This window comes from Pelophylax lessonae, assembly GCF_965119305.1.
Source record: "Pelophylax lessonae genome assembly, chromosome: 13".
NCBI lineage: Eukaryota > Metazoa > Chordata > Amphibia > Anura > Ranidae > Pelophylax > Pelophylax lessonae.
In genome coordinates, this window is record NC_138780.1 from 54,215,621 (window position 1) to 54,503,978 (window position 288,358).

General features: G+C 45.1%; 2 protein-coding genes across 4 annotated transcripts in view; one reads left to right on the forward strand and one right to left on the reverse strand.

Annotated features, from left to right (window-relative positions):
* Nucleotides 1-23,053: 23,053 nt before the first annotated feature.
* On the reverse strand, nucleotides 23,054-224,428 carry TEDC1 (tubulin epsilon and delta complex 1). Its single transcript, XM_082242892.1, has 8 exons — nucleotides 224,273-224,428; nucleotides 214,721-214,817; nucleotides 209,300-209,502; nucleotides 145,800-145,958; nucleotides 117,959-118,057; nucleotides 91,323-91,409; nucleotides 64,085-64,285; nucleotides 23,054-23,588 (listed from the first exon to the last, which is right to left on the reverse strand). Exons 1-8 carry the CDS (start codon nucleotides 224,390-224,392, stop codon nucleotides 23,241-23,243), a joined length of 1,314 nt encoding a protein of 437 aa, XP_082099018.1. The 5' UTR covers nucleotides 224,393-224,428; the 3' UTR covers nucleotides 23,054-23,240.
* Nucleotides 224,429-265,908: 41,480 nt separating this feature from the next.
* ARG2 (arginase 2) overlaps nucleotides 265,909-288,358 on the forward strand; it is a 300,598-nt gene continuing 278,148 nt past the window's right edge. For all 3 annotated transcript variants that reach the window (XM_082275611.1, XM_082275610.1, XM_082275612.1), the window contains exon 1: nucleotides 265,909-266,143. In XM_082275611.1, coding sequence (XP_082131737.1) covers nucleotides 266,024-266,143 — 120 coding nt within the window. In that variant the 5' untranslated portion in view covers nucleotides 265,909-266,023. The remainder of the gene's footprint in view (nucleotides 266,144-288,358) is intronic.

Consider the following 288,358-nt stretch of genomic DNA (forward strand, 5'->3'; position numbering starts at 1 on the left):
GGGCGTGCGCCCGCCGCGGCTCGTTCACAGACAAGTCAGTGCGTGTGACCGGCGGACTCGATGTCCGCCGGTCACACTACGATCGCTCCGGTGAAGGGAGAAAGGCGGAGCGGCTTATGTAAACAAGCCGCCCGTCATTCTCCCTGGTGTAAAAATGAAGATCAGACGGTTCTACTATGTAGGACCATTGATCTTTGTTTTTACACCAATAGCAATGTCCCTGCACAGTTAAGCCCCGTACACACACGCAGATCGTCGTCATACAAATGTTCGTCTTTTCTCCCCGGGATGTCGGTGTCTGTTGAAAAGTGCAAAGACAGCACAAGGACAGCACAAGAATTTTGTCCGCAGACTTCAGCTGACTGCAGAAGTGATGTCATGTGATGGTTAACTTTCCCTGTGTTTTTTATTTTCTGAGCATGCCCAGTCTTGCAAATCTGCGGTCTGTCGGCTGATTTTTGTACTGACAGGCGAACAATCGTCCGTTCTGGTGTCTGCAGACAAAAATTTTCATGTTTGCAAGAAAGACTCTTGTCCGTAGATTGTGTGCAGACATCTGTCGGAGGCACCATACTAACACGCATACAATCGGCAGATCTTTCGTCCGCCGACGTTTGTATGACGACGATCTGCGTGTGTGTACGGGCCTTTAGAATCACGCCCCTAGGACACACTTAACCCCTCCCTGCCAGTGTCATTTTTGCAGTAACAGTGCATATACTGTATATAGCACTGATTACTGTAGAAATTTCACTGGTACCCCCAAAAGTGTCAAAAATGTCAGTCAAGGGTCCGATCTGTCCGCCGCAATGTCGCAGTACCGAAAAAAAAATCGCAGATCGGCCCCATTACGCGTTAAAAAAAAAGCACCAAAAATGACAAAAATCGTTCCCTTTGTTAATAAACGCGATAACTTTTGCGCAAACCAATCAAAATACGCTTTTTGCGATTTTTTTTTACCAAACATATGTAGCATAAAACAAATTGGCCGAAAATGTTAAAAAATTTAGATTTTTACATTAATTTTTTGGGGAATTCCATATAAAAAAATGTGAAAAATATTGTTATTTTTGCAAAATTGACGCTCTTTTTTTGTTTATAGCGCATGATCAAAAAATCGCACAGGTGATCAAATACCACCAAAAGAAAGCTTTGTTTGTAGGAAAAAAAGGACGTCAAATTCGTTTATGTACAGCTTCGCACGACCGCGCAATTGTCCGTTAAAGTCACGCAGTAAAAAAAATCGCAAAAAAACCCCTGGTCTTTTAGCAGCCAAATCCTCCGGGGCTTAAGTGGTTAAAGCGGAGTTCCACCCTAAAAATGAACTTTGCACCTTCCTTTACATTAAAAAAACATGAAAAAGCATTGGATAATTACATTTTTTTTTGTTTCACTTACCTTGTTTTTAATGAAAATAAACTTACCTGCCTTCCTCTGCAGCCACGGCCCCCGACGTCACTTCCTCCTTTGCATTGACTCCTGGGAGATGAGCGTCATCAATCCCAGGAGTCAATGCACCTGCACTGGTGTCACTCGTCACTGCCGCTCTGTAGCCGACACGGAAATGTGTGAACCGGCTCCATTGATACCTGGGCAGAATCTCCTGCCATGCGAATTGGATGTGTGGAAACCCGCATCCGATTCACAATACTGTTGCATAGTTACATAGTAGTTGAGGTTGAATAAAGACAATAGTCCATCCAGTTCAACCTGTGTAGGTGTGTGCGACCCTAATCATCTCTCATACCCCTTAATGTTCTGATCCTTGAGATGTATGTCCAAGAGTCTTTTGAAAGTAGCCATACTTCCTGCAGAAACTTCCTCTTGTGGTAGAGAATTCCACAATCTTGTAGCCCTAACAGTAAAGAACCCCCCACGTTGCCTGAGGTTAAAACGCTTCTCCTCTAATCGCATTGTATGTCCTCGCGGCCTCATGCAATCCTTGCGACTGAATAGCTTTTTTTCTATGCTGAGATCACCATTGAGGTAGAGCTGCACGATTCTGGCCAAAATGAGAATCAGGATTTTTTTGCTTGGAATAAAGATCACGATTCTCTCATGATTCTCTGTGTAACATCTTTTACATTATAAAAAAAATTGGGATAACTTTACGGTATCCTGTATTACAATACAGACCTGCTCACGGATATAGAAATACGGGAAAACTTAGGGAACAGTGACCATAGGTCAATTGGTTTCAGTATTAATTACAGTAATAGGAAACACAAGGGTAATATAAGGACACTGAATTTCAAAAGAGCCAATTTCCCTAAACTGCGCTCGCTGCTAGAAAATATCAAATGGGATAGAACCCTGGGAACAAAGAACACGGAGGAAAAATGGGAGTGCTTCAAGAGCATACTTAACAAGGGGGTGGGCCAGTGCATTCCACAGGGAAATAAATTTAAAAGAGCAAAACTAAACCCTGGGTGGCTAAACTCCAACATAAAAATGTATATTAGAGCTAAAGAAAAGGCCTTCAAAAAATACAAGACTGAGGGGTCATTGGCAGCATTTAAGCACTACAAAGAGTGTAATAAGAAATGTGAAGACGAAATCAGGGCGGCTAAAATAGAACACGAGAGACATATAGCGGAGGAGAGTAAAAAGAACCCCAAGAAGTTCTTTAAGTATATAAACAGTAGGAAAGCGAGGCCAGAGCACATTGGCCCCATAAAAGATGATAAAGGAAAAATGGCCACTGAGGACAGAGAAAAGGCGGAAGTGTTAAATAATTTCTTCTCTTCAGTCTTCACAAAGGAATCGGGGGGCTACACGAACCCAGCTTGTAAGGCCGAACTAAATAATACACCCCAGGAAGTGCCGCCATGGCTAACAGAGGATAGACTTAGAGCTAAACTAGAGAAACTTAACATAAATAAATCCCCGGGACCGGATGGCTTGCACCCGAGGGTTCTTAATGAGCTCAGCCAGGTGATTGCCAGACCATTATTCTTGATCTTTAAGGATAGTTTACAGACGGGTATGGTGCCAGCTGATTGGAAAAAAGCCAACGTGGTACCAATATTTAAAAAGGGGCCGAGATATATCCTGGGTAACTATAGGTCGGTCAGCCTAACATCAGTAGTCTGCAAAATTTTGGAGGGGATGTTAAGGGACCACATACAAGACTTTAGTAATGAAAACGGTATTATAAGTAGTAATCAGCATGGATTCATGAAAAATCGTTCGTGCCAAACCAATCTATTAACCTTCTACGATGAAGTGAGCTGCCACCTAGATAAAGGTAAGCCTGTGGATGTGGTGTATCTGGACTTTGCAAAGGCCTTTGACACCGTTCCCCACAAACGCTTACTGTACAAACTAAGTAAGGTAGGTATGGACCATAAGGCGAGTACCTGGATAGAGAACTGGCTCCAGGGGAGAGTACAGAGGGTGGTGATTAATGGGGAGTACTTGGATTGGGCGGGTGAGGAAAGTGGGGTCCCCCAGGGTTCTGTCCTGGGACCAATCCTGTTTAATTTATTCATAAATGATCTGGAGGAGGGGATATCTAGTACAATCTCAGTATTTGCGGATGATACTAAACTAAGCATGCCAATATCTTCTATGCAGGATGTGGAAACCTTGCAAGCAGACCTGAACAAAATAACGGGGTGGGCAACTACATGGCAGATGAGATTTAATGTTGAAAAATGTAAAGTAATGCACTTGGGGGCCAGAAACCAGAAAGCAAGCTACTCACTAGGGGGGGAACCTCTGGGTGAGTCTAGGATGGAAAAGGACTTGGGGGTACTGGTAGACAACAGGCTTGGCAGTGGCATGCAATGCCAAGCCGCCGCAAGCAAAGCCAACAGAATACTGGGATGTATAAAAAAGGGGATTCACTCCAGAAATAAAGAGATTATTCTCCCGCTCTACAAGACTCTGGTCCGGCCACATCTGGAGTATGCTGTCCAGTTCTGGGCACCGGTCCTCAGGAAGGATGTGCTGGAACTGGAGAAAGTGCAGAGAAGGGCAACAAAAATAATTAGGGGAATGGAGGACATCAGCTATGAGGAAAGACTACAAGCACTGAACCTATTCTCTCTGGAGAAGAGACGATTGAGGGGGGATAGGATATCAATGTACAAATACTGTACTGGCGACCCGAGCATAAGGAACAAACTATTCAGAGAAAGGAGATACAATAAGACACATGGCCACTCACTAAAACTTGAGGAAAGGCGATTTAACCTTAAAGTGCGTAAGGGGTTCTTCACTGTAAGAGCGGTAAGGATGTGGAATTCTCTTCCACAAGCAGTCGTATCAGCAGGGAGCATTGATAGTTTCAAAAAACGATTAGATGGACACCTTAAAGACCACAACATACAGGGGTATACAATGTACGGTTAAAAGCAAACACACACACACACATCATAGGTTGAACTGGATGGACTGATGTCTTTTTTCAACCTCACTAACTATGTAACGGTTTTGTTTTATTTTATTTTTTTTATTCATTAAAGTGTATTAATTGCGTTTGAAAGACTGCAGTGCAAATACAGTGTGACATAAAAATTTACAACAATCACCATTTTATTCTGCAGGGTCTCTGCTAAAAAAAAAATATATATAAATGTTTGGGGGTTCTAACTACTTTTCTAGGAAAAATAAACTGATTTAACTTGCAAGCAACAAGTGTAGGAAAAAGGTTTAGTCTTTAACTACCTCCCACCCGGGCCATTGTAGATATACGGCCGGGCGGGAGTCTCGTCCTTCTGAATGGACGTTCCGGAACGTCCTTCAGAAGGAGAGAGATCGCGCCGCCGTGGGCACGCGCAGCGGCGCGATCTCGATGTGCCTGTGTCCCTCGGACACAGAGCAACATCATTCGGCAGGAGGGCCCTGTGATTGGCCCTCCTGATCACATGACGGCTGTGTCCAATCACAGCCGTCATGTAATGTAAATAGAGCCGTTGTAACGGCTTCGATCTCTTCTCCTCCTGACAGATCCTGTCAGTGAGGAGAAGAGGGATGATCGGTGCAGCAGCTGGGGTGATCAGTGAGTATTTCTGATTACTCACTGATCACAGGGGGGGTCTGTGCTGGTAATCAGAACATTGATTACCAGTGCAGCCCTGGGGGGGAGGGGTGCCACTAAGCCACCAGGGATGCCCACCCATGACCACCAGGGATGCCCACTATGGCCACCAGGGATGGCAAGCAGGGCTCAGAGAGCCCCCCAGTGCCCTCCCTATCAGTGTTGCCCACCAATGCCATCTATCAGTGCTGCCCACCAGTGCCGTTATTGCCATCTATCAGTGCCGCCCACCAGTGCCCATTATTGCCCACCAGTGCTGCCTATCAGTGCCCATCAGCGCCCCCCATCAGTGCCGATCAGTGCCACCCATCAGTGCCGATCATTGCCGCCCAACAGTGCCACCTATCAGTGCCCATCAGTGCCGCCAATCAGTGCCCATCAGTGCTGCCTATCAGTGCCCATCAGCGCTGCCTATCAGTGCCCACCAATGCTGCATATCAGTGCTATCTATCAGTGCCACATATCAGTGCTGCATATCAGTGCTACCTATCAGTGCCCATCAGTGCTGCATATCAGTGCCACCCCATCAGTGCCACCCCATCAGTGTCTCCTCATCAGTGCCTGTCAGTGCGGCATCATCAGTGCTCATCGGTGCAGGAAAAAACATATCTATTTACAAAATTTTATAACCTAAACAAAAAAACTTTTTTTTTTTTTTCAAACTTTTCAGTCTTTTTTTATTTGTGCACCAAAAAAGAAAAAACCTGACGGTGATCAAATACCACCAAAAGAAAGCTCTATTTGTGGGGAAAAAATGACACAAATTTGGTTTAGGTACAGTGTTGCATGACCGCGCAATTGTCATTCAAATTGCAACAGCGCTAAAAGCTGAAAATTGGTCTGGGAAGGAAGGGGGTTTAAGTGCCCAGTATTGAGGTGGTTAAAGAGGTTGTAAACTCGTTTGAAAGTTTTTTTTTTTTTTTTTACAACCTGCAAGAGAAACGCATAATGAGCTAGTATGCATAGCATACTAGCTCATTATGAAATACTTACCTTACAACGAGCCCCCGCCGTGCCGCTCACTCACCTGTATGACGGGCGACATGTTCAGTCGCCCGTCTTCCGGGATCGCGGCATCCGGCCATCTGATTGGCCGGAGCCGCGGTGACGTCACTCCCGGCCGGTCCTTCAGAGCGCATGCGCCAGTGACGTCCCTGGCTGCATGAAAGGTAAATATCTCCTAAACGGTGCATGTTTAGGAGATATTTACTGTACCTATAGGTAAGCCTTAATATAGGCTTACCTATAGGTACAACTTGCCGAGGAGGGTTTACTTCCTCTTTAAGAGGTTAAACTTCCTTCCTCCGGCAGAGGGAAAGAAAAGATACAATGTAATCATTTGTGTTTACAGTTCAGTGGGAGACTAATGCTGATAGGCTTTTGCGGGAGGCTCTTTTTTTTTTTTTTTTTTTGACAGCTGCTCCCTCATAGCTATGTAAAGAATCAAGCAAGTGTCATGTTAAGATCGTCAGGGGGAGTGAATCGCGATCTCGATTCTGTTACGATTAATCGTGCAGCTCTACATTGAGGTATTTGTAAATTGCTATCATGTCCCCTCTCAGGCATCTCTTCTCCAGGGAGAATAAATTAAGCGATTGTAGACGCTCTTCATAATTACAGGGTTCATACACATTTTTACCAATAAAATTCCATGACTTTTCCATGACTTCACGTAAATATTCATGACATAATGTTTCATGAAATGTCTATGTATACATGTTAACCGCTTCCATACAGAGCAGTTAGACCCCCTTCCTGCCCAGACCAATTTTCAGCTTTCAGCACTCTCACACTTTGAATGACAATTGCTCAGTCATGCTACACTGTAACCAAACAAAATTTTTATCATTTTTTTCACACAAATAGAGCTTTCTTTTGGTGGTATTTGATCACAACTGGGGTTTTTTTTTTTTCGTGATATAAGCAAAAAAAGAGCAAAAATTTTGCAAAAAAAACACTTTTTTTTAGTTTCTATTATAAAATTTTGCAAAAAATTAATTTTTCTTCATACATTTGGGCCAAAATTTATACTGCTACATATCTCTGGTAAAATTAACCCAAATTAGTGTATATTATTTAGTCTGTGTGAAAGTTATTGAGTCTAGAAGCTATGGTACCAATTACTGAAAATTGATCACACCAGATGTACTGATGGCCTATCTCCTTTCTTGAGGCCCTGAAATGTCAGGACAGTACAAATACCCCCCAAATGACCCCTTTTTGTAAAGTAGACAGTCCAAGGTATTTAGTAAGAGGCATGGTGAGTTTTTTGAAGTTATAATTTTTTCCCACAATTCTTGGGAAAATGAAGAAAACATTTTTTTTCTTTTTTTTTCCCAAAACGTTGTCAATTTATAAGCTATTTCTAACACATAGCATGTACACAGCAAAAATGACACCCCAAAATTCATTCTGCTACTCCTTCTGAGTATGGTGATACCACATGTGTGAGACTTTTACACAGCCTGGCCACAAAAAGAGACTCCACGTCCAAGTAGCACCATAAGGCGTTTTAGGAGCATAAATACACATAAAACTTTCTTACTACCTATCACACTTTTCAAGGCCCTAGAGCACCAATACAATGGAAAAGTCCACAAAATGACCCCATTTTGGAAAGCAAACACTCCAACGTATATTCTATGAGGCATTATGGGTCCTTTGAACATGTCATTTTTTTCCACAAGTTTTTGGAAAATGTGGGGAAAAAATAAAAACTTTTTTTTTTTACACAAAGTTGTCAATTTATAGGATATTCCTAACACATAGCATGTACATCGCAAAAATGACACCCCAAAATACATTCTGCCACTCCTCCTGAGTATGGCAATACCACATGTGTGAGACTTTTTCACAGCCTAGCCATATAGAGGGGCCTAAACATCCAAGGAGCATCATCATGCATCCTAGCCACTTGCCTAGGCCTATTTTTGACATTTGGTGTTTACAAGCTAAAATCAGTTGTTTTTGCTAGAAAACTACTTAGAACCCCAAAACATTATATATTTTTTTTTAGCAGAGACCCTAGAGAATAAAATGGAGATTATTGCAATATTTTTTATCACACCGTATTTGCGCAGCGGTCTTCCAAACGCAATTTTTTGGGAAAAAAATCACTTTTTTTAATTAAAAAATAAGAAACCAGTAAAGTTAGCCCAATTGTTTTCCATAATGTGAAAGATAATGTTACGCCGAGTAAATAGATACCCAACATGTCATGCTTCAAAATTGCGCACGCTCACAGAATGGTGACAAATTTTGGTACTTAAAAATCCCCATAGGCGACATTTAAAAAATTTCTACAGGTTGCTATCTTAGAGTTACAGAGGAGGTCTATGGCTCAAATTATTGCTCTTGCTCTAACGATCGCGACGATACCTCACATGTGTAGTTTGAACACTGTTTACATATGTGGGCGGGGTTTCCGTATGCGTTCGCTTCTGCGCGCGAGCTCGCGGGGACACGGCGCTTTAATTTTTTTTTTTTTTTACTATTTATTTTATTTATTATTTTTTATTTTTACACTGTTTTTTTTAAAAAAAAAAAATTGATCATTTTTATTTCTATTGCAAGAAATGTAAACATTACTTGTAATAGAAAAAGGCACGACAGGACCTCTTTTTTGTGAGATCTGGGGTCAAAAAGTCCTCAGATCTCACAAGTACACTAAAAGATAGAAAAAAAAAAAAAAAAAAATTAAAAAAAAATTAAATAAAATGAAAAAAAAAAAAGGGACCTTTAAACTGGTTGCTAGGCAACGACGTTTGCCGTAGCTCCGGTCCTCCAAGACCATAGAGTCGAGTGAGGGCAAGCTTGCCCTCACTCGACATCCTGTCTGTGAGGATCTGGGACCGGATCGTTTTCCCCGCTGCCGGCGGGTCCGGTAAGCGGGGAAAAGGACCAGAATGCAGCGGGAGGGGGGGGGGCACCTCTTCCGCCACCCCGGAAGGGTGATCCCGCGGCGAATCTGCCGCTGGGACCACCCTTATCGGAAAGCCAACCGTCCACCGTTTAAAAAAATACCAGGGTTATGGCAGCTATCTGCTGCCATAACACCGGTATTTAGGTTTAAACGGACGACGTATGTTAACCTTTTTGGACTTAGACATGGTGGCTGTATGAAGGGTGACAGGTACTCGGGTACTTTGCTGGGCAGGTGACAGGTACTCTGGTACTGATGAGCAAGTGGCAGGTACTCGAGTACTCCGATAGGCAGGTGACAGGTACTCGGGTACTCTTATGGGCAGGTGACAGGCAGGTGATAGGTACTGATGAGTAGTACTGATACTGATAGGTGATACTGATACTGTACTGATGGGTACGGATGATCAGTACTGATACTAATAGGTGATAGGTACTGATGAGTACTGATGAGTAGTGATGGGTAATGATGAGCAGGTGGCAAGTACTCGGGTACTTCAGGTGTCAGGTACTCTGATGAGCAGGTGGAAGGTACTCGGGTACTCTGTTGGGTAGGTGACAGGTACTCGGGTACTCCGATGACGGGTACTCAAAGTACCAGAGTACCTGTCATCAGAGTACCCGAGTACCTGTCATCAGAGTACCCGAGTACCTGTCATCAGAGTACCCGAGTACCCGTCATCAGAGTACCCGAGTACCCGTCAACAGAGTACCCGAGTACTTGTCATCAGAGTACCCGAGTACCTGTCATCAGAGTACCCGAGTACCTGTCATCAGAGTACCCGAGTACCTGTCATCAGAGTACCCGAGTACCCATCATCAGAGTACCCGAGTACCTGTCATCAGAGTACCCGAGTACCTGTCACCAGCCCATCAGAGTACCTGTCATCAGAGTACCCGAGTACCTGTCATCAGAGTACCCGAGTACCCATCATCAGAGTACCCGAGTACCTGTCACCAGCCCATCAGAGTACCTGTCATCAGCCCATCAGAGTACCCGAGTACCTGTCATCTGAGTACCTGATGGGCTGGTGACAGGTACTCGGGTACTTTGATGGGCTAGTGACAGGTGCTTTTTATTGGGGGGGGGGGGCAATCAGTGTGGTTGGGGTGCACTATGATTGGTAACTAGCTGTTACCACAATCTCCTCCTCACACAGGATCAGTGTGTGAGGAGAACACGGTGACAGCTAGTTACCGTGTTCTCTGATGACATTTGTGGCCGGCTGTGATTGGACACAGCCGGTCACGTGGTAAAGAGCCAATTTCATTGGCTCTTTACCTAGATCGGGGATGGGCTCTGTCCGAGGGACGAGCCTCGTTCCAGATCGCCGCGCTGCGCGCCCCCGGGGGCGCGCATTAAGGAAGGAACGAGCGGCTCGCGCTGGAGCCGCTCATGTGATCGGCTGTGATTGACACAGCCGATCACGTGGTAAACAGCCAATTTCATTGGCTGTTTACCTTGATCGGGGTTGGGCTCAGTCCGAGGGACGAGCCTCACCCCCGATCGCCGCGCTGCCGCCCCCGGGGGCGCGCAGTAGCGGGGAGATCCGGGCGCCGTCATATGACGTCGGCCCGGATCGAGAAAGGATTTGTGCCGACGTCATTTTACATGACGCGGTACGGAAGGGGTTAAATAAGAAGAAAATCCATGTCACACCCAGCTTATTTTTACCAAAATAAATGACAAGCTTTGTAGAGTACAGTACCTCTGCAGTTAGGGTTTCATTTCTGGATACAGCGTGACTTAAAAATGGTCCCTTGTTTTACAGTGGATGAGATGGAAGCACCGTTGCCGCAGCTGGGAGCCGGTGTCACTTCAGGCGCACGGGTGAAAAATCCAGCGATCAGATTGGAAGCTGTCAAGCCTACAGCAGCAGACTGGTGCGTTGCACCTTTAGCATGGCTAGACAGCGCTGCCTCTCCCATGTTCGCAATGTCAAACGTTTTACGACACAGTATACATTTAGCACGTCCCGGGTCCTGATCTTTCTCCAGCCACCTCTCATACTTTTCATCATGAAGCCATACATTTTTAAATCTGCATTTCCCTGGCATTGCTACACACTAACTTTAGCTGAAACTGCCTTACCCCCATTAAAGTGGAGTTCCACCCATTTTTGGAACTTTAGATCTATGTAATCCCCTTTAAAATGGCTTTTACCAATGGAAACTTTTTTTTTTTTTTTTTGCTAGTAAATACCTTAATTTCGGCATTATTGCTCCTCTCCTCACTTCCTGGTCCGATCGGCGATGACGTCATTCGGCGATCCGCAGTGTCTGCTGGGATGTATTCTATTCCAGAAATCTTGCAGTAGCTGTATCTGTACTGAGCCGTGCCTGCCCCGCCTCCGCCCCGCCTCCGCCTCGCCTCCTCTAATTGAGTTGCATTGTATGAATGTATTAAGGCTGTTCTCTGCCCCGCCTCCGCCCCGCCTCCTCTCATTGAGTTGCATTGTATGAATGTATTAAGGCTGTTCTCTGCCCCGCCTCCTCTCATTGATTTGTAAGAGGAGGCGGGGCGGAGGCGGGGCAGAGAACGGCCTTAATACATTCATACAATGCAACTCAATGAGAGGAGGCGGGGCAGAGGCGGGGCAGGCACGGCTCAGTACAGATACAGCTACTCCGAGATTTCTGGAATTGAATACATCCCAGCAGACACTGCGGATCGCCGAATGACGTCATCGCCGATCGGACCAGGAAGTGAGGAGAGGAGCAATAATGCCGAAATTAAGGTACTTACTAGCAAAAAAAAAAAAAAAAAAGTTTCCATTGGTAAAAGCCGTTTTAAAGGGGATTACATACAGCTATGTATTCCAACCTATTAAAAATGGGTGGAACTCCGCTTTAAGTTAACTATTGTAATTTGACCAATATACTGGAGAAAGAAGATTAATGGGCGCTCCTTCTTGGGGATAAAGCTTCAGTTCAGGCAGTCATGAAGGTACAGCCAGACTGGTATGGATGGCACAAATGTGGCGCTTACTCTTTATATTGGTCTATATACTGGAGAAAGAAGATTAATGGGTGCTCCTGCTTTGGGATAAAGCTTCAGTTCAGGCAGTCATGAAGGTGCAGCTGGACTGGTATGGATGGCTCAGATGCACAAATGCGGCACTTACTCTTTGTTAGGCCAAAGCCACAGTTCCAAGAACAGGCAGAAAAGACAGAAAAGGCACCACTCAGTGGAGCAGATGCTTAATAATTTTATTGACACGTTACATGGTGTAAGCGTCTATCTGCATAGGAGGTAGGCGTCCTTCCGGGTCCGCGGTTTTTCCCTGAGTCTGGCCAGCAGCAGCCAAGAGATGACACTAGAGAACCAATCAGGGCACTCACTTCTGATCGAGGCAGCGGTGAAGCGCATAGTCACTGGAGGGCCGCATGAATGGGATGACACGGGGGGGTGGTAACCGGTTTCGGAGCATGCGTGAACCGCTCCTTGAAGGAAACCGGTTATCGCCCCCCTGCGTCATCACGTTCCTGCGGCCCTCCAGTGACTATGCGCTTCACCGCTGCCTCGATCAGAAGTGAGTCCCCTGATTGGTTCTCTAGTGTCATCTCTCGGCTGCTGCTGGACGGTCTCAGGAAAAAAACGCGGACCCGGAAGGAAGCCTACCTCCTATGCAGATAGACGCTTAGCCTGGGTTCACACTAGTGATGGGAAGTTCGATTCTTTTAAAACAGTCGGTTCATTTCGAACTACTCACTGAAATGAACCGATTCATGAATCGAAACTTCAGTTCACTTGCTGAGTCTACTGACAAGCAAGTGAACCAAAGCTCCAACTCAACCCGAAGTAAGGGTGAGTGCCGGTTCACACTATTACGATGGCAGACATCACATGTGATTCGGAGCGCACTGCTCCTAAAATCACATGCGATGTCTGTGCGGTGCAAATTCAGCCATACAGTTTGTATGGCTGAATTCGCACCACAATCGCAGTGAACTCGCACAGGAACCTTCTTTTGGTCCGCAGCAGAATCAGCATGTATTCAGTTACAGCAGGAGTCGGGCCAGGGGAGGAGTGGCGTGATCACCGCCGCTCTTCCCCGATCGTCGGGGAATCGAGTGTGGAGATCCCCCCACTTGTGTAAACAAAGCGGGCGGATCTCCTAAGTGACAGACAGGGTCAGATTGCAAGGTTCAGCATAGCTGTGTCACTCAGTCACCTCCCCCCACACACGTTAGTAAGCACCAGGCATACTTTAACCCCCTCCCTCTCCAATAAAAATTTACCCCTTCCCTGCCAGTGTCATTTTTACAGTAACAGTGCATATGTATAGCACTGATTACTGTAGTAATGTCATTGGTACCCCCAAAAGTGTCAAAAATGTCAGTCAAGGGTCCGATCTGTCCGCCGCAATGTCACAGTCCTGCAAAAAAAAATCACAGATCGCCGCCATTACTCGTTAAAAAAAAAACACCAAAAATGACATAAATCTTTCCCTTAGTTAGTAAACGCATTAACTTTTGCACAAACCAATCAAAATACGCTTATTGCGATTTTTTTTTACCAAAAATATGTAGCAGAAAACAAATTGGCCTAAAATGATAAAAAATTTTGATTTTTACATTTTTTTGGGGGGGAATTTCATATAAAAAAATGTGAAAAATATTGTTATTTTTTCAAAATTGTCGCTCTTTTTTTGTTTATAGCGCAAAAAGTAAAAATCGCAAATACCACCAAAAGAAAGCTCTGTTTGTGGGGAAAAAAAGGACGTATATTTCGTTTGGGTACGGCGTTGCATGACCACGCAATTGTCAGTTAAAGTCGCACAGTGCCGAATCGCAAAAAGTGGCCTGGACATTAGACAGCAAAATCCTTCGGTGGTAAAGTGGTTAAACCTCATTTGCCATGTCATTGCCCACTCTGTTATTTTGTTCAGGTCATTCTGTAAGATATCTGCCTCATGCTGTGTAGTTATTGCCCTGCCCAATTTTGTGTCATCTGCAAAAACTGATATAGAACTAAGGATCCCGTCCTCAATGCTGTTTATGAATAAATTGAACAAGGTTGGTCCCAGGACTGAGCCTTGGGGGACCCCACTTACCACCCCAGATCAGTCTGAGTATGCGCTATTTATTACCATCCTTGGGACTTGCCCTTTTAGCCAGTTCCTTGTGGTCGATGCCTGCAGACCTTATTTTATAAATTAAGCGCTTGTGGGGAACTGTATCAAATGCCTTAGTGAAATCCAGGTACAACACATCCACTGGTCTCCCCCTATCTAGCTCACAGCTCACCTCCTCATAGAATGTTAACAGATTGGTTTGACAAGAGCACTCATTCGTAAACCCGTGCTGATTACTGCTGATGATGTTGTTGTCTTTAGCAAACTCTACGATATAGTCCCTTATCATCCCCTCCAGAAGTTTACATACGTTTGATGTCAGGCTGACCGACCTATAATTTCCCGGGACATGCCTCTGGCCTTTTTTTAATTACGGGACATCGTTAGCTTTCGTGCAATCATCCGGTACATTTCCTGTCAGCAAAGATCAGGAACAGTGGTCTAGATATAGTTTTACTAAGTTCTTTGAGTACTCTCGGATGTACGCCATCCGGGCCTGGTGATTTATTTGTGTTCATTTTATCCAGCCTTTCCCTGATTTCACCCTCTGTTAGCCATAGCGGCAAGTCCTGTGACTTACTGCTAACCATACAGTCATGGTCAGTGTACCCCTCCTTTTCCTGTGTAAAGACTGAGGAAAAGAAAGCATTAAGCACGCTTGCCTTCTCAATGTCCTCTGTAACCATCCTCCCCTCTTCGTTAATTATGTGTGCAACATGCTCTGTCATAGTTTTTTTTTGCTGTTGATATATTTAAACAATTTCTTTGGGTTCTTTTTACTATCCTCCGCTATTTGTCTCTCAAAGTTGATTTTAGCCATTTTGATTTCGTATTTACTTTTCTTATTTGCCTCCTTGTACTGCTGGAAAGCCGATACTGTGCCCTCTGATTTATATTTCTTGAAGGCCATTTTTTTCCCCTAATACGTTTTTTAACATTACAGTTTAGCCAGCCAGCTTTGTCTCTTCTAAATTTATTTCCCATCGGAATGCACTGCGAGATGCATTTGTTTTATATGTTCCTAAAGCATTCCCATTTTTCCTCCATGGTCAGTGTTCCTAGGGTTTGGTCCCAGTTTACCCTTTCCATCATTGAGCACAATTAGGGAAAGTTTGCCCTCCTGAAGTTGAGGGTTCTTATGTTCCCCTCTTGCCTTGCTATTTATGCTAAATGCGATCATCCTGTGATCGCTAGAGCCCAGGTTGTCCTGGACTCCTACCTCCGAGATTAGGTCTGGGTCATTAATTAATAGATCCAGCACTGCATTTTCTCAAGTCGGACAATCCACCAACTGCGACATGTAGTTGTCCTGTAAGGTTTCCATGAAGAGACGGGCCTTCTGTGAGTGTGTAGTCCCCTCTTCCCAGTCAATGTCGGGATAATTGAAGTCCCCCAATATGATGACTGATCCCAGTTTTGCCACTCTACCCAACAGTGATATAAATTCCAGCTCTACCTCCTTCCTTTGGTTGGGTGGCCTATAACAAACCCCCACAATTACTTTTCCCTTTACTTCTTCCCTATGGAGTTCTACCCACACGGATTCTAACTCCGTACTCATCCCTTCCATAATATCACTCCTCTCTATCACCCTTACATTATTCTTGACATAGAGACATACCCCTCTCCCCTTTTTCCTACCCTGTCCTTCTGGTACACAGAATACCCTTGGATATTGGCCAGCCAGTCATGTGAGGGGTCAAACCAAGTTTCTGTTATTCCCACAAGGTCTATGTCCTCCTCATGTACTAACATTTCCAACTCATCCATTTTATTAGCTAGGCTCCTGGCATTCGCACATACCCCTCTTAGTTTTGTGGAATGGTGCTTATTTTTATTCCCGTTTGGTCTGAGGTGTGCCTGCACAGACCCCCTAATTGACGTTATGGATCTACTGTCGCTGCTGACCCTAATACTGCCTTCTGTACTTTGCTCCCTCCTGACTGACTCTACTTCTGAGCCCTCCCCCCCGTCTCCTAGTTTAAAAGCCCCTCCCACTTAGTGGCAATCTTTCTCCCCAAAAGATCTGTATCATCCCCATTAAGGTGCAGCCCATCCTTACTAAAGAGCTGGTAGCCGACTGAGAAAGCAGTTCAGTTCTCCAGGAACCCAAACCCCTCCTTCCTACACCAGTTCCTCAGCCATTTGTTAAGTTCCCTAATCTCCTTCTGCCTCTCTCGTCTTAATAAATTTTGACCAAAATGTGTTCTGCATGTCTTTAATAAAGGGAAAGTAACATTGTCTCCTGAAGAAATACATCAGGGGCAGAGCCACATGACGTCATCACTCCTGGAAGCTGTGGAGCGGCCATTTTGACATATCTTCTCCAGATGTCCATGCGGAAGGGGTCAACGTCCATAAAGTAATTCTTGGCTTTTAACCTTGTGCCCCTGGATTTGCAGTGCACTTTTGGAATATGGGCCCCTTTTCTTTGTTTTGAAAATGGGGTACCACAGGGGTCAGCAGGGCACAGGCGGGACCGACCACCAGAGAATGAGTCTCCTTCCACCCAACATTTCCCAGAGGAGAAAAAAAAGGGGGAACTAGTTACTCACCATAGTTTTGGAGACCGTGCGGACACCACTCCAGGCAGAAAACCTCCCCCATCTTGGTATGGGGGAGCTGTGGGCCAGGGGTAGGCTGTGACTCAGGCCGCAACCCAGTCATGTGCGTCCTTGTGAGGTGTTCCACTCACCGCCCAGCCCCCATCCAGGTGGGCTATGTCGCAGCCAACTGAGTGGAGCTACAGTCTGCACCCACTCGCTGGCCAGAGTGAGAGGACCTTAAGGATCTAGAATATCCAGTGCGTCACCCAGTCCGGCAGTTGATTGCAGTTCTCACAGGAACAGCTTGTTTGTAGAATGAAAAAATTTTGTAAGAACTTACCGTAACATTATTTTCTCTGAGTCCTCTGACATTAGCTGCCCACTCATACAGTCTGCACTTCTGGGTATTGGTCTTATCCACAGCAGTAAGCTAGGCAGAAGATTTTGTTAGAAAACATTCACAAAACCTTTGTATAGACACACCTACAGGGGGCTGTCCCTCTGGTCCAATACCCCCAGCTAGCAGCATTCCCAAATCAGTTTGGTAGCAAGCAGTATAGAGATCCATGAACCCCAAAAGAGGGGTGGGGGGCGGCGACTGGCAGAGGACTCAGAGAAAATAATTTTATGGGAAGTTATTACAAACATTCTATTTTCTCTTACGTCCTCTGACAGTCGCCACCCCCTCATACAGTCTGCACTTCTGGGACGTCCCAAAGCAGTGTAGATGTAAGGGGTGGGAAACTTAACCGTCAAAAAGGCAACGCAGCACCCAGGTCAGAGAAAAGAACCTTATCTGAACCAGATAGGGGAAAAACTGGGTAACTGGAAAGCTCAACAGGAGCGAACAAACCCAGGAAAGCAAAATAACCAAGGGGGAAAAAAACCCAACAGGAGGAGACAGGCTAAAAACTGCCATGTCTCCCCTAAGGCACTGCCGCACTCAGAACTTTGCGGCCAAAAGAGGCATCTGCCGATGCCAGAACATCAATTTTGTAAAGGTATGCACGGATGACCAGGTCGCCGCTTTGCACACCTGGGACACCGACGCCTGAGGGCGGAAGGCCCACGACGCAGTAACCGCTCTGGTAGAGTGCGCCGTGACAGGGAAAGGTGGAACCTGATTCCTAATTGAATAGGCCTGTACAATCGTCTGTCTGATCCATTTGGAAATGGTTGCCACAGACGCAGCCGTACCCTTCCAAAGTCCCTCAGGAAGGACAAAAAGAATCAGACATTCTCAAGGATTCAGTAGACGACAGGTAAACCCTGATCGCCCTCACCACATCCAAGGAATGCAAGGCAAACTCCTTAGGATGCTTAGGCTTCGCACACAGCGAAGGCAAGACAATGTCCTGGCTGAAATGGAAATCCGAAACCACTTTCGGATGAAAGGACTAATGAGGTTGCAAGACCACTTTATCCTTATGAACAACCAGATAGGGAGAGCTGCACGACAGAGCCACCAACTCCGACACTCTGCGAGCAGATGTGATCGCCACCAGAAAGGCAACTTTCCACGACAGTGGCGGCAGAGGAATCTCGCAGATGTTCTCAAAGGGAGGACATTGCAAAACGGACAAAACCAAATTCAGGTCCCAAGAAGGCAAGGGTGCCCTCCTAGGGGGAGCCAGATGACGCACCCCTTGAATGAAAGTGCGGATCAAGGAATTCGATGCCAGAGGGCGTTGAAAAAGAATGGCCAGCGCAGATAACTGGCCCTTAATAGTGGTCAGCACCAGACGCTGCTCCACACCAGTTTGAAAGAAGGCTAACACCCTTGCCACCAAAAAAGGAGCAGGAACCCCTGGGATTCACACCAGGCGAAATAAGCCTTCCAGGTACGATAATAAATCTTACCAGACGAGGCCTTCCTAGCCCTGAGTAAGGTAGGAATGACCACCGACGTGAGACCCCTGTCTCTCAAGACCTGGCTTTCAACAGCCACGCCGTCAAAGCCAGCGACGGTAAAGCAGGATGGAAGATTGGCCCCTGAGACAGAAGATCGTCTCATAGTGGGAGCCGCCAGGGAGGCTCGACGACCAGTTGCATGATGTCCGCGTACCAAGACCAGCGCGGCCAGTCTGGGGCCACTAGATTCACCAACCTCGGTTCCGAGACCAACCTGCGAAGGAACCTGGACAACAACTGGATCGGGGGAAAGGCATAAATCAGGCGATACCGATTCCAAGGCACTACCAACGCGTCCAACAGAAGGTCGCGTGTTCTTGCCACGAACCTTCCCACCTAGTTGTTTAGCCGAGACGCGAACAGATCCACATCTGGGGATCCCCACTGCGCACACAGCATCTGAAACACCTCCGGGTGTAGGGACCATTCCCCCTGGTCCAGGGTCTGGCGACTCAGTCCGCCTGCCAGTTCTCCACACCTGGAATGTGAACTGCTGAAATCGCCGGGACATGAGTCTCGGCCCAAGACAGAATCCCGGCCACTTCCTTGGCCGCCCGGGCACTCCTGGTGCCCCCTTGGTGATTGATGTAAGCCACCTCAGTGGCATTGTCCATCTGCATCCGCACCGGGCAGCCCCGCAGACGATCAGACCAACGGAGCAAACAGAGCCTGATCGCTCGCAGTTCCAAGACATTTATCGGAAGGGAGGACTCCCCCCTCCGACCAAGTGCCCTGGGCAGACAGATTGCCCAGAACACCACCCCAGCCCAACAAGCTGGCGTCCGTGGTTACCACAGTCCATAGCAACGGTCAAAAGGCCTTTCCTTCCCGCAGAGCCGGAGACTGAAGCCACCACAGAAGATCCGATTTGACTTGAGGGCTCAAAGAGATTCTCGTTTCCAAGAAGTGAGGATGCCTGTCCCACCTGGTCAGGATCTCGGCTTGCAGAGATCGTGTGTGAAACTGTGCAAATGGTACCGCCTCGAAAGCCGACACCATCAAGCCCAGGGACCGCATGCAGGTCTGGAGCGAGGAGAACTTGTTGTCCCTAAGGGACATGACCTCGTCCTGCAGAGTCCGGAGTTTGTCCTCTGGAAGAAAGACCTTTGCCTGGGCAGAGTCCAGAATCATCCCCAGGTAAGGGAGATGAACAGAAGGGGACAATGTCGACTTCTGAAAATTGATGGTCCACCCGAACTCCTGGAGCGTCTGAACCGTGGTTGACAGGTCGCGCAATAGAGTGGCACTGGAACTCGACCTTAAAAAAGGAGATCGTCCAGGTACCCCAGGATGGCAATCCCCTGTACCCGCAACAAGGCTAGAACAGGAGCCAACACTTTGGTAAAAACCTTTGGAGCCACAAACTGATAATGCTCCTCCGCAATTGCGAATCGGAGGTACCTCTGATGACTCTCGTATATAGGGATGTGTAGATAATCATCCTTGAGGTCGATGGAAGCCAGGAAATCCCCTGGACTCAGGGATGCCACCACCGACCGGAGGGACTCCATCCGGAATTTATGGAACCGCACAAAGTGATTCAGAAACTTAAGTCTAGAATCGGATGCACCTTGCCCTCTTTTCTGTGCACTGTGAACAGATTTGAGTAAAAACCCCAAACCTATCCCGATGTGGCACCAGGACAACCACCCCCTGGGTGAGGAGATCCTGAACCGCCCGATAGAGATCTCGGAAACGATCTGGGGTCAAATGAAGATTTGAGGGAAAAAATCTGTCTGCTGGGCGTGATCGAAACTCGATCTTGTACCCTGACCGAATGAGTTCTTGAACCCACCTGTCCTGAATCTTGGCCAGCCAAGGTTCGGGAAAACAGCGCAGACGTCCCCCCACCCCTGAAAAGGGTAAGGGCGCTCCTTCAGGTCGAGGCGGACTGGGCCGCCATGCCCATGTGGGCGGCTTTAGGCTTGCCCTCCCAAGGCTTCTTCTGGCCACCAGAGACCTTGAAGGACTTACCCTTGTCTTGTGCCTTGAAGGCACGAAAGGACCCCTGGTTAGGTTTAAATGAAGGGCCCCGCTTACCGCTGAAGGATCTTCCCCTGGACACCTGGGGCAGCAGAGTGCTCTTACCCCCAGTAACCCCCTTCACCAGTTCATCCAGAGAGTCCCCAAAAAGACGACTCCCTGCATAAGGGATGTCAGACACCGTCTTCTTGGAAGACTGGTCGGCCGACCAGCTTTTCAACCAAACAATGCGACGAATCGTCACAGCAACTGCAGACAGGCGTGAGACTAAAGGGGCTTCATACAGGGCCGCGTCACATACGTAGAAAACCGCCTGAATAATTTGATCCACCATCTCCAGAGTAGCAGGAGGGGCGGAGTCAGTAATAAGTGTGCGTTGAAGCACTGTGGCCCACTCCACAACAGCCTGAGAGACCATTACGGAAGCGATCACGGGTTTCATTAAGGAACCCACAACCATGTAGATGTGACAGGTAAGATTTTCCACCCGCCTAGTCTTTAAACACCGGAGAATCCTCCGCGGGCATTAAAGTGGCTTTATTTAACCTGGACACAGTGTGGTCCACCTTAGGAGCTTAAAGGCCCGTACACACGTACCGATCGTCGGCCGACAACCGATCTGCCGATTGTAGGCTTGTTAGTATGATGCTTCCGACAGCCGACAGCGCACTTTCGGCCAAAAAGAATCTGTCTTGCAAGCATGAAAATTTTTGTATGCCGACACCAGAGCGGCCGATTGTTCGCCAATCAGTAAAGAATTCGGCCGACAGACAGCAGATTTGCAAGACTGGGCATGCTCAGAAAAGAAAAAACACACGGAAAGTTAACCATTACATGACATCACTTCTGCAGTCGGCTGTAGTTGGCCGACAAAATTCTTGTGCAGTCTTTTGCACTTTTCAACAGACACCGACAGCCCTGGACAAAAGACGGCCGATCGTTCGGCCGACGATCGGTACGTGTGTACGGGGCATTAGTCCAGCTCAAATGCACCGGAACCGCAAAGGGATAACGGTACTGAAAACACTTGAGCACCACAAAATTGCGCTTTAAATTGCGCCATTGTTCATTCACGGTCTCGTGAAACTCAGCGGAGCAGAGAAAACCCTGACCCGACTTCTGGGCTTTGCAGGTCCCAAAGGAAGACCACTTATCCGACAGGTGGGGTTCATCATATAAATTTAGCGTGTCTTTCACAGCGCTAATAAGCGCAGACATTGCAGCGCGTTCTCTTGCTGAACCGGAGGTGGAATCCCCATCCTCCTCCTCCTCCACATCTGACCGAGAGGACTGAGACCCCTCAGGGGGTACAATGTCTGTGGCAACCATATCTGGCTCTCAATCAGAAAACCTGGGCCTTTTCCTAGAAGCCAGGTCAGACATTAACAAATCCACTTTTGACGCTAAAGTCGCAAGTGCAGCAGTAAGTGAGACTATAGCAGAGGATTCAGGAGTACCTGAACTCTCCACCAGAGCAGGGGGGAATTTGCTATCCTGGGACTCCATCATAGCACTTCAGAATTTAAAAGGCAATGGCCCTTTAAATTGGCGATTACCGCGGTTCCCACCGCAAATGCACCACAATGAGGAACTATGCCTGTGCTACTAAAAACTGCAAAATAATGAAAGCCAGCAGGAATGCAGCCCAGGAAACACCATAAAATCCCCTAAAGTGTGCCTATACCTTGTCACACGCTGTCAGCTCGATCTGCCTGTGAGAAGAAAGGAAGTGACCTCACGCCACTAGAGGCAGAACACAGCTCTGAGCCACAAGAAAATGGTTGCTAATACAAGTCTATGGAGAAGGCTCCAGGAAAATGGCTGCTGTTCACATAAAGAAACATAGCACCCACAGTAAAGATGGCGCCCGAAGGGCACCAAAAGAATGGCAGAAAATGGCTGCTGCCCTCACAATGAGGCCAAACAGCCTACCCACACCTAAAATGGCGGCCCCGCGGTTTTACCCCAATCGCGGCCCCCACACACCATGTCTGTACCCCCAAAACGTTGCCGAAGCACCTCAGGGACCCCTGCAACCCCCCCACACAGTGGTAGAACCACCATAGCACCCCCACAGGGATCGGGAAGGGACACACAGGGACCGCACTGACAGACATGAGGGGGATATCACAGATCCATGTGCACTGCCATCCCCATAAACAGAGGGCCCAGATACACACCCCGACAGACAATTGCCATAGACAGAGGGGTAGCATGGTACTCACCGGTTCAGCGAAACGTGGGTACCACTCTGTAACAGGAAGCCTCCCACTCTGGGTGGTGGTGCCGTCAGCCGATGCAGGGAGCATCCGATCAGGTCCGCCTAAAAAACTGACAGGCGGACCTGATCGGAAAGCCCATGTAAAAAGGACCCTAACAGGGACACAGAAAGCAATAAAAACTGAAAGGTGGTTCTAATCCCTCTTTGCTCTATCCAAAACTAAACAAAACATTTTGGCTTTAGTTAAAAATTTAACTGGTTGCATTTAGGAGTTTGCAGATGAACCCAATGTTTATGGTATTTGCACTTCTAGCAGTGATTGACTATCTCTTAAAAGTGACCCGAAGCAAACCCAATCGAAACACAAAACATTACATTTGCCATATCTGAAGGTGCTAAAAACAGAAATATAATTTACATTTAAAAAAACTAGTTTAAATACCAAGCAAAATATATTGGTGAATAAAAAAACAGAATCTTGAATTGCCGTTATAAATTCATCTGGAGCTTTTTCTACAGTAGTTTGTCAATTGAAATTAGCACTTTGCAGAAGGGATGCAAACAATCCCTTCAAGTTTTTCAGTCATTATATCCAACTTTTTTCTGTTTTTATCCTGTAGATTTTGAAATTCGGTCTCTAATTTAGTAGCAGCTGCTTGGAGAATTGTAGTCAAGTCAGTGGCATGAATGGTGTTCATATTAAAGTCTTTATTTATTGCCTCTTTAAACTTGCTTTCTTTAAAGACAACTCTTAATAAGCCATGTGCATTGCTGACATGTTCATGCTGTTGAAGGTGTTCTGTTTTCTTTCTTACTTCCATTTTTATTTGCTTGATTGATAAATAAATCTCTTTTTCCTTGACATATCTTTTCAGTTCTTTTATCTGTAAATAACAGTTTGAAAAGAAAATACGGTTTGAAATTGTGACAACCAGTGTACCCAAAAAACTGTTACCTTTATAAATTTAAGGGATACAGGTAGCATTACATATTTAAGAAAAGTCCCTATACTGTACTGGATATAAACATTTCACATATAGTAATCACTTTAAAATCTTGGGTTTACAAGGTATGTGTTAAAGAAAAAAAAAAAAAAAGGAAAAAATTGTATCACATATTGTAATTTTCCTTTCCTGATGCCAACCCATGGCAGCATACATGTGATATAGTTCTGCCCCTATATCCACCCACAGGACCTGTTTAAATCTATAAAATTCTGACAGAGCCATCTTCACCATCCTCCGTAAAAATAACAAAGATCAAAAAAGGGAGGGTTTGTATGGATTGGCAAATTACAGTATTTTGATACAATTTTCCGTTTTCTCTACGCCAACATGGCACCATACATGTGATAAATAACTAGGTAAACATGGCAGGTTAAATGTACATTCAATCTTTATTACAATGGACATGGAAGACTGGACCCTCATTTTGTTGAAGTCCATTGATGTACGAGCCCCTGGATCTTCCCTATAACGCCTGAGGCAGGTACACTGCACCAACCAGCCGGCTGCTTTGCAGATGTCTTCATAGGCAAATGCCCAAATTTGAAGACCTAAAGATAGATCTAGCTGAATGAGCCTCTAACACTTCTGGAGGCTCTTACCTGGCCGCACTGTATGTTTGCTGGACGATTTGACTCTGCAAGATGACAAGGCTTTGCTGTAGCTTCCTCCTCCGAATTTGGCTGTTGGAAACACAGTTTCCTGGAGGATAAAATGTATTGGTAATCCCGTGAGCTACTATGGTTTGGGGATTATTGAGTACTGTAGCTTGCACTAATCACTCCCCAATCAGTCAGTGTAGATGGCTAAAAACATTCATTTAAAGTGCTGCGCAGAAAATAGTGCATCTGATTTGAGACAAATATAACTTGATATATACTTAAAAATAACGAATTGAAATATTAAAAAACGTGGATGATCTGTCATAATGGAATTACCGTCTATACTCGAGTATAAGCCGAGGCCCCTAATTTTACCACAAAAAAAAATGGGAAAAATGATTGATTCCAGTATAAGCCTAGGGTGGGAAATGCAGCAGCTAGTGGACCACCACAAGACCCAAAACGGGCTGCTGGCATGGTACAGGAGAAGGCAGGGCTGCGGGCATAGTCCTTGCGACTGGTGAGTGTCCTTGCGACTGTTGAGTATCCTTGCGACTGGTGAGTGTCCTTGCGACTGGTGAGTGTCCTTGCGACTGGTGAGTGTCCTTGCGACTGGCGAGTGTCCTTGTGACTGGTAAGGGTCCTTGCGACGGGTAAGTGTGGTGCGACTGACTGGACTGTGCAACTGAGTGTTGGGCAACAGAGTGTTGTGTGACTGACCGGCTGTGCGATTGTGAGTGTGGTGCAACTGAACCGGGCTGTGAGACTGAGTGTGTGCGAAAGGAGTGTTGTGCGACTGACCGGGTGGTGCGACTGGGAGTGTCGTGAGACTGACCGGGCTGTGAGATTGTGAGTGTTGTTCAACTGAGTGTTAAGCGAGTGTAGCGGAGTACCAGAGGGTGAGAAGGTAGCGTTAGGAAGCCAGGAAATAGCCACATAGGATAGACTTAAATTACTGAATCCCCATTAGATTAGATTAGTAGGTACAATGCCCGGCGGGTGTGGAGATGCGACTCGGTGTACATCTTGTGATATGTATGCGTTCCTCAGACATGTGATCGAGGGCGAATACAAATGCGCAAAATGTAAGCACGTTGCTTCCCTGGAAGCTCAGGTCCTGAATCTAGGGAAGCAGCTGGCAACACTGAGACGAATGTCCATACTGGAGGAGAGCCAGGATCGTACCAGTCAGGTGCAGACAGGGGTCTGCACAGAGGTGGGCGGAGTATTGGAGGTGCAGGCATCAGAGCAGAGTAGAGGGGTGACAGTTAGGAGGGGTAGAAGGGGACAAGGCAAGGAGGCTGAGCCTGGGCTGGAGCACCCCAATAGATACGCCCCGTTGTGTGATGTTGGGGAAACCAGCCAGGGACCAGCATTGCTGGAGCAGAGCGACGCCCCTAGCTGCCAGGGGAAGAACTTCTCCAGTGAGGCTGGGAGAAAGGGAAAGGAAAGACAGGTGCTGGTGGTAGGGGACTCAATTATTAGAAGGACAGACAGTGTAATCTGTGACAAAGACCGTGTGCGCCGAACAGTCTGTTTGCCGGGCGCTCGGGTTCGGCACATCGCGGATCGGGTGAACAGATTATTGGGTGGGGCTGGGGAAGACCCAGCTGTCATGGTACACGTGGGTACCAATGACATAGGCAGAGGAAGATGGAGAGTCCTAAACGATTTCAGGGACTTAGGCGCTAAGTTGAGGAGTAGGACATCCAAGGTAGTATTTTCCGAAATGCTACCTGTACCTCGAGCCACACCAGAGAGGCAGCGGGAGATTAGGGAAGTTAACGAGTGGCTGAGGAGCTGGTGTAGTAAGGAGGGTTTCGGGTTCCTGGAGAACTGGGCCGACTTCTCAGTCAGCCACCGGCTCTTTGGTAGGGACGGATTGCACCTAAATGGGGAGGGTGCAGCCGTACTGGGTCAGAGGATGGCCACAAAGTTAGAGGGGCTTTTAAACTAGGCGATGGGGGGAAGGTACAGATGTAGAATTAGCCAGTGGAAAGCAAGATTCAGAGGGCAGAAATGGGGGCATTAGCGGTAGGGTGTTCGGAGCTCCTAAACCCAGGGTGGGTATGGGGAAAAATCAAGAGAGCAGCCTAATAACAACAAATGAGGATATATGTAACTGATCAAAATTAAGAGGTTTGTATACCAATGCCAGAAGCTTAGCCAACAAGATGGGAGAGCTGGAGCTGCTGATGTTTGAGGAGGACTTAGATTTTGTGGGGATAACTGAGACTTGGTTTGACAGCTCTCATGACTGGATGGCGCCCATTCAGGGGTATTCCCTTTATCGCAGGGATAGAGGAGGTAAAAAAGGGGGAGGGGTATGTCTGTATATTAAGAACAGTATACAGGTAAATATGAGGGATGATATTAATAATGGAGCTATGGATGAGGCAGAATCCCTATGGGTAGAGCTTCAAAGGGAAGGCACGTGGGGAAGGTAATATTGGGCGTATGCTATAGGCTCCCCAACCAGAGGGAGGAGGGTGAGGCGGACCTCATGTTACAGATAGGATTGGCAGCAAGGATGGGAAATGTCATTATAATGGGGGACTTTAATTATCCAGATATAGACTGGGCAGAAGGAACCGCGCACTCAGCCAAGGCTAGGCAGTTCCTAAATGTTTTGCAGGACAATTTCATGGGTCAGATGGTGAATGCACCGACAAGAAACAATGCGGTACTTGACCTACTGATTACCAACGATACAGACCTGCTCACGGATATAGAGATATGGGACAACTTAGGGAACAGTGACCATAGGTCAATTGGTTTCAGGATTAATTACAGTAATAGGAAACACAAGGGTAATATAAGGACACTGAATTTCAAAAGAGCCAATTTCCCTAAACTGCGCTCGCTGCTAGAAAATATCAAATGGGATACAACCCTGGGAACAAAGAACACGGAGGAAAAATGGGAGTGCTTCAAGAGCATACTTAACAAGGGGATTGGCCAGTGCATTCCAAAGGGAAATACATTTAAAAGAGCAAAACTAAACCCTGGGTGGCTAAACTCCAACATAAAAATGTATATTAGTGCTAAAGAAAAGGCCTTCAAAAAATACAAGACTGAGGGGTCATTGGCAGCATTTAAGCATTACAAAGAGTGTAATAAGAAATGTAAAGATGAAATCAGGGCGGCTAAAATAGAACACGAGAGACATATAGCGGAGGAGAGTAAAAAGAACCCCAAGAAGTTCTTTAAGTATATAAATAGTAGGAAAGCGAGGCCAGAACACATTGGCCCCATAAAAGATGATAAAGGAAATATGGCCACTGAGGACAGAGAAAAGGCGGAAGTGTTAAATCATTTCTTCTCTTCAGTCTTCACAAAGGAATCGGGGGGCTACACGAACCCAGCTTGTAAGGCCAAACTAAATAATACACCTCAGGAAGTGCCGCCATGGCTAACAGAAGATAGACTTAGAGCTAAACTAGTGAAACTTAACATAAATAAATCCCGGGACCGGATGGCTTGCACCCGAGGGTTCTTAATGAGCTCAGCCAGGTTTTTGCCAGACCATTATTCTTGATCTTTAAGGATAGTTACAGACGGGTATGGTGCCAGCTGATTGGAAAAAAGCCAGCGTGGTACCAATATTTAAAAAGGGGGCGAGATCTATCCCAGGTAACTATAGGCCGGTCAGCCTAACATCAGTAGTCTGCAAAATTTTGGAGGGGATGTTAAGGGACCACATACAAGACTTTAGTAATGAAAACGGTATTATAAGTAGTAATCAGCATGGATTCATGAAAAATCGTTCGTGCCAAACCAATCTATTAACCTTCTACGATGAAGTGAGCTGCCACCTAGATAAAGGTAAGCCTGTGGATGTGGTGTATCTGGACTTTGCAAAGGCCTTTGACACCGTTCCCCATAAACGATTACTGTTCAAACTAGGTAGGTATGGACCATAAGGTGAGTACCTGGATAGAGAACTGGCTCCAGGGGAGAGTACAGAGGGTGGTGATTAATGGGGAGTACTCAGATTGGGCGGGTGTGGAAAGTGGGGTCCCCCAGGGTTCCTTTTTCTTGGGACCAATCCTGTTTAATTTATTCATAAATGATCTAGAGGAGGGGATATCTAGTACAATCTCAGTATTTGCAGATGATACTAAACTAGGCATGCCAATATCTTCTATGCAGGATGTGGAAACCTTGCAAGCAGACCTGAACAAAATAACGGGGTGGGCAACTACATGGCAGATGAGGTTTAATGTTGAAAAATGTAAAGTAATGCACTTGGGGGCCAGAAACCAGAAAGCAAGCTACTCACTAGGGGGGGAACCTCTGGGTGAGTCTAGGATGGAAAAGGACTTGGGGGTACTGGTAGACAACAAGCTTGGCAGTGGCATGCAATGCCAAGCCGCCGCAAGCAAAGCCAACAGAATACTGGGATGTATAAAAAAGGGGATTCACTCCAGAAATAAATGGATTTTTGTAAAATCTTACCGTAAAATCCTTTTCTCTTAGCTCATTGACAGACGTAGTCCTCGGTGATTCAACACCCTCGGGTTATGCTGCCCTCTACAGGAGTAGGACTAGACAGGAAAGAAAACGTTCTGGCCACACCCTAGGGGCAGTCCCAGAGGGTATATCACTTCCTGCTCTAGCAAATCAGTTATGTCACAAAGCAGTGTTTAGAGAATTTAACCCAACCCAACTCAAAAACAGAGGGGCGGGTACTACGTCTGCTAATGAGCTAAGAGAAAAGGATTTTACGGTAAGATTTTACAAGAATCCATTTTTCTCTATCGCTCATTGACAGACGTAGTCCTCGGTGATTCAACACCCTCGATACGTCCCAAAGCAGTACCACAAATGAGGGGTGGGAAAATGGAAATCAAATCCAATCTAGAAGGCCCAACCGGTGCCAACTAGAAGTTTACAATGCTCATCCTCAATGATGAGACTCAACAGAAATTTTTCAACAGAAAAAAACCCCCGAGGTAGACCACCGGTCTCCTCAAATTGCGGCCTGCAAAACCTTGCGGCCAAATGAGGCATCCGCCGATGCCATCACATCAATCTTATAAAATTTTGTAAAGGTATGTACCGACGACCAGGTGGCCGCCTTACATACCTGGACCACTGACGCCTGATGGCGATAGGCCCAGGAAGTACTGAGCGCTCGAGTGAAGTGCGCCCTAACAGGGAACGGGGGGTTCCGACGCTTAATAGAATAAGCCTGTACCACCGTCTGACTGATCCATGTAGATATGGTCGCGGCAGACACAGGCAACCCCCTTCAAGGGCTATCCGTGATCACAAAAAGTGAGTCCGTCTTACGAAAACAAGTTCGTAGTAGTCAAGTGTATCCTTCTGAACCCCATCCAAGGAGTGTAATGCAAACTCCCAAGGATGGCTAGTCTTAGGACACGGGGAAGGTAACACAATACTTTTATTCAGATGAAAAACTCTGAAAACCACTTTAGGAAGGAAGGATGGATTCGGAAGAAGAACCACCTTATCCCTATGAACCACCAGATATGGGGAACGACAAGATAATGCGGCCAGTTCTGACACCCTGCGTGCAGAAGTAATGGCCACCAAGAAGGCCACCTTCTGGGATAATGTAAGCAAGGGAATCTCCCTAATATCTTCAAAGAGAAGTTTCTGAAGAACCGACCACACTAAATTAAGATCCCAGGCGGTAAGGGTGCGCGCACTGGCGGAGCCAGATGTCGCACCCCCTGGATGAAATTCCGCACCAAGGAATGATTAGCCAAAGGTTTCTTGAAAGAAGATTGCTAACGCCGAAAACCTGACCCTTGATCGTGCTCAAGGATAGTTTCTGCTCAACCCCTTGTTGCAGACAGACCAAAATTCGGGTCACCGAATAGGTATGTGGGGGAAATCCAATAGATTCACACCTTGCAATATAAGACTTCCATGTGCTGGAAGTCGCTTTCCTTGCTTTAACTGGAGGTAGGAATAACTGAAGCTGACACTCCCTTGTCCTTCAGTACCTGGGTCTCAATGGCCAGGCCATTAAGCCAGCGACTGTAAAGCAAGATGGAAGATCGGTCCCTGAGACCGCAAATCCTCCCTGAGAGGAAGTCTCCAAGGAGCGACCGCGACTAGCCTCACCAAGTCGGCGTACCAGGCTCGACGAGGTCAGTCCGGAATTTCCAGAATAACTGGAATTCCCTCCACCTCTATCCTGCGAAGAAGTTCCCGCAGCAACTTGAGAGGATGGAAGGCATGCCGTAGCTGATACTGCCCCCACGGGGCGATCAGCGTTTCTGCTGCGTCCGCTAGAGGATCGCGGCGCGAGCTACAAACCTCCGCACCTTCCTGTTAAGCCAAGGTGCCAACAGATCCATATCCGGGATGTCCCAATGAAGGGACAGCTAGTGAAAAACCTCTGGATGAAGAGGCTATATGCGATTGGATCCGAATCGGGCTGCTCTAGAGCTGCTCGATCCAGTAAATCAGACAAAATCTAATCGCTCTCAGTTCCGATACCCTTATTGGTAATCTGGATACTATCGGAAGAAATGACTTCCCCTGGTTGAGCATCGGAGACTTCCTGGTCCGCTCGCTCAACCGTATCCGATTGTCCAGGGAATCGGAATTCTGATTCCATTAAAAAAGAATCTCCTTCAGGAGAATTCGGGTATGAGACTGGGTATACGGTACTGCCTCTAAGAAGGCCACCATCAGTCCCAGCCAATTGACGGACAGCAACATCCGAATCGTTGACTGAACCTTCTGGAGTTTCTCCGCAAGGAGAAACTCTCTTGCCCAGGATGTATCCAACCTTAGGCCCAGATAGTTCAGTCTCCTGGTGGGAACCAGGGATGATCTTTGGGAAAGCGAAAAAACGCTGATGTCCTGCGATGATGGGGATATAAAGATAGGCCTCCTAAATGTCTATGGACGCCAGGAAATCCCCCTGATGCAGGGAGGCCACCACTGTACGGATGGACTCTATTTCTTCCCAAGTCCAGATTTGGACGCACCTTGCCCTCTTTCCTGGGCATTGTGAATAGGTTCGAATAGAACCCCTGAAACCGTTCAATGTTAGAAGGGAAGAATCGCACCGGTGGAAGTGATCGAAACTCGATCCTGTGTCCTCCAGAAACCGGTGAAGACATCCCCCCCACCCCAGAGATGGGTAGGGGCGCATCAGGCTGTATCTTCAGGCTTGGCTGAGCCGGACTTTTTGTTTAGCCGACCAGCGCCCTTTGAAACCCCTCTAAAGGGGCTTTGGAGGGTTTCGCCTTATTGCCCGCCCTCGCGGAACGAACAACTCTTTATGAGCAGAAAAGGAAGGTCCTCGTTAGTTACGAGGTCCTTTTATCCTAACAGTCTGTGGCAAGACAGTAGGTGGTACCGTCTATCCTATAAAGAGGAAATCCTCAAACGGATAGCACCTAGCCATGCGTTTGGAAATAACAGGGGTTCGTTTCAAAACGACCCCATTTGGGTAAAGGAAAATCCTTCGCCCTTTTGGTAGGCTAACAAGTACCAAAAAGGAATCTCAGTCTCAGCTACCTCTGCCGGTGTAACCTCAAGACTAAAGGTTTCCCGGACGGACACAACTAGTGCATCCACCACTCTTGTGCTATGGCGGAGGCAGAAACGTGCTCCTCACTGCTGAGGAGATATTACCTGAGACAACAGCCCCTGAAGTATCTGATAAACAATAGGGGTAGGCGGGAGTCGCTTCTTGACCCCCGTCCCTGACAGGCCACCTCCACCCGGGATACCAAAGACTCCAAAACTGCCGATAATGCGTTAAAAACAAGTAGGGTACTGGAGGGTCCTGCGGCCACTTTGAGGGGATCAGGTGGGGATACCTATGCGGCAGGGTCAATGATTATACAAGACACTTGCCAGCGACAAAAAATTACAAAGTAAAAAACTTTTTTTTTTTTTTTTTTGTGTCCCCCAGTCGCAACAGCGCCCCTCAGTGTTACCTGCCTTTTTGGACCCGAGAGGGAGAGAGAGACCCCAAGGCTCATCCCTGATGCACAGAAGTTTTCATCAGCTTGCTCAGTGCTTGTCTTGTTACAGACAGGAAGTCTTTGGCCCTATTTCTTGGGTAAAGGAGGCGGCTCCGCCCCTTAACACGGCTGCCGGCGCCTCCCCCTGGCTCCATGAGGTGTTTGAGTCACCTCAAACATGGCCGCCCCCATGCTGGAGACACGAGGCTACACCAAAATGGCAGCCTCGTGCGATCTACCAGACAATGGCGGCGGCCTGCACAGAATAGCGGCATGTCTGCAGAAGGATCTCGGCCTCACAACCCTTCACCCTCATGGTGGTCAGCGGTACCGGACCCTGGCGGGCCGTATGCGGTCCGTGGCCGTCGGGAGGCATCTGCTTAGCTGGAGGAATGATCTGGAATGCAGTATACATGTATAGACATCGCCCTGTGGCTTCTGACAGGTAGGATACCTTATACTATCACAGTAAAGTTCTAGTACTGCCACTGACTACAATCATTTTCACATTTTTACAATTAGATTGTCAGCTCCCAAACCAAGCCTCCTGGCTTCTTGTACACAAAAATCACACTCAATTAGGGGGATCTGTGACATGTTATAGGATAGAGGGGAACCCATCCTTACCATTACAGAGAGGGGCCCGCGTTCACCACAAGACCCGTCAGGGGGAAAGGGGGAACATACTACTCACCATACCGGAACCAGGCGGGCGCCAACTCCTGACAGTACCCCTCTCCACCGAGGTAGGAGGGCTGTCGACCAATACGGACGCCGTGACTCATGGTCTTTGGCGTTTCAGCGAGACGTTTAACTCGCAGGGTCAGTCCCCGTCCAGTTGGACTATGTCGCGGCCGACCCAGCGCGGAGCTATGGCCTGCACGCGCTCGTAGGCTGAACTGGGGTGACCACTGGATCTCAACATCCAGCCCGTCGCCCAGTTCAGCTTTCTTGCTTGAAGATCTCACAGGAACACTGGAGAAAAAAAATCTGTCTAAAAAATCTTTTCTAAGAAAAAAATCCTGCCAGGACCGAAGATCCCAGCAAGGTATCTAGGTCCTTACTCCTAACTAGACAGAAAAAAAACTGATTTGCTAGAGCGGGAAGTGAGAGGATATACCCTCTGGGACTGCCCCTAGGGTGTGGCCAGAACGTTTTCTTTCCTGTCTAGTCCTACTCCTGTAGAGGGCATCATAACCCGAGGGTGTTGAATCACCGAGGACTACGTCTGTCAATGAGCGATAGAGAAAAAGAGATTATTCTCCCACTCTACAAGACTCTGGTCCGGCCACATCTGGAGTATGCTGTCCAGTTCTGGGCACCGGTCCTCAGGAAGGAAGTGCTGGAACTGGAGAAAGTCCAGAGAAGGGCAACAAAAATAATTAGGGGAATGGAGGACATCAGCTATGAGGAAAGACTACAAGCACTGAACCTTTTCTCTCTGGAGAAAAGACGATTGAGTGGGGATATGATATCAATGTACAAATACTGTACTGGTGACCCGAGCATAAGGAACAAACTATTCAGAGAAAGGAGATACAATAAGACACGTGGCCACTCACTAAAACTAGAGGAAAGGCGGTTTAACCTTAAAGTGCGTAAGGGGTTCTTCACTGTAAGAGCGGTAAGGATGTGGAATTCTCTTCCACAAGCAGTAGTATCAACAGGGAGCATTGATAGTTTCAAAAAACTATTAGATGGACACCTTAGAGACCACAACATACAGGGGTATTCATTGTACGGTTAAAAGCAAACACACACACGCATCATGGGTTGAACTGGATGGACTGATGTCTTTTTTCAACCTCACTAACTATGTAACTATATGTAACTATGTAGGAGAAGGCAGGGCTATGGGCATACTACAGGAGATGCAGTGGTGTACCATGCCCGCAGCACTGCATCTTCTTGTAGTATGCCCATAATAGCAGGTAGTGTGGCTGTGGAGGAGTCTCACTTACCTGTTCCTGAGGCGCGTTAGGTTTAAAAATGGCGCCGCCCGGCGCCAACACGTCACAGCGCATGCGCTGCCGCTTGGGAAAGCACGTATATGTTCGGCTATTCCCGGGGCGGCGCATGTACGGTGACATGTTGGCGCTGGGCGGCGCCATTTTTAGATCTAAGGCACCTCAGTAGCACGTCGGGCCGGCCGGGGACATTTTTTTTTATGACTCGAGTATAAGTCGAGGGGGACGTTTTCAGCACAAAAAAATGTGCTGAAAAACTCAGCTTATACTTGAGCATTTACGGTAAGTAATAAACTAATAAAAGTGACAAACAATAAAAAAAAAACAATCTATTTTTTTAGAAAATGATGAAAGCTGATAAGAGATCCCAATCACCAGTGCTATTAAAACAATCCATTTGAGAAAGTGTAATGGCTTGTCAGACGTGTCACCTCCACTCTTGTAACCCCCTTAATGGGTGGGTTCTTACCTCACTAAGTGTGACCTCACAATTAAGCTTGGTCTAAAACAGCGTGTTAACCCCCACAGGTTAATGGTAGATGATCTTCGCTTTCCACAATTCAGGCTCCCAATCTAAGATCTGCAGCACCAGCAGCTCTCTCACTTAAGGAGAAAACACAAATCCATAGTGCGGGTAACGTTGATAAAAATGAACTTTATTAAATAAATGTGGCACTCACATATGACTGGTGCTAGAGTGCCCTACTGCAGAGTTGGTTGGAGTCAGCGTTCCACACGCTGTGAGATATTGCGATCACCGACACTAGCCTGGCCCCTCCTCCTGTGATGACACAGAGTCTCAGGTCTTCCTCAGGGGGATCTGATTGGTCTGTGAATCGGCTGTGGTTTATATAAGGGGTTAACTTATATAATATACACACTCAGGGGAATTATATTCCTCTTAACATAGCCTCCATTTGATCAGTATTGTATTATGAATTGGGTAACATGCCAATGATATATTGAATATTTTTTGGCATGTTGCTATATCAACCATAAACCATAATTTAATTTGTAGGGCTATGGTGTTTTTAGCAAATTAGGAGGGGTTTATGTATTTTAATATTTCAATATTGATGCAGACATTGGACAACCATAGTAATATAATTGGTTATGTATATAAAATATCTTTCAGATATCTCTTTTATATATAAAAATACTTTTTTATGTATGGTTCTATTGTAGAACAGGCTTTTATGTGAGATGCCAGACTGTAAGGAAGAGAGCGCACGCAGACCTTGGATGATAACGCTTCTAGCCCCCGTTCACACTGGGGCGACCTGTCAGGCGACCTGGTAGCCTGACAGGTCGCCTTGCATTGAGAAGCTATGGACCCGTTACAATAGGAGCGACACAAGTCTTAGAAAAAGGGTCCAGGGCTTCTTTGGGGCGACCCGGAGCGACCTGCATAGACTTCAATGAAATGAAGTCCGAGCCGGCCGCTCCGAGGTCGCGGTGCGAGCAGCGCGCCGCAACCTCGGAGGTCGCCCCGGGAAGGAGCATCGCCCCAGTGTGAACGGGGCCTAATAGTGGACAAAACAATACAATAATAGGTTGCACTCACATTTGTGTCCTAACAGGACAGACACTTTGGTGGTAGCCTCCTGCTCCTCCTGTCCCTACAGGGTTACCTCCGATCTCGCCTCTCGCGGCTCATGCTGCTCCAGCCCGCTCACAGACGCTTCCTGCTCCTGCCCCCCGCCAGATCCATCCGAGCTGATGACAGTGCGTCTGCGCACCCGCCCACCGTCAATCACCGCCGGATGGGCTGGCCTGAGCCTCGGCCGAGGCTATGTGCGGTATGGGGCTGATGGATGGAGAGATCCAAGGGGATGCGACTCCACGTGTAGGTTGCTATGGACAACGTGTTTCGGAGGCGGATCCTCCTTCTTCAGGTCCCACCCTGCTTCCTGTACTACCTCCCCATTATATACCCATATCCTATGGCCCTAATTGTAGACATTAACATTTAAAGGGCCAGACCAGGGATAATTTCACCCATAGTGTGGGGGGAGGGGAGGGGAGGGAGAGGAGCAAGGGGCTATCAGGCTGCTATACAGCCTAATTAGTACAATATAATAAAATAAAATTTTGGAAATCAACATTGACATCAAAAAATAAATACAAAGACTATAAATATGAATACAAAATTTTCAGACATTATAAAACCAAAACATGTAAAAAATTTAAAAAGATACTATGCACCTATCCTCATATGCCGATACTACAAAAAGAAAAAAAAAAAAAAGGAAAGCAAACCCCCCCCCGAACTCCCCTTTTTTATATAAAAATTTCTTGACTACACATATTATTATATGTATAGAAAAAGTATCCATGATAATACCATAGATATGCGGTAAACTTTAAAATAGCTAAAATATATATATACATAAATATATATATATATCAGGGCTTGACAAATTTGCCTGAAATCTAGGAGCCAGCTAAAAAAGTTAGGAGCCAGTTTTTTTTTTTTAAACTAAGTGCCGGTTCACACTGATGCGGCTGCGGCGATCGCATGTAATATCGGAGCGCACTGCTCCTTCATTACATGCGATCGGCTGTGCGGTGCGAGTTTAGCCATACACTTTGTATGGCTAAATTCGCACCGCACCACAGGACCCTTTTTTGCAGCCGCATCAGGATCGGATCGCACAGCGGTTCACACTTGTGCGATCCGATCCTGTGCAAACTGCAAGATCGCACTGCGATATGCGATCAAACTGGGGGTGTCGTTAAGATTACATTGACACCCCCAGCGTATCGCATATGGCAGTGTGAACTGCCAGGGGCGCGCTTGCGATGCGGGAACACGCTGCGAATTCGCAGCCTTCCCGCATCGCATAAGTGTGAACCGGGGCTTACAACCAAGCTTTATTTAATAAAACGTATACTAAATTTACAAATACATACGACTAGAACTCCACTCTCTTCTATAGCGCAATTGGATGGAAACAGACTGTCTGTCTCTTTCCATCCGATGCCATCTGATCCGATCCACGGGATGGATAGAAAATAGAACCACCATCCGTCTGTTTTTGGCGGACAGGATCAGATGGCGGCAGATTACTGCTCCATAGAGGAGACTGAAGGGTCCGATCAGGTCTGCCTGAAAAACTGACAGGCGGACCTGATCAGACAGCCCGTGTGAAAGGGGCCTTCGACTGTGGCATGGGGATGAGGAAAAAAAAAAAGTATATATATATATATAATTTTTTTTAATAGTAAGAATTTTTTTATTATTTTTAATAATTAAAAAAAAAAAAAAGAAAAAATTATTTATTTTTTTTACATTTAAAAAATAAAATAATAATAACCACACTCCCTGTCCACTTACCTTTAAGCAAAGGTAACTGGACAGAGAGATGAAGCCTTAAAAAACTTCCCTCTCATTTCCTCTTTGGAAGGAGATGGAAAGGCATTAAGAACATGCATTACTCCCGGCCACCACAAGAGGGCGCCAGTTCCCCTAGCCTTTCTCGTCTCACAGAAGAAGGCCGAAAAGCAGGGACCTCAATTTTTGGACGGCGCGGAAGTCCGTGCACTCGAGGAGAAGGTGGGGGGCTCAAAAGGGACAGGACACCTCCTGCAGGGCACCCCAGGCGCCAGGTCGCTAATTCTAGTCGCAAATGCGACCTGGCGCCCGGGTTTGTCGAGCCCTGTATATATATATAAAAAAAATGTTATCATATATTAAATGATTATCACTTAAAAAAATTATTTAAAAGATATATAAAATATACAATATACATATATAAAACACACCAATGTATTAAAACCCACTCAACCAGTATACGGTCAGATAATGGTGTTCACCTCTAGTTCCTCGTTAAGTCCCCCTGGCGACATGGAAAAAGCAAGAATATCCGGAAGGTTTCTTGTCTGGGGAGGTAGTACAGGAAGCAGGGTGGGACCTGAAGAAGGATCTGCCTCCGAAACGCGTTGTCCATAGTAACCTACACATGGAGTCGCATCCCCTTGGGTCTCTCCATCCATCAGCCCCATACTGCACATAGCCTCGGCCGAGGCCAGCCCATCCGGTGGTGATTGACGGCGTGCATGAGCGGCGAGAGGTGAGATCAGAGGTAGCCCTGGAGGGACAGGAGGAGCAGGAGGCTACTAAAGCGTTATCATCCGAGGTCTGCGTGTGCTCTCTTCCTTACAGTCTGGTATCTGCATCGTATCCGCCACCCAGTGGAGTACAAGAGGAGCTGCAGCGACCTGGATGGACTTCATACAAACATACTGTAACAAGTAGGGATTGCACCCAGGATCAGTGCCTAAGGCTGGTGATATGCTCCCATATGTATATTCAATTGTTTGATATGTGTATGGGTTGCTGTTTGTGGTTAATTTTATGTAAGATGAATGGCCAGCGTTCTCCAATGTTTTGCAGTGGGGATACTCTCGGCCATCCGTCAACCTATTACTTTTTTCACCTGGATAGACTGATACGCTCTAGCACCATTCACTGAACAAAATTATAAAAACGCAACACTTTTGTTTTTGCCCCCATTTTTTATGAGCTGAACTCAAAGTTCTAAGACTTTTTCTATGTACACAAAAGGCCTATGTCTCTCAAATATTGTTCACAAATCTGTCTAAATCTGTGTTAGTGAGCACTTCTACTTTGCCGAGATAATCCATCCACCTCACAGTTGTGGCATATCAAGATGATGATTAGACAGCATGATTATTGCACAGGTGTGCCTTAGGCTGGCCACAATAAAAGGCCACTCTAAAATGTGCAGTTTTATCATACAGCACAATGTCACAGATGTTGCAGGTTTTGAGGGAGCATGCAATTGGCATGCTGACTGCAGGAATGTCCACCAGAGCTGTTGCCCGTGAATTTAATGTTCATTTCTCTACCATAAGCAGTCTCCAAAGGCATCTCAGAGAACTTGGCAGTACATCCAACAGGCCTCACAACCGCAGACCACATGTAGCCACACCAGCCCAGGACCTTTACATCCAGCATCTTCCCCTCCAAGATGGTCTAAGATCAGTCACCCGGACAGCTGCTGCAACAATCGGTTTGCATAAACAAAGAATTTCGGCACAAACTGTCAGAAACCGTCTCAGGGAAGCGCATCTGCATGCTGGTCGTCCTCATCTGGGTCTTGACCTAAATGCAGTTCGTCATCGCAACTGACTTGTGTGGGCAAATACTCACACTTAATTCATTACAATTGGGATGTCCCAAAGCAGTACCAAGGTGTGAGGGGTTGGGAAAAAAACGCAACCATCAAGAGGTAACGAAGGCCACCCCAGGCAAAAAAACAGAACCACAAAAAAACCAAAGAAGAGACAAAAACTCTTCAAACAACTGCCGCACTTAAAACCTTTGCGGCCAAAAGGAGCATCCGAGGATGCCAAAACATCAAGTTTGTAAAACTTTGCAAAGGTGTGCACAGACGACCAAGTCGACGCCTTACACACCTGAGCCACAGAAGCCTGACGGCGAAAAGCCCAAGAGGCACCGATGGCTCGAGTGGAATGAGCCTTTACAGGGAAAGGAGGAACCTGACCCATAATGGAATAGGCCACAATCTGTCCATTTTGAAATGGTCGCTGCAGAGGCAGCCAAGCCCTTCCGCGGTCCCTCAGAAAGAACAAGCAAGGAATCAGATTTTCTGATAGACTCCGTACCACATCTAAAGAATGCAAGGCCACTTCTTTAGGATGCTCAGGCTTGGCACAGAGCGAAGGCAGAACAATAACTGCATTAAGGTGGAAGGAAGAGACCACCTTGGGCAAAAAACTACTAGTTTAGTCGCAAGACTACCCTGACCCTATGTAGCACCAGGTAAAGTGAACGGCAAGACAAGGCTGCCATCTCGGACACTCTGCAAGCAGATGGGATAGCGATCAAGAAGGCAACCTTCTGGGATAAAACGGGCAGAGGAATATCGCCGACGTCCTCAAAAGGAGGTCGTTGCAAAACTGACAACACCAAATGCAAGACCCAAGAAGGCACCGGAGCCTTCCTTGCGGGAGCCAAATGACGCACCCCCTGAATGAAAGCGTTTGGTCACCAGGGGGCGCTGGAAAAGGACGGCAAAAGCCGACAACTGGCCCACAATCTTGGCCAGCGTAAACTCTGATCTACCCCTTCCCGCAGGAAGGCCAAGACCTTGGCTACTGAGAGGGCACGTGGGTGAAAACCCTGCAAATCACACCAAGCAAAATAGGCTTTCCAGGTGCAATGATAAATCTTCCCGGAAACCGCTTTCCGAGCCTTCAGCAATGCAGGGATGACCGCAGTCGGAAAAGCCCTATCCCTCAGGACACAGCTTTCAAACAGCCACGCCGGTAAAGCCAGTGACCGTAAAGCAGGATGGAAGATCCGCCCTTAAGATAGAAGAACCTCTCGCATTGGTGGATGCGATTGATGGAAGCCACCGCCGTGGCGTTATCCTTCTGTACTCGGACCAGACAGCCCTGAAGTCGGGAAGTCCACCGGAACAAGCAAAGCTTTGTCGCTTGAAGTTCCAACACGGTCAGTGGGAGTGAGGCCTCCCCATGAACCACGAACCTTGGGCAGACAACCTGCCCAGTACTCCATCCTAGCCCAAAAAACCTGGCATCCGTGGCTAAGACTGTCCATAAGAGGCCGGAATGACCGGCCCTGAGTCAAGGCTGGCGATTGGAGGTCTAGTCTCACTTGATGACAGAGAAAAAAAATTCTCACGTCCAAGGACTGAGGAGTCCTGTCCCATCTGGCCAAGATCCCTGCTTGTAGAGATCTGGTGTGAAATTGAGCAAACGGAACAGCTTCGAAGGCCGACACCATCAGACCCAGCGACCGCATACAGGTCCGCAGGGAGGAGAGATCCCTGTCTCTGAGGGACTTGACAGATCCTGCGACAGGGTCGCAACTGAGCAGGACCCTAACCGGAGGTCGTCCAGATAACCAAGGACGGCAATCCCCTTTAAACGCATTAAAGATAATACAGGGGGCCAAAACTTTGGTGAAGAATCTGGGAGCCGAAGCGTGGCCGAAGGGCAACGCCACAAACTGAAAATGCTCCTCCGCTACTATGAAGCCGAGATATCCCTGGTGACCCTTGAAAATAGGGATGTGGAGATATGCATCCTTCCTGAGCTAGGCAGCAGAAAACTGATTAGATACAGGAAGTAGCTGAGGGATAATGTCTGTGGGACAGCACCCTAGAGGTGCGTCTGGTTAAAAAACCTGTTGTTAATAACTGTTTTATAACTGCCTAGCTTACTCCTAGAGTGCACAGCCATTACCCAATCCTAATGAATTAAGAGCGGCGACGACTGTCAGAGGACATAAGAGAAATATAGATTATCGCTTTTTTATTGTTTGTCACTTTTATTAGTTTATTACTTAATTCTATTATGACAGATCATGCACATTTAACATTTCAATGAATGATATAGCATACGAGTAGCTGTATCTAACATGTATTAAAGAAAACAATCAGGTACCTACATCCCGGTTCAAACATGAAAGAGTATTGAGGTGTGGTTCACAAATTGCCACCACTCCTACTCAACCCTGACAACAGGAGTGTAGGGTGAAGCAGGCAGTAAGGAAGAACCACACAAAAAGGGACAAATTGGGATTTTTAATGGTACCATATCAAATCTTCACCAAACACCATAAATCTAAGAATATGTTATCTAAAAAAGTTTATTAATTTTTACAAAGAATGTATTAAAATGTATTGATTGAACAACTCAATGCAACACAAATTACAAAAAGAGATTGACGATACATCATATTTTTTTTAAAGGGCTAGTTGGGCAGTGTACCCATACTTTCAAACCACAGTAGATATAACTGTATCTGCCGAACATAAGCCCATCCATGCTTTACATGTTTTGCGGCAATATGCCGCTTCTTCAGAAGCTTTAGCAATTCAACTAAAGTAAACAGACAGTTGTTATAATAATGCATTAATAACAAACATGAGGTACATCAATAGGTAAACTATAAATAAAAAACAGTCTGGTGTCAATATTACCAACCGCACAGTGCCATCACCACCAAGATGAAAAAGTGGGGGAAAGATCATGAATGCCCGGTGTAACGTTAAAAAACCATACCCCGTGAAGAAACCATACCCCTCGTCACTTCTGGTCTGAAACAGCAGAGCAGCGCAGCAGAGCAGCGCAGCAGAGCGCATGCTCAGAGCCCCGGAGACGTAATTGAAGAAGAAAGAAGTTCACAAGTGCGCATGCTCGGAGGGTATGATATGTTAACGGCACTAATACTTGCGGCGGTAAAATTAAAACAGTTCTGCTGCAACATCAATCATCTCCTCTCCTCTCCTCTCCCTGTCACTTCCCTGATCTCCCCTAATAAATATAAAAGCGGCGGCGGGTGTATAAACTGTAAGTGACGGCGATCTGTGCTCCGTGATCCGCTTTTATATTTATTAACCGAGATCAGGGAAGTGACAGGGGAAGGAGCGGACATGAGGCATGATGCAGAGGAGCTGTTATAATGTAACCACCGCAAGTTAAACTACCGTGAGAAATCCATACCCTCCGGAAGTGACGAGGGTATGGTTTTCTCACGGGTATGGTTTTTTCACGGAACACCGGAACCAAAGTTTGTCCCTCCGGGCAGGTGTGGAGTTTGCACTCAAGGCATGCAAAGTAAGTAGGAAAGGTAAGAAGAAATTCCTGTATTATAATAAACATACCCTATCCACTGGTAATATGTAATCATCAAGGTCTTCCCGGTAGGAAATAAAATCCCATAGGAAAATTTCAATGCTATTCTTATCCTGTGTTTGTTTGAGGCTGAAGCCAAAGTTTTACTAAAGGACATATACCCTAAAGGGGGGACACAATTCTATGGCACTTTGATGTATTTATTATTTGAGGAGGAAGAAGAAAAAAAAAAAAAGGGTTAGAAAGATTGGTAAGTGCATACCCTATAATAATTTGGTGGACAGTGACACAGGAAAGGCAGGAAACAGCAGGCAAGCTATGAACCATACCAGATGCTTAGTAAGTGGTACAAGCAGCACAACAGCACACCCATAAAATGAATGCCTGTATTATAACGGAACACCAATAGCCGATAAAGAGAGAGAGAAGTATCTGCACGACTCCCTAATAATAAACAGATAATAATAGCATCAGCACTGAATTCAGGCTTCTTTCTCCCATAGTAATACTAGCAATGGAGACCAAATAGAGCCAGTCCTTACCCCAGTATGGAAGTCTGTTCAATCATGCCTGCTGTGACCCAGCAATGAGGCCGGCTGCAACTGTAAGGCACTGTCTGCGGGCGCATGCGCAGTAGTATTCTATTGAGCTGCCGAGAAGTCCAACTCATGCACGGAGTTGGAGTCCTCTGTGAACGTGCTTTCAAGGCGGCGCAAGCGCGGTAGCGGTAACATGCCGAGATTTCCGACCGGAAGTGACGCAGGTTGGAAATTTCGGCAGTACACCGGTGTTCCGTGAAAAAAACCTACCCGTGAAAATTTCATACCCTCGTCACTTCCGGTGCACATATACATATATATATATATATATATATAAAAATATATGTGTGTGTATATACACACACACACACACACAGTGGGTACGGAAAGTATTCAGACCCCCTTAAATTTTTCACTCTTTGTTATATTGCAGCCATTTGCTAAAATCATTTAAGTTCATTCTTCTTCCTCATGAATGTACACATAGCACCCCATACTGACAGAAAAACACAGAATTGTTGACATTGTTGCAGATTTATTAAAAAAGAAAAACTGAAATATCACATGGTCCTAAGTATTCAGACCCTTTGCTCAGTATTTAGTAGAAGCCCCCTTTTGATCTAATACAGCCAGGAGTCTTTTTGGGAAAGATGCAACAAGTCTTTCACACCTGGATTTGGGGATCCTCTGCCATTCCTCCTTGCAGATCCTCTCCAGTTCTGTCAGGTTGGATGGTAAACGTTGGTGGACAGCCATTTTTAGGTCTCTCCAGAGATGCTCGCTCAATTGGGTTTAAGTCAGGGCTCTGGCTGGGCCATTCAAGAACAGTCACGGAGTTGTTGTGAAGCCACTCCTTCGTTATTTTAGCTGTGTGCTTAGGGTCATTGTCTTGTTGGAAGGTAAACCTTCGGCCCAGTCTGAGGTTCAGAGCACTCTGGAGAAGGTTTTTGTCCAGGATATCCCTGTACTTGGCCGCATTCATCTTTCCCTCGATTGCAACCAGTCGTCCTGTCCCTGCAGCTGAAAAACACCCCCACAGCATGATGCTGCCACCACCATGCTTCACTGTTGGGACTGTATTGGACAGGTGATGAGCAGTGCCTGGTTTTCTCCACACATACCGCTTAGAATTAAGGCCAAAAAGTTCTATTTTGGTCTCATCAGACCAGAGAATCTTATTTCTCACCAACTTGGAGTCCTTCAGGTGTTTTTTAGCAAACTCCATGCGGGCTTTCATGTGTCTTACACTGAGGAGAGGCTTCCGTCGGGCCACTCTGCCATAAAGCCCCGACTGGTGGAGGGCTGCAGTGATGGTTGACTTTCTACAACTTTCTCCCATCTCCTGACTGCATCTCTGGAGCTCAGCCACAGTGATCTTTGGGTTCTTCTTTACCTCTCTCACCAAGGCTCTTCTCCCCCGATAGCTCAGTTTGGCCGGACGGCCAGCTCTAGGAAGGGTTCTGGTCGTCCCAAACGTCTTCCATTTGAGGATTATGGAGGCCACTGTGCTCTTAGGAACCTTAAGTGCAGCAGAAATCTTTTTGTAACCTTGGCCAGATCTGTGCCTTGCCACAATTCTGTCTCTGAGCTCTTCAGGCAGTTCCTTTGACCTCATGATTCTCATTTGCTCTGACATGCATTGTGATCTGGAAGGTCTTATATAGACAGGTGTGTGGCTTTCCTAATCAAGTCCAATCAGTATAATCAAACACAGCTGGACTCAAATGAAGGTGTAGAACCATCTCAAGGATGATCAGAAGAAATGGAAAGCACCTGAGTTAAATATACGAGTGTCACAGCAAAGGGTCTGAATACTTAGGACCATGTGATATTTCAGTTTTTCTTTTTTAATAAATCTGCAACAATGTCAACAATTCTGTGTTTTTCTGTCAGTATGGGGTGCTATGTGTACATTCATGAGGAAGAAGAATGAACTTAAATGATTTTAGCAAATGGCTACAATATAACAAAGAGTGAAAAATTTAAGGGGGTCTGAATACTTTCCGTACCCACTGTATATGTGTGTGTGTGTGTGTGTGACATGGCAGAGTCAGTTCACCCTAAACTACACCATGGTCACCCTGACATGGCAGAGTCAGTTCACCCTAAACTACACTACGGTCACCCTGACATGGCAGAGTCAAGTCACCATAAAATACACTACGGTCACCCTGACACTTAAAGCTATCCCTACAAAAACTAGATTTTTGAATCTAACTACAGTGGTATATAGTACCCTAACTACACTGCATATCCCTTTCCTCACTAATAATTGCAAAATGACACTGGAGCTTTACAAGCAGCAGGAGAAACAAATGCTTCCACTCTTTTCCACAGCCTCTGTATTACAGTGCTAGAGGTTTGGCGGGGCTATGTTATATACTGGGGGGCGTATTCACTCCTGATTGGCCTCTGGACCCCGTAGTCACTCCAATCACATTCCTAGCAGACTCCTGCCCCCTCAATTCAATTGGCTTTTACTGATGTTTCTGGGCCAATCACGGGCTTTTAAAGCCCAGTTCCTGTCCAATTGCATTTTGGGCGGTTCTGGTGGCCGAATTCCGAACTTTTGTCGCAAAAAGTTCGGAATTCAGCCGAATTTCGAATACACAATGTTCGAGTTGAACCGCTGGTCGACCCGAACCGGTCGATCATCCCTAATTACCAGTGGATAGGGTAGATTTATTATAATACAGGAATTTCTTCTTACCTTCCCTACTCACTTTGCACCCCTTGGGTGCTGGCGTGCAGGATGTGGGCAACTCCACACCTGCCCGGAGGGACAAACTTTGGTTCCGGGCATTCATGATCTTTCCCCCACTTTTTCATCTTGGTGGTGGTGGCACTGTGCGGTGGGTAATATGGACTGTTTTTTATTTATAGTTTACCTATTGATGTACTGCATGTTTGTTATAAATGCATTATTATAACAACTGTCTGTTTACTTTAGTTGAATTGTTAATGCTTCTGAAGAAGCGGCATATTGCCACGAAACATGTGAAGTGTGTATGGGCTTACGTTCGGCAGATACAGTTATATCTACTGTGGTTTAAAAGTATGGTTACACTGCCCCACTAGCCATTTAATCCATATGCATGTATCAACCACCACATGGTGAACAGAAAAAATATGATGTATCCTCAATCTCTTTGTAATTTGTGTTGCATTGAGTTGTTCAATCAATACATTAATTGTTTTTGTTAAAATAATTAGTAAACTTTTTTATATAAAATATTCTTATATTTATGCTTTGGTGAAGATTATTTGATATAGTACGATTAAAATTTCCAATTTGTCACTTGTGTGGTTCTTCCTTGCTGCCTGCTTCACCCTACACCCCTGTTGTCAGGGTTGAGTAGGGGTGGTGGCAATTTGTGAACCACACCTCAATACTCTTTTCACATTTCAATGAATGAGTTATTTTTAACCAGTTCTGGACCAGAAGGATTTGCCCAGGCCATTTTTTGCGATTTGGCACTGCGTTACTTTAACGGAAAATTGTACAGCTTTTTGACACTGTACCGAAATAAAATTGATGTCCTTTTTCCCCCAAAAATAGAGCTTTCTTTTGGTGGTATTTGATCACCTGTGCGATTTTTATTTTTTGCACTATAAACAAAAATAAAAAAAAAGAGTGGCAATTCTGAAAAAAATAAAAAATACATTTTTCGCATTGTTTACCCAAAATATGAAAAAAAATAGAATTTTTTCTCTGAGTCCTCTGACAGTCGCCGCCCACACATACAATCTGCACGTCTGGGTATTGGCCTTCTCCACAGGAGTAAGCTAGGCAGAAGATTTTGTTAGAATATTCACAAAAACTTTGTATAGACACACTTACAAGGGGCTGTCCCTCTGGTCAATACCCCCAGCTAGCCTCATTCCCAATTCAGTTTGGTAGCAAACAGTATAGAGATCCATGAACCCCAGAAGAGGGGTGGGGGGCGGCGACTGTCAGAGGACTCAGAAAATAATTTTACGGTAAGTTCTTACAAAAATTCTATTTTCTCTTACGTCCTCTTACAGTCGTCGCCCACTCATACAATCTGCACGTCTGGGACGTCCCAAAGCAGTTTAGATGTGAGGGGTGGGAAAACATAACCGTCAAGAAAGGCAACGCAGCACCCAGGTCAGAGAAAAGAACCTTTTCTGAACCAGAAAGGTAAACACTGGGTAACAAGAAAGCTCAACAGGAGCGAAAAACCCAGGAAAACAAAATAAAAAGGGAAAACCCCAACAGGAGGAGACAGGCCAAAACTACCCTGTCTCCCCTAAGGCACTGCCGCATTCAAAACTTTGCGGCCAAAAGAGGCATCCGCTGATGCCAAGACATAAAGTTTGTAAAATCTTGTAAAAAGGTATGCACGGACGACCAGGTCGCCGCTTTGCACACCTGGGTCACCGACGCCTGATGGCGGAAGGCCCAAGACGCACTAATCGTTCTGGTAGAGTGCGCTGTGACAGGGAAAGGTGGAACCTGATCCCTAATTGAATAGGCCTTCACAATCATCTGCCTGATCCATTTTGAAATGGTTGCCGCAGACGCAGCCGTACCCTTCCGAGGTCCCTCAGGAAGGACAAAAAGACAATCCAACTTTCTTAAAGATTCAGTAGAAAACTGCTAAACCCTGATCGCCCTTACCACATCCAAGGAATGCAAGGCAAACTCCTTAGGATGCTTAGGCTTCGCACACAGCGAAGGTAAGACAATGATCTCGTTGAGATGGAAATCCGAAACCACTTTCAGAAGAAAGGACTGATGAGGTTGCAAGATCACTTTATCCCTATGAACAACCAGATAGGGGGAGCGGCAAGACAGGGCCGCCAACTCCGACACTCTGAGAGCAGATGTGACCGCCACCAGAAAGGCAACTTTCCATGACAGCACCGGCAGAGGAATCTCCCGGATGTTCTCAAAGTTGCAAAACGGACAAAACCAAATTCAGGTCCCAAGGAGGCAAGGGTGCCCTCCTAGGGGGAGCCAGATGAAGCACCCCTTGAATGAAAGTGCGGATCAAGGAATTTGACGCCAGAGGGTGCAGAAAAAGAATGGCCAAGGCAGATAACTGGCCCTTAATAGTGGTCAGCACCAGACGCTGCTCCACACCAGTTTGCAGGAAAGCTAACACCAGGCAAAATAAGCCTTCCAGGTACGATAATAAATCGAACCAGACGAGGCCTTCTTGGCCTTGAGCAAGGTAGGAATGACCGCTGACGAGTGACCTGTCTCTCAAGACCTGGCTTTCAACAGCCATGCCGTCAAAGCCAGCGACTGTAAAGCAGGATGGAAAATCGGCCCTTGAAACAGAAGATCGTCTCGTAGTGGGAGTCACCAAGGAGGCTCGACGACCAGTTGCATGATGTCCGCGTACCAAGACCGGCGCGGCCAGTCTGGTTCCACTAGAATCACCAACCTCGGTTCCGAGACCAATCTGCGAAGGAATCTGGATAACAACTGAATCGGTGGAAATGCGTAAAACAGGGGATACCGGTGCCAGGGCACCACCAACGCGTCTGCCAGAGGGTCGCGCGTGCGAGCCACGAATCTTTCCACCTTGTTGAGCCGAGATGCAAACCAATCCACATCTGGGGATCCCCACCACGCATACAGCATCTGAAACACCTCCGGGTGTAGGGACCATTCCTCCTGGTCCAGGGTCTGGCGACTCAGATAGTCTGCCTGCCAGTTCTCCACACCTGGAATGTGAACTGCCGAAATCACTGGGACCTGCGTCTCGGCCCAGGACAGAATCGCAGCCACTGCTTTGGCCGCCCGGGCACTCCTGGTGCCCCCTTGGTGATTGATGTAAGCCACCGCAGTGGCGTTGTCCGTCTGCACCCACACTGGGCAGCCCCGCAGAAGATCCGACCAATGGAGCAAACAGAGCCTGATTGCTCGCAGTTCCAAGACATTTATCGGCAGGGAGGATTCTCCCTCCAACCAGGTGCCCTGGGCAGACAAATTGCCCAGAACCCCTCCCCAGCCCGACAGGCTGGCGTCCGTGGTGACCCCAGTCCATAGCAACGGTCGAAAGGACTTGCCTACCGTCAGAGCCGGAGACTGGAGCCACCACAGGAGATCCGATCTCACGTGGGGGCTCAAAGAAATCCTTCTTTCCAAAGAGTGAGGACGTCTGTCCCACCTGGCGAGAATCTCTGCTTGAAGAGATCTCGTGTGAAACTGTGCAAATGGGATCGCCTCGAAAGCCGACACCATTAAGCCCAGAGACCGCATGCAGATCCGAAGCGAGGAGGACTCGTTGTCCCTGAGGGACCTGACCTTGTCCTGCAGGATCCGGAGTTTGTCCTCTGGAAGAAAGACCTTCGCCTGCGCGGAGTCTAGAATCATCCTCAGGTAAGGGAGACGAACAGAAGGGGACAAGGTCGACTTCTGAAAATTAATGGTCCACCCGAACTCCTGGAGCGTCTGAACCGTGATCGACAGATCGTGCAACAGAGTGGCACTGGAGCTCGACCTTAATAGGAGATCATCCAGGTACTGAGGATGGCAATCCCCTGTACCCGCAACAAGGCTAGAACAGGAGCCAAGACTTTGGTAAACACCCTTGGAGCCGAAGCGAGGCCGAAATGCAACGCCACGAACTGATAGTGCTCCTCCGCTATTGGGAATCGGAGGTACCTCTGATGACCCTCGTAAATATAGGGATGTGTAGATACACATCCTTGAGGTCGATGGAAGCCAGGAAATCTCCTGGACTCAGTGATGCCACCACCGACCGGAGGGACTCCATTCGGAACTTCTGGACCTGCACAAAGTGGTTTAGAGTCCAGAATCGGACGCACCTTGCCCTCTTTTCTGGGCACTGTGAACAGATTTGAGTAAAAACCCAGAAACCTGTCCCAGTGTGGAACCGGGACAACCACCCCTTGGGCGAGGAGATCCTGAACCGCCCGATGGAGATCTCGGAAACGATCTGGGGTCAACTGAAGATTTGAGGGAAAGAATCTGTCTGCTGGGTGTGATCTAAACTCGACCTTGTACCCTGACCGAATGAGTTCTTGAACCCACCTGTCCTGAATCTTGGCCAGCCAAGGTTCGGGAAAACAGCTCAGACGTCCCCCCACCGCTGAAACGGGTGAGGGCGCCCCTTTAGGTCGAGGCGGACTGAGCCGCCATGCCAGTGTGGGCGGTTTTTTTACTTGCCCGCCCAAGGCTTCTTCTGGCCACCAGAGGCCTTGAAGGACTTACCTTTGTCTTGTGCCTTGAAGGCACGAAAAGACCCCTGGTTAGGTTTAAAGGAAGGACACCACTTACCGCAGAAGGACTTGCCCCGGGACACCTGAGGCAGCAGGGTGCTCTTGCCCCCTGTGATCCCCTTCACCAGTTCATCCAGAGAGTCCCCAAAAAGACGATTTCCTGCATAAGGGATGTCAGACAGTCTTCTTCATCTTTTTAACCAAAGATCCGACGAATCGTAACTGCGACTGCAGACAGTCGTGCGACTAAAGGGGCCTAATCCAAGGCCACGTCATACCATCCACAGAGTAGCAGGAGGGGCGGAGTTAGCAATTAGAGTGCGCTTAAGCGCCTTGGCCCACTCCACAACACTCCACAACAGCCTGAGAGACCATTACCGAAGCGAATACGGGTTTCAGTAAGGAACCCACTACCAGGTAGATGTGGCGGGTAAGAGTTTCCACCCACCTATCCGCCGGTTCTTTAAACACCGGAGAATCCTCCGGCATTAAAGTGGCTTTATTCAACCTGGACACAGTGTGGTCCACCTTAGGAGCCGCAGTCCAGCGAGAATCCACCGGATCCGCAAAGGGATAACGATACAGAAATCTCTTGGGCACCACAAAATTACGTTTTAAATTGCGCCATTGGTCATTCACGGTATCGTGAAACTCCGCGGGGCAGGGAAAAACCTGACCGGACTTCTGGGCTTTGCGGGTCCCAAAGGAAGACCGCTTACCAGACAGGTGGGGCTCCTCATCCAAATTTAAAGTGTCTTTCACAGAGCTAATAAGCGCAGACATTGCAGCGCGTTCTCTTACTGATCCGGAGGGGGAATCCTCCTCCTCCTCCACATCCGACTGAGAGGACTCAGGGGGTACGCTGTCTGTGGCAACCATATCTTGCTCTGAATCATAAGACTGAGAGGGCATAGGCCTTTTCTTAGAAGCCTGGTCAGACATCAACAAATCCACTTTAGACGCTAAAGTCGCAAGTGCAGCAGTAAGTGAGACTATAGCAGAGGCTTCGGGAGTACCTGAACCCTCCACCAGATCTGGGGGGAATTTGCTCTCCTGGGACTCCATAAAAGCAATCTCAGATTTAAATAACACTGGCTCTTTAAAATCGGCGATTTCCACGGTTCCCACCGCAATGAGGAACAAGTCCTGTGCTACAGGAAACTGCAGGGAAATGAATTATAGCAGGAATTCAGGCCAGGAAACACCATAAAATCCCCCCAAAAAGTGTGCTATACTTGCCACATGCTGCCAGCTCAATCTGCATGTGAGAAGAAAGGAAGTGACCTCACACCTCTAAAGGCAGAACACAGCCCTGAGCCACAAAAAAATGGTTGTCAACACAAGTCTATGGAGAAAGCTCTGGGAAAATGGCTGCTGACCACATAAAGACATAGTACCCACAACAAAGATGGCGCCAACAGTATTGCAGAAAATGGCTGCTGCCCTTACAATGAGGCCAAACAGCCTGCCCACACCTAAAATGGCGGTCGCGCATTTTTTCGCCGATTGCAGCCCCCACACACCATGTCTGTACACCCAAATAGTTGCCCAAGCACCCCAGGGACATCAGGGACCCCCACAACCCCACATACAGCGGTAGAACCGCCACAGCACCCCCCGCAGGGACCGGGAAGGGACACACAGGGACCGCCCTGACAGACATGAGGGGGACATTACAGATCCATACCGAACTGCCATCCTCAAACAGAGGGCCCACATACACACCCCGACAGACAATGCCATAGACAGAGGGGTAGCATGGTACTCACCGGTCCAGCGAAGACTTGGGTACCGCTCTGTGACAGGAAGCCTCCCACTCTGGGTGGTGGTGCCGTCAGCTGAAAGGGACACTAGCAACACGCGGCGTACCGCAGTTGAGACATCCCGGCGAAGTAGCCACTTCGCAGGCTCGTCCCTGAGGACAGGGACATGGTCGTTTGCGAGGCCTGGGCGTACACATAGCCTGCTAACGCTCAATGGCAGACTGGGATTCCATAAGGCTCTAGGACAACCAGTGCGAATCCCAGCTCCGCAAACGCTGTAGTCTTCTGAAGTCCGACTAACTAAGCGCAGGAACAAATAAAAATCTATCATTGTAAAGAAAAAACACTTTCTTAGAGAAAAAAAATAAGAAAAAAGGCTGAGACTCTGCAGCCCCAGTCAGGGAAAAGCCAGCCTACTTCTATGCTAGGCAGAGACAAACTGAATTGGGAATGCAGCTAGATGGGGGTATTGGACCAGAGGGACAGCCCCCTGTAGGGGTGTCTATACAAAGGTTTTGTGAATGTTTTCTAACAAAATCTTCTGCCTAGCTTACTCATGTGGATAAGACCAATACCCAGACGTGCAGAGGACGCAAGAGAAAATTGGAGTTTTTTCTTACCGTAAAATCCTTTTCTCTGATGTTCATTGACGGAAAAAGCTTTACCATGCCTATGGGGCAGTCCCACTCCCACTTCCTGCTATAGGCACTCAGTTTTGTTGCAAGCAGTGTCAGAATTAATATAACCCAGCTCAATAGAGGGGTGGGTGCTGTGTCCGTCAATGAACACCAGAGAAAAAGATTTTACGGTCAGACAAAAATCCAATTTTCTCTTTCGTTCATTGAGCGACAGCTCCAGAATCTTCTTGATCATTGGCCTGGATTATTTCCTGGGTGTACAGAATATAAATGGGTACTAATATATATAGGTAAAGTTGATCCAGTTAATACTCGATTGCCTCTCGGGGGATCAGGAAGGAATTTTTTTCCCCTGCTGTAGCAAATTGGATCATGTTTTGCTGGGCTTCTTTTTGCCATCCTCCGGATAAACTGCGGATATAGGATTGTGTATATGGGATTGTAAATTTGGGTTTTGACTGTTATTTTATTGGTTGAGCCAGATGGATTGTGTCTTTTTTCAGCCTAACTATATAATTTCATGCAGTCTTTAAATATTGGGATGTCCGAAAGCAGTGTCAAACATGAGGGGGTGGGAAAAAACACAGCAGAGAAGAAATTCCCAAAGGCTAAACCTAGCCAACCAGGTAACATGGAGCTCAACCAGTTACTACTGGAGCTCACCTGAAACATACACCCCCAAAGAGGACTAGGCCTCTCAAAATAGCAGCTAGCAAAACCATGCAGCCAAATCAGCATCCGCAGATGGCAGCACATCCACTTTGTAAAAATTTTGTTTAAGTTTGCTCAGGACCAGTGGCCGCCTTGCAAACTTGCATCACTGATGCCTCAAGGCCCAGGAGGCACTAAGCTCCTGCGTAGAATGTGCCTTAACAGGGAAAGGAGACCCTGATCCTTCATTGAATAGGCCTGCGCCACCGTCTGTCTGATCCATCTTGAAATGGTCACGGCAGACGCAGCCAAACCCTTGCGAGGTCCATCCAAGGACAAATGGAGAGTCTGATTTCCGAAATGACTCGGTTGCCACCAGGTACACCCTGAACGCTCGAACAACATCCGGAGAATGCAAGGCAATCTCCTTAGGATGCCTAGGCTTAGGACACAGGGAAGGCAACACCATGTCTTCATTCAGATGGAAACCAGAAACAACCTTAGGAAGGAACGGCTGACAAGGACAAAGCAAAGCACCACTTTATCTCTGTGAACCACCAAGTAAGGTGAACGACAAGACAAAGCTGCCAGCTCCGACACCCTACGTGCAGAAAAAATAGCCCCCCGAGAAGGCTAGCTTCTGGGACAATGTAAGCAGAGGAATCTCACAAATATTTTCGAATGGCGGTCCTTAAGAACCGACAGCACCAAGTTGAGATCCTACGAGGTCAACGGAGACCGCACTGGGAAAGCCAAATGGCAAGCCCCCTGAACAAAAAAGTGTGAACCAAAGAATGCATAGCCAAAGGACATTGAAATAAAAACTGCCAAGGCCGAACCAGGCCCTTGATGGTACCCAAGGCCAAGCGCTGCTCAACACCTCGTTTGAGCAAAGCCAAACTCAGAGTCACCGAAAAGGAGCAGGGGGTGAACCCTAAGAGATTCACACCTGCAAAGTACGCTCTTCAAACGCAATAGTAAATCTTCCTAGAAGTAGATTTACTAGCTTGCAGTAGTGTGGAAATCACAGATTGAGACAACCCTCTATCCTTTAGCACCTGACTTCTGACAGCCAAGCCGTTAAAGCCATCGACTGTAAAGCAAGATAGAAGATTGGCCCTAAAGCCAACAGATCTCCGCTAAGAGGAGGACTCCAAGAAGCATCAATGACCAACCGTATCAGATCTGTGTACCAAGACCGGCGAGGCCAATCTCGAGCCACTAGGATGGCTGTAATCCCTTCTGCCTCGAACCTCCGCAGGAGTCATGGCAGGAGTTCTAGAAGAGGAAAGATGTACAGTATCTCACAAAAGTGAGTACACCCTCACATTTTTGTAAATATTTTATTATATCTTTTTAATGTGGCAACACTGAAGAAATTTCACTTTTCTACAATGTAAAAGTAGTAAGTGTACAGCTTGTATACCAGTGTAAATTTACTGTTCCCTCAAAATAACCCAACACACAGCCATTAATGTCTAAACCACTGGCAACAAAAGTGAGTGCACCCCTAAGTGAACATGTCCAAATTGGGCCTAATTAGCCATTTTCCGCCCAGGTGTCACGTGACACGTAGTGTTACAAAGTCTTAGGTGTGAATGGGGAGCAAGTGTGTTAAATCTGGTGTTAACGTTCTCACTCTCTTATACTGGTCACTGGAAGATCAACATGGCACCTCATGGCAAAGAACTCTGAGGATCTGAAAAAAAAGAATTGTTGCTCTACATAAAGATGGCTAGACTATAAGATTAATAAGACCTTAAAACTGAGCTGCAGCATGGTGGCCAAGACCATACAATGGTTTAACAGGACAGGTGTAAACTCAGAACAGGCCTCGCCATGGTCGACCAAAGAAGTTGAGTGCACATGCTCAGCGTCATATCCAGAGGTTGTCTTCGGGAAATAGAAGTCTAAGAGCTGCCAGCATTGCTGCAGAGGTTAAAAGGGGGCGGGGGGGGTCAGGCTGTCGGTGCTCAGACCATATGCCGCACACCGCATAAAATTGGTCTGCATGGCTGTCGTCCCAAAAGGAAGCCTCTTCTAAAGATGATGCACAAGAAAGCCTGCAGTTTGCTGAAGACAAGCAGACTAAGGACATGGATTACTGGGACCATGTCCTGTGGTCTGAGGAGACCAAGATAAACGTATTTGGTTCAGATGGTTTCAAGCATGTATGGCGGCAACCAGGTGAGGAGTACAAAGACAAGTGCGTCTTGCCTACAGTCAAGCATGGTGGTAGGAGTGTCATGGTCTGGGGCTGCATGAGTGCTGCCAGCACTGGGGGGCTACAATACATTCAGGGAACAATGAATGCCAACATGTACTGTGACATACTGAAGCAAAGCATGATCCCGCCTTTTGGAGACTGGGCCACAGGGCAGTAATCCAACATGATAAGGACCCCAAACACACCTCCAAGACCACCAATGCCTTGCTAAAGAAGCTGAGGGCAAAGGTGATGGACTGACCAAGCATGTCTCCAGAACTAAACCCTATTGAGCATCTGTGGGGCATCCTCAAACGGAAGGTGGAGGAGCGCAATTTCTCTAACATCCACCAGCTCCATGATGTCGTCATGGAGGAGTGGAAGAGGACTCCAGTGGCAACCTGTGAAGATTTGGTTAACTCCCTGCCCAAGAAAATTAAGGCAGTGCTGGAAAATAATGGTTGCCGCACAAAATATTGACACTTTGGGCCCAATTTGGACATGTTCACTTAGGGTTGTACTCACTTTTGTTGCCAGCAGTTTAGACATTAACCACTTAAGCCCCGGAGGATTTGGCTGCTAAAGGACCAGGGGTTTTTTTGCGATTTTTTACTGCGTGACTTTAACGGACAATTGCGCGGTCGTGCGACGCTGTACCTAAACGAATTTGACGTCCTTTTTTTCCCACAAACAGAGCTTTCTTTTGGTGGTATTTGATCACCTGTGCGATTTTTTGATCACGCGCTATAAACAAAAAAAGAGCGTAAATTTTGCAAAAATAACAATATTTTTCAAATTTTTTTATATGAAATTCCCCAAAAAAAAAAGTAAAAATCAAAATTTTTTAACATTTTTCGGCCAATTTGTTTTATGCTACCTATGTTTGGTAAAAAAAATCGCAAAAAGCGTATTTTGATTGGTTTGCGCAAAAGTTATCGCGTTTACTAACAAAGAGAAAGATTTTTGTCATTTTTGGTGTTTTTTTTTTTAACGCGTAATGGCGGCGATCTGCGATTTTTTTTTCGGTACTGCGACATTGCGGCGGACAGATCGGACCCTTGACTGACATTTTTGACACTTTTGGGGTTACCAGTGACATTACTGCAGTAATCAGTGCTATACATATGCACTGTTACTGCAAAAATGACACTGGCAGGGAAGGGGTTAACTTTATTGGGAAGGGAGGGGTTAAGTGTGTCCTAGGGGCGTGCTTTCTACTGTGTAGGGACATTCCTATTGGTGTAAAAGCAAAGATCAACCGTTCTACATAGTAGAACGGTCAGATCTTTACTTTTACACAGGGAGAACTGACAGGCAGCTTGTTTACACAAGCTGCTCTGTCTTTCTCCCTTCACAGGAGCGATCGCAGTGTGACTGGCGGACATCGAGTCCGCCGGTCACACGCACTGACTTGCCTGTGAACGAGCCTCGGCGGGCGCGCGCCCGCCCGCGATAGGCTCGCAAGTCAGTGACAGGCGAGTGACGTACCGATACGTCACTCTGCCTGGCCGGGGCTGACCGCCGCAGTATATAGTCGTGCGGCGGTCGGCAACCGGTTAATGGCTGTGTGTTGAGTTATTTTGAGGGGACAGTAAATTTACACTGTTATACAAGCTGTACACTCACTACTTTACATTGTAGCAAAATGTAATTTCTTCAGAGTTGTCACATGAAAAGAAAAAAATTTAAATATTTACAAAAATGTGAGGGGTGTACTCACTTTTGTGAGATACTGTTTATCAGACGTAACTGGCCCCAAAAGGAGCCACCAGTGCATCTGTGGCATCGGCCAGATGATCCCGAGACAGTGCCACAAACCTGAGCACCTTCCTGTGGAGACCAGAGGCCAACAGGACCACCTCGGGAGTTCCCCACCAGAGGCACAACTGATGAAACACCCCTAGAGGAAATGTCCAGTATATCGATCGATAGTCTGTATTCTTCCAGAGTTCAGACCCTCTGAGCACAATCCGTGCCAAAATCGCCACCCCACTCGGACAGGCTGGCATCCGTGGTGACCATAGTCCAGTATAGGGGAAGTTCGATTTACCCTGTTGAATCACCAGAGAGCGAAGCCACCAAATCAGGGACCCTCTCGTACGCGGGCTCAACAGGATCAGATTGTCTAGAGACTGTGGATTCTTGTCCCACACGGAAAGAATCTCTCTTTGCAGAGGTCTCGTGTGGAACTGTGCAAGTGAAACCGCCTCGAAGGTAGACACCATCAAACCACCCCCATGCAAGCCCTGAAAGATGACCGGCTGCTGGACAACAGGAGCCAAATTGCATCCTGCAGATTTTGGAACTTGTCCCAAGGGAGGAACACCCTGGTTGATGCAGAGTCCACAGCAAACCCAGATAGTCCATCTAGGGTGGACGGAACCAGAGCTAATACCTGAAAATGTAATTTCCAACCGAACTCCTGCAGAGTCCGCACAGTAATCTCCCGGTTGTCCGTAAGAGCAGTCAGAGACTTACGCAAGAAGATCATCCAGGTACTCCAGTACCACAATCCCCCGCTGGGGCAACAAAGCCAACACTAGGGCCAACACTTTGTGAAAACCCAAAGAGCTGAGGCAAGACCTCTTGATAATGCTCCTCGCCCATGGCAAGCGGAGGAAACGTGGATGACCGACATATCGGAATATGAGGGTAAGTGCCCTTGGTAGCGATAGAGGCCAGAAGATCCCCCTGATCTCATACGAATGGATTCGGAACATCTTTACCCGCACAAAATGGTTCACAGCTTGAGGTCCAAGATTGGACACGCCTAGCTTTCCTTCCTGGGACCTGCAAACATCTTTGACTAAAACCCATGAAAAAAAACGTTCCGAGTCGGAGATCGGTACAGTCACCCCTTGTGGTAGCAAGTCTTGCACCGCCCCAAAGAGACCTGGCAGGCGATCTGGGGATAAACGCAGTTTGGAAGGAAAGAACCTCTCTGGAATATAAGACAGAAAACTCGATCTTGTACCGGGACCGAATCAGCTAGTGGACTCACTTGTCTTGAATCAGGGAGGTCCACAGGTCTGGAAACAAGCGAAGATGTCCCCCCACCCCAAATACGCCCGAGGGTGCCCCTTCAGGCAGAAAAGGGCTTGTCTGCAGGTCTGAAAGGACCTGCTCTCAGCATACCAAACCAGGTCCTCATGGAACCGCCGGGGGATGTCCTGACAGACTTAGATCCCTTGACTTCAGATCCTGAGGAAGGAAAAGGCTGCTTATGAGCCCAGAGAAAAAAAAGGCCCAGGACTGCGACGAGACTCTTTGCCCCTGGCAGCCTGTGGAAGAAGAGTACTTTTCCCTATTAAAGACCCTTAATAATATCATCCAGGGAGGCTCCAAACAGGTGATCCCCCCCCCCACAAAGGGAAGATCACAGAAGGCCTTCTGGAAAGTCTGGTCCGCAAACCAGCATTTTAGCCATATCATGTGCCGAAGGATCACTGCTGTCATGGACAGTCCAGAGACTAAGGGAGTCTTATCCAGAGAGGCATCACAGATGAACTGCAACCCTTGGACCAACTAGTCCGCCAGCCCCGCAAGGGGAGGGGAAAGCGGTTCCCCATTCAGATCCTGGAGCAAAAGCTTTGCCCACTCGTGAAAGTCAGGGACACCAATGCTATGGTGAACACCGGCCTAAGGACCAAACCGGCCACAGCAAACATGTGGCGGACAAAAGTCACGGCACTCCTGTCAAAAGGATCTTTTAAAACCAGAGACACCTCCACCGGAATTAAGGTGGATTTATTCAGCCTGGAGACCTGAGAGTCCACCACATGTTCAACAGAGACTCCTCTATCTCTGACCCGCAACAATTTTGTCACAGTAGGCATGAAAAGAAAATACCTTTGCAGCTTTAGAGGATCTGCGGGCACCAAAGGGGACTGGCAACTCTGATGCAGCAGCAGCTGAATCCTACATGTTTAAAGTTTCATGCGCAGCTGCAGTAGAAGAGGATCATCCTCACTATCAGAGCACTCGAACTATACACTAAGCTCACCCTGAAAACATAAGCAGGGCAGGCTGCTGACCACAATCCCGCAAGGAGACGTTGGCCAAAGGTCCACAAAAGGACCACCTAATAAACCCTGCAAAAAAGCAAGGGGGTCGCCCTCCATAGAGAACATAATAGGACATAGACCCCTTGAGGGGGGGGGGGCGCTCGCGGTGACGTGGGCAGAGTATCCTGGCCCACACAATAGTGGCTGCTACCACCCACTTCAAGGGAGGCGCCCGGCTGACCATATGGCCCAGCAGGTCGCGGCCCAGCCACAATTGCAGAGATCCAAAGTTCGGCAGGTGCCCAGGGGGAGAGTTAGGGGCTTAAGATAAACTCACTTAGGCCGCCCCCCCAATGGTGGCCGCACGACCATCCCAGGGAGGGGCCCACATCCGCCCCAAAAGGTCACCGGGGGGAAGGAGGGACACTGCTTACCACACAGACAGACCACTGCACCATCTGAATAGGGGTGTTGCAGGCCAGAGGTACGCTGCGACTCACGTCCTGACCAGGTCTATGCGTCCTCACGAGATGTTTAACTCGCCAGCCAGCCCCCGTCCAGTGGGGCTAGGTCACGGCCGACCTAGCACGAAGCTGAGGTTGGGTCATGCTCGCAGGCCGGACTGGGATGACCATAAGGATCTAGAATATCCAGTCCATCGCCCAGTCCAGTAGTTGATTGTAGTTCTCACAGGAAGAGAAAATAATAATAAAAATAAATAAAAATTTAATTTTAAAAAAGGAAAAAAAATGCTAGGACCAGGGATCACAGCAAGGAACTATGTCCTTACTCCTGACTAGGCAGACAAAAAAAAAACTGAGTGCCTATAGCAGGAAGTGGGAGTATATCCCCTGTGACTGCCGCATAGGCGTGGTAAAGCTTTTTCCTGGCTAGTGTCCTACTCCTGTAGGGGGCAGCATAACCCAATGGTCAAGAAGATTCCGGAGCTGTGTCAGTCAATGAACGAAGAGAAATACCGTACCTTTAGGTTTTTGGTTTTAACATGACAAAATGTGGAACATTTTAAAGGGGTCTAAATATTTTTTTAAGGCACTGTAAAATTTTTTATTTTTTTTTCACACAAATAGAGCTTGCTCTTGGTGGTATTTAATCGCCACTGGGTTTTTTTACTTTTTGCTAAACAAATCGAACAATTTGAAAAAAACAAAAAAAAAAAACTTTTTTTTTTTAGTTTCTGGTATAAAATTTTGCAAACAAGTAATTTTTCTCCTTCACTGATGTTCCCTGATGAGGCTGCACTGATGGGTACCAATAGGCAGCACTGATGGGAGACACTAATAAGGCTGCGATGATATAGGCAGCACTGATGGGCACTAATAGGCAGCACTGATAATCAGTGTCCATGTCCCCTTTCACACTAGCTGTTACTGGCTCTCTCCTCACACTGACAATGGGAGGAAAGGAATGCCGATAACCGACAAGTGTGTTTACATTGTGAGCAGCTGTAATTAGACACAGCTGATCATGTGGTAACTGTGGTAGGCTCTTTACCCTAATCTGTGATCAGCGGTTTCTGGAGGACATAGCGATTGCAATGTGCGCCCTCCCAGAACTGGCCGACAGCATTGTTGCTGTCATTTTGCTCTAGCGCGGTCAGCAAGTGGTTAAAAGGTGAACTTATCCTTTAGTCTCAACTTGAGCAGAGGTTATTGTGACATTAGGGCCAATGCTAGGGTCTCTGGATTCCCACGGCTATTGGGCACCATACAGAAGCAGAGTGGCAGCAGGCAGTCTGGCACTGAAATGCTCTCTGTGTTCCAGCACCTGACACTGAAACACTTTCATGGGGACAGAGTTATTTCCACCCATAGCACAAGAAAAGACCCAGACTGGGATAGAGAGAGGCGTGGGCGAGTGTGATGAAAATTTCTCTGCCAGTAATCACCAATCCAATGCAGTGGGAGGATGGGTGTTAACTTTCACTACCACTGTCCAACAATTAAAGGAATGGGGCTTAAAATTCACTACTCATTACAACCAATCGAGAGGAGGATGGGGGTTAAATTTCAATGCTGGTGACCCCCAATGTAGAAGAAAGGGGGGGGGGGTGGCAGGGTTACCCTTCACTGCAAGTGACCACCAGTGTAAGAGGGGGTACGATATTTCAAAATTTCCCGCCATGACCACTAATGTGGGGGAAAGGGGTAGTGTTAACTTTCACAGCCACTGACTACCAATGTCGGAGGGGGGTTAATAGCACTGACAACAGCACGAGGAGTCATTGCCCCCACTGACACCAGTGTTGAAGGTTGTTATTGAGTCCACTGACAACAATGCTGGGGGTTATTGTACTCAACTTCTTCATTGTCCACTGCGATATGCTTAACCACTTGTCAACCGCCCCACGTTTATATACACTGCATGGCCGTGGCTCTCCTGTGCGAAATCACGTCCAGGTACGTAGTTTTGCTCTTCCAGGTCTGGGGCATGCATGCACGCCACTGGCGACCAGCTCCCGCTGCGATTGTACACAATTTGAGCCAATCAGACCCGATGTCCTCCAGGACCCGCCGATTGTTCACGAGAGAGGCCGAACGGTGATCTGCCTTTGTAAACAAGGCAGATCGCCATTCTGCTAGTAGGGAATACAGAGATCTTGTGTTTCTGCTAAGCAGGAACATGGATCTCTTTTTTTACAGCCAAAGCACCCCCCACACAGTTAGAAAGCACTCCCAAGGAGCACATTTAACCCTTTGATCGCCCCTAATGTTAACCCCATCTCTGCCAGTGACATTAGTACAGTGACCGTGCATTGTTTTTTTTTAGCACTGATCACTGTAGCTATCTGTACCACTGTATCACTGGTCGTAGTCCCGCCAAAAAAAATCGCTAATTGTCGCCATTACTAGTAAATAAAATAAAAAAAGTATATATATATATTTATATATATAAAAAGCTTTTCCATAGTGTGTTGATGCAATAACATCTGCGCAAACCAATCAATACACGCTTATAAAAACAGGTAGCAGAATACATATTGGCCTAAACTGATAAAGAAATTCGATTTTTTTTTTTTTTTTTTATTGGGTGTGTTTTATAGAAAGTAAAACATTTTTTTTTATAGGTCTTTTTTGTTTATAGCGCAAAAAATAAACACCGCAGAGGGGATTAAATACCACCAAAAGAAAGCTCTATTTGGGGAATAAAGAACATTTTATTCAGGTACAGTGTCGCACAACAGCGCAATTGTCAGTTAAAGTAATGCAGTGTCCTATCGCAAAAATGGCCTTGTCATGAAGGGGGGTAAACCTTCCAGGTCTGAAGTGGTTAAAAAAATGCAGCAAGACGGTCGTGTACCTGACTGTGGAGCCCGAGATGATGAGGGAGGCTTCTTGAGCAATTTCAGTCCAAGCACCCCTAGTAGTGGAGACAGGGACTGCTAGGGCAGTGGAAGGGCGCAGGTGCCAGGAAGCTGGTGTAATGAGTTGAGTCCTTTCAGTGGTAATATGGAGTCTGGTCACAAGCTATGTTCAGCAGCAGCTAGGGAGACAGGTGCAGGGTCAGGATAAAGTATCCTATTCAGTATCAGAAACAGGCAAAAGTCCGTAACATGCTGGCAGCAAAGTACCAGGTCAGGAGGCAGAGACGTGGTCAGAGATCCAAGCCGAGGTCAGTAACACAAGTTAGCAGCAGACAAAACAGGCAGGGGTGATCCAAGAGAGGTTGTCAGGCATAACCAGGTGAGGAACAAGGTAAGCAGACTTTCAAGAACCAGGAACACAGCAACCAGAGCTGAAGTCAATTCAGCACTGAGGCCAGGCAGACTCTTGGTTTAAATAGGCCGCTGGGCGCCATGATCTGTGGATGTGTGCGCACACATACTTTTAGGCTTCTATGCTCATGATCCTGCATATGCGCATAAGAATGAGTACCTGCTACACGGAAATTAGCATTTGCTGTACAAGATCCCTGACAGACAAATTTTTGGATTTTGAAGAAAATGTGCTATTGTGTGGCACACATTTGATGCCCTCTATAATTTCCAAGTTGACCACCACTGTTCTAGAAGGTCAGTATACCAACACACATGTCCTTCTGGGCACCACACAAGCTGATCGCACGATTGTTACATTAGAAACATTTTATAGCCAGATCAGGTTCACTTGAAATGTTTGTATTATTAAAAACTTCCACTGCATCAGCCATCAAAGACATACCTGTTCATGCCATGTAAGCTTCTGGTGTTTAACTAGTTGATGGAACTGATTATGCACATCAGAGAACGATTTATGCAACGTCTTTATATTAATAACATTGCTCCGAGGCTTAAATTCGCTTTGAAAAGATGTGTATAAGCTGATCTCATTTTGAGCCGAGGTAATGCATTCATCTTCCGAAGCAGACTGAAAGACTGTTTCCTGTTAGGGATGTATAAAAAAAAAAACAAACTGCCTGTTACAGCATTTACAAACATACAACCTACTTTGAATTATGCTAAATACTAATGTCCATATTTATGTAGCTACTAATAAACAATATGTGGTTCTTTATTTGTGTACGGTATACAATCCCTTTTTTTTTGTACACTTTTTTAAAGTATACAGTGAAACTGTTGTAAGCTTCAAGAAGCACCTGATCCAGTTTATAACACGTTGATTACTTGTTTTTGTGTTACAGGAGACCGGCAGTGGTTGAGCTCCTCTAAGGCAGGATTATTATAGCATTAGACCTACCCCCTGCAGTTTAGATTTACTAAAATAATTGCCTTTCCATGTTCTGTGTACTGTAGGAGAACAGATATAGTGAATGCAGGCTCTTAGGTTTAGTAAATTGCTATGAGGAAGGCGTAAAGCCGAAACGCGTCAGCATCTGTCATGTTGTCACCGCTATCCATGTTGGAATAAAGCTTTTTACTTGGAAGAAGACTTTTCGTGTGCCGGCTTTATTCATATAACATTTGGTTTGGACGTTCAGCCTGAGCACAGACACTTAGCTCTTTATTTTCCCAGTGTGGTGGAGCTAGGGTGAGTTACTTCTTAGGTTTAGTAACACTTTAATTATCTAATGTATTAAAAACATACATTTCTGCGCTATGTGTATCCCAAATTTCTGCAGCTGCTGTCCACCCAGTGCTAAATCCCCTCAAAAAATGCAATTAAACTAATACAGTGCTTGCAGATCAAAACATGTACTGATAGAACATAATGTGATAAAAAAACAAAAAAAAACAAAAAAAAAACATGAAAAACAAAATCAAAGTCTTTCCAAAGATTTCATATAAAGTGCTTGGTGCTCCAAATTCCATATAAAAGGTGCTAAAGTGCTTCATATAAACTGTGAAGTGTGCCACACTCCTCTCTCGTATCCCCACTCACCAGAGAAAATGGATACTCAACTTTTCAGTTTGGGGGTCAAACATGCTTGTATCTGGTGTTGTGAATTGGAATTTGAAAATCCGAGCACTTTATACGAGATCTTTGGAAAGACTTTGTTTTTGCTCTTCCTGTTTTTTTTTTTTTTTTTATCACATTATGTTATACAAGCACCTGTTTTGATCTGCAAGCGCTGGATTATTCGAATTTAATTATCTAAGATAAGTGCTGCCCCTCTGTGACTTACTAACCTTCTCTAGACCCCAGAATTGCATGCCACTAGGTTTCTTTTTTACCATGGTGCTCGTTAACCACTTTACCACCGGAGGATTTTCCTGCTGTACGTCCAGGCCACTTTTTGCGATTCGGCACTGTGCGACTTTAACTGACAATTGCACTGTCATGCAACGCCGTACCCAAACAAAATTTACGTCCTTTTTTTTCCCACAAACAGAGCTTTCTTTTGGTGGTATTTGATCACCTCTGCGCTTTTCATTTTTGGCAATATTAATAAAAAAAATGCGACAATTTTGAAAAAATAACAATATTTTTCTACTTTGACAGTTAAAAAATATCCAATATATTCAATTTTTGTCATATATTTAGGCCAAAATGTATTTAGCTACATGTCTTTGACAAAAAAATTCTCAATGAGCGTATTTTTAACCGCTTTAAGACCGGAAGTTTTGACCCCATTCCTGACCAGGGCATATTTTGAGATTCGGCACTGCGCTACTTTAACGGACAATTGCGCGGTCGTGCAATGTTATACCCAAATCAAATGTATGTCCTTTTTGTTTCCCCACAAATAGAGCTTTCTTTTGGTGGTATTTGATCACCTGTGCGATTTTTACTTTTTGCGCTATATACAAAAAAAAAAAGCGTCAATTTTGAAAAAATAACAATATTTTTCACATTTTTTTTATATGAAATTCTCCCCCAAAAAATGTAAAAATCAAAATTTTTTAACATTTTAGGCCAATTTGTTTTCTGCTACATATTTTTGGTAAAAAAAATAGCAATAAGCGTATTTTGATTGGTTTGCGCAAAAATTATCGCAGCTACTAACTACGGGAAATTTATGTCATTTTTAATGTTTTTTTTATTAACTAGTAATGGCGGCGATCTGCGATTTTTTTTGCGGGACTGCGACATTGTGGCGGACAGATCGGACCCTTGACTGACATTTTTGGGGGTACCAGTGACATTACTATAGTAATTAGTGCTATATATATGCACTGTTACTGTAAAAATGACACTGGCAGGGAAGGGGTTAACTTTTATTGGTGATCAAGGGGTTAATGTATGCCTGGTGCTTACTAACGTGTGTGGGGGGAGGGGACCGAGTGACACAGGCACAGATCGCAGGTTCAGCTATGCTGAATCCTGCAATCTGTCACTGTTTGTCACTTAGGAGATCCGCCCGCTTTGTTTACACAAGCGGGCGGATCTCCACACTCGATCCCCGACGATCGGGGAAGAGCGGCGGTGATCACCCCTGCTCCTACTCTGGCCCGACTCCCGCTGTGACTGAATACAGTGAGAGCGAGCCTTCGGAGGCGCGCGTGCGCAGCCCACAAGAAGAGGAGTCCAGCGACGTAGGTCTACGTCGCTGGACAATATCGAGTCACTTTGCCGCAGTACCAGCTCAGTGAGCGGTCGGCAAGTGGTTAACCAGTAGCTGACCCGCTCACAGTAATTGTAGAGCGATCCCATAACTGCTGTTTCTGATAGACACAGCGGATCACGGCGTGCGATACCTGGCTGCTGTGAGTGCCTGGGGTACTATTGGATCAATGTAATCGGTCAAAGCAATCACATGATTACAATGCAAACAAAATAGCTATGAATGGCTACCATTCATGACTATTTTGGATGCTATTGTGATGCGGTGATTGGCCCACAGCTATTACATGGTACCTGGGCCAATCACAGCACCCTGTGCTATGTGATTAGCTGTAGCCAATAACAGCATGTCAACAGTAAGCAAGCGGTCATGAATGGAAAGCCATTCATGACAGTTAACTATTGCATATAACAGTTATCATCATGGTTATAAGCAATCCATGGTTATAAGTAAAAAAAAATCCCTGATCACCCCCAGAGTAGTACAGTGTCATTTCGGCAACACTGAATTACTCGGATGATAGAATGTAAAAAAAATGTGTAAAAAAAAAGAAGAAAATGGTTTTAAAAATTGAAATTTTATTTTATTTTTTTAAAACATACTGTCATCAGTATCAGTCACTTGGTGATGCTGTACTGCACAAGTGAAAGCAAGTTAAAAAACAAAAAATTGTGATAAAACCTAAAAAATAATTAATTCATTTTACAAAAAAATGTGAGGAAAAAAAAGTACACCTTCAAAAAAAACTTGCCATACCTCTTAAATACTTCAGTCTGTCTAATTCGCAAAAAGGGGTCATTTGACAGTATTTGTACTGTCCTGCCATTTTAAGGCCTCAAAGAAATAAAATAGGCCATCAGTTCATCAGGACTGACCAATTTCCAAATATATGGAGTATACACCATAGTTTGTGACTAAAACCTTCACACAGACAAAATATACACTATTTGGGTTAGGTTTACCAAAAAAAATGTAGCAGAATACATTTTGGCCTAAGACCCCATTCACAATGCCGCGACCAGAAAGTCACCTCATAAGGGGCGACTTGTATGATAGATGACTTTGTATTTGGCCAATCAGAATATGATGGTTCTGGGTCATGCTCAATCACACAAAAAAAAGTTCTTAAAAATTGTCGTTTTTGATAGAGAGCCAATTATTGAAAAAAATTATTGAAAAAAAAAAAGTGAGATTTCTCAGCTCTGTAGCATGTCCAGAACCAGAAAAAAATATTCTTTTTATTAGAATTTTTAGTAGCACAGGGATGAGGCTCCGCTCCACCTGGGCGTTTTTGTTGCAGGCGTTTTATCTGGCATTTTTTGCGCGTCTTTGGAGGCAGGCATGACTTTTTTTGGATTTAGTGTAAGGGGGGTCTAAAAAGTGTACCTGTTAAGTTTCAGCTCTGTAGCATGTCCAGAACCAGAAAAAAAGATTATTGTTCTTAGAATTTTTAGTAGCACAGGGATGGGGCTCCGCGCCACCTGGGCGTTTTTTGCAGGCGTTTATTGGGCATTTTTTGGGCGTCTTTGGAAGCAGGCATGACATTTGAACTTCTGTATAGGGGTATCTATACACACACACATACATACATACATACACACACACACACATACAGGTGTGATAGGAGCGGAACCCTATCCCTGCAAATAATTTCATTAGCGCAGGGATGGGGTTCCGCTCCTTTCACACCAATATGTGTGTATGTGTATATATACCCCTACACAGTTCAGATGTCATGCCTGCCTCAAAAGACACCCAAAAATGCCCGATAAACGCCTGCAACAAAAACTCCCAGGTGGAGCAGAGCCCCATCCCTGTGCTACTAAAAATTCTAAGAAAAATTATATTTTTTTCTGGTTCTGGACATGCTACAGAGCTGAAACTTCATAGGTACACTTTGTAGACCCCCCAGACACTAAATCCCAAAAAAGTCATGCATGCCTCCAAAGACGCCCACAAAAAGCCCGATAAACGCCTGTAACAAAAACGCCCAGGTGGAACGGAGCCCCATCCCGGCGCTATTAAAAATTCTAAGAAAAATTATCTTTTTTTCTGGTTCAGGACCATTTTAATGGAAAGTCGGATCACAAGTCGCTTCAAATAAGATAAGGAGGCGACTCCTATTGAAGTCTATGGGACATGTCGGATACAAGTCGCCTCAAAGTATTACAGGACCCTTTTCTGAAGTTGGAGCGACTTCAGTAGTGCCAATTAAGACGGCACTTATTGATTAACATTGCTTTTGTTATGTCAAGCGACTTGGGGCGACTTGAGGGCAAACTAGTCACCTCACAAGTCGCGGCAGTGTGAATGGACTCTTAATGTATGAAGAAAGATTATTTGTTTGCAAAATTTTATAACAGAAACTATGAAAAGCATGTGTTTTTTTTTTTTTTTCAAAATGTACTGTATTCTATAGGGAAAAAAAACGACGGTGCTCCTTGCATGTTGGGCCTCTGTATGTGGCTATGCTGTGACAAAGTCTCACATATGTGGTATCGCTATACTCAGCAAAAATAACACCACAAAATACATTCTGCTACTCTTCCTATGTACATGCTATGTGTTAGAAATATCTTCTAAATTGACAACTTTGTAAAAAAAAAAAAAAAAAAAAAAAAAAAAAAAAAAAAAAGAAGAAGAAAATGCGTTTTTATTTTCTTTCCACATTTTACAAAAACTTGTGGAAAAAAATGACATGTTCAAAAGGCTCATTATGCCTCATAGGATTACGTTGAGGTGTCCGCTTTCTAAAATGGGGTTATTTTGTGGGTAATTCCCTTGTCCCGGTGTTCCAGGGCCTTCAAAAGTGTGATTGGTTGTAATGAAATTATATGTGTAATTTATGCTGCTAGAACACCAGACGGTGCTCCTTGCATGTTGTGCCTCTGTATGTGGCCAGGCTGTGTAAAAGTCTCACACATGTGGTATCGCCATACTCAGGAGTAGCAGGATGTATTTTGGGGTGTAATTGCAAGTATGCAAATACTGTGTGTGAGAAATAACTTGTTATTATGACAATTTTGTGTAACAAAAAAAAAAAAAAAAAAAAAAGAAGGATTTCTTCTTTTTCCCCAAGAACAAGAATTGTGGGAAAAAATTACAACTTCAAAAAACTCACCATGCCTCTTACTAAATACCCTGGAATGTCTACTTTCCAAAAAGGGGTAATTTGGGGGGTATTTGTACTGTCCTGACATTTCAGGGCCTCAAGAAATGATATAGGCCATCGGTACATCAGGTGTGATTAGGTGTGATCAATTTGCAATGATTGGCACTATAGACTCTAACTTTCACACAGACTAATGACCACTAATTTGGGTCATTTTTACCAAAGATATGTAGTAGCATACATTTTGGACCACGTTTATGAAAAAAAAATTACTTATTTGCAAAATTTTATAATATAAACTAAAACAAAATGTGTTTTTTTTCCCCAAATTTTCGCTCTTTTTTCACTTATATCACAAAAAAATAAAAAACCCAGTGGTGATTAAACACTACCAAAAGAAAGCTCTATTTGTGTGAAAATAATGATAAAAAATTTGATTGGGTACAGCGTTGCATGAGTAATTATCATCCAAAGTGTGAGCGCTGAAAGCTGAAAATTGGTTTGGGCAGCAAGGGGGTGTAATTGCTCTGTATGGAAGAGCTTAAGCACGTAGTGAAAGGCTGTGGAGTAGACACTAGGATGAGTTGACAATTGGTTATTGGAGGAATAATTTAGTTTCACTTGGTGGATGTTAAAGCGACTTGGGGAAATCTTGTTTGCGCACAGGAATTTATCACTTTTCTATCATCATGATCACATTTTTTTTCTTTTTGCATTGATTGAATACATTACATATCAATAAGTGATTTCAAATTTACTATGCTTATGGATAAGTTTACTGATGGAAGTTGTTTATATATAATATATAAATAAAACCAACAACCCCCATTGATAAACGGGACTTTGAAGGCAACAAAACATCAATCTCTGGAAAAACATATTTATTCATTCACATTAAATTCAGTAAATTGTTTTGTACCAAAATGAAAACTTAAAAAGCATATACAAGCAAGTAAGACTAAAAAGTTCACAGCTCTGAGTAATCATGTGGATGATTTCAGTATCTTTACATCTCAGTATCTCCAATCTACCCGACGCGTTTCAGGTTAAACCTTTCTTCAGGGGTATTACTGATTGAGATACAAATGTTTAAACATTCATCAAAGATGATCAAGGTAGTGAAAGACCGTGCCAGTCATAAAAATAGAAAGGGAAGGAGGTTATTGTTTCTGTCGAGCTGGGAGCGCCATGTAAAAGCACCAACACCACAGGGCCCCAATCAAACTCCCACAAAAGAGGTCCTCACAAAAGAGGGCTTACAGTGTCCGGACATCCAGAAGATAAATCTCTCTGTATCGTCTAAGCTTATAATCCGCAGTAAATTGTTGCTTGGGATGTGTGGCGCAATTATCAGCTTCCAATGAGCCCCCCACGGTAGCGTTGCATCGATTATCTCGGCAGAGACAATAACATCCTTCCCTTTCTCTTTTTATGACCAGCACGGCCTTTCACTACCTCGATCATCTTTGATGAATGTTTGAACATTTGTATCTCCATCTGTAATACCCCTGAAGAAAGCTTTAACATGAAACCCGTCAGGTAGATTGAAGACACCGAGACACTTAATTCATCCAGATGATTACTCAGATTGAGACGTGAACTTTTTACTCATTTGTATATGCTTATGTTTTTTTCATTTTGCTACAAAACAATTTACTGAATTTTAATGTGAATGAATAAATATATGTTTTTTTACTGAGATTGATGTTTGGTTGCCTTCAAAGTCTCGTTTACCAATGGGGGGGGGTTGTTTTTTATGTGAATTAACACTGTAGATCTGAACACGTCAGATCTGAATGGGGAAAAATCTCATGCTGGATATTTATACTGATATGGACTGAGTAGTGTGTTTGGAATGAAAGGATGCCACATTGTTTGATGGAAATGAAAATGATCAGCCTACAGAGGGTTGAATTCAAAGACACCCCCAAAAATCAAAGGCTAGTCCATTTTGCTGAAATTTTATTGCAGAAACTCAAAATAGTACTCAGTAGTTTGTATGGCCCCCAAGTGCTTGTATTCATGGACCAAAACATAATGTCCCAGAGGTGTTCTATCGGATTTAGGTCAGGAGAGCGTGGGGGCCATTTATTGGTATCAGTTCCTTTATCCTGCAGGAACTGGCTGCATACTCTCGGCCACATGAGACCGAGCACTGTCCTGCACCAGGAGAAACCCACGACCCAGTGCACCAACATAGGGTCTGACAATGGGTCCAAGGATTTCATCCCGATACCTAATGGCAGTCAGGGTGCCATTGTGTAGCCTGTAGAGGTCTGTGCGTCCCTCCATGGATATGCTTCCCCAGACCATAACTGACCCATCACCAAACAGGTCATAATGAATGATGTCAAAGGCAGCATAACTTTCTCCACGGCTTCTCCAGACCCTTTCACACAGGCTTAGGGTGAACCTGCTCTCACCTGTGAAAAGCACAGGGCGCCAGTGGAGGACCTGCCAATTCTGGTGTTCAATGGCAAATACCAATCAAGCTCCACGGTGCCAGGCAGTGAGCACAGGGCACAGTAGAGGATGTCGGGCCCTCAGGCCACCCTCATTAAGTCTGTTTCTGATTTGTTTAGAGACATTTACACCAGTGGCCTGCTGGAGGTCATTTTGTAGGGCTCTGGCAGTGCTCACCCTGTTCCTCCTTGCACAAAGGAGCAGAAACCGGTCCTGCTAATGGATTAAGGACCTTCTACGACCCCATCTAGCTCTCTAAGAGCAGGGGTCTTCCAACTATGGCCCTCCAGTTGTTTAGGAACTACAATTCCCATGATGCCTGGTCAGGTGTATGAATGTCAGAGTTTTACAATGCCTCATGGGATGTGTAGTTCTGCAACAGCTGGAGGGCCATAGTTTGAGAATCCCTGTCCTAGAGTTACTGCCTGTCTCCTGGAATCTCCTCTATGCTCTTGAGACTGTGCTGGGAGACACAGCAAACCTAGCAATGGCACGTATTGATGTGCCATCCTGGAGGAGTTGGACTGCCTGTGCAGGCTCTATAGCATCAAGGTATCGCATCATGCTACCAGTAGTGACACTGACTCTAGTGAAAAAAAAAAGTAAAAAAAGGAGTAGGGAAAAAAAATGTCAGTGGCCTCCACCTGTAAAACCATTCCTGTTTTGGGGGTGGTCTCATCATTGCCTATCTAGTGAACCTATTAGCTTCATTAACACCAAAGCAGTTAAAACTGATTAACAACCCCCTCTGCTACCTTAACTTACCAGATCAATATCCTAGGAGTTTAATTGACCTGATGCTATACTCTGATTAAAAAAAGTGTTCCTTTAATTTTTTTGAGCAGTGTAGATGTGTTCTACACAGAGTGATAATATTTTAAGCATTTCTTTCTTTTCATTTTGATGAATATGGCTTACACAGTCCACTGTGTTTTATCAGTCCAAAGTCAGCACAGCCCTCTACTAAGAAATTCTAGAGCACTTCATGTTTCCCCTCTGCTGACCAGCTTTATGGAGATGTGAATTTAATTTTCCAGCAGGACTTGCCACCTGCCCACACTGCCAAAAGTACCAATACCCGGTTCAATGATTATGGTATCACTGTGCTTGATTGGTCAGCAAACTCGCCTGACCTAAACCCCGAGAATCTGTGGGGTATTGTGAAGAGGAAGATGAGAAAAACCAAACCCAACAATGCATATGAGCTGAAGGCCGCTGGGCTTCCATAACACCTCAACAGTGCCACAGGCTGATCATCTCCATCCAACGCCACACCAGTGGCGGATCCAGGGGGGGGGGCATCGAGTCAATTGCCCCCCCCCCCCCCCGAGAAAAATAGTACCAGGTTTAAGTTTACAGAGGCATTATCTAAATGCATCTGCAGGTACTTTATTTCTGCTTCCCTGGCTCCCAGGAGACCTAAAATATAATCCCTAAGCCCCATCAGTTCAGAGGGGCCCAGGATGCTGTTTCATAGAGAGAGTTTTTTTTTTTTTTTCCCCCTGCTCAGGTGGATTAATACCACCAGGAGCCGCATTTTGCGACAATAAAATGAAAGTTCCGGCCAGGCGGAGTGATATCAGTCAGCAGCCTCATCACTGCCTGACTCCTGCAGCCAATGGGTGCACAAAAGAAAGGGCGGGCTCAGGCTGAGGGGGAAGCCTGAGACACAGCAGCGTGCATCTGTGTGTGTGAACACACTGAGAGGGACAGATCTTCACAGCAGACAGGGGCAGTAAGGAAAACGTCTAGACTGCAATTAATTCATTTGTCTCCAAAAAGGTACAGTAACACACCCATCCCCCTTCACCTATGCCATGTCCTTGCTGCTGGCCAGCCACCATGAGGAATTATACAGCAGCTAAATGCTATCATCATCATGATAATCACACAGTACAGATGCATTGAGACACAGCACCTGTATTGTGTGATTGTCATGATGATAATGATGATATAGACTGACAGTGAAAACAATCTTCCTGCCTCCTATACACAGTGTGTGCTGCAGACATGAGTCTAACATGCAGGGCTGTCATTTAATGGCTTTAGGATGCATAAAGTGTTGCATTTATCCCAGTGCTGGCATCCCATTTTATTTCCACTGAGACACACAGCCACTGTGTCCCAATATGTCATGCTTCCAGGTGTGCATGCAGGGTGCTTTCATGGACCTGCACCAGCATGTCATATCAGGACACTGCAGCCATGTGTCAGAATACAAATAAATGGCATGCGGGCATGGGGATGCATGGAACACTTTAAAACAATGTCACTGTTTTAACCACCTGCCGACCAGCCGCCACAGTTATATGGCGGCAGGTTCTCGCAAATCGTCGTACCTGTATGGTGGTGTGCGGGAGTGATCCTGGGGGCGTGCGCCCACTTGCCAGCGGGGAAGCTGAGGCACAGGGCCAGCAGCCGCGATTGGCGCCGGGCACCTGCAATCGCTTCCTGTGAAGAGAGAACGACGGTCTGCAGTTGGAAACGCAGCAGACCGTTGTTGTCTCAGGAATCACTGCAGAGCTCCTGTGTTCCTCCTATTTAGGAACACAGGTCTCTGTGTTGGTATTACAAGCCCCCCCCCCACAGTTAGAAAGCACCCCCCAGGCTCACACTTAACCCTTTGATCGCCCCTGGGTTAACGCCTTCCCTGCCAGTGTCATTATTACAGTGACAGTGCATATTTTTAGCACTGATTACTGTTGTAATGTCACTGGTCCCCCCAAAAATGTCAGGGGTCCGATCTGTCTGCTGCAATGTCGCAGTCCCGCTAAAAATCGCTGATCGCCGCCATTACTAGTAAAAAAAATAAAAATGACAGTGCCCCTCCCGAGATTAGACTCTGGATCCGCCCCTGCGCCACACTGATGCAGTAATTTATACAAAAGGAGCCCCGATCAAGTATTGAGTGCAAACTATACTGTACATACTTTTCAGTAAGCCAAAATTTCTGTATTGAAAATCCGTTTTTTATTGGTCTTATGGAATATTTAAATCTTCTGAGATAATGAATTTTGGGTTTTCACTAGCTGTAAGTCAATCATCAAAAATAAAACAAAATAAATGCTTGCAATATATCACTCCTTGTGTAACGCATCTATTAAAAATGTATGAGTTTTACTTTTTGAATTTAATTACTGAAATAAAGAGCACTCACTACGCTTTTAGACTGCAGATTATTCTTTTTGAGTTGGTGATAAAACAAGGGTGAGAGCAGCTTTTTTTTAAGTTGGGTTAAGGGGGAAGGTTTGATCAGTGAAGCTGTTGGTTTTGAAAGAACAGAGCTCAATTCTTTCAAGGACAAATAGGTACAAGTACATTATTCTGAATCATTTTTGAGCCATTGGAATTATTTTGGGGCCATATTAATACTATCCCCATAATGGACAGGAGCTAGCCTGCTCTCTTTTGCAACCTGTTGTTCCTTTAGAAAATGTGCAGCCTTGATTTTCTTTTTACATAATCCGTTGTATTTTTTGTAACTTTTAAAAAATAGCATTTCTTCATTTTTTTTTTATATGTGGCTTTCTTATTCTTTATAGCGTTTTTAACTTTGGATGTGAGACACATAGGTTTTATCTTTAGCCATTTAAAACATATTGCTTATGGGAATACTGTATATTTTGCAGTGTGTTTGCATGCAGTCAGTTTGAAACATTCCCATTTCTGTTCAGTGTTCTTTTATGACATACCTCCCGGTATTGTAGAGTAGCTTTCAGCCTTGGAAAATTAGCTCCTAAAATTATGTTTTTATCTTTCCAACAAGTGCTTGTTGTTTTCAGCTTACATTAAATTAAAACAGGTTATAGTCACTGCTAACCAGATGTTACATAGTTACATAGTTAGTGAGGTTGAAAAAAGACATTAGTCCATCCAGCTCAACCTATGATGTGTGTGTGTGTGTCTACTGTTAACCACACATTGTATACCCCTGTATGTTGTGGTCTTTAAGGTGCCCATCTAATAGTTTTTTGAAACTCTCAATGCTCCCTGCTGATACGACTGTTTGCGGAAGAGAATTCCACATCCTTACTGCTCTTACAGTGAAGAACCCCCTGCGTATTTTAAGGTTAAACTGCCTTTCCTCTAGTTTTAGTGAGTGGCCACGCGTCTTATTGTATTTCCTTTCTCTGAATAGGTTTTTCCATATGCTAGGGTTTCCAGTACAATATTTGTACATTGATATCATATCCCCCCTCAATCGTCTCTTCTCCAGAGAGAATAAGTTCAGTGCTTGTAGTCTTTCCTCATAGCTAATGTCCTCCATTCCCCTAATTATTTTTGTTGCCCTTCTCTGGACGTTCTCCAGTTCCAGCACGTCCTTCCTGAGGACCGGTGCCCAGAACTGGACAGCATACTCCAGATGTGGCCGGACCAGAGTCTTGTAGAGTGGAAGAATAATCTCTTTATTTCTGGAGTGAATCCCCTTTTTTATACATCCCAGTATTCTGTTGGCTTTGCTTGCAGCGGCTTGGCATTGCATGCCACTGCCAAGCCTGTTATCTACCAGTACCCCCAGGCCCTTTTCCATCCTAGACTCACCCAGAGGTTCCCCCCTCAGTGAGTAGCTTGCTTTCTGGTTTCTGGCACCCAGGTGCATTACTTTACATTTATCAACATTGAACCTCATCTGCCATGTAGTTGCCCACCCCATAATTTTGTTCAGGTCCGCTTGTAAGGTTTCCACATCCGGCACAGAAGATATTGGCATGCTTAGTTTAGTATCATCCGCAAATACTGAGATTTTACTCGATATCCCCTCCTCTAGATCATTTATGAATAAATTAAACAGGATTGGCCCCAGGACAGAACCCTGGGGGACCCCGCTTTCCACACCCGCCCAATCTGAGTACTCCCCATTAATAACCACCCTTTGCAACCTCCCCTGGAGCCAGTTCTCTATCCAGGTACTCACCTTATGGTCCATACCTACCTTCCTTAGTTTGAACAGTAAGCGTTTGTAGGGAACGGTGTCAAAGGCCTTTGCGAAGTCCAGGTTCACCACATCCACAGGCTTACCTTTATCTAGGTGGCAGCTCACTTCATCATATAAGGTTAATAGATTGGTTTGGCAAGAATGATTTTTCATGAATCCATGCTGATTACTACTAATGAACATTAAAAAAGCTCTGCAAGGTTTGAAATAACCATGTCCAGCAGAGCATAGTTTCTAGTTGGGGCTTCTATAAATTGCACAATAATATTGACTTATAATATACTGTATATTGTTTATAAATTTCTGCCCTTTATGGTTCCAGCTGTGTCATTACTGCTGTCAATTTCACAATTTCAGGGCAGTTAAAATCTCCATTACCATTGTCCCAGCCTTGCTGCGATTTTTATCTGTGCAAGGAGCTGAGTCTCCATACACTTATTAATACTGGAGGGAGGCACAAACTTCAATAACAAATTTTGCAGCTCCACCCAATGCCTCAGAGCACCATCAAATTCTCCATCGACAAGGACCTCTGTCACACGCACTTTTAGATCATTTCTGATATGGAGACAGATGTTGACACCTTTTTAATTTTACATCGTCTCTCGGAAACAGCAGAGCCAAATATATTAAAAGCCCAATCATTTGAAGAATAAAGTCAAGATTTAGCAATACCGATTAAATCATATGCACCAAAGCTTCCAACTCTCCTATTTTGCTTGGCAGATTTCTAGCATTGGAGAACAAACACTATAATCTTTTGTTGTGCCAATGATTTGTGTATCTTTTTTTGCAGTACAAATGGTACTGCAATTGCTGATGGTTTTTTGCAACATGGAAAACTCCTTATAACTTGCCATAGAGCTCCCTCTATAAGTGTCTGACTTGTCTGTCCTGTTATATTTCTTTACCCCCCACCGATCCTGGTTTACATATTCCCCAAATATTCCCACAAACCTCTCCCCCAGCATAGTAGACCATTCCACTCAGAAGCAAACCATCGTTAGCATATATGTTGTGTCCCATAAAAAAAGTCAGCCGAGTGTTCTAGAAACCCAATTCCTTCTCTCTTACACCAGGTCTTTTGCCACGCATTCAGGTCTCAAAGTTCCTAATGCCTTTCCTGTGTAGCGCATGGCATAGGCAATATTCCAAAGAAAACAACCTTGGAGATCCCCCTCAACTTGTAGCCTAGTTCATTAAATAGATTCTTAGGGATCCTCAATCTTTAAAGTATTCTGTTACTTTGTAGGTATACTTTGGATTGCTGAATTATGTACAATGTACTTTTCTTTGCATATGCCAGACAGCCACACTTTATACACTATTCTATGGAGAGCACTACATGTTGTAGGCTGCTTTCTATGCTACATACAGTAAGCCATGGTGCCCAGTACTTTTGCCACTGTACAATAATGAAAGCGTCTGGGGGCAGGGCAATACAAGTTAGCGGGTGTTGGGAAATTCTGAATGAGGCTTCAGTCAGACTTCAGGCCTGGTGGCTATGGCCTTGTTCCTTTCAACCTTGCAGTTGATTAATAGCCAAGAATATGTGGATGTGTTAAAGGTATAATCTGTTATGTGGAAAGAAGTATGAGAAATGAGGTTATCTTGCAAAAAAAAATCGATTTTTGTAAAATCTTACCGTAAAATCCTTTTCTCTTAGCTCATTGACAGACGTAGTCCTCGGTGATACAGCACCTTCGGGTTATGTTGCCTCCACAGGAGCAGGACTAGACAGGAAATTAAAAATGCTCTGGCCACACCCTAGGGGCAGTCCCAGAGGGTATATCCTCTCTCTCTCTGCCTCAGCAAATCAGTTATGTCAAAAAGCAGTCTTTAGAGATTTTAACCCAACCCAACTCCAAAACAGAGGGGCTGGGACTACGTCTGTCAATGAGCTAAGAGAAAAGGATTTTACGGTAAGATTTTACAAAAATCCATTTTTCTCTATCGCTCATTGACAGACGTAGTCCTCGGTGATACAGCACCTTCGGGACGTCCCAGAGCAGTATCACAAATGAGGGGTGGGAAAATGGAAATCAAATCCCAATCTAGAAGGCCCAACCGGTGCCAACTAGAAGTTTACAATGCTCATCCTTAATGATGAGACTCAACAAAAAAGAAATTTTTCAAACAGAAAAAAACTCTCGAGGTAGACCACCGGTCTCCTCAAATTGCGGCCTGCAAAACCTTGCGGCCAAATGAGGCATCCGCCGATGCCGTCACATCAATTTTATAGAATTTTGTAAAGGTATGTACCGACGACCAGGTGGCCGCCTTACATACCTGGACCACTGACGCCTGATGGCGAAAGGCCCAGGAAGTACTGAGCGCTCGAGTGGAGTGCGCCCTAACAGGGAACGGAGGACTCTGACCCTTGATAGAATAAGCCTGTACCACCGTCTGTCTAATCCATTTGGCAATGGTCGCGGCAGATGCAGGCAAACCCTTTCTGGGGCCATCCGTGATCACAAAAAGTGAATCCGTCTTACGGAATGATTCCGTAGCTTTCAGGTATACTCTGATTGCCCGAACCACATCCAAGGAATGCAACGCATGTTCCCGATGATGCTTGGGCTGAGGACACAAGGAAGGTAGTACAATATCTTCATTCAGATGAAAATCTGAAACCACCTTAGGAAGAAAGGATGGCTTAGGATGAAGTACTACCTTATCCCTATGAATCACTAGGTATGGGGACTGGCATGATAATGCAGCCAGTTCTGACACCCTGCGAGCAGAAGTGATAGCCACCAAGAAGGCCACCTTCTGGGATAAAGTAAACAAGGGAATCTCCCTGATGTTTTCAAAGGGAGGTTTCTGTAGAACCGACAAAACTAAATTAAGATCCCAGGGCGGTAAGGGCGCGCGGACTGGTGGAGCCAGGTGCCGCACCCCCTGGATGAAATTCCGCACCAAGGACTTGGTAGCTAAAGGTTTCTGAAAGAAGATTGCTAATGCTGAAACTTGACCCTTGATGGTGCTCAAGGCTAGCTTCTGCTCAACCCCTTGTTGCAAAAAAGCCAATATTCGAGTCACCGAATAGGTACGTGGAGGAAATCCTAAAGATTCGCACCATGCAATATAAGTCTTCCATGTGTGATAATAGACCTTGCTGGAAGTCGCTTTCCTTGCTTTAATAAGGGTAGGAATGACTGAAGCTGACAAACCTCTGTCCTTCAGTACTTGGGTCTCAATGGCCAGGCCATTAAAACCAGCGACTGTAAAGCACGATGGTAAATTGGTCCTTGAGACCACAGACACTCCCTGAGACGAAGTTCCCACGGAACGTCTGCGACTAGCCTGTCCAAGTCGGCCAGGCCGGCTTGACGAGGCCAGCCTAGAATTTCTAGGACCACTGGTGCTGACTGGATCTGAACCAGGCGTCCCTAGAGCTATCTGGCCCCGACCATCCGAGAAAGTCTGGTCGTTTTCTGTTCCCACACATTTATCAGATACCTGATTGCTATCAGGAAGGGTGATCTTTTCTGGTTGAACCTCAGGGACCGAAGTCACCCGACTAGAGGCTACTTGGCCTATCTGGTCAACCAGATCCGATTCCTGTGAGGTATCGGGACTAATCTTAGGAAAAGGTAAAGGAAAAGATCTATTCAGGGAACGGTGACTACCGCTCCCTGTAGTACTTAAATGTTGGAAGGGAAGAATCGCACCGGTAGTAGTAGTTGATGCTCGATCTAATGTCCTGAATACCGGTGAAAACGTCCCCCCACCCTCAAACCGGGTGGGGGCGCACCTTCAGGCTGTGTACTCCTTTGCTTCGGGTTTGGCTGAGTTGGTCCTCTGTTTGTCCGACCAGCCTTTCTTGAACCCTCCTGGAGGAGTCTTGCCTTTCCCGCTTGTTCCAGCCGGGCGTGCGAACCCTTTATGGGCGGTAAAGAAAGGTCCTCGCTTGTTGCGAGGTCCCTTAGCTTTAGCAGCCTGTGGCAAAAAAGTGCTCTTGCCCCCAGTGGCATCCTTAATGATTTCATCTAGGGTGGCCCCAAATAGACGATTCCCCTGAAAGGGGAGATTCGTCAAGGTCTTTTTGGAACCTAGGTCAGCTGACCAGCATTCTAACCACAGCACACGTCTGAGGATTACCGCTGACATAGATGCATGCCCTAATAGGGGAGTAGTGTCCAAGGCTGCGTCACAGATAAACTGTAGCCCTTGTATAATCTGTTCCATCAAATCAGATGTTTCCTGGGGAATATCTTTTCCCCTAAGGTCTTGGCGTACCAATCTCGCCCATTCCGTAAGTGTCTGGGAAACTAGACCAATAACAATTACTGGTCTAAATGCTGACCCTATCAGAGAGAAGATGGTGCGGGACTCTGCTTCCATCTTTCGATCCACCGGATCCTTAAAGGACGAAGTGTCCTCCACTGGGATAACCGTGGCTTTATTCAGCCTGGAAATAGGTGGATCCACCACTGGTGGTACCGTCCATTTCTTAATGATGGATTCCTCAAACGGATAGCGTCTAGCAATACGCTTGGAAATAGTAAAGGTACGTTTAGAATGCTCCCATTCTCCTTTAATCTTGTTACCAACACACTTGGGTACAGGAAAAACCTTCACCGTTTTGATGGGCTTGTTAGTACCAAAAGGAATCTCTGTATCAGTTGCTTCTGCCGGTAAAACCTCAAGTTTTAAGGTTTCCTGCACTGCCACAACTAGTGCGTCCACCAATGCTTCTTCCTGAATTATAGCGGGAGAAGAAACGTCCTCCTCACTGTCTGAGGGAGCTTTACCTGAGGTAACAGCCCTTGCAGAGGGACCTGCAACTGCAGTGACCATCTCTGAATCTGAGTCAGAGGTGTCAGATAATATAGGGGTAGGCGGGGGTCGCTTCCTTGACCCTCATCCCTGACAGGCCGCCTCCACCCGAGCAACCATAGACTCCAAAATTGCTGTAAATGCCTCTACACTCTGTGCACCGGCGGGTCCCGTGGCCCCCTCGAGGGAAACAGGTGGGGGAATTTGTGTGGCAGGGTCCATGATTATTCCAGTAACTTCCCGGATAATATAATTCAAAAATAAAAAAACTTTTTTTTTTTTTTTCCACAGACCCCCAGCGCCACAAAAGCCCCTTAGTGTTACCTGCTAGGGATCCCTATCGATCGAGAGAGAGAGAGAGAGAGACCCCCAGGCTCACCACTTGATGCTCAGAGTTTAACTGCAACAGGTTACAGCGCTGTCTTGACAAACAGGAAGTCTTTTGGCTGGCTGCCCAGGAAGAAAGGAGGCGGCTCCGCCCCTCTGCACGCCTTCCGGCGCCTCCCCTAGCTCCACGAGGTGTTTGGATCACCTCAAACATGGCCGCCCCCATGCTGGAGACACGAGGCTACGCCAAAATGGCGGCTCGTGCAATCCAGCAAAAAAAATGGCGGCGGCCTGTACCGAATAGCGGTGTGCTGCAGGGCACACAACACTATCTCTGCATGGGGATTTTTGGCGTGGTTGGCGGTACCGGCCCTGGCAGACCTCATGGCCGTTCGGAAGGCCTGCTATAGCTGGAGATTTGACTAGGAAGGCAGTCTACATGTCCGTGGCTTCTGACTGGTAGGTACCTTATTCTTATCACAGTAAGATTCCCAGACTGCCACTGATTACAATCTTTTAAACATGTATACAATTAGATTGTTAGCTCCCAAACCAAGCCTCCTGGCTTTTTGCACATAAAATCACACTCAAAGTAGGGGGATCTGTGCCATGTTATAGGATAGAGGGGGACTCTATCTTACCATACAGAGAGGGGCCCGCGTTCACCACAAGACCCGTCAGGGGGAAAAGGGGGAACATACTACTCACCATACCGGAACCAGGCGGGCACCAACTCCTGACAGTACCCCTCTCCACCGGGGCGGGAGGGCTGTCGACCAATACGGACGCCGTGACTCATGGTCTTTGGCGTTTCAGCGAGACGTTTAACTCGCGGGGTCAGTCCCTTAATGGGACTTTGTCGCGGCCGACCCAGCGCGGAGCTATGGCCTGCACGCACTCGTAGGCTGAACTGGGGTGACCAACGGATCTCAACATCCAGCCCGTCGCCCAGTTCAGCTTTCTTGCTTGAAGATCTCACAGGAACACTGGAGAAAAAAGCTGTCTAAAAAATCTTTTTAAGAAAAAAATCTTGCCAGGACGAAGATCCCAGCAAGGTATCTAGGTCCTTACTCCTAACTAGACAGAAAATAACTGATTTGCTGAGGCAGAGAGAGAGAGGATATACCCTCTGGGACTGCCCCTAGGGTGTGGCCAGAGCATTTTTAATTTCCTGTCTAGTCCTGCTCCTGTGGAGGCAACATAACCCGAAGGTGCTGTATCACCGAGGACTACGTCTGTCAATGAGCGATAGAGAAATTCTGTTTGGGAGCAGCAACATTAATAATGCTTTAATTGGAACACTAAAAATGACAAATTCCTTAAAAAAACATGTTTGGCAATGCCTGGAACCTGCCTGTGAAGGGACACATGTACGCTGTATTAAACCTTTTTACAGCAACACTGACATTACAGTTCTAACTGCCAGCAAATGACAGAGTTTAGTAGGGCAAGCAAAAATGTACACACAAGTGAATGGATCATAGCATTGACTTCACCCCATCCCTGCTTCAGCATCTGTTTGAAATTCAATCAGAGACATACAGCCTGAAAGAGGCAGCTTCTGCTTACTACTTAAAAAAAAACACTTAGGGGTTGCATTAATAAAGAATCTGCAACACTTTTCTGGCGTGATGGACATATTAGAATGTACTGAACCAAATTCATAAAAAGCCATGCCCTTTCCAACATCTGAAAAATTCAGGAAACTCTTAGGGGCAACACTTTTACATTCTGGCACTATAGCTGTGATAAATTCATCAAGCAATAACAAAAATTAAATATTTTTGGAGTAAATTGTGACAAAATTCAGTCTGAGGCATTTCTGCAACAGATTTATATATAAAGTATGGTACCAATAGCTGCATGAATGTGCTGCAAGTTGTGCTATGCATTGAAAGGATGGGGGACAAATTTCTACTTTTTATGACACTCCTTAGGAATTTCAGGGATAGTGCTCTGAGAGTCCTGTACTACGGGCAAAAAATATACACACAGCTTTGTACAGAGGGAGCAGTATGTCAGTTTGAGATCTATAAGTAATAGCAGCACACTTTACACACATCACATACAGTTGTGCTCATAAGTTTACATACCCTGGCAGCATTTTTGATTTCTTGGCCATTTTTTCAGAGCATATGAATGATAACACAAAAACTTATTTTTCACTCTTGGTTAGTGTTTGGCTGAAGCCATTTATTATCAAATCAACTGTGTTTACTCTTTTTAAATCATAATGACAACAGAAACGACCCAAAATGACCCTGATCAAAAGTTTACATACCCCAGTTCTTAATACCGTGTATTGCCCCCTTTACATCAATGACAGCTTGAAGTCTTTTGTGGTATTTGTGGATGAGGCTCTATCTTCTAAGATGGTAAAGCTGCCCATTCTTCCTGGCAAAAAGCCTCCAGTTCCTGTAAATTCTTGGGCTGTCTTGCATGAACTGCACGTTTGAGAGTGGCTCAATGATATTGAGGTCAGGAAACTGGGAGCCACTCCAGAACCGTCACTTTATTCTGCTGTAACCAATGACAGGTCGACTTGGCCTTGTGTTTAGGATCATTGTCATGTTGGAATGTCCAAGTACGCCTCATGTGCAGCTTCCAGGCTGACAAATGCAAATTTTCCTCCAGTATTTTTTGCTAACATACTGCATTCATCTTGCCATCAATTCTGACCAAATTCCCTGTGCCTTTGTAGCTCACACATCCCCAAACCATCAGTCATCCACCTCCGTGTTTCACAGTAGGAATGGTGTACCTTTCATCATAGGCCTTGTTGACTCTTCTCCAAATGTAGCGTTTATGCCTATGGCCAAAAAGCTCAATTTTGGTCTCATCACTACAAATGATTTTGTGCCAGAAGGTTTGAGGCTCGTCTCTGTGCTGTTTGGCATATTGTAAGCAGGATACTTTGTGACATTTGCATAGTAGTGGCTTTCTTCTGGCGACTCGACCAAGCAGCCCATCTTTCTTTAAGTGCCTCCTTATTGTGCATCTTGAAACAGCCACACCACATGTTTTTCGATGGTCCTGTATTTGACCTGAAGTTATTTGTGGGTTTTTCTTTGCATCCCAACCAATTTTCCTGGCAGTAGTGGCTGAAATTTTAGTTGGTCTACCTGACCGTGGTTTGGTTTCAACAGAACCCCTCATTTTCCACTTCTTGATTAGAGTTACAACACTGCTGACTGTCATTCTCAATTCCTTGGATATCTTTTTATATTCCTCTCCGGTTTTATACAGTTCAACTACTTTTCCCGCAGATCCTTTGAGAATTCTTTTTTCCCCATGACTTAGAATCCACAAACGTCAGTGCAGCACTGGATGAAAGATGCAAGGGTCTTTCAGGAGTCCAGAAACTCATTGACCTTTTATATACACACACTAATTACAAGCAAACATATTACAGGTGATGATGGTTACCTTTAATAGCCATTCAAACTTCCTTGTGTCAACTTGTGTGCATGTTATGAAGCCAAAATCACAAGGGTATGTAAACTTTTGATCAGGGTCATTTGGGTCGTTTCTGTTGTCTTTAAAAAGAGTAAATAGAGTTGATATATAATAAATGGCTTCAGCCAAACACTAACCATGAGTGAAAGAAAAGATTTTGTGCTATCATTCATATTCTCAGAAAAATGGTCAAGAAATCATAAATTCTGTCAGGGTATGTAAACTTCTAAGCACAACTGTATATAGTTAGGCAGACATTTAACCTCTAAATCACCCTAGATGTTAACCCCTTCCCAACCAGTGTCATTAGTACAGTGACAGTGTATTAGGGATAGACCGATATGGTTTTTTCAGGGCGGATACCGATATTTTGGCCACAACGTATCGGTATCGGCCTATAAGGGCCGATATTTTGTACATTTAAAGTTTTGAAAAATAAAGACAATTTTTGACACAAATCTGGTACTGAACATGTTAATTTTTGTTCAATGTTTAATGGCTGGCTTGCTGGCACCCTGTGGTGGATGGATGGCTGGTACCCTGTGGTGGGTGGGTGGCTGGCACCCTGTGGTGGGTGCCTGGCTGGCACCTTGTGGTGGGTGGCTGGCACAGGGCCGGTGGGTGGCTGGTACAGGTCCTGTGAGTGGCTGGCACAGGGCCTGTGGGTGGCTGGCTCGCTGGTACAGGGCCTGTGGGTGGTTGGCTCACTGGTACAGGGCCTGTGGGTGGTTGATCGCTGTTAAGGGGCCTGTGGGTGGTTGGCTCGCTGGTACAGTGCCTGTGGGTGTGGGTGGCTGGCTGGCACTGGGCTATTGTGGGTGGGTGTATGGCTGTGATACACTCTCGCGAGACTAGTCCCGACTCCAGACGAGGCTGTCCAAGGCGAGGGAGGCGGCCAAAGAAGGCAGAATGACATAACGAAAATATCTGTAATATCGGCCAGTCCCGGGGCGGATAGCGATATTTCGGGAAAAGTTGATATCGGCCCTCCGATAATCAGTTGATCCCTACAGTGTATAGTATTATCACTGATCACTGTATTAATGTCACTAATGAGGTCAGTGGCAGTCAGTTTCCCCCAGCGTCAATTAGTGTAAGCATGCCCGACGCACTGACCCCAGTCCCATTATAAGTTGCTGATCACCATCATTATTAGTATAAAAAATTCCAGTATATATGCACCATAGTTTGTAGAAGCTATAACTTTCATGCAAACCAATCAATTTACTACTTTATCAAATCATGTAGCAGAATACACTTTGGCAAAAAAGTATGAAAAAATTTGATTTTTCTATAGGATATGTTTTATAGCAAAGTTTTTAATTTTCAAAATTTTCGGTCTTTTTTCGTTTATAAATCACAAAAAGTAAAAAACCTAGGGGTGATCGAAAACCACCAAAAGAAAGCTATTTGTTTGAACAAAATGTACATAGTTCGGTTGAAAAAACCCCAGTCCATCTAGTTCAACCAATAAAGGGAAAAAAAATGATTTACATTTTTTGTTTGGGTACAGTGTTGCATGACCACGCAATTGCAAATTAAAGTAGGAATTTCAGGGATAGTGCTCTAGGAGTCTTGTACTAAGGGCAAAAAATGTACACACACAAGTGAATGAGTCAGGGTAGGTACTCCTCCTTTTCCCTGATTTAAATTTATTCAGTGACCGAGTGTTTGAAAGCTTTTGCTAATACTCTGTATTGAAACACAAGTAATGGTACAGAAATAGATATGCAGACAGTCACAAGTTAACGATCACTGATATAGATAATGTACATATCTGACTAAGAAAACTTTTTTTTTTTTTGTATTTTTTATTATAAAAGTAAAAGAGGGCACTAAAAAACTAGTGCGAGGTTTGACAAGGTTTTTGATAAATGAACGCATCAATATCTGATTTGATGGATGCAGAAGCAATTCTCAACGTGCTCAGATATTTTTGGTTCTAATTTTGCCCTTCGTGTTCTTCACCTATAGCTTGAATTTCAGCCAAATCAGCAGGAATCAGCTGAAATTTATTCTGTATATGAATAGCTGTATGATGCCACCAGGTGGGATAAAGTCGAATCATCAGAGAAAGTTAGCATTTTGAGAAAAGAAGAAACAAATATAACAGTAAAGCCCAGATGGTAGAGATACAGAAGACTAGCTGGAGATCTAAACTAGGCTAGACACACCTGGGTAGGAGTTAGCCAGAATAAAAAGGGGATTTAAACCCCCTTTTTTAAAAATAAAAATAAAACATGCATATACTTACCTGCTCTGTGCAATCATTTGGCACAGACCATCCTTTAACCCTCTTCTTCTGGGGTGCCCCGTTGGTGCACCAGGCCCCTCCTCTTCGAGTGCCTGCAACGAAAACCACTTTCCCTGTCCATTGACACAGACAGCGGGACTCGGCCCTGGATAACTGGATTTAATTGACAGCAAAGGAGAGCCAATGGCTCTTGCTGTGATCAATCTATACAATAAGGAGAGAGACAGTGGCTGAGCTCGTACACATCGCTGGATCGGACTAGGCCAAGTAAGAAAAAGTGGACGGTCTGGGGAGAGCTGCAGCACAGAAGGTTTTTCACCTTAATTCATAGAATGTATTAACCACTTAAGCCCCGGAAGCTTTTACCCCCTTCCTGACAGGCCCTATTTTGCAATTCGGCACTGCGTGAATTTAACGGACAATTGCGCGGTTGTGCGATGCTGTACCTAAACGAAATTGACGTCCTTTTTTTCCCCACAAACAGAGCTTTCTTTTGGTGGTATTTGATCACCTGTGGGATTTTTACTTTTTGTGCTATAAACAAAAAAAAGAGCGTAAATTTTGCAAAAATAACAATATTTTTCAAATTTTTTTATATGAAATTCGCCCCAAAAAATGTAAAAATCTAAATTTTTTAACATTTTAGGCCAATTTGTTTTCTGCTACATATGTTTGGTAAAAAAAAAAAAAAAAAAAAAATCGCAATAAGCGATTGATTGGTTTGCGCAAAAGTTATATGGGGGTTTTTGGGAGGTGTTGGTATGGGGCGCTACCACCTTGCACAGCGAATTACTTCGTTGTATGTGATCCAAAAATGAAAGTGCACAGTGCTTGTTGGTGAACAGGTGTTGTGCAAATATTAAATGTGCAATACAGTGCAGATATAAAATTAAAATTATAAAAACGGTAGTAATCGTGTATCAATTTGATTGTACCGTGTATGTATCACTCATCGGATGTAGACAATCATATAGTGACCAGTGCAAAAAAGTGCTAAGTGCAATTTAGGTGATTTGAACAATAAATACTTTATTGTGGCCTCCTTTGAAAGAGGAAACTGACATCCGTGGTGAATATTACAAAACACTATGCAGTGTAAAGTGAGAGAGTAAAAACGCCTGTTGCGCGTGTTAGGAGTGAGAAGTGCTAATACCGTGGGTAAAGCACTTACCAAAAAGTCCTCTCCCTTCGCACTCTAATATACTGTGTCTCCCTTCTCCTGATGCCTGTGAGAGCTGGTTGTTCCGTACATACAGTTGCGCTTGCATCTAGGGAGTCAAAGTTATAGCGTTTACTAACTAAGGGAAAGATTTTTGTTGTTTTTTTTTTTAACGAGTAATGGCAGCGATCTGCGATTTTTTTTGCGGGATTGCGACATTGCGGTGGACAGATCGGACCCTTGACTGACATTTTTTACACTTTTGGGGGTAACAGTGACATTACTACAGTAATCAGTGCTATACATATGCACTGTTACTGTAAAAATGACACTGGCAGGGAAGGGGTTAACTTTATTGGTGATGCTGGGGTTAAGTGTGTCCCTAGGGGCGTGCTTCTAACTGTAAAGGGGCATGGCTAGTGGTGTAACAGAGACATATGATCCTACATAGCAGGACCGTATGATCTCTGTTCTTACACAGGGGAGAATGACAAGCGGCTTTGTTTACATTAGCCGCCTGCCTTTCTCCCTCTGCACTGGACGATCCCGAGTGACCGGCGGACATCGGGTCGGCCAGTCCCATGCGTGGGGATGTGCAGGAGCGAGCAGGGGGCGGCAGCGCACCTCCGGCGGCGCGCTCGCCCCCTAGAGCCTCACAGGCTAGCGACGTAGTCCTACGTCACTTTGCCTGTGAGGGGCTGACCGCCGCAGTAAATAGTCGTGCGGCGGTTGGCAAGTGGTTAAGGAGGAAACCCTGAGGCTTTACATCCACTTTAAATAAGGAAACATATAAGAAAAAGGTAAGCAGCAGAAAGTATTGTAAAAGCCCACTATCTAATACAACTTCGATATAGAACAATTGGTTGAATACCAGAAATGGATCAGTGTGGATTCGAAAACACTTCTTCACTCCTCATTAATTAGGTCACACACTCTATAGGCGCTTTTCCACTGCATGGAACCGAACGGTTCGGCTCGCTTTTGTGCTTTTCCACTGCATGGTACCGCATGGTACGGTGTTGGAACTGTTCGGTACGGTACGGCGGCGCTTTTCCACTACATGGAACCGAACGGTACGGCTCGCTTAAACAGTACCACCTCGGTTGTGGTTCCAAGAGGGCCGTACCGGTACCATATCCCACAATCCTTTGCATGCAGCCTTGACTGTTTGTCACTACTAGCCACTGATTGGTCAGAGAATGGTTGTTATCCCACCCACTTACTATTAGTGGAAAAGCAAACCGTACCAAACCGTACCGAACCGTTCCAACACTGTACCATGAGGTACCATGCAGTGGAAAACCAAACCGAGCCAAGCAGGGCTGAGTGGAGCCGAGTCGGTACTTGCAGTGGAAAAGTGCCATATGTCAAGTTAGAACAGGGTGATAATGTAATGTGAAAATACTACTTCAGCCATGATCTTAGTAGAGGTACAGTCATACTGAAAGCAACAACTTTCAACTCACATGGTTGTAGGAGGGGAGACTCTGCCAAATCCAGAAAACTACACGGGGAACAAACAGAACTGAGGAAAGAGAAGCATGCAGGTGGCATTTGAACTCTTTAGGTCTTGGGTGTCCTGCAGGTCGAGAGGGCAATCTCTCACATGAACTATCCAAGAGAATGGCACTTATACCGGGTAGCAAAAATCACTGCCCGATCTCTGGCATAAACTGATATGTTAGTCCACATCATGGTCTGCATTTTGTAGTCAATTCATGGAACGCATCTTGCAGTGTGGAGCCTGCAGGATGTCATGGAGTTCTCCCTGTTTAACACAGCATAGAAAATGTTATTATTGAAGGAGGGGGTAGGTCGTGTCCCTGGACTGTCGCCTCACCTTTATTTTTTACACACCCCCCATTTGTTTTTATAGCAATCTGTTAGCTTCTGTATGTTGAAGACAGCATGAAGCACATTGATAAAGCACATTTTAAATTAGTCCAAATAATAAGAAAACTCATTACCATCCATTGCCAGTACACTGTTTCTAGCTGTCGCCATTCCATGTAAGCTTCTAGGTAAGAGTCTTCAGATTCCAAACACTTCAATAACTACAGATAAAAAAATGTATTATTATGGTTATAATTGAATAGGGGCACCATTCACAGCGACCATATTCTTATTGTCTTTTCTCATTAAGAATTAAATAAAAGATATTGGGTGCAGCGGTATTTAAAAGTAAGTTTGAAGAGTGGCAATTTAAAAAAAAATGGTTATGAACTTAGCTCTGGTAGGAGGAGAAATGGGTGAAACTAGTAGCTTCAACCTGGAGTTCAGCTTCAGAATAAACATTACTAGCTTAGGTGTGTTATGCACAGATCCTAATTTTGTGATACTACTTTAAAGGTAAAATGCAGCTTTTGACAAACTACATTACCAAACGTATTGGGACGCCTGCCTTTACATGCACATGAACTTAGTCCATAGGGTTCAATATTGCGCTGGCCCACCCTTTGCAGCTATAACAGCTTTATCTCTTCTGGAAAGGCTGTCCACAAGGTTTAGGAGTGCGTCTATGGGATCGTTTGATCATTCTTCTAGAAGCACATTTGTGAGGTCAGGCATTAATATTGGAGAGAAGGCCTGGCTCGCAGTCTCCGCTCTAATTCATCCCAGAGGGTCTCTATTTGGTTTAGGTCAGGACTCTGTGCAGGCCAGTCAAGTTCCTCCACCCCAAACTCGCTCATCCATGTCTTTATGGACATGAAAGGAGCTGAAACTTCGAGTTGCCAAGCGACAGCCAAGAAATATTAAGGATTTTAAAAAGATATGCAAAAAAAGTGGACAAAAATCCCTCCTGAGATGTTCCCTCAAGTTCCTCTATCCCAAACTCGCTCACACATGTCTTTTTGGACCTTGCTTTGTGCACTGGTCCAAGTCATTTAGTGGAGGGGGGATTATGGAGTGGGGTTGTTTTTCAGGGGTTTGCTTGGCCCCTTTGTTCCAGTGAAGGGAATTCTTAAGGGGTCATCATACCAAGACATTTTGGACAACTTCTTGCTCCCAACTTTGCGGGAACAGTTTGGGGATGGCCACTTCCTATTCCAACATGACTGCGCACTAGTGCACAGAGCAAGGTCCATAAACATAGAAAAGTGACTGCAGAAAAAGAAAAAAGTTAATGGAGTCTGCCCAGTTTTTTTTTTGTTAACTTTATTGCCTGAGGATAGATCAACGTTTGTCCTTCGCATGTTTGAAGCCATTTACGGTTGACTGTCTCACTACCTACTGCTGGTAGTTTATTCCAAGAATCAAGAACTCTTTCATTAAAAAAGAATACTTTCTAAGATTAGTTTTAAACGTTCCTCCAGTTAGTTTGAGGTCATGATCTTGATTTCATATTGAAAAAACTGCCCTACTGAACCTTTTTCCAACACCTTGAGATGCACTGTATTTAAAGGTTTCAAGGAGAATACCAGATAAAAAAACTACAGGGGATGACTGTTGTCTGAACTGCATTCTCCTAAAGGTGTGTGTTGATTGCAATCAGCCATGTGTCTCACTGGGAGGAAAATTATTTTTTTTTTAAAAAGAACACATTGTGAATAAATGGTCATGCCCAAAAAAACAACAATGGCATATACAAGAAAAAATTTGGACATAGCCCAAAGCGGCTAAGGGAGTCTGGGGGAAATTGTACCCTTCAAAAAAAAAAAATAAAAAAAAATGAATGAGTGGGAAGTAAGAAAAATAAAAATAAAATTAGTGTAGAGTACATAATAGGGAATAAAAACAGTCCTCTGCAACTGAACACTGGGAGTGCTGCTGCTGAAAGATTGCAGCGCTCCCCCATGCAACCTACGTGGAATAAGACAAAATGCGGGGGGGGGGGGGGGGAGCACGCACATCTCATAGTGCAGTACCATGAGAAAGATTTAATAATAAAAAACAATAAAATATTACACTCCCAAACAATGAGATATGGGGTGCAGTGGAGAGCAAAACGCTGGAGCTGATGTGAAGTCTTTGCAAGGGACGTCTGACTCCCGCCTTGGTTACAAGCTGGGGAGAAGTGATTGCTACTGCTGGAAATACAGACGTTGCAGAAAAAGATGACAGGAGCCACAAAGGTCCAGGAACAGTCCAGAAAACCACCTGAAGTACATCGTAATGCTTCTCTGGTAACAGGAATGCATTTCAAAGCAATACAGCTTCTTTATCAACTTGTCAAAACTGTCTAACTACCCACTATAAAACACGACTGACCCAGGGAGGGGGGAGGGCAGGCCTAACCTCACACCTGCAATGAGAACAGGTGAAAATGTTTTTGCAAGGCTGGCAAGTGCCATTAATCCTAGGAGGAGCAGAAAAAAGTCTGTATATATGAGCAAACAAGATATAATGCAACAAAAACAGTAAAATTACTATAAAAGCAGACTGCAACCAACATTCGAGTGTTTGAAATACATAAAACTATTTGATGACAGATGATCACTGGCAATTACATTTTACACCTCTCCATGAATATTGAGCATTAACGTTTCTTCCTAGGGGGGAGAAAACCCTAACCTGATGGCAGATGTTTGAGTAAATACATGTAAAATAGGTATAAAATTATATATAATAAAGACTTTATATAATGATTTTAGAGACCTTATTAATGACCAATTTGATCAACATGCGTTTATGAAAATTAATACATATAAAATAAATGAATGAACGATATAAAATAATGATAATAGATTTTGGAAATGCATCTCTCCATATGCAGAGTCAAAATGAGAAAATAGGCGTCAGCATTAATTGTTGAAATGCATAAAATGAAAATAAATAAATTATATATATATATAAAAAAAAAAAAAGGGACCCTCCATTGTGTATGAGGTGATGACAGGTGTGGCAGTGGAGTGGCAATGAGATACATGACTGGCACTCAATGACAGATAATGGATCGCATGACCACGCAGAACAGGAGAGATGATGATGGCCAGTATGTGCTGTGTCAGCCACAGATTCCTAGAGTGATGGGACCTATGCTGATTGGGGATGGGGTGGAGGGAGAGGGGTGTAGGACCTGTGTGCAGATGTCTTACTAGAGGAGGCTGGAACAGGGAATGGAGCTGCAAGCAATAGACAACTCTAAGGATGGAATGTTTGACAAACTACAGGTCACATCTAAAAAGAATTAAAGACTGGTACTGATGCCCAAATCCTCATTGAGGCCATCAGAAGACATAGTGTGTAATTTGAAGATCCAGTAGGTCTTACGAGCACAAAGACTTAAACCTTTCGCCTTCGAGCAAAGAGGCAGGAATTGACTCAATGACAAAGACACTCAAACAGTCTGGATTTTTGTTGTGATGTAGCAGGCAGTGATGTTCACCGAAGCGTGCCATGAGAGCTTGAATTGTCCTTCCAACATATTTCATATGACAAGAATAGTTGATGCAATATACTACAAAACTGGTGGAGCACATGTAGAAGCAATCAATGGGGTAGCTTCAGCTCTTATGGTCCACAAAGGACTGTTGCCCATGGCTCCTGAATCTGCAGGTGAGACATCTGTGTTTTTTGCATTTGTACATGCCCTTGAGGGCTAGAAAGGTGGGAATGGTTGGAGCAGGAGAGGTTTTTGGTAGAGAGATCTTGCTCAGAGCTATCAAATTCTTAACACTTTTGGATTTTCTGAAGATCACCCTAGGGCGAAGAGATAACTTGGGACCCAATTTGGGATCACATTTAAAGTATACCCCAATGTTTGTTGAGAGTGTGTTGGATGGAGCAAAAATGGGTATTGAACTGAGTGCTGAAAATTGGGCCCAGGGGGCTGGTGTCTCTCAAAGGCTTGTTTGACTCACGATAGTGGGTATCTGAGGAGGCTTCATCATACAAAGTTAAGTATCTGTTGAGTGCTGCATTGATGGAGTAGTGACTGTAACCTTTCTGTAGGTATCTCTGTACCAGGGTGGTACTTTGGGACAGATAGTCCTTTCTGGTGAAGTTGCGGAACAGCCTGCAAAACTGGCTATAGAAACAGAAAATTAATGCTGCGCTATGGTAAATAAATAGTGACTCAAAAGTGCTGCTGTGCATAAAAATCAAAAGGATTTTAAACGCGATAGTACAAGAAAACAGCGCAAAATTGCCAATCACAAAGTGCCTTGTGAATAAATAAATAAATGAATGGATCCTTAATTATGAAAGACAAATATCATACAAAACCACTGTCAATAAAACATGAAATTGCACCCCGTGCGGTGAATATGCAAAAGTTCATAAAAAATGTATAATAAAAGTCCATAAAAGTAAAATCAATCAAATCAGTTTCAAAAGTGCTTCAGCAGGTAGCCAGTGAAAGGTATTCCACCAAAAGAAAAGGTGCTCAAGTGCTGGAAATTGTGTGCAAAATCATGCTGCCATGGTGCAGTGACAAAGGTGACTTTTCCTCTCCCCCAGGATGTTGAACTTACCGGTCGGAATAGACCCCTAGACAGTATTGTGTAAGGGTCACACAGGCTAAGTCCGGCAGAAACTCCGGGCAATAATCCTTAAGGCTCGGGACCACTTTGGGACCTCCTAAGGGCTCAGCAGGATAGGGCCATATGCGGAAGGAGAAGCTCACAATAGTGTGATATTGCTAACAATCCACGTTTATTAAAAAATAAATCACTCAAATTTTCTTGATTAAAAGCAGGCAGTGTACAGTCATAGAACGGTATAGCTGATCAATATGATTGCGGTGTGCTGCGGGCTCTCCTGGCTCCGGCGTGCGTTCCACCGCTACCGGAAATGACGTCACAGCAAGTGTGGGACCGGAAATTGCGTTGACGCGTTTCGCCCTCCTCCTAGGCGTTATCACAGCCAAAACTGGCTTACTGGAATTTTCTTCTTCCAAGCTGGATGATGACAACTGCAGTTGCGCAAGTAGGAGTTTAATGCTGTGGGATGGAAAATAATCTTGGAACTGATGTGGCCAGTGGTGTCGTAGAAAAGATCCCCCCATCGAGGAATGTGAACATTACTTTGTGTACTACGGATGTGAAATGGATGCAAAATGGGGTTGATGTTACAATAGTGGATAAACTGATATAGAGTCTCAGCCTGCCTAATCAGGATGATATCATCATCATCATCACATTATGATGTGCTCTGCTCTGGGATTGTTGGACTAGAGGTAAAGGGCCTCCCAATAGTACTTATGTTCCCCTCTTGCCTTGCTATCTTGCGATTTACACTAAATGTGATCATCCTGTGATCGCTAGAACCTGAGTTGTCCCGGACTCCTACATCTGTGATTAGATCTGAGTTATTCGTAATTAACAGATCTTGCAATGCATTCTTTCTAGTAGAAGAATCCACCAACTGAGACATGTACAGCTGCAAGAAAAAGTTTGTGAACCCTTTGGAATGATATGGATTTCTGCACAAATTGGTTATAAAATGTGATCTGATCATCATCATCTAAGTCACAACAATAGACAATCACAGTCTGCTTAAACTAATAAACACAGAATGAAATGTTGCCATGTTTTTATTGAACACACCATGTAAACATTCACAGTAGAGGTGGGAAAAGTGTATGAACCCTGTAGTTGCAGATCAGACTTGCACAACGGTCAGGAATAATTCTTGACCATTCCTCTTTACAGAACTGTTTCAGTTCAGCAATATTCTTGGGATGTCTAGTGTGAATTGCTTTCTTGAGGTCATGCCATGCATCTCAATCCGGTTGAGGTCAGGACTCTGACTGGGCCACTTCAGAAGCGTATTTTCTTCAGTTTAAGCCATTCTGTTGATTTACTTCTATGCTTTGGGTCATTGTCCTGTTGCAACACCCATCTTCTGTTGAGCTTCAGCTGGTAGACAGATGGTCTTAAGTTCTCCTGCAAAATGTCTTGATAAACTTGGGAATTCATTTTTCCTTTGATGATAGCAATCCGTCCAGGCCCTGATGCAGCAAAGCAGCTCCAAACTATGATGCCCCCACCACCATACTTCACAGTTGGGATAAGCCAAGGATAGGAAAAAAGTGGGGTTTTTTTTGTAAAATGTTTTTATTAAAGTTTTTAAACAAGCAAGACAAAATACAGTAGAAAAAACAGTGGACTAGCTCACCCCAACATGGGGGAGCCACAGACAAGCAGTAAACCCCCCCCCCCCCCCCCACCCAGGCAACCCAACCTCCAAATACAACCGGACTTTGTCTGGAGAAGTCAGAATATTAGGCCCCGTAACGACTGAACCCAGGCGCACCAAGCGTCCAGTCATCCCGGCTCCCAGCTCACACTAAAAAGGAAACATCACTCAATTAGGTGGACAGTATCAAGGCAGATTACAGACGTTATCTACCGCACAGTATCAGAAGACTCTACCCATGCCCTCCACACTTTTTCAAACTTCTTGGGGCACCCGCTGGACAAATATGTCGCTTTATATAGGGGTAGGACAGCATTCACCATTCCCTTCCAGTACAATAAGGAAGGCAGGGCTACCTTCTTCCAGTGTAACAATATGGCCTTCTTGGTATAAAATAATAAGATAGTCAGAAGGGTTCTATGTGCCACCGAGGGAACCACCTCCTCCACCAAACCCAAAAGGCAAACGCTTGGGGTAGCGGGACCGCAGTCATCAGCACCCCCCCTAAATAGGCGGTAACTTCCGACCAGTAGCGCTGAATCAGCGTGCAATCCCAGAAAATGTGCGTTGCATCTGCCGGAGAGGCAGAGCATCGCCAGCATTCAGCGGAGGAGGTGGGATAAATTTTAGCTAGGCGAGCAGGAGTATAATATTATCTATGAAGAAATTTAAATTGGATAAGTTTGTCCCTGGCAGCAATTAAATGTTTGAAGGGTTCAACCCACATATCATCCCAGTCCTCTCCCTGGAGCCCAGGAATTTCAGTAGTCCAGCGTTCCCTACACTTCACAATACTCGGTGGAGTCAGTTTAAATAAATCTTTGTAAACAGAAGATAAGGTTTTGGTAAGGTCAGGATTAGTCAGCATTAATTCTAGGTCAGATGGTGATATCGAAATGCAGGATGTAGCTGTAGATACCTGAAAAAATGGGTAGAGGGCAAGTCATGTCTAGTGCGTAGGTTGTCAAACGACAGCAAATCCCCCTCCGTTGTTATGTCCCCTAACGTCTTCACCCCCCACAGTAGCCCATACCATAGGGTCAGGCAAGCGGTAAAAATGAGGGAGTTTTGGATTCATCCAAAGGGGAGTAGATGGGGAAAGTCCAACGTAGCTGGGGCAGGCCAGCCGTACAGTCTGGCCCCACGCCCTAATGGTAGCCCTCATGGATGCTGTCAGCGGGAGGTCCGAGCCCACCCCTCGGTACAGAGCCAGACGGAGACTTTCATATGATCCCAGATGTGCTGCCTCCAAGACCGTAGCCGAGTCAGCCCTCAGCCAGCGCCGCGCAAACACCATTTGCCCAGCCAGGTAATATTTACGCCAATCCGGGAGAGCCAGACCCCCGTTGCCCCACGGCTCCTGGAGGGCCCGTAGGCCAATCCTTGGAATCCCGGGGGACCAGAGGAAGGAGCCAATAATACCATCCAGTTTGCTAAAAAACGTTTTCGGAACCCACAGTGGGGAGTGGCGCAAAAAATATAAAACCACAGGGAGAAATTTCATTTTGAGGAGGGCTATTCTACCCAGTAGGGAAAGCGGAATCCTCTTCCACACCTGCACCAGGCGCTGGAGCCTAGGAAGGAGTGGGAGGAGATTCAGGTCATAATAATCCTTCGGGTGTCTAGTTACCCGGACCCCCAGGTATGTAAGGGTGTCAACCCAACCAGGGAAAGGGCCATCTCCGATCAGTGGACCAGACACACCAGTCACAGATAGCATTGATGACTTCCCCCAATTCACCCGGAGTCCCGAATACTTGCCAAATTCATCCAGGATCTGCAAGACAGCTTGCAAGGAGGGACCAGGATCATTAAGGAAAAGGAGCATGTCATCAGCGTATAACGCCACACTCTCTTTTATGGAGCCTACTCTAACCGCCTCGAAGCCCTGTGAGGAGCGCAATGCAATGGCAACAGGTTCAATGGTAAGTGCAAAAAGGAAGGTTGACAGGGGGCAACCCTAACAGGTCCCCCTACCCACCCTAAAATACACCGAGGTCAACAGACCCAAGCGAATGGCCGTACGGCGGGAGGAATATAACAGTTTCACCCAAGTCCGGAAATTGGGGCCAAAACCCATTGGCGACAGGACAGTATGCATGTAAGCCCAGTCGACAGAGTCGAAGGCCTTTTCTATATCAATAGAGACGACGCATTGCGAAGAAGCAGCATTCGAGAGTTGGAGATGCGTGAACAGACGCCGGATGTTAGTATCCACCGATTTCCCTGGCATAAATCCCGTCTGGTCAGGGTCAACCAGAGTGTGTATGACCCCCGCCAGACGATTCGCAAGGACCTTGGTCAGAACCTTCAGGTCAGCATTCAGGAGGGCTATGGGCCTGTAGGAGGAGCAGTCCTCAGGGTCTTTACCCGGTTTCGCCAACAATACCATATAGGCATCCATCATGGACGGCGGGAGAGCCCCCCCCCCATCCAGGCAGTGCTGAAACAGGGCACTAAGGCGCGGGGCCAACTGCTCCGAGAACTCCTTATAAAAGTCCGCAGGAAACCCATCAGGGGCTGGAGCCTTCTGCGGTGGGAAGGAGGCAATGACTCCCTCCACTTCCAGGGGAGTGATCGGGGCGTCCAGCTTGGCCCTGTCGTCGTCAGTCAGGGTAGGAAGGTCAAGGTCTCGGAGAGTACTCTCCATAGCAGCACTGTCGTAGGCAGTAACAGGGGCATACAAGGACTCAAAGTAATTCCTGAACTCCTCCAAAATATCCCTCGGATCAGTGAGCACATCCCCCCTAGCACTCTTAATAAGTGGGATGTTGATAGGGGCCCTCTGATCCTCCACCAACATAGCCAAGAATTTGCCATTCTTATCCCCTTGTGCAAATGCAGAAGCCCTGTAATGGGAAGCCTCAGTATGAGCAAGGTCAGAAAGGTGAAATGAGAGGAGACGTCTCGCCTCCAGCAAGGAAGTGTAATTGGAGTCGGATGGCAAAGCAGCATGTTCCTGCGCCTTCTCCCTCTCCACCTCCTGTAAGGACCGAAGCTCCCCATTGTGATCCCCTCTGGCAGATTTAATACCCGAGATGCACTCCCCCCCTGGCCACCACCTTAAAGGGCTCCCAAACCACCACAGGCTCAGCAGAGTCTACATTGCTTGCCCAGTACGTCTGGATCGCCTGTACAAGGTGTGAGGCAACCTGCTCATGCTGAAGCCAGCCCGGAGACAGCCTCCAGCCCCGCTCTCCAGCCCCCAAACGGAGGTGCACTGTCAAGAGAAGCGGGTTGTGATCAGACACCCCTCCGGCCAAGAGGGACTGAAAGCGAGCACTACCGAAGGCCAGGTCTATCCTGGCCGCTGAACGGTGCGTAGTGGACAGGTGGGAGTACTCCTTTCTATCAGGATGCTTCCAACGCCATAGCTCAACAAGGCCCAGAGCAGCCGCCCAGGCAACAAGATCCACCGAGGCCTGTCGGGTGGGGTTGGAAGTATCCAACGCACCATCCAAAATTGCATTAAAATCACCCATTAATAACATAGGCAGGGAAGCATATGCAGAGAGCTTATCAGGCAGGTCATACAACATTTGAACATTAAAAGGAGGATGCACATAAATAGCAACCAAAATAAATTTGAAGGAATACAGATCCAACATCACAGCCACATATCGTCCCCCCGGGTCCGAGATCACCTGGTGGATGGAACATGGTATGGACTTACTGATAAGTACTGACACACCCCGAGCATAAGTGAAGTATGTGGCATGAAACGCCTTTTGAAGCCACGTTTCTTTTTAGGGCGAGCACTAGTTTACCATCCAGGTGAGTCTCTTGCAGGAGGAGGACATGTGGCTACACCTGTTTTAAACATTGGAAGACACTGGCCCGTTTATATTTATTGTTCAGACCCCTCACATTCCATGAGAGGAAACGTACGGTATCAGCCATGGGAGTCTATAAAAAATGACAGGAGGGATCCAGAAAAATAAAGGTTCCACCAGAAACAATAATTGAGATGTGAACTGAGAGTGAATAGCAGCAAAAGGATCCAATATGACCGAGTCTGAAGTAGTAGAGGGTTGAGTTGCCAACAAACCATCCCCAATGCCCTTATACCAGCAACCAAAAAACAAAAAAAACTAGCAACAGTCCAGCCGGTATGAGGCTTAAGCCCATAACTCCCCAACATCTGGAACTGTGGACGAGTGTCAAATGCAATCAAAGTTCAGCAGTCTCTTAGTTTGCGATGAAAGAAAAGACTCCAAAGGAGCCCCCGGAACCAACAGGGCAGCCAAGAGGCATAACAGGAAGCAAATGGGGTGTGTTACCTCATCAGGGAAAAAGGCACAGGCCCACCGTGCAGCAAACAGGGAACCACAAGCACGATCCAGTGAAGGAGACTCAGAGCGGCACCTCAGCGCAGACCTCCTGCGGCAATTCGTAGAATTTAACTGCGCCATTGTACTGGATCCAGGGCCGACTTGGGTACAGCATACTGTATTTAATCTCTTTATCCCTGAGTCGTTTGCGTACCTCGGTGAACGATCAACGCTTCCTCTGGGTTTCAGCGGAGAAGTCAGGAAAGAGCATAATCCGGGTATTCTCAAAGTGCAGATCCTGGTGTTTCCTGGCCTCCGATAACAGCATGTCCCGGTCCCTATAATTCAGGAACTTAACCAGGAAAGGCCGCGGTGGGGTACCAGGCGGCCGAGCTCCCATTGGGACACGGTGGGCCGCTCCACGACATATGTAGGAGGGAGATCAGTAAGTGACAGGAGTTGTTTGAAAAACTGTTCAGCAAAGATGGCCGGTTTGGTCCCCTCCGCACCCGCAGGGAGTCCCACCACCCGTACATTATTACGGCGTTGGCGGTCTTCCGCATCGTCAGCTCTGTGTTGCAGGGATTTGACCAGGTGCTGTAGGTCCGCCAGCTGCGAGGCATGAGCGTGGGTACTATCCTCAACCTCAGAGATACGTTCCTCCGCAGTAGTTATGCGGCCCCGCATTTTGTCCAGGTCATGCCTGATCAGCGTGCACTCTGAGGCAAGGTGATCGATCTTGACCATGAGCGCCGCCTTGCTACTATCAATGGCTGCCAGGATGGGAGCCGTGATGGCGCGCTGGTCCTGCTCCTGCAGCGGTGGAGGAGGAAAGGAGACGGGTATCTGTATGGCCGGAGGAGAAACAGCTCCCTGCTGCGCCGCATCCATTTTCACGCCCGCTCCTGAAGCACGCCGAGGGACGGATGACGAGTCCAAGATGGCGGAGGCGGAGCCTTGTCCTAGGCCGCGAGCGGAGCGGGTTTGTCTCTGGCCCGATTGCTTTCCGCGCTGCGGTTTAGAGGCCGAAGTGGGCATCCCCGAGGTGCACAAGGACTCCCCCACTGTAGGTGACCCTCAGATAGGCAGGAGAATAGCCCCAAACAGGGAAAGTGTCAGGATACTGCGGGAGCTCCTCTGAAGCACGACCTGCCTCGATCCCATCCGGCCACGCCCCCTAAAAAGTGGGATTTTTAAGGCTCAAATGAGGTGGTCAAATCATCCAACGCCACACAATAATATGGTTAAAAAACATTTTTATTAACTAAGTTAAATATAAAAAGGCATAAAGACAATATGCCTAAAAGACACACATACATATAACAATTAGATTATATAAAAATTTGAAGAACACAAGGGAGGTAACCAGATGGTGGAGTCTCAGTCAAAAAGGATGGATATGGTCCCTGTACAGCCAACGCGTTTCGCTTGACTTCGCTTCTTCAGGGCTTAAGAGACCAGAGAACCAGCTAGTGTTCTATAGGTTATAAAAGAAGGTTTCAATGAGTATTTACATGTATATATATAATGCACATCATATAACATAATATATTTAAACATGTGGCGCATATATCACAGAAAGCCAGTTTAGTCACTATGATAGTAGATGATGTGTTGCATACTGACCCCAAATGGTGCGGACCCATAGTCCAGCCAAAGCTCACGGATAATAGTTGTCTAGTAGACGTAGACCATATATCCAGATTGAAGTATGTAGGACATATTCGTGCATATACTGCAACTACACGCTTATTATATAATATAAATATTTGCTTTATTATATCGTGTACGTCCAAATGCACTAGTATGTGGCTATTCAGACACCACCATAGGGAGAGAACATGTGGCTTCCTGGTGGAAAAACACAGATGAAAACACAGATGAAAAATCCGTAAGAAAAAGATCTTCAAAAATGAGTATATGCATCTATACAGTATGGTAATGGAGCCTAATTTACCTTTATATTGGTGCATAATAGGTTAGGCAGGTGATCCTATATATGGTATTCCCAGTCATCCAGGTTATGTAGTTATATGGACTGAAAATATTATATTCAGTGATCCTGAGTGTCCTTATTTATAAGGGGGAAGCATGACCTTAGGGCATAAAGAGAGTGCCTAGTTCTATTCCTAAATGATTTAGAAGATCTCTCGTGGAAACAGAATATTGAAAAAATGGCTTACCCCTTTGTGTCTCTCTGGTAGCGTGACCTGCGTGTGTGTAAATCGCTGTATTGTCCCTCTTATATGAGCGGTAATTCCCGCCAAACGTCTGGGCGTCCGTGACCCGGAAGTGTCATAATCGTGGCGTCATATCCGCCGGATGTTGACTCATTTCCTTCCGCCACCGGAAATAACGTCAATGTTTTTTAACCATATTGTGTGGCGTTGGGATGATTTGACCACCTCATTTGAGCCTTAAAAACCCCACTTTTTTCCTATCCTTGGTTTTAAACTATATTGGGGTGTGGCTCATACTTTACGGCAATTGTTTTGTACACAGTTGGGATAAGGTAGTGTTGTGTGTTTCTTCCAAACAACTCAACTTTGGTTTCATCTGTCCACAGAATATTTTGCCAGTACTGCTGTGGAACATCCAGGTGCTCTTGTGCAAACTGTAAACGTGCAGCAATGTTTTGTTTGGACAGCAGTGGCTTCCTCTGTGGTATCCTCCCATGAAATCCATTCTTGTTTAGTGTTTTACGTATTGTAGATTCGCCAACAGGGATGTTAGCATTTGCCAGTGACTTTTGTAAGGCTTTAGCTGACACTCTAGGATTCTTCTTCACCTCATTGAGCAGTCTGCACTGTGCTCTTGCAGTCATCTTTACAGGACGGGCACTCCTAGGGAGAGTAGCAGCAGCGCTGAACTTTCTCCATTTATAGACAATTTGTCTTACCGTGGACTGATGAACAGCAAGGCTTTTGGAGATACTTTTATAACCCTTTCCAGCTTTATGCAAGTCAACAATTCTTAATCGTAGGTCTTCTGAGAGCTCTTTTGAGCGAGGCATCATTCACATCAGGCAATGCTTCTTGTGAAAAGCAAACCAAGAACTGGTGTGTGTTTTTTAAAGGGCAGAGCAGCTGTAACCAACACCTCCAATCTCATCTCATTGATTGGACTCCAGTTGGCTGACATCTCACTCCAATTAGCTCTTGGAGATGTCATTAGTCTAGGGGTTCACATATTTTTTCCACCTGCACTGTGAATGTTTACATGGTGTGTTCAATGAAAACATGGCAACATTTCATTCTTTGTGTGTTATTAGTTTAAGCAGACTGATTGTCTATTGTTGTGACTTAGATGATGATCAGATCACATTTTATGACCAATTTGTGCAGAAATCCAGATCATTCCAAAGGATTCACATACTTTTTCTTGCAGCTGTTGTTGCCTGTAAGACATTCATGAAATGATAGGCCTTTAGTGAGTGCAATCCCCTCTTCCCAGTCAATGTCGGGATAATTAAAGTCCCCCAATATGACTTGTCCCTGCTTTGCTGCGTCTCCCAAATGCAATAAAAATTCCAGCTCTACCTCTGATTGGGCGGCCTATAGCATACCCCCACTATTACTTTCCCCTTTATTTCTTTCCCTAAGGAGTTCTACCCACATGGATTCCACCTCCGCACTCGTTCCTTCCATAATGTCACTCCTCTCTACCACCCATATTATTTTTGACATAGACATATTGGCCAGCCAGTCATGTGAGGGGTTGAACCAAGTTTCTCTTAGGACATGAGGAGTACAAAGACCTTGTGGGAATAACAGTTCCAATTCATCCACTTTGTTAGCTAGGCTCCTGGCATTTGCATATATCCCTCTTAGTGTTGTAGGAGTGGATAGTGATTTATCCTTACGTTTTTTTCCTGATTGGTTTGCGGTTTGTCCGCACATTCCCGGTAAGGGCTGCACAAGAGGTTGCAGGAATTAGTCTACATAATCTTAAAGGCCAGTAGTGAGGCTATTCATAGAGGCCACTATAGGTTGTCCTGGAGGGGAGGTTAAAGATTTGTGGCCCTTTGTTAAGTGGTAAAAATATGGAGTATTGAAATATTGGCCACTATAAAGCCTTATTCCTTTCTTGGAAAGAACATCCTCAGATGTTGCCTGGTCTAGTAGCGTATAGAGTTCAACTTTGAACTTAGACAGAGGGTCTTTTGAGAGCAGTGTGTAGGTGTTGATATCGCCCAGTAATATTTTTGCTTCGCTGATGTAGTCTTCTCTGTCCTGAATGACTACTCCCTCCTTTATCGGCCTGATGACGGATGACTGGACATTGTTGGTATGGAGGATCTTCAGTGCCTGTGTCTCACATGGGGAGAGGTTGGGTTGGTGAGTTCTAAGATGACAGACATGCATCAGATCCTTATATACCATTTGATAGAAGGCTTGTATGTATGGGCGCTTCGCTTGATAGGGATAAAAGACAGATCTGGGATTAAATAGAGTATGGGTGATGGAATTGTCCAAAAGTTCCATATTTTTCCCAATCTGCTCCTACAGAATCGTTGGGTGACAACCCTGATTTATTTAAGAGACTATAAAGTGCATTTAAGCCTTTCTGGTCCTCGATATCCCATGAGCGGCTGAACTAAGAGGGGTCCACCAATGTCGTAGGACCTTCATTAGCCACTAGCGTACGTGCATTCTTATTTTATCAGTGTAGTATCATAGCGTGAGGTATCGTACAAATCTGTTCAGACCTTGAAGCTCTCAACAAACATATCTAGGCCTAAGAAGATATTCTGATCAGTATTAAAAACACAATAACTGGAGCAAGACATCACAAATTTTAAAATCAGGTAAAGTACTCAACTGGGCCCAACATTGCAATGTTTTCATCACTATGCAATTGGATAATGATCTAAAGAAAATCGGATGGGATCAGTGTGTTTCTCCCCCACCCACACATGGATGGCTCCCGCTCACCACATAGGACCTCAGGTTCAGTGCCATCCAAACCCTTTAGGGCAGGTTGCCCAAACTAGAGTTCTCATCTATGCGTGGATGACCGTTTCCTCCCAACCGATCCAACATCAGGAAAGTACCAGAGAGAGAGGACCATCAAGCTACGATAAAAATCTTCAACTTGTCCATCACACAGCTTTAAGCCTCGTACACACGCAACGAATTTCCGCCGACCGCTCGTCCGTCTTTTGTCCAGAGTGGTGTCTGTTGGTTGGAATGTGCTCTAGACTGCACACGAATTTTCCCAAATGACAGAATTCTACTTCAGAAGTGATGTCATGTGTTGGATTGCTTTGTATGTGTTCTTTCATCTCTGAGCCTGCCTAGTCTTGCTCATAAGATTTTTCCCCATCGAAATCTGTACTGACTGCACGAAAATCGGACGTGTTTTGATGGAGGACAAAAATTGTATAGCCTGCACACGAGGATTTTTTCAGCCGAAAAGTCGGAGTCAGTTGTCGAGAGCACCATACTAACAAGCTGAAAATCGGCAGATCGGTCGTCGGACGAAAATTTCCGGCCGAATTTCCACTCGTGTGTACGGGCCTTTACACCTAAGGGTACATACATACAAGCCTTCTATCAAATATTATTCTAAGGATATGATGCATATCTGTCATTTTAGAACTCACTAACCCCAACCCAGCCTCTCCTCACAGGCAGAAACACAGGCACTGAAGGCCCTCCAGACCAACGATGATCTAGTTATCAGTCAGGCCAATAAAGGAGCGAGTATAGTCATTCAGGACAGAAGACTACATCAGCAAAGCAAAAAGATTACTTGGCGATATCAACACCTACACATGGTTCTCAAAAGACCCTCTGCCTAAATTCAAAGCGGAACTCTATGCGCTAATAGACCAGGCAGCATCAGAGTGTGTTCTTTCAAAAAAAGGAAAACTCCTTTAAGTGGCCAATATTTCAATACCCATATTTTTTACCACTTATCAAAAGTCCACAAATCTTTAACCTCCCCTCCAGGCCAACCTATAGTGGCCTCTATGCATAGCCTCACTACTGGCCTTTCAGATTACGTAGACTACTTCTTGCAACCTCTTCTGCAGGCCTTACTGGCTTGCATTAAGGACACAGGCAACATTCTAAACATCTTGGACAACTATAGATGGGAGGAGGACTATTGGTGGGTGTCACTGGACGTGAAGTCACTTCACACCTAAAAGTAGGCTTTAGAGCCCTACAGTACTTTCTGGCCAAAGACAACCAGTTCAACAGCAAACAAGCTAACTTTATTTTGGATGCCACTCGATTTGCACTACAACACAATTCTTCTCAATTCTTAGGCGGGGTTTACACTAGTATGATGCCAGAATTGCTGTGCACATCACATGCAATGCTTGTGCGTTGCAAATTCAGCCATATAAACTGTATGGCTGAAATTGCTTTCACGTTGGCAACAAAAGGGCGCAGGACCCTTTTTTTTGGACAGCACTGGAATCGGATCACATGAGTGTTCACACCCATTCAATCTGATTCCGGTACCATTTCACAGTTCGCACTGCAAGCTGATTTGAGGGTGTCATTAACTTTACATTGACACCCGCAGCAGTTCGCAGATGTCAGTGTGAACCGCCTGCGATTCAGATGCGATGCGAACACACACACAGGAAAATTAAATCAGTATCTCCATAACGCTGGTCAACAGAGTGAAGCATGAAGTGCTCTATAAATTTCCTGGTAGAGGGCTACGCTGACTTTGCACTTGATAAAACACAGTGGACCAACACCAGATGACATGGCTCCCTAAATCATCATGGACTGTGGAAAATTTTGCAATTCATTTGGAAATCACGGTCCTAGAGTCTGGAGGAAGAGTGGAGAGGCACCGAATCCAAGTTGCATGAGGTCCAGTGTGAAGTTTCTATAGTCACTGACCAGCTTTATGAAGATGCTGATTTCATTTCCCAGCAGGACTTTGCACCTGCCCACACTGCCAAAAGTACCAATATGCTTGATTGGCCCAGCAAACTCACTTGACCTAAACCCCATAGGCAATCTATGTGGTATTAGGAAAAGGAAGATGAGACACCAGGCTTAACAATGCAGACAAGCTGAAGGCCGCTATCAAAGAAACCTGGGCTTCCATAACCACTTAGCAGTGCCACAGGCTGATCGCCTCCATTCCACGCTGCATTGATGCAGTAATTTATGCAAAAGGAGCCCTGACCAAGTATTGAGTGCATACTATACTGCCCAGAGGCATACTTTTCAGCAAGCCAAAATGTCTGCATTAAAAATTGTTTTATTGTACTTATGTAATATTCAAATTTTCTGAGACCCTGAATTTTGGGTTTTCACTAGCTGTAAGCCATAATCCTCAAAAAGAAAAGAAAGAAATGCTTGAAATGTATCACTTTGTGTGTAACACATCTAATTTAACATAACTGGATTTTTGACTTACCGTAAAATCCTTTTCTCTGAAGTTCATTGACGGACACAGTTCCTGATGCATATCAGTAGGGGTCATACTGCCCCCTACAGGAGTAGAACACTAGACATGGGCCACCAGCGCATCTGCGGCGTCTGCCAGAGTATCTCGGGAGCTGGCCACAAACCTCTGTCTGCTGACCCAAGACGCCAACAGATCTACATCTGAGTGCCCCATTGAAGGCACAACTGCTGGAACACCTCTGGATTGAAGGACCATTCCCCTGCATCCAAGGCCTGTTGACTGATGTAATCCGCCTGCCAATTTTCCACTCCTGGAATGTGAACATCGAGGAGAGCTGGAACAAAAAGCATTCCGCCCAACTCAGAAGATCTGCCACTTCCAAGGCCACAAGGACACTTTTGGTGCCCCCTTAGTGATTGACATAAGCCACGGTCGTGGCATTGTCCAATTGAATGCGCACTAGGCAACCCTGCAGGCCCCCGGTCCAGTGTACTAGGCAAAGCCGGATCGCTCTCAGCTCCAGAACATTGATCAGTAACTTGGATTCCTCCAGGGACCAGACTCCCTGAGCAGATAACCTGATGAGAACTCCCCCCCCCACCCAGACAGACTTGCATCCGTGGTGACAATTGTGCAATATATATGGAGGAAGAATTTTCCTTGCTTGAGCATCGGGGACCGAAGCCACCAGATCAGGGACTCCCTGGTCACCCAGCTCAGCTGGACCTGAATGTTCAGGGAATTTGGTTTCTTGTGGCATTTGAGAAGGATTTCCTTCTGGAGGATCCTCGTGTGGAATTGAACGAAGGGGACCACCTCGAAGGATGACACCATCAATCAGTCCCAGAACTCCCATAGAGGTCTAAAGGGACGACTATTTGCTGGACAGCAACAGCTGAACCGCAGTCTGGAGTTTTTGGAGTTTTTTCTGGAGGAAGAAACACCCTGGCTGAGGACGAGTCCAAAGTCAGACCCAGGTAGTCCAGTCTCATGGAAGGGACCAAGGACGACTTTTGAAGATTCAGAATCCACCTGAACTCCTCATGGTGATTTCCAAATTTGTTTCTAGCACCGTAGGAGACTCCGCACAGAGAAGCAGATCGTCCAGGTAACCCAGGACCGATATCCCCCGCTGCTGCAACAGCGCCAGGATCGGAGCCAACACCTTTGTGAAGACCCAAGGAGCAGAGGCGAGACCAAAGGGCAATGCCACAAACTGATAGTGATCCTCTCCCACTGCAAAACAGAGAAACCGTTGGTGTCCCGCACAGATTGGGATGTGAAGGTAGGCATCTTTGATGTCCATGGAGGCCAGGAAATCCCCCTGATGTAGGGGGGCCACGACCTTGCAAACCGTTTCCATCTTGAATTTTTGAACTTGCACAAAGCAATTTAGTGCTTTCAGGTCCAGGATTGGAAGCACCTTGCCTTCCTTCCTGGGAACTATGAACAGGTTTGAATAAAAGCCCTAAAAAACGTTTCGCACATGGAAACCGGAACTATTACCCCCTGTTGAACAAGGTCCTGAACTGCCCAAGAGAGTGCCAGAAAGCAATCCGGGGACAGTCACAAAAACGGAAAACGAAAAACCTTACTGGAGGAACGTGGGTACCAATGACATAGGCAGAGGAAGATGGAGAGTCCTAAACGATTTCAGGGACTTAGGAGCTAAGTTGATGAGTAGGACCTCCAAGGTAGTATTTTCAGAAATACTACCTGTACCTCGAGTCACACCAGAGAGGCAGCGGGAGATTAGGGAAGTTAACAAGTGGCTGAGGAGCTGGTGTAGTAAGGAGGGTTTCGGGTTCCTGGAGAACTGGGCTGACTTCTCAGTCGGCCACCGGCTCTTTGGTAGGGACGGATTGCACCTAAATGGGGAGGGTGCAGCCGTACTGGGTGAGAAGATGGCCATAAAGTTAGAGGGGCTTTTAAACTAGGTGATGGGGGGGGGTACAGATGTAGAATTAGCCAGTGGAAAGCAAGATTCAGAGGGCAGAAATGGGGGCATTAGCAGTAGGGTGTTTGGAGCTTCTAAACTCAGGGTGGGTATGGGGAAAAAATCAAGAGAGCAGCCTAAAAACATCAAATGAGGATATATGTAACTGGTCAAAATTACGAGGCTTGTATACCAATGCCAGAAGTCTGGCTAACAAGATGGGAGAGCTGGAGCTGCTGATGTTTGAGGAGGACTTCGATTTTGTGGGGATAACAGAGACTTGGTTTGACAGCTCTCATGACTGGATGGCGACCATTCAGGGGTATTCCCTTTATCGCAGGGATAGAGAAGGTAAAAAAGGGGGAGGGGTATGTCTGTATATTAAGAACAGTATACAGGTAAATATGAGGGATGATAATAATGGAGCTATGGAGGAGGCAGAATCCCTATGGGTAGAACTTCAAAGGCAAGGCACTGTGGGGAAGGTAATATTGGGCGTATGCTATAGGCCCCCCAACCAGAGGGAGGAGGGGGAGGCGGACCTTCTTTTACAGATAGGATTGGCAGCAAGGATGGGCAGAAGGAACCGCACACTCAGCCAAGGCTCGGCAGTTCCTAAATGTTTTGCAGGACAATTTCATGGGTCAGATGGTGAATGCACCGACAAGAAATAATGCGGTACTTGACCTACTGATTACACACAATACAGACCTGCTCGCGGATATAGAAATACGGGGCAACTTAGGAAACAGTGACCAAAGGTCAATTCGTTTCAGTATTAATTACAGTAATAAGAAACACAAGGGCAATATAAGGACACTGAATTTCAAAAGAGCCAATTTCCCAAAACTGCGCTCTCTGCTAGAAAATATCAAATGGGATAGAACCCTGGGAACAAAGAACACGGAGGAAAAATGGGAGTGCTTTAAAAGCATAATTAACAAAGGGATTGACCAGTGCATTCCAAAGGGAAATAAATTTAAAAGAGCAAAACTAAACCCTGGGTGGCTAAACTCCAACATAAAAATGCATATTAATGCTAAAGGAAATTCCTTCAAAAAATTCAAGACTGAGGGGTCATTGGCAGCATTCAAGCATTACAAAGAGTGTAATAAGAAATGTAAGAACGAAATCAGGGCGGCTAAAATAGAACACGAGAGACATATAGTGGAAGAGTAAAAAGAACGCCAAGAAATTCTTTAAGTATATAAACAGTAAGAAATCGAGGCCAGAACACATTGGCACCATAAAAGACGATAAGGAAGTTTTGGCCACAGAGGACAGGGAAAAGGCGGTAGTGTTAAATAATTTCTTCTCTTCAGTCTTCACAAAAGAATTGCGGGGCTACACTAACCCAGCTTGTAAGGCCAAGCTAAATAACACACCTCAGGAAGTACCACCATGGCTAACAGAAGATAGACTCAGAACTAAACTAGAGAAACTTAACATAAATAAATCACCGGGACCGGATGGCTTGCATCCGAGGGTTCTTAAAGAACTCAGCCAGGTGACTGCCAAACCATTATTCTTGATCTTTAAGTATAGTTTACAGACGGGTATGGTGCCAGCCGATTGGAAAAAAGCCAACGTGGTACCAATATTTAAAAAGGGGCCGAGATATATCCCGGGTAACTATAGGCCGGTCAGCCTAACATCAGTAGTCTGCAAGATTTTGGAGGGGATGTTATGGGACCACATACAAGACTTTAGTAATGAAAATGGTATTATTAGTAGTAATCAGCATGAATTCATGAAAAATCGTTCGTGCCAAACCAATCTATTAACCTTCTATGATGAAGTGAGCTGCCACCTAGATAAAGGTAAGCCTGTGGATGTGGTGTACCTGGACTTTGCAAAGGCCTTTGACAGCATTCCCCACAAACGCTTACTGTTCAAACTAAGGAAGGTAGGTATGGACCATAAGGTGAGTACCTGGACTCAGATTGGGCGGGTGTGGAAAGCGGGGTCCCCCAGGGTTCTGTCCTGGGGATATCGAGTAAAATCTCAGTATTTGCGGATGATACTAAACTAAGCATGCCAATATCTTCTGGGCAGGATGTGGAAACCTTACAAGCGGACCTGAACAAAATAATAGGGTGGGCAACTACTCACTAGGGTGAGCAAGCTACTCACTAGGGGGGGGGGCATCTGGGTGAGTCTAGGATGGAAAAGGACCTGGGGGTAATGGTAGACAACAGGCTTGGCAGTGGCATGCAATGCCAAGCCGCTGCAAGAAAAGCCAACAGAATACTGGAATGTATAAAAAAGGGGATTCACTCCAGAAATAAAGAGATTGTTCTCCCACTCTACAAGACTCTGGTCCGGCCACAGCTGTAGTATGCTGTCCAGTTCTGGGCACCGGTCCTCAGGAAGGATGTGCTGGAACTGGAGAGAGTCCAGAGAAGGGCAACAAAAATAATTAGGGGAATGGAGGACATCAGCTATGAGGAAAGACTACAAGCATTGAACTTATTCTCTCTGGAGAAGAGACGATTGAGGGGGGTATGATATCAATGTACAAATACTGTACTGGCAACCATAGCATATGGAAAAACCTATTCAGAGAAAGGGAATACAATAAGACACGTGGTCACTCACTAAAACTAGAGGAAAGGCGGTTTAACCTTAAAATACGCAGGGGGTTCTTCACTGTACGAGCAGTAAGGATGTGGAATTCTCTTCCGCAAACCGTCGTATCAGCAGGGAGCATTGATTGATAGTTTCAAAAAACTATTAGATGGGCACCTTAAAGACCACAACATACAGGGGTATACAATGTACGGTTGAACTGGATGGACTGATGTCTTTTTTCAACCTCACTAACTATGTAACTATGAGGGACAGATTGAAACGCGATCTTGTAACCGGACCGTATGACCTCTTAAACCCATTTGTCTGGTATCCGGGATAGCCACAGTTCCGGGAACCAGCAAAGATGTCCCCCCAACCCAGATACGGGTGAGGGCGCACATTCAGGGTGAGGAGGTCTTGTCCGCAGGTCTGGAGAAACCAGACTTTTGTTTGCCATACCAAAGGAGTCATGAAGGGCTTTGCCTTATCGACTGACCCTGAGGGACAAAAAAAACTTTTTGCGTGCTGAAAAGGAGGGACCCCGGCTGCGACAAGGGTCCTTACCCTTGTTAGCCTGTGGAAGAAAGGTACTCCATCCCCCTGTGAGACCCCGTAATTTTATCCAGGGTAGCTCCAAACAGGCCATCTCCTTGAAAAAGGCAGATCAGTCAAGGCCTTCTTTGAAGTCTGATTCAGGCAAAGTATACGCTGGTCCAACAGCTCCTCAAAAGGCAGAGGGAACTTGTTTCCCATCCACGTCACGGCATAGTAACTTAGCCCATTCAGGGCAACCGTAAACACCGGTCTCAGTGCAGACCCCGCCAGGGAGTACATACATAGTGCGGGCCACAGCCTCCGCCTTCCTATTCTCCGGATCCTTAACGGACGGGGGAATCCTCCACTAGGATAACGGTGGCCTTAATCAGTCTTGAGACTGGAGGGTCCACCGTAGGTGGCAGAGTCCACTTCTTTATCAGGGACTACTTAAAAGGGTAGCGTCTAGCAATCCGCTTAGGCACCCCAGGGGAATGATTTGGATGGTCCCATTCTTTTTTGAGCATGTTGTCAAAATACGCAGGAAAGGGAGAAACCTTTGCAGCTCTGGATGGCTTGTGAGTGTCAAACATAACCTGCGCCCAAGTCGCAGTCGCGTCTCCAATTTTAGGGTCTCACGCACAGATACAACCAGTGTGTGCATCAGTGCCTTTTCTTGCGAGGTAGAGAAGTCATTCTCACTGTCAGAGGAGACAGGGCACAAGGTAGTGGACCCGGCAGGGAGACCCGCGTATGCGGTGGCTGAGTCAGACTTAGAATCGGAGACATCAGATGAGGCAGGGGTAGTTTCTTAGCACCTCCACCTAGGACACAAATGATTTGTGGACCCCCAAAATGTCATCTGTAGACAGCTGGAGTCCGGAAGGCCCTGCGGCCTCCTTGAGGGGGTCAGATGGGGACACATAATCTGTAAGGTCCATGTTGCACCAGGGAAACCCTTCAGCAAAAGTTGAAAAAAATTACAAAAACTATTTTTTTTAAAGGTGTCCCACCGCGCCACAGTGCCTCCCGGAGGTCAGGCAAAGAACACTGGAGACCCCAAGCAGAGAGAGACCCCCAGACTCACTGTACCAAAGATGCGCCAGGAGGCCCAGAACAGCTGCACAGCACGTGTCAACAGCAATCTTGATCCAAAAGGGGAGGATCTGAAAAGTAGCCCAGGGTAATTGGAGGGTCTACGCCTACAAAAACGCCTCCAGGAACTCCCATCCTGATTCTTATTAGAAAAAGCCACCAGAAAATGGTCGTGCCGGGTGTTCCAAGATGGCCGCCGATCTCCTCAGCACAAGGCTACAAGAAAATGGCAGCATTCATACTTTTATTTCTCAAAGACAACTTCTGGATAGGACACTGAGCACGTGCACTCAATTTTTTTGGTCAAGCATGGCGAGGCCTGTTCTGAGTGGAACCTGCCCTGTTAAACCATTGTATGGTCTTGGCCACCGTGCTGCAGCTCAGTTTCAGGGTCTTGGCAATCTTCTTATAGCCTAGGCCATCTATATGTAGAGCAACAATTCTTTTTTTCAGATCCCCAGAGTTCTTTGCCATAAGGTGCCATGCTGTACTTCCAGTGACCAGTATGAGAGAGTGAGAGAGAACACCAAATTTCGAACACCTGCTCTCCATTCACACCTGAAACTTTGTAACACTAACGAGTCACATGACACCTGGGAGGGAAAATGGCTAATTGGGCCCAATTTGGACAGTTTTATTTAGGGGTCTCCTCAATTTTGTTGCCGGCGATTTAGACATCAATTGCTGTGCTGAGTTATTTTGCGGTGACAGCAAATTTACACTGTTCTACAACACTCTTTATATTGTACTTTCTATTGTAGCAAAGTGCCATTTCTTCAGCGTTGTCCCATGAAAATATATAATTAAATATTTACAAAAATGTGAGGGGTGTTCTCACTTTTGTGAGCTACTGTATATCACTTACATGGACATCAGAGATTAAATAGAACAGGACCCAGTACAGAACCTTGTGGTACACTACTAGTGACTGGTCTCTGTTCTGAGTGAACCCCATTTACAACCACACTCTGGTATCTATCCTTTAGCCAACTGCATATCCTCTGAACCACCCAAGGGTTAAGTCCTAGCTTGTACAACTTTTGTAGTAGATCATTATGTGGAATTGTATCAAATGCCTTGCTGAAATCAAGATATCTAAGATCCGCAGCACCACCTTTGGCCAAAACATTGGTAATATTGTCAAAAAATTTATTCAGATTAATCGTACATGATATGCCCTCAGTAATGCCATGCTGCTTTGGGTACAACAATTTATTTTATTTCAGGAGTGATTCTACTAACTTAACTTCAACTGACTTTAAACTCACTGGCCTGTAATGGTCAGCTTCTACCTTGCTGTTCTTCTTGGGATAGGTACAATATTAGCTGATCACCAGTCGTGTGGAACATCTCCTGTTAGAAGAGATTGATTAAAAGACCAGTAATGGTCTAACAACTATATCTCAAAGTTCTCTTACAACTCTGGGATGAATACCATCAGGGCCCATTACTTTATTAGTTTTTAACCGAGCCAGTTCATCTGCTACCTCCGGCTCCAGAAATCTTAAAAAAGAAAAATAAAGACATGGATAAGTGAGTTTGGGGTGGAGGAACTTGCCTGACCTCAACCCGATAGCACACCTTTGGGATAAATTAGAGCGGAGACTGCGAGCCAGGCCTTCACGTCCAAATCAGTGCCTGACCTCACAAATATGCTTCTGGAAGAATGGTCAAACATTCCTATAGACATACACCTAAATCTTGTGGACAGCGTTCCCAGAAGAGTTGAAGCTGTTATAGCTTCAAAGGGTGGGCCACCTCAAAAATGAACCCTATGGACTAAGACTGGGATGCCATTAAAGTTTGTGTGTGTGTAATGGCAGGCGTTCTAATATTTTTGGTATTCTAGTGTACTTTACATAGTTCTTTTGGGCCAGCTAGATCCAAATGTACTATGTCCCTCACTAACATGTGATGCCGCTTGATGTGCAGTATAAACTTTATGTAGCTGAGGCTACATACCACATACTGCATGGTATTTCAGGTTGAAGCCGAGACTTTGTCTCATACGCAGAAGACAGTAGAGTATCTAATTGGCACTCAGCCATTAAGAAAAAGCAATATATTCTAGCAATGAATACACAGATTCTTCTGAGTCAGAGGTTGTGAAATCATCAGCCTGCCTCTCTGATTCAGCCAATCAGAGCAAGCTGTGTATTCATTGCTAGAATATATTGCTTTCTCTTAACAGCTGAGTGCTGATTAGATATACTCTACTGTGTTCCGGGTATGAGATAGGAAGTCTCTGCTCCAACCCGTAACACAGTGCAGCATGCTGTATGTAGCCTCAGCTACATACAGTTTATACTGCACATCCAGCGGCCTCACATGTTAGTGCACATCCAAGCTGGCCAAAACAAACTATGTAAAGTATAATAAAAGTTGGAGTTAAGCTTTAAACAAGTTGCTAGCAAGCTTCAGTAGGCTTTCAACAAGCTTCATGTAGTGCTGAAGATTAGTGACGCCTGCAACCATTCCAAACAAACTAAATGATGCTCCACAAAGCTGCTAGAAGCTTGCAAAAAACTTGAAAATGCTTTGCAAAAGCTTGTGGTATATGCCACTCTTACACAAGCTAAAGCCCATGTGAACATGGCCTAACTGAAATATAGGATTTACTGAGTGCATATTTATTTCTCAGGCCCTTTATAAATAAAAACCGTTTTATAATGTTTTCATGGTTTTGATTTACAACTACATTTTCATGTTTTGTGATTTTTGTTTTACTACTTACCATATTGCAAGTTTCAGGATGACAGACCAGCTCAGTTTCCAAGGCAGATAAATGGTGAGCTCTCCAGTCAATCTGGCACCCTTGAGTATATAAATGAATCTGAAAAGGCAGTATCACACGTTTAAAAAACAAAACACTTTATTCACTTGTAAGTAGTCTTATTCAATGTAATTTTCGTAAAATCCATTTCTCTGAGTTCATCGATGGACACAGTTTCAAAAAAAAAAAAAAAAAAAAAAAAGAAGATGTAAGGAAAGAGAAAAAAAATGCTAGGACCAGAGATCCCAGCCGGGAGGCCTAGATCCTTACTCCTGATTAGACAGATTAAAACTAATTACTAGAGCAGAGAGGGGGGTTATATACCATGCTGAGGATGGCCCATGGGCGTAGCCAGGTGTTTTTTGTTCTGCCTAGTCCTACTCCTGGAGGAGACAATATAACCCAGTAGTTCTGATGTATGGAGTGCTGTGTCCGTCGATGAACGAAAAAGAAATAAAGAGTTCCTAGTTTAAAAAAGAAAAGTATATTAGGTAGTTGCTCAAAGGCTAGTTTGGACCAATAGAATGAGCCTAGGTTCACACTGGTGCATGCTAAACACCGCATGTGATTCGCACCACATTCCTGTGCACATCACATGCGATGTTTGTGCGTTGCAATTTAAGCCATACAGAATTGCATCTGCATCAAAAGGGTGCAGGACCCTTTTTTTCACCACACCTGAATTGTATCGCATGGGTGCAATTCTGCCACTTGCACTGCGTTTTGCGATCTGTTTTAAGGGTGTCATTAATCTAACATTGACACCCGCAGCAGATCGCATGGACGCCGTGCGATTTGATAAGCAGTGTGTTTTGCGAAGCAGGGAAACGCATCGCATCTTGTGCGTTGCATCAGTGTGAACCAGGGGCTGAGGGTAACATATCCACACATTGATCTTACCTCATGAGCTTAAGCTTTTCCTCTAGCTGCCTGAAATGTGGACACAGATCTGTTCCATGTCTTCTGGATGTGATCCAAAATTAAACAATTCTGGATCACTGTGGTATGTTTTGCTACCACACACCTAGTAAACTATTTTTCTCTAATTCCAGAATAGACACTTTTTGGCGAGAGCTGAAATTTCCAGAGGTTTCAACCAACTGCTCATGGTTATTTCTTTAGTGGTACGGAAAGAAGAAGTAAGGTGACGAAACCGGTAGGGCGTGGCTTACAGGACACTGAGACAGCACTGCTCAAGCATTCTAAAGGAACTGCTTCATATAACCCTGCTCACGGACGGCTTGAGCAGAGGATTAATGTTACACAGCACAGATCCCTAGTGTCTGGCAGACACCATCCTTGTGAAGGTTATGGAATTTATCTTTTACAAATAAAATAGTCTTATTATGCAGTATAACGCTGTGTGTGGCATCCCTCTTTATCCCTCTATGTGATTCCACTAATTTAAACCTGAGCTGCGGTGATCAAGGATAGAGGAGGTCAAGGATTAATTAAAGTGTGAACAAAGCTTGATTGCTAGTTTATAATTTTACCAGCACTATATCTGGTGAGTTTACCCAGGCATTAATTACTGTGGTGGAAGGATCCTCACTGACACATCACAAGCACCTTGGAATTTATTTATTTTTCAGCACTATTGGCACTTTTCTGCATGGGAGGATTATAATAATGAACTTTATTTAATGGACTTTATTTTTAATTGTTTGATATGAGATTATTAAGTTTGAGAAATATTTTTTTGTATTTTACTAATGCTCGCATTTTTTGCATTTTTTCTTTTTTGCACTTGCACTTTTTGCACACAAAAGATATTTTTGGGATATAATTATTTTTTGCAGATTGGTAATTTTTTAGGTTTATGAATATTATTGTTTATAAGTATACACCATTGCACTGAAGCACCAGCACCTTAAGTTTGCACCCATACATACCAAGCAATTGGTTTCAGGTGCTTATTAGCATATAGGTTTGCACTTAAGCACTAGCACTTATAATTCGCATACATTTGCTTTAGCATCTTTTGTTTTACATTAATTTCACTACCATCCCAAGTTTATTCACCACCACCATTTATATAAAAAAAAAAAAACAATTTTTTCTCGTCATACAATTTTTTCACAGATATTGCGCCTAATTTATTTTCCTTATGGATCCTATAAAAGCCCAATAAAAAAAAAAGAGTTTGTGCAGCAAGAAAATGGAGGAGGAAGGGAGAGAGAGAGAAAGAAGAGGGAGGGAAGAAATCGGGACCCCAGTGGTTCCAAGCTGTGTCGCATAGAACCATCACAGTTCTAAGAAGTGGGAGGTCATTTGAGAAGGATGGAAATGGTCTAACCAGGTTTGCCAAAACTGTTGAAATTTGTCGTACATGTCCCCCAGGATCGCCGTCACTCTTTCGTTTATAAGCATTACGTGGACTCGATTTTTAAACTCTTCAAAGCCTAGAAGAAGTGTTTTCCATGACCACACCATTGCTTGCCTCATTGCCATAAAGATATGAGTAATTTAGGTGTGTTCCAAACAAGAAACAGCCATGATAGGTTTATGCAGAAGTGCTTCCCATGGATGTTTCCTTAAAGTTACATGGTGAATCGTATCAACCAGCATGTACGCCCCAATGTATAACCTCCGAACCTTGGGGCAGGTCCACCAAATGGGTTTCATGTCGCCCAAATCTGGACAACCTCTAAAGCAGTTGGATGGGCATGATGGTAGACATTTCACAATCCTAGCTAGTGTAAACTACCAACGGGACACAAGTTTAAAGGGTAACTCCACTTTTGTGGTGAAAAAAATAGCAAATAAAACGTGTACAATTGGGAGATAAAAATGGATTTTTGTAAAATCTTACCGTAAAATCCTTTTCTCTTAAGCTCATTGACAGACGTAGTCCTCCTTGATTAATATCAACTCGGGTTATACTGCCCTCTACAGGAGTAGGACTAGACAGGAAAGAAAACGTTCTGGCCACACCCTAGGGGCAGTCCCAGAGGGTATATCCTCTCACTTCCTGCTACAGCAAATCAGTTATGTCACAAAGCAGTGTTTAGAGAATTTAACCCAACCCAACTCAAAAACAGAGGGGCGGGTACTACGTCTGTCAATGAGCTTAAGAGAAAAGGATTTTACGGTAAGATTTTACAAAAATCAATTTTTCTCTGTCGCTCATTGACAGACGTAGTCCTCCTTGATTAATATCAACTCGGGACAAAGCAGTGCCAAAAATGAGGGGGTGGGAAAATGGAAATCAAAATCCAATCTAGAAGGCCCAACCGGTGCCAACTAGAAGTTTAAAAGGCTCATCAATCAAAAGATGAGACTCAACAGAAATTCCAACGGAAAAAAACCCTCGAGGTAGACCACCGGTCTCCTCAAATTGCGGTCTGCAAAACCTTGCGGCCAAATGAGGCATCCACCGATGCCATCACATCAACTTTATAAAATTTTGTAAAGGTATGCACCGACTACCAGGTAGCCGCCTTGCACACCTGGACCACTGACGCCTGATGGCGGTAGGCCCAGGAAGTACTGAGCGCTCGAGTGGAGTGCGCCTTAACAGGGAACGGAGGATTCCGACCCTTAATAGAATAAGCCTGTACCACCGTCTGTCTAATCCATCTGGAGATAGTCACGGCAGATGCAGGCAACCCCTTTCTGGGGCCATCCGTGATCACAAAAAGTGAATACGTCTTACGGAACGATTCCGTAGTCTTCAGGTATACCCTGGTTGCCCGCACCACATCCAAGGAATGCAACGCACATTCGAGGATGACTGGGCTTAGGACACAAGGAAGGTAGCACAATATCTTCATTCAGATGAAAGTCTGAAAACCACCTTAGGAAAAAAAGATGACTTCGGATGAAGAACTACCTTATCCCTATGAATCCCCAGATATGGGGAATGACACAATAATGCAGCCAGTTCTGACACCCTGCGTGCAGAAGTGATAGCCACCAAGAAGGCCACCTTCTGGGATAATGTAAGCAAGGGAATCTCCCTGATATTTTCAAAGGGAGGTTTCTGAAGAACCGACAACACCAAATTAAGATCCCAGGGTGGTAAGGGCGCGCGCACTGGCGAAGCCAAGTGCTGCACCTCCTGGATGAAATTCTGCACCAAGGAATGAGTAGCCAGAGGCTTCTGGAAGAAGATTGCCAACGCTGAAACCTGACCCTTGATAAAGCTCAAGGATAGTTTCTGCTCAACCCCCTTTTGCAGAAAAAACCAAGATTCGGGTCACCGAATAGGTACGTGGGGGAAAACTCCTACGATTCACACCACGCAATATAAGCCTTCCATGTGTGATAATAGACTTTGCTGGAAGTTGCTTTTCTTGCTTTAATTAGCGTAGGAATAACTGAAGCTGACAATTCCTTGTCCTTCAGTACCTGGGTCTCAATGGCCAGGCCGTCAAAGCCAGCGACTGTAAAGCACGATGGAAGATCGGTCCTTGAGACCGCAGATCCTCCCTGAGAAGAAGTCTCCAAGGAGCGTCCGCGACTAGTCTTGCCCAAGTCGGCGTACCCGGCTTGACGAGGCTAGCCCGGAATTACCGGGATAACTGGAGTTCCCTCCACCTCTATCCTGCGGAGAAATCTCAGCAGTAACTTGAGAAGGGGGAAGACATACAGTAGCTGATACTTCCCCCTACAGGGCGCTCAGCGCGTCTGCTGCGTCCGCTAGAGGATCGCGGGCGCGAGCCCTGTTGAGCCAACCTGCCAACAGATCCATCTCCGGGGTGCCCCAATGAAGGGACAGCTGGTGAAATACCTCTGGATGAAGAGACTATTCCTCTTGATCCAGAATCTGACGGCTGAAATAATCTGCCTGTCCACCCCCGTGATAAATATCGCGGAGAGAACTGGAACAACTGTTCCCCCAATAGGAATGTTGGCCACTTCTATGGCCGCCAGGGCACTCTTGGTGCCCCTTGGTGATCGACATAAGTCATGACCGAGGTATAGTCCGATTGGATCTGAACCGGGCTGCCCTGGAGCTGCTCGGTCCAGTAAATCAGACAAAGTCTGATCGCTCTCAGTTCCAACACATTTATCGGTAACCTGGAATTTATCAGAAGAAATGACTTCCCCTGGCTGAGCATCGGAGACCGAAGCCACCAGACCAGAGCCTCCCTGGTCCGCTCGCTCAATCGGATCCGATTGTCCAGGGAATCGGGATTCCGATTCCATATGAGAAGAATCTCCTCTTTGGAGAATTCGGGTATGAGACTGGGCAAACGGTACTGCCTCTAAAGAGGCGACCATCAATCCCAGCCAGTTGACGGACAGCAACATCCGAATCATTGACTGAATCTTCTGGAGTTTCTCCGCATGGAGAAACACTCTTGCCAAGGATGTATCCAAAATTAGGCCCAGATAGTTCAGTCTCCTGGTGGGAACCAGGGATGATCTTTGGGAAAAGCAACGAAAACGCTGATGTCCTGCGAAGATGGGGATATGAAGATCGGTATCCTAAATGTCTATGGACGCCAGGAAATCCCCCTGATGCAGGGAGGCCACCACTGTATGGATGGACTCCATCTCTTCCAAGACCAGAATTGGACGCACCTAGCCCTTTTTCCTGGGCATTGTGAACAGGTTCGACTAGAACTCCTCCAAGGAATGGGAACTACCACTGCTTGTTGCATCAAGCTGTCCCTCGCAAAGCTTTTTAAGCGACCCGGGGATGTCGAATATTGGAAGGGAAGAATCGCACCGGTGGAAGTGATCGAAACTCGATCTTGTATCCCGACCATATGACCTTGCGAACCCCTTAATCCGGGGTTCTGGAAAGCCCTGGATCCGGAAACCGGTGAAGACGTCCCCCCACCCTAGAGATGGGTGGGGCCCATTCTGTCAATCCAAACGGGATAACAGTGGCTTTATTTAGTCTGGAAATCGGTGAGTCCACTATTGGTGGTACTGTCCATCTTTGTAATGAGGGATTCCTCAAAATGATAGCGCTTAGCAATGCGTTGGGAAATAGCAGGGGCTCGTTTATGGACGACCCCATTTGAGCAAGGGAAACCCTTCATCATTTTGGTAGGCTTGCTAGTACCAAAAAAGGAATACGAGTCTCCGCTACCTCTGCCGGTGTAACCTCAAGATTTAACGTTTCCCGGACAGACATAACTAGTGCTTCCACCAACGCTTCTTGTGCTATGGCGGAGGCAGAAGCGTCCTCCTCACTGTCCGAGGAGACCGTACCTGAGACAACAATCCCAGAAAAGGGGCTGCAATGACCAGCTCAGAATCCGTATCTGAAGTATCAGATGACATAGGGGTAGGCGGGGGTCGCTCTTCTTGACCCCCGTCCCTGAGAGGCTACCTCCACCCGGGATACCAAAGACTCCAAAACTGCTGATAATGCATCATCACAAATGGGGTACTGGAGGGTCCTGCGGCCACCCCGAGGGGATCAGGTGGGGATACATGTGTGGCAGGGTTCATGTAACAAGACACTTGCCAGCAAACACAAAAAAATGAATTGCAAGAAAAAAACATTTTTCTTTTTTTTTTTTTAACTTAGTCCCCCAGCGCAATAGCGCCCCTTAGTCTACCTGCTTGGACCCCTCAGAAAGAGAGAGAGAGAGACCCCAAGGCTCACCTGATGCACAGAAGTTTCTTATCAACTTGCTTCCAGCACTGTCTGTTACAGACAGGAAGTCTTTGGCTTGCTTTCCCTGGGCCAAGGAGGCGGCTCCGCTCCTTTACACGCCTTCCAGGGCCTCCCAATTACTCCACAAAGTGTTTGGTCACCTCAAACATGGCCGCCCCCATGCTGGAGACACGAGGCTACGCAAATATGGCGGCCTCGTGCGATCTGCAAGAAAAAATGGCAGTGGTCTGTATAGGATAGCGGCGGCTTGCAAGCTAGCAGCGGGCTGCGGGAGGTGTGCATTCGGCCTGTGCGGCCTACGGGAATGCCTCGGCCTGCGGGAGGTGTCCTCGGCCTGCGGGACGCTGTGCGGCCTGTGGAAGTGACCGGCTTTCTGGAGGGATAGCGATCTGTGGCTGCAGTAACTCAGGCATAGGCATCGGCCTGTGTACACACTATGACAGGTAGGATACCTCTATCATCATGGTAATGCCTTTTAGTAGTCTGCCACTGACTTCAGTCACCCTTACAGTCATATAGTGACTTTAGATCGTCAGCTCCCAAACCAAGCCTCCTGGTTTCTATTCACAAAATCACACTCAAAATTGGGGGATCTGTGACCTGTTATAGGATAGAGGGGAGACCCAGAAACTGAGTGTCCGACCATCCCAGAGAGGGGCCCGCGCCCACCAACAAACCCGACAGGGGGAGAGGGGGAACATTCTACTCACCATACCGGAACCAGGCGGGCGCCAACTCCTGACAGAACCCCTCTCCACCGGGGTGGGGGGGCTGTCGACCAATACGGACGCCGTGACTCTGCTGATCATTGGCGTCCAGGCGAGACGTTTAACTCGCAGGGTCAGTCCCCGTCCAGTTGGACTATGTCGCGGCCGACTCAGCGCGGAGCTATGGCCTGCACGCGCTCGTAGGCTGAACTGGGGTGACCACTGGATCTCAACATCCAGCCCGTCGCCCAGTTTCAGCGTACTTGCTTGAAGATCTCACAGGAACACTGGTCTAAAAAAGTATTTCTAAAAAAAACCTGCCAGGACCAAAGATCCTAGCAAGGAATCTAGGTCCTTACTCCTAACTAGACAGAAAATAACTGATTTGCTGTAGCAGGAAGTGAGAGGATATACCCTCTGGGACTGCCCCTAGGGTGTGGCCAGAACGTTTTCTTTCCTGTCTAGTCCTACTCCTGTAGAGGGCAGTATAACCCGAGTTGATATTAATCAAGGAGGACTACGTCTGTCAATGAGCGACAGAGAAATCATATTGTAACTGAATAAATTTTAAAATTACCTTTCCTTTTCAATCTGCAGCGGTTGTCATTTTCTGAAAATGCAATGCAATATGACTACCTGGAGCTGTTCTGTACACAGAATGTATACTGACCACACCCCAGAAACAATTTCCTGCTTGTGTGATTGGCTCACCAATTTTCCCAGAAGTCTACCTAAGATACAAATCAGATTTCTGGTGTCCCCCACAACAAAAATTTCATTTTTGGTGTGATACTCCCAATAGGAACACGTCTAGAGGGATGCAGGCCCAGCAGCTGCCACAGCTGATAGATAATTATGAAACCACTCCCATTAGACGCACAGAGGCACATAGGAACAAACAATAATTTCGTCAGAATAACAAAGGGTAGGAATCTGCAGCAAAGTTTGTTAAAATCATTGTTATCTACAGAGATCACCCAGAGGGAAAGGATTTTTCTCAACAAAAGTGGAGTAACGCTTCAAATGAGTTTTTAGGAGCCAAAACATTATGGGAGGATTTAAACAAGGCCTCCCACATTTTTTTTGCCAGTTTTCGGGTTGTGGAGCATAGCATAGGTCTTTTGCCCACATATCACAGTATGAGGGGGTTAATCATTTTCTTATCTTTGAAAAACATACACTTGTTTAAAAAGCAGGAGGGAAAGAATTGTGGTAGGACTGCTCATTCAATTTAACTGTACTTCATCAAAAGCAACAGCAAAATCATAGCATGTTGCTTTGGGCAACAACTATACTTCCCCCCCCCCTTTTTTTTTTTTTTATACATTGCCGTTTTTTTTGCCAGAAAAGAATACATTTTGAAAGAAATCTGGAACATATCTTGCCTTACAGGCAAAAATCCTGATGAAGTGAACATGAAAAATAAAATAGTGAAAAAGTCTTTATTATTGTGATTTAGGTAAAAGGGTAAATCATGTTTTAAGAGCCATTCATGCAAAAATCTAGAAATCTATTTAACCACTTCAGCATCCAACCTTTATGGACATGGATGTTACATTTCAGATATGAGTCTGTTAATTTGGGCCGAATAATTAAAACTTTCAAACCAAAGCAGCAACTATAATATTTTGTTTGGGGCAGGCAAAACTTTGTTTTCAATATTGTTTGGAAAAATATAAAATTTTTAACTTCAAAAAAGGTACATAGAGCACAACAAAACTACAGTATATATAAAAAAGTTATTAGATCAATGCTTAGCTTTAAAACAACTGGTGTCACCGTGGAGTGCAAATTTTATTCTGCGATCTGTCCTATCTATGACATTTATATTTTTTATCGATAATGTAGGACCCACTGATAATGGGGTACTTTGACATAGTGGTGGGCTTGAGCACGATATGGCCATATGGTGGGACTAAATCCCCATTTTTAGTTATGGATTGTCTCCATATTTGATAGTCATTTCTTTTGCATGTGTGCGCTATTCTTTTTTAATATACATGTCGCTTGGTTCATAGCTGCACTGGCTTTAGATATACATGTTCAGGGTTTGCTCCCCCAATTTTTTGCTTGTTTACTATTTAGGACATTAAAATTGTGTTTTTTGTACAAGTCATGGAATGTTACTTGCAAAAAAAAAATGGATTTTTGTAAAATCTTACCGTAAAATCCTTTTCTCTTAAGCTCATTGACAGACGTAGTCCTCGTTGATTCAACACAACTCGGGTTATGCTGCCCTCTACAGGAGTAGGACTAGACAGGAAAGAAAACATTCTGGCCACACCTTAGGGGCAGTCCCAGAGGGTATATCCTCACTCTCTCTGCTACAGCAAATCAGTTATGTCACAAAGCAGTGTTTAGAGAATTTAACCCAACCCAACTCAAAACAGAGGGGCGGGTACTACGTCTGTCAATGAGCTTAAGAGAAAAGGATTTTACGGTAAGATTTTGCAAAAATCCATTTTTCTCTGTCGCTCATTGACAGACGTAGTCCTCGTTGATTCAACACAACTCGGGACGTCCCAAAGCAGTACCACAAATGAGGGGTGGGAAAATGGAAATCAAATCCAATCTAGAAGGCCCAACCGGTGCCAACTAGAAGTTTTCAATGCTCATCAATCAAAGATGAGACTCAACAGAAATTCCAACAGAAAAAAACCCTCGAGGTAGACCACCGGTCTCCTCAAATTGCAGCCTGCCAAACCTTGCGGCCAAATGAGGCATCCGCCGATGCCATCACATCAATCTTATAAAATTTTGTAAAGGTATGTACCAACGACCAGGTGGCCGCCTCCGTGATCACAAAAAGTGAATCCGTCTTACGGAACGATTCCGTAGCCTGAACCACATCCAAGGAATGCAACGCATGTTCCCGATGATGATTGGGCTGAGGACACAAGGAAGGTAGTACAATATCTTCATTCAGATGAAAGTCTGAAACCACCTTTGGAAGAAAGGATGGTTTAGGATGAAGAACTACCTTATCCCTATGAATCACTAAATATGGGGACTGGCAGCCAGTTCTGACACCCTGCGTGCAGAAGTGATAGCCACCAAGAAGGCCACCTTCTGGGATAAAGTAAGCAAGGGAATCTCCCTGATATTTTCAAAGGGAGGTTTCTGCAGAAAAATCAAATTAAGATCCCAGGGCGGTAAGGGTGCGCGGACTGGTGGAGCCAGGTGCCGCACCCCCTGGATAAAATTCCGCACCAAGGAATGAGTAGCCAAGGGCTTCTGAAAGAAGATTGCTAATGCTGAAACCTGACCCTTGATGGTGCTCAAGGCTAGTTTCTGCTCAACCCCCTTTTGCAGAAAGGTCAATATTCGGGTCACCGAATAGGTACGTGGAGGAAATCCTAAAGATTCGCACCACGCGATATACGTCTTCCATGTGCGATAATAGACCTTGCTGGAAGTCACTTTCCTTGCCTTAATTAGCGTAGGAATAACTGAAGCTGACAACCCTCTGTCCTTCAGTACCTGGGTCTCAATGGCCAGGCCATTGAACCCAGCGACTGTAAAGCACAATGGAAGATCGGTCCTTGAGACCGCATACACTCCCTGAGAAGAAGTTCCCAAGGAGCGTTCGCGACTAGCATGTCCAAGTCGGCCAGACCGGCTTGACGAGGCTAGCCTAGAATTTCCAGGACAAATGGAGCTGACTGGATCCGAAACCAGGCTGCCCTAGAGCTATCTGGCCCCGGCAATCCGACAAAGTCTGATCGTTCTCTGTTCCCACACATTTATCAGACACCTGATTCCTATCAGGAGTGGTGATTTCTCCTGGTTGAACATTAGAGACCGAAGTCACCCAGCTAGAGGCTCCTTGGTCTGTCTGTTCAACCGGATCCGATTCTTGTGGGGAACTGAGGCTAATCTTTGGAAAAGGTAAAGAAAATGATCTGTTCAGGGAACGGTAACTACCGCTCCCTGTAGTACTTAAATGTTGGAAGGGAAGAATCGCACCGGCAGCAGTGGTCGATGCTCGATCTAATGCTCTGAATACCGGTGAAGACGTCCCCCCACCCTCAAGCCGGGTGGGGGCGCACCTTCAGGCTGTGTAATCCTTTGCTTCAGGTTTGGCTGAGTCGGCCTTTTGTTTGTCCGACCAGCCCTTCTTGAACCCTCCTAGAGGGGTTTTGCCCTTCCCACTTGCTCCAGCAGAGCGAACGAACCCTTTATGGGCGGTGAAGAAAAGGTCCCCGCTTGTTACGAGGTTAGCTTTAGCAGCCTGTGGCAAAAAAGTGCTTTTGCCCCCGGGTGGCCCCAAATAGGCGATTCCCCTGAAAGGGGAGATTTGCCAAGGTCTTTTTGGAACCTAGGTCCGCAGACCAGCATTTTAACCACAGCACACGTCTGAGGATTACCGCTGACATAGATGCATGCCCTAATTAGGGGGGTAGCATCCAAGGCTGCGTCACAGACAAACTGTAGTCCTTGTATAATCTGTTCCATCAAATCAGATGTTGCCTGTGGGATATCCTTCCCCTTCAGGTCCTGGCGCACCAATCTCGCCCATTCCGTTAATGTCTGAGAAACTAGACCAATGACAATTACTGGTCTAAAGGCTGATCCTATCAGGGAAAAGATAGTGCGGGACTCCGCTTCTACCTTCCGATCCACCAAATCCTTAAAGGACGAAGCGTCCTCCACTGGAATAACCGTGGCTTTATCTGGAAATAGGTGGATCCACCACTGGTGGTACCGTCCATTTCTTAATGAGGGATTCCTCAAACGGATAGCGTCTAGCAATGCGCTTGGAAATAGTAAAAGGTACGCTTAGAAAGCTCCCATTCCTCTATAATCTTATTACAAAAACACTTGGGTAAAGGAAAAACCTTCACCGTCTTGGTGGGTTTACTAGTACCAAAAGGGAATTTCTATTTCAGTTGCCTCTGCCGGTAGAACCTCAAGTCTTAAGGTTTCCCGAACCGCCACAACTAGTGCGTCCACCAATGCTTCTTCCTGAATTATGGCGGAAGCATGAACGTCCTCCTCACTGTCTGAGGGAACTTTATCTGAGACAACAGCCCCTGCAGAGAGACCTGCAGCTGCAATGACCATCTCAGCATCTGAATCTGAAGTATCAGATGATATAGGGGTAGGCGGGGGTCGCTTTCTTGACCCCCGTTCCTGACAGGCCGTCTCCACCCGAGCCACCAAAGACTCCAAAACTGCTGTAAATGCATCCATACTGCACTGGCGGGTCCCGCGGCCCCCTCGAGGGAAACCGGTGGGGGTACCTGTGTGGCAGGGTCCATGATAATTCCAGATACTACCCGGAAAAAATCAATTTGTCAAAAAAAAATAAAACTTTTTTTTTTTTTTCAGACCCCCAGCGCCACAAAGCCCCTCAGTGTTACTGCTTAGGGACCCCTATAGAGCGAGAGAGAGAGAGATAGACCAAGGCTCACCACTTGATGCTCAGAGTTTCAAATGCAACTTGTCTCAGCACTGTCTAGAACAGACAGGAAGTCTTTTGGCTGGCTTCCCGGGAAACAAGGAGGCGGCTCCGCCCCTCTGCACGCCTTCCGGCACCTCCCCTAGCTCCACGAGGTGTTTGGGTCACCTCAAACATGGCCGCCCCCATGCTGGAGACACGAGGCTACGCCAAAATGGCGGCCCCGTGCGATCTACCAGACAATGGCGGCGGCCTGTACAGAATAGCGGAGTATCTCGGCCTCACAAACCTTCACCCTCATGGTGATCAGCGTGACCGGCGGTACCGGACCCTGGCGGGCCGTATGCGGTCCGTGGCCGTCGGGAGGCATCTGCTTTAGCTGGAGGAATATGATCTGGAATGCAGTATACATGTATAGACATCGCCCTGTGGCTTCTGACAGGTAGGATACCTTATACTATCACAGTAATGTTCTAGTACTGCCACTGCCTACAATCATTTAAACATTTTTGCAATTAGATTGTCAGCTCCCAAACCAAGCCTCCTCCTGGTTACTTGTTCACAAAAATCACACTCAAATAGGGGGATCTGTGACATGTTATAGGATAGAGGGGAGACCCATCCTTACCATTACAGAGAGGGGCCCGCGTTCACCACAAGACCCGTCAGGGGGAAAGGGGGAACATACTACTCACCCTACCGGAACCAGGCGGGCGCCAACTCCTGACAGTACCCCTCTCCACCGGGGTGGGAGGGCTGTCGACCAATACGGACGCCGTGACTCATGGTCATTGCCGTTTAAGCGAGACGTTCAACTCGCAGGGTCAGTCCCCGTCCAGTGGGACTATGTCGCGGCCGACCCAGCGCGGAGCTATGGCCTGCGCGCGCTCGTAGGCTGAACTGGGGTGACCACTGGATCTCAACATCCAGCCCGTCGCCCAGTTCCAGCTTTCTTGCTTGAAGATCTCACAGGAACACTGGAGAAAAAAGCTGTCTAAAAAATCTAAGAAAAAAATCCTGCCAGGACCGAAGATCCTAGCAAGGCATCTAGGTCCTTACTCCTAACTAGACAGAAAAAAACTGATTTGCTGTAGCAGAGAGAGAGGATATACCCTCTGGGACTGCCCCTAAGGTGTGGCCAGAATGTTTTCTTTCCTGTCTAGTCCTACTCCTGTAGAGGGCAGCATAACCCGAGTTGTGTTGAATCAACGAGGACTACGTCTGTCAATGAGCGACAGAGAAATAAATGTTTTTAACTCTTGTCCAACATATTTCAATCAAAGCTTTAAAACAAGCAGCCACTTTTTTGTTTTAAAATTAAATGTACTGGCTCTGCCGCGTAATTTAGAAATGATTCAGGTGGCTGTAAAGCTCACTTCTTTCTTGTGGGAGCCCAGGCCCTAGGAAAGCAGATCAATGATGGTGCTATGCCTTTCCAATCTAAGCATTGCAAATGTCAGCTCTAATTAGTCCAGTGAATGAGAGGTCTTACTCACACAGTAGAATTAGCTGACAGTGACATGATCCAAATCAGGGGTCTCTAACTCTCGGAACGGGGAGCGGTGTCAGTCTGTGCACTGTTTGCAGCCAGCCTTGAAGGCTGCACTGAAAAGTATGGCAGGCGAGCAGAGAGATGACATCTCTCACCGCCCATCCCGCATCACTGCTGTTCCGCTCTCTAGGATAGGATGGACCCCAGTAGCAGTAACCAGTACTGGTTCCACCACTGACGTATGCCGTTGCGCTGGAGAGAGGCTAAGAAAAAAAGGGTGTAAGTTATTTCACTGCAGAAAACCAAACCTTCGAAAATCGGCCTTAAATTCTTAAAGGGACAAGCTGCATCTGGTAATTTTTGGTGGCAGGCTACTGGGGCTTCATCTGGCTAGTGAGAAGCTGCAGCGGTGGTAGGCTGCAACAGTGGGAAGCTGCATCAGGTGGCAGGATAGTGGGAAGCTGCATCTGGTGAAAGGCCAGTGGGAAGCTGCATCTGGTGAAAGGCCAGTGGGAAGCTGCATCTGGTAAAAGGCCAGTGGGAAGCTGCATCTGGTAAAAGGCCAGTGGGAAGCTGCATCTGGTAAAAGGCCAGTGGGAAGCTGCATCTGGTAAAAGGCCAGTGGGAAGCTGCATCTGGTGGCAGAATAGTGACAAGCTGCATCTGGTGGAAGAATAGTGACAAGCTGCATCTGGTGGAAGAATAGTGACAAGCTGCATCTGGTGGCACGGTAGTGACAAGCTGCATCTGGTGGCACGGTAGTGACAAGCTGCATCTGGTGGCAAGGTAGTGACAGTAACAAGCTGCATCTGGTGGCAAGATAGTGACAAGCTGCATCTGGTAGAAGGCTTCAACAGTGACAAGCTGCATCTGGTGGCAGGCAGGATAGTGACAAGCAGGATAGTGACAAGCTGCATCTGGTGGCAAGCAGGATAGTGACAAGCTGCATCTGGTGGCAAGCAGGATAGTGACAAGCTGCATCTGGTGGCAAGCAGGATAGTGACAAGCTGCATCTGGTGGCAAGCTGCATCTGGTGGCAAGCAGGATAGTGACAAGCTGCATCTGGTGGCAAGATAGTGACAAGCTGCATCTGGTGGCAGGCAGTATAGTGACAAGCTGCATCTGGTGGCAAGCAGTATAGTGACAAGCTGCATCTGGTGGCAAGCTGCATCAGGTGGCAAGCAGGATAGTGACAAGCTGCATCTGGTAGCAGGCAGGACCGAGACAAGCTGCATCTGGTGGCAGGCAGGGTAGTGACAAGCTGCAACTGGTGGAAGGCTGCAACAGTGACAAGCTGGATCTGGTGGAAGGCTGCAACAGTGACAAGCTGTATCTTGTGGCAGGCTTTGTTAACCGTAGCCAAAATGCATAAAAAAACAAATGTAGCTGGAGAGCTTTTTTGGAAAGGGGGAAAGACCCAAATGAGAAGACAGCAGAAGACTCTAAAAATGCCAACAAAAATGCATTTAAAAAAAAAAAAAAAATTACTGAAAGGCAGCAACTCTCTGCACATGGACCGAGGGATCAGCGGTGTTCGATCGCTTGGTTCTCAGTGTAGAGGCACTGGGGGACAGATGTAGCATCGGATTGATGCTGCATCCACCTAGGCAAGTGTAAATCTAAAAAAAAAAAAAAAAAAAAAAAAAAAAAAACACTAACCCATACTTCCCTTTTAAGTCGGCAGATAAAGTGGCTGCATTCAAAGCCAAACTGGAATTATGGGGACGACGATTGAACATTGGGATTTTTTTTAATCCTTTATTTTTTAAAAAGGTATATAGGATCAAAAACAGGTTAAATTGACATCAAGTAAAGACAAGTTTCAGGTACATTAAATACTGTGAGAACTGGCATCAAATGTAGAATGTTTAAGGACACCACCACTCGCTTGTCTTCTTTTAAAGGGTTTTTCTTGCCCATTTTATTAAAAGAAAGTTCAGAAAACACAAACATAGGTTTCCCTCGCAGAGGTTTTCAGCATTTCTTCTCCTTCAACAACCTTCAGCCCTTCTGTCTAGTACTTGCAGCACTGCCGCTCTGGCATTACACTCCAGGCCTGTGTGTCTCCTACAGACTGTTCACTGACCAACTTGCTGCTCTGGCTCCCATGTGGAGCCCTCCTCCTGGGTCAGACCTACTGTCACCCGGGGTGGAGCCCAAAACCATGGACCGGTTACTACTATAAGCCCAGCACACACCTGACCAACTAGTATGCTGGCTGAAAAGCCAGTTTCCTCTTCATGTCACAAGCTCCCTGGAGCCCCTCAACCCATCTGAGAATTCTGGGTCAAAATCGCTTTCTAGATGCCACATATTCTCCCCCCCCCCCGTGTTTCGACCCAGGAGGGGGCGGGACACACAAGCCTAAACTTTGCAGCTGTGCACCTCTGTGCCAGCTATCATCCACATGAGGTCATTCCCGACCGGACATCACTTTTAAAAGGGGGACTTTACTGTGACTTTATTGTGAGGTGACTTCCCCTGTGTCCCTTGCTCTACACAGACATCCCCATTACTGGTGCGCTTCAAAGAGCTTTGGGACCACACTAATCACTTTATCATTTGGGGACATACCAAGGACTTGCTCAGTTTTTTTTTCCAACCCTTTTTTTTTACTTCTAAAGACGTCACATTTTTAGCCAAAAGTATAGGCACTTTTACTTGGGTTACACTAGTGCATTGTATCTATGGGCATTTTCTTACAATCTTAACTTAGCCTCGCTTGCTTCCCCATGGTAACAAACTCGTCAACCTTTATCAGTGCCTTGTACTTTCTCATTGTCAGAACTATTAACCCATTTATCATAACTAATTTCATCAGTTTTCTGCCAGGAGAGGAATTGCACATAGTGTAGTGGTTTGCCAACTCCACTGTTACAAGACACTCTGCCAGCCACCGTCCTGACACCAAACCATGATTACATAATTTCACCTTTGGGTTGATGACACCTACCACATCACATATACTTGTACCCTCTTGTACTTCCACCCAGACTTCTGTCCTGTCCAACAGTACTCCAGAGTGGTGTTGCTTCTTAAAGGGGTCCCTCCCCACTGGAGGTATCCACTACAATAACCTGGTGCTCTCCCAGAACGCAGACAGGTGCAGGATTCACCACAAAACTCTCAGGCTCAGTGTCCATGACCTGTTCCAGGTTGTCTCTATAGATATCAGTTTGGTATACCCCACTATTAACTTTATGGGATATGGTCAAAACCTCTGCTGTGCAGTCATCCTCATTTGTACCTTCTATCCAGAGAGGGCTATCATCTGCAGCAACAAGCGCACCCTGGACTCTAAGTTGCTCTGCTGTCCCTCCATTTAGCACAGAAAGATTGTGTCCACTCTACTGTTATACACTTGAGACCACTTCCAATAATACCAACAGACTTATGCCCATCTTTCCCAAGTCCATTTTCTCTGTGCTCCCATCAGAGGTACTATTCAGTACTAGGGTTGCCACCTCAACCCTTTAAACCAGGACACAATTATTACACAAGTTCTGAGGCTAATATAATGCAACAGGGCACTAAGTGAGTTTAATTACCACCTTAATCAGCCACAGAACCTGTGTAATTAATGTGTCCTGGTTTAAAGGGATGAGGTGGCAACCCTACGAAGTACCACTTCAACTGCCAGAGGAGACACAGAGGGACAGAGTAGCTCAGCAAAAGACACCTTGCACATATCACCTTTGTTCCAACTAGACTGTGGCAATACATTTTTAACCACAACATGTAGCATTACCACACCCTCACCACTGTGAGCAGATGGCACTTCATTCAACACATCAACCTTTACATTTTTATTGACAGACTGCATTGACCCATTATCACCATGAGCATTTTCAACCGTTTCAGTTTTGGCATTTAACAAATTCTCATCACCAGGTTAAAGTACCCTCTTGTCCATCATGGTAGCACCAAAGTTGTCCTTGGCAACCTCTGGCTCCAACACACAGAGCTCCCTGGAGGTTTCCATGATACCTCAGCAGGCTTATATATTGTGGTTGGGGGAGATAGCATACCATGCTTAGAGATCACCTACACCTCATTCAACTCAGTACTTGTTTAATTGACTCAGGAGCAATTTCACACTCATTAATAAGCATTACATTATCGGATTCACTTTTAAACACATGCCTCCCCACTGGACAGGGCACTGCAGCGACGCAAGTTCTTTTCCACACATAGTTACATAGTTAGTGAGGTTGAAAAAAAAGACATCAGTCCATCCAGTTCAACCTATGATGTGTGTGTGTGTTTACTGTTAACCGCACATTGTATATCCCTGTATGTTGTGGTCTTTAAGGTGCCCATCTAATAGTTTTATGAAACTATCAATGCTCCCTGCTGATACGACGAAAGAGAATTCCACATCCTTACTGCTCTTACAGTGAAGAACCCCCTGCCTATTTTAAGGTTAAACTGCCTTTCCTCTAGTTTTAGTGAGTGGCCACGTGTCTTATTGTATTTCCTTTCTCTGAATAGGTTTCTCCATATGCTAGGGTTGCCAGTACAATATTTGTACATTGATATCCTATCCCCCCTCAATCGTCTCTTCTCCAGAGAGAATAAGTTCAGTGCTTGTAGTCTTTCCTCATAGCCGATGTCCTCCATTCCCCCAATTATTTTTGTTGCCCTTCTCTGGACTTTCTCCAGTTCCAGCACATCCCTCCTGAGGACCGGTGCCCAGAACTGGACAGCATACTCCAGATGTGGCCGGACTAGAGTCTTGTAGAGTGGAAGAATAATCTCTTTATTTCTGGAGTGAATCCCCTTTTTTATACATCCCAGTATTCTGTTGGCTTTGCTTGCAGCGGCTTGGCATTGCATGCCACTGCCAAGCCTGTTGTCTACCAGTACCCCCAGGTCCTTTTCCATCCTAGACTCACCCAGAGGTCCCCCCCCCCCCCCAGTGAGTAGCTTGCTTTCTGGTTTCTGGCACCCAGGTGCATTACTTTACATTTTTCAACATTAAACCTCATCAAACCACCCCATTATTTTGTTCAGGTCCGCTTGTAAGGTTTCCATATCTTGCCCAGAAGATATTGGCATGCTCAGTTTAGTATCATCCGCAAATACTGAGATTTTACTCGATATTCCCTCCTCTAGATCATTTATGAATAAATTAAACAGGATTGGCCCCAGGACAGAACCCTGGGGGACCCCGCTTTCCACACCTGCCCAATCTGAGTACTCCCCATTAATCACCACCCTTTGCAACCTCCCCTGGAGCCAGATCTCTATCCAGGTACTCACCTTATGGTCCATACCTACCTTCCTTAGTTTGAACAGTAAGCATTTGTGGGGAATGGTGTCAAAGGCCTTTGTGAAGTCCAGGTACACCACATCCACAGGCTTACCTTTATCTAGGTGGCAGCTCACTTCATCATAGAAGGTTAATAGATTGGTTTGGCACGAACGATTTTTCATGAATCCATGCTGATTACTACTAATACCGTTTTCATTACTAAAGTCTTGTATGTGGTCCCTTAACATCCCCTCCAAAATCTTGCAGACTACTGATGTTAGGCTGACCGGCCTATAGTTACTCAGGATATATCTCGGCCCCTTTTTAAATATTGGCACCACGTTGGCTTTTTTCCAATCAGCTGGCACCATACTCGTCTGTAAACTATTCTTAAAGATCAAGAATAATGGTCTGGCAATCACCTGGCTGAGCTCTTTAAGAACCCTTGGGTGCAAGCCATCCGGTCCCGTTGATATATTTATGTTAAGTTTCTCTAGTTTAGTTCTAAGTCTATCTTCTGTTAGCCATGGCGGTATTTCCTGAGGTGTGTTGTTTAGTTTGGCCTTACAAGCTGGGTTAGTGTAGCCCCCCAATTCTTTTGTGAAGACTGAAGAGAAGACATTTTTTAACAGTTTCGCCTTTTCCCTGTCCTCTGTGGCCAAAACTCCCTTATCGTCTTATGGGGCCAATGTGTTCTGGCTTCGCTTTTTTACTGTTTATATACTTAAAGAATTTCTTGGGGTTCTTTTTACTCTCTTCCGCTATATGTCTCTTGTGTTCTATTTTAGCCGCCCTGATTTCGTCTTTACATTTCTTATTACACTCTTTGTAATGTTGAATGCTGCCAATGACCCCTCAGCCTTGTATTTTTTGAAGGCCTTTTCTTTAGTATTAATATGCATTTTTATGTTGGAGTTTAGCCACCCAGGGTTTAGTTTTGCTCTTTTAAATGTATTTCCCTTTGGAATGCACTGGTCAATCCCTTTGTTTAGTATGATCTTAAAGCACTCCCATTTTTCCTCAGTGTTCCTTGTTCCCAGGGTTCTATCCCATTTGATATTTTCTAGCAGAGAGCGCAGTTTTGGGAAATTGGGACAATACGTTTTTATACAATAAAGACAAAAGTCCATCCAGTTCAACCTGTGTAGGTGTGGGTGGCCGTAATCATCTCTCATACCCCTGAATGTTCTTCTCCTTGAGATGTACATCTAAGAGTCTTTTGAAAGCCACCATACTTCCCGCAGAAACCACCTCTTGTGGTAGAGAATTCCACAATCTTGTAGCCCTAAGAGTAAAGAACCCCCCCCACACACGTTGCCTGAGGTTAAAACACTTCTCCTCTAATCGCATTGTATGCCCTCGAGTCCTCATGCAATCCTTTCGACTGAATAGCTTTTTTTCTATGCTGTGATCACCATTGAGATATTTATAAATTGCTATCATGTCCCCTCTCAGGCGTCTCTTCTCCAGGGAGAATAAATCAAGCGATTGCACACGCTCTTCATAATTATGGTCCTCCAATCCCCCAATTAGTTTAGTTGCCCTTCTCTGGACTCTCTCCAGCTCCAACACATCCCTCCTGAGGACTGGTGACCAGAACTGGACAGAATACTCCAGATGTGGTCGGACCAGAGTTTTATAAAGTGGAAGGATTATAGTTTTATCTCTGGAATACATCCCTTTCTTTATGCATGCTAATATTCTGCCGGCTTTGGCAGCTGCCGCTTGACATTGCATGCTATTGCCTAGTCTATCCTCTACCAAGACTCCCAGATCTTTCTCCATTTTTGATTCACCCCCTAAAGTGCATTGTGCTTTTATGTTTTTAGTCCCCAAGTGCAAAACCTTACACTTCTCCACATTAAACCTCATTTGCCATGTCGTTGCCCACTCTGTTATTTTGTCCAGGTCATTCTGTAGGATATCTGCTTCATGTTGTGCAGTTATTGCCCTGCCCAATTTTGTGTCATCTGCAAAAACTGATATAGAACTACTGATCCCGTCCTCAATGCTGTTTATGAATAAATTGAACAAGGTTGGTCCCAGGACTGAGCCTTGGGGGACCCCACTTACCACCTCAGACCAGTTGAAGGAAGAAACATGGGCTGAAAATGATGGTGTCCGACAGGCGAAGTCCAAGTTCATGAATAAAAGGCAGTGTGTGAGGTCAGATGTTCAGTGAGCCATCAGGGTATTGGAGCCAGGGAGACCAATGATACCAGACCAGAAGTTGACTAATACTGGGCAGTATCAGAAAATATGTTGGAGAAATCCCTCTATTTTCAAGCATCACCAGCATAAAGGAGATACCTGGGGATTGATTCCATGTAAACTTTGGGGAGTCTTATACCATCTCATAAGTATTTTATACCCATTTTCTTGATAATTATTAGCTAATGACGCTTTTTGAGCAAAAAGGAGAATTTTGTCTTTTTGGGTTTGGGAGAATGTTCTGCGTATATGTCTTTCTCTCATTTAATTAAGCAATTAGGTTATTTTTAATGTTCTCCAGATATTAACATGGAATTGGATTGTGATAATGCATGTCTAATAGTGACAGCACTCAAATAGTTTGATATGTGTGTGGTATTGATCTTAGTAAAAATTCAAGTCATAAAAAACATACTGCATATAAATCTAGATCAGGGCTAAAAGATGCTTTCATTTTTGCATCAGTCATTGGTTTATTTTGATAGAAAACGTGGCAAAGTGAAAATATACCATTGACAGACAAGGATTTTCATGCCGGGAGGCGGGGTGGGGCTTATGTAATTGGCTGTCACATGACCAGAAATCTCCTGATCACATGGAGCAATCAGGAATTTTACGTCAGGCGCTGGTAATTGTTCCGGGAGCGTGCAGAGCGCGCGCTGTCTGCACAGCACTGTCTGCACTAATGCACGCAAATACGCAAATACGCCAAGACCTGTCTGCCAAGAGGCCGAATAGTTGTGTGCAGCCAGCGCCTAGGAGTAAATTGATAGAAAATAGTACAAGAAAAAATATTTTAAAAAATATAAATGAAAATCCATAATCAGTATAAATCCTAAATCAACAAATTAACAAGATAAATTATATATATAACAAAGATCTTGTCAGGAACCACAAGTTATCTAGTTATTCTGTATGAGCGTACAAATTAGATGAAAATTGAAGACTAAAACAAAAAAATAAAAAGTGATAAAAAAAAATGAATAATATTTTTCCTAAAAGGATAAAAAAAAAATACGTAAACATAAGCGGATCCGCTAGCGGCCCCAGCAAAAGAAGCATAGAAGATAATGAAAATATGGGATCAATGTGACCAAAACTTCTTTCACAGTAGTTTCTGGCACTTTTTGATTGCATGTAAAAATTAGGGGTTTTTTTGCTAGAAAATTACTTAGAACCCCTAAACATTATATATATTTTTTTAAAGCTGAGGCCCTAGAAAATAAATTGGTGGGTTTTTTAATTTATTATGTCCCATGGTATTTGTGCAGCGGTTTTGAAAACTATATTTAACGTTTTAAAAGTCTTTACAGGTTACCACTTTAGATTTACAGATGTCTTGTGCTAGAATTACTGCCCATGATCTGACATTCGCAGCGATACCTCACATGTGTGGGACGATCGTTTATTTTATTTATTTTTACACTCTTCTTTTAACAGTGCTCTGGTTTGGCACAGAGCAGCTCCGATCCTCCTTTTCTAGAGTCCCTCTTCGGCACTCTGGACCCCTCCCCTTTGCCGAGCGCCCCCATAACAAGCCGTTTGGTATGGGGGCATTTGTGCATACTTGTTTCTGAGCCGGCTCTGTGTCTATAGGGCATGTGCAACGAGAGCCAATAAATATTTAGGGAGGGTGGGGGGCATCCCACTTGTAATTCCTACCTCTTAAATATGAATTTTACTTCTGTGTGTGTGTTGGGCAGGGGTGCGTTAATTTTCCTTTGCTATTAGGCCCTGATCTGCTGTTTACCAGGCCACAGTTGGCCAGAATATGGCCGCTTACAGCTGAGCACCATCAGAATTATACTCTGCAGAGAAAATTAGAGAATGGATGTTTACTCATTTCCTTCTGCTTGCCATTTGTCATGTTACAAGGGAGTTTTACCCCCTTCCTGACCAGGCCTTTTTTTTGCTGTTTGGCACTGTGCTACTTTAACTGGTAATTGCACGGTCATGCAACGCTGTACCCAAAATGTATGTCCCTTTTTCCCACAAATAGAGCTTTCTTTTGGTGGCATTTGATCACCACTGGGATTTTTATTTTTTGTGATATAAACGTAAAAAGACCGAGAATTTTGCATAAAACCTACTTTTTGTTATAACAAATATCCAATAAACTCACATTTTGTCATAAATTTAGGCCAAAATGTATTCAGCTACATGTCTTTAGTAAAAAAAAAAAAAATCCCAATAAACATATATTGATTGGTTTGTGCAAAAGTTATAGGATCTACAAACTATGGCATATACTGTATATGGAATTTAAGCAGCTTTTACTCTTACAGTAAAAAAAAAAAAAAAAAAAAATCCCAAAAGAACTCCTTTTTGGAAAGTAGACTACCCAAGCCATTTGCTGAGAGGCATGTTGAGCCTATGGAAAATATTATTTTATTTTGCAGATCTCACTTTTTTGTCACAAGGTTTTGAAAATTGAAAAAAGAAAAAGAAAAAATACATTGTTTTCTTTTTTCAAAAAAATTGTGGTAACAAATGTGATCTGCAAAGTACTCACCATGCCTCTGCCTCATTTTCCAGAAACTTGTGGCAAAACATATTAACCACTTAAGCCCTGGAAGATTTTACCCCCTTCCTGACCAGGGCCTATTTAGCAATTCGGCACTGCGTGACTTTAACGGACAATTGCGCGGTCGTGCGACGCTGTACCTAAACGAATTTGATGTCCTTTTTTTCCCACAAACAGAGCTTTCTTTTGGTGGTATTTGATCACCTGTGCGATTTTTTGATCATGCTCTATAAACAAAAAAATAGCGTCAATTTTGCAAAAATAACAATATTTTTCACATTTTAATTTCAAATGCGATTCTGGAAAAATAGCCAAATATTCCCATAGACACACTCCTAAACCTTGTGGACAGTCTTCCTAGAAGAGTTGCGACTGTTCTAGCTGCAAAGGATGGACCAACTCAATATTGAACCCTACGGACTGAGACTGGGATGCCATTAAAGTACATGTGCGTGTAAAGGCAGGCGTCCCAATACTTTTAACAATAGCGTATATGCACTGCAGCACTTTATAGGTAAAAAGAGTGATTTGTTTATTTAACTAAGTATTGGTTTTGCATATTTGGTATATGCAAAAATGGAGTGATTTATACAACCTATGAGCAACACACGTGTGGCATAGGTATTTGTGGTTGAGCACAGCAGCAACATATTACTAATTAACCACTTAAAGACCAGGCATTTTCTGCCACTTTTTGTTTACATGTGAAAATCATTTTTTTTTTTCTGCTAGAAAATTACAACCCCAAAACATTAAATATTTTTTTAAAGCAGAGGCCCTAGAGAATAAAGTGATGGGTTTTGCAATTTTTATTGTTACACAATATTTATGTATGTATGTATGTATTATATTAACTCAGGTGGATTGTACAACTGAGGGCGACTCAACCCCCGGGACTGAACAATATGATATCGTTCAGACCATTCCTAGAGGGGTTCACCTCAGGAGGAATGGAAAAATAGTAAAACAAATAAGCCATTATCTGCAGGTCTATGTATCAGAACCATAGTCCTTACTTTTTTCAATAGAATTTAACATCCTTTTTTCTAATGAGTTTTTACATTCAATAATCAATTTATTTTTTTCTAGACTATCAAAGAATACATGTGTTATCCACCTAATATGTATGTATTACATTTATATATATATATATATATATATATATATATATATATATATATATATATATCTCTTTTTGACATGTGAGGTTACAATCTTGGATATACGTTGCTCTCCATTTCTTTTGTCATGTTTATTGATGTTTTTTTTCCTGTCTTGTCTCTCTTTTTATAGGTTGGCCCTGGATGTGCTTGCAGGCTTCCACCTTTTTGTGAATGAGTTTAAATATGCCGCACAATGGCTAGCTTGCTGACATGGTTAGACATGTAATCTATTCTTTTTTATATATATTCTTTTTTAGAGGCCATTGCATTGTATTATTACTAGTATTTTTGGATCCATACGGTATTTCAATCTTTACTATGACTCCCTGCTGTCATGTACATCGGCATTCATTTGCGTCTTTCACACCTGTTATGTATGGTGTTTCCGGGTTGGACACGCTCTGTGTGACCTGACACGGGGAGACCGCATTGATATGCGAGTCTAGATGCTTGTGCGGTTTTCTTCCATCTCCGGCTTTCAGAGCCGCCGCACATGCGCACTGGATACCTTCGCTGCCTCTGGCTTAGCGAAAGGGAATCCATCCGTGTCGGTGGGAGCCCGTGAGCTGGACGCCGCCTCGTTACATGCCCCGCCCCTCCGAGATGAGTAAGGGAGAGACAGCGCCGAGCCCGGACCCCCAGGGAGCCCTATCGGGACCAGAGCTGCCACACACACCCTAATACAATGCTGCTCCCTCCCGGCCCCCTCCCCCTAATACAATGCTGCCCCCCAGCCCTCTCCCCCTAATATAATGCTGATTCCCCCTCCCCTAAATAGGGGGAGGGGGGATTAAGCATTGAATTAGGGGGATGGGGCTAAGGGGGGGGGGATCAGCATTGTATTAGGGGGAGATCAGCAATGTATTAGGGGAGAGGGGGATCAGCATTGTATTCGGGGGATCAGCATTGTATTAGGGGGAGGGATCAGCATTGTATTAGGGGGAGGGGTCAGCATTGTATTAGGGGCTCCAATTCAATCTCCGCTCCCCCTAATACAATGTTGCCTGCCCCCCCCCCCCCAAATGCAATACACAAGGTCAAGGTCCCTCCTCCAAGACTCTTACATGTACACTACAGGACAGCTCATCTCAGTGATGCTGCCGGTCACCGGTGTCTGTGTGGGAGCCTGGGAGGGAACTTCAGGGAAGGGATGCCCACCATGCTGTGCAGCCAGGCAGCCAGCCAGCGACTAGAGATCTGCCGCCCGCCTCCGCCGGATATGACGTTATACCGTCATCCGGCAGCTAGCTCCACTCTGCATACACAGCAGGGCGGGCCAGCGGCCGCGATAAGATAGGGGAGTAAAACATTCCTACGCAGCCACATCTCAAAGCAGCTTCAAAGCAGGAAATTTCCCGGTATCCCGGTAGGCCAGTCCGGCCATGGGCTCCTGCAGCTCTCAGCAAAGCCTGTGAGAGCAGGGACCAGAGATAGAAGACCTGAAGCTGGACACAGTGCTGGATCAATAGAGGGCTCAGGTAAGTGTTAGGGGGGGGGGTTAACTAGTACTGGAAGATAAAACATTTAAAACCTTTAGAGTTTAGAACCACTTTGAATTTTTAGAAGGCCTTCAAAATCCCCAAACTAAACAATATTGTCTGCTGGTAGATTTCATATCTCCAGTGCACACAAACATCAAAAGAATATTTCTGAATTAAAATGTTTGTCAAGCAAAGGAATCAATAACAAAGTATTACTATAATCACACAGATTGTGGTGAGGTGGACTTAAAATAAACAAAGAAAAGTCTGCCACCAAGGTTGCGTGGAACAGTTGGCCAAGAAGCAAAAAGGCATGCATTATATTGCAACGCCCGCTTAAAATTGTTTGGGTTCCCTCCCCATGTGAAAATTAGCTGCTACCTGTAAAATAAAAGATTTTTTTTTAATTTGTTTTACTTGCCTTACCCTGGTCTTCTACATTCTGGACATTACTTTTTTGAAAATGTTTAAAAAGATACCCTAGTACAAAGATACCCTAGTACATTGCAAGAGCAATGCTCTGGGCTGCTCTGTATTCCTCAGGATCGTGTTGGAAGAAGTATGATATTACTCTTACCCTAGCACTGGATTGAGAAATTGAGGTTAAAGAAAGTATAAACATTGAACTTAACTTTACAGGTACGTTTTGGACATACTACAAGCAGGCAATTTTTACAGAAAAAAGGGGGGCAGACATTGCATAATACTTTTTTTAAATTTTCAATGTGATGGAAGTACAGCCTTCAGATTACTTCTATTTTAGGAAGAACTTCCTTATATGTATTCCACCTGTGTGTCTAGCGGTTACCTGGATTTCAGCTTTTATTTAATGTTCGACCCCTTTGGTGGTGTCAATGGCCTTACGTGTGCTCACAAATGCATTCGAATTTTTCTTAATGTGTTCCCCCGAAGTTATTCTTTAAATAATAATAAGTTACATAAAGTGATGCATGTAAATTCAATTTTGTAAAATAATAAAATATATGTACCTTATATAACATACTGCATTTTTCTAGGTGAATATTGTGCAAGTTTCGCCAGCTAAGTCGAAGTCTGCCATTTATCCACTGGAGGTATCGAACATCTATGTCTTGGTTTGTGCATTTCATAAGACCTTTTGCCTCTTTGAAGTCCATGCTCTTAGGACACTAAAAAAAAAAAAATAAAAAAAAAATAATAATAATAATAATAATTAGTTATTCTTTTCTTCTACTACAATCAGCTTTAGGCCCCATTCCCACTAGTGCGACTTGTCCCGCGATTTTGGACCACAAAATCGCATGACAAGTCGTTTTCCATTATTTTCAATGAGCCCCATTCATATCAGTGTGTTTTGAAGTCGCACCGACTTCAAAGTAGTTCCTGCACTACTTTGCCATAATTTTAATGCGTTTTGAGGCATATAGCCTTGCCATTGCTTTCAAAATCTCGGCAAAGTCGCGCCGCAAAATCGCTGTAAAATTGCGTCGCATTAGTGTGAAAGGGGCCTTAGGGAGTTAGTAAATGTGGTTAAACTATTATATGATTAAGGATCTGGACAGATAGAACTTAAAGCAGCAGTAAACTCTCTTTGGACTTGTGATAATAGAAAAAGAGGGGTGAATGTCACCTGGCAAAGGATTGAGATACTCACTGACTCAGCAGTTGTGTGTGGTATATGTCTAAATAGGATACTAGAAAAAAGACATCTGTATAGAACAGACTGTGAAAAGGTAGGCAGTAAGGTTAACCACCCAGTGTAGTATGTAAAAAAAGGTTAATGAAAGCTTGTTAAAAGTTCATGTGGAATACCATATACGTAGAAAAAATCCAACACCTTCTAATAATTAAACAACAACAAAACATGCAAACAACAATGTTAAAAACAATCCAGATTGCTGCCCAGTGTGATAGCTGCCCATTGTGATAGAAAAAAAAAAAAAAATCAGAAAACCTGCCTAAAGAACAGCTTGATAGACATTTGTAATATGGTCCAATGTGGACAAATGTCTATGTATCATTCTCTACATTTAATTATTATTATTCTCTTTAGGGTCCCATCAAGAAATCTATACCTCTAACAGTGGATATTTAATCAGCCCAAATGCCAGGCTCCTTGCACACACCATCTGTATTTTACCTTACAAGTAAGATATACAGTAGTTATTTCTTACTTTTATAAGGTTCTTGCTATCTATACATCCTCCTGCTAATTGTTTATCATTAGTAGGATATAATATACAACACGACTTTACTTCTCTAAATTTCCATAATTCAGTGGTGGATATTTACTTTGTCATCGTACATTTATATAAATAGTGACCTGCATTTTGGTTCCATCTATCCTGTGTCCGCCCCAAGCCAAGTTTTTGCCTTTGTTTGGAGGTTTGTCTACCATTAAAGTCATACTTACATGCGCTTACTTATAAATATATTGTATATTATGGATAATTATTAATATTGTTTTTTTGTTTATTTTAAGAATATAACTGTCTGTACACGGTCCTGACGAAGTTTACCGCGAAATGCGTTGACCTTTGAACAGACGTATTTTCATACCCACACAATTCTCGATATGAATTGCATTTTGTTCTTCTGTATACATGTCTGGTGATCTGGGCCTTCTTTTTAGCCAGTTTCACCATTTTAGTTTGTTATTGGTTTTAAATCTGAACAAATAAATGTTTATTTTTACATTGTGTGTATACCTGTCTCATGACGTGCCCATAAAGTCCAGACATATGTACAGTTGTTTCATACAACTGTTGTTCTCTATTTTCCAAATTGGGATTATGGCACCCTCTCGATAGCTTTTTCCTCCCTTATGTGATTGTTTGCTGGCGCTTTAGTTGTAGATGTGCATGTTTTAGCATAGATCTAGCCGATCTCTAATTTTTACTTATACAGCATGAAGCGATGTGCTGCAGTTAAATTACATAGATAATTGGTATTTCGTTGGTGGTGAACACAGATCCAGCTCAACATGTAACATGTTGCAAGTAGCAGATATTATCTCAAACAAGGAGCAAAACAGCCAAAGATACCATATGAAACCAGCTAGCAGTATGGATTTAGAGAAGATGATGTAGAGGGCTATAATTAAAGGGAAGGAAGAAGAGAGCAGCGCCACCTCAGTGCAGATTAAAGGGTTGGTTTATTTCATAAAAACAATCTAAAACTCACAGAGAGGAGGCCCTCATAATAAAAATGGTCTTCTGCATCACTTCAGGGAGAAGTTAAGGTGGAGTGGAGCAGCTGCTGCTCCGGGCTGTGTCAGTAGTGTCCGGTACTTCCTAGTTCCTGGGCAATCTTCTAGTTACATAGTAGTTGAGGTTGAAGAAAGACAATAGTCCATCCAGTTCAACCTGTGTAGGCGCGCATGGCCATAATCATCTCTCATACCCCTTAATGTTCTGATCCTTGAGATGTACGTTCAAGAGTCTTTTGAAAGTAGCCATACTTCCCGCAGAAACTACCTCTTGTAGCCCTAACAGTAAAGAACCCCCTGCGTTGCCTGAGGTCAAAACGCTTCTCCTCTAATCACATTTTATGTCCTCGAGTCCTCATGCAATCCTTGCCACTGAATAGCTTTTTTTCTATGCTGAGATCACCATTGAGGTATTTATAAATTGCTATCATGTCCCCTCTCAGGCGTCTCTTCTCCAGGGAGAATAAATTAAGCGATTACAGACACTCTTTATAATTAAGGTCCTCCAATCCCCTAATTAGTTTAGTTGCCCTTTTCTGGACTCTCTCCAGCTCCAACACATTCCTCATGAGGACTGGCGACCAGAGCTGGACAGAATACTCCAGATGCAGTCGGACCAGAGGTTTATAATGTCCTACGTCACATCAGGTAGTGGCAGGGGGGGGTTCTCGAATTCGGAGCATGCATGTCCCTTTCTCAGGTGTTGCTGGACTGCTGTGTTAAGGCAGAACTTAAATGTGTTGACAGAGCTCTGAGAAGGCGTCTCCTATCATCAGAATGATGAACGGTAAACAACCAACTCTCAAGCCGGTACGAGAAAACAGCTATAAACATTTAAACAAGGCTGGACTAATGGGAAAAAACTTGAGGGTGTAGTGTTTATAAACAGCATGAACTGGCAAATAGGGTGGTAATATATTAAAGGTAGAAATAGAGGTGTAAAATTATACCAAAAAGAAGAATGGAGACTAAGGACATAAAATAGACATTAATGGGTATTCGAGGCGGCCTAAGGCCATACAGACCTATATACATTATATAATATATATATATATATATATATATATATATACACACACACACACACACACACACACACACACATATATACACACACACACACTTATATACACATCTGTGCTTCCACAAACGTATCTATGGAGATGTTATTCTGTATAAATTGTCTATGCCAATATTTCATGTGTCCTAAAGAGAACAAGTCATATAGAGTCCTGAAATGGCAGATAAAAATCAAGGATTAACGTATAAGATGTATGGAAATAGCAGCAGATAGGACAGGTAAATATATACATTTATAACAGCGGATTATCTTAGATTTCTTTGTTTAGACCCCGGGCGTCAGGGAGTCCAGACGATAAATCCAGTAGGATTCACGGGCGCAGAGGCATTTAAACCTCTCAGCCAGAGGGAGATTTTTAGGTATGGATTCAATGACCCATACTCTTCGATCTACCGAGGACTGGTGGTGGTACTGGAAGAAGTGTTTGGGGACACAGTGTTTATCAGACCCGGCTTTAACAAACAGTGTATGCCCCCCTAATCTTTTGCACAGAGTGCATATGGTTCGGCCTACATAAAGAAGGCCGCACGGACAGAACATGCAATATATCATGAATTCTGAAGAACAATTGTAGAAATCAGGAATGGTATATTTATGGCCCTTACTGTGGAAATCTTTTTGGCCATGAGTGACATGTTTGCAAGTGAGGCAAAGTGCTTTCCAGCATCGAAACATACCTTTAATATTAAAGAAGGTGAGGGGGGCACTAGGTGTATTGGAGAAATCTTACTTGGAGCAATATGGTTCTCAAGGTGTCGGGCTCTTCTATATGACACTAATGGGTGATCAGAGATTTTGGCTTTAAGATGTGGGTCAGCGTGGAGAATAGGCCAGTGTTTCCGAAATATATGTTCCATTTGTTTAAACCTGGTGTGGAACGTAATGGTGAATCTTAAGCAGTTGTGGATCAGGCTCAGCAGAATTCTTTTCTTTTCTGATGGGTTCATTTTGTTGGTAGAAAGTGAAAGCTTCAATTTGGGGGGATACCCCTTTTTTGGTCAAATGTTTGCCATGCGTGATTAAATCCTCAGTTCGCGTGCAATTGTGTTTTAGCCTGCAAAACTGACTTTTCGGGAATGTTTTTGATCCAATGGGGATGGTGGCTGCTTTTGAAATGTAAATAAGAATTACCTTCTGTCAGTTTAGTATAATTTTCTGTATGTATGGTTTGGTGATCATGACAGGGGAGGAGATCCAAAAAGGCTAAAGTGTTCTGATCCTGTACAGAAGTGAAGGATAGACGCATATCATTGTGGTTGCAGTGGTCTATAAAAGTCTGGATGGTGGATGGTGTACCATCCCAGATGACCACAACATCTATATAAATCGACCATAAAAAATGATTTGGGAGGCAAATGGGTTATTTGACCAAATAGATTTGTTCTTCCACAGACACATGGTTAAATTGGCATAGCTGGGCGCAAAGTTGGTTCCCATAGCTGCGCCATGAGTCTGCAGGTAGAATTCCCTATTAAATTCAATATTGGTCTGAAGAAGGAGCTGTTGTGAGCATGCTCTGAAACCGGAACCGCCCATCCCTCGTCTACGGCCGCACGGTCCTTCTGTGAGGTATGCGGTTCGCTGCAGCCTCACTCTGATTCAGCCCCCGGATTGATTTAGGCTGCTGGCAGCTTCCACAACGGGTACACGGTGAATTAGGAAGGACGCCGGGTCATGACGCTCCACTTTTTGCTTTTATGCAAGTCTTGATATGAGCTTAATAAATTTGTTATTACTGCTTCACTCTCGCTTCGGCCCTTTAAGAGCTGCCCTCGATGATAGCACTAACACTGTGCTTTTGGAACATTCACCATCAGTCTGGTTAACATCTCACCTATTAAGACTGTCTGGAACAAAGGACCCATCCCCCAGAAAGAGCGCCCATTCATTTTCCTTTTGCAATTAAATTCAAAGTAATTGTGCGTTCGGCAGTATTCAATGGCTTCTAGGATAAATTGTGCTTGGCGAGGATTCATGTTGGGATCTTCTCCTAGGAAGTGTTGGGACTATTAGGCCTACATCATGAGGTATGGATGTATATAAAAAGGAACAAACATCTAGGGAAAGCCACATGTAAGAGGGTTCCCACGAACAGTTGGCCAGCATATCGAGATGTATACTGTCTCTTACATATGACGGAAGATTTTGTGCCAATGGTTGTAAAAGATGGTCTAAATAGATGGAGAAGTAGTTTGTAACACTCTCTATAGCTGTAGCTGCCACGAGTGGTCTGCCTGGTGGGTTGACTGGGTCCTTATGGATATTTGGTAGATGATAGAAATAAGGCCTGTGATAAAGATCATGTTTGAAAAAGAAATTTCCATTTTATTGACGATTCCTTTTGATGCCGCTCTATCTAGGAGTTGTTGTGCTTCTGAGGCAAAGTTCGGCAGTGGGTCTTTAATTTGGTGCAAGTATTGACGTTTGATAGTAACCGGGCTGATTCCTGAAGGTAATCTGATCTGTTTTGGACACCATCAGATTACAGGGGATGAAGTCACATGCTGTGTGATGCAACACGTAGGGCACCAGAATACCGGAAGGGAAGTGAAGACGAGCTTGCCGCTCGTAGTTACAACGCTTTGTCTACAGCACTGAAAAGTGAGTATCCACTGGATTACTTAAATAAAAATCACTATTTGAAATGGGATTACGCTATGGATTTGCAATATTGTTTCTTAAATACATCATACAGAGTTTAAAAAGATGAGGATTAGAGAAGACATACCACAGGATATGTGAAGCCGCAGCCGAGGCATTGTCATTTCATGCTATACTTCTATAGCAGTAAGGTGACCGGCTTGAACACCTATGTGTGTCACCCAGACTGAAGATCTGCACTTTTGTTGCATTGGGGTCACCGGATTGAGCACTTTTGCATTTTACCTTCAAGTCACCAATAACATTCACTACTTTGCTGCAGCATATTTATTTACTTTTAACATCAGCTGCCAACTATAAAAGCATGTTTTGCACTTTGGTATATCCAGCCACTGTTGGTTTTAATTGTATATTCGCAATATTCATTATCACTTAAATATGCGTGGTGTGATTTGTCAGTTTTGCACAGCATTTTGGGATTGTGGGCAGAATTTCCCACGATTTAAAATGCCCAGTGTTATTGGGCCTTACATTTACCTAGGTAATGCAAATGAAAGGTGGATATACTGAGGGTGGAGTGGCCAGTCTGTTCAACTCCCTGGCAAAGAAGAGATAACAGTGTAAAGGTATTTATGTAACAGAGAAGAGACAGTCAGGTTTTCTCCACTCAGAAGGTATCAAATCATCAAACTGTTGTTGAGTGGGAAAAATCTTTGTGGAACACTCTGGTCTGAGGCTGACATGCCTTTTACGCAGGTGAAAAAATAATCAAATTTTGGCACATCAGCAACCATCAGGATACAGCTGTTAGCTTTCTCTTTCTGCCAAAATGAAGAATCCTACAAGTCCCTGCTACTGGGAGAAGGCAAAGAGTTTGTGATAGCAGGTATGGGTCAACCTACCTAAACCAAGAATCAAAATAGAAGATGGAGGGGGTTGCTTGCTACAAGACCTGTCTTCTAGAGGGGTGGCTAAGGCTGGTCCAGCACTGTAGAAATTTGAGATGCACTACCCTCAAGCACTAAAAGATACTGAATGCAACCCAAAAAAACTAACCACAGTCCTGAAAATGCCAGTGATTAGGGTCAAATGAGAATTCAGAAGTGGCAGCTCAGAAAGTCTGTCAAGCATCACAGATTAGCTCTGCTCCAGCACTGTCAAATTGCGAATTGTAAACAGTGCAAGCAAAAAAAGGCCACTGTGATGGTTACTCCACATCATCAAAAAGGGACCAGTACTCTTTTTGGTGCCAGAGTTAGACGGCAACTACCTTAAAGGACCCTGTGGCTATCATTGAAAATGCAAACACAAAACCAAAGTTGAACAGAGTGTAGTATACAGGCTGAGAGTGCAGGCCTTTACCTTATGGAAGGTGCTAATTAAAAGATTACTAGGAGGTGCAGTTGATGCCCCTTTAAGGATGACACCACTACTCAAAGTACAATCACTGACTCATCACTTGGTCCCAAGCAACTAAAAGTATAAAAACCAGGTGTGCTGTGTTTTCCAGAAGAGGGGATGGAGGATTTCTAGACACAAAAGGTCTTTGGAGATCTAGGAGAGAAAAAAAAAAAAAAAAAAAAACCTTAGTTACTTACTGGTGACAGTATTTCTAAGAGCCTTTCAGGACATCACCTGGAGAGAGAGCGCAGCTCCACCCAATTCACAGGAAACACTGCAAGATAAAAACTCCACCATGCCTCAGTCATTTAGAGTAACCTCCGACATGCTGGAAAAAATAGAACATAAACAACAACTACCGCAGGTTAAACATTTATAAAAGATTATAAACAAAAAACCAGGTGGGGTAGCTGCTGCTGTCCTGAAAGGCTCTTAGAAATACCGTCACCAGTAAGTAACTAAGGTTTTCTCAACTCGCCTTTCAGGACAGCACCTGGAGAGGATAAGCGAGTAACTTACACTTAGGGTGGGACCACTGCCTGCATAACCTTTCTGCCGAAGGCTTGATCCTGAGCTGACAACAAGTCCAACCTGTAGTATCTAAGGAAGGTTGAGAAACTGGACCAGGTAGCTGCCTTGCTGATCTGTTCAGGCGAAGCACCGGCCCTTTCAGCCCATGAGGTTGCCACAGACCTTGTGGAATGTGCTAGAATGCCTTCTGGAGGTTCTTCACCTTGAGCTACATAAGCTTGCTCAATAGCCCCTCTGAGCCATCTGCCTAGAGTGCTCTTAGATGCTTTTTCTCCTATGCGAGATCCAGAGAAGACAACAAATAATGCATTTGATTTTTTAAATTCTTTAGTTACGAGGAGGAACTGAAGCAAACATCTCCTCACATCCAATGTGTGAAAGGATTCCTCACGAGTATTCTTAGGAGTTGAGGAGAAGGTTGGTAACACAATTCCTTATGCCCTTTGAAAAGATGAAGCAATCTTTGGAAGAAATGCTGGGTCTGTACGCAGCACAACTCGATCTGAAAAAACTGTCAGAAAGGGGTCTGACACTGAAAGGGCCTGAATTTCACTAATTCTTCTGGCCAAGGTAATAGCTATCAGGAAGATAGTTTTCAAAACCAAATTCTTCAGAGAAGCCTCTTTAAGGGGTTTGAAAGGAAGCTTAGTTAAATCTTGTAAAACAATGGACAGATCCATTTAGGGGAAGCTTTAAGGGCTACTGGCCTGTTGCGGGCTAGTGCCTTGAAAAATCTAACTAAAGTCTCTTGGGACAATGTCCTTTCGAAAAAACTGAAAGCCACCACTTGCATTTTTAGAGTGCTGGCTGCCAGTCCTTTCTCCATTCCTTCTTGGAGAAACTCCAGCACTGAAACTAAACTTTTAATCTCAAAGTTCTTGCTGGAACACCAGGAGTTATACTTTTACCAGACTTTCATATAAATGTCCCTGGTCACCTTCTTCCTACTGGAGAGAAGGGTAGAGATGACCTTTTCCGACAGGCCTCTGGCTCTTAGGAGGCCTTCCTCAGAAACCACACTGTCAGTTGTAGACGGTCTAACTCTGGATAAATCAGGTTCCCCTGTGTTAGTAGATCTCTCCTGGATAGGAGCTTTCAAGGAGGCCGTGAGGTCAGATTCACCAGGGGAGCAAACCAAGGCCTTTTTGGTCAAAAAGGCGTGATCAGGATTAAACTTGTCTTTTCCTCCCTGAATTTCTCGAGAACTAATAGAATTAGTTGAAACGGAGGGAATGCATAAGACAAAGGGAAGTCCCACTGATGAGCTAGAGCATCCAAGCCCCAGGCCTGATCCTCCCTGTGGAGGGAAAAGAATCTTTGGACCTTGGCGTTCTGTTGACAAGCAAACAGATCTATCTGGGGAAGTCCCCAGGCTTCCACTATCTCCACAAATACTTCCTGGTTCAGACTCCACTCTGATTCCAGTACTTTTCTTCTGCTCAGTAAATCTGCCAGAAGATTTTGTGATCCCTTTAGGTGAACAGCTGTCAAGGAGGCCAGATTTTTCTCCGCCCAGGAGAGTAGCTGGATTGCCAGCTATGAAAGCAGCCTGCTTCTTGTGCCTCTTTGTTTTGACATGAAAGCTACCACTGTCATGTTGTCCGAGAGAACTTGGACATGATGGCCCTTGACTGCCTGTTGAAAAGACCAAAGACCTAGGAAAATGGCTTTCAATTCCCGCTGAGTTGGATGACCTCCTGGCCTCTGTTTTGGACCATGTCCCTTGCATTGTCCGACCATCTAAGTGGGCTCCCCAGCCCCAGGCACTGGCATCCGTGGTCAGATGTTTGTCCGGATGGAAGGACCACTGCAGACCGTTTTCCAGGTTTCTGGAATTCCTCCACCACCTTTTTGCTTTTGTGGAAATTTTGACAAATTTCTCCAGAGGGTCCAGATGTGACCATTTCTGCAAAATGTCTCTTTGGAGGAGACGGGAATGTAGTCTTGCCCACTGTACAGCAGGGATAGCAGCCGTGAGCAAACCCAGAGCTGCCATGGCTGACCTGACTAACTTGATGATTGGTTTGCATGTGAGCAACAACATTCTGGGTTTTCACTATCTTCTTGAAGTAAGAAGACTTTCTGGAGGACTGAATCTATCCTGTACCCGAGAAACTTTATCTGTTGAGATGGAATTAAATTGGATTTCTCCAGATTCATGAGCCACCCCAGACCTCTGAGGTGGTCCTGAGTCTCCTGAAGGTGTCCCAACCGTCTGGCTTTTGGATTCCACAAATATTTGCAGATCGTCCAGATATGGAGCAATGGAAATACCCTTCAGCCTTAAAGGCTCCAGGGCCTCTGCCAACACTTTGGTGAACACCCTGTGAGAGGATGAAAGACCGAAGGGGAGGGCTCTGAACTGCAGGTGCCAGACCAATTCCCCCAGATTGACTGCCAGCCTTAGGAACTTCTGGCAATCTTGATTTATTGGGATGTGCAGGCAAGCATCCCTCAGATCCAAAGATGCCATGAAGTAGTTTGGGGACAACAAGCTGTTACTTGCTTTTGGCCGGCTGATTAGGTGGTCTGAAGAGAAACCCACCTTTTCCTTTGCCTTTCTGGGAGGCCCATCTGGGTCTCTGCTCTTGTTCTCGCTTTCTGTTGGTTTGCAGAACAGGACGAAATCTCTAGTTTGTGAGCAAACTCTTTTTGGACGGAAAGGCTTTCTTTTTATCCACCGTTCTGTCAAAGAATTGTTTCTAATTCAGGCCCAAAAGCAAGTCACCGGCAAAAAGGGCAAACCACAAAGTTTAACCTTAGAGGCTGAATCTCCCGACAATTTTTCAACCAACTGCCCTTCGAGCAGAGTTGACGAGGGCTGCCTCCTGGCAGACATTATGATCGTTTCAGCAGAAGCCTCAGCCATGTATTTACTGCTTTTAGGATCAGCAGGAAAGATTACAGGAGATCTTTCCTTGCTGCACCAGCCTCCATATGTCCCTTGAGCTGGTCGAGCCACCACTCTAGATTTCTGGCTACGACCGTGGAGGCCATGGCCGGCTTTAGGCTGGATGTAGTAGAATCCCAAGCCTTCTTAAGGAGAGAATCTGCCCTATTATCCATGGCGTCTTTAATATCCCCATATCCTCAAATGCCATCCGTGCGACAAGACACCTGTGAGAAAACCGCATCTGGGTTTTTTTGTTCCACAAATGTGTCTGATCCCCTTCAAAGGGAAACCTCCTTTTTAGAGATTTTAGAAAAAAAAAAAAAAGAGACCCCTCTGGGTCCTTCAATTCATTTCCAAAGGACCCTGTAAGGACCTTATGGCCCGGAAAGATGCTTTCCATTATGGATAGCCATTTCAAACGTGGAATAAATCGCTCCCAGATCTTTAAATAACAATTTATATCTAGAGGATTCAGCCACTCTGAATTTTTTGAGGGACAAGAGCGCATTCGCCCTTTCATCCTCTGAAACACTTAATACAGTGATTAGAAGTGCACCAATTGTTTTGTAATCTGAGGATAGGGTGCCATAAATGGATAAATTCACTATTCAGCTGAACAGTCTCTTTATAATGACACACAGCTGTGAGCACACAAGGTGTTATCATGGTTGGGCCTTGAACTCATGCCTATGAGCATCGACCACACCCAAAGAAATTACTACTGCAAACTGCAGAGGGGTTTCACCAGGAATCTCTTAAGTGGGTTTTTACACAAAGGACACTTCCTTCTTAGTGTTGGGGCTCTGGTTTTCACTGTGGCTTTAACCTAATAACAGAGAATTAGACAATCCCCATGAAGCATTTAAGAAAACCACCCCCTAGTGATTAACAAAGCAGTGACCCACTTTAAAAGTAAAAAGATTCCCCGAAACACATATCCTGCAAGACTGAGAACCGTATACTCAGTAACTGCAGGGCAGGACTCCCAAGGAGGCAAAACAGAAAACCCAATAAAGCTCAATAGTAAGGGAAAAAAAGAGGCACCACTGTACCTCTCCTACCTGAGCCTGGCCGGTGCTGGCGGTGCCTGCTTCCACCGATGCTGCAATCCTTTCTTCCATTTCAGAAAAGGTGCAGCATGCTGACAGATTCTCTCCGAATGTTTTTACATTCAAATACTGCTTTCCCGCGTCCCCCGCTGTGGACCGGAAGCACCGACCTTCGACCTGCCTCCTGACCCCTGCGAATGCGGCCGGAGCTAGAGCCGTCATGCCCCCTCCGGAAGTCTCGACCACCGGAACTGACGCCACGCGTCCCCGGGATCAGGGTCCGAAAAATGCGGGAAATTTAAACGAAAAACCGATTCCCCGCCTGCTGACGGTTAAGCAGCCGAACCGCGGACCCCCGACACCCGGACAATCATCTTCTGAAAGGTCTCTGCTCCCCTGAGCGAGCGAGGTCAGTGGCTCCGGAGCGTACCCCCTTTGTACTCAGGGAGGGGAGCTGGGATGGTCCTCGATATACACCAACAAAAATGGGCTTTAAACTTTCCTCTCCCCCTGGAGAGAGCGCAGCCCTTCCACCAAGCTCCTGCAATGCTTCCACCATGGAGGAGGAAACACAAATGACTGAGGCATGGTGGAAGAGGAGGAGTTTTTATCTTGCAGTGTTTCCTGTGAATTGGGTGGAGCTGCGCTCTCTCTCCAGGTGCTGTCCTGAAAGGCGAGTTGAGAAAAATGTTTTTTTCAAACTCATGTGTGGAAAGCCCAGAGACACTGCACCACAACCTGGAGATGTCTTGTACACTTCTTGTGCAATAACTACCTGAATAAAGGACCTCGCTGGAAGAGGCAAACAGAGAAGCTAAAGACTTAAGGACCCTTACCCACAGGCTGATGGTGGCAGAATTGAAGGTATAAAAACAGATTACAGTTTTAAACAGTTTAAAAGTAGCAAGATATAAAAAAAAAAGGCAACAGCACAGAATAAAAATTAGCGGTAACATTCTACATAAAACATCCAAGAAAAAAAAAAAAAAAAAGAAAGCCTGTGCTCAAGGGGTCTGGACTGTGGAGGAATCCAGGCTACGGATCAATGTATTGGAGCTCTGAGCGATCAGGCTTCGCCTGGATCATTGGACAGTTCGTCTCCCGGGATGTCCGGTACGGATTCAATCGGACAATGCCATGGCCGTGGCCTATCACCAAGGGGGCACGAGAATTGTTCTGGTGGCTCGGGATGTAGCCAGCATTCTAAGGTGGGCAGAACGGTTCGTTCCAGCCCTCTCTGGTGTTCACATTCCAGGGGTGGGAAATTGGCAGGCAGACTATCTCAGTCGACAGGCGTTGGACCAAGGAGAATGGTCACTTTATCCGGAGCGGTTCAGGCAGTTGCGTCTCCGGTGGGGGACTCCCGAGGTGGACCCGTTGGCCTCTCGCCTCAACAGGAAAGTTCAGGAGGTTTGTGGCACGGTCTTGGGACCCTCTAGCCGATGCCCTAGTGGCTTCCTGGAGTCCTTATTGTCTTATATACGCCTTTCCTCCTCTCAAGTTTCTGCCGTGACTCCTTTGCAGGATCAAAGCAGAAGGGATTCCTGTCATTCTAGTGGCTTCGGACTGGCCTCGTCGGTGTTGGTATGCCGATCTGATACGGCTGGTCGCCGATGTTTCTTGGAGACTCCCTCGCAGGGAAGATCTGCTGTCTCAAGGACCGATCTTCCATCCTGCTTTACAGTCACTAGCTTTGACGGCCTGGCTGTTGAAAGCCAGGTGCTGAAGGATAGAGGTTTGTCTGATTCGGTGATTCCTATGCTTTTAAAAAGCTAGAATATTTACTTCCAGGAAGATGTACCCTTGTACTTGGAAGACGAACATTGAGTGGTGTGAGTCTCTTGGGGTTCACCCTCGCTCTTTTTCGGTGACTCGGATTTTCACTTTCCTCCAGCGGGGGGTGATCGAGCAACGTTTGGCCTTGAGTACTATCAAGGGCTCGGTCTCGACCTTGGCAATTTTCTTTTAATGTCCGTTGGCCTTGCACTCCGTGGTGCTTACTTTTCTGCAGGGAGTGAGACACTTGGCTCCCCCGGGGAGGTCACCATTGCCGCTGTGGTACCTCAATTTAGTGTTCATTACACTTAGAGATTTCAGCCAAAGAATGCAGTAAGGGCAGAAATTACATCTGCAGGGGGAGATGACATGGCGCAGTCGAGAGCAGGAAGAAGGAAACATTTTAACTTTAAAAAAAAAAAAGGTATTTTAAGAAGGATCTAATTAAATAATTTTATGTGTAATGTATTAATATTGTAAGTCCTTTTAATACATTCTAAAAGATTGATTTTTATAGCTGAGTTTACTTCCTCTTTAATGGCAAAAAACACTCCAGTTCCTTTCCACCTTCTTGGTTATCTTCAGATCCTGAATGAGCGAATCATTCAGTTTTCAAGCCCTTTCTATGGGTACTGCTGTGAGTAATTCTATATAATATTGTGAAGGCGCCAAAGCCCAACAAAATACAAAAACCAATATAAACTGATGCCACTTTAAATGTGAATCAACACATGCAAACAAGTAAACAAAATAAAAAAAGGCGCTGAAGATGCGATTTGCAAAATGCATTGTGGTCTAGTTGTCTTCTGAACTTACGGTTTATCCAGCGACGTCACACCCAGATCTTGTGGAACGCACGCCGGCCGTGGCCACGGGACGCTTGGTGTAGGAGACAAAGTCAGCTGTGTAACAGATCTTTTGTGGTCTTTCTAAATCTTTGTGGTGGTTTTCACCAGTGCCAGGTTGGGCACTTTTCAATGTAAGCAGAATAATTTTTATTATTATTTGGCTATTAAAAAAAAAAATGGAATTACATGATTATCCACTTCTGAGTTCCCCGAGCATATATCCATTTACAAGCAATACAAGTCCTGGTGGCTTGATTTTTTATGGTGAGCATATATGATTTTTAACACTATTCACAGGGTAAATAAGCGTTCCTTCACTTCTCCACATGATGTAGGTGTTTTTGGCAGTCATCTATTTTTCATCATCATTGGACTTTCTACACTAACAATTTTAAGTTGGACTGTCTGTATTTTATTTCTATTCATATTTATATTATTGTATTCATATTTATATTATTGTATTTAGGAATTTATGTATCACACGTCTTTAAATATTTAAAACATTTTTTGTCACATTGATATAGTCACTATTTGTTATAGGTGATATTCATAATATTGACATATTATCTATATTCTCAACACAGTGCGGTAGTGTTTTTAAAGCAGGGTTCCGGGCAAAACATTTTTTTTAGATAAAAATACCCCTGCGACAGGGGATACTGTCCCCTGTTTAACTTACCTGTAAGAAGAAATCCTTACCTTGAAAAGGTCTTGTCCAGCGCTGCCATCTCAGGTGTGGGCAGCTGAAGCCGGAGCGTCCTTCTTTGTGTCCTCTTCTGTGATGTCGGAGTCCCAGAATGCCCTGCTAGTCACTCCCGGGGCAGACTCGTCATCCCGCAGCTGGTTCTGCCCATGCCCAGAAACTGTTCAGCAGGGAATGATGCGCCTGCACCGGAAGGGACGAGTGACACCGGTGCAGGCGCATTGACTCCTGGGATTGAATCCAAACTATACCTAAACCTGCTCCCACCCTCATTTCTAAATTTCTAAGCCTATTCTAACTACCTTGTAAAGGAAATCAGAGTATAAATACCTATTCTTAGGGAGATCCTATCTGGTCACATGACTGGGTCCCAGCATTAGCTTTAGTGTGAATAACTGATGCCCCATAGTAAGCTTATGGGTGACATTGACTAGACTCTGCAGCAGATATCGGCAATATGGGCAATCTCTCCACTTCACTGAAGCCAGCCACTGGAGAGATGAATGTGATCAGTTTTTAGGAAAGTAGAGGGACTGGCAGGAACACCAGGGTTTTTACACAAAAGGTAGCAAAACAATAAAAGCAGGCTACTTTTTTATACAAGTACATGGTACAGCAGGAACATATCAGGAATAGGAAATGTTGGTTTTACATACTCTTTAAATCCAAAAGCAATTCAATTGCACCTTCCTTTGTCATGGATACATTCGTTTTCTTTTTTTAGGCTTTTTTTTTTGTTTTACCTTCACCTGGAGATCTGGCCAGTAAGTGAACAAAAATAAGCTCTCCTGCAAATGTAACAGTTAAAGGGTTGAGACAAACCATTTACCACTTTAAGGGGTGATTACAATGATGAGCTATTATTTTACCACCTTTATCCAAAAAGAAAAACAAACTGTAGCTGCAAGTGCTTGTGTAATGGCAGTGCTGGAGTTTGGCTTAAATTTGTTAGTGTATGCTGGTCTGCTAGTAGAGTTAACACAGACCCCCAGATTGACAATATTCCTGTCCAAAGGTGCTGCTGTACTCATTCATCAAGAGTGGTGAAACTCATCAAAAACTTCTAATACAGTAAGTTTGTTACTGTCCAGATCACCAGGTGAAAACAGAGTATAAAAAGCCCCAAAAAATAAAATAAATGTAGCCACCACATGTAAACTGCAATATAATACATTTTTGGTTTAATACCGCTTTAAACTGAAAGCATGTAGAGCTGTTCACCTAAAAAACACAGCAGGAAAAGAATGTGTAGGAGGCAAGCAGACAGCTGTACAGTGATGTATATTTAGAACATTGTTCACCATTAACACAATGTACTCCAATATTTACTAAAAGGCTTTACATTTCAGATACAAAGATTGCCCAGCTGTCTCCGACTTTCATATTTGTAACTAAAAGGCAGTCAAGTCAAATAATACCTAAACCTAAAAAACAAAAACCTAATACGTTGGAGCTTGCCAGTTTCTTAGACGTGATGGCTGGATTCCTTTCCTTTTTTTTTTGGCAAAATTACATTTTCTGCATGTACAATTTTGATGAATTGGTCATTTCTGTATCTTGCAGTACAATACAGGTCACAGGAATTGATTCATAGACCATGAGTTATATGCCACTACCTTAACCTGCCAAGTCCACCCCCTAATGTTCCCATATAACCCAGTCTTCTTAGTGAGGCAGGTTTATTAGCAAGCAGTAAAGAGATCACAGAGAATAGAGGGGAAGGGAAGAACCTGTGCCCTTGTACTGTAGTTCAAGATATGGAATTTCCATTCATATCTTTATCATTCATTACAGGCCATAGAAATCGATTCATAGACAATAGGACATCCCCAAGCAAGAACTGATGGGGAGCAAAAGACCAAAAAAAGGGCCAACAGACGCATACTAACTGTTACCAGTAGAAGTACCTCACTGCTGAAGCAAGCAACAGCAGGGATTCAGTCACCTGGTAACCAACGGTTTGAGACAAACTTGAAAAAGAATGCAAGCATTGACTCTGCTTCAAGAAGTATAGATGGTAGGTGTAGTATAGGCCCAAGAACCTGGCTTCAACAGGAGAATGGATTTAGTAAGAAAGGAGAGGTTAATTCCCACAGACAAATAAAAAGGGAAGCAAAATTACCACCCAGGCATCCCTGGGAAAATCAGTGATGGAAAAGTATCTGGGGGTGTTTGTAAATCAGACTTTACAACAGCATGCAATGCCAAGCTGCAGCCAACAAAGCTAGAAAAATAGTCTCATTGATTAAAAAGTGCATACATTTGGCAGTCAAAATTACGTATTTACCAAAATGACTTTACTTGTTTTGGGTGACGCCTATTAGGATCCCCTCCTCCGTTCTCTGATCAGCAACAGCTGATATTATTTACATGGTATCAAAGTAAAGCTAGAAATGCTAAGCACACACACTTTCAAGGCAGACCATAAGGTGGGCTGGGAGTTTCCAACCTACAGAAATATTACCATGCCACTCAGCTAGCGTCCCTCATAAAATACCATGTCGCTGTTGAGACACCTATATGGTTATACCTGGAGGCAGTGGATTGCAATCCCCTAGATATAGATAATTTACTTAAATTCTAGTGTACAGTGCTCATGGACCATTATATATGCTGTACACTGTAGGATTTAATTTGAACACATTGTGTTTTGCACAGCAGCTGGACGTTTTATTTTTATCTTTTATTTTCCATATAATGTGGTGTATTTGATATAATAGATAATCTACTATGGCTCCTACAAAAAGATAGTTTTACATACAATCCTGCACTCACAGAAATTGTGGGACAATATCAAATACTTCGGGATCACCCAACCTCCCTCCCCTTAATGTTTTTTCTTAGGAACTCCTCTTTTTACCCTGGTTCTGAAGAACCTAATACGTTTAAGATCTAGACTCATTTAAACTTTATGCACCTCTTAGGAATGGAAATGATCTTAGGAATTTAAAACTTCCTAAGACAACTTCTCTGCTATGTGAAGTTACTTCCATGATCCATCCTCCTTTTGAGCAAAGGTACTGAGACGATTCACATTTCCCAGGCTTGATCTCCTAGCTGTTCAGCTCACTTCTAACAGGCCCTACACTACCTCAACATGGTTACATAACTAAGTGGCATCAGATCTAAATATTACTTTTGAACCTGAACAATGGAGCCAAATTTGGACCACCACTAAAGCAAGCTCCCATGTCCTACCACTAGAAAAGAACTATAAAGTCTATACTGCTGGCACTTTGTACCAACTCGCTTAGCACATTTTCCCAGGGTCATGCAGGGTGCGGTTTTTGCAGTTATGCGGGTCTGGGAACCTATGGACACATATGATGGTCTTGCCCGATTGTCTGAACACTCTAGATCAGTGGTTCTTAACCTTGTTGGAGGTACTGAACCCCACTAGTTTCATATGCGCATTCACCGAACCCTTCTTAATTGAAAAAATAAAATATGATTTTTTCAAATTCAAAACATAGGTAAAAAAAAAAAAAAAAGCTCCATAGCTCAGGGGTTAAAACACTGGTCTTGTAAACCAGGGGTCGTGAGTTCAAATCTCGCTGGGGCCTCCCTGCAAGTGTTGGCGACTGTATCTCAAAAAACAAAACCATTAAGAACAAAGAACAAAACCATTAAAACATGGGGTGTCAGGAGGGCACACACTGAGGGGGGAGGTGTTGGGAGGGCACACACTGGGGGGGCTGGGAGGACATACCATGGGGTGTCAGGAGGGAACACACTGGGGGGAGGTGTTGGGAGGGCATTCCATGGGGTATCAGGAGGACATACACTGGGGGGGGTGTTTTGGGAGGGCATACCATGGGGTATCAGGAGGGCACACACTGGGGGGGCTGGGAGGACATACCATGGGGTGTCAGGAGGGAACACACCAGGGGGTATTCACAATGCTTTATTGAGCTAAATGAAAAGGACATGCATTTCCATCTGTCAGCTAAGAGCACCTCTATGCTAAGCTGCAGTAACTCAGCAGACGTAGCATAGAGGTCCTTGTAAACGAATCCACCATGTACAGCTAGCTGAGCCTACCTCCAGGAACATTCACTCGGCTCCCTCTGCTCAGCTGCTCACACTTCCCTCTTCCAGGCGGGCGCGATCTCCGTGGTCAGGTACATCCCCATCCCGCCCACTCACGCAGCAAGCACCTGCAGGAGATAGGCTGGAAACCTGCTGGGGGAGGTACAGAGGGCGGAGTGTCAAGTGTCTATGTGTAATGGCTGTGAGTCGTCCCGACCGCAGCTCTGATTTCCCGGGGTGCGCTCGGCCTCACAATCAGTAATATTTTCTCGGGGGGGGGGAGCAATTGCCCCTTTGTCCCCCCCGCCGAACCCCGGAGACTGACTGACCGAACCCCTGGGGTTCGATCGAACCCAGGTTAAGAACCACTGCTCTAGATCCAAACATATAATGTACTAGCCACACTGTGCAATACTACTATTTGCAAGTTGCCAGGAGAGGCATTACTCAACCACAAACCAAACGGCTCAACAAAATACAGTTCAAAGTAATGATCCATGATTTAACTGACACTAAACCATAGGTTAAGAGGCCTATAGCCACAAATCTCAGATCTCCAGGTTGTTTCAGGGGTTCAGATCTTTTCAGTAAGAAAAGGAATACAGGAATGTGTGGACAGGAGTATAACCCAATGCGCTGCTTTCGCAAGAAGGGGGAGAGAACCCCTGACATGAGTTCTAGCTGCACGTGTATAGTTTTGGCAAAGCATTATTGTAGAGTAGACAAATGGCTGGGTCAGACAAGACCTCATGGGAGTAGGACTATTGAAATAGTGCATCTTGTGTATTTTGAGATGTACAGTATTTCACAAAAAGGAGTACACTCCTCACCTTTTTTTGTAAATTTTTTTAATATATCTTTTCATGTGACAACACTGAAGAAATTACACTTTGCTACAATGTAAAGTAGGGATTGTACAGCTGGTATAACAGTGTAAATTTGCTGTCCCCTCAAAATAACAACGCATAGCCATTATTGTCTAAACCACTGGCAACAAAAGTGAGTATACCCCTTAAAGTTAAAATGTCCAATTTGGGCCCAAAGTGTCGATAGTTTGTGTGGCCACCCTTATTTTCCAGCATTGCGTTAACCCTCTTGGGCATGGAGTTCACCAGAGCTTCACAGGCTACCACTGGAGCCCTCTTTCACTTCTGCTTGAGGACATCACGGAGCTGGTGAATGTTAGAGACCTTGAGCCCCTCCAATTTCCGTTTGAGGATGCCCCACAGATGCTCATAAGGGCTAGGTCTGAAGACATTTTGTCAGTCCATTACCTTTACCCTCAGCTTCTTTAGCAAGGCAGTGGCCATCTTGAAGTTTTTTTGGGGTCGTCATGTTGGAATACTGCCCTGCGGCCTAGTCTCCGAAGGGAGGGGATCATGCTCTGCTTCAGTATGTCACAGTATGTTGGCATTCATGGTTTCCACCATGAACTGTAGCTCCCCAGTGTCGGCAGCACTCATGCAGCTCCAGACCATGACACTCCCCACCACCAGGGCTTGACTGTAGGTAAGACACACTTGTCTTTGTACTCCTCACCTGGTTGCCGCCACACCCGCCCGACACCATCTGAACCAAATAACTTTATCTTGGTCTCATCAGACCACAGGAAATGGTTCCAGTAATCCATGTCCTTAGTCTGCTTGTCTTTAGCAAACTGTTTGCAGGGTTTTAGGTGCATCATCTTTAGAAGAGGCTTCCTTCTGGGATGATAGCCATGCAGACCAATTTGATGGCCTGTTCTGAGTAGAACCTGTCCTGTTAAACCGCTGTAGCTTAGTTTCAGGGTCTTGGCAATCATCTTTTAGCCTAGGCCAGTGATGGGGAACCTTGGCACCCCAGATGTTTTGGAACTACATTTCCCATGATGATCACCTACACTCCAGAGTGCATGAGCATCATGGGGAATGGAATTCCAAAACATCTGGGGTGCCAAGGTTCCCCATCACTGACCTAGGATATCTTTCTGTAGAGCAACAATTCTTTTTTCAGATCCTCAGAGTTATTTGCCATGAGATGCCATGTTAAACTTCCAGTGACCAGTATGAGAGAGTCAGAGCAATAACACCAAATGTAACACATATTCTCTCCATTCACACCTGAGACCTTGTAACACTAAAGAGTCACACGACTCTTGAGGGAAAATAGCTAATTGGGCCCAATTTGTACACTTTCACTTAGAGGTGTTTTGTTGCCAGCGGTTTAGAAATGAATGGCTGTGTGTTATTTTGAGGGGACAGCAAATTTACACTGTTATACAAGCTGTACACTCACTACTTTACATTGTAGCAAAGTGTAATTTCTTCAGTGTTGTCACATGAAAAGATATAATAAAATTTTTACAAAAATGTGAGGGGTGTACTCACTTTTGTGAGATACTGTATAGCCTTTTTAGGACAGGAGTTCCTATGTAGAAGTTGTCAAGTCCTTACACAATGGGCATGCACAAAATGCACCTTAAGAACACTGGACCAGTCACCTAAGCTTTAAGCCATAGGATCTGCACATCCCTTTATTGCAGGGATAGAGAAGGTAAAAAAGGGGGAGGGGTATGTCTGTATATTAAGAACAGTGTACAGGTAAATATGAGGGATCATATTAATAATGGCGCTATGGACGAGGCAGAATCCCTATGGGTAGAACTTAAAAGGGAATGCACTATAGGGAAGGTAATATTGGGTGTAAGGTATAGGCCCCCCAACCAGAGGGAGGAGGGGGAGGCGGGCCTCCTTTTACAGATAGGATTGGCAGCAAGGATGGGAAATGTCATTATATTGGGGGACTTCAATTATCCAGATATAGACCGGGCAGAAGGAACCGCGCATTCAGAACCCTGGGAACAAAGAACACAGAGGAAAAATGGGAGTGCTTCAAGAGCATACTAAACAAAGGGATTGGCCAGTGCATTCCTAAGGGAAATGCATTTAAAAGAGCAAAACTAAACCCTGGGTGGCTAAACTCCAACATAAAAATGCATATTAATGCTAAAGGAAAGGCCTTCAAAAAATACAAGGCTGAGGGGTTATTGGCAGCATTCAAGCATTACAAAGAGTGTAATAAGAAATGTAATGACCAAATCAATGCGGCTAAAATAGAACACGTGAGACATATAGCAGAAGAGAGTAAAAAGAACCCCAAAAAATTCTTTAAGTATATAAACAGTAAGAAAGTGAGGCCAGAACACATTGGCCCCATAAAAGATGGCAAAGGAAATATGGCCACAGAGGATAGAGAAAAGGCGGAAGTGTTAAATAATTTCTTCTCTTCAGTCTTCACAAAAGAATTGGGGGGCTACACTAACCCAGCTTGTAAGGCCAAACTAAATAACACACCTCAGGAAGTACCGCCATGGCTAACAGAAGATAGACTTAGAACTAAACTAGAGAAACTAGAGAGATTCCCAGACCATTATTTTTGATCTTTAAGGATAGTTTACAGGCGGGCATGGTGCCAGCCGATTGGAAAAAAACCAACGTGGTACCAATATTTAAAAAAGGGCCGAGATATATTCCGGGTAACTATAGGCCGGTCAGCCTAACATCAAATAATCTGCAAGATTTTGGAGGGGATGTTAAGGGACCACATACAAGACTTTAGTAATGAAAATGGTATTAGTAGTAATCAGAATGGATTCATGAAAAATTGTTCTTGCCAAACCAATCTATTAACCTTCTATGATGAAGTGAGCTGCCACCTAGATAAAGGTAAGCCTGTGGATGTGGTGTATCTGGACTTTGCAAAGGCCTTTGACACCGTTCCCCACAAACGCTTACTGTTCAAATTAAGGAAGGTAGGTATGGACCATAAGGTGAGTACCTGGATAGAGAACTGGCTCCAGGGGAGAGTCCAGAGGGTGGTGATTAATGGGGAGTACTTGGATTGGGCAGGTGTGGAAAGTGGGGTCCCCCAGGGTTCTGTCCTGGGACCAATCCTGTTTAATTTATTCATAAAATGATCTAGAGGAGGGGATATCTAGTACAATCTCAGTATTCGAGTATTTGCGGATGATACTAAAATAAGCATGCCAATATCTTCTATGCAGGATGTGGAAACCTTACAAGCGGACCTGAACAAAATAATGGGGTGGGCAACTACATGGCAGATGAGGTTTAATGTTGAAAAATGTAAAGTAATGCACTTGGATGCCAGAAACCAAGCTACTTACTAGGGGGGAACCTCTGGGTGAGTCTAGGATGGAAAAGGACCTGGGGGTACTGGTAGACAACAGGCTTGGCAGTGGCATGCAATGCCAAGCCGCTGCAAGCAAAGCCAACAGAATACTGGGATGCATAAAAAAGGGGATTCACTCCAGAAATAAAGAGATTATTCTCCCTCTCTACAAGACTCTGGTCCGGCCACATCTGGAGTATGCTGTCCAGTTCTGGGCACTGGTCCTCAGGAATGTTATGCGAATAAAGCCGGCACACGAAAAGTCTTCTTCCAAGTAAAATACTTTATTCCAACATGGAGGGCGGTAACAACATGACAAATGCTGACTCGTTTCGGCTTTACGCCTTCCTCACTGGTCCTCAGGAAGGATGTGCTGGAACTGGAGAGAGTCCACAGAAGGGCAACAAAAATAATTAGGGGAATGGAGGGCATCGGCTATGAGGAAAGACTACAAGCACTGGACTTATTCTCTCTCGAGAAGAGACGATTGAGGGGGAAATGACATCAATGTACAAATACTGTACTGGCGACCCTAGCATAAGGAACAAACTATTCAGAGAAAGGGAATACAATAAGACACGTGGCCACTCACTAAAACTAGAGGAAAGGCGGTTTAACCTTAAAATACGTAAGGGGTTCTTCACTGTAAGAGCAGTAAGGATGTGGAATTCTCTTCCACAAGCAGTCGTATCAGCAGGAAGCATCGATAGTTTCAAAAAACTGTTAGATGGGCACCTTAAAGACCACAAAATAGAGGGGTATACAATGTACGATTAACAGCAAACACACACACATCATAGGTTGAACTGGATGGACGGATGTCTTTTTTCAACCTCACTAACTATGTATTCAATGTGCGATTAACAGCAAACACACACACATCATTGGTTGAACTGGAAGGACTGATGTCTTTTTTCAACCTCACAAACTATGTAACTATATATGCACATAGTCACACGCAAAAACACTCTGGAGATGTGACAGATCACATTCTTCATGGTATCCTCACGGAATAGTAGGGCCATGGGCAAGAGTTGTAACTATAATGACCCTGAACCCTGCTCTGCCTAAAACCGTATTAAACCAAAAATGTACAATGTTGTAGCTTACCACATCATTTGACTAACTTATTTTTTAACTTTTTACCCCCTGTGTTTGTTTTCACCTGGTGGTCTGGCCAGTAACATAGTTCCTGTATTAGAATACCCTCAACTTCACTACACTTCAACAAATTGAAGCCAAATTCCAGCTAGCACTTTATAAGCAGTTAAAGCAACAGTTTTTTCCTTTTGGGATAAAGATTTTGCATAAATGCTGATTATTGTAAGCACCCCTGTCAGTGTTAAATGGTTTGTTTAATCACTGTAACAGATACATCTGCAAGAGAGCTTGTTTATTTGAAAAACATGACACTTAGTGGCTAGATCACCAGATAAAATAATAAGAAAGAAATCCTTAAAAAAAAAAAAAAATACTAATGCAGCCTTCACATGCAATAATTGGTTAACTGCAATATAATAAACCTTTGCTTTTGGGTAACACTGCTTTACCACAACAGAGAGGGAGAACATTATTGGAGGACATATGGTCACATGACCAGGCTCTTTCGCATAAGTTTTTCATTTTGAAAAGGTGCTCAGAAACCATGCAGATTTGAAAAAAAAAAAAAAAAAAAAACAACACATGGCTCGGTTTTATAAATGTGTAACTATATGAAAAAATCCTCTTATTGGGACTCTGAAGGCAACAAAAACATGTATAAAAAATGTTTCACTTTATTTTATACATACAGGGAGTGCAGAATTATTAGGCAAATGAGTATTTTTGAGGATTAATTTTATTATTGAACAACAACCATGTTCTCAATGAACCCAAAAAACTCATTAATATCAAAGCGGACTATTTTTGGAAGTAGTTTTTAGTTTGTTTTTAGTTTTAGCTATTTTAGGGGGATATCTGTGTGTGCAGGTGACTATTACTGTGCATAATTATTGGGCAACTTAAAAATCAAATATACAGTATACCCATTTCAATTATTTATTTTTACCAGTGAAACCAATATAACATCTCAACATTCACAAATATACATTACTGACATTCGAAAACAAAACAAAAACAAATCAGTGACCAATATAGCCACCTTTCTTTGCAAGGACACTCAAAAGCCTGCCATCCATGGATTCTGTCAGTGTTTTGATCTGTTCACCATCAACATTGCGTGCAGCAGCAACCACAGCCTCCCAGACACTGTTCAGAGAGGTGTACTGTTTTCCCTCCTTGTAAATCTCACATTCGATGATGGACCACAGGTTCTCAATGGGGTTCAGATCAGGTGAACAAGGAGGCCATGTCATTAGCTTTTCTTCTTTTATACCCTTTCTTGCCAGCCACGCTGTGGAGTACTTGGACGTGTGTGATGGAGCATTGTCCTGCATGAAAATCATGTTTTTCTTGAAGGATGCAGACTTATTCCTGTACCACTGCTTGAAGAAGGTGTCTTCCAGAAACTGGCAGTAGGACTGGGAGTTGAGCTTGACTCCATCCTCAACCCGAAAAGGCCCCACAAGCTCATCTTTGATGATACCAGCCCAAACCAGTACTCCACCTCCACCTTGCTGGCGTCTGAGTCGGACTGGAGCTCTCTGCCCTTTACCAATCCAGCCACGGGCCCATCCATCTGGCCCATCAAGACTCACTCTCATTTCATCAGTCCATAAAACCTTTGAAAAATCAGTCTTGAGATATTTCTTGGCCCAGTCTTGACGTCAGCTTGTGTGTCTTGTTCAGTGGTGGTAGTCTTTCAGCCTTTCTTACCTTGGCCATGTCTCTGAGTATTGCACACCTTGTGCTTTTGGGCACTCCAGTGATGTTGCAGCTCTGAAATATGGCCAAACTGGTGGCAAGTGGCATCTTGGCAGCTGCACGCTTGACTTTTCTCAGTTCATGGGGTGTTATTTTGCGCCTTGGTTTTTCCACACGCTTCTTGCGACCCTGTTGACTATTTTGAATGAAATGCTTGATTGTTCGATGATCACGCTTCAGAAGCTTTTCAATTTTAAGAGTGCTGCATCCCTCTGCAAGATATCTCACTTTTTTTGACTTTTCTGAGCCTGTCAAGTCCTTCTTTTGACCCATTTTGCCCAAGGAAAGGAAGTTGCCTAATAATTATGCACACCTGATATAGGGTGTTGATGTCATTAGACCACACCCCTTCTCATTACAGAGATGCCCATCACCTAATATGCTTAATTGGTAGTAGGCTTTCGAGCCTATACAGCTTGGAGTAAGACAACATGCATAAAGAGGATGATGTGGTCAAAATACTCATTTGCCTAATAATTCTGCACTCCCTGTATATACAACTTTAGAATAAAGTGAAATGTTTTTTTACACATGTGTTTTTGTTGCCTTCAAAATCCCAACAGTATTTTTTCAAACAGTAATATTAAAAAGGGATGTTAACCACTTTACATGTCTGAAACCTGTTTTTCAATACAGTACATTAGAACTGTGTAAAGCACTTTTTTTTCCCCATTGAAGGGGTTGGCGGGCATGCAATGTCTTTCATCTACACCCACTGCCATTAGCTGCAGCTCCCTTCTGTGCTGTGAACACTTCCTCTTGTCAGGTCGCAAAGCAGCAGCTTGTAGTGGTGGATCTGGCTAAGCGCTGGGCCTCCTGAAGATCATTCAAACATACTGCTGGATATCACAATTGCAACCAGGACACAGCTGGGCAACTGCAAAAAGTGAAGGGTGCTTTTGGTAAGGGGTTAGCACAATTAGTGGTGGTTTCATACATTTTTTCAGCCTAGGCTAGAAAAATAACAGGGCATGGGGCTGATCTGAGATCTGAAGATGCATGAAATGGGGTTGGTCTGGTCTGAAGGTTCACTAATTGGGGCCAGGGTTGCCAACCTTCCGCAACTTTTCATTTACGGACAGAACATGGAATATTTACTTACAGAGCACATTTTTAACTGACAACTTGAAAAATTACAGAACTCTTATTTAGAAACTAAAACAAATCGATATTTAAAACACAACACATACAGAATCTGTAAAACACTGACAATACTGATTACCCGCCGTAATTGGCCTGGTTTATATTTTTTTAAAAATCAACACATGAAAAAAATCAGCCACCCTGCTGGGATACAATTGAAAAACAAGTTCTGGTATACACAGTACATGCCAAAGAGCAACGGGCATAACCAGATTTCTTCTAATAGTGGGAGTGGCCTAAAAGAATGATTAAACTTAACCACTCCCTGACCCCCCACTTCTAAATGAACATAGCAGCTGCTTGGGTGAGTGCACATCTCATGGCCTTGATGCTTATTGCTTAACTTCAAAGTGCTGCAGTTTAACCACTTTACCACCGGAGGATTTTGCTGTCTTCCGTCCAGGCCACTTTTTGCGATTCGGTGCTGTGCGACTTCAACTGACAATTGCGCGGTCGTGCGACGCCGTACCCAAACGAAATGTATGTCTTTTTTTTCCCCACAAACAGAGCTTTCTTTTGGTGGTATTTGATCACCTGTGCAATTTTTACTTTTTGCGCTATAAACAAAAAAAAAGCGTTTATTTTGAAAAAATAACACTATTTTTAACATTTTTTTATATGAAATTCCCCCCAAAAAAGATGTAAAAACCAATTTTTTAAAAAATTTTTGGCCAATTTGTTTTCTGCTGCCTATGTTTGGTAAAACAAAAAAAAAAAAAAAAAAAAAAAAAAAAAAAAAAAAAATCGCAATAAGCGTATTTTGATTGGTTTGCGCAAAAGTTATTGCGTTTACTAACAAAGGGAAAGATTTGTCATTTTTGGTGTTTTTTTTTTTTAACGCGTAATGGCGGCGATCTGCGATTTTTTTTGTGGGACTGCGACATTGCGGCGGACAGATCGGACCCTTGACTGACATTTGACACTTTTGGGGGTACCAGTGACATTACTGCAGTAATCAGTGCTATATATATGCAAATAAAAACTGTAAAATGACACTGGCAGGGAAGGGGTTAATTTTATTGGAGAGGGAGGGGTTAATGTATGCCTGGTGCTTACTGACGTGTAGGGGGGGAGGTGACTGAGTGAGTCATGGACAGATCGGATGTCCAGCTATGCTGAACAGTCCGATCTGTCACTCCCTGTCACTATGGAGATCTGTCCGCTTGTGTTTACACAGGCGGGCGGATCTCCACACTAGATCCCCGGCGATCGCCGCTGCTCTGCCCCGATCGCCGGGGATCTAGTGTGGAGATCCGCCCGCCTGTGTAAACACAAGCGGACGGATCTCCATAGTGACAGATCGGACTGGCCCGACTGGCCCGACTCCCGCTGTGAATGAAAACAGCGGGAGCGAGCCTCCGGGGGCGCGCAAACGCCGCCCAGAAGGGGGAGTCTCTGACGACGTTAGACGATAACGAACCACTCTGCCGCAGTAGTATTACCGCGAGCAGACGTAAAGTGGTTAAACTCGACATGTTAAGTTTGATAGGCGATGCTGCCTGTAAAACTTGCCTGTTAAGCTCTATGGGCTGCGCAGAAGCCACAAGCTGTCACGTACCTGGTCAGAGGCCGAAGTGCTGAGAGGACTCCCCTTGTGGCTAAGTGCAGAACACACCTGGAGGTGGTCCAGGGGATGCAGTGCCCAAAGAAGCACGGGTTGAGAGTTGTTATAGTCCACAGAGCTGGGCACCGGATTGCAGTAGGCACAGGCAGGATGCTCTGAGGGCTGGTGTCCTTAGCGTGCTTGGCAGCAGGGCAAGCAGGAAGCACAAACAGGAACAAGCTGGGGTCATACACGGGTAAGCTGGTAATAGAGTGGGTGAGCCAAGCCGAGATCCAAACACAGTGGATCAAGCAGAAGCAAGTCAGAAATTCAAGCCAAGGGTCAGAGCCAGGAATCAAGATGAATCAGGTCAAGGCAATCTGGGTCAGTAACAGGAGGTCCAAAATCAGAATACACAAGGCACAGGAAACACAGGGGGCTGATGACCATCCAGCAAATTAGGGGTTGCTGCTGCTGGCTTCAAATAGACCACTGGGCACCAAGATCTGTCACGCAGTGCGTGCGTTTTGGCGTACGCGCGTGCACACTGGCACATATAACTTCTTTATTGTTCTCGTCCGTGTGCGCATGCGCAGTTCTTCAATGTGCAATTCTGATGGCTTTTGACAGATATGCCAGTTCTTCTGGGCAGCCTGCGGAAGCCCAGGTGTGCTTGCTTCTCAGTGTAGTTATTAAAAAACTCATGAAGAAGTCTGGGGGCATGTACATTACTTGTAGGTTCCCAAGAGCTCTCTTCAGGTGAGTAACCTTTCCATTTTATCAGGTACTGGACCTGTCTTCCCCTTTTTCTGGCAATCCAGGATGGCTTCCACCTCAAACTCCGTTTCTTCGCCTACCGTGATTGGAGGTGAAGGCTGATCTTCCCTTCCAGAAAAGGGGCTAGACGTGGCTGGTTTGAGCAGAGAAACAGTGTTAATCTCTTTCTTGATTGCAAAGGGGCCGATGAACCTTGGAACCAGCTGTAGAGAGACACACATTGTCTCCTGCCTTCAGAACTGGTTTTCTTTTCTTCCTTTAGCATAAGGTTTTTTTATAGTCCTGTGCTTTTGGTTTCCTGTAGAACTTGAAAATTTTCCTGGATAAAGGTTATTCTGTTCTGTACAGCAGGTACTGCTGCTTCAGGAATGGTGTTCAGCAGAAATCATGGATGGAATCCATAGTTCACCCAGAATGGAGACTGGTTGGTGGTAGCATGTGCAGAATTATTATATGCAAATTCAGCACACAGGAGTAGGGCTATCCAATCATCTTGAGCAAAAGGTAGAAAAGCAATGGAAATATTGCTCTAAAGTCCGATTTGTCCATTACGCTGCGGATGATTAGGCAGAAGACAAGCAGACTTCAATGTTCAAAGCTTTGCAGAGAGCCCTCCAGAATCTGGAGGGGAATTACACCCCTCCGTCGGATACAATGCAATGGCACCCCTCTGTCGGATACAAAAATAAGATTTTTGTAGACTGTTTCATGACAAGAGCAACCTTTGATGCCAGACATTCCAAAGGCACCATGGACTGCAAGCCGGACAGGAGGTCTGATGGAGAATTTACCACCTGGAACTCCAATTTGCAATGTGACAAAAAAAAAAGTGCATTGCCCCTTTAAATTCGCGATCGCAGTCCGCGCCGCCTGATCGCGCTGTACTCGGAGTTACCCTTTAAACAGCAGCAGGCAGCAGAGTGCACAGGGAATACCCAGAAATGACCCCCATACTGTATCACTTCACAGAGGAACCAGCAATGTCTGCAGCATGGAGAACTGAGCACAGGAAGCGATGTCCACAAGAGGCCGAACTGCCTATGTAGTTCCAGGCTACAACAAAATGGCACCAATACAACTACATTGGAAGCCCAGGGAAAATGGCCACATCACCTCACATACACCTCACTCAAAATAAAATGACGATCTTTTGATTCAAGTTGGATTCTTATTGCCGATTTCGGGCACTCCTTTAACCAACTACCACTAGAAACTTTGGAAACGACCACCAGGCTGTATCTTAAGGTAGCACTGCCTTTTTTCATCCAGTCGGGCCAGATGGATTGGGAGTTAATTTCCCCAAGTGGCCCTCTCTCACCTACCACCCACCCACAGACCCTCTATCGAGTAGGTCAGTCCAGCGTAGCCATCAACTTTAAAAAAAAAAAAACAAACAATTAGAGGTGGTCTTTGGGAAATCGACACATTGGGGGGGGGGGGGGGGGTCAGCCCGCCAGTGCTCAGACCATATGCCGCACACTACATCAAATTGGTCTGCATGGCTGTCGTCCCAGAAGGAAGCCTCTCCTAAAGATGATGCACAAGAAAGCCCGCAAACAGTTTGCTGAAGACAAGCAGACTAAGGACATGGATTACTGGAACCATTCCCCTGTGGTCTGACGAGACCAAGGTAAACTTATTTGGCTTAGATGGTGTGAAGCATGTGTGGCGGCAACCAGGAGAGGAGTACAAAGACAAGTGTCTTTCCTACATGCAAGCATGGTGGTGGGAGTGTCATGGTCTGGGGCTGCATGTGTGCTGCCAGCACTGGGGAGCTACAGTTCATTGAGGGAACCATGAATGCCAACATGTACTGTGAAATACTGAAGCAGAGCATGATCCCCTCCATTTGGAGACTGAGCCCCAGGGTAGTATTCCAACATAACAACCCCAAACACCCCTCTAAACAACCACTACCTTGCTAAAGAAGCTGAGGGTAAAGGTGATGGACTGGCCAAGCATGTCTCCAGACCTATACCCTATTGAGCATCTGTGGGGCATCCTCAAACGAAAGGTGGAGGAGCACAGGGTCTCCAACATCCACCAGCTCCGTGATGTCATCATTGAGGAGTGGAAGAGGACTTCAGTGGCAACCTATGAAGCTCTGGTGAACTCCATGCCCAAGAGGGTTAAGGCAGTGCTGGAAAATAATTGTGCCACACAAAATATTGACACTTTGGGCCCAATTTGGACACATTGACTTCGGGGTGTAGTCACTTTTGTTGCCAGTGGTTTAGACGTTAATGGCTGTGTGTGGAGTTATTTTGAGGGGACAGCAATCTTACACTGTTATACAAGCTGTACATGCACTACTTTACATTGTAGCAGTGTCATTCCTTCAGTGTTGTCACATGAAGAGATATAACATATTTACAAAAATGTGAGGGGTGTACTAACTTTTGTGAGATACTGCATTTCAATAAAATATTTAAACAAGGAACATTTTTTTCTGACTAGGAGTTAACAAGCATACTGCTTAATCTGAAAAATCCTGCACCTAATGACTGCCGTTCAAACATCTACTGCATTGCTACACCTCAAGCTCATTTATTTTAGGTTTCTAAGATTAATGTGTTTATTGCTTTACGTTTTAGCAAATCACCTGGGACTAGTGTTCCATGATCCCCCCACCATCACCTGGAACTAGTGTTCATGATCCCCCCCACCATCCCATGAATACATTTTGTTATGACACTTTCATGCTCTGTTTTGAGCAAATGGGAGGGCCACGGTCTCATTACAACAACAAGGTGATTTGCCTAGGTTTCTGTCAGGGGTATTGTCAGGACTCATTTTTTAGTGGATTGACAACATTGTCAGTTTTTTTTTTTTATAAGGGTGAGGGGTGGAGGTTATTCTGGTTGTTGCTAATGATTTTTTTTTTTTTTTTTGCGATTTTGTATTAGGACTAGGGATGCACCGATCCGATATTCGGATCCGATATCGGCGCCGATATGGCCATTCTAGATGGATCGGGGGACCGGTAACATTGACCGATCCACATGCCGATCGGGTTTCTGCTAGGTTACGGTTCAGCCATCCCTTACTAGGTGCAGTAGTAGTAGTATGGGATGGGAGCCGCTACTTCCTGTATAGGTCCGGCTCATCAGATATCAGTGCATCTGATATCACTCCGCCTGTGAATGGAGGAGCCGTACACATGAAGCAGCGGCTTTGCGCTGTACTGCAGCCGCTTGCTTTGTGTGTAGCTCTGGATCGGTTCCAGTATCGGTGATTTCACAATGCCAGATATCGGTATCGGGTCCAAAAAAGTCGGATCGGTGTATCCCTAATTAGGACTCAACAAAATAACGGAATTTTGTAAAATCTTACTGTAAAATTCCTCTGATACAGCCCAATCACACAGTCTTCACCAATGGGGTATTGACTTCATCTCCACAGGAGTAACTAGGCACAAGACTTGTTAAAAACAAAGCATTTACAGACACACCTATGGGGGAATGTCCCACTGGTCCAATACCCCCCCTGCATCAGCCATCCCAATTCAGTTTTGTAGCAAGCAGTTAAGACTATAAGAACCCCAATAGAGGGGCGGGGACTGTCGGACTCAGAGAAAGGAATTTTACGGTAAGTCGCCGCCCACTCATACAGTCTTCACCAATGGGGATGTCCCAAAGCAGTGTAGACATGAGGGGTGGGAAAACCGCAACTGTCAGAAAGGCAACACAGTACCCACGTCAGAGAAAGGAACCTTACATGAACAGAAAGGTAACCCTCTGGGTAACAAAAAAAAGGCTCAACAGGAGCAACAACCCAGGAAAGCAAATAACCAAGAGGGTGAACAACCCCAACAGCCAGGGACCCGAAATAAAACCAGGGTCCCCTCATGGCACTGCCGCACAGAGAACTTTGCGGCCAAAGGAGGAATCCGCCGATGCCAGAACATCAATTTTGTAACATTTTGAAAAGGTGTGCACTGACAACCAAGTCACAGCCTTACACACCTGGGCCACCGAAGCCTGATGCCAGAGGGCCCAGGACGTACTCACCGCTCTGGTAGAGTGCGCCTTGACAGGGAAGGGCGGTACCCGTTCCTTCAACGAATAGGCCTGAACAATTGTCCGTCTGATCCATTTTGAAAATGGTCACCGCAGATGCAGCTATACCCTTCCGACGTCCCTCAGGAAGGACAAAGAATCCGATTTCCGAAAGGATTCAGTCGACGACAGGTAAACCCTGATCGCCCTGACAACATCCAAGGAATGCAAAGCAACCTCCTTAGGATTCGGACGGGTTAGGTCGCAAGACCACCTTATCCCTATGAACCACCAGGTAGGGGGAGCGGCAAGACAAGGCCGCCAACTCCGACACTCTGCAAGCAGAAGTGATCGCCACAAGAAAAGCAACCTTTCGACAGCAGCGGTAACGGGATTTCCCTGATGTTTTCAAACGGGGAACGTTGGAACACGGACTGAACCAAGTTCAAGTCCCATGGAGGTAAGGGGCCAAGTGACGCACACCTTGAATGAAGGTGAGAATCAAAATCAGACGCCACGGGGCGCTGGAAAAGGACCGCCAGTGCAGATACCTGGCCCCTAATCGTGGCCAACGCAAGGCGCTGGTCCACACCAGATTGAAGGAAAGCCAACACCCTCGCCACCGAGTATGAACGAGGAGAGAAGCCCCTGGACTCACACCAGGCAAAATAAGCTTTCCAGGTACGGTAATAAATCTTACCAGAGGATACTTTTCTAGCCTTGATTAAGGTAGGAATGACCTCTGAGGAGAGACCCCTGTCTCTCAGGACCTGGCTTTCAACGGCCATGCCGGTAAAGCCAGCGACTGTAAAGCAGGATGGAATATCGGTCCCTGAGACAGTAGATCTTCTCGCATTGGCAGCCGCCATGGAGGCTCGACGGGCAGGTGAACGATGTCCGTGTACCAGGACCGGCGTGGCCAGTCCGGCGCCACCAGAATCACCAATGTTGGTTCCGAGGCCAACCTGCGAAGGAACCTGGACAACTGAAATCGGAGAAAAGGCGTATATCAGACGATACTGATGCCAAGGCACCACCAGCGCATCCGAGGCGTCTGCCAGAGGATCGCGTGTTCTTGTTACGAACCTTTCCACCTTGTTGTTTAGCCGAGACGCGAACAGATCCACATCCGGGGATCCCCATTTCGCACACAGCATTTGAAATACCTCCGGGTGCAGGGACCATTCCCCCTGGTCCAGGGTCTGGCGGCTCAGATAATCGGCCTGCCAATTTTCCACACTCGGAATGTGAACTGCCGATATTACCGGGACATGAGTCTCGGCCCAAGACAGAATGCTGGTCACTTCCTGGACCACCCGGGCACTCCTGGTGCCCCCTTGGTGATTGATGTAAGCCACCGCAGTGGCATTGTCCGTCTGTACCCGAACAGGACGGCCCTGGAGACGATCCGACCAATGGAGCAGGCACAGCCTGATCACTCAATTCCAGTATGTTTATGGGGAGGGAGGATTCTTCCACCGACCAAGTGCCCTGGGCAGACAGGTTGCCCAGGACTTCACCCCAGCCTGACAGGCTGGCATCTGTGGTAATTATTGTCCACAGTAACGGCCTGAAGGACCTTCTGTCCGCCACCGCCGGGTACTGAAGCCACCACAGAAGATCCATTCTGGTTTGGTGACTCAGAGACACCCTCAGATCCAAGGACTGAGGCAGCCTGTCCCATCTGGCCAGGATCTCCACTTGGAGAGACCTCGTGTGAAACTGTGCAAATGGTATCGCCTCGAAGGCTGACACCATCAACCCCAGGGACCGCATACAGGTCCTGAGTGACGAGGAGTCGTGGTCCCTGAGGGCCCTGAGCTCGTTCTGTAGGGTCCGGAGCTTGTCCTCCAGCAGAAACACCTTCGCTTGAGCAGAGTCCAGAACCTTCCCAAATATGGGAGACGAACCGAAGGAGACAAGGTCGACTTCTGTAGGTTGATGGTCCATCCGAACTCCTGAAGCGTCTGAACCGTAGTGGACAGATCGTGCAGCAGACTCTGGCTGGCACTCGATCTTAACAGGAAATCATCCAGATATCCCAAGACCGCAATGCCCTGTGCCCGTAACAGGCCAGAACAGGAGCCAGCACTTTGGTTAACACCCTTGGAGCCGAAGCGAGACCGAAAGGTAACGCCACAAACTGATAATGGTCCTCCGCGATAGCGAATTGGAGGTACCTCTGATGACCCTCGAAAATGGGAATGTGTAGATACACATCCTTCAGGTCGATAGAGGCCAGAAACTCGCCTGGACTCAGGGGGGCTACCACCGAGCGAAGCGATTCCATGCGGAACTTCCGAACGCGTACAAAGCGGTTCAGGGCTTTTAAGTCTAGAATAGGACGCACCTTGCCCTCCTTTCTGGGCACGGTGAACAGATTTGAGTAAAATCCCCAAAACCTGTCCCGATGAGGCACCGGGACGATCACCCCCTGGGTGAGAAGATCCTGCACCACCTGATGCAGGTCCTGTAACCGCCCTGGGGTCAAATGAAGATTTGAGGGAAAGAATCTGTCCGTTGTCCGCGAAAGGAATTCGATCTTGTAACCTGATCGAATAATTTTCTGAACCCACCTGTCCGGAATTCGGAGCAGCCAAGGTTGGAGGAAACCGCGCAAACGTCCCCCCACCCCTGAAACAGGTGAGGGCGCCCCATCAGGTAGAGGCGGACTGGGCCGCCGCACCAGCTTGTCCGGATTTAGGCTTGCCCGCCCAGGGCTTTCTCTGGCCACCCTGGCCCTTGAAGTGTTTCCCCTTGTTCTGTGCCTTGAAGGCACGAAAGGACCCCTGATTCGGTTTAAAGGAGGGGCCCCGCTTACCGCAAAAAAACTTGCCCCTTAGGATTCTGGGGCAGCAGAGTGCTCTTGCCCCCCGTGACCCCTTTAACCAACTCATCCAGGGATTCCCCAAACAGGCGAGACCCCGCATAGGGGATGTCAGCCACCGTTTTCCTCGAAGTCTGGTCAGCCGACCAGCTTTTCAACCATATCAGGCGACGGTTAATCACTGCGACACTGGACAGGCGTGCAGCTAAAAGGGGCCTCATTTAAGGCCGCATCACACAAACACATGACTCCTTGATAGATTTGATCCATCATCGCCACGGTAGTAGGGGGAGCAGAATCAGCCACGAGGGTGCGTCTTAGCACCCTGGTCCAATCCGCCACAGCCCGAGCCGCCATGACAGAGGCGAAAATAGGCTTTAGCAAGGAACCCGCCACCATGTAGGCATGGCGGACAAGGGATTCCATCCTCCTATCCGTGGGATCCCTAAACACCGGAGAATCCTCGTGGGTACCAGAGTGGCCTTGTTCAATCTTGCCAGAGTGTGATCCACCTGAGGGGCCAGACACTAGCGCGAATCCGTAGGAGACGCAAAGGGATAAAGGAGTTGAAACCTTTTTTGGAACCACAAAAGGTGCGTTTTAAGTGGCGCCATTGATCATTCACAGTAGCGTGAAACTCAGCGGGGCAAGGGAACACCTGCGCCGCCTTGCGGGTCCTGTGTGTACCAAAAGAGGAGAGGACACAATGCCCGGAAGATTGGGCTCATCCTCAAAATGTAGTGTTTCCTTAATGGCAAGAATCAGCGCATCCATAGCTGCGCGGTCCTCGGCCGTCCCAGGGGGGGAAATCATCCACCCCTGCAACCTCCGCCTCCCCCTCAGACTGAGAAGAGCAAGACCCTTCCAGGGGTACGCCCCCTACAGCAACCATATCAGATTCAGAATCAGAAGACAAGGAAAAACGAGGCCTTTTTCTGGCAGCACGTTCAGTCATCAGAATATACTCTTTGGACACCAAAGTCGCCACTGCAGCAGACAAAGTAGACAGAGCAGAAGATTCAGAGGAACCTGAATCCCCCACTAGGGCTGTGGGAAATTTGCTGTCCTGAGATTCCATAGTAAAAAAGTATTTTTTTTTTAAAAACAAAAAGGTACTGGCCCTTTAAGCGCGCCGCGGACCCCCGCAGCACACTGCCACAAGACTGGGACAAACAGATCCCTGAGCAGGATGAACTGACAGCCAGAAGTTTTGCACACAAAAAACAGGACAGCAGACAGACCCCCACAAGTGTTACCACCGCAGCCAATCTCTTCTGGACAGAGGGAGCAAGTGATGTCACCGCAAGTAGACTGAACGGAGACTGCAGGCCAAGGAAAATGTGGTTGCCTATTGAAAGTAATGGGAGGCTTCCAACACCAACAGACTCAACGAACTGATTTGCAAGGCCAGTGATGTTGTTGGATTGGAATTGGAGGAGGATTCTTTAACAACAGTGTTGGAGAGGAGAATGTTGTTCAAGGTACGGTCAATCTTTAATAACTCCTCCCACCCATTCCATACGCTGGTCAGTCTGCAAAGTACCATCAGTGACAAATTGTTACAACCACGATGCACCACAGAGAGACACAGGAAAACATTTTTGCCTGTGACCGGCAAGTTTTATAATTCTTCTGTGAGGGCTGGAGGTAAAGATTTAATTCTAGTTCATAATCAGGATTTTTTTTTTTTTAACCACTTGCCGACTGCGCACAGTATATTTACTGCGGCAGTCGGCCCCGGCCAGGCAGAGTGACGTAGGTCTACGTCGCTACTTCCTGCCGGTCCTGTGCGCGCTCCCGCGCGTGCCCGCCGACACCGATGGCTCGATTGGGTTCAGAACCGATCAGTCATCAGGTCCAGGCCAATCATTTTTGGTCTGGACCTGTTGATCGGTCCTGCCCAATCAGATCTCCCTCTAAGCCTGTGAAATGTAAACACAGGCTTAGAGGAGATGTGCCCTCCCCCCACAACGGTCTTTTTGGATCCAGCGTGAGAGGAGAGCACATCTTACTGTGAGTACTGCACCAAGCACACCCACACACAGTTAGATAGGCACATTTCACCCCCGATCGCCCCCCCGATTAACCCCTACAGCACCTGACACAACACACACTATATACAGCATATAGCATATACCTATATACCTGTATAAGTGTGATTTGTGAACAGGTGTAACACTTGCGACCCCCCCTTTTCCACTTGAATTACCCCCCACCCCCCCCTAATAAAGATTTGAGCCCCTGATCTCCCCTGACCCCCCCCTGATCACCGCTAGTTAACCCCTACACCCTCTGTCACATCAGCACTAATACAAACGCAATATACGGTGTTATTGTATTTTTGTATTAGTGTGATTGTGATCAGAATTAGCGCAGGCGACTAAGTTTCTGTCCCAAGAAGGTTTAGGGTCCCCGCCACCCGCCCAATAAAGATTTAAGCCCCTGACCCCCCCCTGATCACCCCTACACCCCCTGCCATAACACACACCGTATACAGTATATAGCATTTTGCTATATACCCGTATAAGTGTGATTTGTGGTCAGGTCTAGCGCTTGCGACCCCCCTTTTTCCACTTGAATTACCCACCACCCCCCCCTAATAAAGATTTAAGCCCCTGATCCCCCCTGATCCCCTCCTGATCACCGCTAGTTAACCCCTACACCCTCTGTCACATCAGCACTAATACAAACGTAATATACAGTGTTTTTGTATTTTTGTATTAGTGTGATTGTGATCAGAATTAGCGCAGGCGACTAAGTTTGTGTCCCAAGGAGGTTTAGGGTCCCCGCCACCCGCCCAATAAAGATTTAATCCCCTGATCCCCCCCTGATCACCCCTACACCCCCTGCCATAACACACACTGTATACAGTATATAGCATTTTCTATATACCTGTATAAGTGTGACTTGTGACCAGGTTTAGCGCTTGCCACCGTTCCTTTTATCCTTAGGATACCCGCCAGCCCCTTCCAATAAAGATTTAAACCCCTGATCCCCCCCTGATCACATCCCGTTAACCCCTACACCCTCTGTCACATTAGCACTAATACACACATAATATACTGTTTTTACTGTATTTTGTATTGGTGTCATTGTGACTTGAGGTTGCGCTAGCTAGCTAGTTTCTTTCCCAAAGGAGGTTTAGGGTCCCCGCCACCCCCCCCAGATCCCCAGCGCATAGTTTAGAAGTAACCCCTTGATTGCCACACACGCACGCACGCACGCACCTACACTTCCCTTTCTAGTATAGTGTTTGAGCAGATCAATATCTGATCTGATCAGAACTATACTAGCGCCCCCATAGTTTAGGGTTCCCAAAACGCGGTGTTTGCACGATCAGTACTGATTCCGGCCAGCACCTGCGTTTAACCCTTTCACCCAGGCAAGTGTAGTAATCAATAGATTACTGTCACTTGCAAAAAAACACAAGACACAAAACCGCTGTGTTAGCAGAGTCAGGCCTGATCCCTGCTAGCATTAGCAGTTTTTTTTTGTAGCGCTTGAAATAATCTTCGACAACCAGGTGCTTTTATTACCTGTGAGTCGCATCACTGTACGAGTAAATTTAGTTACCAAAATGACCAAACGTTCGTACAGGGATGAAGAGCTTCTCAGTTATATGCTGACCGAGTCATCTGATAGCGAAGGGGAAGCTACAATGACCGAATTAGTGTCAGTATATGAACCTGATGATGGCAGCGGCTCCCTGACAGATAGCTCCGACGACAGATGGGTCCCTGTTAGACCCAGGCGTACCCGACCCCATTCTGAAGTTGTTGAGATGCAGGAATCGCAGGGTGCTCGTATGGAGCAGAGTGTGGGTACTAGTGCCGCTCATTTTTCTGGCGACCTGGCAAGCGCCAGCGGCCTAGTACAACCTGGACCTAGTACAACCAGCACTGCAGTAAGACCTGGTGACGTGGCGAGTCCCCTAAGTGCAGTTGAAGCTGGTGCGGTGGCTAGCACAAGTAGTGGCCCGCAGCCACCGCGTATTCGTAGACAGGCCCGTAGAGCCCATAGTGCCCTCCCTGATGCGCTGGCATATCCTAATTGGCAACCCACCGATACTACAGCGCCAGTACTTCCCCCATTCACCGCCCAACCTGGAATCCACGTGGAGACAGCTGGTTTTACGCCCCTAAACTTTTATGAGCTGTTCTTCACGGAAGATCTTTACAGATCGATTGTGGATCAATCAAATTTGTATGCACAACAGTTCATCGCCGCCAACCCAAATTCACACCTTGCCAGACAATTCGGCTGGAAACCTATAACGGTTTCCGAATTTAAGATCTTTCTGGGCCTTTCCCTCCACATGGGCATAACTAAACAGAGTGAATTGCGGCTATATTGGTCCACTAGCCCAGTTCACCATATGCGCATGTACTCTGCCTCCATGTCCAGGGGGAGATACGAGCAAATTCTGCAATTCATGCATTTCAGCGACAATGAAATCTGTCGTCCTCGGGGAGACCCTGAATACGATCGGCTCCACAAAATTCGGCCCCTCATAGACCACTTCAATCAGCGGTTTGCAGCCTTGTTTACCCCCGAACAAGTTGTCTGCGTTGACGAGTCCCTGATTAAATTTACTGGCCGCCTTGCTATGAAACAGTACCTCCCCAGCAAGCGTGCCAAGTACGGGGTCAAACTGTATAAATTGTGTGACAGGGCCACAGGCTATACAGTTAGTTTCCGGGTCTATGAGGGAAAAGATAGCTGTGTGGAGCCCCCCAACTGCCCAGACTACATAGGGAGCAGCGGTAAGATCGTTTGGGACTTGGTGTCACCCTTATCCGGAAAGGGGTACCATTTGTACGTGGACAACTTTTATACAAGCGTGCCACTATTTAGTCACCTTCTCGATTTACAAATTGGCGCATGTGGCACCGTGCGACCTAATCGCCGGGGCTTCCCCCAACGGCTTGTAAATTCCCGTCTTAGTCGGGGGGCGAGAGCCTGCTTGAAAACGGACAAATTGCTTGCGGTGAAGTGGAAGGATACACGGGATGTTTATGTTCTGTCCTCCCTTCACGCAGACACGACGATCCAAATCACTACGGCAACTGGCGTTGTGGAGAAACCCCTCTGTGTCCACGAATATAACCTTAACATGGGAGGGGTGGACCTTAACGACCAGCTTTTGGCGCCGTATTTAGTTGCCCGTAAAGCCAGACGCTGGTACAAAAAAGTGTCTGTTTACCTTTACCAATTGGCTATGCTGAACGCCTTTGTCCTATACAGGGCGTCAGGACGAACTGGATCTTTCCGGGAATTCCAGGAAGAGCTCATCCTTGCCTACCTGTACCCAGGAGGCATGCCTGCCCAACTTCCCCTTCCAGATGCAGTGAGCCGGCTGCATGAGAGGCATTTTCCTTATGTCCTCCCGAGTACCCCTACCCAAAGATACCCCCAAAAAAGATGTCGTGTCTGTAGCAGGCGCGGATTTAGGCGTGACACCCGTTATTATTGTCCCAAATGTCCTGACCAACCTGGTCTCTGCATCGGGGAATGTTTCGAGCGCTACCATACACTAGTGGAGTATTAGCGTAGGGTACAGCACGACACAGTGTAAGGCACATAAACACAGGGTCTCGAAAGATGTTGGATGTCCATCGACATTTTGAGAGACCCAAGCTGGAAGAGAAGATCGCAGAAGATCGCAGTCCCAAATCAAGAAACAGTTAGAAAAATAAAAGGATCCAAAAACTGTTGTGTCAGTAATTTTATATGTCCTTCTCCTTCCTACTGTACTTTTTTCAATGTCCTTAGTTTGTTTTTTCATTCTTTTGTGACCTGTTTCTCTTGCAGGTCCCTCGTCGGCTACCACGCATTGATTTTATATATTCTGACACAAACAGCGTTTGCGCTCAGCATATATGGATACCTTTGCTGATAGCAGCTGTGGTGATTTTCTGATTTCAGCACTGCAGTTAAAATCCTATTTTGGTATACGTGGATAGCGCCGTGTATACCCATCATTAAATTCAGTGGGTGGTTGTTTGGGCGGTTAATGATGAGAATCCAAAAACTTTTGTTGTGTCAGTCATTTTATATGTCCTACTCTTCCTACTGTACTTTTTTTTAATGTCCTTTGTTTTTTCATTCTTTTGTGACCTGTTTCTCTAGCAGGTACTCGTCGGCTACCACGCATTGATTTTATATATTCTGACACAAACAGTGTTTGCGCTCAGCATATATGGATACCTTTGCTGATAGCAGCTGTGGTGATTTTCTGATTTCAGCACTGCAGTTAAAATCCTATTTTGGTATACGTGGATAGTGTCGTGTATACCCATCATTAAATTCAGTGGGTGGTTGTTTGGGCGGTTAATGATGAGTAATACTACGCATTATTCCTGTGCTGATTTCTGATAGGTTCTCTTTTTTTCCGTTCAGCCCACAGGCTGCATGAAAAAAAAAAAAACCTATATGCCAAACAAGGACCAGCAATGTACTGGTACGTTGCTGGACTTTGAGTGGTTATACCAGGATGATGCCTGCAGATTTAGGCATCATCTTGGTATCGTTTTTTACAGCCAGCGGTCGGCTTACATGTAAAAGCAATCCTAGCAGGTAATTGGCCGCTAGACTGCTTTTACATGCAGTGGGAGGGGCCTCCCCCCCCCCCCACCGCCGCCTTCCGCAGCCTTCCGTGGTTTTTCTCGGGCTCTCCTGTCCCACCGGTTAACCCGAGAGTGCAGCCGGTGGTTCAATTGTCTAACCATAGAGCTAATTGGAGATGAGAATGGCTCCAATCATCTCTATGGCCTAAGATGCCGGAGGCTACGAGCATTTCATGACTTCTGTTTCGCCAGAAATAAGCAGGGCCATTGGGAAATTGGGAAAGTATTTTATCACACCAATTTTGGTGTGGTCAGATGCGTTAAGGTCAGAGGAGAGATCTAGAGTCTAAAAGACCCCAATTTTTTTAAAAAAGAGTACCTGTCACCACAGATTGCTATCATGGGGGATATTTAAATTCACTGTGATAACAATAAAAATGATTTTAAAAAAAAAAAATGAAAGGAAAGGTGTCAAAATAACATAAAAAAGCAAAAGAAAAAAGAAAAAAAAAAAAAAAAAAATTGAGCCCCCCCCCTTTCCCCCGGTGCTTGCGCGCAATGGCGCACGCAAGCGGTGGTCTAGTGTCATATGTAAACCGCAATTGCAGCATGCATGTGAGGTATCGCCGCGATCGCCAGATCGAGTGCAGTAATTCTTGCAGTAGACCTCCTCTGTAAGTCTAACGTGGTAACCTGTAGAGACTTTTAAAGGTTTTTAAAAATGTACGTATGTTTTTGCCGCTGCGCAGGCATGCGCAATTTTTAAAGCATGTCATGTTAGGTGTCTATGAACTCGGCATAAGATCATCTTTTAAATTTTACAAAAAAATTGGAATTATATAGTGTATTTGTGCAATAAATTAAAAAAAAATGTATTTTTTTCACAAAAATTGCGTTTGGAAAATCTGTGCGCAAATACCGTGTGACAAAAAAATTTGCAACATCCACCATTTTATTCTATAGGGCCTCTGCTTTAAAAAAATATATAATGTTTGGGGGTTCAAAGTAATTTTCTAGTAAAAAAAAAATATTTTTTCATGTAAACAAAAAGGCACAGAAAAGGCTTGATTTTCAAGTGGTTAGAAGAGTGGGTGATGTGTGGCTAAGATTGAGCATAAAATGCCGGGACAGTTCAAACACCCCCCAAATGACCCCTTTTTGAAAAGTAGACACCCAAAGCTTTTTTCTGAGAGGCATGGTGAGTCCATGGAGTATTTTATATTTTGCCACAAGTTTCGGGAAAATTATTATTATTTTTTTTGTTGTTGTTTTTTTACAGAAAGTTGTCACTAAATGATATATTGCTCATGCATGCCATGGGAATATGTGAAATGACACCCCAAAATACATTCTTTTGCTTCTCCTGAGTACAGGGATACCCCATGTGTGAGACTTTTTGGGAGCCTAGCTGTGTACGCGACCCCGACAACCAGTCCACATCTTCAGGTTTTCTAATGGCGTAAATTGCTGATTTTACCCCTGACTACCTGTCAGAGTTTCAGAGGCCCTGAAATTTCAAGATAGCACAAAACCCCCCCAAATGACCCCATTTTGCAAAGTAGACACTCCAAGCTACTGGCTGAGAAGCATGGTGAGTCCATGGAATAGTTTATATTTTGCCACAAGTTTCGGGAAAAAATTTTTTTTTTATTTTTTTATTTTTTTTTACACAAAGTTGTCAGTAAATGATATATTGCTCACACATGCCATGGGTATATGTGAAATGACACCCCAAAATACATTCTGCTGCTTCTCCTGAGTACAATGATACCCCATGTGTGAGACTTTTTGCCAGTCTAGCCGCGTACAGGACCCGGAAAACCAATGCGCACCTTTTGGCTTTCCAAGGGCGTAAATTGTTGATCTCACTCCTTACTACCTATCACACTTTTGAAGTCCATAAAAAGCCAAGATGGCACAAAACCCCCCCAAATTACCCCATTTTGCAAAGTAGACACTCCAATCTATTTGCTGAGAGGCATGGTGAGTATTTTGCAGCTCTAATTTTTTTTGGAAAATGAAGAAAAAACAGAAAAATGCATTTTTTTTCCTCTTTTTTCAATTTCCAAAGCTTTGTGACAAAAAGTGAGATCTGCAAAATACTCAACATGCCTCTCTGCAAATAGCTCAGGTTGTCTACTTTCCGAAAAGGGGTCATTTGGGGGGGGGTTGTGCTGTCTTGGCATTTCATGGCCTCCAAAACTGTGATAGGTAGTCAGGAGTGAAATCAACAATTTACGCCCTTGGAAAGCCTGAAAGTGGAGGTTGGTTTTCGGGGTCCTGTACTCGGCTAGACGGCAAAAAAGTCTCACACATGGGGTATCCCTGTACTCAGGAGAAGCAGCAGAATGTATTTTGGGGTGTCATTTCACATATACCCATGGCATGTGTGAGCAATATATCATTTACTGACAACTTTGTGTAAAAAAAACAAAAAAAAAATAATAATAATATATTTCCCGGAACTTGTGGCAAAATATAAAATATTCCATGGACTCACCATGCCTCTCAGCAAATAGCTTGGGGTGTCTACTTTCCAAAATGGGGTCATTTGGGGGGGTTTTGTGCTATCTTGGAATTTTAGGGCCTCCGAAACTGTGATAGGTAGTCAGGAGTGAAATCAACAATTTACGCCCTTGGAAAGCCTGAAAGTGGAGGTTGGTTTTCGGGGTCCTGTACTCGGCTAGACGGCAAAAAAGTCTCACACATGGGGTATCCCTGTACTCAGGAGAAGCAGCAGAATGTATTTTGGGGTGTCATTTCACATATACCCATGGCATGTGTGAGCAATATATCATTTACTGACAACTTTGTGTAAAAAAAACAAAAAAAAAATAATAATAATATATTTCCCGGAACTTGTTGCAAAATATAAAATATTCCATGGACTCACCATGCCTCTCAGCAAATAGCTTGGGGTGTCTACTTTCCAAAATGGGGTCATTTGGGGGGGTTTTGTGCTATCTTGGAATTTTAGGGCCTCCGAAACTGTGATAGGTAGTCAGGAGTGAAATCAACAATTTACGCCCTTGGAAAGCCTGAAAGTGGAGGTTGGTTTTCGGGGTCCTGTACTCGGCTAGACTGCAAAAAAGTCTCACACATGGGGTATCCCTGTACTCAGGAGAAGCAGCAGAATGTATTTTGGGGTGTCAGTTCACATATACCCATGGCATGTGTGAGCAATATATCATTTACTGACAACTTTGTGTAAAAAAAAAAAAAATATATATATATATTTCCCGGAACTTGTGGCAAAATATAAAATATTCCATGGACTCACCATGCCTCTCAGCAAATAGCTTGGGGTGTCTACTTTCCAAAATGGGGTCATTTGGGGGGGTTTTGTGCTATCTTGGAATTTTAGGGCCTCCGAAACTGTGATAGGTAGTCAGGAGTGAAATCAACAATTTACGCCCTTGGAAAGCCTGAAAGTGGAGGTTGGTTTTCGGGGTCCTGTACTCGGCTAGACTGCAAAAAAGTCTCACACATGGGGTATCCCTGTACTCAGGAGAAGCAGCAGAATGTATTTTGGGGTGTCAGTTCACATATACCCATGGCATGTGTGAGCAATATATCATTTACTGACAACTTTGTGTAAAAAAAAAAAAATATATATATATATATATATATATATATATATATTTCCCGGAACTTGTGGCAAAATATAAAATATTCCATGGACTCACCATGCCTCTCAGCAAATAGCTTGGGGTGTCTACTTTCCAAAATGGGGTCATTTGGGGGGGTTTTGTGCTATCTTGGAATTTTAGGGCCTGCGAAACTGTGACAGGTAGTGCAGAGATGACATGAACAATTTACGCCATTAGAAAACCTGAGAGTGTTGATTGGCTTTTGCGGTCCTGTACACAGCTAGGCTCCCAAAAAAAGTCTCACACATGGGGTATCCCCATACTCAGGAGAAGCAGCAGAATGTATTTTGGGGTGTCATTCCACATATACACATGTCATGTGTGAGAAATTTATCTTTTAGTGACAACGTTGTGTAAAAAAAAAAAATTAAAAAAAAAAATTGTAATTTTCACAAAACTTGTGGCAAAATATAAAATATTCCATGGACTCACCATGCCTCTCAGCAAACAGCTTGGGGTGTCTACTTTCCAAAATGGGGTCATTTGGGGGGGTTTTGTGGTATCTTGACATTTCAGGGCCTCCTAAACCGTTAGAGGTAGTGAGAAAATGCAATGAAAAATGTACGCCCTTTGAAATTCTGATGGTGGTGATTTGTTTTTGGGGACCCCTACACAGCTAGGCTCCCAAAAAGTCCCACATATGTGGTATCCCTGTACTCAGGAGAAGCAGCAGAATATATTTTGGGGTGTAATTACACATATACCCATGGCATGTGTGAGCAATATATCATTTCAATGACAACTTTGTGTAAAAAAAAAAAAAAAATTTTTTTTAGTCATTTTTCAAACACCTGTGACAAAAAAATGAAATATTCAATGAGCTCAACATGCCTGTCAGGACATTCCTTAGGATGTCTACTTTCCAAAAAGTGGTAGTTTGGGGGGGTTTTGTACTGCCCCGCCATTTTAGCACTTCATGAAATGAGATTGGCAGTCAGAAATTAAAGCTGCGTAAATTTCACTATTTACACCATAGTTTGTAGACGCTATAACTTTTGCGCAAACCAATAAAAATACGCTCATTGATTTTTTTTTTGTCAAAGACATGTAGCTAAATATATTTTGGCAAAAAAAAATGACATAAATTGAGTATATTGGATATTTTTTAAAAGACAAAGTTGAAAATGTCATTTTTTTGCAAAATTTTCGCTCTTTTTTTATTAATATCGCAAAAAATAAAAAGCGCAGAGGCGATCAAATACCACCAAAAGAAAGCTCTGTTTGTGAGAAAAAAAGGACGTAAATTTCGTTTAGGTACAGCATTGCATGACCGAGCAATTATCAGTTAAAGTCACGAAGTGCCAAGTTGAAAAAAGGGGTCTGGTCTTTAAGCTGCAAAATCCTCCGGTGGGAAAGTGGTTAATAGTATGTTGGTATTATGTTAATTATTATTTGGGCTAATGTTCAAGTGGTGTAATATTTGCATTAGGTGGTTTGATTTCTGTTATTTTAATCTGTGTTCTATGTTGTAATTTAATTGTATGGATGGTTTTATTTGTAGTGTAGTTTTAATTTGTTTTATTTGGTGCTAATGGCTGTTATTGGTAATTTTGTTGTATTTTTGTATCCTGCTCTGTTCATTGTTGTGATCTTGTGTTGTCTTTGTCAAGAGTGTGTGTCGCAATAATTTCCCTTTGGGAATAAAAAAAGTTTTCTGTAGAAGACAGACAAGACTCATGGCAGAACAAATTAATTCCATTTTTTTATGATTAGGGAGTAGTGTTGAGCGAACACGGACTGTATTATTCGTGTTCGTACCGAATAATTGGATTTTTTGTACCCGAACACGGACACGGACACTTTACTGTATGTTCGGGTAAAAATCCGTGTTCGGTCGTTTTATTTCCGGGTTTTGCATGCTTTGGCGCTCTTTTCATGGCGGGCTTTCAACAGCCAATCAACAATCGTTTAACTGGTGTGCCTTAAGCCATCCCAGCCATGCCTGCAAATGTCTCAGTAGCTGTGATTGGCCGTCTGAAGCATGTGACCAAGTCTTTATAAGTTCGAGGCAGCCGCAGCGGCGTCATTATGCTGCTTAGATTCAGGGACAGAGCACACATCAACGTGCTGGCTGCTGATTAGGGAAAGATAGGCAGGAAAAAACCATTTGTGTCCGGATAGACTTGAGGGACAGGTCGGAGTGTTTAGGCAGGGCGAGTTGTAGGCATTTTAGGGATAGAGTCTGCTGAATTATAGGGTCAGTGTCTTCTACAAACTACAATCGATATTGCTGTGTGGGGGGTGGGGTCTGCACTCAATCCTGATCTACGATCTCTTCTCAATCCTGTTAGGGACAGAGTCTGCTGAATTTTAGGGAAACTGTGTTCTACAAACTACAATCGATATTGCTGTGTGGTGTGGGATTGGAGATAGGCAGGTGTCAGTGATCCACATCCATTTTTCTGTGTGTGAGCTGCAGTGAACACAATCTTTTTGGGCTGCAGTGAACACAATCTTTTTGGGCTGCAGTGAACACAATCTTTTTGGGCTGCAGTGAACACAATCTTTTTGGGCTGCAGTGAACAAAATCTTTTTGGGGTGCAGTGAACACAATCCTTTTTGGTGTGCAGTGAACACAATCTTTGTGGGGTGCAGTGAACAAAATCCTTTGTGGGGTGCAGTGAACACAATCTTTTTGGGGTGCAGTGAACAAAATCCTTTTTGGGGTGCAGTGAACAACATCCTTTTTGGGGTGCAGTGAACACAATCTTTTTGGGGTGCAGTGAACAAAATCCTTTGTGGGGTGCAGTGAACACAATCTTTTTGGGGTGCAGTGAACACAATCTTTTTGGGGTGGAGTGAACAAAATCCTTTTTGGGGTGCAGTGAACAAAATCATTTTTGGGGTGCAGTGAACACAATCATTTTTGGGGTGCAGTGAACACAATCATTTTTGGGGTGCAGTGAACACAATCTTTTTGGGGTGCAGTGAACACAATCTTTTTGGGGTGGAGTGAACAACATCCTTTTTGGGGTGCAGTGAACAACATCCTTTTTGGGGTGCAGTGAACACAATCTTTTTGGGGTGCAGTGAACACAATCTTTGTGGGGTACAGTGAACAGAATCTTTGTGGGGTGCAGTGAACACAATCTTTGGGGGGTACAGTGAACACAATCTTTGTGAGGTGCAGTGAACACAATCTTTGTGGGGTGCAGTGAACACAATCATTGTGGGGTGCAGTGAACTCAATCTTTGTGGGGTACAGTGAACACAATCTCATACTTCTGAAGGTTTGAGGGTGCTGCCTGTTCCATACTCCCCCTACTCCTCATCTAGCCTTTTAGGGGTACAAACAATAGTAATTGGGGCCTAGTGTGGTTGTGTACGTGTGATATACATACACTTTTTTGGGATCATATTTTCTATTCCGCTATTTAATCAAAAACCTTTGGTGATCAGTTAAATTGGGGGATAGTCTGTGTTGGTACGTGTGAGAGAGATCCACCTTTCCAAGTTGTTGGGGTTCATCTCATACTTCTGAAGGTTTGAGGGTGCTGCCTGTTCCATACTCCCCCTACTCCTAGCCTTTTAGGGGTACAAACAATAGTAATTGGGGCCTAGTGTGGTTGTGTACGTGTGATATACATACACTTTTTTGGGATCATATTTTCTATTCCGCTATTTAATCAAAAACCTTTGGGGATCAGTTAAATTGGGGGATAGTCTGTGTTGGTACGTGTGAGAGAGATCCACCTTTCCAAGTTGTTGGGGTTCATCTCATACTTCTGAAGGTTTGAGGGTGCTGCCTGTTCCATACTCCCCCTACTCCTAGCCTTTTAGGGGTACAAACAATAGTAATTGGGGCCTAGTGTGGTTGTGTACGTGTGATATACATACACTTTTTTGGGATCATATTTTCTATTCCGCTATTTAATCAAAAACCTTTGGGGATCAGTTAAATTGGGGGATAGTCTGTGTTGGTACGTGTGAGAGAGATCCACCTTTCCAAGTTGTTGGGGTTCATCTCATACTTCTGAAGGTTTGAGGGTGCTGCCTGTTCCATACTCCCCCTACTCCTAGCCTTTTAGGGGTACAAACAATAGTAATTGGGGCCTAGTGTGGTTGTGTACGTGTGATATACATACACTTTTTTGGGATCATATTTTCTATTCCGCTATTTAATCAAAAACCTTTGGGGATCAGTTAAATTGGGGGATAGTCTGTGTTGGTACGTGTGAGAGAGATCCACCTTTCCAAGTTGTTGGGGTTCATCTCATACTTCTGAAGGTTTGAGGGTGCTGCCTGTTCCATACTCCCCCTACTCCTAGCCTTTTAGGGGTACAAACAATAGTAATTGGGGCCTAGTGTGGTTGTGTACGTGTGATATACATACACTTTTTTGGGATCATATTTTCTATTCCGCTATTTAATCAAAAACCTTTGGGGATCAGTTAAATTGGGGGATAGTCTGTGTTGGTACGTGTGAGAGAGATCCACCTTTCCAAGTTGTTGGGGTTCATCTCATACTTCTGAAGGTTTGAGGGTGCTGCCTGTTCCATACTCCCCCTACTCCTAGCCTTTTAGGGGTACAAACAATAGTAATTGGGGCCTAGTGTGGTTGTGTACGTGTGATATACATACACTTTTTTGGGATCATATTTTCTATTCCGCTATTTAATCAAAAACCTTTGGGGATCAGTTAAATTGGGGGATAGTCTGTGTTGGTACGTGTGAGAGAGATCCACCTTTCCAAGTTGTTGGGGTTCATCTCATACTTCTGAAGGTTTGAGGGTGCTGCCTGTTCCATACTCCCCCTACTCCTAGCCTTTTAGGGGTACAAACAATAGTAATTGGGGCCTAGTGTGGTTGTGTACGTGTGATATACATACACTTTTTTGGGATCATATTTTCTATTCCGCTATTTAATCAAAAACCTTTGGGGATCAGTTAAATTGGGGGATAGTCTGTGTTGGTACGTGTGAGAGAGATCCACCTTTCCAAGTTGTTGGGGTTCATCTCATACTTCTGAAGGTTTGAGGGTGCTGCCTGTTCCATACTCCCCCTACTCCTAGCCTTTTAGGGGTACAAACAATAGTAATTGGGGCCTAGTGTGGTTGTGTACGTGTGATATACATACACTTTTTTGGGATCATATTTTCTATTCCGCTATTTAATCAAAAACCTTTGGGGAATCAGTTAAATTGGGGGATAGTCTGTGTTGGTACGTGTGAGAGAGATCCACCTTTCCAAGTTGTTGGGGTTCATCTCATACTTCTGAAGGTTTGAGGGTGCTGCCTGTTCCATACTCCCCCTACTCCTAGCCTTTTAGGGGTACAAACAATAGTAATTGGGGCCTAGTGTGGTTGTGTACGTGTGATATACATACACTTTTTTGGGATCATATTTTCTATTCCGCTATTTAATCAAAAACCTTTGGGGATCAGTTAAATTGGGGGATAGTCTGTGTTGGTACGTGTGAGAGAGATCCACCTTTCCAAGCTGTTGGGGTTCATCTCATACTTCTGAAGGTTTGAGGGTGCTGCCTGTTCCATACCCCCCCTACTCCTCATCTAGCCTTTTAGGGGTACAAACAATAGTAATTGGGGCCTAGTGTGGTTGTGTACGTGCGAGATACATACACTTTTTTTGATCATATTTCCTATTCCGCTATTCAATAAAAACCTTTGAGGATCAATTGAATTGCGGGATAGTCTGTGTCGGTACGTGTGAGAGAGATCCACCTTTCCAAGTTGTTGGGGTTCATCTCATACTTCTGAAGGTTTGAGGGTGCTGCCTGTTCCATACCCCCCCTACTCCTCATCTAGCCTTTTAGGGGTACAAACAATAGTAATTGGGGCCTAGTGTGGTTGTGTACGTGCGAGATACATACACTTTTTTTGATCATATTTCCTATTCCGCTATTCAATAAAAACCTTTGAGGATCAATTGAATTGCGGGATAGTCTGTGTCGGTACGTGTGAGAGAGATCCACCTTTCCAAGTTGTTGGGGTTCATCTCATACTTCTGAAGGTTTGAGGGTGCTGCCTGTTCCATACTCCCCCTACTCCTCATCTAGCCTTTTAGGGGTACAAACAATAGTAATTGGGGCCTAGTGTGGTTGTGTACGTGTGATATACATACACTTTTTTTGGATCATATTTTCTATTCCGCTATTCAATAAAAACCTTTCTAGGGCAAGATCTTAAATTACAGAAATATGAGGAGACCGTCAAATAAGGGCCGTGGCCTGGGTCGTGGTGCTGCTGGTAGAGCTCCTGTTGCAAGGAGAGGACATGGTCGATCTGTGCCAGCTACACGCACAAGTGAAACACCTTCCTCAAGTGTGAGTAGGCGACAGAACCTGCATCAGTATTTGATAGGGCATCAAACGCCCCTAGAAGTGATGAGGCCAGAACAAGTTGAGGCGATAGTAGATTGGTTTGCTGCTGACAGTGCCTCCAGTTCCTTCACATTGTCTCCCACCCAGTCTACTGCAGAAAGGTCAGAGTTGGCACCTGCAGCCAATGTCCAACCGTCTTTCACCTCACCCCCTTGCAAATCAGGCCAGCAGTCTGAGCCCCAAGCCATACAGCAGTCTCTTATTCTTTTTGAGGACTCTGTCAGCAGGGTTTCCCAGGGCCATCCACCTAGCCCTGCCCCAGAAGTGGAAGAGATTGAGTGCAGCGATGCCCAACCACTTATTTCTCAAGATGAGTACATGCAAGGATCATCGCAGCACGTCTCCGATGATGACGAAACGCAGGTGCCAACTGCTGCGGCGTTCAGCATTGTGGAGACCGACAAGGAGGGCAGGGGTGAAGACTGGGTGGAAGATGATGTGGAGGACGATGAGGTCCTCGACCCCACATGGAATGAACGTCATGCAGGTGACCTGAGTAGTTTGGAGGAAGAGGCGGTGGTCGCACAGAGCCACCAGCACAGCAGAAGAGGGAGCAGGGTGCAGAAGCGGAGCGGCCGTGCCCTAGACACTACGCCCGCTACTGCCCAACGCAGCAAGGGAACGAGCGCACCAAAGTCAGCTCAAAGGAGTTCTCTTGCGTGGAAGTTCTTTAGAAAATGTGCTGATGACAGGACACGAGTGGTTTGCACCCTGTGCAATCAGAGCTTGAAGCGAGGCATGAACCTTCTCAACCTGAGCACAACCTGCATGATCAGGCATCTAAGTGCAAAGCACGAGCTGCAGTGGAGTACACACCTTCAAAACCAAGAAACGTCTCTGGCTCATCCTGCTTCCTCTTCTGCTGCAGTCTCGGCCGCTCCAGCCACATCTGTAGTGATACCGGCACCTGCCACCCCGCAAACAGACGATCTGTCAGCAACACCACCACCTGGGTCACCAACAACCATCTCCACAATGTCCCGTGGAAGCGTTCAGCTTTCCATCTCCCAAACACTTGAGAGGAAGAGGAAGTACCCCCCTACCCACCCGCGATCCCTGGCCCTGAATGCCAGCATTTCAAAATTATTGGCCTTTGAAATGCTGTCATTCCGTCTGGTGGAGACGCACAGTTTTAAAAACCTTATGTCGGTGGCTGTCCCACAGTACGTCGTGCCCAGCCGCCACTACTTTTCCAGGCAAGCCATCCCTTCCCTGCACAACCAAGTGGGGGAAAATATCAGGTGTGCACTGCGCAACGCCATCTGTGCCAAGGTCCACCTAACTACGGATACGTGGACCAGTAAGCACGGTCAGGGGCGTTATATCTCCCTAACGGCACACTGGGTAAATGCAGTGGCGGATGGGCCTGAGGCGGATAGCAATTTGGCGCATGTCCTTCCACCACCGAGGATTGCAGGGCGCTTCAGTTTGCCTCCTGTTCGTAACTCCTCCTACTCCGCTTCCTCATCCTCTACCGCCTCCTCATCCGGACAGCGTAACACCTTCACCACCAACTTCAGCACGGCCAGGGGTAAACGACAGCAGGCAGTTTTACAACTTGCCTGTTTGGGGGACAAACCACACACCGCGCAGGTGTTGTGGAGGAGCATGGAACAGCAGACAAATGAGTGGTTGCTGCCAGCGAGCCTCAAGCCCGGCCTGGTGGTGTGTGATAACGGGCGAAATCTCATAGCAGCTCTGGGCCTAGCCGGTTTGACGCACATCCCTTGCCTGGCGCATGTGCTGAATTTGGTGGTGCAGAGGTTCCTTAAAAACTACCCCGATATGTCAGAGCTGCTGCAGAAAGTGCGGGCCGTTTGTGCGCACTTTCGGCGTTCTCACCCTGCTGCTGCTCGCCTGGCAGCGCTGCAGCGTAACTTCGGCCTTCCCGCTCACCGCCTCATATGTGACGTGCCCACAAGGTGGAACTCCACCTTGCACATGCTGGAAAGACTGTGCGAGCAGCAGCAGGCCATAGTGGAGTTTCAGCTGCAGCACGCACGCGTGAGTCGCTCTGCGGAACAGCACCACTTCACCACCAATAACTGGGCCTCCATGCGAGACCTGTGTGCCTTGTTGCGCTGTTTTGAGTACTCCACCAACATGGCCAGTGGCAATGACGCCGTTCTCAGCTTAACTATCCCACTTCTATGCCTCCTTGAAAAAACAATTCGGGCGATGATGGAAGAGGATGTGGCACAGGATGAGGAGGAGGAGGAGGATGAAGAGGTAACATTTCCAAGGCTTTCAGGGCAGTCATTCGCAAGGGGCTCCGAGGGTGGGTTCCTGCACACGCAAACGCCAGGGACGCAATTGTCCAGCAGGGGCACAGTTCTGGAGGATGAGGAGGATGAGGAGGAGGAGGAGCTGGAGGAGGAGATGGAACCATGTTCACAGCAGGGTGGCACCCAGGCCAGCTCATGGCCATCACTGGTGCGTGGCTGGGGGGATACAGAGGACACGGACGATACACCTCCCACAGAGGACAGCCTTTCGTCGCCTCTGGGCAGCCTGGCACACATGAGCGATTACATGCTGCAGTGTCTCCACAACGACCGCCGAGTTGCCCACATTCTAACTTGTGCTGATTACTGGGTGGCCACGCTGCTGGATCCCCGTTACAAGGACAACGTACCGTCCTTAATTCACTCACTGGAGCGCGATCGCAAGATGCGCGAGTACAAGCGCACGCTGGTAGACGCCATGCTGCTGGCATTCCCATCTGACAGCGGGGCCACAGTGGAAGCACAAGGCAGAGGAGGAGGAGGAGGAGGTCGCCAACGCAACCAGGGCACCGCCAGCACCTCAGAAGGCAGGGTTAGCATGGCCGAAATGTGGAAAAGCTTTGTCAGCACGCCACAACAAACAGCAGCACCAGCAGCTCAGATGGAACGTCTTAGCAGGAGGCAGCATTTTACCAACATGGTGGAGCAGTATGTGTGCACACGCCTACATGTAGTGAATGACGGGTCTGCCCCCTTCAACTTCTGGGTCTCCAAATTGGGCACATGGCCTGAGCTTGCCCTTTACGCCTTGGAGGTGCTGGCGTGCCCTGCAGCCAGTGTATTATCTGAACGGGTATTTAGCACGGCTGGGGGCGTTATAACAGACAAGCGCAGCCGCCTGTCCAGAGACAATGTGGACAAGCTCACGTTCATTAAAATGAACCAGGCATGGATCCCACGGGACTTTTCCGTACCTTATGCAGAATAGCAATGGATACCGACCTTACCCACCCATTGTTCCATTTTTGCTCTTTCTCACTCTTTTGGGGTGTACCCTCATTTAAAATTTTTGAAAAGAAGCAGTGTTGGCTACCTCGTCCTCCTCCTCAGGGCCAGATTAATGTAGGGGCTATTGGAGCTGCAGCTCCAGGCCCCTACCTTTTATATAGGCCCCGGGTTGGCCATATTCACTGTTACCGCTCTTCTGTCACTTGTAAACACAGAAGTCTGGCTTCTATGCTCGCTTCCCCAGGCAGCACCCTCAGAACCTCCCCACACAGCGTGAAGGCCGGACAAGGAGGGACAGTTGGCGATGCATGGATGTGTTTATGGGCTTCAGAGACAGCATCCCATGTTGAATTAGGCATGCATGGCTGCACCCTTCCTCCTCTGGGTGCATGGCAAGGCACGGCCCTTAAGGCCCTTCAAAATCCTCAGCACCAAGCCCATGATGCTGTTAATCCGGCCCTGGTCCTCCTCCACCGCCGCTTCCACCTACACCGCCCATAGGTGTGCGCAGCCTATTGCATTAAGGTGTGCACCCCAAAGTTGAAATACACATGCATGTGTTTGCCAGCAGGGAGAGTAATGTATCGGGGCCATGTACCTGTAGGCAAGGAGAAATAGAGCAGAGCAGGTCCCAGGGAGATCTTTCCCATCTCCTCACTGGCAATGCTATGTGCCCTAGGTGATTAGGGTGTGCCCAGGCACACCCAGCACACCCTGTGCGCACGCCTATGTCACCGCCACATCCACCACCACCTCAACCTCCCTCCTACTCCATATGGGCCTCGTCCTTCAGAGATGAAGAAGAACATTGTTTTATTTTTCTGTTTTTTTTTTGTTGTTTTAAGTTATTTCCCTATCCACATTTGTTTGCAGAGCACTTGCCATGCTCTTAATTACGTTTTGCTGCCATTTGCAGCACTCTAGCCCTTTCCTTTGGTGTTTTAGAGCCATTTTAGTGCCTTAAAGTTCGGGTCCCCATTGACTTCAATGGGGTTCGGTGTCCGGGAAAAGTTCGGTAAAAGTCCGGGACACGGACCCGGACTTTTTTTTAAAGTTCGGCCGAACCCGTCGAACACGGACATCTAGGTGTTCGCTCAACCCTATTAGGGAGCAGTTACAGAATAGTAGCCCCTTCCAGCAGTTGCCTCAATTTGCAAAATGCTTCCTTAACCACTTAAGCCCCGGAAGATTTTACCCCCTTCCTGACCAGGGGTTTTTTTGCAATTTTTTACTGCGTGACTTTAACGGACAATTACGCGGTCGTGCGATGCTGTACCTAAACGAATTTGACGTCCTTTTTTTCCCACAAACAGAGCTTTCTTTTGGTGGTATTTGATCACCTGTGCGATTTTTTGATCATGCGCTATAAACAAAAAAATAGCGTAAATTTTGCAAAAAATAAAATTTTTCACATTTTCTTTTATACGAAATTCCAAAAAAAAAAAAATGTAAAAAATCAGAAATTTAACATTTTCGCCCAATTTGTTTTATGCGACATGTTTGGTAAAAAAGAAAAAAAAAATTGCAAAAAGCGTATTTTGATTGGTTTGCGCAAAAGTTATCGTGTTTACTAAAAAAGGAAAAGATTTTTGTCATTTTTGGTGTTTTTTTTTTTTTTTAACGTGTAATGGCGGCAATCTGCGATTTTTTTTGCGGGACTGACACTGCGGCGGACAGATCGGACCCTTGACTGACATTTTTTACACTTTTGGGGTTACCAGTGACATTACTGCAGTAATCAGTGCTATACATATGCACTGTTACTGTAAAAATGACACTGGCAGGGAAGGGGTTAACTGTATTGGAGAGGGAGGGGTTAAGTGTGTCCAGGGGCGTGTTTCTAACTGTGATGGGACATGTTTACTATTGTAAAAACAGAGATCAACGGTTCTACATAGTAGAACCGTCTGATCTCCATTTTTACACAGGGGAGAATGACAGGCGGCTTGTTTACATTAGCCGTCTGCCTTTCTCCCTCTCTACCGACGATCGACGAGTGACCGGCGGACATCGGGTCCGCCGGTCACACGCACTGACTACTTAGTGAACGAGCCGCGGCCCGCTATTGGCTCACAAGCCGGTGACAGGCTAGTGACGTATATATACACACGTCACTTTGCCTGGCCGGGGCTGACCGCCGCAGTATATTTACTTACGGCGGTCGGCAAGTAGTTAATCGCTAGCAGCTCTATTTCCAATGTCATAATTCTTTTTGTCTGAAGATGATAAATTAGAGAAATAAGCACAAAGGACGAAGCTGCAGCTTTTCTTCTCTTTGAGAAAGGAAAGCATCTAAGTCTGAAGCATATGTAGAAAGATGATCCGCACACCAGTAGTTACCCTTAAAAAATCTTCATCTTTATTCAGGAACCACAGAACACAACTGCTGATAAGATCAGTTGATGCGTTTCAGCTTATGAGGACTTAAGCCCCGTACACACGTACCGATTGTCGGCGTTAAATATTCAGCCGCCGAACGATCGGCCGATTGTCGGCTTGTTAGTATGATGCTTCCGACAACCGACAGCGCATTTTCGGCCGAACAGAAATCGGGTGTGCAGGCATTAAAATTTTTGTTGGCCAACACCAGAATGGCCGATTGTTCGCCAGTCAGTACAGATTTCGGCCGACAAGACAGCAGATTTGCAAGACTGGGCATGCTCAGAAAAGAAAAAAGACAAGGAAAGTTAACCATCACATGACATCACTTCTGCAGTCGGCTGTTGTTGGCCGACAAAATTCATGTGCAGTCTTTTGCAGTTTTCAACAGACACGACAGCCCTGGACAAAAGACGGCCGATCGTTCGGCTGACGATCAGTACGTGTGTACGGGGCTTATGTCATAAACAGTCTGAAGCATACACTTCCACAAAAGAAAAAAAAAAAAAATGGTAGTTCAGGATCGGGATGTACCAATATTGGTGCAGAAGTGAAAAGTCTTTAGCTTACTAAAAGCAGTCTGTGTCATGTAGAAAAAAAACAAACATCCACCCTAGTGCGATACCGTTCATGGAAACAAATGATAAAATACTTGCAGCTATTGTACTAACATTTAGAAGCAAAAAAGTCAGTGTGTAAATAGGCGAGATCCCCTCTCCTGGACCCATCACTGTAAGATGTAGCATGACAGCTCACTGCCGAGGATCCTGATGACAGGTATTTCATCGTCTGGACAGGCACGTCTACTGAATTACTTGCCTTGGTTGAATATTTTTCAGTGAACAACTTCAATTTAAAATTCACTGTCCAATATGATACCAGCAGTATTCCTTTTCTGGACACAATGATATTTCTCAATAACGATGGTACATTACACACCTCACTGTACCGCAAGGCTACAGTGGGGGAATACCATCCTTCACTCTACAAGTGGTCATCCTCGACCACTTGTACGCAGCATTCCTTACTCTCAATATCTTTGGATCCGACGTAATTGTGCGTTGGACAGTGATTTCAAAAAACGGGAAGAAAAGACCTTACAAACCCGGTTGCTGGCACAAGGCTATAGTAGAAGGACACTTAAAAAGGCATATAACAGAACCATCATTCAGTCGAGAGACAACCTGATTTTTGGCTCCAAGGTCAAAAAACCCCTGAATACCACCAAAATTACTACAAGGTATAATTCCCATCAGATAATTCGAAATTTGCTTGATAAGAATTGGCATTTTCTCACTGACATGACCATTTCAAAATATATTCGACAATCACCTGAGATAGTCTACCATAGGGCCCCCTCTCTCAGGGACAAACTGGTCCACAGTCACCATCAATGGCCAGATGAGACCTTGGTAGGGGCTACTGGTGGCTTTGGCACATTGCGCTGTGGCGATTGTGCAGAATGTCCTTGGGTAAGGTAGGGTAATGTACTTCCCCTCCCACGTGGAGGAGTTCTCAAACCCCGTTTCCATGCTACCTACCGCACCGAGGGGGTTGTCTACCTTGCCAGCTGCATCTGTGTATCTTTCTATGTAGGGAAGACCAAAAGAGCATTTGCTCGCCATATACAGGATCATCCTTACTATATTGACACTGGCATATATTATATTTTTACTGATTGAGGTGCCTATTATGGGCCCTTTTTCTCCCTCTCTCTTTTTATATCTATCTATCTATTTTGTAGGTAAAGTGTTTCTCTTCCCTGGACACAATCACTCTGCTAGTTTGCTGTAGCCCGGTCCAATGCCTACCATATTTGGGGACCCTGGGCATTTGCCAGACTTTCCTTCTGGCCACTGCCGGGTTAACTTCCTGCTGTGCTTTAGTATTGTGGGCTGTCGTCACGTTCAACAGATGTCATACATTATATGAAATTAAATGGTAAGCATTGTTTGAGTAGGAACATGTTGTACTTGTTTAGGGGGTCATCTCTAATGTGCTTGACAGGTTTGTATATTTATATACATGACTCTGTTGTACTTTTTTGTTCCTATTAACAAATTTATATTACATCTTGCTACTTATGGGCCATACACACTATAAGATTTTCTGAAGACTTTTTCCTTTAGACTTACCAAAACTATATAATATGAGGTCAAACCTAAACCCTTTCAATTTGAATGCAATCTGGCAGGCCCTTGCACTACATAGAAAAAGGTAAATCTGAAGGAAATCTAACCACAAAAGTTGGATAGTGTGTATCCAGCTTTAGAATCAGTAATGGGATTACACCTGTTTGGTCCCTGAGGAAGCCATTCTGTGAGGATCTATGCCTCGGCAAACATGTAGGACCTATGTGATCCATACTGCTGTTCATTGTTTTTCTATTATGTTTGGATATGTATATGTCTGTTTTATGTTGCTTTTAACATTTGTATTTGCAATTTGAATACAATTAATTCCTTTTATACCGTAACTGTCCTTGTTAAATTTTCTATCACAACTTACCACCAATCATTGCCCTTGAAAATCCCATGAGCTTGGAAAGGTGCAGTGCTGGCATTCCTTCAGCCTTTGACTTGATTGAGCGCCGGGCCTGCCCCTAACCATTTTTATACTGTTCGGATTATGATTTAGGGATGTGGCAATGACTGCTGTGTCAATGTGAGCCAACATTTCTCATTCTTTTGGACAGATATTTAACTGTCGGGACACCGCTCCGATCTACTGAGCATGCGCCCTATTCAGCCGACATCTGGCATTGGTGTAACAAGCCGTGATACTAGGAGAGGTGGACTCTTATCACCTGTAGAGGTGATCGCACCCATTCACACGCTTTCCTATTTGCTTCTAAATGGGAGTGCAGTAGCTGCAAGCTTTTTATCCTTTGTCTTCATAAACTGTATCCCATTAGGGCGGAGGTGCGCGCTGTTTTTTTTTTTTTCCTATGTCTATGTAGGCATATGTCCACCACCCAGGTGATCATGAGAGCTGCAGCACCTTAGTAACTGAAGAATTGAATACACATTATCCTTAGCCCAGCCTGGGGACACCTAGATTACTGGTGGTTTGTGATGGTCTGTGTCATGTGCCTGTCTTGTTTTGAACCTGGGACCTTTCCGGTTCTGTGCTGCAACTCTGTCAACTCTGCCACCGGAGGGTCCAAGTCTCTGGTGCTTCTACCCCTGGGACTGTTTGGCTCCACCTGCCTTCCAGCTGCAGTCAGTGATCAGCTCAGCTTGCAAATAGCAAGGACTTCCTGTGCTCTGGGCCAGTTTGTGTGGATTTGTTCCCTGGGTGCATGTTCTCATTCTGAACTGTTGAACTTCTGGATTTTTGGACTTTGCCCGATTCCTGGACAACTCTTTTGCTGCCAAAGACTTGTTGCTGACCCGACTTGCCTGTCTATGCTTACGCCTTAACCCTTAGCCAAAGTTTACCTTACAGTCTGTGCCCTAGGTGACCACACAAAAGGGAATCCCTTTGTCCGCTGCGTAATTTATGCTATTACTTTAGAGAGGTTTCTGTTGAAGTTGGCAAATCAAAAATCGCACCTCCTTAATGTTCCTAGGGGCAGGCTAATCCACCATGGCTTTGACCTTCTCGAGATCCATGCTCACTCCTTCTGGAGAAATAATACACCCTAAGAACTGGATATGGGTTCATGCAAACTGACAGTTCTTCAGTTTTATTTGATTCTTCCCTAAGTTTTTCAAAAGACAGTGAAAACTTGCTTGCGATGTTCCTCCAAGTTGTCAGAAAAGAGGAGAATGTCATCCAAATTAGCAAATCAAAAACTGCTCCAACAGATCTCGAAAAACATCATTGATGAAGTGTTGAAAAGTTGCTGGAGCATTGCAAAGGCTAAAAACAAAAAGGCATAATTTGAGATGCCCATATCTAGCTCTGACGGCAGTCTTCCATTAATCTCCTTGACGAATACAGACAAGGTTATATGGCGCTGTAAGTCTAGTTTTGCAAAGACTTTGGTAAAACAGAGTCTGTCCAACATTTCAGAGATTAAAGAAAGTGGATGATGGTTTTGAATAGTGATTTTATTCAAATCCCTGTAATTAATGCACTGACGCAGGGTGGAATCCTTTTTTCACCAGCAATTCTTTCAGAAGAGCATGGATTTCTGTTGCCCTTTTGCCACAATTTTACAGTTTGGCAAGTTTTGCTTTATAGGCAACACCAAACTCTTGCAGCTCTGCAATTTGATGCCTGCAATGTTTGGGTCAGATTTTGCTGTCACGGTCTGGCATCAGGCTCAGAGGCCAATAGCTATAGCAGTAGAGCAGCACCCATTGACAAGCTAAATATGTACAGAAGAAAGTAAACCTGGCAGATGGCATGGGCTCTCCTGAGGTGCAGAATCTAAGAACTAACCAGTGTTCACCAGAGTTCCAGAAGGTGGAGGTGAGTTTTTGAGCAATCCAGGGTTCAGTAGCAGATTGAGCTTTTTGTTTGTTTGTTTAATGACTACGTTTCTGCTTATCCCTACTTGCTTAGTTCAGAGTGGTTGCAGGTTGGGATTAAGCAGAAGTGTAGTTGAGAACAAGCCCAAGGTTGGTAACAAGTGGTAGGAAAGATATAGACAACAGCAAGAGTGACAAGAGAAATTGGCTGGAGAGAATATAAAAAATTGGCAAGTGCAAAGGCAAGGCTTAAACATTAAGTTTGCAGAAGGAGCAAGGAGTTCAAAATTTAGGCAGAAATAGGGCAGGATTGTCCAATGGATCAGAGAGGGTGCTGTCCAGCATTCCAGGAAGCTCAGCAAGAAGAGAGACAGACCTTGCCAGACAGAGCAGCGGTCCTGGGTTCAGATTCAGGGCCTGACAGTAGGAAAATTATATAATCATTTTACTTGCTTGTTTGTTTTTTTTAAGTCCGAATACATACCGTGCAAAATGCAATTTGATCTCCAAATTCAACTCTTTTCTTCTCCAAAATGATTTCAAGTATTTTTCTTGTGTATAAGAGCCATGAGAATGCTAGTAATATTTCCCTGCTGCCTTCTGTGCCATCATCCGGGAGTTCATAAAAAGCGGGTCGGCCATAGCCTTGAATCTGCAGTATACTTTTAACATCTCTAATTTCATTCCCTGAAAAAGATACATTTTGTTGGTATGTTAAAGCTCTGCGTGTTTCAAACATTTTAACGCTTAACTCCAGTATGCAGTATCCAGTACAGAATTTAAAGTTCTAAACCTTATTTTTATATTTGTTATGCATGTGAAGAAATGTAATAAAAATATTTAAAAAGACATTACGACAATATGGAAAGATATTTGTTTACACAAAACTTTAGAAAGATATTTTTGGGTGTCTTCAGCTTATAGATTTTACCCCTCTTTTCCTTTCCCCTTTTTTTTTTTTGAGGGAGGAAAGAGAAAAGGGGGGGGGGGGTCTTCTATCTACTAAATTTATTTTATTTAAGGGTGTATATATATATATATATATATATATATATATATATATATATATATATATATATATATATATATATATATATATATATATATATATATATATATATATATATATATATATATATATATACATATACATACATACATACATACATACATACATACATACACACACACACACACACACACACACACACACACACACATAAAACAAATACTTGTGTCGCTAAATAATTCCTCTTTGAAGGGAAAAAAAAAAAAAACCCACTCATTCCTATTTTAGGGTATATACAGTGTGAAAGTATTCGGCCCCCTTGAACTTTTTGACCTTTTGCCACATTTCAGGCTTCAAACAAAGATATAAAACTGTAATTTTTTGTGAAGAATCAACAAGTGGGACACAATCATGAAGTGGAACGACATTTATTGGATATTTCAAACTTAATAAAAAACTGAAAAATTGGGCGTGCAAAATTATTCAGCCCCCTTAAGTTAATACTTTGCAGCGCCACCTTTTGCTGCGATTACAGCTGTAAGTCGCTTTGTGTATGTCTCGATCAGTTTTGCACATCGAGAGACTGAAATTTTTGCCCATTCCTCCTTCCAAAACAGCTCGAGCTCAGTGAGGTTGGATGGAGAGCATTTGTGAACAGCAGTTTTCAGTTCTTTCCACAGATTCTCGATTGGATTCAGGTCTGGACTTCGACTTGGCCATTCTAACACCTGGATATGTTTATTTGTGAACCATTTCATTGTAGATTTTGCTTTAGGTTTTGGATAATTGTCTTGTTGAAAGACAAATCTCCGTCCCAGTTTCAGGTCTTTTGCAGACTCCATCAGGTTTTCTTCCAGAATGGTCCTGTATTTGGCTCCATCCATCTTCCTATCAATTTTAACCATCTTCCCTGTCCCTGCTGAAGAAAAGCAGGCCCAAACCATGATGCTGCCACCACCATGTTTGACAGTGGGGATGGTGTGTTCAGGGTGATGAGCTGTGTTGCTTTTACGCCAAAACATAACGTTTTTGCATTGTTGCCAAAAAGTTAGATTTTGGTTTCATCTGACCAGAGCACCTTCTTCCACATGTTTGGTGTGTCTCCCAGGTGGCTTGTGGCAAACTTTAAACGACACTTTTTATGGATATCTTTAAGAAATGGCTTTCTTCTTGCCACTCTTCCATAAAGGCCAGATTTGTGCAGTATACGACTGATTGTTGTCCTATGGACAGAGTCTCCCGCCTCAGCTGTAGATCTCTGCAGTTCATCCAGAGTGATCATGGGCCTCTTGGCTGCATCTCTGATCAGTCTTCTCCTTGTAGGAGCTGAAAGTTTAGAGTGACGTCCAGGTCTTCGCAGATTTGCAGTGGTCTGATACTCCTTCCATTTCAAGATTATCGCTTGCACAGTGCTTCTTGGGATATTTAAAGCTTGGGAAATCTTTTTGTATCCAAATCCGGCTTTAAACTTCTCCACAACAGTATCTCGGACCTGCCTGGTGTGTTCCTTGTTCTTCATGATGCTCTCTGCACTTTAAACGGACCTCTGAGACTATCACAGTGCAGGTGCATTTATACGGAGACTTGATTACACACAGGTGGATTCTATTTATAATCATTAGTCATTTAGGTCAACATTGGATCATTCAGAGATCCTCACTGAACTTCTGGAGAGAGTTTGCTGCACTGAAAGTAAAGGGGCTGAATAAATAAACACGCCCAACTTTTCAGTTTTTTATTTGTTAACAAAGTTTGAAATATCCAATAAATTTCGTTCCACTTCATGATTGTGTCCCACTTGCTGCTGATTCTTCACAAAAAATTACAGTTTTATATATATCTTTATGTTTGAAGCCTGAAATGTGGCAAAAGGTCGCAAAGTTCAAAGGGGCCGAATACTTTCGCAAGGCACTGTGTATAATATATATATATATATATATATATATTATATACATATACACACACACACACACACACACACACACACACACATATACATATACACACACACACACACACACACACATACATACACCCACTGATTGTGCACCAAATAATAACCCAGTGTTTAATAATAAAAATTAAAAATATATATCAAAATTGAAAAACACTCTATTAGAGAAAAAACACATTCCAATTTATGGGTACACACATATATACCAACTAATTGTAGACCAAATAATATCCCTGTGTTTAGTGGGGAAAAAAAAAGGATCTCAGCTACTTTGTAATCCCAGTTTCTTAGAGAATTCTTTTAAATCCTCTGGGAAATGCAAAGTATCATTCTGGAGAATTGGGAAAATAAACCCCCAAATTGGAAGACAATAAAAGGACCGCTCCTGGCATAAAATAGGATAAAAGAAGAAGGAAGGTTAAAAGAAGAATTTATAGAAGAACAAGGTTTGGCGTAAAAAACACTGCACATCACAAAAAGAACACCATACCCACAGTGAAGCATGGTGGTGGCAGCAACATGCTTTGGAGCCATTTTTCTTTAGCTGGAACAGAGGCCTTAGTCAAGGTAGAGGGAATTAACCGTTCCAAATACCAGTCAATACTGGCACAAAACCTTCAGGCTTCTGCTAGAAAGCTAAACCTGAAGAGGAACTTTCTTTCAGCATGACAACGATCCAAAGCATACATTCAAATCAACAAAAAAGGTATGGCTTCACCAGTAGAAGATTAAAGTTTTGGAATGGCCCAGCCAGAGCCCAGACCTGAATCTGATGGGCTGTGAAAATCTGTGGGGTGATCTGAAGAGGGCTGTCCACAGATGCCCTTGCAATCTGACAGATTTGGAGTGTTTTTGCAAAGAAGAGTGGGCAAATATTGCAAAGTCAAGAGTGTCCATGCTGATACGCATGGTTGACTAAAGAAGTTGAGTGCACATGCTCAGCGTCATATCCAGAGGTTGTCTTTGGGAAATAGACATACGAGTGCTGCCAGCATTACTGTAGAGGTTAAAGGGGTGGGGGGGGGGGGTCAGCCTGTCCATGCTCAGACCATACGCCGCACACAGCATAAAATTGGTCTGCATGGCGGTCATCCCAGAAGGAAGCCTCTTCTAAAAGATGATGCACAAGAAAGCCCGCAAACTGTTCGCTGAAGACAAGCAGACTAAGGACATGGATTACTGGAACCATGTCCTGTGGTCTGAGGAGACCAAGATAAACGCATTTGGTTCAGATGGTGTCAAGCGTGTGTGGCGGCAACCAGGTGAGGAGTACAACGAAAAGTGTGTCTTGCCTACAGTCAAGCATGGTGGGAGTGTCATGGTCTGGGGCTGCATGAGTGCTGCCGCCACTGGGCAGCTACAGTTCTTTGAGGGAACCATAAATGCCAACATGTACTGTGATATACTGAAGCAGAGCATGATTCCCTCCCTTCGGAGACTTGGCTGCAGGGCAGTATTTCAACATGATAACGACCCCAAACACCTCCAAGACGACCACTGTATTGCTAAAGAAGCCGAGGGTAAAGGTAATGGACTGGTCAATGTCTCCAGACCTAAACCCAATTGAGCATCTGTGGGGCATCCTGAAATGGAAGGTGGAGGAGCACAAGGTCTCTAACATCCACCAGCTCTGTGATCTCATCATGGAGGAGTGAAAGAGGACTCCAGTGGCAACCTGTGAAGCTCTGATGAACTCCATGCCCAAGACGTATAGGGCAGTGCTGGAAAATAATGCTGGCTACACAAAATATTGACACTTTGGGCCCAATTTGGACATGTTCACTTAGGGGTGTACTCACTTTTATTGCCAGCGGTTTAGACATGAATGGCTGTGTGTTGAGTTATTTTGGAGGGGACAGCAAATTTACACTGTTATACAAGCTGTACACTCACTACTTTACATTGTAGCAAAGTTTCATTTCTTCAGTGTTGTCACATAATAGGTATAATAAAATATTTACAAAAATGTGAGAGATGTACTCACTCTTGTGAGATACTGTGAATAATATATACACACACACACACACACACACACACCTTTTTTTTTTTTTTTTTTTTTTTTTTGCTTTTAAAATCAAAAGTTTGGTTTTGCTTTCATCTTAGAGGACGTCGGATCTGCTTCACTGCACCCAGTGGGGGTAACCACACAAGCAGTAAAGGCACATATTCACAATAGGAGCACTTTAAATAGCTCATATATAGCAAGCGCTGAGGTGAGGTTCCCCTACTGGAAGCTTTTTTTTCTCTTCACTTAATCTATCCCCTAGCTGCTGCATATTAGATAAAAACCAGGATTTTATAATTCACAGGCCCATCCAGTGGTGCGAGGGTATACCCCCACAGGTATAATATACACTTTCATCTTAGTTTCAGAAAGCATGAAAATGGTCATGACTCAAACACAACTAACAAGTGACCTGGTAAAGAAAAAAAAAAAAAAAAGCTTTTTGAATATGGGGGGGGGGGGGGGGGGGAACTTTTGCAGAACTAAAGAGGTTGAGGATTTATGATCTCTAGATGCCATGTGAATGAGAAAGTTGGTCTTCGGAGGATTTCAATCCACTTTATTAGCAGATTGCCAGTGGGAGAAGAGCTCAGGACCACCTATACTTACCTTTTTTTATTTTTTTTACTCCATCTATAGACTGGTTCTCATTTTTAAATGGTTCCCTTCCTTGCCATTTTTCCAAACCTCTGTATGTGATGTACAATAATCTTTTTCTTACATATACTGTACCTTCTTCTCACCCAGGTAACTATGGCTAAGGCATGCTGAGGAAAGGGAGTTGAAGATTCAATGATTTGTTATACTGTGTTATGTGGAAATCTCAAATGCTTATTCTATAGCAAACAAAAAAGCAGATGCTTTGCAACAGTTCATTACAGTAACATACACAAAACACACACAACACTTATTAATACATGAATTAAAATAAAGACACCTTTAATCCCCTTTCCATGTCTTGAACTTGATGAATGGTCACTTCTTGAGTAGGTTTGTATTAATAAGCAGTGCAATAGTTTCCAGAAATCAGAAGCCTGTTAAATAAAACAAAAATGAAAAGTTAAGGTTTGGAAAAACGTTTAGCTCAAAGCGATTACTTTGTTTTACATAAATGAACTTGCTAAAACAAAAAATTTAAAAAAAGTGGAAGTTTAGGCTAAATATAGGTCTGCTTGAAAAAAATTCCACCTCCTCCTATACCTGTTTATACCTACATTGTACACTATGCTTTACCTACCTTGTACAGTATGATTTACTGGAAAACTAGTTACAGGAGGCTGTGAAAGAAGAAGAGATACGAATATAGAATTGAGACTTGATTCGGCAGCCTGGACAGGATCTGGACCCTTCCATTCAACAGGGATGGAGGGAGTTTTCACGATTGCGCTAGCTGAGCATCACCGAGGGATAAGAGTAGATAGCGGGAGGAACCTATGGGTAGATCTCTCCTAACTCCTACAATAAGATCATTAGTTGGTCAGGATAACATCAAGATGGAAAGGGGGAGGGAGAGAGGTATCGGGGAGGTGGGGTTGGGAGAAGAAGAGAAGAGGGGGGGTACATGGGGAGAGAAGATAATGGAGGGAATGGGGTAATCTAGAAGTGTAAAATTTGTGGTTCCACCATATAAAAAGGTCACTAACCTCTTTGAACGCAACGGTCGACTTACAAGGAAGTGCTGCGAAGTCGGCCCCCCACTTCTCTCACTCGACTTGTATGAGTGGAGGTTGTGGGGAGCAACAAACAGTGAGAGCCGATAGAGAGATCAAAACAAATAGTCTGAAAATTTTATCGTATAATGTTAGAGGGCTAAGTACACCAATTAAAAGATATAAGCTACTGGAGGAACTCAGAGGCAACTTTTTACAGGAGACCAATATCGTACACAGAGATGTATAGTAACTAAGTAGAACTACTTCACTACTGTACTTAAGTACTAAAAGGCGGTATCTGTACTTTCCTGGAGTAGAATTTTGTTTTTCCTACTTCCACTTTTACTTCACTACATTTTTTCGATGATTTCAATACTTCTACTCCAATATTTTTTTTTTTTTGTGCTGTATAGTTACTCGTTACTTTTATAAAAATTACCACTGCCAGAACAGTAGATGACAGGTTTCATGAAGCTCAAAACGTGTATTATCAGCGCATACGAAAATAAATGCAACTGTATGTATAAATAAAAGCTGCATTTGAAATAATAAAAAACAATATGATGTTCAAACTTTTGACTTCTTTCTTTAATAACTACATAACACAGTACTTGTACTTTCGGTACTTGAGTAGCAATTTTTTTTTCAAAACTACTGGTACTTTTACTTTCAGTACTTGAGTAGCAAATTTTTTTTAAAAACTACTTGCAATACTTAAGTACAAAAAATGTTGAATACTTTAGTACTTCTACTCAAGTCACTTTTTGATTGAACACTTCCACGTCTACTCAAGTCACTTTTTGATCGAGCACTTGTACTTTTACTCAAGTATGGGTTTCGAGTACTTTATACAACTCTGATCGTACAGGATACAAAATGTGAAGATATACTCAAAACACTTTCAGACCTGCTATTATGGAGACTCACCCTTAAAAAGAGCAAAGGGAGTAGCTATAGGATTTGCTAAAGATGTAAGGTTCTCCCTGGAAGAAAGATTGGTCAACCCTGATGGTCGATACATCTTTCTGAAGGGACAACTACAGGGTTTGGACTGTACATTAACAAACGTATACTGTCCAAACAAAAAACCCAAAAAGGTTATTTAAAGAAAATATTAGATATGGTCTTTTTTTTTTTTTTTTTTTTTTTTTAAAAAGGGCAGTTTACTTTTGGCATGGGACTTCAACTTTTGTATGGATACAATTCTGGATTGTACATCGAGAGCACGGACGAAGGAAGGACATCAGCTTAGGAACGTCAGAAACAAGCTTTATAAAGGTCAGCTAGTAGATGCTTGGCGAATCCAGCATCCGGGAGAAAAAGATTACTCATTCTATTGCCCCGTTCACTCGACGTACTCAAGATTGGACTATATAATGATAGACCATAGGTTGATAGAGGCAATAGTCACTACATCAATAGGGATAATGACTCTGACCATGCTCCAACAGTTATGGAAATAAAACTCCCAGGGTCCCATTAAAAAGTAAATTCATGGAGACTAAATAAAGAATTACTACTAGATGAAGAAGTGGGAAGAAGTGTGGAGGAAGAACTGAAGTACTTCCAAATAAATGAATCCCCCGATGTCTCTCTGGCCACAACCTGGGAAGCTCAAAGCATATATAAAAAAAAGGGGAATATTTATCGCAATAGGATCCAAGAAAAAAAAAAAAAACTGCAAATATAAAATAGCAGAGCTGTGTGAGTTTGAACAGAAACAAAGGGATAAATAAAAAAAGTGCTGATGTGCAAATGGGTAGGGGCGTGCCAATTTTTTTTAAATTGTTATTTGACTATAAAAACAGAACCCCCTGTGTTAGTGCTCAATTTAAAAAAAAAAAAAAGAAACAAAATGAGCCTAGAGGCCGAAATGCAAAAAGCTTTGGTGTTAAAGGAGACAAATTATGAGATCGGCTCGAGGAAGAGACTAGACTGTTTTAACAGGGTGGCCAAAGAGCAATATAAGTGGGGAAATAAACCTGGAAAATATCTTTCTGGGACTATAAAAGAGTAAAAAAAAAAAAAAAAAAAAAAAAGCAAATAAATTATATAGAAAAAATAAACAGTAGAGCCAGTTCACACTGAGGCGACACGACTCCTTACTACTAGGGATGCACCGAAATGAAATTCTTGGCCGAAGCCGAATAATAATGAAATGCTTGGACGAAGGTCGAATACCGAACGCGGTGTTTCGCATTTTTTCCATTTATTTTGCCAATTTTTTCACCATTACAATAATTAAATGGTAAAAATTTGCTTTTTACTATTTTGTGTTGCTTTTCAGATAAATAAATCAAATAACACTGAACATTTTTGAACATTCCAGCAAATATTAAAAGCACAATATAAAACTTAAAATAAATAAATTAGTAAAAAAAAAAAAAAAAAAAAAAATTCTGCCATCTTTGAAGCCCTTTTCTTGAATAGCCTACGTTAGGCCTATAACTGACTGCTGAAAGAATGTAACTCTGTATGTCTACAACAACAAATGTGCATTGAATAGTGCAAAAACTGTGGATGAACCCAAAACAAATGAATAACTGTCCTAGACATAAGCCTACTTAGCCTACTTCTTCAGGAAAAGTGGCAGGTTCTTCTTTATGAAAAGTAGTTTCTCTGCTTTCTCACATGAAAGTTGGTTCCTCTTCTCATCGATGACATGAGATGCAGCACTAAACAGTCTCTCACTGTCGGTGCTTGTGCATGGAGCAGACAAGTACCTGCAGAAATCAGAATAGTTGAAAATTTTATTGCAGTTTTCTGACAGTTGCTCATTCTCTCTCTCTTGTCCTCTCGTGTCTCCCTCTCTTGTCCTCTCGGGTCTCCCTCTCTTGTCCTCTCGGGTCTCCCTCTCTTGTCCTCTCGGGTCTCCCTCTCTTGTCCTCTCGGGTCTCCCTCTCTTGTCCTCTCGGGTCTCCCTCTCTTGTCCTCTCGGGTCTCCCTCTCTTGTCCTCTCGGGTCTCCCTCTCTTGTCCTCTCGGGTCTCCCTCTCTTGTCCTCTCGGGTCTCCCTCTCTTGTCCTCTCGGGTCTCCCTCTCTTGTCCTCTCGGGTCTCCCTCTCTTGTCCTCTCGTGTCTCCCTCTCTCTCTTGTCCTCTCGTGTCTCCCTCTCTCTCTTGTCCTCTCGTGTCTCCCTCTCTCTCTTGTCCTCTCGTGTCTCCCTCTCTCTCTTGTCCTCTCGTGTCTCCCTCTCTCTCCTGTCCTCTCGTGTCTCTCTCTCTCTCCTGTCCTCTCGTGTCTCTCTCTCTCTCCTGTCCTCTCGTGTCTCTCTCTCTCTCCTGTCCTCTCGTGTCTCTCTCTCTCTCCTGTCCTCTCGTGTCTCTCTATCTCTCTTGTCCTCTCGTGTTTCTCTCTCTCTCTCTCTCTTGTCCTCTAAAGCCCCGTACACACACGCAGATCGTCGTCATACAAATGTTCGTCTTTTCTCCCCGGGATGTCGGTGTCTGTTGAAAAGTGCAAAGACAGCACAAGGACAGCACAAGAATTTTGTCTGCAGACTTCAGCTGACTGCAGAAGTGATGTCATGTAATGGTTAACTTTCCCTGTGTTTTTAATTTTCTGAGCATGCCCAGTCTTGCAAATCTGCGGTCTGTCGGCCGAATTCTGTACTGACAGGCGTACAATCGTCCGTTCTGGTGTCCGCAGACAAAAATTTTCATGTTTGCAAGAAAGACTTTTGTCCGCGGATTGTGCGCAGACATCTGTCGGAGGCACCATACTAACACGCGTACAATCGGCAGATCTTTCGTCCGCCGACGTTTGTATGCCGACGATCGGTACGTGTGTACGGGCCTTCACTCTCTCTCTCTCTTGTCCTCTCATGTCTCTCTCTCTCCCCTTAACATAAAATGTGTCCATCAGCGTGACCCTTAGCATAAAATTTTCCCATCAGTGTGACCCTTAACATAAAATAAGGGGCACGCTGATGGGCACATTTTATGTTAGGGGGCACGCTGATGGGCACATTTTATGTTAGGGGGCACGCTGATGGGCACATTTTATGTTAGGGGGCACGCTGATGGGCACATTTTATGTTAGGGGGCACTCTGATGGGCAAAACATTTAAATCAGCGTTGCTCTTAACATAATATATGCCCATTAACATAAAATATGCCCATCAGAGTGCCCCTTAACATAAAATATGCTCATCAGCATGTCCCTTAGCATAAAATAAGGGGCACGCTGATGGCCACATTTTATGTCAAGGGAGCACTCTGTTGGGCACATTTTTTTTCTTTTTTTTTTTTAAGGGGCACTTTATATAGGGCACTAATGAGCATGGCAAGTGGCAACATATGGCAAAATATGCCAGTCTGCACACTAATGCTTGTGCAGCTACCGTATTCTCCCCCAAATGTGCTCCACATACCTGAACTGCAGCCAGGTCGGAGCCAAAAGCCGCGAACAGGGGGGCGGGGCGTGCACATAGTGTCACGCTCGCTGGACCGAGTGAAGGAGCCGCAGTCAGGAGCAGGGGGCGGGACGCGCGCGTGACGTCACACCCCCTACTCGCGGCCGGACAGGACACCGGCGGCGTGTGAGCAGGGAGCCGCAATGAGGAAGAGGACTGAAGGACCCCTAGGTAGCGGGCTCGCGGTGCGGGCGGAAGCATCGCGCGGGCCGCCATTTAGTGACCGCCGCTGACATTGTTCGGCACAAATTTATTCGGCCTTTTTACTTATTCGGCCAAACACCAAAATTGCTATTTTTTCTATTTTCGGCCGAATAATGTTCGGCCGCCGAACATTTGGTGCATCCCTACTTACTACTTCGGGGGCGACTTGTGCATTACATTGCACCACGACTTTGGAGCGACTTGCAGGGACTTCACATAATGGAAGTCTATGCAAGTCGCTCCGAGGTCGCCCCGAAGTAGTACAGGACCCTTTTTCTAAGTCTTGTGTCGCTCCTAGTAGAACGGGTCCTATAGCAGTCAATGAACCGCGAGTGAGCACGACTTGTCAGGCTGACAAGTCGCCTGACAAGTCGTGCTAGTGTGAACAGACTTACACGGTTAGACAAAAAGGCATACCCGAGGTAGAACAAAATAGAAAACAAAGGATTATGAAATATATTCAGGATTCAAAGCTTCCTAAAATAGATATAGAAAAATTGTAACTCTCCAGGCACCAATTTCTCAGGAGAAAATAAGTGAGGCTTTAAAAAAACACCTCAACGGAGAAAAGCCCTGGTCCAGATGGATATACAACTAGCTATTATAATAGGAGATTCAAGGTAATACTGGTCCCTAAACTCTGCTCATACATGAAATAGGCGACGAGGGGGAAATAAGAACTGAATCATTGCAGGCACATATAACAGTAGTTCCTAAAGAAGGGAAAGACAACTCTGTTCTAGTTATAGGCCAATAGCACTGCTAAATATAGATATAAAAAAACTGTATGCAAAAATCTTAGCGGCTTGATTGAAGGATGGATTCTTGCCGTCCAGATAGGATTCATTCCAGTAAGAGAAGGAAAAGAGAAGAGAATGGGATTCAAACACAACTGTTATTACATAGGTCCAAAAACCGAGGGGTCCCAGCCCTCCTGTTGTCATTTGATGCTGAAATTCATTCTGTGCCATGTAAAGAAGCTGGCCAAAAAATAAAACAGGACAGATGCCAGTGGAGCAATGGAAACGGGACTATTGATCCCTTTAGTTTCAATTTAGTTTATTTATTTTTTAACTTTAACCACTTGCCTACCGCCGCACGACTAATTACGTCAGCAGTCATTACGTCGCTAGCCTGTGAGGCTCTAGGGGGCGAGCGCACGCCGCCCGAGGCTCCCGCCCCCGCTCACAGAGCCCCCCCCCCGCGTGTGAGCGGCGGACCCGATGTCCGCCGCTTACTCGCGATTGTCCGCTACAGCGGGAGAAAGGCAGGCGGCTAATGTAAACACAGCCGCCTGTCTTTCTCCCTTGTGTAAGTGCAGAGATCATACGGTCCTGCTATGCAGGATCATATTGCTCTGTTCTTACACACACAGCCACATCCCTTTACAGTTAGAAGCACGCCCCTAGGGACACACTTAACCCCTCCTTCTCAAATAAAGTTAACCACTTCCCTGCCAGTGTCATTTTTACAGTAACAGTGCATATGTATAGGACTGATTACTGTAGTAATGTCACTGGTACGGTTAGGGGGTGATGGTGCGCTTCAAGGGTGAATTAAATAAAATAAAATTAAATAAATGTGTAGTTTATAGGTGTTGGTGTCACAATTCTTGTTTAAGACTTGATGTAACTATTAGGTGATTAAGTGAATTTCATATTTTTATATAAATATAATTAAATTATAAATGTGCTTCAATACAAAATTGTGATTAAAATTCTTATTTAAAACACGTGGTGAAATTAATATCTAAAGTGCTTAGTGCTTCCAATTCTGTATCTTTAATCCAAATAAAGAGGATTCAAAAGGTGCATTCGTGCAAATGAAATGGTGTGACTTAATTCCTCCACCTGATGCCACTTCTAGGTGCTCTAAATTCTCACCTCAAATAAAGGAATAAAACGCCTGTGTTTATATGCCTTTTCTCTAGCGTGGTTTCTTATGGCTCCTGGGACCTTCCTAGGGGATCCTGTGTGTGTTCCCGATCGTTGGTGTATCTCTGGGGCTCCTTACTTGGGAGTCCTTATGATGCGGGCTCTTTGCTTAACCACTTTACCAACGGAGGATTTTGCGGTCTTACGTCTGGGCCACTTTTTGCGATTCGGCGCTGTGCGACTTTAACTGACAATTGCGCGGTCGTGCGATGCCGTACCCAAACAAAATTTACGTCCTTTTTTTTCCCACAAACAGAGCTTTCTTTTGGTGGTATTTGATCACCTGTGCGATTTTTACTTTTTGCGCTATAAACAAAAAAAAAAAAAAAGCGTAAATTTCGAAAAAACAACAATATTTTTCACATTTTTTTATATGAAATTCCCCCCAAAAAAAATGTAAAAAATCAAAATTTTTTTACATTTTTGGCCAATTTGTTTTCTGCTACCAATGTTTGGTAAAAAAAAAAAAATCACAATAAGCGTATTTTGATTGGTTTGCGCAAAAGTTATTGCGTTTACTAACAAAGGGAAAGATTTCTGTCATTTTTGGTGTTTTTTTTTTTTTTAACGCGTAATGGCGGCGATCTGCGATTTTTTTTTGCGGGACTGCGACATTGCGGCAGACAGATTGGACCCTTGACTGACATTTTTGACACTTTTGGAGGTACCAGTGACATTACTACAGTAATTAGTGCTATATATATGCACTGTTACTGTAAAAATGACACTGGCAGGGAAGGGGTTAATTTTATTGGAGAGGGAGGGGTTAATGTATGCCTGGTGCTTACTGACGTGTGTGGGGGGAGGTGACTGAGTGACACAAGGACAGATCCAGGGTTCAGCTAAGCTGAACCCTGCAATCTGACCCTGCCTGTCACTTAGGAGATCCGCCCGCTTGTGTTTACACAAGCAGGCGGATCTCCACACTAGATCCCCGACGATCGGTGAAGAGCGGCGGCGATCGCCGCCGCTCCTCCCCTGGCCCGACTCCCGCTGTGACTGAATACAGCGGGAGCGCGCCGCCGAGAAACGGGAGTGTCTGACGACGTAGTACTACGTCGTCAGACGATAACGGGCCACTCTGCCGCAGTAATATTACTGCAGGCAGACGTAAAGTGGTTAAGCTGCACTAACAGCCCACAATAGTGTGCAGCAAGCCTAAGGCCCCTTTCACACTTATGTCTAATGACTAATGTCACTGGTACCCCCAAAAGTGTCAAAAATGTCAGTCAAGGGTCCGATCTGTCCGCCGCAATGTCGCAGTCCTGCAAAAAAAAAAAAAAAAAAAAAATTGCAGATCGCCGCCATTACTTGTTAAAAAAAAACAAACAACAAAAATGACAAAAATCTTTCCCTCAGTTAGTAAACGCAATAACTTTTGCGCAAACCAACCAAAATACGCTTTTTGTGATTTTTTTTACCAAACATATGTAGCAGAAAACAAATTGGCCTAAAATGTTAAAAAAAAAATTTGATTTTTACATTTTTTTTTGGGGAATTTCATATAAACAAAATGTGAAAAATATTGTTATTTTTGCAAAATTGTCGCTTTTTTTTGTTTATAGCGAATGATCAAAAAATCGCAGAGGTGATCAAATACCACCAAAAGAAAGCTCTGTTTGTGGGAAAAAAGGACGTCAATTTCATTTGGGTACAGTGTCACACGACCGCCCAATTGTACATTAAAGTCACGCAATGCCGAATCGCAAAATAGGCCCTGGTCAGGAAGGGGGTAAAATCTTCTGGGGCTTAAGTGGTTAAAGTGTCACCTATGGGTATTTTTGGGTACCATAAATGTTTCACTGTATCATGGAGCACACTATTAAGAATTAATATGTTTAGTATATATTTACTTGACACAACCTCATATTTTATATTTTACCAAAAATATGGGCATCATCGTGTGCATTTGCCCTAAAAGTTTTTTTTTCCCCCCTAAATATATGCGTTTGATAAAAATAACTGCGCAATACTATGTGACATAAAAAAAAATTGCCACCACCATCTATATCTCCAGGGACTCCGCTTTCAGAAAATATGTTTTTGGGGTTCAAAAGTTATTTTGAAAAAATGGTACACGTATGTAAAAAAAAAAAAATCTAAAATTGCTTCAGACAGCAAGAGGTTAACTCTTATACTTGTATTGATGATTTCCAGGAGACCAGGGTAGTAAATTGCTTTTGACACCTAGCAAAAATTTTAAACGGCAAAACCAGAGGCCACTGTTAGCAAAGAATCACCGAATACAACAGCTAGAAGAGTCATATGACAAACGTGAGCACTTACTGCTTCTGGGCGGTTAAACTTTGCTTTTCTAAAACTCTCCGGATCCGACACACACCCGCAAAAAGACAAAACCCGACACAAGGCGCATAAAGCACATTTGATATCGCTGCCCCTCTTCATTTCCCTTACTTCTGCAGTTCGAACAGCCGCTGCTGCCCACCGTTTCTAGGCGACGAGGTGAAACGTCAAACGTACACCGGAAATAGCCGTTGTAGCTATAGTAAAGTCACGTGTACCGTCACTAGTAGCCATTTTTGTTTCTGGAAAAAGCGACTATTGATTGTGTTCACATGATAAGTAATACTACATTGATATTTTTTGAGCAATTATTCTTACTCAACTACAAATGTGTTCTTTAATTGTTTTTAACAATCTAAAACGTGTGCATGAAATAAATATCTGTCTAAATCAGGATATTGTTTTTTTTAAACATTGGAGATATCAAATGGCATGCACAAGCAGTGTATTATTTCAAAACCTCTAAATACAGAGTACACCCTGCGCTTAGGAATAAATAAAATATATACTGCCGCTGCTGCTCATCAACCAGTGAAAGAAATATTTTACAAAAAGAAACACAGAGCTAAAGACAGTGCAAGAAAATATTAAAGTGAAAATCCAAATAATATGTCTTCTCTTAAAGAGGAAGTAAACCCTCCTCTGCAACTTTTACCTATGGCTAAGCCTTTATTAAGGCTTACCTATAGGTACTGTAAATATCTCCTAAACATGTACCGTTTAGGAGATATTTACCTTACATGCAGCCAGTGACATCACTGGCGCATGCGCTCTTAAGGAACGGCCGCTGGTGCCGTTCCTTCAGAGCCCCGTGCCGTGACCGTCGGCTCCCATGCGCGGGAGTGACGTCACCGCGGCTCCGGCCAATCAGATGGCCGGATGCCGCGATCCCGGAAGACGGGCGACTGAACATGTAGCCCGTCATACAGGTGAGTGAGCGGCACGGCGGGTGCTCGTTGTAAGGTAAGTATTTCATAATGAGCTAGTATGCGATGCATACTAGCTCATTATGTGTTTGTCTTTCAGGTTGAAAAAAAAAAAAAGTTAAACGAGTTTACAACCTCTTTAAAGCGGAGTTCCAGCCTCACACACTCACCTGTCCAACGGTCCAGCGATGCGGCCGCCCGAAGCTTCGCTCTTCTCCCTCTCTGCTCTGCAGCACCAGCATCACTGGTGTGGGCACCCGGCTGTGACAGTTTGCAGCTTCACAGCCGGGTACGCACTGTGCATGCGCGAGTTGCGCTACATGTCGTGATTGGCCGGCAATCTTCTGGGACCTCTGACATGTCCCAGTAGATTGCAGGGAGGGAGGGGGAGAGGAGAACTTCCGCTCAGGGCGCCGCGTCGCTCCGAGCGGAAGTGGGAGCGGGTACCTGTCAAAACTAGGTAACCGCTCCCCCCCCCCCCCAAAAAAAATTACATGCCAAATGTGGCATGTCAGGGGTTTAGAACTACGTAAAGCGGAAGTTCCATTTTTGGGTTGTAAACCTAAAATAAAAAAAAATAAAAAACCAAGACAAAGTGGTTTTGTATGCAAGACAAAGCCCCAACACGGACCCCCGGACACCACTGCGGGCGTTGACATGTTCCCACGGTGTCTCTTCCGGGTTCGGCGGCATGCGCGCGGGAGTCATTTTCCAGCAAGCTCCCGGCAAGGGAAGCTGAAGGTCCGCCGGACCTTCAGAGCGCATGCGTCGCTCGCGTGAGCGGCTGCATGCACTGGAAATATCTCCTAAACTGTGCCGGTTTAGGAGATATTAATTGTACCTACAGGTAAGCCTTATTATAGGCTTACCTGTAGTTAAAAGTGAAAAAAAGCGGTATACTACCGCTTTAAGTACAGACATTATTAAGCAATGGTGAACAAATTAGCTGTATCTTCCCAGTGCCAATAAATAAATGGATAAATGTGCACCAATAATAATAATAATAATAATAATAATAATAATAATATAATAATATAATTATTATTATTGGAGCACATTTATCCACTCATTTATTGACACTGGGAAGATACAATTGATTTGTTCACCAACAAAGACAAATCTTTGTCTTGCAGGTTTTTTTTTTTTTTTTTTATGTTGTGAGGATACAACGGAAAATTGATATCAAATACTTACCGTAATTTTCCTTTCCTGATGGACTCCATGGCAGCATACGTTCAGGTAGGCCCCGCCTCCTCTCCTACCTCATAGGACCCCACTCCCATAAATCTTTGCTCCCTTTCAGCATCAGTGTTCTGTAACTAGCCTACTCAGGAATCGGGAGGGGACTCCTGCTGCCATGGAGTCCATCAGGAAAGGAAAATTACGGTAAGTATTTGATATCAATTTTCCGTTTTCCTGACAGACTCCATGGCAGCATATGTTTGGGAAATAACTCGCTATACATTCCCGGGTGGGAAGATGCTGAACAAAAATAAACTTTAAATGGCACCGTCAACTGACAGGACTTGAATGCCAAAATTAACAGAGGATAATGCAGCAGGCTCAACACAATAATGGGAAAGAAAAGTGTTGATAGATGACCAGGAGGCGGTTCTGCAGATCACCTCAGGGGCGACATGTTTAGATACTGCCCAAGACGTAGAAATGCTTATAGACGAATGAGCCGTAAACGCCTCCGGAGGGGCCAAGCCCTTTGCTCTGTAGGCCCACTGAATAGCCTGAACAATCCACTCAGCTATCGCTCTAGAAGATGCACACATTTCTCTTTTCTTCCCTTGGAGAAGAACAAAAAGAAAATCCGACTTACGGAAAAAGGATGTAACTTCCAAGTAGACTTTTAAGGCGTTGCCAACATCTAGGGGATGAACTGGAGATCCCTCACTGGTTCTGAAGGTGGGAAGAACTATATCCACATTTTCATGGAAGACGGAGGTAACCTTCGGATTTGACCCCAGCATAGGAATTAGGACCACCCTGTCCTGGAAGAAGGTTGAGAACGGTTCTTTTGCTCCCAGATTATGGATTTCGGAAACCCTTTTGGCAGAAGTGATAGCCACCAAAAATGCCGTCTTCAGCGTAAGCTCTTTAACAGACATAGAATCCATATCTATGGAAGAAAAGAAATCCAAAACTAGCGGTAGATCCCACTTAGGAAACCTCGGTTTTCTTTGAGGCCTAAGCCTGACCGCACCCTTGAAAAACTGCTGGACTAACTGATGTTTTACCCATGAAATTCCGGTGAAAGCCGAAATGGCCGAAGCTTGCAGCCGGAGTGAGCTCACTGATAAAGAGAGATCCAGGCCAGACTGCAGGAAGCTGAGGATCTGTTGAACCGTCTGTGTGACCACTGAACTAGTTCACCGGAAGTTGATGACTGACAAATCTTGACCAGATTCTCTCATAAACTGTAATGTTCCGGTACCTTTGGTACCCTAAATTACTCTTTTCACAAGTGTATGCGCCCCACCATTCTCTTTTGGAAAGGTGCGCATACACCTTTAAGACTGAAGCTGTCATCACTCAGCGCCGGACTAGATGGCTATTTAAATCGCCGGTTCTCACTCACATGTGTTCGTTCAAACACCCTTACCTGGATGCTAACTTGGCTTGAAGCTTTCGTGCTTGCAAGCATACCTCGCTGACGGAACCTCGCTGCGCTGATCCCTGTATCCCGCTTCCGGATCATCCGCTCCTCCTGAACCAACCTTCGGCTGTATTGCTATTAGTGCTAAGTACCCCGCAGGGGAACCCTCTATAAACTTATACTAAGCTTACACTATCTAGCTCTGCATAGTAAAGACTATTTATCACATCTGCATATCTAGATTGCTAGCTCTTAAGACTACTGCTACTTATTCCTGCACTGGGTTGATCTCTCTTGTATGTCCACCTGCTACTCTGTCATCTGCTACCATACATGATTGCTAAACCTACCTGCATCCATCTGCTACTGTCTTACCTTCAAGTGTCTGTCACCTACCACCTCCACTCAACCTGTCTCTTAAATCTTCATCACTGTGTTACTACATACATAAAGTCACTCTAGGAACCAGCTTGTTGAGTGTGTGTATTTACTAGCTGAATTAAGACCTTCCACACATGATGAGTCATTGAGGTTGGGAATGGTATCTCAGCATCTCTCTTACATGACTACTGAAGTGGAATATTTCTGCAGCTGAAAATCCACACCATACATGAAACGCAGGAGCGTTACAGATTGAACGAACCCACAAATGGATTCAGCAGAAATAACCATTCAGGTGACACAATTAAAACAGCAAGTAACTGCGTTAATACACGCACTTGCTGAATTAAAAGAAGACAATCAGGCTCTGTCGCAGCAGGTAATTAGACTGACACAACTTACCTCTGCTCAGTCCCCTGAACCCAAGATAAATCCCCCTTTGGTATTTACAGGCGATCGCAAAAAATTTCGCGAATTTAAAAACGCATGTGAGTTACTTTTTTTGCTAAAACCTCGTACCTACCTTACTGATCACATTAAGGTTTGTACTATTATTTCTTACCTAACAGGCGATCCTCGAGCCTGGGCAGACTCTCTTTTTGAGAAAAACGACCAGCTTCTCAACTCCTATGCCTTGTTCCTAGCAGAACTCACTAGCCTATATGATGACCCCAATAGGCAGAGTACTGCCGATCTTCAATTAAGATCCTTGAAACAAGGAAGGAGGCCTGTAGAAGACTTTGTCGCGGAATTCAAGAGATGGACCCTTGATTCAGAATGGAATGATGCATCTCTGAAAACCCAATTTAGGCTTGGCCTATCAGAAGCCGTTAAGGACGAGCTCGCCCGAGCGGATCTACCAAAAACCCTGGATGCATTAATACAACTCAGTATTACCATAGATAGAAGACTACGAGAAAGAAAGGCTGAGAAAATGGGAATGCCATTATCCGTTTCCTCTCGGATTCCGGCCGTTAACCCCGTTCCTATGGAGGTAGGAACCATACGCCCACCGCTATCAACTATGGAAAAAGCCAAAAGACGATATGAAAATCTCTGCTTGTACTGTGCATCCCCGGATCACAATATAAATGTCTGTCCCCTAGTCAACAAAAAGAAGGGTGAGTGTTCACATGTCCTCCTAGGGGGATTGACAACTTCATTCACTAATCCTTACATTTTTGTTTGTTTGACATTACAGTGGGACCAGAACAGGATTACTACTAAGGCCATGATTGACACAGGATCTTGTGGAAATTATATTGATATATGTTTTGCTGCTTCAAATAAAATTCCTATTATTTCTAAACTTAAACCTGTCTCAGTAAGTCTCATTACCGGTGTTCCGTTATCCTCTGGTCCGATCACCGATCAGACACAAGCACTTCTAGTCACTATTAACGAGTCTCATAGGGAGACTACTACCTTCGATTTAATACCTTCACCCCACTTTCCCATTGTGTTGGGACTTCCCTGGTTACACACACACCAACCAACCATAGATTGGAAGGAACGGTCCTTGGCCTTCCTCTCTTGGTATTGCGAGGATATGTGTAACCTCCCGTCTTCCGGGAAGATTCTGTCTATGGTGACAGATGAGATTGCACCACTATGTTATCAGGATCTTTCTGAGGTTTTTCTTGAGAAAAATGCTCAAGCATTACCTCCTCATCGAGACTATGATTGTAGCATTGATCTACTCCCAAATAGCAAATTGCCGTTCGGTCATGTTTATCCTCTTTCACAGGATGAACTTTCCCATCTCAAAACCTATTTGGATGAGAATTTGGAAAAAGGTTTTATTAGACCTTCCACTTCTTCCACAGCAGCAGGACTCTTTTTTGTTCGCAATAAGGACTCAAGTCTCAGACCTATCATCGACTACAGGAAATTGAATGCTATCACAATAAAAGATCGCTATCCTCTACCGCTTATCCCTGATCATTGAGCAGGTACGTGGAGCTACCTATTTTTCAAAATTGGACCTGAAAGGAGCATACAATCTCATTCGAATCCGTGATGGACACGAGTGGAAGACTGCATTCAGAACCAGATACGGATTGTTCGAATATCTTGTGATGCCATTCGGGCTATGCAACGCCCCTGCAGTTTTCCAACGATTTATAAACGATATTTTTAAAGACTTACTAGATGTCTGTGTTGTGGTATATCTGGACGATATATTTATATATTCACGATCCCTGTCTGAACACATAAGACATGTAAGACTTGTACTATCGAGATTGCTTGCACATAACCTTTATGTGAAACTGAAGAAATGCTTGTTTCATAAAGACGAGGTACTCTTTCTAGGCTACATCATATCCAAAACAGGAATCGAGATGGACATGAGTAAAATATCCTGCATTCAGGATTGGCCTACACCAACCACACGCAAGGCGCTACAGCGATTCCTGGGATTTTCAAATTTCTACAGGAAGTTCATTAAAAACTTTTCTGCTATTGTGAGACCCCTCACACAGCTCACTAGCATAAAAAAAAACATTCAAATGGTCAGAAGAAGCAAATAAAGCTTTTCACTTGTTAAAGACAAGGTTTACTTCCGCTCCCATATTACGCCATCCAGACCCATCCCTCCAATACATTCTGGAGGTAGATGCGTCAAACATGGCAGTAGGAGCAATACTCTCCCAACGACCAACCCACACTTCACCACTTCATCCAGTCGCCTTTTTTTCTAAATCCCTAAGCAGTCCCGAGATAAATTACCCCGTGGGTGAAAAGGAACTGCTTGCTATAAAATTGGCTCGTGAGAATTGGCGACATTTACTCGAAGGCACCCAATTACCAATAATTATATACACGGACCATAAAAACCTCCAATATCTTCAGACTAGCAAAACTCTCTTGCACCGACAGGTACGATGGTCACTATTCTTTCTAAGGTTTGACTTCCTAGTGACTTACACACCTGCAGATAAGAACAAAAAGGCGGATGCACTATCACGACTAACTGAAGAAAACTACTTTGAAATCCCTTCCGTTCCTATAATACCTCACAAACGCATTATTGGAGTTGTCCGTTCCTTGAAGGAAGAGGTTTTGCATGGTATAAGTTTGGATTCACCCCCACCACAACTAAATACTGATGCAGAAGGCTTCCTCTACTACAACGACAAACTTTACATACCACCTACCCTACGCACCAAGATCTTGGAATTATCTCATGATGTGCCTATGGCAGGACATATGGGTATGACAAAGACTCTTAATTTGATTTCCCGGCAATTCTGGTGGCCTGACATGAAAACATCTATACAAAAATTCGTCTCTTCATGCAATGTCTGTGCCAGGTCCAAAATTGACACTACGAGACCATCCGGTCTACTATGCAGTCTACCAATACCCCAAACTCCATGGGAAGTTTTGTCCTTGGACTTCATCGTAGAATTGCCTCTTTCCAAAGGATTTAATACCATCTTGGTGTCAGTGGACCATCTGACAAAGATGGCACATTTCATTGCTATTCGCAGACTACCTTCGTCCAAACAAACGGCAGAACTCCTGATGAAACATGTCTTTAGATTACATGGTATCCCAAAAACTCTTATGTCTGACCGTGGATCCCAATTTATTTCTAAGTTCTGGCAAGAACTATGTCACATACTACGGATCGAGCGGAAGCTCACTTCTCCTTACCATCCGCAGACCAACGGACAGACTGAAAGAGTCAACCAATGCATCGAGCAGTATTTACGTTGTTACACTTCTTACCAACAGGATGATTGGGTGGATCTTCTCCCTCTGGCAGAATTTGCCTACAACAACGCAACCCACAGTACAACCAAGCAGAGTCCGTTCTACTTGAACTATGGGTTTCATCCCTCTATTCTTCCACCACGCATCCTTCCTTCAAACAACCCAGTAGCCTCAGACTATCTTACCCAAATAAAGGATTCTCTGGGTTTATTAAATACTACCATTGCACACGCTCACAGTCAACAAAAGAAGTACTATGATCTTCGCAGAAGACCTTCTCCACAGTACACTATCGGGGACCTCGTTTGGCTCTCAACAAAAAATTTAAGACTGACGATCCCTAGCAAAAAGCTTGGACCTCTGTTCTTGGGACCTTTCCCAATCAAAAAACTTATTGGAAAAGCTGCAGTACAGCTTACATTGCCAATAGACCTAAAAATCCATCCCATTTTCCATGTGTCGCTACTGAAGCCCCATGTTCCGGACCAAGGAATAAGGCCTAATATTCCACCTCCGCCTCCTGTACAAGTTGAAGGTGGAGAAGAATATGAGATAAAAGAGATTCTGGATTCTCGTATCTACAGAAGAAGACTTCAGTACTTGGTTAGATGGAAGAACTATGGGCCCCAAGACGACACCTGGCTAAACACCTCTGAAATACATGCCCCTAGATTAATCCGCAATTTTCATGCGAGATACCCAGACAAACCAGCTCCAGAGGCCTTCAGGAGCCGGCCTTAAGGGGGGGGTATTGTAATGTTCCGGTACCTTTGGTACCCTAAATTACTCTTTTCACAAGTGTATGCGCCCCACCATTCTCTTTTGGAAAGGTGCGCATACACCTTTAAGACTGAAGCTGTCATCACTCAGCGCCGGACTAGATGGCTATTTAAATCGCCGGTTCTCACTCACATGTGTTCGTTCAAACACCCTTACCTGGATGCTAACTTGGCTTGAAGCTTTCGTGCTTGCAAGCATACCTCGCTGACGGAACCTTGCTGCGCTGATCCCTGTATCCCGCTTCCGGATCATCCGCTCCTCCTGAACCAACCTTCGGCTGTATTGCTATTAGTGCTAAGTACCCCGCAGGGGAACCCTCTATAAACTTATACTAAGCTTACACTATCTAGCTCTGCATAGTAAAGACTATTTATCACATCTGCATATCTAGATTGCTAGCTCTTAAGACTACTGCTACTTATTCCTGCACTGGGTTGATCTCTCTTGTATGTCCACCTGCTACTCTGTCATCTGCTACCATACATGATTGCTAAACCTACCTGCATCCATCTGCTACTGTCTTACCTTCAAGTGTCTGTCACCTACCACCTCCACTCAACCTGTCTCTTAAATCTTCATCACTGTGTTACTACATACATAAAGTCACTCTAGGAACCAGCTTGTTGAGTGTGTGTATTTACTAGCTGAATTAAGACCTTCCACACATGATGAGTCATTGAGGTTGGGAATGGTATCTCAGCATCTCTCTTACATGACTACTGAAGTGGAATATTTCTGCAGCTGAAAATCCACACCATACATGAAACGCTGGAGCGTTACATAAACTCTGTTGGTGCTGCCTCTTCTAGAACTTATAAGAGTAGGAATCACCTCTTCTGGGCGCCCGAGGGCCTCCAACCTCCCCCTCTCAAGAACCAAACCTTCAGGAGCAGACGCACCGGACACGGGTGAAGAGTAGGACCTTGTGACAGTAGGTCCGGCCTAAAGGGTAGAGAGATTGGATCTTGGAAGCTGAGGAGAGACAGAAGGGGAAACCAGGGCATGTTGGGCCAAAAAGGAATTACCGCCAGAATTTCCACCACCTCTACTCTCAGTCTCTGTAGAAACTGGAGGATTATTGGCACCAAAGGGAAGGCAAAAGCTGTTTGAAAGTTCCAGCTGTCTGTAAGGGCGTCTATCCCGAAAGCCTGAGGGTCCCAGAACCTTGCATAGTATCTGCGGAGTTTTGTTGCGGGGGGCCGCAAAGAGATCCACTTCTGGGGACAGACCCAGGGACAGAATCCAATTGAATACCACCTGATGGAGAGACCACTCGTTGTTGTCAAGCTTGAATCTTGAGAGAAAGTCTGCCTCCACATTCAGTATTTCTGGCGCAAAGACCGCCGAAAGGTTGGTCAGATGCTGTTGGGCCCAGGGCATGATCGGTTCTGCTTCCTGGAGTAAAGACATGCTGCGGGTTCCCCCCCTGCTTCTTGACATACGCTATTGCCGTAGTGTTGTCTAGTCTGAGTAACACTGATGTTCCCTGGATCAGATGGTGGAAGGCCTGAAGAGCTTTGAAGGCCGCTCTCAACTCCAGAACGTTGGAGACAACTCCGCGAGCAGGGAAACTCCACCTGCCTTGCGCCACTTCCAAGAGACAATGGGCTCCCCAGCCGGTACTGCTGGCATCGGAAGCCACCATGACTCATGACATTGGGGCAATCGAATGACAATTCGTGAGGTACCCGCGACGTAGCCACCACAGAAGGCAGCCCTTCATAAATGGAGTTATATGAATAACTTGTGTCATGTTGTCTGACATCCACTGTTGGAGAAACCCGCTCTGAAAAAGGTCTTAATTTCCACAGAACCCACTTACCATGTGGGTTGTAGCCACCAGAGTCCCTACTAATTTCAGACACTGGCGAGTAGTGAGACGGGAGGCAGCTAGGGGCGAGAGCCACCCTGCCTTGGACCACCAGAATCTTCTCCTCGGGCAGGAAGATGGTGCATTCTACTGTGTTGAACAGAGCTCCTAGGAACACAAGTGACTGTGTAGGAACTAGATGGCTCTTCTCGAGGTTCAGGATCCAGCCGAAGACTCGGAGAGTCGAGGACACTTGCTCTAGATGTAGAACCAATTGAAATCTGTCTTGAGACAGAATAAGCAGATCGTCCAGATAGTGGTGCAAACTGATACCTCTGGTTCTGACAAGGGCCACAACTGCCAACAAGGTTTTGGAAAACGTGCGAGGCGATGTTGAAGGCCCGAAGGGGAGACAGTAAAATTGAAATGTGATTAATGACTCCATTTTGAACTTCTCCTGACGGATGAATTTGTTGAGATACGTGAGGTTTATCACGTGCCTCCAGGTGCCGTTTTCCTTTTGAAAGAGGAAGAGGGGCGAATAGACTCCCTGACCTCTTTCCGTATCTGGACCTGGAATTACAGCTCTTTGAGCTGCTAAGGTGTCCGGGTAAGAGAGAAGGACTTTCTTCTTTTCCATTGAAGAAGGAATAGACGTAGTAATGAACCTGGGGCTGGGAATGCTGTTGAACACCCGTGAGTGTCCTTGAGACACGATGTCCAGCACCCAGGGATCCTTGATTGAGGCCACCCAAATATCCCGAAAGAGGAGTAACCTGGCTCCTACCGGGGATGCCTGGGCGGGCCCAACCTCTCAATCACTGGAAGGAGTTCCTTTGGAGCCCTTCTGGAAGGTGGACTGTCTTGACTTCCATCCTCTTCCATAGCTCTTGCCCGGCCTGTAACTGCGTGCTTCCCTGCCTCGGTTCATATTTGACTCTTAGGAAAGGAGCGCTTCTGGGTACCAGTGTGTTTATCTTAGGGAAGGAACCCAGACCTACCGCCCGTGGCCCGAGTTATGGCTGCATCTAATTTGTTCCCAAGAGGAAAGAACCCTCAAAGGGAATCCGGCACCAGGTCTGTTTAATGCAGCGTCAGCTACCCAGGGCCAAAGCCAGAGGGCGCGTTTAGCCATAACTGATGATAACATCACTTGGGCCAACAGGCGAATTATGTCAATAGACGCCTCCCCCAAGAAGCCCGCAGCCATCTTCAACTCTTGGACCGGAGAGCTCCGAGCTGTTTCTTCGGAAACTCCTTTAAGCGTCTCGTCAAGGCTATTGATCCAGACCTCCATGGCTTTTGATATTGTCGCCAAGGCTAGAGCAGGCTTGAAGGCCCTACCGGCTGGAAGATACGCCCGTCTGAGACCGGCGTCGATTCTCCTCTCCAGAGGGTCTTTAAACGATACCGTATCTTCCATTCTCTTCGGAGATTACATCTCCCAATTCCCCCAGGAAGGGAAAGTTCAAGCGTTCTTTGCATAACTGCTTGAAAAATTTATTTTGTTTTGGGAGAGACAGCAGGATCTTCCCAGTCAAGAGTTTCTCTCACCGCCCTGACCAAGGGGGAGACAAGGCTGAACTCACCCTGTACCGGAGTCATGCGAATCGGAATCAGACTCTGAAGGGAAAATGGAAGGGTGGTTGGGTTGGGGGAACTCAAACGGATCTTGAGCCGGGAGATCTCTATCCGGTGAGCGTGACGGCCCTGCAGAGGTACTTGGCCGATGCAGCTCAGCGAGGGAGTCCTCGAGGACTCTGCGCACAACCTCCTCAATATGCTGGTCCGAGCTTTCCCGTTCGCCTGTGGCTTGGGTATAGCATGTAATGCACAGAGAAGAACCATTCGGTACTGAGGTACCACAACCCCAACACTTCTTCCCTTGCGGGCGTTCTGAGCAGCCGTGATGTTTGCGGAAGAAGACCGGCCTTCCCATTCCCTGCTATGTGGGGAACTGCGCCTGGACCTGGATGAGGAGTGCTGGTGTTGCGATTTTGAATGTCTGTCTACACTGCGTGCGCTGGGCTGTTGGTCAGACCTAGAGGAGCTGGAGACAGACAGAAGGCATAGAAAGAGGAGAAACTGACATATAGCACAGAGCTCTCCCCCCCCTTCTTCGCCCAGCACATACCTGGTATGAGCGGGCTGGCCACTAGGGGGCGGAGACGAGTCCCTAGCTTGAACTATACAGGGCAATCTCTTTCCCAGCTGAAGGAAAAGTACAGAAATAAAGTTTAACAGGCACAGTAACAGTAAGACCTTACCTTACAAATGCTTAATCCAGAGATTGAGGAAGGTTATCGCTATGCTACCCTTCCCACCCGCTCTGGCCGCACTTCCCATTCAAACAGGCCGCCCTGCGGCCGTCGGAGGGCACTGCGCGTGCGCGAGTGACGTCACGCGTTGCTCCCGCGCGCCAAATCCTATACTCGGAACGTACTGCGCATGCGCAGACGCGCAGCACAACCGCAATAGCGGCTGCGGCGGGACCGGGAGCCAGAGGGAAACGTAAGTAACCGTGAGAGCCTCAAAAGGGAGCTAGAGTGAACCCGGACTGCACAATAAAACACAATAAGCCTAATGGGAAAGAAAAGAAGGGCAACATAGACATGAGACACACAGATCATCCACGAGCATAACAATAAAGGATAGAAAAGATAAAAATTGGTCCCATAACAGGGCTTGCCACCCTGCCCAAGCAGGGATAGGTCCAGGAGACGCAACACCAGGCTGTATCTTCGGGCAAATATTGGCCACCTGCCGCAGCTGGGCTCTCTTGGCCAGACCACAGAGCTCCTGCTGAGGGTCTCTTCTATTGCCCCCTCCATACCCTGCTAAGAGCCAGGGCTTAGCGGAGGCTCCATGACCCATCCTGCTTCCAATATATCGGACCGTTTGTAGGAACATAACACCGTATGTATGAGGAGGACAAAAAAGGAACACTGATGCTGAAAGGGAGCAAAGATTTATGGGAGTGGGGTCCTATGAGGTAGGAGAGGAGGCGGGGCCTACCCAAACGTATGCTGCCATGGAGTCTGTCAGGAAAACTGCTTTAACCATTGGATAATACTGCCCCCTACAGGAGTTGGACACTAGGCAGGAAAAAGCTTGACTACGTCTATGGGCAGTCCCAGGGGGTATACAGTACACTCACTTCCAGCTATAGGCACTCTGTTTTTTCCTGCCTAGTCAGAAGTACGGACCTAGTTCATTGATGGGATCTTTGGTCCTGGCAATTTTTTTTTCTTTTGAATGGAACTTTTTCCTATCTTTGTTATTATGTTCCTGTGAGAATCTTCTATCAACTGCCGAACTGGGCGAGGGACTGGATGATCTAGATCCAGAGGGTCCCCCCAGTCTCACCAGCGAGCGAACGCACGCAGGCCTCAGCTCCGCGCTAGGTCGGCTGCGACATAGCCCTAATGGACGGGGGCTGGCCTGTGAGTTAAACGTCTTGCGAGGGCGCATACGACCTGGCGTCAGCCTGAGTCGCAGCATTCCTCCTAGCCGACAGCCCCCCCCATTTTGATGGAGCGGTGGCCTGTCATGAGCGGTGCCCATCCTGTTCCTGGTATGGTAAGTAGCTGCCCCCCCCCTCTACTCCTGGAGGGTTTTGGGGTGGACGTGGGCCCCTCCCTGGGACTGTGGGACCCCCGGGTTCCCCTCTTTCCCCCCCAGCCCCTCTAAAATTTATGTGGTCACTGTGTGTTCTGGCCCCCCCCTCGCTGAGTCAGTTTATGAGCTGGCTTTTGCCACATGCTCTTAAGGGGGACCTGTTGGGGTTGCTGCTGGCTGGGTTTTTTTCCTGGTGCGCAACAGGGGGATGAGCAGGGTTCCCCGCCACCCTGGGGGTTGGCGAATAGGGCAGCAGTGATGAGCCAAACACCCCCCTGTTCGGTTCGCACCAGAACACCGCGAACAGAGGAAAAGTTTGTTCGAACAAACAAACTCCATTGAAGTCTATGGGTCTCGAACGTCAAAAATCAAACGGCCTAATTTTGAAGGCTTAAAAGCAAGTTATTGCCCAACTAAAGTGTATGGGAGTCAGGGTACTAACCTGGGGAACATGTAGCAATGCAAAAAAAGTTTTTTAAGGAGCAGTGATTTACTGATTTTAATGACAATTACAGTGAAACTATAAAAATGAAAATTTACTTCAAATATTGTGCCTGGGGGGTCCATTAATGTTTCTGTAAAGTAGTGCATCCGTACGATGTATGAAGCCTGCTGCAGCAATATTGACATTTCTAAAGGAAAAAATGTCATATACAAATATACATACAAATTTCAAATCGCATGTACTTGTCATACAGGTGCAGAAAAATTAGGCCGTGGTTATTGGTGGCGCCTGAACACCACAACCCCTTGCAGTTACTCTTGCTGGGCGCAGGAACGGGCCCTGCTGCTAAAAATTCCATACAAATTTTGAAATCGCATGTACTTGTCATACAGGTGCAGAAAAAATTGGGCCTTGGTTGTTGGTGGTGCCTGAACACCACAACCCCTCACAGTTACTCTTGCTGGGCGCAGGAATGGGGCCTGCTGCTAAAAATTCCACACAAATTTTAAATCACATGTACTTGTCATACAGGTGCAGAAAAATTGGGCCTTGGTTGTTGGTGGTGCCTGAACACCCTAACCCCTCACAGTTACTCTTCCTGGGCGCAGGAACGGGACCTGCTGGTGAGAATTCCATACAAATTTAAAATCGCGTGTACTTCTCATTTGTCATAGAGATGCAGAAAAATTGGGCCTTGGTGGAGCCTGAACACCGCAACCCCTCGCAGTTACTCTTGCTGTGCGCAGGAACGGGTCCTGCTGGTAAAAATTCCATACCAATTTGAAATTGGCAAAGATCAAGTGTTGTATGTGTTCTTATCAGTGATCTAGTGGGGGCGCTGTGCTGTCATCTGACCTGGCCAAGGTTGGGGGGCGGCTATGCAAACCGGCTGGAGTGATGGGGACCTGGAAGGTTAGTATCGACAGGAACTGAAACTGAAAATTGGGCCTTGGTTGTTGGTGGGGCCTGAATACCACAACCCCTCGCACTTACTCTTGCTGGGCGCAGGAACAGGCCCTGCTGCTAAAAATTCCTTACAAATTTGAAATCGCATGTACTTGTCATACAGGTGCCAAAAATTGGGCCTTTGGTGTTTGGGGGTGCCTGAACACCGTAACCAACCCCTCACAGTTACTCTTGCTAGGCGCAGGAATGGGACCTGCTGGTAAGAATTCCATATAAATTTGAAATCACATGTACTTCTCATACAGGTGCTAAAATTGGGCTTTTGGTGTTGCTGGTGCCTGAACACCGTAACCAACCCATCACAGTTACTCTTGCTGGGTGCAGGAATGGGACCTGCTGGTAAGAATGCCATACAAATTTAAAATCGCATGTACTTGACATACAAGTGCAGAAAAATTGGGCCTTGGTTGTTGGTGGTGCCTAAACACCACAACCCCTTGCAGATACTCTTGCTGGGAGCAGGAATGGGACCTGCTGGTAAGAATTCCATACAAATTTTGAAATCGCATGTGCTTGTCATACAGGTTCCAAAAATTGGGCCCTTGGTGTTGGTGGTGCCTGAACACTGCAACCCCTCGCAGCTACTCTTGCTGGGTGCAGGGCACATGGACAGGGCCTGCCCTTAAAAATTACATACGAAATTTAAATTGTATGCACCTGTCATACAACTGCAGAAAAATTAGGCCTTGGGGGTTGGTAGTGACCTAAACAAAACACATTGTTGGAAGCTAGCAGAATCAAGGTTGAGGAATAGGATAGGCAGCATACACAGTGTGATGGTATTCACCATCACTGGAATTTAAAGACAGATAAGTAATGGTTTGGATTGCTTCATATTTGCCAGCAATATCTCCATATAGAAATATTACGATTTATTCCCATTTGCCATGAAATCTGTAATTCCTAAATGCTGTGTATATTACATATCTTTCAATGTCAGCAAGGTTTTCCTTTTGTTTGTGTATTGGGAATGTGGATTGCCCTGTCTCATTGTAAGTGCTAATGACCTCCCATTGTTCTGTGTCTGGCTATTGTGTACATTGATTGCCCCCTGGGGGCTTCTGTCTCCTTGCACATGGCAGTCCTTCTGGTCAAGCTATCTGACCAATCACTGCTGACTCGTTTTCAATTCCTCATTTGCATGGCTAAGGAGGACCTGAAGGAGGACCACAGGTACTTTACAATTGACCAATAGGAAAGCAGGTGTTGGGGGTGGGATGTTCCAAATTCTGTATATAAGTCTTGTTCAATAAAGTTGTTTAGAGTTCCTTCACCTCAATCTAGAGTTCTGTCTCTTATTGGGGGAATCTGCTGCAAGGGATTGCTATGTCCTCCATACTCCCTTGGATAATCACTGAGCTCTTGTAAGAGCTTGTGTAAGAGCTTGTTCTGCTGCACTCTCTGGGGAAAGAGAGGTTCACCCACAGGAACCTGGAGCCTTGTCATAGGTCCAGGGTGGGTAGGAGATTGCGAGACCCCAACCAAGCTGCGGCGGTTCGTGGAGTCTGAAGTGGTTACGGTGTCTGGTGGAGTGCTTGGAGCCCCTCGGGAAGCACTAGGAGCATCTGTCAACTGAGGTACCCGGTCTGGGGTGCCCTGTTTCGTTACATTGGTGGCAAGCGGTGGGATGGCGTCCTAGTGTGAGGAGAAGCAGCTCGGAGACACCGGTAACGTTATGGAGCGAGATAACACCCGTGCAGCGTCCCCATATGAGGAGGAGTTTCTCTGGAGGTTGCAGCAACACTTGGTCCAACAGGATGGGCCTGTATCAGAGGAAGCCATACTGGACTGGAGAGATGCCACTCGAAAGGAGATGTGGTATGAGGCCATAGAGGATGTGCAGTGGAGGCGGAGAGAGAACCTTCCCAGCGAAAAACAGCGGTTCCAGGTATACGTTGCCCTGCGGTTACCTTTCCTAGGAGAGCAACCCTTGCATGAGTGGGTGACGGAGCTGTGGAACCTGATTTGGAAGGAGTTGTGGCTGGATGAAGCTTACCGGGCACTAAAGTGGTACGCCACCGGGCACGACCACTGGATGGCTGACAACAATATGCCGGAAGGTGAGGACTATAGTGGCCCGGGCTTGCTGTGGGAGGCATTTGAGGAGAGGGACTTTGGATGTCCAGCAGAGTTTCGACGCTGGAAAATCCAGGACACCAGGGAAGCCCTACTGGGTCTCCCCAAAGCGGATGACTTGGGGTCAGACCTGATTCATCTGGTCGGAATGGAGTGGGAACTGGAGCAGGACTACCTACGCCTGCTCTGCTCCGTTCCACCCCAATCTACCCTGCAAGCAGAGCCGGAGTCCTGGGTGGCAGATCCAGACCCGCAACCCTTGAGTTGGAGAGACAATACAGACTGGTGGTACTTGGAAGACCCACCGATGGCAGGGAGAGATGGGCCCGAGGTCTCTCTACCGGCCCTACAGGGAGCCTGGGCAGCCGACCCAGATCCCCAGCTACAACAGGAGTTACAGGGACCCGAAGGTGTCGTCCTTCCTTCCAAGCAGCAGTGTACCTTCCAGGGAGAGGAGACAACTAATCCTTCTCCCCAACCACAGGGAGACAACAGCCCTGACCCCAATGGTACAGATGGGACTGCGGTCTCTGCACCAGACCTACAGGGATGCTGGACGGCCGGTCCAGATCCCCAACCTGCCCCGCAGGAATACCAGGAGGAGGAGGTAAGCGATCCCTCCTCTCTACAGCAGACCCCCAACCAAGTTCTAGGGGTAGTATTCGCCAATCCCAACCCAGCAGAAGAGCTGGCAACAGGGCAGAGTCTTACCTGTGTCCCTAATAGACACAGGGTGACTTATACATAAGAGGGGCCTAGGGGGCTGAGAGAGGTATTTCCAAACCTCTCTAAGGTAAGCTGTGTTCCATGGGCCCCCCAACCAAAGTGACTCCCTTCACATCTCTCCCCTTTTGGAAGAAGACAAACACAGGAGGGGACCCCAAATGGGTTGACGTTGAAGGTAGTCTTTAGTTCCAGTCCCCCAATGTCTGTACCCACACAGTACCCCAAACAAATTGTCACGAACAGAGCATTACTCACCCAGCCAACCTCTGCCTCTCTCGTAGAACATACCCACTGTGGGGGAAAAGCGTGGACTGGCCCTTCTCCCTGGAGACCTTTCAGCCACTGGAGAGAAGACAGGGTGGCTGGGCTCACTCCCTCATGCTGTTGGGGACCTGGTCCGACTGCCCAGCATCCCTGGGATATAGAGGGAAAGACCGCAGTCCCATCCCCTACCACAGGAACTCCATCTTTTGTACGTTGAGGGCAGAGGCCAGCTGCTCTGTTGCCAGCTCTTCTGCTGGGTTGGTGTCAGCTGCTCCATCTTCCTTACCCTCATCTGGCGGTTGGGACAACCTTTCTCTGGTACTGTCTTCCAGATGCACAGATCCTGGCTGGGGAGGGAAGACAGTTTCCTCCACTCTGACTGACTGTTGGGGAGGTAGGACAACAATCTCCTCTCCCTTCTCACCCTGGGCCTCCAGAACTGCCACATGTGTGGGGCAGAGGTCTTGGACCCTCTGTCCAGTTGTCAGCGCTTCAGCTGGAGAAGTTTCTTGTAACTCCACAGATGCTGCTGGCAGGAAATCCCATGTGTGAATAAAAATCAGGTGTGCTAACCAAATGTACATCCAATCATATGCATCTAAACATGAATGGGTGCTAAAACAATATTATGGGTGCTTGTGCTACAGAATAAAAAGTGTAAAAAAGGGAGAGGTGCAAATCAATACACCTGAGTCAAAAACACCCTTGTGTAACAAACAAAAGTGTCCATCCAAATAAATGTCCAAAAACAATCCAGATGTGATGTGAACAGGTGAATAACAGGTCACTATCCAAAATTTTCCAGTGAAGAAACAATGAAACTGAAGAGTGTAGACCACGTGAAGGAGAGTTCAGTGTCCCACCACCAGCTTTACTGCTTACCAGAAGATGGAATTAATAAGGGCATATAGAAATAGCTCTGCTCCCAAACCAGCAGCGGAGGAAAGAGTTCCAGATAGCTAAGGCCGACACCAATTCCCAAGGGAGAGAGTGGACTCTTACCAGAAGGGATGTAAAATCAAGCCTGGAACAATACAGTTCCTCCTGTCCTGCACGGGAATCTGAGGTGGTCCTCTGGTGCAATCTCATAAATCTTGTCCTCAGTATTATGGGAACAAAGAAAGAGGGACCGCCATGGTGCATTACCATAAAACCATTTATTAAGCATAAAAAATCACACTTACAATTATGTAGAAGGACCAGGCTAAAAAAAAACCCTCTGGAGATGGAGCAGGTGACGGCGGTCGCCTGCAGTGCTAAACTGCCGTGTCGCTGTATCTAGTGATGTCTCGGCGCCTCCTCTCTGACACGTTTCCCCCGATTGGGCATCCACTGAGATAGTCCCATGTCCCTGTCAGAGGTGTAAGAGAAAGGTCAGCTGCCTCTTCTCTCAGGAATGCTGAAGCTGCTTTTGGTGTTAGGCAGCGCTCAGTGATGTTAGGCCCTGATGCCCGCTATTCCGCAGGGAAGTAAACTGAAAAGTCAGTTGCCTTGCACACATCTTCCTGGGTCACCAATTGTTGAAGGCAGAGGTCAGCAGCACTAGGTCTGGATGCCCACTCTTCTGCTGTAGGCGCACTGCTCCTCAGCAGAAAAACCTATGAAATCCCCAGTCTCTGGAATTGCTGAAAGTCCAGGGCTGTAACGCTCCTGCGTTTTTATAGTAAGCTGGATTTGCAGCTGCAGAATCTCCACTCAGTAGTCTGTAGAGATGTGTTGAAATACCAGATCCAACTCTCCAGACTCATCACTGTGGGCCTGTCTGCTTCAGCATACAGATATACACACACTCAATAAGATGTTCCTGGAGTGATGGGATGTATATGACAGTATGGAGGTGATGTGCTGAAGGGACAGGTGTGAGCAGTGACAGAAATGATAAGCACTTGATAGTAATGTTCAGGAGAGTAGTAGATGGTAATAGGTAGAATGCAGATAGGTTAGTAATCATGTATGGTAACAGGTGGTGAGGACAGCAGATGACATATACAGGATAGACTAACCCTGTGCAAGGATAGATGGTAGTAGACTCAAGAGCTAGCAATCTATGTAACAGTGCAGATGATAGAATTAGTATGCATAGATAGTAACAGTCCTTAATGTGCAGAGGTAGATAGTGTAAGTTAGTTATGGAGGAATCCCCTGTGGGGTACTTATCACTAGTTAGGTTAGTAAGTAGAGGGGTCCGGTAGTGAGGGAGTGATCCGGTAGCGAGATACGGGATCAGTAGCGAGGTTCCGGTCTGTTCCAGGTAAAGAGAATAGCTGGAGGCTCCGGCAGCATAAGACAAGGCTTGTGAGCATGCGGTAACATTGAACGAACAATGTGAGAGAGAAAGCCGGCGATTGAAATAGCCGCTCAGAGCGGCGCTCAGCGATGATGTCATCCGGCTTAAAGGTATATGCGTTCCACCTAACTAAAAAGGTGGGACGCAATATGAAAAGGAAAATGGGCAATAAGGGTACCAAAGGTACCAGAATCTTACAAGGGCATGGGCTGGTGGCACTTGGGCCCAGTTCCAACACTTTGGCAGGTTACTTATAATCCATAACATCTTCTGATGAAAAGTCAATTAAATCTTTGATCTGTGGTTGGGGAATGAAGATGGCTTCCTCTTTTCCCATACCTTTAAACTGCAGCTGGGAAGATGAGCTGGCTGCTTCATCTCCTGTACCTTTATCCAGCTGCTGGACAGAGGCATTCCTCCATCTAAGCTTGTCCTGTGCAGAAACAGGTTTGTCAAGGTGAGTCAGCACTTGCTGCATCCGCCATAAGACCTCTGCATCCAAAACCGTGGGTGCAGGTGAGCAAACCACACTATTACTGTGCCACATTGTCGATTCTTCAGTCAGGATTTCTGGACTGTTAGCTAGTACTTCTGGATATTCCCAGGCAAGGGGAGCCCAGGCCCGGCGCTGAGCAGAGTCTAGCAGCCGTCTGTAGACGATCTCCAGCTCCCATTCCTGGACGTCGAGAAACTCCAAATGTTCCAGTGCCCAGAACACTTCCGAGATGTTCAGGATCTCTTCTCTGTAATCCTTAATTTCCTCTAACTGCCACTCCAAATCGCTCGTAAAGTCGGGGTCCTTGGACAGCATCTCTAATAACAGCCCCCGGCCGCCATAGCAAAAGCCTTCCATTAGGATGTTGTCTGCTGTCCATGGGCACACTTACATAGTTACATAGTTACATAGTAGGTGAGGTTGAATAAAGACAATAGTCCATCCAGTTCAACCTGTGTAGGTGTGTGTGGCTGTACTCATCTCACATACCCCTGAATGTTCTGATCCTTGAGATGTAAGTCTAAGAGTCTTTTGAAAGCCACCATACTACTCGCAGAAACCACCTCTTGTGGTAGAGAATTCCACAATCTTGTAGCCCTAACAGTAAAGAACCCCCCACGTTGCCTGTGGTTAAAACGCTTCTCCTCTAATCGCATTGTATGCCCTCGAGTCCTCATGCAATCCCTTCGAATGAACAGCTTTTTTTCTAAGCTGGGATCCCCATTAAGATATTTATAAATTGCTATCATGTCCCCCCTCAGACGTCTCTTCTCCAGGGAGAATAAATCGAGCGATTGTAGACGCTCTTCATAGTCAAGGTCCTCCAATCTACTAATTAGTTTAGTTGCCCTTCTCTGGACTCTCTCCAGCTCCAACACATCCCTCCTGAGGACTGGCGACCAGAACTGGACAGAATACTCCAGATGCGGTCGGACCAGAGTTTTATAAAGTGAAAGGATTATAGTCTTATCTCTGGAATACATCCCTTTCTTTATGCATGCTAATATTCTGCTGGCTTTGGCAGCTGCCGCTTGACATTGCATGCTGTTGCCTAATCTATCATCAACCAAGACTCCCAGATCCTTCTCCATTTTTGATTCCCCCAAGGGTTCCCCTCCTAACGTGTATTGTGTTTTTATGTTTTTAGTCCCCAAGTGCAAAACCTTACACTTCTCCACGTTAAACCTCATTTGCCATGTCATTGCCCACTCTGTAATTTTGTCCAGGTCATTCTGTAGGATATCTGCTTCATGCTGTGCAGTTATTGCCCTGGCCAATTTTGTGTCATCTGCAAAAACTGATAACGCACTACTGATCCCGTCCTCAATGCTGTTTATGAATAAATTGAACAAGGTTGGTCCCAGGACTGAGCCCTGGGGCACCCCACTTACAACCTCAGACCAGTCTGAGTATGCGCTGTTTATTTCCACCCTTTGGACACGGCCTTTTAGCCAGTTCCGTATCCAAGAGCAAACTCTGCTATCGATACCTGCAGACCTTATTTTATAAATTAAGCGCTTGTGGGGAACTGTATCAAACGCCTTAGCAAAATCCAAGTACACCACATCCACTGGTCTGCCCCTATCTAGCTCACAGCTTACCTCCTCGTAGAATGCTAAGAGATTGGTTTGACAAGAACACCCATTTGTAAACCCGTGCTGATTACTGCTGATGATGTTGTTGTCTTTAGCAAACTCTACAATATAGTCCCTTATCATCCCCTCCAGAAGTTTACATACTATTGATGTCAAACTGACAGGCCTATAATTTCCCGGGATATGCCTCTGGCCCTTTTTGAATATCGGAATCACGTTAGCTTTCTTCCAATCCCCTGGTACATCTCCTGTCCTAATACTGTCAGCAAAGATCACGAACAGTGGTCTGGATATAACCTTACTGAGTTCCTTGAGTACTCTCGGATGTACGCCATCCGGGCCTGGTGATTTGTTTGTGTTAAGTTTATCCAGCCTTTCCCTGATTTCACCCTCTGTTAGCCATAGTGGCAAGTCCTGTGTATTACTACTAACCATACAGTCATGGTCAGTGTACCCCTCCGTTTCCTGTGTAAAGACTGACGAGAAAAAAGCATTCAGCACGGTTGCTTTTTCAGTGTCCTCTGTAACCATCCCCCCATCATCGCTAATTATGTGTGCAATATGCTCTGCCCTAGTTTTTTTGCTGTTGATATATTTAAAGAATTTCTTTGGGTTTTTTTTACTATCCTCCGCTATTTGTCTCTCAAAGTTGATTTTAGCCATTTTGATTTCGTGTTTACATTTCTTATTTGCCTCCTTGTATTGCTCGAAAGCCAATACAGTGCCCTCTGATTTATATTTCTTGAAGGCCAATTTTTTTCTTCTAATAAGTTTTTTAACGCTACGGTTTAGCCAGCCAGGTTTGGCTTTGTCTCTTCTAAATTTATTTCCCATAGGAATGCACTGCAAGATGCCTTTGCCTAATATGTTCCTAAAGCATTCCCATTTTTCCTCTGTGGTCAGGGATCCCAGGGTTTGGTCCCAGTTTACCCTTTCCATCAATGAGTACAATTTCGGAAAGTTTGCCCTTCTGAAGTTTAGGGTTCTTATGTTCCCCACTTGCCTTGTTATATTGTTATTTATACTAAATGTGATCATCCTGTGATCGCTAGAGCCCAGGTTGTCCTGAACTACTACCTCCGAGATTATGTCTGGGTCATTAGTGATCAATAGATCCAGGACTGCATTTTCTCTAGTCGGAGAATCCACCAACTGTGACATGTAATTATCCAGTAAGGTTTCTGTGAATAGGCGGGCCTTCTGTGAGTGTGCAGTCCCCTCATCCCAGTCAATGTCGGGATAATTGAAGTCCCCCCAATATGATGACTGATCCCAATTTTGCCACTTTACTCATTAGTGCTAAGGATTCCAGCTCTACCACCTCCCCTTGGTTAGGTGGCCTATAGCAAACCCCCACAATTACTTTTCCCTTTTCTCCTTCCCTATGGAGTTCAACCCACACAGATTCTAACTCCATACTCATCCCTTCCGTAATGTCACTCCTTTCTATCACCTTTATATTGTTCTTGACATAGAGACATACCCCTCCCCCTCTTTTTCCTACCCTGTCCTTCCGGTACACCGAATACCCTTGGATATTGGCCAGCCAGTCATGTGAGGGGTCGAACCAAGTCTCTGTTATTCCCACAAGGTCTATGTCCTCCTCATGTACTAATATTTCCAACTCATCCATTTTATTAGCTAGGCTCCTGGCATTAGCATATACCCCTCTTAGTTTTACGGAAGTTGAGCGCAATTGGTGGTTATGTTTATTCCTGTTTGGTCTGAGGTTTTCGCGCACAGACCTACCGATTGACGTTGTGGACCTACTGTCGCTGCTGACCCTACAACTGCCTTCAGTCCTCTGCTCCCTCCTGACTGAATCTACTTCTGAGCCCTCCCCCCCGTCTCCTAGTTTAAAAGCCCCTCCAACTTGGTGGCCATCTTTCTCCCCAAAAGAGCTGTACCGTCCCCATTAAGGTGCAGCCCATCCTTACTAAAGAGCCGGTAGCCGACTGAGAAGTCAGCCCAGTTCTCCAGGAACCCAAACCCCTCCTTCCTACACCAATTCCTCAGCTACTTGTTAACTTCCCTAATCTCCTTCTGCCTCTCCTGTGTGGCTCGAGGTACAGGCAGTATTTCAGAGAAAACCACCTTGGAGGTCCTTTTCCTCAATCTATTACCTAAGTCCCTGAAATCGTTCTTAAGGATCCTCCACCTACCTTTAACTTTGTCATTAGTGCCCACATGCACCATGACCGCTGGGTCATCCCCAGCCCCCCACATCAATCTGTCTGCCAGATCTGCGATGTGCCGAACTCGGGCGCCCGGTAAACAACATACTGTTCGGTTCACGAGATCTTTTTTACAGATTGCCCTCTCTGTCCTCTTGATAATTGAGTCCCCAACTACCACAACCTTTCTAACCTTTCCTGAGTTACGGCCCCCCTTCTTCCTGGAGCCGTCCCTCCCCTGGCAGCTGGGGGGAGGGTGCATGCTCCAGCACTGCCACCCCTGATTTGATATCCCCCTCAACCTGCAACTCTGCAAATTTGTTAGGGTCTATCAACTCAGGACTGGCCTCCCTGGCACTCCTCCCTCTACCCTTCCTAACAGTCACCCAGCTGCGTACCTCTGCTGCTTGCGTCTCCTCCATCCCTCCCTCCTCTATGCTGGCCCCTACCAGCGCCTGATAGGTAATGTCCAAGCTCCTTTCCAGGTTGTTGATGCCACGCAGTGTTGCCACTGTGTTCTGTAGGTCCAGGATCTGGTCTACCAGAGCAACAAGTCTCTCACATCTTGCACAGCAGTATTCGCCCTCGATTGGTTCATCAAGGAACGCATACATGCAGCAAGAAGTGCACTGAGTGGCATCCGCAATCCTGTCGGACATTATTACCCACTACTCTATGGGGATATATTAACGACCTGCTCTTCCTTACCTACACTACCTCTGTATCCCCTGGTACTAAACCTGGGGTCCTCACCAGTCGCTAAGATACTCACCAGTCACTAAGATACTCACCAGTCGCAAAGATCCAACAGACGGTAAGATACTCACCAGTCGCAAAGATCCAACAGACGCAAAGATACTCACCAGTCGCAAGATACTCACCAGTCGCAAGGATACTCACCAGTCTCAAGGATACTCACCAGTCGCAAGGATACTCACCAGTCGCAAAGATACTCACCAGTCGCAAGATACTTACCAGTCGCAAAGATACTCACCAGTCGCAAGATACTCACCAGTCGCAAAGATACTCACCAGTCGCAAGATACTTACCAGTCGCAAGATACTCACCAGTCGCAAGATACTCACCAGTCGCAAAGATACTCACCAGTCGCCAAGATACTTACCAGTCGCAAAGATACTCACCAGTCGCAAAGATACTCACCAGTCGCAAGATACTTACCAGTCGCAAAGATACTCACCAGTCGCAAGATACTTACCAGTCTCAAAGATACTTACCAGTCGCAAAGATACTCACCAGTCGCAAGATACTTACCAGTCTCAAAGATACTCACCAGTCGCAAGATACTTACCAGTCGCAAGATACTTACCAGTCGCAAAGATACTTACCAGTCGCAAAGATACTCACCAGTCGCAAAGATACTTACCAGTCGCAAAGATACTTACCAGTCGCATAGATGCTCACCAGTCGCAAAGATGCTCACCACCAGTCGCAAGATACTTACCAGTCACAAAGATCCACACCAGTCGCAAGATACTCACCAGTCGCAAGTCGCAGAGCACCTCTCAGTCTATAGTAGCCCCTTAGTAACCTGTATTGCTTGTAGTGTTTGTGCTTGTATGTAGTTTGTACTTGTAGTCCCCCCACCAGCCCGCCCCCCTACCAGGAGATCAGAACAGATTGTTTCCAACTTACGCCCCTCGGTCTCAGTCTGGTCCTTGTCTCCCCTGCACTGGTTCCCTGGTCCGAGGCTCCGAGCTCCTGCTTCCTAGTGCGGCTTCCCCCGCTCTCCTCCGCACGTGCGTCTCCTGCCCCCGGCTGTTACCTTGGGTTACCTACCAGTGAAGGGCTCTGTAGCTCTCATCCAACCGTATCTCACCCTGGACCAACTTGCTTAACTCAGCTTTCCATTCCTTGTGCAGTTGTCTCCCCAAAAATACCATTCGAACTCCTTACTGCGACCAGTACCTTTCATGGAAAGAGGGGAGTATTATTCCCTGGTGTAGCTGCTCATGGGCTAGTGCTTCCTTCCAGAGTTCCCAGCGGATTACATCAAGTTATCCTAGCAGGACCTTCTCTGACACTGGTCCCCTGTGCTGTATCCGCATCTCTCGCAACCTCCTTCTGAATTCCTCATCCATGGCGGCTGATATCTGTACCTCTCCTCTTCTGCTATCCGGACCTTGGATCCTGGTGGAGGTTTGGATGTCCTAGACTGCAGGAAGCATCCCACCACTTGCCACCTATGTAACGGAACCGCGACCCACACTGTACTAGTGGGCTTCCGTCAGTATACGGCTTCCTTCAGTCTTGAACATAGATATCAGATTTTCCAGCGGCCCCCATACAAATCTAGCGGACAACTTAGCTTGTACTGGAAAATTTTGTTTATTGAACAGTCACACAGTTTTTATATAGCATGGACATCCCCCCTCCTGATCAGATTACCACACACAGGTCCAGGGTTGCCTGATTACATTATCATATGCAGATGAAATTGTATACAGAAATAGAATTAACCTAACCTACTGTGGTTATCAAGCCATTTGGACAGAAACAATATGTGAGTTCATTAACAATTAACAATGGGACAGGCAGGCTTAACAGAATCCACACCACAAAAAACAAACAAAGGTAAAATTCCCAGTTCAATCTGCTAGCCAGTCTGCTTACCAACCAAATTGACCTGTCTAACAGTTTGCGTCAAAAGAGGGGTTTAGTTAACACACATTTACAGAATCCACACCACACCTCAATACACAGACAATAGCCTGTCTCTGACATTGAAGTTCAATACACATTTTCCTTAGTGTAAACACAGAACCCATTTGAAGCAATCCAAACTATATTCTCAGTGTCCATTAAGTATCTGTCTTCAACTGTTCAACCATTTGTTCGGCCAGCCGAACAACCACTATATACTTTGCCACTACACAGTGCATTGGAAGCCCTGATTGGCTGAAGCTATGAAAGCTTTGTCCAATCAGGGCACATAGAACTGTCAGGGCCATGACTGGACACTATCAGGGTGATTCTATCCAGTCATGGCTCATTTCTCTTAGTCCCACCCCACACTATAAAAATATTCTTCCCATAGCGGCCATTTGCAGTGTGATATTGCCGTGGAAAGAGATAGAACAGGGCTCTGTTCAGTGTTACTAGCGACTAGTGTGCTATAGTGGCTATTGTGATTCTATTGTGAGTTGTGAGTGTAAAGTATCAGTTTAGTGTGAATCTAGTGATAGTGCAGCGTTAGTGTAGTGTGACCATTCATTTTTACTTTAGTGTCACTTTAGTGTGAATCTAATGATAGTACAGCGTGAGTGTAGTGCGCCCATCTATTTTTACTTTAGTGTCATTTTATTTTGTCAGGGCAGGTTTCCTGCAGTATATTTGAGTGCATTACTGCATGTGTAACACAGTATATTGCAGTGCATTATTGCACGCTTAATACAGTGTATTTCAGTGCATTGGTGCACCTTTACCACAGTATATTACAGTGCATTAGTGCATGTTTACCGCAGTATATTGCAGTGCGTCTGTGCAGTTTTACTGCAGTATATTGTAGTGTGTCTGTGTAGTGAGTACGCAAGCAAGGCCAATTGTTGCTTTCATCAAGAGAACCTCTATAGGGTTACGGTGTGAAGGTACCAGTGACACCCAAAGACCAATTTTTCCACCACTGTTTGGCCGGGGCATATCATTTCAATTTTTGACAGAGAGGCCCATTCTTTCATCAAGGGTACCTATATAGGGTTAAAGTGTGAGGCACCTGTTCTATCCAAATCCTGCAAAAAGAGACACTAGAATTTATCCAAAATATCTCCAATCTTGTTCAGACTGCACTAAATTGTGGCCTTATTATATAGACTGGCTCCCCAAGCCATTGTTTACAAAATAAAGAGAGCTTGCAGGGAAAATGTAATTTGTTTGGTCTTTATAAATGCCATTATTGCTGCAACAGATTCTATACACAGTACAGATGTGCCACTTTACAGGCAGACTAAGGCTTGGTTCACATTTATGCGATGCGGGAAGGCTGCGAATTCGCAGCCTGTTCCCGCATCGCACACGCACCCCCGGCAGTTCACACTGCCATATGCGATACGCTGGGGGTGTCAATGTAATCTTAACGACACCCCCAGTTTGATCGCATATCGCAGTGCGATCGTGCAGTTCGCACAGGATGGGATCGCACAAGTGTGAACCGCTGTGCGATCCGATCCTGATGCGGCTGCAAAAATGCCTCCTGTGCGTGTTTGCTCCATTTGCGATGCGAATTTAGCCATACAAACTGTATGGCTAAACTCGCACCGCACAGCTGATCGCATGTAATGTCGGAGCAGTGCGCTCCGACATTACATGCGAACCCGGCACTCGCACATGACCATTGTATGCCCAATTACTTGTATAAAAGCCTTTAAAATGGGCACTTTTGATTTTTCCAGTTTGAGTCCAAAGACTTCAATGGGGTATGTCATTCAGTTCTGAAGTTTTGCGATGTTCCAAAGTTCTGCCGCAAACCGATCTAGGGGGTGTTCGGCTCATGTCTACTTAGAACTCCCAAATATTATATATTTATACATATATATATACCTGTTTCGAATTACAGAGGATGTCTTGCACTAGATCAGCCTTTTTCAACCAGGGTACCCTGAAGGTTCTTCAGGGGTGCCTTTTCAAAATGCCTAAAAATTGCCAAAAAACTGTATTCAAACCAGCATGTGGGTGAAGCCTCCTCTTTAGTTACACAAAGTCACAGATTTTTTTATTGTGCACCATTACAACCTTTTAGCTACTGGCGTTCTAACGACCACTGGCATAATCAGTTGGTACGGGGGATGTCAGTCGTCTGCATAGCATCCTTGTTTGAATCTCCCCTGCCCCTCTCCGTCAGCATTGGGGTCACATTAGTTGAGTGATGGAGAAAAACTGAGAGATAAGTGAAACATTGGAATACTTGTCAGTACCAGTTTGCAAAAGTGTATTTGTTTTGGAAGAATAAATCACCTCTAACATTGGACATCCTAAGTGTGTGGATGTTGCTGCATCATGTAAAACTATTAGGAGTGTTTTACATTTTAGAATATAAGATAGTTTGTTGAGGTGAAGCATTGAGATATATAAAAACATGGAGCTGTCAAATATGGAAGAAGTCAAGGTCCGCCCAGTCCATTGGAAATCAGGAATTCAATTGCAGATAGTCGCAGAACAACTGCGCTGCTACCCCTCATGGACTATAGAAGACAGACTAGAATAGTCAATAGAGATGGCTTTGCGGTTCTCCCGGCAGTCGGTTCGCTGCAAATTTTGCTTGTTTGCTACCCGCCAAATTTGCGAACACATGGCGTCGTTCGCGGTGGCCATATTAGTTTACATTAGGGAGAACTTTGACCCATGACACAGCCATCAGGTGGAACGGGACAGCCAATTGAAACATTCCAGCACATGGACAGTCCCCCTACCCTATAAATAGACCTGACCTGGTGGCCATTTCACATTCCGCTTTTTGCCAGTGTAGGGAGAGGTCTGCTGTGCTCATCAGGGAGAGTTTGCTAGACACATATAGCGCTGTGAAGATCCACAAAAGTCCTTTTCAGGGCTGGTATTTCGGTATAGGCCTTCTACAGTCTCTTTTCAGGTTAGGGGCAGGTATCCAGTTGGTGCTTTAGGGGCAGTTAAAGATCGGCTGCAGTGAGACTAATCGCTATGTTATTGTCCACAAAAGTCATTTAAAGTGCTCCAATGTCGTTTTAGGGTCTATTACAGTCTCTTTAGTATAGGGAGAGGTCTCCAGTGGTTGCTGTAGGGGCAGTTAAAGATCGTCAGCAGTGACACAAATCACTCTGTTAATGTCCACAAAAGTCATTTAAAGGGCTGCAAATTTTTTGGTATTGCTGTGCAGTGCATAAAAAAGGGATGGGGTTGGGGGAGGGGGTTAGTCCACAGTATAATATACTTTGTAGAAAGCATATTATAGTGGATTAGTAGTATTATTGTGCACTGTGCAGCATTGTGACAGGTGTGGTGACTGAGCGTTGCTGCAGCAATACTACACACAGTGACAACAGTTACTGGCCAATTATTTGTAGAACTGGTGTGATAGACCAGTGGCCCCCCAAAACCACATTTTTAGTGGGGTGTTATCTGAATATACTTTTACAAGTGTATTTGTGTCCTGCAACAATATTGCCTCTTTTGCTGTGTTAATTCTGATACACACAGTGCCAAACTCCCTGGCCAATTTTTTCAACAACTGGTGTGATAGACCAGTGGCCCCCAATACCACATATTGAAGTGGGGTGTTATTTAACAGTATACTTTTCTAAGAGTGTATTTTAGTCCTGCAAAAATTTGGCCTCTCTTGCGGTGTTGACTGTGCTACACACAGTGACAACAGTTACTGGCCAATTATTTGTAGAACTAGTGTGATAGACCAGTGACACATGGTCTAGCAAAAACGGGCAGGGAAGGTATATCACTTTTACTGCCCACTGGGTGAACCTTCTGACGGCCGTTAAGCATGTAACCCGTGGCACCCGTGTAGATTTAGTTGTACCGCCACAGATTGCAAACAGGCCTGCCTCTTCTTCTCCTCCTCCTCCATCCTCCCTCTCCTCCTCGGCTGACTCCTACTCTTACGCTGCTACCGTCTCTTCTCCTGCGCCGCCCAAGATCCCCAGAACCTATTCCACATGCCAGGTGAGGCGTTGCCATGCTGTGCTGCGTCTGTTGTCCCTGGAAGCCAAGAGCCACACTGGTCCTGCACTCCTTTCAGCTTTGCGTTTACAGGCAGATCAGTGGCTGACACCGCTGAATTTGACAGTTGGTAACGTGGTGTGCGACAACGGTGCCAATCTGCTGAGTGCGCTGAAACAGGGCAAAATAACACACGTGCCATGCATGGCACACGTCCTGAAATTGGTGGTGCAGCAATTTGTTGCCAAATACCCTGGGGTCCAGGACCTCTTGCGGCAGGCCAGGAAAATTTCTGCCCATTTCCGAAGATCTTACACAGCCATGGCTCGCCTTGCTGACATTCAGCGGTGACACAACCTGCCCCTCAAGCGTCTTATTTGTGACTGCCCGACGCAATGGAACTCAAAGTTGCAAATACTCGATAGGCTGCTCCAGCAGAAGCGTGCAGTTAACGACTACCTGTTCGAACTCTGCGGCAGGACAGGTTCTGGGGAGCTTGGGTTTTTTTCACCTCGCCAGTGGCTGCTCATGCGGGACGCATGCAGACTTCTGCGGGAATTCTTTCTGGAGCGTGCATTGCGTCGTGTCATTGATCAAGCCGTCGAGCAGCAGGAGCAGGAAGATGAGGAAGTCGCAATGTTGGATGAATTTCCAGGGGGTGCTACTCCATCTGAGACAAATCAACAGCAGGAGTCTGAAGAGGAGTCAGAGGAGGATGGTGCTGGGGGGGATGAGGAGGAGCAAGAAGAGCATGCTTTAAACCTTTCTGGGATCCCTGGTGTTATCCGTGGATGGGGGGAGGAGAACGAGGACGGCATTATCCTGGATGATGAGCTGGAAGCAGGCCACTACACCGCTTCCAGTTTAGTGCGAATGGGGGCCTACATGCTGCAGTGTTTTAAGGGGGACCCCCAACATACTTAGACCCCCGGTACAAACACAAAATGGCGGGAATGTTACCACAATCACAGAGGGCGGTCAGAATGCAGCACTTCCAGGCCTTGCTGCGGGAAATACTGCATTCTGCTTTTCCGTGCACTGGCAGAGGAATTTCCAGTCACAGAGAGACTGTTGTAGCAATCCAACAGCGCCTGCAAGAAGAGGGCGGTTGGAAGATGTCTTGGTCACTTCAGATATGAGATCCTTCTTTCAGCTGAACCATCGACAGCTGTACTCCAGATCCAGCATGAGGGAATGCCTAGAACGACAGGTGTCCGACTACATCGGGTTAACGGCCGATGTGGATGCTCTGAGGAGTGATGAACCCCTGGACTACTGTGTCCTTGTTTTGGGGTCCTTGTGATCCAGCCCCCGCTTCTGGACGAGTGTTCGGTCAATCTCGCAATCACGGGGATATCCTGATTCTGCTAAATTTCTGTGCTACTTTTACTCTGCAATTCATTATATGTGCCAAATTTCACACAGAGATTTTACTCCTTCAGGGGAAAACACACATAGTAAATTCGATTTTTTTGTTGGGAAATTACGCACAAAACATAACACAATTAGGAGTAGTGGGGCCAGCTTGTGGGTTGGATGATCAATTAAACATCATCAACCTGTCTGACTGTGAACTCTCCCCAGAGGAAATTACATTACTACGAAAATATTTATCCTTCTGTCGTGAGTCACAGTTGGACAAATTTGAAATAGAAACGGATTTGCAACTGTTTGCGAGAAAATTATCACTTCAAAGTCTATATGACAAACAAGTACAAAAGAACTATGAAAAATCAGCAGAAAACAAGGCATTAGATGACCTCATAGCACTCTTGGAGGAACAAGAGAATAGTGATCTAATTGATCACATAGATATTGAATCCCTATTGGAACAACAAATTTCTCTGCGCTTAACTTAAATCCTAATGTGGGAGCATTTCTTATGATGACTATACAAGATATTAGGAGATTGAAAGTTAAAACCCATCAACATAACTTATTACCGAACGAAAGATTGGCCCTAGGTTCCTTAAGAAATCAATATTACCTCACTCTAAAACCATTGGATAAGGGGGGCAACATTGTTGTAATGACTAATTACCAATATGCATCAATGTGTACCAAAATCCTCAAGAATAAAGATTGGTACTGTCCGGTACCAAGATCTATAATTGACAAATTCGATTAAAAGTTCTATACCCTGGGGGGCGTGGCCTGAAGACTCATGTGAGCGGACGTGTGTTAGAGAGGCTCTCCCGGCTGATATCCGTTACATTGATCCTGTGCATACTTTCTCGAGCGGTAAACTCACCTCCGGTTACCGGACAGTAGCGCCATCCAGCCCTGATCATGTCCCCGCCGAAACGGCCCTTGGAAGCGGCGGCAAAGCTGGAGAAATTCCGGCGCCAGGAAGGGAGCATGGAGGCCCAAAATGGCCATCATCCAATATTTATCCCAAAATTTATCATCCAATATTTGCTACATAAACAGGACGATTTGGAGAACAGAGCCAGACGTAACAACGTTCACTTTATTGGATTACCGGAGGCTGCGGAGGGGTCCTCCCCTGCCACCTTTTTAGAAGACCTGCTGGTAAAATGGTATGGCCGAGAGGCATTTTCCCAGGCGTTTGTCGTGGAAAGGGCGCACCGCATGCCAGCGAAGAAACCACCCCCAGGCGCTCCACCCCGGGTCTTTATTGCCCGGTTTATGAACTTTAGGGACAGAGATGCGGTCCTACGGCTCTCCAGGGAGCGTGGGAATATCCCTTTGGACAACCATCATATTTTGCGGTGGGAGAGGTGGTAACGGACCCCCTGGGCAGATTTGTATTTGTCACTGGGGCTATAGGGGGGCATGATGTGCTTTTACTAGCTTGGTACTTTCCTCCCCCTTTTAGCACTACCCTTCTGAATGAAGGCCTGACGTTTTTAGCGAGATACCCCTCAGTCCCTGCAATATGGATGGGGGACTTTAACACAGTCTCCAATCCGTATCTGGATAGGGTGGGTGCGCCTGGCTCCCCGCCATGCCCGGATAGACCCACGCGCTTTCACAGAACATTGACCAGTTGTCATCTCCTTGACACATGGAGATCCTTAAATCCCACTGCATGGGCATACTCGTGCTTCTCAGCATCCCACTCCACCATGTCTAGGATAGATAGCATTTGGATCTCTCAGGCCCTCCTGCCCAGACTCCTGTCTGCCCGTTTCGGACCAAGACTGCTTTCGGTCACACCCCGTACATGATGACTCTGTCTCCCTTCACTGCCCCCCCCCCCCAGAGACATTGGCGCCTGAACCCCTTTTGGCTCAAGACTGTTCCAGACATTGATTCATTAATGAGGGAATGGGACTTCTTCTTTAGTTCTAACGTTGATACTGCCCCCACTCTGACTGTGTGGGGGACCTTTAAGGGCCATGCTCGCATGTTGTTGTCGTCGCGCATAGCTCGACATCGCAGGGCTGACTTGTGCATGGCCGAACGACAATTGGCCGAACTGGAGGCCGACTATGCTAACTCTCCTACACCTGACGGGCTTGCCCAACTTAAACTGAGGACTAGGGCTCTGGACCAAATGTTCCAGGAACGTGCCAATCATAAATTGTTTTTTAGCAGACAGCGTATTTTTGAGCACGGTGAGCGGTCGGGTAAATTGCTGGCCTATTTAGCGCACATGGACACCAGACCACCTGTGGTGATCACGCTTCATTCTTCGGTACTGGGGGACTCCTCGGATCCCGCGGCTGTGGCAGAGCTGTTTGCCTCGTATTTTAGTGAGGTTTACTCCTCCAGAGTGGACTATGACCCCCTGGAACTGGCCACCCTGCTGGATACCCTGACCTTTCCCACACTGACCCTTGAACAGGTCACGGTGCTCGAGGCCCCGATTTCTCAGGACGAAATAGTCTTTTCCATTTCCTGTTTTGCCAGGGCTAAGGCCCCGGGATCGGACGGTCTCCCTGTCGAATTTTATGCGCAGTACTCTGAGACATTGGCCCCCCGTCTGCTCGCGGTGTTCGAGGCGGCCTTTAAGTCGGGCTCCCTCCCTGCTTCGATGTGTGAAGCTTTGATCATTCTGCTTCCTAAACCTGGTAAGGACCCCCAATATCCGGAATCCTATCGGCCCATCTCGCTGTTACAGTGCGACGTGAAAATCATGGCTAAAGTGCTTGACTCAACAAGGTGATTCTATCCCTTGTGCACCCTGATCAGACGGGATTTATGCCGGCCAAAAATACAGCCTTTAACACCAGGCGTTGATGGTTCATTAGATGGCTCACCATGTTGTACAGTCAACCCCGAGCTCGGGTAGTGGCCAATAGCTGGACATCTAGGTCGTTTCCTCTCTCCCGTGGTACACGACAGGGTTGCCCCATTTCCCCACTGTTGTATGCCCTGGCTGTCGAGCCTCTTGCCATGGCTCTTCGAGCGGACCCCGGCATCCAGGGGCTCCGCCGGGGTGACCTGAAGGAGCGCGTTGGATTATACGCGGATGACATGCTCTTATACCTGGCGGACTCCGGAACCTCGTTGCGGTGTGCCCTGCGGATCATACAGCAGTTTGGGAAATTCTCTGGCTTGACGGTTAATTGGGACAAATCCCTCATCCTTCCTTTGGATAGTTTTCCCCCGGGGGCTGATCAGGCGTCTCTTCCCTTGTCGCGAGTGGTGGAATTTAAACATCTAGGGGTCCGGGTGACAAGTTCCCTTACAGACTTCATACCTTTAAATATTGAACCACTATTTGAATTTGTTAAGGACAAGATACAAGTTTGGGCTCGTTTACCACTGTAAGTCATGGGTAGGGTGGGCCTGGTGAAGATGATCCTCCTTCCCAAGATCCTATACCTGTTATGGCACTCCCCAGTATACATTCCGTACAAGTATTTTATGACTCTGGAGAGCTTGTTGAGGTCATTCATTTGGGGCTCCTCTAGACACAAGCTGTCTTGGAAACACACTCAAAAACCCACTAAGTTGGGGGGTATGGCAGTTCCGGAGCTGGCAAGATACTATCTAGCAGCCCAATTGTCACACTTCTTTCACTTGGACAAACAGGACTCGGGCAGGTATATGGCACTGGTCTGCAGGGGTCAGGAGTCGCGACTCCCCCACCCGTTCTGTGATATACTTCGTGGTATAGCGGGGTCTGTATCCGTGGCTCCTCGGGGCAGTCTTTCTTTTCATCACAGGCGGGTCTGGGACTTGGTGATGTCTAGAACCAGGGATGCGACTTTGCATTCCATGACGCCGTTGTGGTATAACCGTCAGCTCCCGGAGCTTCTTCACAACCCTGAGATATGGATACGTAAAGATATCTACCTGTTATTGCATGTTGTGTCTGAAGGGTCTGTCAAGTCCTTCCACCTGCTCCGGGAGGAATTCCAACTCCCGGATTCCATGCATTTCTATTATTTACAGTTATCACATGCCCTGAGAGGACAATTCACCCCTGTGATTCCTGCCCCACCTTTGGTTGACATTTTGGATGAGATTAGGGGTCAGGAGCACCGCAAACTCATCTCGTTGCTGTATGAGATGCTGGGCACTAAACGGGTGACTGAGCTGGCATACGGGTTGCGGGAGTCGTGGGTGGGCGATGTTGGGGAGTGCCAAAGTAGGATAAGAGCGTGGAGGGAAAGTAAGCATCAACCTACAGAGGTTATATAGCCCCACGGACCGGGGCGGAGCCCCGCCAGCGCCATGTGAGACGCCGGGAGAAGGGGCGGAAGTGAGTGGCCATAGCATCCTCCCTTTTTTTTTCTCCTGTTTTTTTGCAACATATAATTAATAAATTAATCTTTTTGATTATATTTCAGTTATTTTTTCTTCTTTATTCCGCAACCTACCTCATTTAAAATCCCACTACCACAATCCCCCTTTTTTACACATTACTAGGGATGGAGGTTTGTTGCTGTTAATACCTCAGATAATTTTTCTCTATACTGTTCAATTTGGGTAGAAGACACCCGGCCCCCTTCATGATCTGACGTACCAGTCGGGCAAGCAGAAAAGTGGCATATGCCTTCAGCGCCACAACTAAGGGCAGGAGATTTTACTATTCATTTGCAGATGCTATATTTTTCGGTTGACATGTTAGCCGGATCTTCTAGTAAAAATAAAGGAAAGAAAGCCAAAAAAAGCCACCGTCATATCTAAGATCTAAGATATCTAAGTAATTTGCAATATAGCAAATGTTTGCTTTTGGTTTCAATACTGCTTTAACTTGTCAATTGGTTATAATCTGCAGCTGTAAAGAAGATGTGACATCCACAAGCATTTGAGTCCTAGGGGACTCAATATTGAGGTGGATGAGAATTGCTATATTAGTGACAGATAATGTACTTCTTTTTTAATGACTTTGATCTCTTTTTTCATGTTTTTTTTTTATATATGTAAAGGGATTTTGAAATGTTTTTTTATATATATATATATATATATATATTTTTTTTTATTATTTTTGTCTATATATTTGTATATTCTTTATATTTTATATATTTTTTATGATTATATATTTTTATGTGTATGCGATGGCATTGTTATTTTGTATTCTCTGTGATAGTCATGTGCCTTTTGAGCTGGCGGCAGAGTCCTTTGTCTATGGAAGCTCCTTAGTTTACATATATAGTCTGTTTGAAAAGGCTCTGTGCAGGATTAGATTTGAGTGACCCCGATTATTACTCTTAGTGGCTGTGTACACGCCCAGCAAATACGTGGTATATTTGAATGGCCAGCCCGTCAGGTAACTCCACCCCTACTGAAGAAGTCGATAGTAGGATATGAGTGACGAAACGCGTATAGGGGGAGGAGACTTCCCAGGTAGACGGGACTTGGCGGCCAGCTCGAAGTTACTTGCTTCATAGTGCTATGACACGCTTGTAAGCCCGCACAGCTATACATGGTGATGCCACAAGTTTGTTACTATTGTTTTACTTTTGAATAAACAAAGAGTTTTAGCAGAGAGCACTAGATCTCCCCTCTTTTCTTCTAAGCTTTTTTGGACCTGATGATGATAACCATACTGTAAAGGTGATCTAATTGGCACTCGCATGGTCTGGAGGAGCAGCATTGGAAACTGTGGAAAGGTCCCTATTTGTACCCCCTCAGGGGAATAGCGCTTACGACCTTGTGGTAATACACAGGTCTTACCCTGAGGTGAGAGGCCACCTTTGCATGGTGGAGGGATCACGAGCACCTGAGCACTTTATTATTATATCATTTTGCACCATTGGGATGTGAAGAAATTACCAATAAACTTTTGATTGCATTTATGGACTTTTTTTTTTTTTAACAATTTGTATTCTATGCACAATTTATTGCACTTTTTTAGCACTATATTGCACTTTACTGGTGTTTGTTGCCAATGCACTGTATCTTAGTTTACATTTTACATGCACCTTTTTTGCATATTTGCAGGTATTTATTGGATGCACTTTATTTTGTATGCACCTTATTGCATAATTTGCACATGATTGTATTATTGTTGTATTATTATTATTATTATTATTGTATTATTGTTGTACATGATTGTTGTATTGAGTAGCGCTGTATCTCCAATTTATATACCATTTATTAATGTGTGCATGGTGATCAGCATTTTGTATTATAGCTGCTGCTTATACACAGGTTTACACTTTGATTTGATGGGCGGCACAGTGGTGTAGTGGTTAGCACATGTATGTGAGTTAGATTGTAAGCTTCTTGAGGGCAGGGACTGATGTGAATGTGCAATGTATATGTAAAGTGCTGTGTAAATTGACAGTGCTATATAAGTACCTGAAATAATAACAATAATAATAATAATTATTTATATCACAGTGGTGTAGTGGTTAGCACTTTCACCTAGCAGCAAGAGGGTTGCTGGTTTGAATCCCAACAACGACACTACCTGCCTGGAGTTTGCATTTTCTCCCTGTGCCTGCGTGGGTTTCCTCCCACACTCCAAAGACATGCTGGTAGCTTAATTGGATCCTGTATAAAAAATGAGCCCTACTGTGTATGTATGTGATTTAGGGACCTTATTAGATTGCAAGCTCCTTGAAGGCAGGGACTGATGTGAATGTGTAATGTATATGTAAAGCGCTGCGTAAATTGACAGCGCTATATAAGTACCTGAAATAATAATAATTTATATCATTTGATTGTTGCGCCTGATTCACCCACTATATTTTTTTGATCCACAAGCATAGCAACTTTTAGTGCCGGTTCACACATCTGCGATGCGGGACCGCTGCGAATATGCAGCGTGTTCCCGCATCGCATCCGCACATCTGGCAGTTCACACTGCCATATGCGATACGCAGGGGGTGTCAATTAATAGTCAACGACACCTCCAGTTGCGATCGCATATCGCAGTGCGATCTGCAAGTACGCACAGAATCCAATCGCACAAGTGTGAACCACTATGCGATCCGATTCTACTGCGGCTCAAAAAAAGCCTCATGTGCGTGTTTGGTGCGGATACAGTGCGAATTCAGCCATACAAAGTATATGGCTGAACTCGCATCCGCACATCAGATCGCATGTAATTAGGAGCAGTGCGCTCCGAATTACATGCGATCTCCGCAAACGCGGAAGTGTGAACCGGCACTTAAACAATTTCAAAGTGAGAAAACATAAATTTACATGGTGTCATTAAAATCTTTTGTAGCCGTTACATATTGAAATTTTTTTATTTAATCTTTTTTATTTTTTAGCTGCTAATCAAACATTTGCTTTTTTTTTTTTTCGTGCCATCTCACTTTTTTATGTAATTAACAGGTCCTTAACCACTTTCCGACCGCCGCAAGTACATATACTGCGGCGGTCAGCCCCTCACAGGCAAAGTGACGTACCGGTACGTCACTAGCCTGTAAGGCTCTGGGGAGCGAGCGCGCGCCGCTGGAGGCGCTACCGCTCCCGCGCGGTCACGGACTCCCCCGCGCGTGTGACCATCGGACCCGATGTCCGCCGGTCACTCGCGATCGTCGGGTGGAGAGGGAGAAAGGCAGGCGGCTAATGTAAACAAGCCACCTGTCATTCTCCCCTGTGTAGGAATAGTGATCATACCGTTCTACTATGTAGGACCGTTGATCACTGTTCCTACAGCTCAAGCCACAGCCAACCACAGTTAGAATCACACCCCTAGGGACACACACCACCCCTCCCTCTCAAAAAAAGTTAACCCTTTCACTACCAGTGTCATTTTACAGTAACAGTGCATATGTATAGCACTGATTACTGTAGAAATGTCACCGATAACCCCAAAAGTGTCAAAAATGTCAGTCAAGGGTCCGATCTGTCGCAGTACCGCAAAAAAATCGCAGATCGACACCATTACGGGTTAAAAAAAAAACAACGAAAATGACAAAAATCTTTCCCTTTGTTATTAAACGCAATAACTTTTGCGCAAACCAATCAAAATACGCTTTTTGCGATTTTTTTTACCAAACATATGTAGCAGAAAACAAATTGGCCGAAAATGTTAAAAAATTTTGATTTTTACATTTTTTTGGGAATTTCATATAAAAAAATGTGGAAAATATTGTTATTTTTCCAAAATTTACGCTCTTTTTTTGTTTATAGCGCATGATCAAAAAATCGCACAGGTGATCAAATACCACCAAAAGAAAGCTCTGTTTGTGGGAAAAAAAGGACGTCAATTTCGTTTAGGTACAGCGTCGCACGACCGCGCAATTGTCCGTTAAAGTCACGCAGTGCCGAATCGCAAAATACCCCCTGGTCAGGAAGGGGGTAAAATCTTAAGTGGTTAATATGGAAGATGATGGATTAGATGAAGTCTTCTAGATGCCTGCTTTTAAACAATATATCGTTTTGGGGGAATTGGAAGAACAGTGAATGGTACATAAGACTTTTAATTGTGTCACCAGAAAACAACTAAACATAGCCTGGCCACCAGGGGTACAAAATGTCAATGAAGGGCTGGCAGGAAAAGGAATAAACAAAATCATGCTGCAATTTTTAGAAAAATATTCTAAAAATATCCCCACAAACATATCGAACCCTCAGCATCTAATGTTAAGCCAGAACTATGCTTCGAGGGAGTGAGCAGGCAGTGCCTGACACACCTCCGAATCGTGCTTTCCTGATTGGTCATCTGGGAGCTTCTGTCCTGACGTTTGGTTGTGGGATGGTCTAGCATGTCATTTATCTGGATAGGGGATGCTGCTGGGAACAGATCAAACCAGGTTAAGCAGATAACAAAGAAATCCAGCAGCACCGCACCATCGCCGGGCACAGACAGCAGTCATCTGTTGCTTAGATGATGTCTTTTAGGTCTTGCTATACATTGTTGGTAAAAAAGAGCGTTGGTTCGATTTTTCTGCGGAAGAAATGCACTCGCTCTGTGACTGTTATTGGGGCTCCGTTCTACAAGGGCCAGGTAGGAAAGTGGAAACAAAAGATTTCAATTAAACTCAATTTTTAAATAAGTTTTGTATTGTATATTGCATAGCAGTAAGATTCATGGCTATAATACATTTGATGTAAAGGTATTATATATGAAATTCTAAGCATTGCATATTTGAATCGCTTGTAATTAAGAAATATATTGGCATAAATATGTCTCAATATATATATATATATTCACAAAAGAAAACCTAATGTAAAGTTTCTAGAACTAGTATTGTATTACAGTCACCATTATATTTTGTTACAAAGTATAAAGGTTCAAATGTGAAGTAATCTGTTTATATAGGATTACCTATAGCGCTTGCTTAATTTATATCGTTACAATATTAAGAAAATGTAAACTGCGTATAAACCCCGTGGTCTGATGCAGGTGGTATATAAAAATATATATATAAATGTACTTAAATAAGATTGCAATCATTAATAAATATGATAATAAATATAAATATAATTATGATAAATTAAAAATGGTGCAAGTTCATATATAGTGCAAAAAGTATATAAGTACTCTCATAAGATTTCCTTTAAGTTCATACTTTTTGCACTATATATGAACTTGCACCATTTTTAATTTATCATAATTATATTTATATTTATTATCATATTTATTAATTATTGCAATCTTATTTAAGTACATTTATACATATATTTTTTTATATACCACCTGCCTCAGACCAAGGCGCACTTTACATTTTCTTAATATTGTAAGATATAAATTAAAGCGGTGTTCCACCCAAAAGTGGAACTTCCGCTTTAGGTGGTTCTAACCCCCTGACATGTCACATTTGGCATGTCATTTTTTTGGGGGGGGAGCAGGTACCTAGTTTTGACAGGTACCCGCTCCCACTTCCACTCGGAGCGCCGCGGCGCCCTGAGCGAAAGTTCTCCTCTCCCCCTCCCTCCCTGCAATCTTCTGGGACATGTCAGAGGTCCCAGAAGATTGCGGCCAATCACGGCGCGTAGCGCAACCGCGCATGCGCAGTGCGTACCCGGCTGTGAAGCCGCAAACTGTCACAGCTGGGTGCCCACATCAGTGATGCCGGCGCCGCAGAGCAGAGAGGGAGAAGAGCGAGGCTTTGGACGGCCGCATCGCTGGACCGTTGGACAGGTGAGTGTGTGAGGCTGGAACTCCGCTTTAAGCAAGCGCTATAGGTAATCCTTACATAGTTACATAGTAGGTGAGGTTGAATAAAGACAATAGTCCATCCAGTTCAACCTGTGTAGGTGTGTGTGGCTGTAATCATCTCACATACCCCTGAATGTTCTGATCCTTGAGATGTAAGTCTAAGAGTCTTTTGAAAGCCACCATACTACCCGCAGAAACCACCTCTTGTGGTAGAGAATTCCACAATCTTGTAGCCCTAACAGTAAAGAACCCCCCACGTTGCCTGAGGTTAAAACGCTTCTCCTCTAATCGCATTGTATGCCCTCGAGTCCTCATGCAATCCCTTCGAATGAACAGCTTTTTTTCTAAGCTGGGATCCCCATTAAGATATTTATAAATTGCTATCATGTCCCCCCTCAGACGTCTCTTCTCCAGGGAGAATAAATCGAGCGATTGTAGACGCTCTTCATAGTCAAGGTCCTCCAATCCCCTAATTAGTTTAGTTGCCCTTCTCTGGACTCTCTCCAGCTCCAACACATCCCTCCTGAGGACTGGCGACCAGAACTGGACAGAATACTCCAGATGCGGTCGGACCAGAGTTTTATAAAGTGGAAGGATTATAGTCTTATCTCTGGAATACATCCCTTTCTTTATGCATGCTAATATTCTGCTGGCTTTGGCAGCTGCCGCTTGACATTGCATGCTGTTGCCTAATCTATCATCAACCAAGACTCCCAGATCCTTCTCCATTTTTGATTCCCCCAAGGGTTCCCCTCCTAACGTGTATTGTGCTTTTATGTTTTTAGTCCCCAAGTGCAAAACCTTACACTTCTCCACGTTAAACCTCATTTGCCATGTCGTTGCCCACTCTGTAATTTTGTCCAGGTCATTCTGTAGGATATCTGCTTCATGCTGTGCAGTTATTGCTCTGGCCAATTTTGTGTCATCTGCAAAAACTGATATCGAACTACTGATCCCGACCTCAATGTTGTTTATGAATAAATTGAACAAGGTTGGTCCCAGGACTGAGCCCTGGGGCACCCCGCTTACTACCTCAGACCAGTCTGAGTATGCGCTGTTTATTACCACTCTTTGGACACGCCCTTTAAGCCAATTCTGTATCCAAGAGCAAACCCTGCTGTCGATACCTGCAGATCTTATTTTATAAATTAAGCGCTTGTGGGGAACTGTATCAAACGCCTTAGCGAAATCCAAGTACACCACGTCCACTGGTCTCCCCCTATCTAGCTCACAGCTCACCTCCTCGTAGAATGTTAATAGATTGGTTTGACAAGAACGCCCATTTGTAAACCCGTGCTGATTACTGCTGATGATGTTGTTGTCTTTAGCAAACTCTACGATATAGTCCCTTATCATCCCCTCCAGAAGTTTACATACTATTGATGTCAAACTGACAGGCCTATAATTTCCCGGGATATGCCTCTGGCCCTTTTTGAATATCGGAATCACGTTAGCTTTCTTCCAATCCCCTGGTACATCTCCTGTCCTAATACTGTCAGCAAAGATCAGGAACAGTGGTCTGGATATAACCTTACTGAGTTCCTTGAGTACTCTCGGATGTACGCCATCCGGGCCTGGTGATTTGTTTGTGTTGAGTTTATCCAGCCTTTCCCTGATTTCACCCTCTGTTAGCCATAGTGGCAAGTCCTGTGTATTACTACTAACCAAACAGTCGTGGTCAGTGTACCCCTCCGTTTCCTGTGTAAAGACTGACGAGAAAAAAGCATTCAGCACGGTTGCTTTTTCAGTGTCCTCTGTAACCATCCTCCCATCATTGTTAATTATGTGTGCAATATGCTCTGCCCTAGTTTTTTTGCTGTTGATATATTTAAAGAATTTCTTTGGGTTTTTTTTACTATCCTCCGCTATTTGTCTCTCAAAGTTGATTTTAGCCATCTTGATTTCTTGTTTACTTTTCTTATTTGCCTCCTTGTATTGCTCGAAAGTCGATACTGTGCCCTCTGATTTATACTTCTTGAAGGCCAATTTTTTTCCCCTAATAAGTTTTTTGACGCTACGGTTTAGCCAGCCAGGTTTGGCTTTGTCTATTCTAAATTTATTTCCCATAGGAATGCACTGCAAGATGCCTTTGCCTAATATGTTCCTAAAGCATTCCCATTTTTCCTCTGTGGTCAGGGATCCCAGGGTTTGGTCCCAGTTTACCCTTTCCATCAATGAGTACAATTTTGGAAAGTTTGCCCTTCTGAAGTTTAGGGTTCTTATGTTCCCCACTTGCCTTTTTATATTGTTATTTATACTAAATGTGATCATCCTGTGATCGCTAGAGCCCAGATTGTCCTGGACTCCTACCTGCGAGATTAGGTCTGGGTCATTAGTGATCAATAGATCCAGGACTGCATTTTCTCTAGTCGGAGAATCCACCAACTGTGACATGTAATTATCCAGTAAGGTTTCCGTGAATAGGCGGGCCTTCTGTGAGTGTGCAGTCCCCTCGTCCCAGTCAATGTCGGGATAATTGAAGTCCCCCAATATGACGACTGATCCCAATTTTGCCACTTTACTCATTAGTGCTAAGAATTCCAGCTCTACCTCCTCCCCTTGGTTAGGTGGCCTATAGCAAACCCCCACAATTACTTTTCCCTTTTCTCCTTCCCTATGGAGTTCTACCCACACCGATTCTAAATCCATGCTCATCCCATCCGTAATGTCACTCCTTTCTATCACCTTTATATTGTTCTTGACATAGAGACATACCCCTCCCCCTCTTTTTCCTACCCTGTCCTTCCGGTACACCGAATTCCCTTGGATATTGGCCAGCCAGTCATGTGAGGGGTCGAACCAAGTCTCTGTTATTCCCACAAGGTCTATGTCCTCCTCATGTACCAATATTTCCAACTCATCCATTTTATTAGCTAGGCTCCTGGCATTAGCATATACCCCTCTTAGTTTTACGGAAGTTAAGCGCAATTGGCGGTTATGTTTATTCCTGTTTGGTCTGAGATTTTCCCGCACAGACCTGCCAATTGACATTGTGGACCTACTGTCGCTGCTGACCCTACAGCTGCCTTCAGTCCTCTGCTCCCTCCTGACTGACTCTACTTCTGAGCCCTCCCCCCCGTCTCCTAGTTTAAAAGCCCCTCCAACTTGGTGGCCATCTTTCTCCCCAAAAGAGCTGTACCGTCCCCATTAAGGTGCAGCCCATCCTTACTAAAGAGCCGGTAGCCGACTGAGAAGTCAGCCCAGTTCTCCAGGAACCCAAATCCCTCCTTCCTACACCAATTCCTTAGCCACTTGTTAAGTTCCCTAATCTCCTTATGCCTCTCCTGTGTGGCTCGAGGTACAGGCAGTATTTCAGAGAAAACCACCTTGGAGGTCCTTTTCCTCAATCTATTACCTAAGTCCCTGAAATCGTTCTTAAGGATCCTCCACCTACCTTTAACTTTGTCATTAGTGCCCACATGCACCATGACCGCTGGGTCATCCCCAGCCCCCCACATCAATCTGTCTGCCAGATCTGCGATGTGCCGAACTCGGGCGCCCGGTAAACAACTAACTGTTCGGTTCACGAGATCTTTTTTACAGATTGCCCTCTCTGTCCTCTTGATAATTGAGTCCCCAACTACCACAACCTTTCTAACCTTTCCTGAGTTACCGCCCCCCTTCTTCCTGGAGCCGACCCCCCCCTGGCAGCTGGGGGAGGGCGCGTTCTCCAGCTCTGCCACCCCTGAGTTGATATCCCCCTCAACCTGCAACTCGGCAAATTTGTTAGGGTGTACCAACTCAGGATTGGCCTCCCTGGCACTCATCCCTCTACCCTTCCTAACAGTCACCCAGCTGCGTACCTCTGCTGCTTGCGTCTCCTCTGTTCCTCCCTCCTCTATGCTGGCCCCTACCAGCGCCTGATAGGCAATGTCCAAGCTCCTTTCCAGGTTGTTGATGCCACGCAGTGTTGCCACTGTGTTCTGTAGGTCCAGGATCTGGTCTACCAGAGCAACAAGTCGCTCACATCTTGCACAGCAGTATTCGCCCTCGATTGGTTCATCAAGGAACGCATACATGCAGCAAGAAGTGCACTGAGTAGCATCCGCAATCCTGTTGGACATTATTACCCTCTACTCTATGGGGATAATATTAACGACCTGCTCTTCCTTACCTACACTACCTCTTTCTCCCCTGGTACTAAACCTGGGGTCCTCACCAGTCGCTAATATACTAACCAGTCGCTAAGATACTCACCAGTCGCAAAGATCCAACAGACGCAAGATACTCACCAGTCGCAAGGATACTCACCAGTCGCAAGGATACTCACCAGTCGCAAGGATACTCACCAGTCGCAAAGATACCCACCAGTCGCAGGATACTCACCAGTGGCAAAGATACTCACCAGTCACAAGGATACTCACCAGTCGCAAAGATACTCACCAGTCGCAAAGATACCCACCAGTCGCAGGATACTCACCAGTCGCAGGATACTCACCAGTCGTCAAGATACTCACCAGTCGCCAAGATACTCACCAGTCGCCAAGATACTCACCAGTCGCAAGGATACTCACCAGTCGCAAAGATACTCACCAGTCGCAAGGATATATAAACAGATTACTTCACATTTGAGCACTCGCACTTTACTATAGCAGCTGCAAACTACATTTATTTATTCGATTATTTATTTATAAGTCTTTGGTTTCTCCATTTGGCGCCGGAAATATACTTTGTATATTTTACTCCTCAAAGTATAAAGGTTGTCAAGTGAATCTAACCTGATTTTCTGAAATTCTTATTCCAGAAAAATTAGGTTAGATTATTTGATAACCTTTAGGCTCGGTTCACACATCTGCGATGACAGACATCGCATGTGATTCGGAGCCCACTGCTCTGAAAATCACATGCGATGTCTGTGCGATGCAAATTCAGCTATACACATAGTATGACTGAATCGCATCTGATTCGGCACAAACACGCACAGGACCATTTTTTGGGTCTGCAGCAGAATCGGATCGCATGATGGCTCACACCTATGCGATCCGATTCATGTCCGAATGTCAGATTGCACTGTGATATGTGAACTGATCTGGGGGTGTCGTTAATTTGAATTAACACCCCCAGCGATTCGCATACAGCAGTGTGAACTGCCTGTGCTGGGAATGTGATGCGTAAGTGTGAACTGGGCCGTTTCACATGCATTTCTGCATGTGTGTTTTTGATGTGTTCAGTTGCATTTTTCATGCATTTCAGGGCATTTTTCCCCCCTTTTTTTTTTTTCCCTAAATACGGACATGTGTGTTCTGGTGAGTGTTTGGCATGTTTAGGTGCATTTTACCACTTTCCAGTACAGTTCAGTGCAGAAAAAATGTAGCGTGTTCCACTTTTTTTTCTGGAACTGGAACACACTGATGCTGACCTCACGGGCCTTTGGAAATCATATACCCTCCTATTTATGTGTTCTTAATGCAGAAAAAAAACGTACTGGACTGCATGCGGTGTGAATTAGCCCTAAAACCTTATAATATAATTCATAAGACTAGGATTAAAGTGTATGTTACCCTAAATATTTTTTTTTCTATGTACACATATGCGTATTTTATAAAGCATTGTTGCTATAATTTTCATGTACTTTTTCCATCTTAAAGTTTTTGTTAACCTAAAAAAAAAAAAAAATGTATCTTGCTCTTTTAAAGTTTTTTCTACAGCGCAGTGCTTCTGCTGTGTAATTTGGCCCCCGTAACACCTGAAAAATCTAGCTGATCCTGCCAGTTTCTGCCCGCCCCCCTGTAAACTGACCACGGTATATCATGGCTGCTGAGCCCTGACACCGTGGTCAGTTTACGTGACTCCGCTATCTGCAGCTCTCCTCTGTCCCCCCTCTCCCTCCCCTCCCAGCCTGTCAGCTCAGGGCCCGACACCCCCCCCCCTCCTGCTGCTGTAATAACTAGGTAGAAATCACGCAACCCCCTGGCTTTCATAATACTAAGTGTCCTGTATGTGTGCTTTATTTAAAAAAAGCTCTTCTATACCTGATTTAATAGCGCCACTCGGCAGTCATGTAACCGGCCGGCTCTCTCCTCCTCCCGACTGATGTCAGCTGGGGAATCCTGGACCCTCCCGCTGTACCTCTCAGATCGGGAGAGAGGAGAGCTGGCGGGTCCCGTGACCGCTGATCGGCATTGTTAAATCAGGTATCAGCACACATACAGGATACTTCATTTTATGAAAGCCAGGGGATTGCGTGATTTTTTTCTAAGTGGGTTTACAACCACTTTAACCACTTAACGCAAAGTGACGTATATTTACGTCGGGTAACTTTGCGAGGTTATACCGGGATGATACCTCTAGCTAGAGGCATCACCCCGTTACTGTTGTTTAGAGCCGGCGGTCGGCTTTCCGGCGGTAATGACCGATGCGGCTCGGGAGCCGCTCGGTCGTTACCCCGGCGAGCGGGAGGGAACGACCCCCCCTCCCGCCACCTTCCGCGGCTTTGCCCGTGTCTCCTGTCCCACCGGGAGATCCGAGCACCCAGACGGCACGTCCGCTGGCTGGATGGAGTCCCGATCAATGCCGGAAGCGGCTTCGATCGGGTCTCCGATGACGTAACCCGGAGGCGGAGTCCATGACGTCACGTCTGGGCTACTCTGCTGCTAAAGGCGGCAAATTTTAAAAAACAGTGTATTCAAAAATGCCTTTTGCGGCATTTTTAATACATGGAAGTGTAGTGGAGGGTCTTTTAGACCCTCGATCCCTCCATAAAGAGTACCTGTCACTGCATATTGGTGTCACAAGGGATGTTTACATTGCTTGTGACAGCAATAAAAGTGATCAGATTTTTATTTTTTTTTTAAAACCTGTGATAATGTTAAAAAAATAAAAAATTTTAGCCGCCCCCCGTCGCCGTTAGCTTGCACACGAAAGAAAACGCATATGGAAGTCGAGCCGCGAATGAAATCGCTGTTCAAACCACACATTTGAGGTATCGCCGCGATCGCCAGAGAGTGAGCAATATTTAAAAAAAAAAGAGCTACACTCTAACTCTAAACTGGTAACCGTTAAAAATTTTTAAAGTGTCGCCTATTGAGATCTCTATTGACCGTAGTTTGTCGCCATCCCACGGGTGTGCGCAATTTTAAACCGTAACATGTTGGGTATCTATTTACTCGGCGTGACATCACCTTTCAGAATATACAAAAAAATGGGCTAACTTTACTGTTTCATTTTTTTAAATGTAGTGAAATGTGATTTTTCAAAAAAAAATGGCGCTTTAAAGACCGCTGCGCAAATACTGGGTGACAAAAAATATTGCAATGACCGCCATTTTATTCTCCAGAGTCTGTGCTAAAAAATATATATAATGTTTGGGGGTTCTAAGAAGTTTTCTAGGAAAAAATACTGATTTTAACTTGTAAACAAAAAGTGTCCGAAATAGGGCTGGGGCTTAAGTGGTTAAAGCGGAGTTCCACCCAAAAGTGGAACTTCCGCTTTAGGGAGTCCTGACCCCCCGACATGCCACATTTGGCATGTCATTTTTTGGGGGGGGGAGCGGGTACCTAGTTTTGACAGGTACCCGCTCCCACTTCCGCTCGGAGCGCCGCGGCGCCCTGAGTGGAAGTTCTCCTCTCCCCCTCCCTCCCTGCAATCTTCTGGGACACGTCAGAGGTCCCAGAAGATTGCCGGCCAATCACGGCGCGCAGCGCGACTCGCGCATGCGCAGTGGGTACCCGGCTGTGAAGCCGCAAACTGTAACAGCCGGGTGCCCACAGCAGTGATGCCGGCACCGAGGGAGAGGATCGAGGCTTCCGGCGGCCGCATCGCTGGACCGTTGGACAGGTGAGTAAATGGCTGGAACTCTGCTTTAAGTACCTGGCTGATCCTGCCAGTCAGCTTTCTTGTTCTAAACTGACCACACAATGCACAAAATCTCTGTTAGGGTTGTCAGTTTGTATCCTTTGGCTGGCCATTCAGAGGTAAAGAACACTGTTCAGACACACGCATTCCAGTATTAAGTAGTTTGTTCAGCCACCATGCCCTCTAACCAATCACAGCCTGCCCCTGGCACATTCCCTCTCAATCACAGCCTGTCTGTTGAACACACCCCCTGCTCAAGCACAGCCTGCATCTTGCATCAGGCTGAACAGACTATGGAATACAGACACATTGTATGTCTGCACAGTGTCTTGTAATCCCGGTCTTCACTATATCAATGACAAAAGCTTCTTTGGTCCATATGCAACCATTCATGGGATGAGAAATGCACTTGCCATAGAGTATTGCAGAAAACTTCCCTTGCTGAAATTTCCCCTGTACAAAGCATTAGTAAGACCTCATCTGGAATATACGGTTCAGTTTTGGGCACCTGTTCACAAAAAGTATATTGGAGAACAGCTCAGCTATAAGGCTCTATTCACACCTGGGCGTTTTTGAGCGTTTTTCAGCTCCAAAAACGCAAAAAAAAAAATGTTCCAAAACGCCCAACAAGTAAAACCCCATTCATTTAAATGGCCCCTGTTCACATCTTAGCATTTTAACGCCTGAAGCAAAATGCCTGTAGCTGAAAAAAGTACATGAGCTTCTTTTTGGGCTGATTACCAGCGTTTTTGATAGATGTCAATGCCTGCCTCCAAAAACGCCTGAAAAAAACACCTGAAAATCGCGGTAAAAATCGCGGTAAGGCTAAGTTCACATGTAGGCATTTTGGGGCGTTTTTGGGGAGTTTTTCTGCTCTAAGATCAGCTCAAAAAACGCCCAACAAGACAAATCCTATTCATTTCAATGGCCCCTGTTCACATCTGAGCGTTTTGACGTTTTAAGCAAAACGCCCAACGCTCAAAAAAGTACATGAGCTTCTTTTTGGGCGGATTACAAGCGTTTTTATTTTTTTCCATTGGTTACTAGTCAACCTAAAAACGCCTGCATAAAAATGCCTGTAAAAACGCCTTTAAAACGCCCATAAAAACGCCTGAGAAAACGCCTAAAAAACGCCTGTAAATAGCAACGCCAAGATGTGAACGTAGCAAACGCGCAAAACGCGCAAAAATGCTACGCTCAAGTGTGAATGCAGCCTGAGGGAAGATTAGCTGAATATTTTCTCTCGATAAGAGGCAATTAAGGGGGGATGTGATCACCATTTATAAATAAATAAGTGGTCTATTAGTGAGCTTGGTGTAGGATTATTCAGGTTACAACTAAGGACAATGGGGTGCTCTTTACATCTGGAGGAAAAGAAATGTAACATGCACGTATGAAAAGGTTTCTTCGCAGTAGGAGTTGTGAAAATGTGGAATAGACTCCCTCAAAAATTAGTTATGGCCAGCTCAGTAGATTGGTTTAGAAAAAGAGCTGAATACATTTCTAAATGCACAAAATATACTGAAAGTGCATGTGAACATTTATAGGCAATAAAACCAGGAGTAGTTGATGAATATCCAAATGCCTCCTAAGGGATTAGGAAGGATTTCCCCCCCCTGCTGGAGCAAATTGGGTCATGCTTCTTTGGGGTTTTTTTTTTTTTTTTGCCTTTCTTTGGACCAACTGTGGGCAAAGAATTGTATATATAGAGGTTTTCTATTTGTTTATTTTTGTCTAATGGTGGAATAGACTCCCTCAAGAATAAGAGTCGGTTCACACTATGGCGACACGATTTCGGGGCGACTTAAACAAGTCGCCGTGCACCGCGACTTCGGCGCGGCTTGCACTGACTTCACATAATGAAAGTCAATGCAAGTCGCTCCGACTTCGGACAAAAGTAGTGCAGGAACCTTTTTTTAATTCGGAGCGACTTGAGTCGCTCCTATTAGAACGGTTCCCATAGCACAGAATGGAGCACGACTTGTCAGGCGACCAAGTCTCCTGACAAGTCGGAGTAGTGTGAACCGGCACTTAGTTATGGGCTGAATACATTTCTAAATGCATAAAATATAAGTGCATGTGAACACTTATAGGCAATAACACCAGGAGTAGTTGATGAATATCCAAATGCCTCCTGGGGGATAAGGAAGGATTTTTTCCCCCCTGCTGGAGCAAATTGGGTCATGCTTCATTTAGGGTTTTTTTTGCCTTCCTCTGCACTAATTGTGGGCAAAGGATTGTATATATAGAGGCAGGGGCAGACTGGCAACTTTGGGCCCAGGGGGAAAGTACAAACCAGAGGTCCATGGTGCAGCGACTCAGCCCCCTCCCACTCTCCCTCTTCCTGTCGTCCTCCTGACCCTCATTCTAAGCTGAAGCCCTGCTCCAGATACTCTCTACTTACCAGCTGAATCTGGGTTCCTGACCTGGCCAGCAGAAGGTGGTTTGGGGGGAGCTGAGACAGCTTGGTCGGGGCTGCCCAGGGGAGAAGAGTCTCCAGTGGGGCATGGAACCAGTCTCTGCTCAGACACCATTCATGCTGGTGGGGGGGGGGGGGAGTGGGAGGCCTGCGCTCTGTCCTTGTCTTCAACCCACACTCAGTAGGTCGGTGGAAGAGACTTTCTATTTCTCCTTACCAGGAATCCTTTGGGCATGTCTGTGGCAGAAGCAGTGCAGCCTTTTTTATGGGGCATCAGAGTGGCCCGGGGGGGCTATTGCCCCCCTGCCCCCTGGCCCAGTCCTCCCCTGTATAGAGGTTTTCTATATGCTTATTTTTGTCTAATGGTGGAACTAGATGGACTTGTGTCTCTATTTTCAACCTGACCAACTTTGAAACTTTATGTTAAAGACTGTGCTTCGTAGGCGATGTGGACAGCGGCAAAAATATATTTGTATTTAATTTTGTCTCCATTTTTGTATATTTATGTAAGGAATATAAATTATTTTCAGTACATGGAAGGCTTATGCCCCGTGCACACGTGCAGATTATCTGAAGACTTTTGTCTGCAGACTTACCAAAACCATATAATATGAGGTCAAACCTAAACACTTTCAATTTGTATGCAATCCGGCAGGCCCTTGCACTACATAGAAAAGGTAAATCTGAAGACAAAAGTCTTCAGATAATCTGCACGTGTGTACGGGGCATTAAGTTTTAGGAATTAACATGGCCAATTCTTCCTCTAAAAACCACTATAAATGAAAATCCGGCAAAGTTGGTATAGACAGACACGTTCAGAAAACACACAGACATTGTGGTTTCAGCCTAAGGCCTCTTTTGAGCATCAGCATTTCTGGACGTAATTTCAGGCATTTCTGTTGCACATATTCACGCATATGTATCAATGTTATGTAGGTGTATCACACTGCATTTGGCATTCCACAGTATTCAATATTTACTCATCTTGTTAGCTGAATAACATGTAGTCACTGTGAGATGGAGGAAAGTGTCACCTTGTAACAATTTGTAACAGGTATTGGACTTCTGTAATCAGCACTGCAAATCTGGTATCATATACTGTAGACACGCGGTTGCTAAATGCAATGAAATGCAACAACTAATCGATAATGAGAATCATTGACAATAGTTGACATTTTTGCCGATCAGATGTTGCAGCTATATTATTAAAGATGCCCTTTATTTATATTATTAAGGGGGGGGGGGTGCAAGCAACTGGTTTTGCCTAGGGCTCAAAATAGTCTAGCGCCGACCCTGTCAATAGGGTTTAGGTCTGGAGACATCCAGTCCATCACCTTTACCCTCAGCTTCTTTAGCAAAGCAGTGATTGTCTTGGAGGTGTGTTGGGAGTTGTTATCATGTTGAAATACTGCCCTGCAGCCTAGTCTCTGAAGGGAGGGGATCATGCTCTGCTTCAGTGTGTCACAGTACATGTTGGCATTCATGGTTCCCTTAATGAACCGTAGCTCCCCAGTGTCGGAAGCACTCATGCAGCCCCAGACCATGACACTCTCACCACCATGCTTGACTTTAGGCAAACACACACTTGTCTTTGTACTCCTCACCTGGTTGCCGTCACACACGTTTGACACCATCTGAACCAAATAAGTTTATCTTGGTCTCATCAGACCACAGGACATGGTTCCAGTAATCCATGACCTTAGTCTGCTTGTCTTCAGCAAACTATTTGCAGGCTTTCTTGTGCATCATCTTTAGAAGAGGAATGACAGCCATGCAGACCAATTTGATGCAGTGTGCGGCATATGGTCTGAGCACTGACAGGCTGACCTCCCACCCCTTCAACCTCTGCAGCAATGCTGGCAGCACTCATACGTCTATTTCACAAAGACAACCTCTGAATATAACACTAAGTACGTGCACTCAACTTCTTTGGTCGACCACTGTGAGGCCTGTTCTGAGTGGAACCTGTCCTGTTAAACAGCTGTATGGCCTTGGCCACCATGCTGCAGCTCAGTTTCAGGGTCTTGGCAATCTTCTTATAGCCTAGGCCATCTTTATGTAGAGCAACAATTCTTTTTTTCAGATCCTCCAGTGACCAGTATAAGAGAGTGAGAGCAATAACACCAAATTTAACACACCTGCTCCCCATTTATGCCTGAGACATTGTAACACTAGCGAGTCACATGACATTGGGGAGGGAAAATGGCTAATTGGGCCCAATTTGGACATTTTCACTTAGGGGTGTACTCACTTTTGTTGCCAGCGGTTTAGACATTATTGGCTGTGTGTTGAGTTATTTTGAGGGGTCAGCAAATTTACACTGATATACTTTACATTGTAGCAAAGTGTCATTTCTTCAGTGTCATCACATGAAAAGATATGATAAAATATTTACAAAAATGTTATAAATGTATGTATGGCTGTAATTGAATAAAGGTTTTTGGGGTATCTGAATCTGGGTTAACATGAATAGAAAAACAGCATTGTGTATTACACAAACCGCCTCAGCTCCTCCAAATCCTGAAAGGATATGGAATGGGAAGGGGCAGATATGGGAAAAACACTAGAGAGACTTTTTGGGACTTTTAGTGGTACCATATCCGATGATATTGGAGCAGATCAAAAAAGTGTACATATATATACTAATTATAATAAAATCGAGTTTATTGATTACGCAAAACAATTCATTAAAATGTATTCATAGAAAAAATATAGCACAAATCACAGAAAAATTCGTAGTACATAAGATTGCTAACTATTCACCAAGTATTGGTTACAACATGCTAAATGGGTTTCACGGCTGGCTGGGCAGTGTATCCATACTTTCTGGTCCTGGTAGGCATATATCTATATCTGCCGAGCACAAGCCCATCCATACTTTACATGTTTCGCGGCAATATGCCGCTTCTTAAGAAGTTTTAGAAGTTTTAACTGGAGTGAATAGAAAATATGTTATCCAAACAAATAATCAGCCAAGCGCTCACTCCGAAGGGGAAGACTGGCGTGCTGCTCTCCTCAGGCAGGGAACTCCAAACGGATGCATAAAAGAAAAGAAAAGGAGGCGCAAACACCTAGTGCATTACCCGTGGTACTGTTAAAATTGGTTTAATAAAAATGCTGAATGCATACTCACAAACATGAAGAATGAAAATCGTATTGCAAATTCCCGTCACCCATGTGTTGGACCATGTCCTGGAAATTGCGACCGCTAACGCGTTTCGGGAGTCAAGCTCCCTTCCTCAGAGCCCCAGGCTCTGAGGAAGGGAGCTTGACTCCCGAAACGCGTTAGCGGTCGCAATTTCCAGGACATGGTCCAACACATGGGTGACGGGAATTTGCAATACGATTTTCATTCTTCATGTTTGTGAGTATGCATTCAGCATTTTTATTAAACCAATTTTAACAGTACCACGGGTAATGCACTAGGTGTTTGCGCCTCCTTTTCTTTTCTTTTAGAAAATATGTTATAATAATAATAACAATAAAGATTTTTTACAACAACATTCTATGTGTGATAAAAAACGATTCGGTGTCAACAATACTCATCATGCAGTGCCACCACCACCAAGTTGGAAATTAGGGTAACCAAAGAAAGCCAAAAATTGTCCCCCCAGGTGGATGTGGAAGCACCCATATCCGGCTCACCAGCAGTTGGGGAAAGTAGATATATGAGTAGAATAAAAAATGAGGAAGAAATACTATAATATAATAAAACAATTGAACATACCCTATTTCACTGGGACTAGATTAGTTGTCAAAGTCTTCCCGAATGGAACAACAGCCCATAGGGAAATTGTAATACTTTATTTCTGTCCTGTGTTTATTAAGACCAACAACGGTCAGTCACTGAAGGGCATAATCCTAAAAAAGATAAATAATATGTTGATATGTTCACCCTCTATATAGAAAGATTTTTCAAGGGCATAAAGCCTATAAGATATTTAAAACATACCCTACAAGGAGTTAGTATGCAGGGGCATTGGAGGCAGCGGGCAAATAAAGGAGGTCATGTCAGAAAGCAATTGCATAATGCATTGTCATTGTAGGAAAAAATGATATTTAAAAAGGTTTTATTAAATTTATATAAGAAACAATATATGTACTTGTGTTGTAATCAAACTTACTCTTCTGTCCGCCATGGACAGTAGGGACAACAGGTGCAGCCCCAATTGGCATAAAACCAAAAATGTCTCTCAAAAGCAAACAGAAATTACCAAAAATATCAATATCAATGAGAAGAACAGAAAAAGGTCCATATAAGGTCTCTAGGAACAGAAATAGACAGAGTATCCTGTGGAGGGCCAGTGTAGTTGAACACAAAGTTGATCCACAAGGTCCAAACTAGACACAGATCAGAGGAAAAAATCTCAATTCTATTTATAGGAAATATTTATATGTGAGCACTTCATTAATCCCAGGGGGGGTGGTGGCATTAAGGCGCTCAATCCAGAAGGTTTCCCTCTGGAGGATACGCCTATCCCAATCACCTCCCCGTGGATCCAGAGGAATCACTTCAAGCACAAAAATGACAAAACTGAATTGTCACATTTATGGTACAATCCGATATGTCTCATAACCGTGGTTAAGATCTTACCACCCCCTGCATAATATAAATGATCCCCAATCCTCTGACTGAATTGTCGAATTGTTTTACCTATGTAAAATGTTTAGCTGATGTCTGGTATAATAATGTAGTCCTAGATTGGTTCTTAGCTCTATTAAATGCTTTCCTAAGTATGGATCGAGAGTAGCCGCGCTCAAGGACGCATTGCTGTAGATTATCTGCCTGGGCCTTATAATCAGCCTCTGAGGAACAATTCCTCTGCAATCTAAGGTATTAAGCATAAGGTATACTCCTCCCCAAGGAGGCGGGATGGGCACTTGCTGCACAAAGTATGGTGTTATTAGCACTTGGCTTCCTGTATAGATTGGTAGCCACAGTGCCATCCCCCTGGATACTCACATCGAGGTCCAGGAAAGACAATCTCTGATGATGGATGGATTGGGTAAATTTGAGATTGAAATCATTATTATTCAAGCTTATCAAGAATTCATGTAGATCTTGCTTTGGAGTACCCATCCAAATTATGAACAGTTCATCAATAAATCTGTACCAACATAAAATGTGTGATAGCCACTTCTCCATTGACTCATCAGAGAATAATACTCTTTCCCAACCACCAAGGTATAAATTGGCATAGGATGGTGCGCAGCAAGTGCCCATAGCCACCCCCTGGGCTTGGAGATACGTCTGCTCTGAAAAGACAAAGTAGTTCCTAGTTAGGATGAAATGGAGTAATTTCGTGACAAAAGTCATCAAAGACCATGTGTGTCTGTCTTGTTATCTTAGTTATCTTGTTATCTTAGTATCCCACTGGTGTGGGATACTTGAGTATAGTGCCTCAATGTCCACTGTCATGAGGAGGGTGCCCGGAGGGATTTGAATCCCCTCCATATGTCTTAAGAAATCGGATATGTCCTTGATATATGAAGGTAAACTAAGTACGTGAGGTAATAAAAATTAATCCACATATGTGCTGGCATTCTCAGTCAAGGATCCAATCCCGCATACCATGGGTTTCCCTGGAGGGTTCCTAAGGTTTTTTGAACCTTAGGTAAACAGTAAAAGGTAGGCAATCTCGGGTATTTATTATTCAAGAAAACAAATGTATCTTTATTGATCAGACCATCCAAAAATGCACCTACTACTAAGGAACGAAATTCACTGACATATGTATCAACCAAGGTCTCTGTGATAGGGTGGTACCATTCACCATTGTTTAATACATTGTGGCACATCAATTGATAGTGTTGGTGTGTCATTATCACAATGTTACCACCCTTATCAGATGGTTTAATTACAATTTGTGTGCTATTCTGTAGTTCCATCATAGCCAGTTTTTGTTCGTGGGACAAGTTCGTTGATATTGGATGCCAATCATTACTCTTTAAATCAGTGGTGTCCAAACTTTTTTTAAAGAGGGCCAGATTTGATGAAGTGAACATGCGTGAGGGCCGACCATTTTGCCTGACATTTGAACCATTAAAATTAAACACACACACATATACATATACATACATATATCCATCCATACACACACACACATACATACACACACACACATATATATATATATATATATATATATTCAGGGCTCAAAATTTCAAGTCATGAGCTACTAGCCACTTGTTGCCCCAACCAAACCCTACCCTGCTCCACTCCTAAACACGCCCTCGCCAGAGTGACCACAGCATGCCCCCTTAAATGCAGAGTGCCCACAGCTTTCCCCCTTAAATGCAGAGTGCCCACAGCGTACCCCTTAAATGCAGAGTGCCCACAGCGTGCCCTCTTAAATGCAGAGTGCCCACAGCATGCCCCCTTAAATGCAGATTGCCCACAGCGTGCCCCCTTAAATGCAGAGTGCCCACAGCATGCCCCCTTAAATTCAGAGTGCCCACAGCATGCCCCCTTAAATGCAGAGTGCCCACAGCGGGCCCCCTTAAATGCAGAGTGCCCACAGCGTACCCCCTTAAATGCAGACTGACCACAGCTTGCCCCCTTAAATGCAGACTGACCACAGCGTGCCCCCTTTCAATGCAGACTGACCACAGCGTGCCCCCTTTCAATGCAGACTGACCAAAGTGTGCCCCCTTTCAATGCAGAGTACCCACAGCGTGCCCCCTTAAATGCAGTGTAACCAAAGCATGCCCCCATCAATGCAGTGTGCCCACAGCGTGCCCCCTTAAATGCAGTGTGACCACAGCATGCCCCCTTAAATGCAGAGTGCCCACAGCGTGCCCCCATCAATGCAGAGTGCCCACAGCGTGCCCCCTTAAATGTAGAGTGCCCACAGCTTGCCCCCTTAAAAGTAGAGTGCCCACAGCGTGCCCCCTTAAATGCAGAGTGCCCACAGCGTGCCCCCTTAAATGTAAAGTGACCATAGCATGCCCCCTTAAATGCCTGATGCAGCGGCGGCTTCTCCTCAATCCTCCACGTCTCCCGAGTCCTCCTCCTCCTTGGCCAATGGCAATTGTTCGCCTTTCGGCTAATCAGGAAACGGGTCTCGGACCCGCTTCCTGATTGGCCAGGAGGAGGATCAGGTGGCGGATCCGTGTGACAATAGTGAATATTCATTCGCTATTGTCACACAATTGGTGGGTTTAGGGCGCACTGCTTTGCGCCCCGGGTCCACCCTTTTCTGAAGAACAATGCAGAACGGTGGCGGCGGCGGTAGGCACTACATTCCCCATACAGCTCAGGGGGCCGTATAAAACTGAAGGACGGGCCGCAACTGGCCCGCGGGCCGGACTTTGGACATGACTGCTTAAATCAATGGTTACTTGTTGTACAAATATCCATCCAACCGAGAAATTATCTGAATCAGTGGCACGCTCAGACATGACACCAGCAAATAGTCTCACTCCGATCTTACAAAACATACTTAGTCAGAGAGGGACTGCTACAACTTCACATTTGACCAAAACACCCCCAACACAAACAACAAAAGAAACAGGGCAGTCTGGACAACTATGTTCTCCAGACCCCCCATCCAGGCAATGCCACAACAATACCGACTTTAATATAATTAACCCGACACATTTTCAACTCACTCCTGCACAAACGTCAGTCCTTAGATTGGGGTTGGGCTTTTGTCCCACCCAGCCCATTGATATCCTGGAAACAATTAAAGATGTACAGATTTTTGCTTGCAATCTTACATTTAGATACATCTATGATGAGGAACGTAGACAAAAACAGGTTGAGAACTAGCTGTACAAATTAAACACTTTTCAATGGCAGAGTTTAGAGCTCTGTGAGATTTAGTGTTGCTGTATGATGAGGGGAACACTGAGGGCCCTTTGGAACCCACTGGTGTCCTGGGTTTTGCAGGCCCTCTGTCTCCTCCTCCTCAAATTCAACAGCAGGTATCTAAAATCTTCAAACCCAAATCACGTAATTTTCCAGATCTCACCACATGTCCAAATATATGGACATTTGTACAACAAGTAACCAATGATTTAAAGAGTGATGATTGACATCCAATATCAACGAACTTGTCCCACGAACAAAAACTGGCTATAATGGAACTACAGAATAACACGCAAATTGTAATTAAACCATCTGATAAGGGTGGTAACATTGTGATAATGACACACCAACACTATCAATTGATGTGCCACAATGTATTAAACAATGGTGAATGGTACCACCCTATCACAGAGACCTTGGTTGATACATACTGTATGTCAGTGAATTTCATTCCTTAGTAGTAGGGGCATTTTTGGATAGTCTGATCAATAAAGAAACATTTGATTTCTTGAATAATAAATACCCAAAATTGCTTACATTTTACTGTTTACCTAAGGTTCACAAAAAACCTAAGGGACCCTCCAGGGAGACCCATAGTATCCAGGATTGGATCCTTGACTGGGAATGCCAGCAGATACGTGGATTCATTTTTATTACCTCACGTACTTCGTTTACCTTCATATATCAAGGACACATCTGATTTCTTAAGACACATGGAGGGGAATCATGTCCCTCCGGGTGCCCTCCACGTGACAGTGGACATTGAGGCACTATACTCAATAGGGCTGCAACTAACGATTATTTTGTCTGTCGACTAATCTAGCGATGTTTTTTCCGATTAGTTGACTACTCTAACGATTATTTTTATTTTATTTTTTTTTGCTTAATCTAGTGTTTTTTTTTTTTGATTAGCCAATTAATCCTTTGAATAACTTTACAAAAAAAGATAAGTATAAGTTCTAATATAATATTTCAACTTTTATTACATTTTTTCCAAAAAATACTTCAATGTGGTTGAAGTTTTTACAGTATACAAAAATGAAGTGGCAAAAATAAAATGTAAACAACACTTTAGCATCAGGCACGAATAATGCCATTAATTCAGAACCAGAAGCATTCAAAATGCCATAAACTCAAAAAAAGCACTGCTCAGCACTGTGTGTGCAAAAATACAAGAAAGACATATACATAAAGTGCCAAAAAATAAACACTTTAGAGCATCAGGCATGAAAATGCCATATCTGCCTAACACTTTTACTTCTTTAAACTACAAGTCAGCTCTCTGCCTTCAGGTAATCTTTTGCTGTATTGGCCATTATTTTTGCACACTTGCACAGTGTTGAGCAGCAGTGCTTGCTTTTGTTGGACTTGACTCCTTTAAAACTATGTTACCTTTTAGGTATGTTTCACATTTTCATTTACATATACATAGTGTTGTTGTTGACCAGTATTTTTGTGGTGTGTTGCTTGTAATCAACACTTTAGGGCATCAGGTATGAATAATTATGCCATATAAATTCTGCCTAACCCTTTGCAAAATATGTATTCTAAGGGCATTATGTGGTTAAAGTAGTAACCTTACTACTTTAAACCACATAATGCCTTCAGAATGCATCTTTTGCAAAGTGTTAGGCAGAATTTATATGGCATAATTATTCATACCTGATGCCCTAAAGTGTTGATTACAAGCAACACACCACAAAAATACTGGTCAACAACAACACTATGATGTAAATGTAAAACATACCTAAAAGGTAACATAGTTTTAGGCCCCGTTCACACTGGGGCGATGCTACTTGCCGGGGCGACCTCATAGGTCGCAGCGCGCTGCTCGCACCGCGACCTCGGAGCGGCCGGCACGGACTTCATAACATTGAAGTCTATGCAGGTCGCTCCGGGTCGCCCCAAAGAAGCTCCGGACCCTTTTTCTAAGTCGGAGCGACTTGTGTGGCTCCTATTAGAATGGGTCCGCAGCTTCTCTATGGAAGGTGACCTACGGCGACCTGTCAGGCGACCAGGTCGCCCCAGTGTGAACGGGGACTTAAAGGAGCCAAGTCCAACAAAAGCACTGCTCAAAAGTATCTGAAGGCAGCCATCTTGTATTTTAGAAGAAGAAGTCCAACATTAATACAGCCCAACAGAGCAACAGGTTGGGGGCCTGTGTTACTAATATATAGCATTGCAATGGAGAAAGGTTAGCATATCTACATGCTCTGGAGTTAGACTTGCTCTTTTTTTAGTCACAATGTTGCCAGAAACTGAGAAAAGCCTTTCAGATGGGGTTGATGTTGCAGGCACAGACAAGTAACTCTTTGCCAGCATGGCCAAGATGGGAAACCTCCCTTCATTTTCCTTCCACCATTTCAGTGGATTTTCTTCCTTTGGAATGTCCTGCTCACTAAAGTACATGTGTATCTCATTCCTCACAACTTCACTGTGAATTTATTGATCTTGGATGTGACCAGTGTCATCCTCACCATTACTGTGGTCATCTGAATCTGAACCGAGCAAAGTGTCCAACATAGACACTTGCCTCTTCTCTGAAAATTTCATGTCTGCACTGGCTGACTGAACCTGTTCCTCACATTGACGTTGATGTGTTTGCTTGTCCTCATATCTTCTTTTCTCTTCAAGAACAAGAGCTTGGACCTTGAGGTGAACTTTTAAACTGTCCTCTGCTGCCAGGAATTTTAATTTGCGGAATCTGGGGTCCAGGACTGCTGCAATAAGACATATATTTTCTCCACCGTCATTTCTGAATTTAGTTTCCCGCTCCCATCTTGAGGTCATCTCCTGTGCAGCAACACTTTGGAAAGCCTTGACTGCTGCTGTCTCGCAAACTGTGCTCTGTATGGATTTCTGGAGGCCTTTTACCAAAGGAGGTAGAGCGGAACCAGTCACATAGGACTCTCCACTCAAGAAAACAGTAGCACACTCAAAAGGCCTCAGGACTTGTTCCACTTCCTCAAGTAAGCTCAACTGATCATGGTGTGACATCAGGATTGGAAAGTGTTGCAGTCACAGGCCACCTCTGTTC

Coding starts and splice junctions, on each gene's coding strand:
- TEDC1 (XM_082242892.1), bottom strand. CDS start 224,392: ATGAAGAGGGGCAGCGATATCAAATGTGCTTTATGCGCCTTGTGTCGG. Junction 209,503..214,720: donor ACATGGAAAGGGGATTAAAG/GTGTCTTTATTT, acceptor TATCTTTTTCAG/GGAATGAAATTAGAGATGTT. Junction 23,589..64,084: donor AGCTTACATGGCATGAACAG/GTATGTCTTTGA, acceptor TGTTATTTACAG/ATAAAAGAACTGAAAAGATA.